The sequence below is a fragment of the Molothrus aeneus genome, chromosome 2 (genome assembly GCF_037042795.1).
Source record: "Molothrus aeneus isolate 106 chromosome 2, BPBGC_Maene_1.0, whole genome shotgun sequence".
Classification (NCBI taxonomy): Eukaryota; Metazoa; Chordata; class Aves; order Passeriformes; family Icteridae; genus Molothrus; species Molothrus aeneus.
In genome coordinates, this window is record NC_089647.1 from 56,184,143 (window position 1) to 56,427,935 (window position 243,793).

At 38.3% G+C, this 243,793-nt stretch overlaps 2 protein-coding genes across 3 annotated transcripts; both read right to left on the reverse strand.

Annotated features, from left to right (window-relative positions):
* Positions 1-18,753: 18,753 nt before the first annotated feature.
* On the reverse strand, positions 18,754-62,482 carry AKAP11 (A-kinase anchoring protein 11). Its single transcript, XM_066545029.1, has 12 exons — positions 62,391-62,482; positions 54,048-54,155; positions 48,517-48,633; positions 45,001-45,048; positions 43,439-43,573; positions 42,328-42,592; positions 37,226-41,882; positions 34,912-35,067; positions 31,010-31,123; positions 30,257-30,303; positions 27,675-27,835; positions 18,754-23,140 (listed from the first exon to the last, which is right to left on the reverse strand). Exons 2-12 carry the CDS (start codon positions 54,105-54,107, stop codon positions 22,994-22,996), a joined length of 5,907 nt encoding a protein of 1,968 aa, XP_066401126.1. The 5' UTR covers positions 54,108-54,155; positions 62,391-62,482; the 3' UTR covers positions 18,754-22,993.
* A 26,042-nt stretch (positions 62,483-88,524) lies between these two features.
* On the reverse strand, positions 88,525-237,452 carry DGKH (diacylglycerol kinase eta). Of its 2 annotated transcripts, XM_066571432.1 has the most exons (31): positions 237,396-237,452; positions 230,913-231,098; positions 156,761-156,871; positions 154,484-154,564; positions 138,692-138,796; positions 138,252-138,384; positions 131,406-131,512; positions 130,185-130,310; positions 128,942-129,044; positions 127,081-127,243; positions 124,562-124,670; positions 124,118-124,257; positions 122,485-122,569; positions 120,024-120,109; positions 118,515-118,614; positions 117,006-117,279; positions 116,313-116,441; positions 112,808-112,942; positions 110,893-111,010; positions 110,349-110,459; positions 110,103-110,199; positions 107,511-107,618; positions 104,499-104,612; positions 104,076-104,210; positions 102,825-102,991; positions 101,598-101,703; positions 100,681-100,773; positions 96,397-96,516; positions 95,886-95,994; positions 94,369-94,499; positions 88,525-88,614 (listed from the first exon to the last, which is right to left on the reverse strand). In XM_066571432.1, exons 1-31 carry the CDS (start codon positions 237,450-237,452, stop codon positions 88,525-88,527), a joined length of 3,729 nt encoding a protein of 1,242 aa, XP_066427529.1. The 2 variants fall into 2 exon arrangements, with proteins under 2 accessions (XP_066427529.1, XP_066427532.1); XM_066571435.1 differs by lacking the exons at positions 94,369-94,499; positions 237,396-237,452 and having other exon boundaries at positions 88,562-88,614; positions 230,913-231,086.
* Between the last annotated feature and the right edge of the window lie 6,341 nt (positions 237,453-243,793).

The following is a 243,793-nucleotide window of genomic DNA, read 5'->3' on the forward strand; positions in this document are numbered from 1 at the left end:
TTTTGAGTAAGGTTCCTATGACTATCATCCATCTTCTTCTTCTGACCTATTTTTAACTGTCATGGAGTTTAATATCTCCATAGAAGTAGTTCTTCATTGAGCAGTCGGGGTGATGAAGATGACTGAGATCGGCTAACACAAAATCTACACAAAGAGATGAAAGTCTCTGTTCAAAAGTGCAATGGCATCAATTCTTGGTTATCCATCTTGAGGATGGTGGAATCAGAGAAAGTTCAGGTATGCCTAACCCCAGACTTTCCTAATGGCTTTTCATGGCAGCTTCTGAGGAGACATTTGGACAGTGTTCTTTCCCAGAGGGCTTCAACATCACTTTCTGACAACTTGGAAATGAAAACCCAAACTCCTAAATTACTCTTGAAGTGTTGCCAGTATTTGTGGTTTAATGGTTGGGACTGAGCATGCTTGTTTGTTTTCTTAACGCCCTAGACCCTAGAATCAGGTTATTTATTACCTGAGAATTCCACCTCCTTTCATCTGAAAGCCCTTTAATCACAGGGACATCACAGGAGAAAAGCCACAAGGGAACAGAGGGGAAATGATGTGAGTATAAAGGAAAAAAATAAGTAGTTCAGTAGTAATGATACTGGGGGCCTGATGATTCTTAAGCAAGTGTCTTGATTTGCTGGAGTCTGACCCAGGTTTTGAGCAAATTGGGCTATTGCTTGTCACTATTAATTTGACTGGTTCTTCAAGTCCTGAGGACTTTTGTAATCTTCAGCCTTCAATCAGGCTTCAGATGATGAAGGTGTGCACCTAAGAAACATGTTCTTCCATATTAGCCAACTTTTCTTTAAAATTTATCTCCACAGATAGTCTAAATGATTCATTTCATTGAGACCCGTTTGGAAGATGTTTAACAAAAATGATTCTTGTGCTGACCCATCATCTCTTCTTGCATGTCAATGTGTATCGCTACAAGCAAACTTCGTGCTGTCAAGGAGCTGGCATATCAAGGACAGAAAGTTTCCAGGTTTCCTGCCATGAGGGATCACACATCACTATTGCCTTGGGGTGGTGGGCATATGCCATTTTTGGAATATACACACCCCCCACTGCTTGCTTTCAATCTCAGTAAATCTGACTCATACTGTGACGAGGCTGGTTTCAAGAGAAGGCAGAATGCGATGGGGTGGGCAGATAGGGTAGGAATTAAGATAGCTAGAAACTGAGCATGAGATGGTTGGTGTTTGTTCTTATCAAAAAAAAAATCTTGTCCATCCCAGCTTCCAGATACAGCATCTTGATCCCCTGAACTGCTAGAGCCTGGCTACAGCTGTTTTGGCACCAAAATATCCTGGCACTGTCAGGACGTGTCATAAGAAGAGTGTGTCTTCCATCCATCTGGTTTACTGGTAGCTGCCTCCAAAGTGCTTTGAAAAGTGCCAACTGAAGATACAGAACAATAAATCCCCAGCTTGCCATTCAAAGCCTCAAGAAAAATAATAACCTTGAACCCTGTCCTGAAATTTTATCACTTCATGCTCCAAAAGGACCTCAGTGTCTCAAATGGGCTATCCATCTTGAGAGCCATGTTTTATTGGCAGCTCACTGTGTTACAAAAGGGCTAAGAGTGCATGCCTGGCCTTAAAAACACCCACTTGAAAGTTTTCTGAAAAAAAGCTTTAAAGTCTGCCTGGCTGGTGGCTTGCTTTCTTGCTGCACTACCAGTAACTTTGCATTTGCTGTGTCACTCAACAAATTGATGGGCCAAAAAGTTTCTCTTTGGAAACTTTATTTCCTCCCCAGCAACTAGCCTTCCACCCCCCTGGTAGCACACCCCTAGCCAGCTCTGTGAGGGCACCAGGCCAGCATGAAAGAGTGCTCTGCAACAGCAAATTGGGTTCTTTCAAACTATGTTTGCTGAATTCATTTCCAAGCAGTGGAAGGGAGCAGCCACAGGGCAGCAAGACCCAATGCCACCCAGACAGCTGTCATGCCAGCATGACAGAGGGTGCAGAGAGGCCAAGGTGGGCCTGGCAGGGGGGCAGTGGTGGGCCAGGAGCAAACACTGGCATGGAACCCCAACTTTACGTCTTCCCTGGTCCAGCCAGCACATCCCACCTGAATGCACCCACTGTGCAAGCCCTTGAAGGCACTCAGTCATCGCTTCTCATGCACGCTATCACAGCCAACATTACTGCTGGCTTTGCCAAGGCTTGTGAACTTATTTTCTACTTACAGAAGACCAACACAGGACAAAACAAAGGCCTCCTCATCCTTTCTTTTTTCCTCTCAGGGTTCCTATACCTCATTGCAATCCCTTCTAGTGTCCTCACAGCTTTCTGTGCATGAGGTTCTGAGCAACTATCTCATTGTCCTACCTCTGAGGCATACAACTAGCTTTGCTTCTGCATTTGTTGCATTTGATATCAGCTGCCCCCATAGCCACACACCAACAATCATTTTTGGAGTTGAGAACATCTTTCTCTATTTTTCTCTCTCCTCTGCTACAGCCAGTTTTTCACTCCAGTTTCCACCTGAGAACTGCTCTCAAGTGCTCTCAACTGCTCTCAGCCCTCTCTGCCTATTGTACTTCTTGTCCTGGCAGCTCAGCCTTGTTCAGTGAGCCACATCTCTTTAGTTCAGCCATCACGCCATGCCCAGTGAGCTGATGATGTCTATAGGTAAGTAAATGGCCTTTTCTCCATCTCATCCAAGTGCTTTTTAATTCTCTTCTGTGGCACTAAACTCTGTGAAAGACTGCAGTTTAAAAAAACAATCATTCGTGTGCATGATTCATTTCGCTCGTGTCGAGAGTTTACTTCTTTCATCTTTGCAGATTAATAAATGTGCTTTCTTTTAAATCTGGCACTTTAGGCTCATCTTTTGTCACAATATTTATCAGCAAGCAAATGGGATGGCTGCCCACTACTGGGAGCCAGCAATGCTAGTGGCAGGGAAGAGTATAAGGGTTTTCAAGGATGAACCAAGTTAACTGTTGTTACTGAAACACAGTGATAAGAGCAAGGCATACAAGTATGTAATTCCCACAAAAGCACTTAGACAATCTGCAGGTCAGAACTGTGTCACTTCTCCTCTAAACACCATCCTTAGAATAGGCTGTCTAAAACATTCCTGAATATGTTCTTTTTTTCTTACAGGCAAGAGTACTTCCAGCATACCATCTGATTGGAGAAGTCTCTAAAATGTTCTGATGAAGGTAAAGGTGAAAGGCAAAATCTGAATGATGTGTAAGGGCTGTAATAGGAAACATTTGTTGCACAGGATACTAAATATTTCTCTAAATTACTGTATGCCCAGGTACATTTCTACTAGTTCTGTCAGACTGAAGACAGGAAGCACAGCACAGTTAATCTCTGCACATGTGAATTCTTCCATCCCACAGTGGCAATGCTTCTTCAATATCCTCCATTTGGGAGGGTCCCTTGGCCACACCACCCTCCAGTGCCTGCACAGTACGTGCTGATTACTGGTACCAGTGTTGCTAGTTGGTAGAGCCCAGGCGGCATTTTTTAACCTTTCTCTCTTGATTTCTAAATTGCCAAGAACTAGTGATGAAAACAAGGCTCAACAAGGCTCAACAGAGTTCCATCCAAAAGAAATGCATCTTTCCCTATGGGTTTAACTCAAGTAACTAACTGCATGTGGGAATCACGGGCAATATACTATGTGATACCACTACTCTTCTATTCAGTAAAGGTATGAGACTCAAAGACAAAATCCAAACAGGCACTGAGAAAGGAGAGAAAATGCATCGAGGCTCAGCTAAGTGCACAAACTCAGCCACAGGCTGTGAAATCAAAGCTTGAGGCAGAAGCAAGGTCTTCCATTTCTGTTGAGGGAACCAGGTGCCCAGCTTTTATGATAACATAAAGTGTGCTCAGCTGCATAAAGGTTCCAGCTATTCATGCCAGGTCAATAAGAGATGACACAGGGCAAGACATCTGCTCACAGGAGGGAAGGTTTGGGACTCAAATGCTAGGGATCAGACAGTGAGCCTGTCATCATCACAATTTAGTGATGCAACACACATTTGCAAATTTTGTCTTGGATTCCCTGAGTGAAAAATCCCACATTTATGAATCTTCCCTTGGATTGTCTGAGTGAAAAAAAAGTATATAAAGGCTTTATTCTGATTTTCAGCTGCTGCTGTATGTGCCATATGCACATGCCAGAGTGAGGCCCAAAGCTGAATGGCAGATCCTAGTCAGAGCATTGGTGTTTGGCTACTGTAATTATTTGCAGCATTTAAAGTCTATGGAGTAGTTTGTGGACCCCCATGATACACTGAGTTACTTGCTATAAAATGAATCTCAAAAGAAGCTGACTATCATTAAAAGCTAGGAAATTAATAGAAAAGCTTTTGTTTTAATTTGTCTTACCAAACTAAGGTCGTTGTATCCATCTCTTCCTGTACATACAAAGTCTAAAATGCCTCCTACCAATGGAAGATGGAAGTATGGGAATGCATATGCACCAAGTCTTCCATAGCCAGCATCTTCCACCCAAGAAGCTGAGAAACCTCTTCATTATCTCCTTGTTTAGAAAGTTTAAAAATCATGCTTCATTTAGCCCTGGAATTAACAGGTGCCTGCTTGAATCGGAGGTTAAATTTGTCGGAGTCAAAATACACTAATAAGTAACAGTCATTCCTCATACCTCAAGGTAACAGGGTTTGCTCTTGTTTACAGAGCCCCCTTATAGCTGAAGCAGCTTGCCAGAGCAGAGAGGAGATGACCTGCTGGCGACTGCCTGTCCCCCTGACAGAGAGCCAAGAGGGACTGTGCAGCGCAGGGCGGGAAGCGCAGCAGGAGACACGGGGAGGATGTCCTGCACCGCAGACAGGGCACAGGGCTCTTAGTGGTTAAGATGACAACAAATGTGCACCTCTGTCACCAATCCCTAGTAGCAAGCCATATCCATGGAGAAACTTAGACAAACCAAAAAGGTCCTCAAAAACAAGTGAGGTTTTGTTTTTTGAATAATGATAATGTACTGAGGAAAGCCATTATCCTATTTATGGTTTGTTGTTCAGACTCCCAGCCAACAGCACACCATACTCCGTGAATATATACATTCTAATGATATGATGGGGCAAGACACAGATGTTATGGGTTTGTCACACAGTCCTGCCTGGTTTGGCTTAACCAGCATGAAATTGCCAAGCATAAAAAGCACTTGCAATTGATAATAACTGCCAGGCCAGTGTATTCTAATTGCTATACCATGATTGCACATGAAAACAAGAAAGAAGGGGGAATAAGAAGGAAGTGATAAACGCAAAGATTCAGGGGACTAGTCCAAAGAACAACAAATTCAAAACAATTCAAGTTGAAACTATGTAGCAATTTTGTTATGTTGAAGCAGAACTGTGACTAATTTAATTGACTCAAGAATAAGAGTCTGGTCTCAAATACTGTCAAAGACCACTTGCTGCTCTTCTCTAGGGATGGCCAGGCAATAGAAAATCTAGCAGATTAGGATTATGTATCACTTTGCCTCTTCCCAATGGAACCACTAAGGTGGAAACGTGTTTCTGGATCATCATTCTCATCCTTCTTTGCTTTTGTGCTTTTGTAGCCAAAGTCTTACAAGATTTTTAAAATCTGAGCATTTTTAATACACATGCCTTCCCCCTCAGGCTCATCTAACATGCTACTTCCCAAGCAAAGTTTTAAAGGTAAGAAATATTTGCAATTCCCCTTGACTTTGATTACAGATCCCTTTAAATTCTTGGTCTCTAGTCAATCGTCTAAATAGCTGAGGCACTGAAAATGAGAGGCCATTGTTGTCAGATGAGTTTTTCATGAATAATCTATCCATCATGACAAATTTGACAAATGTGCAGAAAAATTTGATAAGAAGAAAAGTGAATTGTTGATACAACACAAATAGGGGTTTACTTGTATGTGGGGCTGGATTTTCAAAGAGCACTGATTTTTGCAATAGTTCTGTGTTAGATTTTTACCTCTTCTGCACAATTTGGTGTTTTAAGAGATAAATGAAAGAAGGTGAACACCTGAATTGGGATCCAGATGGGCCTTTTTCCTCACTGCACAAATCTAACCCCTCTTTATAGAAGGCTTACCCTGGAGACAACCTCTGGGGGAATTCTGAAACCATGATGGAGAGCAAACCAGCTCTTCAGCACTGTGGATAACTGGGGCTCACCTCCCAGCCCTTTATTTGTCAATGTAGACATACCCTTAGAATCCTTCCACTCTCTCTGCAACTGGACAAGTACATCCAGAAGCCAATTCAAAGTTTGGGAGAGCTGCCTTATCTTCTTTTGGATATGCCTCTATCACTCCATTGCATATAGTGAGAGCCAAGGCAATTCGGCAACTAAATCTTCTTGTAAATCTTGCCACTTAAAAAAGAAAGAAACAAACCGAGGTTCTTGTGGGACTTCAATATTTTTCTTTCCAAAATATTTGAAGATTGAAGCACATCAAAGCTATGGTGTAAAAACCCAGGATTTCTTTTGTTCAGGATCCCTCCTTGAAGGCAGCAGCTCGAGTTATTGCTGCATCATGATAAAATTTTTTAAAGGAACCAGAGGATTGAGACTCTGCTGTGGGAAACTTGAGGTCAAAAAGGTGAGGAAACCTGGTCTGACTGTGGAGTGGGTGTGGAGCCAAGGGGGACACATCAGTCACTGCAACCACCCTATTTTGTACAACAAAACTTCATTATGAAGAGGCAGAATGAACCTTTTCTCAACAATCTATATGCATAAGTGCTTTTTGGAAACAGATTCAATAATACCTATGAACACAGCTAATGAAAAAAAAGAATTGGTCTCTAATGAGAAATGGATTAGATACAAATCTCATCACACTTCCTAATACAGGAAGTGTGAATTCTGTATTTTAGGGAAGTTATAGCTCAGGCAGCTATCCAGGCTACCAGGTCAGACCATACCTGCATGCTGTATGACAGCCACAGATATCTGTGATGCATCTCAGAGAAAAGATGCATGTCAAAAGCCTGGAATTGCAACTGGAGAGCTCTATTCTTTGAAAAAAAATAAGGCTCTAGAACTAAAGAATCCTTTAGAACTTCAGAGGATATGGGTTAATATTAATACTAAATTGATCTCTTTTTTTTCATTGGGATTCTGTCAAGCGACTCACCAAGCACCCTGGATCCTCCCAACCTGAGGCAACTAATGTTACATGTTGATGGAAACATGTCAGAAAAAAAAAAACTAAACCATTTTCCTGTGGTAAATTTTGATTTTTATGAGAACCACATTTTCCATTTTTAAGATACAATTTCCAAGCAACTCTTAAGTATGGCTAAAAAACATATCCACAACTGTCAGGAATCATTGGTTAGCAAATGGAAAGAAAGCTCAGGTTCAAAACAAACAATGTGTGTTTGCAACCTTTTGAGGTTTCACTGTAGGTATCACGATAACCAGCCCTTTTACCCCTAACACCCAACAGCAAGAATTTGTTCACTGTCTCAAATCTCACAAAGAAAACAAGAATGTGAGCCCTGAATGCTCAACCACCAGCAAGAAAATAAAAACAACACAGAACACATTCTTTGCACATCTCTCAGTTTTGACTGTTGGGGTCCTGACTCATGAGTGTTGAAAGTTTGGGGTTGCCGAAACTGCTTTTGTTTGTCACTAATAATCACTCATCCCAGGGAACATGTGGTTTACTGTCTCATGCCAGGCCTCCAATGCTAGGGGCTGAGGTTCCTTGGTGAGACAGCCTCTCCCAGCTCCAAGACATGTTCTTCCGCATTATCAGAATATTTTATTTTTTTAAGCATCAACTGTAAAACAAATGGGTCTTTCCCTTGATAGACATTTTGATTTTTATTTTTTTTTAAGATTAACTTTGTTAGCCACAGAACTTTTGCAATGTTTCAAGACCACTGATAACTGACCAGGATGGAAAAGAACACAAGTACATGCAGCTTGCTGTTTGTTTGGTTTTAATTACTTTCTCTGCCATGGCTAGAGACTTCTGGAATTATCCTCTTTGTGGAAATAAAGTTAGGCAGTTGGGCTTTTCTATCAAAATACTTAGCTGAGTCATAAGGCTTGGGGAAAAAGTAACACAGGGTGAGTTTAGAGTTGTATTGAGTTGTCTGGTAAGCAAAGGAACGTTCTTCAGAAGTACCCAGGTAAATTGCATTTTCTAATGTGTTTTCATTCTCTACGCTGATAGAACAATCTCAGGATTAGTCATTTGGTTTTCTATATTGCCTCTTACAGGCAGATTCAGGCAGTCCACAAATACCACCTGCCCCAGAGAAGGCAATGCAGAGTTCTTTTATAGCAGCCTTTCTAAGAAGAAACTCCCATAAGAAAATATTCCAGTCCATTTTCTGCCTGGCAGTACCTCTGCACAAACAAGCAATTCCACTTCAAGCACTGACTACAGCTGACGTCCATTCCCTGCTCCCAGTTTCTTCCAGGAATATGGTAATCTCATAACTACCCCAAAAAAAGTCCTTCAAGCGCATCATTTAGACAGAAATTTAATGCAAATATCTTATGGGACTGAGCACTTAATCCAAAGGGTCAGATGCCCAGAGTGGGACTGGGCTCGACTAACATCAAACTACTACTATATAATCATCCCAGTACAAGAAAGAAAAATTTTACAGTGAGTGTCATCATTCATTGGAACAACCTGAACAGGGGCATTCAGTGATGGTGTTCCCATCACTGGAGGCTTTCCAGTTATGACCAGACAGGGTCATAACTAGATAACTTCATTTAGGCTCCCTTTCCCCCAGCATATTGGACTAGATGATCTTTTGAGTTCCCTTTCAACCGGGACTATTCCATGATTCTGTGATACATATCAACACATTAACTACTAATCCAGACTCTATGGTTTTAAGCTGGTGTAAGGCGTGAAAAACAAGTTTTATGGGGAGTGACTGAGGGAGTTGGGGTTGTTTAACTTGGAGAAGAGGAGGCTCAAGGATGACCTTATCACTCTCTAAAACCACCTTAAAGGAGGCTGTATGAAGGTGGAAGTCGGTCTCTTCTCCCAGGTAACAAGTGACAGGACAAGAATAAATGGCCTGAGGTTGTGCCTGGAAAGGTTTAGATTGGATAATTCTCTTTACTGGAAGGATGATCAAGCATTGGAAGAGGCCGCCCAGGGAAGTAGTGGAATCTCCATCGTTGGAAGCATTCAAAAATATGTGGATCTGGCACTTACGGACATGATTTAGTGCTGGACTTGACAGTACTGGATTAATGTTTGGACTCTGTGATGTTAGAGGTCTTTTTCAATCTTAACAATTCTATGATTCTCTGTTTCTGTGTTTGTTAAAAGAAATAAGGACATTTACTCTGTTTTCATATGACTCCAAGAAATGAGAGAAATCATGCTCAAGAAGGAGGTTTGGTTTCCCCTGAGTCCTACAGGGAACGCTTCTTGGTAGGAACATTGCTCCCAGAAAGAATGCACTTTATTCTATGCCTGTCTCTTCTAAGAGGGGTTTAAACCACCAAGGCACTTGCACTGCCACAGCAAAATTTGACTTTACAGTTCTAACCAAGCCTTGCTGCAAAATACCCTGTGAATGTCAGAGTGAGCAGCAGAAATAAGAGGTGTGTTCTGACTGTAGCACTATAAATTGGCTTCTTCCCTGAAGGCAGAGAATGTCTTGGCCTCCCTTCTAGGCCTGCTTATGTATTTCACACGTCTCATTAGAGCTGCTTTGGAGAAAATGCATAAACAGTTGTGTTAGAGCTGCCAAAAGGGGGTCCCAGGCCCATTCCTGAAATGAAGCATTAAATGCTTTGGAAAATGTCTTTTCAGGACCACCTTAGCATATAGATCTTGGCCTGACTATTCTTTGGCTGGAGCTTTCTATGCTGTCAGCCATGCTGAAAGGAATGGAGGGGAGATGTTATTAGCAAATAAAGATATCCAGCAGCATAGGTATTCATCCTCTCAGCCATTCAGAAGGTTTGCACACAACGGGACTCATGGCAGGTCCTCAGCCTGTCTATTAGCGGTCTCAAACTGCCTGCATACCTGAGGACAGGCAAACCAAGAGAGGTAGAGGGCAGTGGGCTTTGGGCTGAGAGATGTCTGCATTCCTCTAACGGGCTGATAGAACCATTTTCTGCATGAAGCAGTACATGCTACTATATTGTCAAATACTGGTTTTTATACACAGGCCAAGGACATTGTCCTGCATGTTTCTGTGAAGTTAAAGTTAAGTGCTGTAAAATTAGACCCTAATAGAAGAAATAGATTTTGTCTACACAAACACACTGATTTTAAATTCTGGTAGTAATTTTTTGGTCTCATAATAAACACACCACTGTGTGTTTATTTCTGATTCTGAAACCTAAAAGTAGCCAATAACCCAGTAAGGAGTCCTAGCTATTTATTTTCCTCTTGATTCATACCCATTAGTGTATGAAAGTGGCAATTTTCCAAACAGGCACTCATTTTGACAAATGCATTTTACTGACCCCTTTTACAGAGGGCAGACCTTGGAGGATATGTAGAAGTTTCTGTAGAAAATGACCTCACTGTTAAGTAGTAAGGCTGCCAGATATCTCCATCTCAGCCATCCATAAGTCATCTTGATTTGTCAGATGCATTGGCTTTTAAAAAGCTCAAGGTAAGAACATCCATGGGAATAACAAGCCTTGTCAGCTTCATTTTATGTTTCTAGCAGCAGTCAATAGCAAAGGTGTCATCCTCCCACATGATTCTTCCAGAAATTTTCCTGTATTTACATAATGCCATCAGTCTTAAAAGGCTTTCCAATAACTATAAATTCCACTTTTAAGTAATTGCCCAATTGGAAATTAGGACCAGGATTTTCATCATTAAAATCCTTAGACTGCAGCCATCTCTGATGCCTACACACATGCATCTCTCCAAAAGCTTTGTGAAACTGCAAACTTGAGAACAATGTTTATCTCTCCACCTAAAACATCCTGACAAAAGCTGGGATTGGTGACACTGCACACATCCTCTAAAGAGCTAAAAACTGTGGACTGACAAGCTTCCAGTGGCAGAGTTCATAATCTAGAGCTAGATATGCAGAACTCTGTTTTACCATGTACCCATCTTCAGCTGGGCTTAAACCTGTCTGTTCACACATTCATGGCAGTTCAGGTGTTCAGCTAAATGTGAGCTTATGCTTATAGACAGTTTGAGGAGCAAGCAGACAGGCACAAAGTAGACAATGCCAAATTTGATTACATAAGTAGTAAGCACACCCATCTTTGAAAATCTGTTACTGATATTGGGCTTCACCAGGCCTGTAGTTTTACCTCTATCTGGACTTTTATTTCTAGTTCTGCAAAGTGTGAGGTTTTCTTCTTTGGTTGCACACTGGCTGGAGGTCCATGTGCACAAGCTAAGAGATCCATGCCTTTCTCCAAATATTTGTTATTGAGCACTCACAGCTCAAAGTTGTCTGGTTTCATTTTTTGCATTAAAACTCTGACATGTTATGTTGCCTATTTTTGCTGCTTCTTAGAATTCCCCAGCTCCAACACCTCTTTGTTTTTCCAGTAATCTCTTCCTCTTCACTGACCCATATACCCACAGTTCAGCAACTGAGCCATACTGGGTGCACCACTGGTCCCTGTGGGTAACCTCATTCACCTCTTGGCCTATGGCTCTTCTCACTCTCTTGAAACACTTATCAAATGGGAAAATCCCCTTTGCAGAAACCCACCTCTGTCATCTTCACAGCTGGGTAAATCTGCATTTTCTTTAATTCTAGCATTGAAATCACAAAAAAATTCCTACAGTGTGGAAATTGCCACTCCTACAGTGGTGAAGAGAAAGGTGACAGGGTTTTAAAGCAAAGCAAAGATTTTTCAAAGTAAATTCAGTTATGAGCCAGGTTTTACTGCAATTTCCAGAGCAAAGTTATTAAAAGAAGAGGCAGAAAAATGTAAAGAACTAAAAATGGGGCAATATCTTCTAAAGGGTCCCAGGGCATTACTTATGGGATATTGCAGATGCTGAGTCTCTCTGACAGTGTTTTTGGTCAAGTGAGGGTGGGAGGCAGGAAAATGTGGAAGATCACTTAAGGCTGCTGAAAATAAACATCTATCTCATAGATACAGTTCACAATAAGGACCTGAAAGGAAATATTTACTTCAGAAAATGTCAAAACCCACAATTTTACTTTCTGCATCCAGAGTTCTATGTTCATCCTTAATGTAAAAGACATGAATAATTAAAACTTCTTACCTACTAGGAGAATACATCTCCAAAGAAAAAAAATAGATCTGAGTATAGACAATTTTCTTAGCATTTACAGGCCTTATTTTTGTGTCGTTCTTTTCCTTAAAAGGCTGTTGAGGTACAGAAAAAGGGAGTAAAATAAAACAGCAATAAAAACAGGACCGGATGTACTCACTCATCACTAGACATGTTACATGATTAATCACTTGTCCTCATTGTAACAACGAAGACAGGAAATCCACAAAACCTCAGCATGTATGTAATAGTGCATTTCTAGCTAACAAATTACAGCTATCAAGCTACAGAGAGAAGCATGCACTACATTTAGTATAACTTAACATACTGTCCTTGCCTGAAAACCTGGCAAAGTCTGCTACCATGCAAGCCTATAGCATCAAAGCTCTGTATTTCTATGAGGGTGAAAATTCAAGTATTTAGCATTTACATGAGATTCAGCCAGCAGGACGATGACCGGGGCAACTTGCGCAAAGTAGTTCATCGTGAAGGTGCTTGTGATGCTCCAGTCCAGCCAAAACATCCATCACTGACCATAAACACAGCAAACATTCTAAACAGGTTGTGGTGGCGTTACCTGGAGCCAAAGCACAAGCCTGGTTGCATTTTATGTCAAACCACTGACCAGCCTTGCTGCTGCTTGGAAAGTATGGCCAACATCCGATTGTGGGCCGCCCTGTGAGGTTCACCAAACCACCAGCAGGAGAGTGGTTATGCTGCTTTCTTCAAAACATTTTTGTGGCTTTCTTGAGAGCACGGTATTTGTCAGGTGAGTAGTGCAGTCAGGATGGTTTTATCTCCTTGTTGCCATTATATGTGCTCCAGTACCATCCCAGAGGCCTCTCCTCTGCTCAGCTGTAAATAGAGTGCACGAAGAACCATTCTCTGGAGGGGCTGCAGGCAGCAGAACACATTTTAAGGCTAACAAGGAGAATCTTCAGTCTGAACTCCCATATGCCAAGAGGAAATACCCAGTTATTTATGTAACTCTACCTAAAGTATTTTTTATATCTTTCAAACATAACACAAAGAACATTTTTACCTTTTATGCTGCAATTTTCAATCATGTCAACCCCTGACCGATACATTCTTAATGGGAGAGGACTGCAATTCTGAAATGGTTATTTCAGGTCTTCTCAAGGGGTGGTTAATTAGCTGTTAAATTATCTCTCTGCACCTAAATTAACACATGACCACCTAACATGCCTGTTAACATCCATCTGCCACACACCATCCTTTGCCAATGACCTCTTTCCCTGGAGCCTCATCAATCAAATTCAGCTTGGCAGGAGACTTCTTGTTCGCGTAGAGGAAAGAAGGAGATAATTCCCACCACCTCCCTGAGCAAAGGGCAGGAGGCATCAGTCAGCTTCACAAAATGAGAAACAAAGAAAAGTAAGACCTACCCAAAAGATCTTCCAGAAGCCCCGTGTCAGAGCTGAGCAGAGAATTCCCTTATTCCAGGCAATTACAGCGTTATGAACATCATACATCTTAATGCAGTCTTTGTGCAGACTGTTGTGATTTTTATTAAAAAGTCATGCCCTTGGGAAAACAAAACCAAGAGAGATAATATCATGTGAAATGTTAGATTCTTTTATTTCTAGTGTTATCTTTGGGAATTCCTAGACTTTCATGTAGGTATGGGTTTGCTACTGCCTTGAAGGTGAGTCATCATTTAGAACAGGGTGAGAATTTTCATCCTTTTGACTCCCCACAGAAAGGTAAAAAAACCCAGTCGGGTACTTAGGATAGGATGGTTTGGGTCAGAAGGGACCTTTAAATTCATCCAGTTTTGACCCCTCTGCTGCGGATAGGAACACCTTCCACTATACCAGGTTGCTCAACCCAGTCTTGAACAATTCCAGGGATAGGACATCCACAAATTCTCTGGGCAAGCTCGTCCAGCACCTCGCCACCCTCAGAGTGAAAAATTTCTTCCAGATATCTGATTAAATCTCTCTTAGTTTAAAGCCATTCTCTTTTTCCTATTACTACATGACCTTGTAAAAAGCCCCCCTCCCAGCTCTCTTGCAGAGCCCGTTAAGTACTGGAAGATGCTGTAAAGGCCTCCCCAGAGCCTTCTCTTCTCTAGGCTGAACAGCCACAGGTCCCTGTCTTCACAGGAGAGGTGCTCCAGCCATCTGATCATGTTAGTAGCCTCTTCTGCACCTACTCCAGCAGGTCCATGTCGTTATGCTGGGGGGCCCAGAGCAGAACTTATAAAGTTATTACCTTCCAAATGATGAGGATTTTTCTACATGCAACCAGTTTGGGACAGTCCCTGAGTGATTTTCAGATTTGCCTGAAAAGGCCCACAGTTTGCAAGTGTTATTACAGAAAAGTATGTGAAATTGTAAAATATTAGTTTGATCATATTTGGGAGAGCAATAAAAATGCTAACTATTGTGGGATTTGGTAAATACAAGAAGTCATTGTGAATGTCCAAAACTCTTCAGAAGAGCCCAGGATCATTGTTCCATTTTACAGACTGACTCCTTCCAACATATTTCACCTTCTTTGAGGGTATCAAACCTTCTTCAGGGTCAATGAAGTGTCTGCAGCATAGGACCTGAGATTGGGAGACCTTTTAGGAACAGAGAGCAGTATAAAAATCAAGTCAGGGAAGCAAAATGCATGGAAATTACATGGAATAGGTGCCAAGGAAGCCATGTGGGGTCAATGCAATCCATAACCCCTGCTGAAAGGTACTAGTTAGACTGAGAAGGTGGAGTAGTTAAAAAGCCCCACCCAGCAAGGACACTATAACCAAACAGAAAGAAAACCTTTGCAGCCTTTACTCTTCTCAACAACCCAAGACTGTAGAAAGTGCACATTTAAAAACAGATATGAAATATAGGACACAACTGCATTTGAACTTTTGACTTGCAAACAAACTTGCAAACTGTCTTTTGACAGTTGATAGGAAATGAATTTAAGTTCAAATTAAGTGAGGTCCAGGGTCAAGACTGTGTTGTGACCACAGTTCATTCTCTTTCATTTTCTCCTTGTTAATTAGAGACGATTTCATGAGCTTTAGCTTTACTGCACTTCCAATCTAATTACTGGAAAATCTCTACATTTTAGGAAAGAAAATTGAAAATGAACGATGGAAAAAACTAACCTTCTCATTGCTGCCATGTATTCAGATTAATGGTTATTTCCCAAATTAATCTAAATCATTCATCCAGTGCAATTTGGATGGCAGCAGGAAGGATGACTTTTTGTGTACCTAAATTTTTTCTTAACAGTTGTGGTAAGCTAATACATGGAGAAAAATAAATTAAGTCATATTTTTAAGACACAGACACAAGATGGGCATATACCATAAGCAATGCCATTCCAACACTTGCAGAAGACAAAAAAAATCTCACAAGATAATTTTAAACAAAAATTATCAAATTCTCTAAAACCATGTCTCTAGCAGCCTCTCACAAGCACTTTGATCATACTGATGAGGACTCCTTGGGGAATTTCCAGCACCCACCTCTTTATTTTCTCAGGCAGGCACAAGAAAAGAGGTTTTGTTGAAGATGCCAGCATGTACTAAGCTTGTCAGGATGTTTCAGGCTTAACCCTTTGAAGACTCTGATTGCCCTGAAGATAAAATATTCACATAGTGGTTTACAGCAATAAATTAGGACACAAGCAAAGTTCTGAACCTCCTAAGCTAAAAGAATGAAAAATGTGTATGATCTGTTGCCACAGAAATATTAATTAAGCATCTCAGAGTCCTGTAACAGTTAGCTTGGATGGTCTCCTCTTCCCAGTGCCTTTTAACTCCAATGGATTTAGCTGTGAACTCCAACCCTCTCATACATACTGCACAACATGATGTGAAGAGTTCAACAGGACACCCGAGTATTGCCATTTCTCTTGACATAATTTCTCTGCTTTTACAACTTGGTTTCCACCGAGCCATTTTATAATTTCCCACAGAAACATCATGCGTCTCCTCTGAACTACAACTTCCAGCAGAAGGTTCTTTGTTATATTTCTGTCCATATTGATAGCATTTTCACAGCATTGTGTCTGATTTTGTGTGCTTATCAATCCAGTTGCAGCATCTGTTCACAGCACAATACTATGGGGCAATAATCTGAAAATACGACCTTCTAAGGTCTTGACTACTTGCTATTAAAGGTTACTGTTTATCCAAATTGAGACCTGATGCAGCTGGGTGAGACAACTGGGATTTTGCCAGCTTTCCAAAGGACTGAGTTCTGCCCTGTGTCTGGAAGCCAACCAGCAGCACACTGCACAGACAGCAGCACGAATTATGGAGTATGTTTGAGTTACATTATACTTCAGTATCAACTTAAAAGTTGCTTTTAGATCAGCATAAAATCCAAGGGTTTTGCAAGCAGTAAATTGGGTTCCAAACCAAAGCAACCACAGATTACTTTCCTACAGGAGTTAAAAACTCAGCCAAAAGCAAGTTTAGCTCTTCTTCACTGCTTGATGATTTCTGGTAGGCAAGCCTTGTTCCATAGCCTCACAGCTAAGACTCCCCTTGCTGGTTTTTAACCACTTCCACCAGACAAGAATAAGAAGGCCAGAAGTCACATCAGGACAACAGAGAAGGGTCAAAAGAGAAGCTGAAGATGACAGCTGCACTACAAGACTTGACAAGGGACAGGAAAAAGGTAGAAACCAGCAATAGCCACAAGGAAAGTGTAGGAAGAGCCTCTGATTTAACTTAGAAGTTAAATGAGGTGGAGGCTGTACAAAATAAGAGATTGGAATTGAGTGGGCTACAGGAACAAATAGCAGAAAGAAGTACCACATTATCACACACTTTCTTTTCTCAATATTCATCTGATTTCTGCTTGAAGCACCGGAATTCCAAAAACCTAAGTCAAATGAGTTGCACAAGTGTTCTCTTTTGCCCTTTCTTAATTAAAAACAAACAAACCAACCCAAGTAAATGCACACAAAGCTCCCTCACGGTCCTAGAAGCAGCAGCAATTTTCAGAGGGACAAAGACAATGCAGACTATATGTTCTGACTACATAAAGGTCCTAATTTCAGTTTTTGCCATTTCTTTGGAAAGGTGCTGTGTGGTCACGGACTAGATAGCCAGTACCCTGACCACAGACACGGCCTCATGCTTGTCACTGTTGGTTCCCTTGCCCCTAGCAGTCACACGTTTCTTCATGGTTTGCCTCAACAGCAGGGGAAAGAGACAGGGTTTGATTAATATGGTGCTCAATAACCAGTAAGGTCAGTGATCTGGGTACATTTCTGCAGCCTTGGCATGACTCACTTTCCGTAGCCACCTTCCAGTCTGAGGCTCAGAGCAATCGCCAGCATGGAATTCAGTCACACCAGAAGCTCAGGCTAGGGACTGAGAGGAAGGTCTGACCAACAGCAGCAAGAGATGGAGTAGCACACATGTTGGGCGAAGACTACGGACTAGCTGGAGACTTAACTCTCAATTTCATACACCAAGGTTAAACAAAGTGCATGGATACTGTTCTGTGGTTGAATGAAGCCAGCCAGAACCAGACTGCTGAATGAAAGAAAAATAAAGTCCGGGGCAGGAAGAAAAAAGCTTAGATTTATCTTCCACATGAATATCTTCTTTCCCTTTATGAAAATCTTTTCCTCGTTTCCAACTCACTACTTGCCTTTTTTTGAACATACAGTATTTGAAGAGTAAGTTATTTATTCACTTTAGTTAACATTTATTTTCCATGTGATTGACCATGAGGCATTACCCAAACAAAAAATCTTTGAAACAGATATGGTAATGAAACACAAGAATGCTCCTTTTGGAAGCAATCTCAAAATACTAAAGAAACCTCCTTTAAACAACCATTGCAAAAATAATCAAGGAGAGTTACTCACGCTTACTGGTTTTAATGTAACTTCAGCAAAAAATTCCTAATTCTTGAAATGAAACCCAGCTGAGAATAGCAGACTCACAACTTATACATCAAAAGACAGCTACCTGCAACAGCAGTACTTCCAAATCTTAGAAAGGGTCCTGTGCACATCACCTCTGCTCAGCATTACTATTTTAGGGTACTTGTCAATATGCTGTTTGGGGGATTTCACAAGATTCCAAAACACTTCAGGAGAGTGAAGAAACCTGCGAAATGTCCTGCTTCATACATTTTCACTAGCAGAGTATTCTTGGATTTGTCCAGAAGACTAAAGCTGAGTTCTAAGCTAGTTTCCCAAATACTGGACAAAGCAACCTCAGTCCACACAGAAATACCAAGGCAACCTTACTAACCCAGCTTCCAGGCAAGATGGAGCTGACTGGTTCTTACATGCCCCTTGTGTTGTGAGTAGAGTCCATGTGACACTTTACTGCATGTCAGTGGAACTGTGGGCTCACCTTTCAACCCAAAGACAGTAAAGCAGGGTCCTCACCCCTAGCAGGACTCCAATTTAACTCTGTAAGAAGTATGCCATCTACTGATGCACTGCTTACTACACCCTTCCTCACACAGCCACCGACCAAGACCACTCTTAGCTGTGTTTGCTGAAAAGAAAAATAATATTCTATGAATTTACAAGAAATGACAGCACTCTCGAAGCCAGTGAAATGTGTTTTATTTTAAGCCACTGCTAAAACAAGGACAAATTTAGTGCAACCTGGAGTTCATAATCTGAAAACTGAATATAGTTAAGTTACTAAAATGGTAAAACTTGTCACCATTATACAGTACAAGACCTTCATATTCATTGAGTACAGTTACATAAACATTTAGTTATTCAAACTGCTTTTGGTATACAATTGCATCACTAACTGGGCTGTGAATTACTGTAACACTGCACAAATAAGCAGCAGTTCCAGCAAATTATAATAAATTTTATTATTAAATACTGTTCAGACATTAGAACAAAGGCCCTCTAAAACTACAACACCAGCTATACAACAGGAATGTACAAAGATGATACAAAATAAAGTGACAACAGTGGCTGGGCTCTGTACCTGCCTCTTCAGACTCAAGTACAGTAAATGCTTGACAGCAGTGGCTCTTGCTGAAAAGCCAAATTTCTTACAATAAAAATCATTCCTGAATCTTGTACTTTTTTTTGCAAATTAACTGTCTAGAACTACAGGGGTTTGCGCTGGTGTTTACTACTCACTGTGTTCCCATCTCCAACAATTTGTCTCTCTTCATAGAAAAGGTCCCAGACAAAGTTACATTAGAAAATGTAACACTTAAAATCTGATACCATTTTTGAGAGACCTAATTAGTCTCGGAATGTGGGTTTCTGGGTTTTGGTTGGCTTTTTTCTAAAAAGCTTACACAATCTTCTAAAACTCAAGAACAAAGATACTACAGAAATTGCATTCACATACATTATCTGAGCTGCCTTTTCACATCCTTGTTTTGAGACAGCAAATCCTCTTTAATTTTCGAGTATTGAGTTTTGTTTGAGTTTTGTTCAGTTTTTATTTTAAGGCTTTATGCATTCTTTGTATTATTTATGCACCCTGTTCTGAATGCTTAAACTAGTTTTAAATATGGCCACTGCTAACTTGCTTTACAGAGGGACTGTTTCTCAAAGTGCTTTTTCTACAGAATCTTACAAAACACCAAAACACTTCCATTTTTTAGAATACCAAATGTATTTATGAAGTATCTGGGTGATTTCTGAAACAATAACATCAGAGGATATATTTTCCTCAAAATAAAAATTAAATTACCAGGGTTCCCATACAGAAAAAATGCAAGATGAATCAAACTCTACCTTATTATGTTTGTTTATAAAGCAGAGTTGTATGTTTTAAAGGGACCAGAATGTGGCCCTTCATGTTTTTAGAGTTTTCACTTACATTTCTGTATTTGTGGTCAGGAGTTTTAAACAAACTCAGTAAAAGTGTAATTTAAGACTTGCATTAGCAAGGAACAGCTTTCTCACTAATATGGCAGAGAGCACCAGTTAGATACAGTCACAGTATGGTTTTCAAGGATTATTAAAATTATTCAATTGTAATAATTTTGCCAGGCTAGAGTAAAGCTTTTTAACTTTTTACAGAAGGAGGAAAGTCAAGTCATTCTGAAGAAATTTAAAACAATTTGTGTAGCAAACTGGTTTGGTTTTTTTTGGCTTGTTTTCAGTAAAAATGAAGTATTTTATACCATTTTTCCCATGAAAATTTGGAAACTATGCTACTTTCCTCAGAGGATAATAAAACCATTTCTTCCTTAATGTAATACCAATCAACAGTTACACAACACATTTGATCCAGTCGGAAAACAGGATTCCATTTAAAAAAATATTTTTCAGTGCAACTGTTATCCACTTAACTTTGTGAATAGTTGTAAGCTTTGTGAATGGCACGATCTTCTGCCTTTCTACAAGAAAGTAAATGAAATGAAAAAGCACTTCACTAAGTTTACAAAATCCATCATTTTGAATAAATTAGTTAAAAAATGGCTGTTCCTGCAGTGTTTTTTGTTGGTTGTGTTTTGTGTTGGTTGTTTTGTGTTGTAGGTTTTTTAAATGTATGGTTTTGTATATTTGGAATACCTTCAATATCTTCCTCACTGTACAGAAACACTTTACTATACTCTACTGTATCCTCATGTCCTGAAATTCCACTTGGTGAGAAAAATTTAGTCATGAGGCACTGCTTTTAACATTTTATTTCCTTGACATTTCAATTTTATAGGTAAATTTGTACAAGTATATTATTGCTGAGTTAAGGGGAAGGTGTTATAGCCAAGGAATTATTTCAAATTTTTGTCTAAAACAATATTGAAAATCAAACTGAAAAAGAAAAAAAAGGGAGGAAAAAGGAATACAGGGGGTTTGGGAGAGGAAGAAAAAATCCAGACAACCTTTGTACAATTCTTAAAAAATATTTGCTACCAGAACTATCTTCCAAACATAGGAATTAAATAACTTCCTCTGCCATGCTTTGGGCTCCAGAGAAAAAGAATTCCTGATGTCTGGATTGTATTACCTATAACAATACAAAAGACCTTGAAGTGGCTTTTGGTCTTTTTGCCACATACATTGACTTTGCAATCAGTGAAATGATATATGAAGTGAGGAAATAAACTGAGCATAACAGAATTTGAATTTAGTGGTAGAAGTTTGCACCGGGAGTTCACAGCGGTGAGATCTCATACACACACGTATAAACAAACCTGTGTGCATTCACATGAGTGAACACATGTATGTGCACATACAAAAAACACGAAAAATCTTTGGCTCTGTGAGAAAGGTGAACTTCTGAGATCCAAGGCAGAAATCCAGATGACAAAAGAGGACTAAAACCAACCATGCCTCTGCAAAGAGGCCAGTGGAATGCTTTCCTGAAACACAACGACACTGCAAGAACAGTGCTCTTGAATTTACCATGTGACACTTTGTAGCAACTCATGGGGTAGGGGTAATCAGAATTGAACGTATGCCACTAAAAATCTGGAATAGATTTGGAGACCATAGCTCTCCTTGTTTGGGATCACAAAACTGTGCACTATAACAACAGTATATTTTTCTGTGAAAAAGCTATTAAGATTTTTTTGTTCATCCTAAATCAGTAATGTTCTATGATTATTTACCAAGTTTAAGGTGGCAACCTGGTAATCACCAGCACGTGCCTTTTTCTCTCAAAGGATATATAAAAAAACAAATCCCAAAAAACATTTTCAAACCACAGGATAAGTGAAGGTTCAGATTTCCCTTCAGACAGAAAGGCAGATCAGCAGCATTGGTGAGAAACCTGACAAGACTGCTAAAAATATTCAATTAAAAGTGCCTTTAAAAAAATTCAGTGAAGGTAGTTAACAAAAATGAAAAATCAATTTGCAAGAAATTTCCCCTTTACATTTTTATTAGCTTTCTTTGCTAAACACTTCCATGCTCACTGAGTAACAACATTGTCTTTATTCATAAAAAGAACATTCATATGTAGCTCTTGGAAAGGAATTAAAACTATTCAAAAAGATGGCCAAAATCCTCAGAAATTTCTATCTTCTACTTTTAAACATCTGTGTGAGAGACTAATGTACAAAGTCTTTGACACAGAACTAGTGTCACAGAAGTATCTGCATACAAAAAGCCTCAGTAAAAAATTTAGCAATTTAAATCTGACTGGCAAGCTTCAGGAAACCTTGTTAAAGAATTACATACGAAATTATGCTCAACTTCTCACTCTGCCCTTCTACCAGAAGTTACCAGCTCTGCAGGAGTCAACAAATTCATGCATTTGCACCTCTGCAATTTCAGAGCAGACTATCCCATCTTCACATAAATTTAAAACTGATAAAGGTGGCTATGAAGCCAGACTATATTAAGGGGCTGCTTGGGCAGGTCACAATTTTCTTCCTGGCAATGCTCTTGGGCATGTAACACCTGGCCAAAATGAGTATTTCTTCCACTGTCTGCAGCAAGGTATTCCAGAGCAGATTGTTGCTGAAATCAGTGCTCCTAGTTCTGCTGTGAATATAGCACACAAAGGAGTGGGAGAAAGAGCTGTCCTGGCACAAGGGAATCCTGAATATCATGTCTGAGACTGTCTCCTGTGGACTATGATCATAGACAAGGGTTGTTCATAAATATCTCAGTGGTATGAACACAGCAGTAAATACAATTTATGCGTGGGTGGACAACACCGATTATGGACTGAATAAACATACCATGTGCACAGTATCACAAAGCACAGCACAGCTATTTTGACTTTCACCTCAAAGTCTTTTAACGCCGACTATAACTTAAACATTCACTAGCTGAATTTTACTTTACACATCTGTGTTCCTTCTATCTCCTTTCAGAAGAGGAATGAAGTGAAGAGTGTAGCATCTTTGGATTTTTCAGACATTTTCCAGAAGCCAACTGACCAGAGATTTACTCGGAGCTTGCTCTCCATCAGATGCTGTCTCTATCATTTCACAATATTTCAGCACTGCTTGCAAGAGATCTCCAACTTTCCAATCTCTTTCTCTCAGTCTTCTAGAAAGCTAAAGGGAAAACAGGGGAACACAAAATATTTTGACTAGGACATCCTGATTAAGTTACAGAAGTTATTCTTGAAACATTAGGTCATAAGAGATCAGTTGTAATGAGTTAATCATTATTCCCACATCTAAAAAAACAAAAACTTCCGCAAGAATTGAGCACTTTTTTTTAGGGCAGTCTTCACAAAACTTTCTTCTGGAGGGAGGACCATTTTCAAATTATGTGGTGCCACAGGTATGAGTACTGTGGTTCATCAAGACTGCAGAAAACAGGAAATTCTGAACACAAGATTAAGACATTTGCCACCCCTCCCATGCCAATAATGCATGTATAAAAAGACAAAACTCTGTCTTAATAAAAGGATGTGGATTTTCCTTTCACAACATATAGTGTGGTTGGGGTGGCACAGACACTACCCTCAATGAAAACAGTTTCTTCAGTATTGGGAAATTATAACATCTTGGGGAGAAGGAAAAGGTGATGATTAAGTTAAACTACCACTCAGGAGCAGAGATCAGTGTAGTTGAAAACATTTCTTTTCCCCCGGGATCAAAAGGAAAAAATCTTCCATTGCTGATGTGTCAAGCTCAGCTATATGTGTAAGAAAGCCTACCCTAAGGAAAGAATGAATTTGACAGCTTGCCCAGGAGTAAAAACCTAACAATTTTTAGTTTAAATAAATAAACAAATACCCACACAAACAAAGTATTCTCTGTAGCTTTCTGGACACCTGTCAATGCTGAATTTTGTAAACACAGTTTAGACACCCTACTTATTCTTTGGAGCTGTAAATTTTTAACCCCTTTTATAGTCCCTACCAAGTGATTCCATATATTAAGTTTAAAAAATGTGTTCAGGGAAATATTTTTCACAGCTACAAAATTAAAAATTCATAGAGTTTCTACTGGGAACCTGTCAGATTGCAATATAAAGTTCTAAAAAAAATAAAAAGGAAGACAATCTTTCCCCCCTTCTTTACCTAGCCGATGTTCCAACTGCAACAAGGCAGGTGATAGGACTGACAAAGAACGTGGTTATAAAAACATGTATCAAAAAGTTAACTTCTTGAGAAAAACATTAACTTGAACAAGCAAAAAATTCTCTCTAATCCTGAACATAATTTATTCTGAACACTGGCAACTTTTCTCAGTAGAAATTAAGGACATCTTTTCTATGTAAGAAGAGACTGAAATCTGTAGTTATTTCTGTGAATTTTAAAGCAGAGCACAGGAAGTAGGAGTTTTACAGTCTACAACATGCAATTTTGTAAATGATGTTTGTTGGTTTATAAAAGAATGGTCATTTTTCTTTCCTCTGCCAGAGGAAAGTGTGGCTAATGTCCAAATACCTACTTCAGCAAATAAAATATAAAACTTCGGTCCAAATAAGTTTTCCACTACAGTAAAACTACAGAACTGGCACCTAAATTTTAATTTTATGTTTAATCTCACTATTTCTTTAGATGACCAATCTGTTTCTTCCTGCCAGACAAGTGAAATATTAGTGTTTACTCAAAATAAGACTCTTAAACAGGTAGGTAAGGTCTCATTAAAAATGGAATACATATGATTTTTTAATCCAGGCACTTGCATATCCACATTGTCAGGCATCTCACAGAAGTCAAGACCTATTCTAATTTGCTGATTTCTTGTTATCCTCCTAACAAATGTATTTTGTTACATACATAGGTATTTAACGTCTTTTTGCCTTGCTGAGCATAACAAGCACCCTTAAGTAAGAGTTCATACCCAGCTGCTGCAAGTAACAAATACCCTGCCTGATACACGCTAGGAGCCCGTCTGCCTTTTCTGCAGCCACACCACATCGGCGGCTCATCACCCTGCTGCGATCAGCTATAACGCAAGCCTTTGCTCCCTTCCAGGACTCACCCACTGCTTATAGAGCAAATGGCTGTTTCCGACGAGCTCTAAGGCCCGGCGGGTTGCCCGGAAGCCGGGCTGGGTGACTCCCGAGGGTCCCCGGGAGATGCCGCAGCCCCGCGGCTGCCGTGGGACCAGCAGCGCGGCCACGGCGTCCTCTGGGCTGCAGCGCCCTCTGCAGGGCCGCGCTCGGCTCTGCAACAGCCGGGAATGACAGCTTCCAATCTCACTCCGTCGGGAACGGAGAACATTCCCATCGGGAAGTGGGATGGAAAAAAAACAGGTAATCATTCTCTGCCTCCGGGGAGGGAAACAAAATTTCAATTTATTTTAACATAACTGCATCTGGACAACTAAAAATAATCTATAAAACTAATTGAAACAATTAACTACTGTAGCATTTTCAGGACTGCATGACTACTGCCTGCCAGAAGGTCTTACCTTCAGGTGCCAACTCAGTATCAATTTATAACTGAAGTGTCAAGTAGAAAAATATCATATTTTTTAAGAGGGCACACATAACAGGCACTGCTATTTTCCAGAGTGCTCTTCTCTTATTAATGTCGTCTTATTAAGGCAGCTGGAGTCGTCATCAGATACACAGCCAGCTAACAGCATCTTTCCTGTGTGTCCTGGAGCATTGGCTCAAATCTCAGCACCACAGCTCTGCAGTCTCTTTACTCAGAGCTGGCTAAAGAACAAGGGACTCATGGAAAAATTTTAAAAAGAGGCGCCTGCCATCTCTTTTGTGTCTTATTGCTAGATACACGTGTCTCGTGTACACAGAAAATAAATTATTATTAACACTTGTGGGTCCTACCACTATTCTACCTGAGTATTTGCAGCAAGCTTGAAACAGATGAACAGATCTTCAAGAGAAGGCAGAAGATTTAATGAGGTCAGAATGACTGTTATCCCTAACCCAAACTCATTGAAAAAACCTTCAAAAACCTCCAGAAAATGCTCAGCCAAGCATGTGAGAACAGAAAAAGTGATGTATTTTCTTCTTTGTGTTAAGGCACTTATAAACGGTAACAAAGAAGAAACATATTAATATAAAGACTAAACCAAATAATTTCAAATAGCACAGAAATGGAGAAAAGTATTCTCAAACTGCCTTCCAGTTTACTGAAGCACAAAGTCCACCCTGTCAGAACTAATGTACAGCCAAATATATTCTTGAAATAATTCTAAAGCAAACATACCAAGCTACAGAAAAGGAACATAGGGCATATATTTCTATAAGCCAAAACAACATTTCCAAACTTTCTGAGTTATTTAAAATAAGAATGCAAAACTTCCTATTCTCAAAATCCAATATACACATTCCATACAGTTACATAGGCAGAAAAACACTCCAAAATTATCATTCTCTTTGTGTGTGAGGAAGGCAGGAGCCTCTCTGTTAGGAGAATGCAGACCAGGTACAATCTGGACTGGCCTCTAGGCACCTTTCACAAGTCTCCAGTAACTAAGCACCATCAGTGCACACATCCATCCAGCTCTGGGAGTCTGCTTTGTCATACTGACCTTTACCTCCCACTAACTCCACTTTTCTCCTGACATGATGATGTAAGCTTTGGAAAGCCCTGAGCTGAAGAGTCAATATTAAATTTCAGAACTGAGAGCAAGCTTTTTAATATACGGGTAAGTACAGTAAGTCATTTTTGCCAAGATCTTAATTGTTAAAATGCTATTAATGGCATCAGGCTAGCATTTTTTCACATTATCGGGTCATAGACTACAAATATTTTATAATTATTATTCCTATGAACCTCATCATTAGAGAAAATGCCTGTATTTGTATTAAGTTAGCCTTTCCATAACAAGGTAATGTTAAAGTAATTTCTCAGTTGATTAAAAAATATAAGTTTAATGTAAGAAAATCCAGATTAACATGTGTAGTTTGGTGTGCGGCCATGAAAGAATAGGTTTTATGATTTTATTGGAATAGTAAGTTTCTCTCATGTGTTTCTGATGGAAATACTCAGGACAGCATGCTTACCAAAATACTGAGCCTTTCCAAAGATACACAAATTGCTAATGCCCAGTTCTTTGAAAGTTTGATTAATAAAATGAAAGCAAAGGCACCTAAGAATAAAACAATCTTATTGAGAGTTCTTTTTAGTAGTTTTGGTTTTAGTAGCTTACAGAATAAAGACATAACATTTACTTCAAAACTAAACTTCTTTCTCACAAGAAAATGCATCTTTGCTATGAAAAACACCCAACAAAACATAAACAAAAAGACCCCACAAACCAAAACAAAACAACCCTAAGCAGAACACATTAAGTTAGGAAAAAATTTGCATGACCAAGTTCTTGTAAAGATTCAATTTATAAACAATTAAATACTAAGTAAAAAATGCTTGAAGAAATCTAATTTTCACCAAACAGAAATTATGTAATTGCATCCTTTTTGGAGTAAAACACTTTTAAGTGGAGAAGTGAAAAAATCAGCTTTGATGCATACTGATTTATGTATGGTATATACAGAGGCGAAACATGCTGTTCCACTTTGACCTCTCAGGATTTAAATAATGATTTTCCTCAGCAGTGAACAGCAAATGAAGTAATAGCAGCTGGTAAATCACAGCAAATGGAAGCCAAGGGAATCCTTCCCCTTTCCCACCACCCATCAGGCCCGAGTACTTACAAAGACGAATTCCCTTGCAGCGGTGTCGCGGAAGTGAAGCTCAGACACCTCTGTTTCAGAAGCTGCCAGCCACTGGAGGGCTGCTCTGAGCTGTGGGTCCACTAGATTTGGTTCCAGATCAATATTCATTATTGATAAAGTCTTTCGCACTTGCTCCAAACCTAACATTAAACATAAAATAAGCAAATCTATAGCTTCAAATTTTCAAAAAAATCTCTGTAGTTCACTCTTTATAGACTGTATTATCTTAAAAAACCCTCAATTTAGTGTACACAGATAACATGAAAGGAAAAAAATAGATTGGTCTCAAGTGTTTCAGAACTTTTCCATTAGGAAGTACTGTTTATCCCATTTACAACTGTGTGCAAACATAGCTACATATTAAAAGATACATAAACTATAATGTATATTCCAAATGACAAGAAATTTAGCATGGACTTTCATTGCTGTTCATTGAACAGCAATGGCTCTCACATGGTCCATCAGCTCCTTCCATTTCAAGCTGCTAATTTTACTATGCTTTCATCTAACTCATTTTAAGAAGTATGTATTTCTGAATTCTTTCCTGCACTGATCAGATGGCCTCTTGAACTTTTCCAAAATACACCGCTGGTTTACTGAGGCATATCCAGTTTTTCAACATTTCTTTTACAGCATAAGCTCCAAAAATTTGTACAGCATTGGAAGAGTAGTTGTGTTAATAACACTTAGGAACTAGAGTATTGTCAACTTCTGTTCCCAAGCTGAGTTTCTGTATCCAGCTACCACAGAGATCCTTTATCACAATCCCAGAAACAACTAGGCACGTATGTAGTGCTCTCCAAGCTGGAGTCACTGCTTCCAGACTACTGAACTTGACTCTAGAAACATGGAATATATCAACAACAAAAACATTTATTCACATTGAGTTTAGCTCAATCTCAATACTCTTCCGACTACTCTTCCAACTAAGGTTATGAAAATTGAGGTACATAAGGTATTCATTCCCAAGCGGCAAAGTCAAGCAAGTTGAAACAGATTCCCCCAGAAGTAAAAGCAAGAGAAAATTAACTAGCAAAACTGTCAAACAGTCCTTTCAGTGGATAACAGATTATTTGTCGAGGAGCCCCAAAATTTAACTTCTTTATAAGAGAAAGAAGAATTTTTTAAAAGATTATGACAGTGGGTGGAAAGCATTGTGGTAACATTGCTGGGAAATGTTGGTACATTTTTCAGTATTATAAAATAGATGTACCTTTGATAATAAGGCTTTGATTCAAATTCTTTGGTGATCAAGGCACAGTCAGCTTAGAAAAATGTCAGACATTTCCAGGTATGACATGAACAGAACTTCCAAATGTACAACACCAGGTACAAAGTGTTCTACCTAGGACACTGTTTAAAGAGTCCTACAATTACACAACAGAAAGAGCCTTTTCAAAACAATAGTGAGAAGGTGAGGAACTTACACTGGAAAAATTTCACTAGAAAATCCTTAATACAGTATAAAGCAGGCTGTTGCACTACAGACAGTAGGTGACACCTAAACCATGTAAAGAAAAAATCCCATCACTATCCTAATTGAGAAATTTGAATATTTGAGATGCCAGAACTTTTAAAGTTGAGACCAAAAGAAAGCAAATTAAAACCTACCGAGTAGAAAATATTTTAATAACAATTATTCTAAGGAAAAAATACTCATTAATATAGCTTATATAGCTTTATTTTCTTACATCCTTAGAGTCACATCTCATTTAATACAATTAAGAGATGTTGGTTACTTAGATACATTTTCCAGGAGCTTAAAAGGAGAGAAAAAAACTCCAACCAATACATCTTTCTGCTTACACTAAGACTACTTGAAGATGTGCAACAAGGCAGAATATCCTCTGTAAGGAAGTAGCAGAGGTTCCTGGAAACATTTATTTTATCTTCAGAACACACCCAACACAAAGAAGACCTCTGTTACAACATCAGCTCATCTTAAAACCATCTTCACACACTGTGTATTGGCTGTTCTCATTTCAGTTAACAAACTCTGGTGCATCAATCACACTGGAACCAGACCACAGAGATCTTCTAACAAACCACAAAGTTGTTAGATTCTGGATAGATCTTATGTTATACTTCACTAAGAAGAAAGGGAAAGTAGCAAATGCATCAAATCCAAGATTTTTATTATTTTCTTATGACTCTCTTCCAAGATTAAAGCGCCCAGTTTGAGTAACTTCTTCAGCATTTTGAAGGCAGCCATGCAGATGCATTACCATGGCTCCTTAACAAATATTTTTCTTAAAAGTTAAGCTCTGCATATAAATTCACACTTTCAACAAGCTGATCAAAGTTCCCTACCTTATGTTATTAAATTTATGTAAGCATCAGTAAGTAACTAGCACTTCCCAAAGGCTGCAAATTTCAGTGTACTAAGAGGATTATGTATGGCATTAATTGAAAATTCTGACGCTTGACTGTCATTGATTATGATGAATAGAGATAATAGAGTTGTCACCTTATTTTGCAGACTACAAAGGCAAAGAATTAACAAAAAATTAATGTATAGTGCACAGGACAAGAACACCAGCATATGCAGGAACTGACGTTACCTTCTACAGCATCCTTAGAATCTTCATCTTTATCTTCTGTTCCATCACTGTATTTTAATTAAGAAAACAAAAATATGAATACAATCCAATAAATGCAGTAAATGTAGTAAATTCTAAGACTGTATTGAAGGTTAAATAACAACAAAATCATAAAAGAATTAAGGAGTGATCATGAAAAGCAGCTTTGCTTCTCACACCATTTCATGTTGTAAACAGACTTATCATCAACCTCACAAGATTTTCTCTTAGGAAAAGAAGAGAGAAATGAGAAAGGTGTTAAAGGTGCTACTTATTGATTTTAATAGTTTTGCTTCATATGTGAAAAGGTTCAGCCACCTTATGTCACAGATATGAATAGCTATAGGTAAGCCTAAGTGGTCTATAAAAACCAATTACTATGCAATTCTGAAAGTTTACACAAGCTAAAGGGAAAAAAACCCCAGAAATCCTGTAGGAAGCAAGCTCTAGTCTGCATGAAAAAAAAAGTAAATCTAAAGACTTATAAAACTGCAGGCAAGAACATGCAAAAAAGGGACCCTTTTGCAAGCAAAATACATTAATCAGTTTTAGCACAGAAAAATTTAATCATTCAGGGTGGATTAATTAATGAAAAAATCATACTGTGATTAAGTGAGAAGAGTGTGAATAATGTATCAGCATAAAAAATGTACTGTATTTTTATTTTCAAAAATGATGATTTCATGCATAAATTATGAGGAATCCATCTGGTTTATATTTCTCAACTCAACCAACCTGTCTGATGTTGGAAAGGATAAATTCTCCTCATACATATCCCCTTCTAAACCAAGACTGCTCCAGCTACTGCTGTTACCATTACTGCCAGGAGAAGAAGAGAAGACAGCTGAACTAGAAAAGAACAATAGCTCAAACTAGAACCTTCATTTTCCTTACAACTCTTTTGTCAAGACATTTAACGCAAGAGCACTGAAACTTTCTAGGTTTACTGCAACAAACATGACTCTCAGTGCCATCCAGAGCAGCAATGTGCACAATAATGCAAAACTAGCAGGTTTCAGTACACTGGTGAAAGTATTAATTTGTACTCATTAATTTTTCATATCAGTGCTAGCAGCAATTCTGTCCTCAGGTCTAAGCACATCACTTGTTATTTCTAAAAGCTAACAATTTCAAAAGGATTACTCAGAAGAAAATAGATTACATCTGTATTATTTGCTTAAGGAGCAGCTAACAGTTAATAAAATTATGCATTGTGAAGACAACTTCACATATAAAATCCTTCCATCTCACTCCAAAAACCCAGTAACCATCTCCATCAACTTGATGAGAAGGAATTCCTAGAGTAAAGCATTGTTTTTTTTCATTTTTAATATTGTTCTGTAAGTTGATCTTTTTAAAAAAGTAGGTTTTTAAATCTATGAAAACAATACTGAAGAGATTACTTCACTTACAGTTCACAAAAATTCTGCACTTATTCTATGACTACATTCAACCCACTGCAAGGAACTGAAAAAACTGAGCATGTTCTTACACTCGTTAATTTCAGTCATTATAAATAGCACAGTTTGTTAAGCCTGTCAATATGTACAACACTGAGCAACTCATATGATTAAATCTCATTCCCCCACTTCATACCACCCCCAGAGGATGTCTGGAAGCCTTCCAAGAACAGGACTTCCAAATATCCAGCATTCCTCAAGAAAGCAGACTGCCTACTAGAGATGGCATGAGAAGCTGTGGAGTAACTGCAGAGAAGAACTGCTGCAGGAGGATGCTTTCTCCACCTAAGTTTTATGTGACTGTTGAAGGTCATTTCCACTCATGGCAAACAGCAGAATCGGAGAAGAAAACATTTCAAGAGACAGACATTGATCTCTTTCAAGGGTTTGCCAGTAACATTATCACCTATCAGTGTCTCTTGCTCTCCAGCATGCCTACTTGGATCCCATTTTCCAAACAATGAACAGCAGGTTAGCAAGTCTACAAAATAAACACACTCAAATAACATGAAAAAAGTTTAAGAAGTTGCAAGTGCCTTATTCAGTACATTATTGTTTATTTAGACTACATGTCCAAAGAAAATTCAAAGAGTTCTCTTGTTATGCTAACAAGAAAAAAGAAACTTAAAGAGCAGAAGCTTCTGAAGAAACCAATTTGCAGAGAATGCAAACCTGGTCTAAAAAACATTTCTCGAGCTACTGCGTGAAACTATCACACTTAATATGAAATATTAAATTTGGCTTTAAATCATTAAATTACAGGTATAAAAAAAGTTAATATAGCCTATTGGTATCAATACTTTACACTCACAGTGTCTCCTTCACTGGAAGTTACAAAAGCAAAACAAAAATAGAAGTAAAAGCTCTGCTGGTCGGCAGACTAAAGGATAAAGAATTTGTCATCTAAGAGAGTAACCTCTGCACACTACTGTTCTGCTTAGGTAAGAGACAATGCACTTTAAAGAAGTCAATCCTGGGCTGAAATAATCATATATATTGAACTATACGATTGCAGTGAGGTATGAGAAAGAGATGAGACCTTTTCCTAATTAACAGCCAAATTAGCAGTCTATTAAATAAACTCCTGTAACCACAAAACAAGCAATAAACAGACAAAGGCATTGTAATGCCTCTGTAATTGTTCATGCAGCTCTTCAACAAGAGCCAGCAGAAGAATAACAAAACAAGCAAGAGGCTTCTGCTCTGAGTTATAACCCAACCTGGATGCTGGATGGAAAGCCTATGTCTATGCCTGTGCTTATACCTACAAATCAACTAGAGAGAAAGCTTAAGAACTTTTTAATTCTAAATTTAAGTCACCAGATTTAGGCATGAAAAGCTGAAGACACAAGCACTTCCCTGCATAACTAACTAGCAAGTTCCCTAAATACTTTTCATCTTAATGGAGCTGCCCACAGGATGCAGTGAATTAATTTCTTGTGTTGCTCTGCTTGTGCTTGGCTTTTGCTTTACCTGTTAAACTGTCTTAATCTTAACCCATGAGTGTTCTCACCTACACTCTTCCAATTCTCACCCCCATCCCACCTCGGCAGGAGTGACTGACTGCTGGGTGGGGCTTAGTTGTCAGCTGGGATTAAACCACAACAGGGTATTATTACTGAATCTGTGCTTGTTACAGGTCTCCCCCTGGCTATCTTTTTTTACAAAAGGCAACAACCCCAGATTCTTGCTTCCACCTGATAAAGCTCAGCAACACAGACAAACACACGTGCTGTTACCCAGCCACAATTAGTTCTGTAAGACCAGCTGATCAATTTGCACATGCCTGTTTCCTCCATCAACACTTTACTACCCAAATTATGCCTACCCTTCTATAACTAACATGTTAACTTCTATAACTAACATGTTAATGAGCCACAGATTTTCTTTCAAATTATAAAAATTACCTTCTTTTCATTTACATCTGTTTTGGGAATGATAAATCACAAATACAACAAAGGCACTACTGGTCCAGAATTTTTTTATACTTTTTCACTTTATCAACTTATCTATATTTTATTGTGTAACTGCCAACATAGTGAATATTCTCCCTTATACTCAGATTTTCATCATCATTTTCACTTGCACCATCATTTTCATAAGAGATGATGTTTTACTAAAATAACTCTGAGTTGATGCATTCTTTTACAAAATTATTAAGGTGCATGAGTGATAAATTGTAGTAGTGGTTTGATTAAATTATTTAGTTAAGCAAAACATGAAAAATACTGCAAACATTTAACTGAGTAGTTTCACATTGGTACCAAATAACCTAGTTGGATATTACATAAGTAAGCATGTGTCACATACTTTCTTTAATCGCAGCAATGATGGAAGTACTAACTAAAGAAAAAAATCTCTCTCCCATTTCTGCTATTCTTCAACAGAAATGCTGAACTTTTTCATATCAATCACAAAAAACTAAGTTTATTCATTCCTCATACATTCCTTCCATAGAAGCTGGGGCCACAACTCTCAGTATAATTCTCCCTGGAAAGAGGCAGAGACATTGCAAATTTTAGAACTGCCATTCTAATCTTTGTTAGCTATCAATCAGCCAGGAACAGTACAGTGAGAAGCTCTGTAGGAAACGTTACTAACTTGAACAGGTAAGTTCCAGTATTACACACCTGCAATTCTATGGTTGGCAGTATATAAATACTCCACCAATGTCAGTTAGAGCAGCTTATAAATTCCAGGTCCAAAAAAGACAAAAATAGCTGTAAAAGCTCAGCATGCAAATTAAGCTATTACTTTTTTTCAAAAATAAATGAATTTATAGAAAACATTTTCTCAAGGATTAGGTTTTAATATTTTAGAGCACAACTTATAAACTGTATTCTCAAGCTTTATTTTACACAACGTAGTTGTTTTTAAAATGCTTCCATCTTTTGCTAATACTTAAATTTTATATGTACAGTTTTACTTGATGTGATTCCCTGGCATCAATGACAATGCACTCTCCATATATTTTACAGAGTATGAACATTCATGGCCAACAACATTTTGTAGGAAAACAAAATCATGATATTAGAGCCATTTTTAATAAAAAAAGTCATTGTGTGTTGAAAACAAAAATAATCTCTTCTCCCCCAAACCCCAGGAGAAATATCACTTGATGACAAGTTATTTGATGTCAAGGAAACTGTTTAACTATACTAACATCTTTATAATTACCTGTCACTTAGGTGAAGAAAACTGCTGCTCTCATCAGGATGTTCATCTTCAAAACTTAGATTGGACCAACTCCCAGTGCTATCATCACCAATACTAAGACTCATCTGCTGGCTAACAACAGATTCAACAGAGTGAAATCCTTCTCTTCCAACAGAGCTAAACAAAAATTTAAGACAAAAACATCACTGCATTTCATGCTGATCTGTGTTTAGTTCATTCACAGCAATTTAACCCCATTCCAAAGACATTAAATTCCATTGGAAAAGAAAAGGTGGGAAATCCCTTAATTTGTGCCCTATTCTGAACACAAGAAACAGTGCAACCAAATTAATCTGAAACATCAACAGGCTTACATCAGGGATTGCTATGTGGAATTCTTTCATTAGAAATCAAAGAGAGTGGTACAAAGAATTCTCTCATTTGGAATATTATTTGCTATGAAGCACAGAAGGCACTGTAGCCTTGCAGCCTGTGTATCGAGGTACACCTGTCAAGCAGAAGACTTACCATTTCTAAACTTGTTCACCCTAGAACAGTTTGGCTATTTTCCCTGGCCTGCCTTCAGTACTAGCACTCAAGTAGTCTGCTACTGAGGGCAAAGTGCATAAGTATAAACTGGTGACTAAAATATTAGGATTCTATTTTTTAGAAAGTTTTCTGCAAAAAAATATTTGTTTTTCTCCTTCAAGAAAGTGTAGCAATGCATGACTTGTACAGAATTTTTCCCCTCAGGAAGTAAGTTTAATTTTTTTATCCAAAAACCAATCAAGCAACCATAACCCATAGAAGTTAATCTTTAGAAGACACTTTAAAAAATTCATTTAAAGAAGTCTGAATTCCTTATTTAAAAAAACAACCAAACAAAAAAACCGTACAAAATGAGAACATGCAGTTATGAACTAACTTTCATGTGCACACTGTGATTATCTATATATATGTATATATGAAGCAGTAGGAAGTTGAAGAAAAATGATCAGCCTACTCCCACATAGCAAGCAGCCACAGTAACATTCACTATTTAAAAAGGCAACCTTAACCACATCATTCCTAACACTTTGCTCCAGTGAGCACGAATTTGCACAAATATGTTCTTGAACTGGAACCCATCAGGGTAATAAAAAAGGTCATTTTTCTCATTTTTATTTACAGTTATACCAGCACCAGTTGTCTACATCACACCAGGCAGCTTCTCAAGGATCATATGCATTACATACCGCACACTAGATGACAATAGAAGAAACATTTATAAGTTCTGTCACAGAAAAAATTCTAATAACGCTTCCTTGCCCCAAATTTAATAATAAACAGTATCTCTTTGAACCCTGCATTTTGTTGTTGGCATATTCTAATTAGAATTTTTAAATAAAAGTGTCATCTTTGATACCATAGGTACAGAAAAACATCACCACATGACTTTTCTTTAGTCACACATCAAGTAAAGACTCAACCCTGTTGTGTAAAGACCAACAATATACTCAAGAGCACTTTTATCCTCTTAGTATTTATGTGTTTCATATCAAACCTTGAAAAATTTAGTTCGGTCCCACTGTAAATATTACTTCAAAATGAAAAAAAAGGGTACGGATTCCTCTTGAACCTGAAAAGATTTCACTATGATCACAGCACAATCAGTTTGAGGAAACAGTTGTTTGCAACAGATTTACTGTGGAAAATATTTCCTATTTATAAGCCTAATAAAGGAAACAGTATGTTACTCTTTGCTAAATACACAAGAATTTCAAAGTCAATTCCTTTGTTATTGTATTACTATTTTATAAGCTAAAGTGTAGTTTAGTAAGTTTCTTTTTCTTAAAGTAACAGGTTATTTTTCTTTTGCTTTTTTTCCTAGTAGTAAAGACACTATCCCAACATAGCCATAATAAAAAATGAAGTCTTCATACTGCAAAGCAATGGCTCATTTGACCAGCATCAGATGTTGAAGAGGAAGTATGAACGGGAAACGAACTTGGATTCTGTCATGGCTCATAGATAACAAAACCTGTAAGGATTAGTATGTACAACTATAGGTACTATTTTGAAGTTGAAACAAAAAGTTCCACTTATTAGTAACCTACTAGAACATATGTGCTGACATACATAGTATCCTTGGTTTCAAGCTCACACAGATGGAAAAAAGCATTTTTTCCCTAGTTCTGAGTAATTTAAATATAACCAGAAGAACAAAAAGAAAGCATTCAGAACATAAAGTGTATCTTTCTAAGAAAATATATCTAACATTCCTTCTGAGCACATATTTGTATTAACAATCCTTTTTCTGGTAAAAAATGCAACAATAAGAGAAAATTAATATTACCTTATGGTAACTGCCTGACCAATATTAGTCATAGCAGATGTCATTATTTCAGTAGTAAGGCTTTCAGCAAAACTGACTCCATCTTGTCCAATACCACTGTCAGCTGTCAGACTTGTGTAACTCAGCTCTCTTTCTGCTTTCTCTACGGCTGCAGTAGCCCCCTTGTCAGAAAACACTGTCCTCTGCTCTACATCAACGTGAATTTTGGGAATATCGAGCTGAAACACTCTTGAATTTTGACAGGCACCACCCAATCCAGAATGAAGAAAATGTCTCACTGGAATGCAGGATCCTTGTGCAGGTAGATGATGGGACATACTTTCTGTACAGTACCGATGTTCCTTCATACTGCAGCATCTACAGACAGTTCCAGGAAAAGGAGACAGTTTCTCAGTGTGCGAGAGCTTATCCCCATTTTTTCTGCTTTCAGCCACATGGAGAACAGCTGACTCTAAACTCATTTCTAGAGTATCATCTGCTACTTTCCTAGCATATTGTTCTATAGCTTGAATTATACCTTCACTGTAGCCATTTTCATTTATATTACCTGTACTATGATAGAGTTTATGATCTGGGGAGAAAGGAAGAAAAGTTCTAGAAAACCTTGTTTTAATGAGATCCCCTGTGACTTCATCAAATTCAGTCTTTTTATACAGACAGGAATCTGTGAGAGACTTCGGCAAACATGTTCCCGACATTTTCAGTTTCTTCCTGACATCACAAGTGATACTGTGAGCAAGGGATTCAGAAAAATGTAACAACTCTGTACATTCCGTTCTCTGTGTGCAGACACTCCTCTCAAACATTTGACCTTCACAGCGATGAATGCTGCTTTTCACTTGCTGTACTGCATCTTTATTCCCTGCTTTGGCCAGCTCCAGCTTACCATTTACCTGTGCATTTTGCCCAGGAAATGTCTTTCTGCTGTATCTGAGTTTGGTTTTTCTAGCAGCTTGCTGCAAGCCCGATTTGATAGACCTGTAAGCAAGTCTGCTGGCGTACTGATCCACCAGCAGCTCGGTGTTGCCTCCTTCTCTTTTCAGAATGCGGATAACATGATCTGCGTACTCGTCAGTCACACTTTCACAGCTTGGGTACTTGGAAGTCAAACCTGTCGTGCCTGAACCCTGTGGTAAAGGAAGCCCACATGAATCTCTCTCCCCCAGCCACTGGTCCTGTACTGGGCCACACCATTCTTTTGAATTACCATCTTTATCGCCTTTACTCACATAAAAGCAATCCACCTGGCAGTTAACCCGCTTCAACCTCAACAGCTTGCAATGCCTTGATTTCACTACTTTCTTGGCCTCATTGATGACTTTTCCTGCCATATCACCTGCATAATTCCACAAGGAATTACATGTCTCTTCTGGGATACTTACAAATGCAGTATATCTACATCTTTTCTTTTGCATCCCTAACTGAGCCTGCCTGCCAGCTTCTCTTTCATTAGTTTTACCACCTAAATGGGAAGCAGCCATTTCAGTCGCTACTGAAATTATGTGGCTAGCTAGGCTATCTGCATACTGAATTGTTTTGGCTGAATGCTCCCCTTTCTCAACAGGCACTTCAGAATGATCTTCATCTTCACTACTTTCCACTTCTTCAGAAAGCGACCACATGAGTTTCAGCATAAATTCCTCATTTTCCAAAGAGTCATGTTCAGTTTCAGATGAATCAGCAGTAGATGGATTGTAGGGTGTAGAAGGTGGTGTTGCAGGTGCAAATTCCTTTGCTAATTCTCCCTTGAGTTTCTTGGACAGTTTTCTTAGATTCCTTTCAGAACTACCTTGGCATGGTACTAGAGGAGTTGGTGGGGGTGTTTCGGGCATTAAACAGGTATTCCCATGTTTCAGGCTTGATTTTTCTTCCATCTGCAAAGCACTTTCACTGCCAAACATCTCTGAAGGCAAGCTATTTGCATGCAGAAAACAATCAGTCTGCCTGTAATTCAAAGCTCCTGCTGATAGTTTCTGGGTATCACTTTTTTTGGAAGGCTTGTTTAAGCATGTTATTGAACAGCTTCCTGTGTCAGTACAGTCCTCTAGAACATGCCTAGCAAAAGTCACAGTGGAACAAGGCGGTGGTGATTTTGAAGAAAAATTGTTTCCTTTTTGTTCTTGCCAACAATCTTTAGATTCTAAAATACACTGAACAGAATGAGTTGGAGTAAGAAATTTACATGGATTATTCAAAGGCAACTGTTGTTGTTCCACAATTATAGAAACATTACTTTGTTTCTCAGCCTCTTGCTTCTTTATCACACATTGCTCTTTTCGATTGGTATCTCTGTAAGCCTGTGAGCTCACATTACATGTTAAATTCTCACTGGTGTTGCATAACACAGTTTTACTTTCTTCCACAGATTGTTTTATGACATATTTGGCCAAATGATCTGCAAACATGCTCTTGGGAGTGTCTTCATCAGTACCTTGCACATTAGGTTTTTTATCTATTACTCTTCTTGTTAAAAAATCTGAATACTCTTCTACTGCTTTTGTTACCCTAGATGAGGTTATGGTTTCATAAGCTTCATTTACTATCATATCTACCATAGTTCCAGAGAAAGTATTAATGCCTTTTGACCCACTTGTTAATTCTGAATTATTGTTCATTCCAGATCTGTTGTTAGTTAGTTTGGTATCGTTCTGGTTACAGAAGAGGGATGGAGTACTTTCCATACTTTGACCGTGATCCGAAGTTAGATAAATATTTCTGAAAGAAGCAACTTCCTCCTCTCTCGTTCTGCTTGAGAAAAATGGATGAGTGGAGTCTTTGAATATTTTTGTACTGTCCTCAGCATTTGGAACAGTGGATACTTTCACTTTGTAAGCATCAGAGGAAACCTGCTGCTGACAAAGGGCTCTTCCAGCTAAGGGCACAGGTATTGAACTCACAACACCAGAGGTACAAAATAGAGCCTGCTGTACTGTATATTCCTTCTTGGAGTCTTGGATTGGCTTTTGTGCTACCCTATCATTAAAATTAGGAGAAACTGTGGAAGTCTGTGTTGACTCTAACATACTTTCTGCACTTACATATTTGATATTGTCCATGGAAACACTAATGGCTGCTTGTGTTGTGAAGGTCACATCAACCTGAGATAGTTCAATAAATGCCTCCTGAATGACAGATTCAGACAAATCTCGGGCATAGGATCTTACCACTTTGTTTTCATAATCAAATGATGAGGACTGTGCAGTAGGTGTTGATGGATATGAAAACTGGCATACTTCCATGATTCCTTCAAACACAAGTTCTTCAGCGAGATCTGCTGCAAACCGTGCAACAGTGTTGTTAAATATTTGTTTCTTTACCTGACGCAATTCTTTCAAAGCACTGGTTATAGCTTCGCTCACCAAAAAGTTTGCTATGCCATTAATGGCACGCTCCTTCAGTGAGATTGCTCTACGTCTTCCAATCTCATAAAAAGCCATTTGAAAGACTGAAGAAGTCAACCTAGCAGCCAAATGGCAAAGTGCATTTGTGCATGAAGAAACACCTTTTTGGAGGTCCTTAAATGCACTGCCAAAACTTTTTTCAACCAATTCAGTTGCAAACTTTTGAATGCTGTCTCTTATCATTAGTGACTTATGTTTAGATTTTGTTTGCTTCTCTGGTTCCTTACTAGTTTTCATTTTGAGATCTGTAGCTTGCCGCCTCTTCTCTTTTAAAGTCACCCTTTTGTGTTTTGAATCATTCTCTGCACACATTTGTTCTGACGAGGACTCAGAAAAAAGAACAGAACCCAGTATTTCACATGAAACACTGTCAGCATATGCTGAGTAGCTGTTATAGGCTGCACCACGGTGACTTTGACCTGTCCCCTCTCTGCCAAAATTAATTCGACACAGGCATTCAGAGGAACCGCAGCTCCCCAGGGGGCTGAAGGCTGATGTTCTAATGGGGCTGAAGAAGCCTCCATTCTCCTCCCCTGATGTTCTAACGGGGCGAGGGGAATCCGGGACCTCGAAGATGCTGCTGTACGGTGACTCCGGCTTACGAGGAGTTGGCTTCTTTACATTGGCTGGCAGAGTGGGACGATCAAACTTGAATTTCTGAGGGTTCATTGCAATGCTTGTAGAAGACAATTTTTCATGTGCAGTCTTCCTTTTCTGGGCAGGATTCCCTAGGATGGGATCCCTAATAATTTTACAGGAGTTTTCCATGGTTTGTTCCAGCTCATCAAACCGATCAAAACTATCAAAAAATTCACTCACTTCTGAGTCTGAATCCTCTATACCATCTTTTACTACTGGAATTTTTGGCAGCTGAAGTTTTGCCTTCAAGCTTTTTTGATACCCTTCTTCATCTAAGAAGATGATGGGGCTTGGGCTGGAGCAATCTGATTCAGACGATTCAGCTGGAGAGGACGAAAACAATGTTTTACGTAAAAAATTAACTCCTTGTTCAGAAGGATTATATGGCTTATAGAAACTCCTTTGTATCCAGGGATCAGAAATTGAGGTTGTAACTGAATTCTTTACTGAGGACCGCTCCTTAAGTCCCAAAATATCTATCAAAGTAGAACATCTGGCAGATGATTTTTGACGTGCAGAACCCACAACAATCTTTGAGTCAATAGCTTCTAAACATTGAGCAGGGACAGTCTGTGAAGCAGCATCTCGATGGTTTTGAGAAGAAAAGCTGCATGTACCTGAACAAAAAATAAAAAAGGTAAAAAGAGATTGCTTCAAAACCAAGAATTTCCACAGAACTACAGCAAACTGAGCAGATTATTTAATGGCAACTTCTGGGTTTACTATTGTTGCAAAATGCTAGCTCATCTTTCATGATTAAAGCAATCTTTCATTTTCTTTAAATCCTATTATACAAATCTAATCACTGACAAATTAATGTATCTTTTAGCACATAAAGTAGAACAAGATTTTATTTGATATCCATCTGACACTGAGCTTTTGTCCATGAGTTGGAAAACTGCTGCGAAAAGAGCAAAAAAATAATTTTTCAATTGCATAATATCCCTTTACAAAGCATGATTAATGTAAAAATAAATTACAATTTACTTACATTTACTTTTTTATTAAATCCTAACAGCCTAAATTTCAAATACCAACTTCTACAAGTGTGCAAGGACTTACCAGCACTTGGTATCTTTGAAGGTTCGTCTTCCTCTAAGTGTTCAAAAGCAGTGACAAAATCATCCTCAATTGAAGAAACTGACTGATTGGTGTCATCATCTTCTCCATGGGTGGTCTCTGTTTGATGTTTTTGTGAAGAGTTGATTTCCACTGCATACCTTATGCCTGCAGTATACTTGCTTAGCAAGGTGAATATATAATCAGCTTTGATCCTTGGGAATGAAGGAGACAGTCTCATCACACAAAACACTTCAGGAAGCTGATTCTAGAAAAAGAGAGCAACAAGAAAACAAACACTGCAATCTTCAAGGGATTCATTCAATCCATTTTTATGAAGAGCAAATAATTTTAAAATATTTTAAATACAAGGAAATGAATTCAACAGTTTGTGTAGAGTGACAGCTAGAATGACCTTTTCATTTTTGTAAGGTCTGCATTCTGAATAAATCACTGCAATAATGTTACACAACCATGATTACATGTACCCAAGAAGCTATTAAAGAATTCATGATAAAAATTTGTGGAGGAACACAGTATTTCAGAGCATGTTTATGCCATATAATATTTCAGTTTACAGGATATCTGTTTCTTCGAGGTACCTTTAATCTTATATGCTATGCTTGTAATTGGAAAGAATTTAATTAGCATGGTAGTAATAGGAACAATATAGAAATAAAAATAATAGAAATTTTGTCATTAACAGCATTTATAATTTTTTTTAAGAAAAGCGATCACTGAGTTTTATGAACACTAGACATTCTCTTAATTTTGGGCACCTCTGTTTCAACAAAAAAGTCTGCTGAAGATGAAAGCTATCTGAGCAGAGCAGAGATAGGTAAGTTGACGAATTTCATATTCTTTCCAAATTGCCAGTGAAAGGGACTATAGCCTACCAGAAGCACAGGTTCAGCACCATAATTAAATATTTGTTAAGTATTTTCTGTAAACAACACAATACAGTTAATTTTCATGAAACAACAGAAATATAATATTAATACTACTGTGTTTAAGATGGCCCAAAACCAAAACCAAGACAGGGTGCAATAAGGCTAAACTCTTCAGAAAGCAAAATGTAATGCTTCTGACATGCAAGAAGACACAAAAATTTTACCTGATGTTTCACGACATAAGGTTTTGCCAAGCTTTTCTTTATGTCTTTTAGAAACACAGCCTCATTTTCTTTTAGTTTGCGCAACTGGAGAGATTTCAGAACATCTGGAAGCTCTACAGAAACTGTTGATATCTCCTGAATTTAAATAAAAAACATTGAGAATACAAAATCAAAAAAAGAGCAGGCAAATGACAATGGGGTTGATTTCATACCTCCCCTAAATCCTAACAGCGGCTAATTCTGGTAAAGTTTTTCTTTTCTTCCCTATTTCTTACTCTGTCCCTCACTTACTCTCTCAAACTGTGATGTAAAGCTTGTGTGAACAAGATTTAACTCAGTTCATACTTGGAGGATGCTTAAAAGTCATGAAGCAGAATCTTGAAAGTGCTGAAAAGCAGCTGCACATCCTACAAAATACCCAACTACACTGACCTCAGCTAATGATGGTTCTCAATGGATCTCTCCCTACATGATCTTTGTGTGCTTCATTGGAACAGTATTCCAGTTCCCTATCACAAAAACATGAGCAAGGCACTTCTTTAAAATGACTTTGGACAACCTGTAGATTTATCTAATACTGAAGAGGCCTAAGAAAGAGTTCCAATTTTTTTTCCAACAGTCCAAACACTACTGATCCCTATGGTTCAAAGCAAATCTCCATAAACCTGTTCTGTTCAACTTCCCCTACATTCCATCTAACTCTAAATGATCAAACAGTTCTTACCCATACTTGAAATAATGTCTAGTATTGTAATTTGAAGAATTAGCAACATTGATCTAATATGGAACACAAATGGATTTAAAGTTTCTGTTTTACATTTTAAAACATCAGGAAACTATTACAAGCAATGTCTACTAAGATCTAGAAGAGTAGAAACATGGAATTTTACTGTGAACATGTATGTTATGAATTATACTGATATGTAAATTGCACAGGAAGGCTAAATCTGTAATTTATGAAAATTGCACATCATAACTCTCTTAGTTTGCTACACTCCACCTTTTAAAATAATATTTCCTTTATATATATATCTATATATCTAAATCTCCAGAATTACATCTTAAGGCATAACCACAATACTGACTTCTAAACCCCCATCAGCAATTCACAGCTAGAAGTCAGATCAGTAAAGTTCAGTTTAGTTTCACACATGCAACTTCACCATATCAATAAGCACAACTCAACTAAGGATAAGATAACAAACCAAAATACTGATACACACAATTTTTAACACCAACAACAAAACCCAAACCAAAAAAAAGCACCCACAAAAACCACAAGCAACTGAGGCCCTTCCCACCCAAACATCCCCCTGCACTGTATTTAAGTTGTTCTAGAGCATCCTAATACAAAGACTGCCCAGGTAACATTGTAAATATATATAAAACACTGATTATCATATTAAAATAATTATTTTCAACCTTTCAATGACATTTGAAACTTAGGCTTCTAAATACTTATGATACATCTATTCAATTTATTAAACACCAAATTTCCTCCATCTAAAAATCTAGGTGCTACTGAGAAGAAATTTTCCAATATAGATAGATAGATACCGTACCTGCAAGTGAGCAGTTCCCATCCCTTCTGCAAAACCTATAAATGTAATCTGTAAAATAAATACAAGAGTACAGTGAAGTACAGTACTTTTTTTTGTTTCCTGCAGATATTTAAGAGTTTAAAATTCAGCAGACTTTAAGTTAAAGCTTCATTCTACCGCCACAAAACCAATACCTTAGGGCAGCACACTTACTCAAAGAGCAGCACACAGTCATACATAAAGAATGGTAATGCTATCCTATTTGACTGAGAAAGGTCAGATCAGACTGAAGAGCATACACAAAATTTCAAACTCACTACACAGGAATTATTCTAGTGGCTGGTATATACAGAGCAGCACATACATGCCTCATTACATCTGTTAAAATAAAGATGATTTTGCAGAGATCAGTGCTCATCCGTCCTTGCTTCAGGCTGGGCACGTATAAAACAGTTTCAGTCTGAAATCTGTCCATGCTGATAAACTGTTATACATTTGGATATACTGAATAAAGCATAATGCCATTATGCAATTTACCATGTAAATTGATGAGCCTGAGGCCAAAACACAACAGATTACTTAAGCCACATGTTTGCATGCCATTGCCAAGCAAACAAACCCTAAGATAAAAGAATTAAAATATTCAACCTATCTTGTCAGGCTCAGGAACCTAAAGTATGCCAGAAATAACAGTTTTACCTCATTTTTTTGTGCTTGTGGACAAGTGAGATATTTTACCACATCTTGTCCCTCTTTTCTGTCTACAGGTGTTTTGTACCATTCAAAACAAACAGACTGAAGAGAGTCAGTCATTGCTCAAACTCTGCTTCATACATCAGATTTCCTTAGTTCTCAGTTATTATTTCCCTAACAACAAATCCAGAGGACATCTGCACACTCAAAAAAAAAAAAAACCAAGACATTTATTTTCAAAACAAGGCTGTCAGAAAATAAGCTTTGCTTCCATTTTGTAGATACAGAATAAAGCACAAAGACTAAATACTTCTTCCACTGATGTTTGAAATTTAGTTTTATATGCTTTCCATTTTTTTCAGAGCACTATGCAATAGACTGATTTTTAAACCATAACTCAGAAATTTGCAGCAGCTACTCCAGTTACTCCAAAGAACATCACTATACTTATATTGATGTATTATTACTGGTTCAGCTACCTGCTTGTACATACACAGAAATTCTGTAAGTGAGGAAAAAGAGCTCTGTAAAAGCTACAAAAAAGAAATGGCCAGAGTTCTATTTTGAACTATTTTTGTGCTTTGAATTTGTCCTTTCAAAGTCTGAGTAAAAAAAGAAACCCCAAATTTTATTTTCAACTGAAATCATACTATGAAAAATTCTGTCTTATTTATTTCATAGGGTTTCATGCTGGAAAAAAGATCTTATTCTTCCAGTTAATATCTTCCTGCTTAAATCCACTTATCCTTATGTCAGGTATGACAAGATCATAAAGAAAATAATGCTTCACCACAGCATTCCAAATAGCTCCATACAAATTACACATCTGCAGCACTGAATTCACTGTGTTAATTGTGAAACAATCCTGTTTGAGCAACGTTACTCTTCAACTCCTACACCTTCTCTTCAACTCCTACACAATTCATCTGCACAACATCTGCAAGACATTCTTCAACTTCTACATTTTTTATCTGTACAGTATGAACTTTTATCAGCACAATATGAACTGAATTACTCCACAGAAGGGGCAAAATATCAAACAATTTAAGCTACCTGGGAAAAAAAACTAATTCTCTGAAGAACATTTTGAGAAGCTCTAGAGTTTGTTGCTGTTTGGGATATTTTGGCAGTTTTGCTTTGTTTTCTTTAACGGGTGTTTGTTTTTTGTCTTCTTACATGCCCCTTCCTCTTCCTCAAGATAATGATTCCAACCCTTATCTTCTCCCATGGGATAACTCATTGTGAGAGACAGGGCAGTGAGCAGGAGTCATAGCTTCACACAAATGAAGGGCAACATTACACTGTGAAATGAGCAGACAGCTGTCAAAGAGACCACTACTGAATCTGTCTATTTTTGTCTTGATGACAAGGCTAATCTGGATCTCTTTATTGTGGTCAAACAACAGCTTTCAAAGAAAAAAAAATATCACCTTTTAATACCTTGAACATGTCAGAATATATCAGTTCAAAAGTTGTTTGAGTAGGCCAAGGAAACAAAAAGGTCATCAGTAACACAAGTCCTGTCTTTAAGCTAAAAACAAGTGTATGAGACACTGTATTCGAAGGCTATCTTAAGCCATGGCTACAAAGGAAATGGTACAGGAAAACCTAAATTCTGGTTTTCTCAAGTCTGAGTTCTTCTAACATCATCTTCCATATAAGTATCTTTTTCCTGTATTTTCATAAGAAAAAAAATACCTGTTCTGTGACAGGATATTGACCCTCTTCCATTTCAACCAGAGGACTCCTAATTGCTTGATCGCAAAAGGTAACTACATATAGTCAACTATCTTTCTCCACAGGGACCATCACTGCAGGCATATAAAACATGTTCCCAGCTATTTGTCGGGTATTTTCTACAAGACACAAAAACCTTCATCGATTGTAAAGCATGGTCTGCTTGATCAGATAAAGACAAGGTTTTGCTCACACCTCCACTGCATAGCTCTTCCGCCTTACCTTAATCTGTCACAGCTTTCATCCTTCACAAATTCAGTTTCTTGCCTGCTTCCCAAATGTCTAAACCCCTGACTGTATCCATTCAGTTACACAACCTCTGGTGTTATCCAAGCAACCCTAACTCATCAATCTGCCTCTTGCTACTGCTTATGCAATTACCAGTCTCCCCTAAACACTTCCTCAGTTGTCTTTGCTTCAGCTCTCCCTATCTGAGCTTCTCTGCATGGCCTGTTCAGGTCAGCCTCTCCTTCTCTAAGCTCCTTGTCAGATCTGTCCACTACTAATTAGAAGTCTTGTAAAACCCATAACACAAGATACATGGTATACATTACTTTTACTTTTTTCTTTTCCCTTTGGGGAAGTAGCTGTTAGCCTCGTAACTCAAATAGTTCTAGAAATTCCTCTTACAGCTTCAGATTTACCTAGATAGTCCCACATTCTCTCAGGTCTACTTCATCCAGACCTTGTCCAGCTTTCAGACCATTCATAATCACATAAAATAAGTCTAGACCTGCAATTCTAAGGCTTCAGCTTTAATCTTCAGACCTCAATCAAAGTGTTCTGCTACTTTGTTAGGATATCATCTACACAACCTTAATCACAGCAGTGCTCACAAATGCAGTACACCCAAATCATCCATTTACAAACCCTGGTTTTTCTAGTTTCACAAATCCTCCGAAGCAGAGAAATGTCACCTTGAAATGTTACAGCCTTTTTAAGACTTCAGTGACTAAATTCAAGAATGACAATAGGAGAATAGATTTTAAGGCAGTAACTTGCAGCATTGTTCCTATTTATTGTCCTGCAGCTTTCCATACTGCTTCAAGAGACATTGCTTTCTACCACAGCCACAAAATATATATAAGTGGGAATATTATGGCAAACCTCAATAAAATGATCTTGCTCTTCCTGATTTAAGCATTCCTCTGCCGATACATTGCATAATTCTTTCCTGCTGTGTAGCAGTGACTTCATAGATTGCAGGATACTTTCACCAAAACTCTGAAAAAAAAGAAAAAAAATTTAAGAAAAAATACATGTTCAGTTTCAGGTAAGTGGTCCATCCATCTGTTCTCTGCTCCCCACAAGTTTTGCTATTCTGATTACTATTTCAAATTATTTTGTACATAAATCACCAGGTTTGAAGTTTGAATTTACTTCAGGACATGAAGCTGAAGCAGGTACATTTTCTTCAAGCAATACTTTTATTCCAAAAGAGTTTGACATTCTGTATTTTAAAAAAAAGGAAAGATGCGAACACACGGAAAAAAAGAACAGATGAATCTAAGAAGAAATTCAAATCCCATCTATTCCTTGCATTGTAGCCTCTATATGGAACTTTTCCATCATCTTTTCCGCAAATAGGATGAAAAGCAATTTTAGCCAGGAGAAGTAGTGGAGTGGCTTCAGAAGTCAGAGGAGAAGAAAACAAACAAACTAACTAAACTCCCAAGAAAATCCACATACACTCTTTCCCATTCCATGAAGAATATAAAACAACTGTAACTTAATCCCATGTAAAAACTTCTTGTAACATTTCTTGTAATTACGCTTATGGTGACATGCAAGCACCCAGGGATGGCTAAAAAAGGCTGAAGAATCCAAGACTTTATTCCAGTGTAACAAAGCATAGCAGAACAAAAGAACCAACACTAGGAAGGCAAATAAGACTATGTAACAACTAAAACTAGTTCGCTCAGCTTGTAAAAAAGAAAGTATCATCTGAATTGTTTTTAGGAAGTTTTTAGGAAGCAATCTCTTATTTTAATTTAAAATTTTTATCTTCTCTACCAAATTGGAAGGCTAAGAAGACAAATAAGAACATCAGATGGTTAAAAATTATTAACCCTATAATTATTCTCTATAAGACTGCCCTGTTAAAAAATGACAAGAGAAATCAGCATGTGCAACTTACGACAAAGTATTTCAAATTCGCCTAGCTTCTCAAACAACAGCAGAAGTGCTAGATAGCCAAATGTAGACAGAGAATTTCGCATTTCTGGTACTTCCACAACAAAAACAATCCCTTTATAGTAAAAAGTGATTTTGCATATTACGGGTAAACCTCAATAAAGATTTTAATTTTTCTCTGTATAAAAAGCAGCATCAACTGCTACTGTGTCGAAAGCCAAATGCTACTATATCAAAAGCCAAATTCAGGGGGCCAGTGTCATCGTGGTTATGCTCATGGCAACACAAAATTAGGAAAGCACTTCTAGAATGAACAGACAAAAGCAAAACAGAACTTCAGGATCTTTGAAACTGCCAAAATACCTTTCAGAATACTAGCCAACAAGGCTCAGACTGCCACACTGACAGCCAAGGTCAAGTGACACCAAAGAAGTCAAAACAGTAACTTTTATAGAAAAGTAACAGCTGAACTATTTCATAAAGTATTTTAGGCAGTTATTGGGTCATTTGAAATAAATTAATGAAGTGCTCACCTAATTTCCACTTTTATCTATTCCCTTGCCCCTACATGTTTAGCTACAATTTGCTCCTACTTTGTACTTTCCTAAGAATGCTGTGAGTGCCTTTCTCTGATTCTCTGGATCTTCCAAATTTACAGGAGGCTGCAATACCAATTGTTGCTCAAGACTGTTCCCTGGTAATTCCTTCATTCATCTTGTACAAAAGTAATTTTTGAAGCCAAACAAGCATGTTGAAATGTCTCATTTTCAGCTTTTATAATAATTTAATCAGTCACAACATTCAAAATAGTAATTAGGGAAAAAAGAAATTCATATGACATGACTTGCTAATTTTCTGCAAGCCAACAGTGCTCCAGTTTGAGCACTGAAGGGATCATTGTTATTCTCTAGTTGGCTTTTCTAAAGCTGCAAACTATTACACACACCTCATTTATATACAAGTACCTTTCCCTAGTTCAACATCTGAAAGGCAGAATGGGTAACTAAGAACCAGAGCATGGTATGAGGAACTACTGAGGTAAAGGACAATTCAACATTTTGGAGAATATAAAGTTGAAGTGGGAGAAGAAAGATGAAACAACTGGAAAAATCTCCCTAAGGTCTGGAAGGACCAGCATTCAAGACTATATGCAGTTCTGGTAGCCCATAGTGGAACTATACAACTGAGGAGATAAAATATCCATAGCTAAAATGAGGAGGAGTGAAGTGACATGTTTTTCAGATCATATTAATGAATATAAAAAAACCTCAGAATGTGAAAATAATAACCATATGGAAATTAACAGCACACTACATACACAGAAGAAAAAATCCCATCTATCTCAACTTCTGTAGATCACCTAAATATACGAAGCATTAACAAAACCAGACAAAGACAGAATTACCTAAAAGAGTTGGTTTTGGAAATGAAGACTTTGCCTGGATGGAGATAATAAAAGGAGGGTTTTGAGAAGAGTTGATATAGGTCAGTAAGCAACTTCTTCAAAATTCACAAGCTGGGAAATAAAATACCTTAATTGATTTCCTGATCATGGCATAGCAATGAATGAATGGTCTATATGATACTGCACTGAAAATAGCAAACATGCAACCTTTAGTGAAAGAACTGACATCAGAGTCACTGAGAAGGACATCCTGTGTAATTGCACATACAGTATTATCCACATGTAAAAAGAAGATTAACTCATAACAAGCAGAGAAACTAGGACTATGGAGGATAATCACTGGAATGCAGAGGCTTTCATACAGAAGCAGACTAAAACCTTAGTTTACACAGTTTCCAAAAACCAAGGCTAAAAGATCACCAATTGTAAAAAAATAAGAAAGGTGAACATCAGCATAAGAATAGAAATTATTCAAGCAGAAAAATAAGGATATCCATAAGCAAACAGATAAAAATTTGCTGTGAGTAGCTTCAGCCTGAAATTTTAAAGTCTTAGTTATTACTGCAGTGTGGTTCAAAAAGACAAAAGCAGCAGGTTTGGGGGAAGGTGTTTTAAAGCCCTCATTAACTGAGAGGCTATATTTAGTAAGCTTTTGATATTCTTATCATTATCAAAATTGTGCTTGTGACAGCAGAGGACTGGACCCTGAATTTCAGAGAAATCCTTCTATCCAACAGATAGTGATGCAAGTTCTCTCACAATCCCGAACTAGAAGACACAACCTCATTAAAAACTGAAAACTAGCAAGCTCTCAAGACTATCAGCTCAGTTTAGGTAAGGACAAGAGGTCATCTTCAATGCAATAATTTTTTTTGTAAATACTACACTTCCAGTGTACATCAAAATATGGGCAAAGAACACCCAAGCAATCTGTAAAGCCCTACTTGGTAGGCCTCTAGGACTTAGTATTCTTTCCTCACATAAATTCTTGCCAGAAATCCTATTTTATTCACAAGCACAGATTTCAAATTCACTAAGTTTTGCCAGGGGAAAGCCAAAAATACTGTCAAGGTGTTCAGACATGAACAGTGGAAATTCTTGTCACACCTCAAGCTCAGCTAATCAATTCAAAGATTTGCATTATTCCAGCAAATAGAGAAATCATTATCAACAAATCCATCACAGTACACTGGAGAAGATATTTGGTCTCATGAAATGTTTCATAAAGCAACTGCTTTCTAATATTTCAAACAACCTTTACGATGCCACAATCTCCAGAGAAATGAAGTGCAGTGCTGGACAGCCACACTTCCTCTGCTCTTAAATAACAAAGCAGCTCTTCCTGATTTCATCTGCTCTAAGATTTAAAGGGACTGAATATTCTGAGGTAATTTTGTAAAAATAGAAACTAAGGCTTTAAATATGCACACCATAACTGTGCATTGACTTTTAAGAGCTACTACTGCAACAATTCCTGTTAGCTGTGACAAAGCATTACGAAGAGGACAGGAATCAGAGTGCAGTCTTCTGTAAATCAACAGAAGGTGAAATACAGTGCAGTTCTGACCACCCTACTGACTGGCTCTAAGAGAATGAAAGTTCCACACCATAATCTAAATAGACACCTCACAGGTAAACATCAAGAGGAGGCAGCCAGAGATCAAAGCAATGGAGTCTGGCTGCAGGAAGATGCAGAATTCTGCAGGAAGGGTTGAATTAATATTTCTAGAACCACACAGTCCGGAATGCTTAATAGCAATTGATGAAGCACTTCACAGCAGTAATATTTTAAGCAACTACTGGAATCAGTGAGGAATCACTGGTCACTGTCATTATTAGAGAGATGCTTCTGTAACACACAGGTCTAAGAACCTGGTGGGGCAGGGAGGGTGGTATTTGTTTTGTTTAGTAAATTGAAACAGAAAAACAAATAAAGGGCAGACTTTAAAAGTCTTTTAAAAGTAAGTTTATGTTAAGGTTAACGATGCAAAATTACTTCACTGTAGTTGAAGATCTCTATTTGAGCTAGAGAGTCCTCAAAAACCATTAAAATTCAAGGTTTTATACCACATGTCCTAAAGCGAAAGATTATCACCCATAATTAGAAACTGCTTAATAGATGGCAGTTAACATTCCATGTCAGGACCTGGAACAACTGACTACCAGCCTCGCTGTCTCACAGCACCTTCCCTCTGCCATCACAAACAGGACATATACCACAGACATTGTTTCTTTAAAACAACAAAATCTGCTCCTGAAATAAAATAATGTAATTTTCATGCGATAGGATGCTTCTTTGCTCAATTTCTCCTCTTACTGTTGCAGCAACTTGCAAATAAGGAAGTTATTAATAGCCAAAGAAGACCTAGAAAATTACTCATCTGTGTTCAACTACCTGGAGAAATACGATTAGATAAATAAATGTCTTCCTTCAGGATAAACTGCAACTTTCACTTTATTAAGTGCTTATAGAGGTTGCAAAAAATTTTTAGGAACAGTATTTATGTTCTCCAAGTTGAAGTGACAAAATTTAAAACAATAAATAAACTTAATTCAATATTAGAAATCCCCCCTAATATTCTTTGTAAGTGCTAGATATATTTTCTTTTTCACCAAGGCATTTCCTAAATGTTCATGCAAAAACAAGGAGAAACCAGACAGGAACCAAGATCTAAGGATATTACAAGTAAGCCCTAAAACAGGCTTCATAGAATTCAATAAGACTATGCAGTCGTATTTTAAATTATTACATATAAACTCAAAAAATCTGCTCTAAAATAAAAGCTATATTCTAAGAAACAAGGTGAATTCTAGGAAATTAATACATCAAAATTTTATCACATCATCTTGAAAGACAAAAGCATTTCCTTAAATGATGCTATCTCTCAGTTCAATTACACTAAATCCACCAGAATGCAGAGCAAAAGCAATTTCTTGAAACATCAAACAACCAAAATTGTCTCCTTGAAACATCAAACAACCAAAATTAAAACATATTAAAAAAAAACACCGAAAAAAACCCAAATAAACCAGTTCACTTGCTTCATTATTACATGGAAAAGCTCAGAAATACTTTTTTCATTTAAATACAGATAATTACCTTTTCAACAGATATTCTTGATTTCATGTGATTGCCCTGAGCCCTGGCGTACGTGTCCATGTTCTTACCAATCTTGGTATTCAATGACAGACGTCAGCTCAAAAAACGCTGCAAAAAACATTTATATTTGATTACTTTATATATACGCTAATATTTATACTAAATATTAATATTTATACTAAATTTATACTTGATATATATACTAATGGATAAATATATCCATTTAGCTCACATCCACTCTAAAAATGCAAGTAGACAAAACAAGACCAAATAAAAACAATTTAAAAGCATTTGAAGATTAAACAGCACACCATCCATACTGACAGCTGCCTTTAAAAAAGTACTGCCTTAATGACCTTCAAAATCAGGCATGAAATGCAGAATGCAGACACTTAGCAGTAAGGTTCACTGTTTTCCTTTAACTGGAATTTCAAGGCTGCACTGGGGGTGGGGAGGAACACTACATTAAATTTTGATTCACTGTCGCTCATGTGCTGGAAGGTTTTTCAGTGGGTTCCTGTACAATACAACGCACTGCAACCACCCTTTAACAGTCTCGGGAGGCAAATGCACAACTCACCCACTGTGGCAGCCAACGGGCCCAGCCATGTCTGTCACCCTGGGCTACTACAGGCTAACATGGATCATCACTCTCCTTCCCTGGTTCTGCTCTGGGCAGCCCAGGCTCTGATGGCAAAACACAGCAGACTACATGCATTTACCAGCACTCTCAACTGACTAGGTCACAGGAGTTTCTGCTCTAATCGGCTGCCCTTATTTATCCTAAGTCTAATTCTAACAAGAAGAAAATAAAAAAACAGCTATGAAGGTATTTTTTCAAGTTTCCCTCTTTAACCAGCAGCAATGGATCCAGTTTGTTTCATTCATCTTTGCATCCACCAAAATAGGCAATAAATATAGAGCGTTAAGGACAGAAAGCATGTGGTGAGCTTTTAAGTTCTATGGAAGTTTTAATACTTCATCTTTTCCCATGGTCACACATTTCAAACAGGAAAAAGAACTCCTACACTGTATAAAATAAATGAGGCAAGGAGCAAGTGCATGTAAAAATTACTGCAAAGATAAAGAAAGTAAACACCACGACATCAGAGTATGGGTCTTCACACAACTGACCAGACCGGTTTTGTCAATCTCATCTCAAGCACGTATTTAACCTTTATATGGGAAATAAAATAGCAAGAGATTATTATTAGGTACATCTGTAGCTACGAGATTATTATTAGGTACAATGTGAATACATTTCACTTTGATTTCTGCTTTCCTTTATAAAGATGAACTTGCTAGAATCTTAGAAAAGAAGTTACACTTAGGCAAATAAACTGAAACATTTTCATCTCTAAACACAGCTTCTCTCCACTGGATATTTAAAGTTTGGAAAATTCAGACAATTACATGAAGCAGTCAGCTGCATGATCCACAGATTACAGATATAATATGTAAGCATAATAAATACAAATAAAAATTAATTTCACAGTAAACTATGGATAGAAGACTAAACACAACAATGATTCTGCTAAAACTCACGTGTCTAAAATAAAAAAATCCACACAACAGTATCGGGCAATAAAAAGATATCCACTTCACCTGTCCCAATTGCTCTATCTTAAGTGGCTAGTCCAGTAAAAATCCAAAGCATATTGGGGAAATACTCTTAGACACTCCTTTATCTAAGAAAAAGCCATCTACAGAAAAAGATGGGTTTTCACACAGATACTTCAGCTCGACATTTTTGGATGGATCCCTCCTTGCAGCAATTTTAACAAAGCCCAACATAGCAAGCCATGGAGATGACCTTTTAACCTTGCTGGGTGCTGCAGTGTTCACTCAGGTACGGCAGTTCACAGTTACACTGTAAACTGCCTTCAGGTTAAGTATTTTCCTGTGTCATCTGCTACTAAGCTCTGGAGAACTGAACATCAACCTGTAGGGTCCCCTACCTATGAAATGAACAGACTTGTAAATCACAGTATGAAGACTGAAAAATCCTGGGCAGAAAACATAAAGGTTTATCACCATAACACCACAATGTTTTATCTTCTCTGCAACCTTACCTTCAGTACTTGAATAATACAGGTCCTAATATATACACCTATATTATACCACCTACAGCATTTCTGCTCTCTGTCATGCACTTCAGAGAAATCTGAAGAGTCCCACTTGTCCAACAATGCAGCAAAACCATATTCTTTTTAATATGTAAAATCATTATCCATTTTCAATACAACAATGGTTCAATCATGTGAGAAGTACACAAACATTAGCACTAACTGAAAAGGAAGTGAAAGCACTGACAATAAAGCAGCCTGGAAGTAGCTCATTTGTATAAATAAAACCTACTGTTTAAAATTGCTTTTACTTCTGGATATTGAATTTGACTATTAAATTTAACTTCCGCCTATTGTTTACTCAAAAAAGGGGAATCAATGGCAAAAGCATCAGATACAAGAGGAACAGGACTTTCCTGTTACTGAGTAACTATTGTCAGACACCAAAAAAAAGGGAAAAATTGATCACACAACTAATTACTGAACACCCACACCATCTTTCAGTTTTTAGCAAGTTGCATCACCTTAAATGCACACAGCATGGGCAATACACAAGAGGAGCTGGAAGCCTTCAACCACCCTAAATTCTACTGAAAAAGTAGCACAGAAAGCTATTTTAGGAGGAGACTCCTGGAATGCATGGAGGATAGCTTCTTAAGACACATGATAAGACAATCTTGACCAGAAGGGATGCAACACTGGACCTGTTAGTCACTAACCTAAGTGATCTAATCCGTGGCAACCAGATTGGTGAAAGCCTGGGCCACAGGAGTCACACATTGGTGGTGTTTGCAGCTCTGAGGGACATGGAACAGGCAAAGAGTCCGTTCAGGATCCTAAATTTTGGAACAGCACACTTCTGGCTGCTCAAGGAGCTAAATCCATAGGCTTCCCAGGAAACTGTCCTCAGGGATGTGAGAGAAGGACAGAGCTGGCAGGTCTTTAAGAACACTTTCCATAAAGCTGAAGAGATACCAATCCCTGGGTGTAAGAAATCAGGAAAGGAAGGCATGGGACTGGCACTGCTGAGTTGAGACCAAACTAAGAGCAGCAGAGCTCAAACTAAAGGGCAAGAAGGAGATGAACAGGCAGCGGAAGCAGGGACAGGTATTCTGGGAAGAGTACAAGGACACTGCCTAGTTTTGCAGGGATGAGGTTAGAAGGCCAAGGTGAGGCTGAGGCTGAACTTGGCAAGGGATGCAAAGAATAAGAAGGGCTTCTACAGGTATGTCAGAGAGAAATGGAAGGTCAAAGAAAATGCACTCCCACCAATGAACACAACTGGCAAACTAGTAACAACAGATGAGATGACTGAGGTGCTCTGCAACTTTTTTGCCTCAGTCTTCACTGGCAACCTTTCTTCCCACACCTCTCCAGAGGATGGACTGGAGGAGCAAAGAGAAGATCGGGTTTGCAACCCCCTGAGGAACCTGAACATACATAAGTCTATATGACCTGTGGAGACACATCCTAGGGTTCTAAGAGAATTGGCTGATCTAGTTACCAAGTCACTCCATTGTATCTGAAAAGTCATGGCTGGAAAATGGGAAACATTGTATCCACCTTAACAAAGGGTAGAAAGGCAGATCCTGGGAACTACTGACCTGTTGGTGTCACCTCAGATCTTCTCTGTGCCTGAGAAGATCATGGAACGGATGCTCCTAGAAGCTGTGCTAAGACACGTGGAGACAGGGAGGTGATTCAGGACAGCCAGCACAGTGTCACCAAGGGCAAGTCCTGCCTGACCAGCCTGGCGGCCTTTTATGATGGGGTGATTGCATCAGGGGACAAGGAACGAGCTGCAGATGTCCTCTATCTGGACATCCATAAGGCTTTTGACACAATCCTCCATCCTTCTCTCCAAATAGGAGAGATATGGATTTGACGGGTGGAATGTTCAGTGGATAAGAAGCTGGTTGGATGGACCCATCCAGAAAAGAGTAGTCAACAATTCAGTGTCCAGATGGACACTGGTGCCAAGTGGTGTCCTGCAGCAGGTCACAGCAGGACCAGTGTTATTTAGTATCTTCATTAATGACACAGACCAAGTGAACGGAGGGCACCCTCAGCAAACTTGCAGATGACACCAAGCTGAGTGGTGTAGTTGACGTGCCTGGGGGATGGGATATTATCCAGAAGGACGTGGATAAGCTCAAGCAGTGGATCTCTATGAAATTCATCAAGTTCAATAAGACAACACTCAAGGTCCTGTACCTGGGCTAGGAAAATTTCCAGTGTCAATACAAGCTGTAGAATGAACTGATTAAGAACAGCCCTGAGAAGAATGACTTGGGGGTGGTGGTGGACAAGAAGATGGACATGACCCAGCAACATGCGAGTGCAACCCAAAAAGCCAGCCGCATCCTGGGCTGCAGGAGGAGCCAGCAGGGTGATGCTCTGCTCTGGTGAAACCCCACCTGCAGTGCTGCATCCAGCTCTGGGGTCCTCAGCACAGGAAACACATGGACCTGCTGGAGCAGGTCCAAAGCAGGGTCACAAAAACGATCAGAGGGATGGAGCACCTCTGCTATGAAGACAGGATGGAAGAGTGGGAGTAGTTCAGCCAAGAGAAAGCTCTGGGAAGACCTTACAGAAGCCTTTCAATGTTTAACTGGGGCTTATAAGAATGACAGGGATGAACTTTTTAGCAACACCTGTTGTAATAGAACAAGGAGGAATAGCTTTAAATTAGAAGAGGGTAGATTTAGATTAGATACAAGAAATCTTCTGCAATGAAGGTGGTGAGCCACTGACTGTCGGTGCCCCATCCCTGGAAACATTCAAGGTCAGGCTGGGCAGAGCTCTGAGCAACCTGATCTAGCTGTAGATGTCCCTGCTCTCTGCAGGGTATTTGGACAAGATGGGCTTTAAAGGCCCCTTCTAGCCCAAAGAACTCTATAAATGTATAAACCCAGTTTTCCAGAGATGTGCTGAAGAACACTCTTCTCATCAGAGCATGTAATAAGCATTTAGCTAGCTTTTCCATGTGCATGTATCCTTGTTTGAATATATGTAAGAAGCAAAATTAAATAATCAGCTTAAGAGAATCCAACAGGAAATTTGCCATGGATTTAATCTCTTTGTGTAAGTCTATCCCATGCCTAAATTTACTTTAAGTCAATGTGTATTGACAAACCTTAGCTGGCAGAAAAAAAAAACGTTATCTTTTTTCTGTAAATATGCTGAGTAAATCTCTTAAATTGCTACAGAGGCATATGTGGACGTGCACACCTATGTTAAACACATATAGGTTATGACAAACTTGAATAAACTTAAAATATATGTAATATGGCATTATTAAAATTAAATTTCAAATAAAAGGTTCTAGCCAATGACAATAGTAAATCTATATTATGTTTTTAAAATGAGGGGTTTTTAGTAGTACTAGAGCAAAAATAGACATCTTTCTTTTAAAGAAAAAGTACTATTTTTTTTTGTCTTCAGCACACAGACCTGAGTCAGCCTAGAGAACTCTGATGATGATTTGCAAAAGCCAGGCTTAGTGAAACACTGAGCTTTGAATGATTCATTCAAAATATGAAATTTAAAAATCCTTAAGAAAACACTCTTTTAGAATCACAAAATCATCAAGGTTGGAAGAGGCCTGCATGATTATCTAGTCCAACCACCCATTCCCTCCGGTCCTCTCACTGCAGGCATGGCAGAAGAGTCTGGCCCCCACCTCTCTACACCCTTGTTTCAGGTGGTTACAGAGAGTGATGAGATTTCCCCCATGCCTCCTCTAATCCAGGCTAAGCACCCTGAGACACTCCTCATAAGATGTGTTCTACACCTTTTACAAGCCTTGTTGCCCTTCTCTAGATGTGCTCCAGTGTCTCAATGTCCTTTTGGAACTGAGGGGCCCAAAGCCAAACACAGGATGCAAAATGTGGCTGCACCAGTGCTGAGTACAGGGGCACAATCCCTCCCCTGCTCCTTTTGGCCACACTATTGCTGATACAGGCCAGAATGCCACTGGTCTTCTTGGGCCCCTGGGCACACCCTGGCTCATGTTCAGCTGCTGTCAACCAGAACTCAAGCCCCTTTCTACCAAACAGCTTTACAGCCACTCTTTCCCCAGCCTGCAGCATGGAGTGGGGTTGCTGTGACCCAAGTGCAAACCCAGCACTCAGCCTTGCTGAACCTCATACATTGACCTCAGCCCACTGATCCAGCCTGTCCAGGTCTCGGTGTAGAGCCCTCCTACTCTCAATCAGATCAACACTCCCATCCAACTTGGTGCTGTCACCAAATTTACTGAGGGTGCACCCAATCCCCACGTCCAGATCATCAGTAAAGATGTTAAACAGGACTTGTCCCAGAACAGACCCCTGGGGACACCACTAGTGACTGGCCTCCAGCAGGGTTTAGCTCCATTCACCACCACTCCCTGGGCCCAGACATCCAGCCAGTTTTTTTATCCACAGAAGAGTGGATAAACTTTTTATCCAAGCCATGAGCAGCCAGGTTTCCTACCAGGATGCTGTGGGAGATGGTGTCAAACTGTTTACTGAAGACAGACACCATCCACAGCCTTTCCCTCATCTAAGTGGGTTACTTTGTCATAGAAGATCACACTGGTCAAGCAGAACCTTCCTTTTTAAAATCCATATTGGTTCGGCCTAATTCCCTGGTTTTCCTGCATGTGTATTTATAACCGTGCAAAACAATTGCTACTAAAAATCAAATTAAGCAAGACTACACTGACAACACAGGCAGAATAGTCTAATGGATCCTCCTCCATTTCTCATTTCTAATGATTTATCAGTTTCACTGATCAGGTCAGCAGTCTTGAAAAAGTCCAGGAATGAAACACAAGTTGTCTTAACCACAGCCACCCACAGGAGCACAACACATCAAAAGCAAAATACATCATTTATGGTAAACAATAATGACAGGCTGGGTCCTCTTTTTCTTGCTTAGTTTTAATTCTCTTTCATTGTATCTCTGTCATACAGAAGCAGCAATTTCAAAAGACTCAATCATTTTCTTCTCCTAGATCACTACTAGCTAGTCATCACCCAGAGCTTCCCCCCAGTCCCGGGTCTCGACTCTCAAACACTTCCTGGGAAAAAAATGTTACTTGATGTATTAGACATATCCACTGGTCTGGATTCTGTGGCTTATGAAATCAACTTTAAGTTTCTCTACTTCAGTCTGTTGTGTATTTTGTACATAACAGAATCACACCAAGAGGGGCTGTTATTTTCTAAGCTACAGCACTTTCTCAAGAAAACTTATTCCCATCTAGAGAAAATTTCACCAGAGAATACCTTGTTTAGTTCTCAAGGATTAATTAAATATAGGTGGTATCTACCACTAAAGTCTAACTGTACGATTCTGAAATAATCTCACAAACATGAAGCCATGTAAGACTCTTCCAAATGTAACCTGGATAAATTTCGAGCATTGTTACCATTTATTTCAGTATCACTGATCTTTTCCAGATACAACGTAAGTGGGATTTTTTACCTCCCCATCTCACTCTGGCAATACATCAGAGAGGAGAAGGCTGTATCTTTAAATACAGTTCGGATCTACAGTTCATCCATTTTTTTCCCTTTTGCATATTGGATTTCTTTTGGAAACCAGAGAAAAGTACTTCGGTTGTAATAAGAGAGCCAAAGATAGCCCCTCAAAAGAGCCAAGAAAGCAAAGGAGGAACGCTCCTTGTTCCTCCTCCCTTGAGGGAGAAGAGGAACTGGGAGGAGGACATGCGGCGGGAGGGCGGGAGGGAGGGAGGGCGAGGAGACACTTCTACAGCGAAATGTCCAGAACAGGCTGAACTTACTTAACCCGTGCGCACCGACCACAACCCCAACAACGCAGGAGGGAACGCAAACTCACGGAGCCTCCGTGCCCCCCTACGGCTGCACCCGCACGAGTCAGTCAGTCCCCACCGGAGATGCGGACGGACAGACCCGGCCCAGGGGGACACCGAGGGCCGTGCGATCGCGAACCCCGCGCTCTCGCTCCTGGAGCCGAAGCGCTGCGTTGCCCCCTGCGCCCCTCGTGTCACCCCGCGCTGCCGTCCAGGGGGCCCCGGCCTCGCCCCGGGTGACCGGCGGGGCCCGCGGGAGCTGCGCTGCCCCAGGGGATCCTTCCCCGGGAAGGGCGGCGCAGGATGCGCTTCCCCGGGAGCCCCCGGGCGACGAGTGGCAGCGAGCCCCGAGTGACAGGCCGCCGGCGGCGCCCCGCCCTGCGCCCGCGCTCCCCAGCAGGGCGGCCCGCGGGCGAGCGGCTGCAGGGGGTGGGAAGAAGAGCGGGCGCTCCGTACCTGTGGCTGTGGCTGTGGCTGTGACCGCCGCCGCCTCCTCAGCGCCCGCCACCCGCGGCCATGGCCCCGCAGCGCAGCGGCCCCGGAGCGCCCGACCGGAGCCACCGCCACCGCCCCCGCCCCAGCCCCAGCCCCAGCCGCCGCGGGCCCCGCCCCCTCCGGCCCCGCCCCGCTCCGCCCCGCCCCCGCTCTCGCGACGCTTCCCGCCCAGCCCCGCCCCCGCAGCCGCCGCCGCCGCCGCCGCGCGCTCCCATTGGCGGGAAAGCGGCGGCCCCGCCCCGGAAACAGCCGAGGCGGCGGCGGAGAGTGCGCTGGGCCCGTGCCGGTCACGTCCCCAGAGGGGTCCTGCGATCCCTCTCCGTGTCCGTGTTCCTGTCCCGGCTCCTGCCCTATCCCAGCCCCTCCACGCGGGAGTGCCCAGGCGCGGGCACGGCCCTTGCAAAGCCCCCGGGAGCCGTGTGCCTGCCAGGGGCCGGGCTGTTCCTGCCTGCTCCGTCGGGGCCGTCTCTCATGGTCCGCCGGCGGCCTCAGCGCGGGGCCGGGCTGGAGGCGGCAGCCTGGGTTTAATCGGACGAGGCGCAGACAAAACTCTGAGACCCTGTTTGAAAATCCTGTGCCCTCCTTCCTTTCACACTGCCTTCCTAAATTCAGTGCTGCCGGATTCCGCAGGGCAGGTGTGCATTTAGCCAGCAGATAGGCAATTGATTTTCACCTCCTCATGAGTTGTTCTGCTGTGTGTGTAGGTGTAGGCCTACACACACAGCAGGGATTTCCTTTCATTTGGATGGAAGCGGTAATCTGGTGTAGCTTCCCCAGCATAAAACAGTAGCAGCAGCAGCAGCTCGTCCAGGCACCGGCCTGGCAGCAGGGACACAGCGAGGAGGTGTTGGGCAGTGCACAGCAGTGTGGGCTGACAGCTCTGTCCCCCCACGAAGGAGAGACTCCGGCAATCGGGCCAGGCCTTCCTGAGACCCGGCATGTGAGGGGGAAGCTCGGCGGAGGAACCACAGAAGGGGAGTTCGGCAGGTGGAGACGGGCCGGCGCCTGCCTGCAGCAGCTTCTGCAAAGCGGGAAAAAAAGAGTCGCCAAAGCCACGTTCAGACACAAAAAAACCCCAACAAAACACCAAAAAAACAAACCCACCCAAACTTCGTATACTAGGGCAGGGGTTAGGGAAGAAAAAAAACCAAAGAATGCTAGCCTTGTGGCTTTTTCTGTGCTGGATGGTTTCAAGCTCTAACCTGCCCCATTTTACAGAGACAAAGACAGAGAGAGACTACCCTAGCCCCCTCATAAATTGCACTTTTCTTCCACCACTAAGACCTATTAAAAATATATGAGAATTTTTTTGCTACTGGCTTTCCCTTACTCTTCAAGATAATTCCTGCTTCTGCCTACCTGCTGTTTTTGCTAAAGCTGTGGCTTTTATTTCTCTTTTGTCTTTCCTGAAGGGCTGTTTGAATTCTACAATCATTTTAGACACCTCAAAAGTCAGGGGGTCCATATTCACTTTTGCCAACAGGTAGCTAAACTACGTTTTCATTTACCCTAAAATCTACTAAGCTGTGGAACAAAGCCATGCAAAAACTACACAGATATAAGAAACAAAAGATTTGTTCTAGACTGTCTCACTTTGCCACAAGTGGGTTATAATGTTCCTCGTACTCCCAGGGCCTGCAGGTCCCTATGGGTTGGAAAAAAGTAAATGAATAATAGCCTCAAATTTAACTCAAGATAGTCGTCATTTCAGTGCCCATTGAGACCAGCCTGATTTGGAAATACACAGTGTTTTGAATAAAGACATTTTAACAGTTTGTTCATCTTCAGCTTAACAACAAAATATCTCCTTTTGACCAACTCCATCATTAAATACATGTCTTAGTTTTTAAGAAAGATAAAAATTCTGTAAGAAGGATTTGTTTTTAATATATCATTGTTTTTTTATGTATCAACATTAAGTAAAAAATTACAAAACAAAATAGCTATGGAAGCAATGTAAACATGAAAAAGCATGCTTTAAAAATAAATTCAGGCCTTTTATTCCCTTTGTTTTGGAATTCCCCTTAGACTGTTCAGAATAATGAGTTCCTATGGCTCCCTGCCAAAACCTTGAGAAAAATCAAAGTTTACCCTCATCAGGAAACCATGAAACATAACCCATGGCATGCCATTGTTGGTTACAAAAATAAAAATGTTCATTTTTTATACAATAATAAAAATGGGGATAGCTTTGAAAAAATGATTTTTTAAACTATTTTTTTTACAATTGATTTAAATACTGCCTATGGTAAAGCACAGGAAACTTGTCTGGTCAGCCAACACTTCTTAAAATTTATATTAATTATGAAGAAATACAATGTTGGTTTCTGGGCTCTGGTATTTTGTATCCTGTGAATTTTGTATTTTTCAAGGAAGGGTCTGACCAGTCAGAGCCCATCCCACTGAGCCCAGCCTGGGAGGAGGGCAAGTTCAGGACAGCCCCAGCCCTGGGGCATCAGACACCTGTGGGGACAGGGATGGGTCTAGTCCAGGCTGGAACACCAGTCCACATGTGGGGGTCAGGATCAGACCCCATGATGGGAATCAGCATCTCAGATGTTTTCTGCCTGCTCATTTGGTATGAGAAATTGGCATCTTTAGAATATTTTTGTCAAAACTACTGTCACGTCCCTGGTGCTATCCTGACTCACTGGCTGCACCTGTCTATTACGTTTGGTATTTCAGAATCACTGGCTTGGAACAACTTATTCAGAGGCTGTCTCAGAGTGAGTTATATATCATGTCTCTCAGGTATTGAATGCCAGTTCTATAAAATGTGTTGAAGATCTATGGAAGATGTTGAAGAAATAGTCTGTTGCTTTGTTTGACTTTTTTTTGTCCATTTTTTTACTAGTCACTTTCTTATATTTTCCCCCTCAGTACACGAAAACTACACAGCTGTATGATTGTGTCAGTGTTGTTTTGTTGGGGTTTTTTGATGATACTACCTCTGGAAAATGTTCCTCTATAACTAAAGCTTTATTAAGTTCAGGCCAGACCTGAAATTATATCCTTAAAGCTACACTTATTATAATAAGGATTGCCTTCACAAAGGCAGATGAGTAATTTATAGTATTGTTCCTGCCTTTAACATATTCTTCCAGTCTTAAAACCTGTGTAAGCCTTTTCCCTTGATGCCCTTGCAGCAAGCTGGGAAGGATCTGCCCTGCTTGAAAATATTCCACCCTCCTTCTTTCCTCCCCACCACCTCAAAATAAAAATCTAAAACTCACAGCTCACAATGTAATAATTTCATGAATGACTTCTAGAGGCTTATCTGTTTGTAACATACCCTTCAGCTCTGCAGCCCAGCTCCCTGCTCCTGTGTCTGCTCTGCTTCTGGCCTGTGCCAGCGTGAGCATTTGTGAAATCAAGCGATAAATGAGATTTGAACTGAGAGGACCAGAGAACAACCTGCTTTCCTTCCGTTTTGCTGATCCAGTTCACCAACATAATAAATGTGTCAGCATGGCACTGAGGACAGCACAGACACAGCTGAGAGCAGACACAGCTTAAATGGTCTTGTTCTGCTGCAAGTGCACACCCAGGCATTGACTTGCTTTGCCATTTAGTGCCTGTTCAGTGTCTCCTTGAAAACACTCCTGACACCCCTGACACCTCCAAAACTGGAACTCTGCATCTCAGTGGGTAATTCTATGAGTCATCTTGTCATAAACCTGGGCTGGCCATGATGTTTGTCTCCAGAAAGGGTTGGATTTATGGCATTATGGTATAATGTAACAGCATATTTTGGTTTCTCTTTACCAAATCCTTCTCAAATCCATTGTTTCCAGTAACATGTTTGAGGAGTCATTTTTATTTGCATGTTTGTGGGTATTTTAACTCATTATTTTTTCAACAGTGAAAACCCAATAAACTTAATATATGTAACTATGTTGCAGTTATTAGTGGTTCCTCTTTCCCTGGAGTTTGATCTGTAATGTATGTAAGTTTCCAAAACAATATGCATAAAGGATGTCATCCACAGTTCCATACTGAACTGGCCAGTCATGTCCTGCTGACAGACAAGTTCTGAGAGCCAGCTTAGGAGGCCTTTCATTGCAGAATGGAAAGCATCACACACTAACCTTATCAAAAGATGCATTGTATACTCCATAGAGATGCTTGCAGATGCTATGAGATTATTATCCAGAGCTTTGGAAAGCTCCCTGAATTCACATCCTTTCTGTGCATTGTGTTTATTAGAGGATGTGATAAACGCCATCACTGTGTTACACAAGACCATACAATAATAATTGGAGCTGGCTGGGAAGTGAAATTTTCATTCTACAGGAAATTCCAGCTTGTCAATATTTTGTTTTGTTGAGTGCTGGAACAAAACATGTTGGCTCTGCAGCCTTTCTGGCAAAAATGGAACAATCTATTTCTTTGCCAGCTGACAAGCCTGGGAAGCCAAGAAACCAACTGAGCAGTCGGCCTGATGCCAGGGAGCTGTATAGCCAGTCAGCTGAACTATGGTAAGGAGCCAGCCTGGCCAGCAGCCACAGCCAGACCATGGCTGCAGCTTCTGTAGAAAGTTTTGATGGAACCAGGGCAATCCAGAATTTCCAGTGCCAATCTGTTCAATTAGAAGATGGCCAAACACCCTCTCAATAATTGACTCCTGTCAGGAGAGGATGTAGCTCTACTCTAGTTTTTGTTGCTTGTGTGTTTCTTTCTTCAGCTTTTGCCTTGTGACTTAGGCATATATCTATTTCATGTATGAGCAGATTAATCCAATAATTTTCCTTAAGGATTAATGATGATACCCAAGTCCATGAGGGGGTTTTCAGAGTGTCCTTCATTGCTAGTTTTATGACTGTCATTCAAATAACCTTGCGTGCCAGCAATATCTCATGGCATCTGCCTGTGTATGCCCTGCTAACAAGAGTTATACAGTTACTGCAGGCAGTGCAGTGTGAGATTGGAATAAACACTTGTCTGCTATCAAATAACAAACTGTCTCCTTGTCTTCAGCCCATATTTGCAAAGTTTTAAGGTAAACTTGCCAAAATGCAATAATGAGGCAAAAACATCTTCTGAACTAGGGAAGTGATACTGATCTTTATTGGGAAGTTGATGATGTGGAGGTCAACACCGATATGGAGAGCACCCTTCTCTGTCAGAACTAGCTGTGCTCAGGTACTGAGCTGTTTGTAACCCTAAACCTAAACATTATTGCTGGATTCTTGTAATGGTCCAGTTATTTTTCCCTTTTGATGTATTTCTGGAAAGGTATCAGATCAGTTTGTAAAAAAAAACCTACATCTTTGCCCTCCTGTAGTTCACGATTATGACATCATCATAAAAGTTTTTTTTCAAATGCTTTTTTCAAATGTTGAGATAATTTCTATTATAAGATAAATGTTATAATTCCTTAGATCTGCAGACATTGTACACACTATACGCATCCTTGTTTGTTTATAGTTGCTGCCTATACTTCCTCTTTAAAGCCCAGAGATGTCATATACCATCCTTAGCACAACTGTGGTAACTCCAGGGAACAATGAATTTCCTTGTAAATGTTCAGTGGTAATTAAATTTTCTGCAACTTCATCTATGTAAGTAGTCTCTAATATTCCTGCTGTGAAATTAGAGGAAAACCAGATGCTGTACTGAGACACATTTCAAATCTTGTGCCTTCCCCATATAAACAAATGTGACTCATTTTCTCTCTCGAATTCAACTACTGTGGAGATGCTACAGCATCTGGATTCCAAATTAATTCAATGTCAGTTTTCAGTGAGCTTTATATTTTCTAAGCATGGCCCGTTTATTACTGGTTTTACAGAGTTTATTCTTGAACTAGAAATCATTTTCATAGTGAAATTTTCCCACAATGAAAATAGTTCAGTGTCATGTTTATGATGTACTTTCTCCTTCATTTCTGCTGGAGTTCTTACACAGTTTGCTGTGTGCTGCTGCAATATATCCTGAAATGTGCTCTTCATCTCAGATGAAATAACTTGAGCATGTGTTTAAGGTTTAAGTCAGTCTCAATATGACCATTTGGCTTGTCTTGTTTATATTCCACACATGAATAACTACTGCTGTGTGCCATTTAAGTCCTTCTGATTCTCAGTTTCCTCAGTGTTGCCACATACTCAGAGATTATTTCATTTCCCTTCTGATTCCGTCTATAATAGAAATGCTCTTTAAACATGAGCACACTTTAATTATAGTGTTATTGTCTTTTTCCATCAAAATATTGACTGGAAACTCCCAAGTCCTTACATGTCTTGGATGGACCTTTCAGCAAAATAGGAGTGGAAAGGAAGGAAAGGAAACCATGACCCCATCACCTAAAACAAACTAGAAGTGCCTCACTCCTCCATCCACATGGTTGTATAAAATATTGCTGTAATACAAAGTATCCTGAAAACCTCATATCAGAGAGAGGGAATTTTTATCATGTAAGGGTTGCCATTATGAAAAAGTCACTGTACAATCCTTTCCAAGGAGTTCTTTGTAAATTACTGTTTGAAGACACAAAATCTTGGCCAAAATGAAACACAGAACAGAAATACCTGAAAGAGATGCTGTGAGGTCTTCCCTACCACTTTAAGATGTCTGAGTTTCTGTTTCTGAGCTATCTTCACTGAAGGCAATTTCATTTTCCCAATTAAATTTTTCTAGGTACATTTCTCAGCTCAGAAATGTTACATTTACATGGCCTACTGAGAACCAGATAAATTTAATTTTTAAACTGCTTTTAAATTGAAGCTCACTTGATTGTGACAGTAAATTGAGTTTTCCAAGAATCAAAGTGTAGCTTAAAATTATACATCCTGGTAACATTGTATTTTACTGGGTATTTTGGACCTACTACCGTTGAACCACAGTCCATGGTCCAACCTTTTGGGCCATGTACCATTGAAGTATTAGTTATTCTTCTAATTAAGGAAGTTAATTTTTAACTTTTTTGAAAAGAAAGTATCTTCTTTGCGGTCATTTATGCTTTAAAGCTGTGGATGTATATGTATAAAAAACATAAGTATCTATTTTAGTTTATAAAGTCAAAATCTTGTTCATCAGTCAAAAGGGGACTAATCCATTGCCTCTGCTCAGTTGCAAGAAACTGCATTAGGAATATTTGAAAACATAATAAAAGAGTTTTAAAATCAAATTGTTTGAACTTCAACAATGTGTCATCATTTACAGCTGATAAGACATTGTTCTGCCTCTAAATTAATGGAAAGCAAGAATTAATATTTGCTTTCAGACAACTGCCTGGGTCATGCATTACATAATAAAACAGATGTACTATAGATAAATCAGAATTTGATCCTGAAAGCTGGGTTGTAAAAGTATTAGTTTTTTTTTTCCTTGTCTGCCAAAAGTTTCCAGAATTACCAGTAGCTTTAAATTTCATCAGCTTTGAATACATGAAAGTGTTGAGGCTTGTCCTGCAAGTTGGTTATCTTGACATATTGCAGTCAAATGGTTTATTGAAAAATTTTCCTGCAACTAAAAGTTACATAAAGACTGATCAACTGTGATTTTCAGTTCCCCAGGGGCAATGAGGAAGGGATACAGAAAAGAAATTAGTGGGTGAAGCATTGATAATATTTATATCTCTTTACCTTATGCTAAAAGGTCTGTGATAGTCATAAATGTTGAACCACCCAATTCTGTATGAGTATAATAAAGTCACTGAAGGGTAAGTTACAATAACATCAATAACATATTGATGATGGATTCTTTAGTAATATACCCTTTAAAACACATTATACCAAAGGAGAAAAGTGGAAATGGATTTCCCTTCCCCTACGAGCCCACCTTTGCTATTTTTGTACCAGAAAATGAAGTTACATTGATCTGATTTGCTTATTCATTGGCAAAATGTGTTCATTTTTCAGGCCAATGAAAGGAGTTTTTTGTGGTTGGGAGCTGATAGATATGAAGGATCTGTGTGGGGAAGAACTCCAGGGTTTCAGAAGAATCATGGAGGACTTTGCATGTGGCTCCTGCTAGGAAACAATCCAATGTTTTGTTTTCCCATCTTGGTTCCCTCAGGCTCTGGCAAGACAGGTTTGCTCCAAGGCACCCTTTCTCCTCCTGTCTCCTTCATTATCCAGGGAGGAGGAGCCTTTTGCAGCTTTGCAGCTTTAGGGCTCCTTTTTCCCTATCACAAAAATAGAAGTTTGGGGGTTTTTATGAGGGACAGTTTTAGAACACACAAGGCCACTCCTGATAGCTGGTATGTGAAATGAGAAATGTGCCAGGATCCAGAGTACAAATTATAGCTTCCTGCCTTTTGGCTTGTTTTTAATTCAAGGCTGGTGTTTTTGGTCCCCTTCTGTCTCAGGTGTGCCAGGGGAGGATAATTTTTTTAAATGTAAATTCATTTGGTGAGATTTCAGAAACCTGATAGATATTGATGATTGATTACGAGGCTGGATTTCCAAGTAAACTTAATTACAGCTTTATAGGTGATGAGTTTTAAGATATTTGAAAATTTGAAATGAATATTTATAATTAATATGAATAATAAATTGCAACAGCATAGCTATATGGTGTATTTGAGTTTTTTATATGAAAAATACACATGGTGATAGAGAAAATACATTATATTCATTAAAATAAAATGTTCTGCGGAGGCTTTTTAGTGTGGGTGTTCTCCAGTTCTTTTCAGGAAAGATAATGATGCACACTGCAGGTGAAGAAGACTTGTCAGGATGATACAGAGCTAATGTGAAATGATCCTAAGTCAAAAGTAAAGTTCTGCCAACAAGACAAAGCACTGAGAAGCAAGATTGCAGCTTTTTTTTTGTTTTGAAAGAAGTTTGTTTAGAACTCTTCTTCTATTAAATTTCCTACCACTATAGAATGTCAGGATTTCCGTCCCAGATCCAACAGTCCAGCCTGTATTCTTGGCTGTAGTCAACAAAACATGTATGAAGGTGCCCACTATCCAATGCAGACCAAATATAGAAAACATTTATTTATAACTTCTGTCATTTAATAATTTTCTCAAGCTTTACAGTCTAAGACATAGCTTTTCCAGAAATGTTCTTGTCAGTGATAAAGATTGATCCTCCAGCTAGTGTTACATTTCCTTTTTTCTTCATTTTTAATAAAAATAAGAGTTCTACACGTCTTTAAAAACAGATTAGAATGAAAAATTACTGATTTTTCATTCTAATTAAAAGGCTAAACACCTACAATAAAAGGAGAATATTGCCAAATATATTGGCAGCCATGCAGGACTGAATTTAGCTGTACTATACAATATCCAGGGTGGCATAGCTCAGTATTTACACTTCTTACACGTGCACAAAACACCCCAAACTCACCTATCACAGAGAGATTTATCCAATTTTTCCAAAGCAAAATTCAGACAGGATTTACCTTCACCAGAATTTAGACATTCTATAAGAAGTGCCACAGGACCATTAATAACAGCAGGTGTCTGGGTCTTCTCCTTGTCTCACTGGGAGGAGGAAAGGAAGCTCCAGCAAAATGCTGGGATAAAGTATCTTCCTGGGACACTGGTTACATGTCTAGGTCATACAGCTACAGAATTAGTAACACCATTCCAGGCTGTGCCTTCCTGCTTTTTTGGAGATGTCACATTCCAGTATGGCTACTACTGGCTCATCATTTTTAATAGTCCATATAAAGGACTGGGGCACGTTTTTTTCCTCTTACAGTGCCCTGGTGTCACTCTGGAGGATGAGAAGCTGTCAGTGTTTCTACCTTAATTCTCTTCTTCTCTGGTCAGCCTGAGGATGCAGTTTCTGCCAGCTTGCTGGTGGTGGTGGAAGGGGAATATTGTTCTCTCTTTCTCTTTTGTCTTTCCTCTGTTCTCCCAGTTCTGCCTCCTCACTGGGCCACTCCTGGTGCTAGATCCTTCTACCCTTGGCTTCGTTCATTAATCCAGCTGATCCCAACCACATTGTCACGTTCCTCAATGCTTCTTGGCCATATTAGGGCATTAGTGCTGGTTGGCAGAGGGGTCTGACAAAACCCAGTGCTGGAGCAAAGCAAGCAGCAGAGAGCCAGACAGAAAACAGGCCTGTGAAATCAAGAGCCTAAAGTTTCTGTTATTTTAAGTTGCATGGTGGCACAGTGTGTTTTGAAAAGTAGGTGAGCAGCTCCATAGTTTGAAGGGAGTGCAAATGAGGGAGGGAGCAAAGCAACGTGCTGGCAGTGGGCTTCTCTCTGTGCTGAACCTCTGCAAGCACTAGGTGGCCTGCTTTTAAAGGAAATGGGCAATCCCATCCGTTTCTGTGTGAAAGAGAGGATGAAAAGTACAATTTGCACAAGTTGTGCATCTATTTTATACATCGTGCTAGTCATGCTAAAACTTCATCACCTCTGTAAAACACTAATCCTGTGTTGGAAGGAACAGACACCATCAGTGCTGGTGTTGGGTACCCTCAAGGACACCGAGGCCAGAGGAGAATGGAAGGTAAGATATGCATCTGACCTGCAAAGTGTGGGATTCAGACATAGAAACTACATTTTGGCTGTGGTATTTAATGTCTTCTGGGAAAGTCCTTCTAACAGTTGTAATTTGTGTATCTCTCAAAGAATGACTTCAATTCTGGGCCAGTAAAAAGAGTCAGTGCAAAAGGAAAACTTTGCTTTACCACAGGCCTTGAACCGCTAAATAAACAAAAAGAAAAAAATCAGTTAATATTGAAAGCAAACAAAGCTTTGGTGAAATAGTAAGTGAATTAACAAATTTCAACAGCATTGTTACACGTATCATATGCTCACTGATACCTTACACATCAGAGTCACTCAGTGCCAAAAACTAAGATGCAATAGAATTTTAACATGGGATGCACCCTAAAAGCCTCATTTTTCTCTGTTTAATTTGGGAGGTGGGAAACTGATGGCAGCAACAAGTGAGCCTGGAAGCTAGAATGGGAACATTAATGGATGGATAAAATGTCATGTAACATCTTTTCAGCACTGTGATTCCTCCAGGCAAACCCCCTCTACCAACCCAAAGGCAACCTGATGGTCAGATTCCCACAAATAACAAAGCAAGTAGGTCTACAGAGGATAGTAGTCCTCTCTAAGAAAAAGTATTATTTCTTTTCACTCCCCCAGGGATTAGCCTGGATATCAGAAGCATTTAAACTGGGTATTAGCTAAACAGATGTAAAAGAACCACAAGGGTTTATGATTCAAGTTTTTCTCCATTTAATCCAGCAAGGGAAAAAGTCTTTAATAAAAGCCCAGATTGCCCAGCCAGCTAAGAAAACCAAGGATATTGAATCTTATTTTCAAAATATATATGTTTTGAGAGGTGATTTATATTGAAAAAATAAGCCATTATATATTTTTGATCCTGCTAGTAAATGATACAATAATTTAATTTCAGTTTAAAAACTAGTGCTTCCATCAAACCTTAATTGAGCTTAATCAGCTATTAACAGTAGTTTTTATTGACTGAGAAATAAATGGTGATTGATTGGCCTGACATAATTAATTGTTATTCTAGTTTTCAACAATTTAAGCTCATTTGCCCAGGCTACCCTTTCCACAATGTTTGAAAGATTTAATTAATACTGCTGTCAATAATTTAAATAGGCTTAAGATTCTGGGAATTACAGAGTAATCATTTTTATGGCCAAGTGGTCACAGAGAGATATATTGAAGTTTTAATTCAGAGAACATTTGATTTGAAAAGCAGTATATACCTTCCTAAGACAACTCTGTGAAGGTTTTACACTACAACTGTCAAATTTATGTTGTTCATTATGTTTCAATGGAGCAGAGCAGGCACAGGTATTGTCCCCTCCATCTCTCCCTGTGTAGCTGCCCAGTTCCTTTATAAATTCTTTAAGGAACATATTTGATTTTTATTCATATATAAATTCATTCAATTATTTTCTTTTGATGAGGTAAGATAATAAATGAAAGATGTGAATTCAACTGGCATCTGGAAAAATATTTTACAAGGCAGTCAATGCTGTTTGATGCTCTCCCTCCTCTTGATCCAGAGCATCACCCCCGTCCCTACATTTCCTCGGGTTTACGGTCTGTGGAGTACAGAAGGTGCTCAAAACACAATGGTGTGGAAGGTGAAGGCCCAAAAGAGAGGAAGTGAGAGATGGAATGCCAGAGCAGAATTATGAGAGGCTCATCTTCGTAGAAAGTCAATGCTTGAAAAAGAAAACTCACTTTATAACTTCCTGTTCTATTCAAGTGCGTGGGTTTTAATTTCAGGAAGGGGGTGCCCATACACTCCAGGTAAGGCACTCTCCTCTAAACTGTTACTCTGCCTTGGATGAGGAGTTGGCCCCACCTGCTCCTCTCACAGTTTACAGAAGCTGGGGAAGGAGAAAGAATATGAAAACCTTACTATCAAACTTTTAGTGCAGGTACTCTGAAGTGACCCCTGAACCTATCTTAAAAAAGCAGCTTCCCCTCACTCCAAAAAAAACCATGTTTTGGGAACAGCTCCATGGCATCTTCAACTTCTTGAAATTTTATCCTTTTTATTCCCCTAAGCCCCCTAAGATTTCTGATTGACTGTATTAATGCTTTGAAGCGGGTTAGTTGGAAAACAAGTCATCAGGCATAAATCAGAAGAACAAACTCTTATACCACTTGCAGGCTCCTGTGTGATTTGACCTTCAGAGTACTGATGGGCTTCAACAATGGGTTGGAAACACTGTGCCCAGGAAGTCTGAGCAAAGCTGTGCTCCCTCAGACGGAGGGAAAACACACCAGGTTGAATTGTGACACCATTAGCAGATGATGATTATTATTATTGTTACAAGGGCCATGTGTTAGGGATTCAGGGGTATTACATGTCTGATTCTAATTAATGAACTGCTCTACTCAGAGGATAGCCTGACTGCCAGGAGAACATGTATCTGCTGTTACATTAATGTCACTAGGCAGCAGATGGATGATTTTTTTTTTTTTTTTTGTAATGAAATTGAAGAAAGGAAATTGAACTTGGCAAAGTGTAATTGGGAAATGACGGTAGGCACCTGAGAAGGGCTGAAGCCTTTGAGCCATGGGAGATGCAAATAGCAGCAAAAGGGCAGAGGGGAGGAATGAGTTCAGAGTGGCAAGTGCAGGCACAGCTGTGCACTGCTGTCAGGGAAAGGAAATGGAAACTAAAGCTGGAGAATAAATCCTGCTGCCTCAGTGAGGCATCTGCCACATCCCAGGATGTCCCATTTCATCCCCATGACATCTCTCATCTCTCCCTCTATAAAAAGAAAGATGCACTTCCGTGTAGATCCCCTCAGTTCTCATCTGAAGGAGGAGGGCATGGGCCAGATGCTGCTTTCACTCATCTGCAAGCATTTGGCCAGGACAGAAGCTATTGCACCTGCCTTGTGTTTTGTCGTGCTTTCGAGACAGATTCAATCCATGACATCTTACTATTGGATGGCTGGGGATGATTGACATTGTGACTCCATTGACATATTTCATTTTGAAAAAGTGTAATTATAAATATGATCGAAATGGCATTTCTGTAATTAGGAAAAAGTCTGCAATAACTCCAAAGGAAATGGGGCAAACAACTAGTTAAATACAGGGCCAATTCAGGCTAATGCCATACTCCTCTATCTACCTCCAGAATGGGCAGATTTTAATTTAAACACAAACTTTTAGTGGCCTGAATGGCATAATTAAAAAAAAATATTTCTCACTTTTTACCATGCTCATTGTTCCAATATTTTAATATTAACATGAAATGTTAATACTGCACCAGTTTCATTTTTGCCCTTGTAGTTTATCATGCCATCCCCACTAAACCTCTTTAAATAATTTGCTACTATATTTTGTTTTCGACAAGACATCCATGCAGCCCTTTTTGATAAAATAACTCTGGGCAGTAACTCTATTAGATTTGCTTCAGCACTTCCAATTTCACTGCTGACCTGTCTACAAGCTTCTTTTTTTCAGATTTTCATTAATTTAGTGATAGGAATCAAAAGTTAACACAGTTTCAGAGTTCATCATCAGCTATTTGGTGCCACTGAGATGAACGGATTGATTATATGCCACAAGTATTAACTTGTGGTATGAGCAGTTCATTCATTTACCAAACTTTTCTCAAAATTATTTAAAACTTCCCTCGGTGCATCTTCTAGGTTAAGGCTTATAATCCAACTACTTCTTTCACATTTTTTTACTTCTTATTCACAGAAAACTGATTTATGGTCAAGATGAACTGTGGGAAGCCTACCTTACTGTGCAGTCTAACTTCTAGAAGAAATTCTGGAGAGTTCCCAATGTCCAAATACCATCACACCCCATCTCTTCATGTACTGCAGAGTGCCATCCCTAGTGGTGCCACCTACTTTACCCCATGAGTTATTTCTCCTACTACAGTCTCTCATTTATACCACAGCTTTGATTATTGAAACCAGCCTTTTCAGTTTGGTTAAAAAATTGAATTCTCCCAAAACACAACTAAAATTAAAGTACAGCTTCAATCCTAAGAGAAATGTAAGGACCTGGAATTCATGGTGCATTGAACCCCCCAGCACTGACCTGTAAGCCTTCTGGGTTATCCACAAAATTGCCTCTCCAATGTATGATCATTCAGGACAGTGGGATCCCAACCACAAGACAACTTCATAGATCACAAGATTACAGCCTTCATGAACTGACTTAGCTTCCTACACACTATAATTTTCCTTCTGTCTATGCCACTGACTGTAGTTACTTTCACATCACGTTGTGTGCTAGGTACCAGCCTAGCAGCCCACTGACCTGCAACACGGCAGCTGATGCTGGCCTGCAGAATGGCCCTCTGGAGTCACCCCCGTGAGTGTTTGTCAGGGCTGGTGCCAGCAGAGCACAGCCCTTACTGCTGAGGAAAACGTGTTTGCTTCACTGCCACTTACCCTGAAAAAACGTGTGCTACTGAATGCTCTGTTTTAATGACTGTTGTTACCATGGATACAAGTGCAAATCTGTTTTTCCACTTAATACGCTGTGTGGCAGCAAGATCCAGCGGAAGATCCCTGCAAATGTAAACACCTACATGCACAGTGACCTACTTATGTCTGGGTTTGCACGTAGCTGTGTAGAGCATGGATAAAAGCTGTATTCAAAGCCCTTAATTTAAAACAATTTTCAGGCAGTCCCAGGCAGACTGAGTAGAAGTGATGCTTGGTATTCATTCATCCCAATTTTATGTAGTTTTGAGTTTTTAAGTTCCCATTTAAGTTCCCAAGTCTTAGATTGTGCCAAGGAGTTGCCATTGCATTGATTTCAACAGGGAATGCTGGTTTAGATTTGAGGACATTGGTAGCAGCCCACATTTTGAGTGGATAACATCTAAAATTCAGTGCTATGATGTTCAAACATTTCCAGTGATTTCTAGACACAAAATAAATTCAAGGACTTATATACATTGAATGCATTCTGTTTATTTGAGAAGGAAGATCTCATACGAGTGCCTGCTATGGAAGGCATCTCTTATCATGTACAATAAAATCAACCATTGCTTCCAGCAGAATACAAAAATACACATCTCAGTGACTTCCATACAATAATAAATATGTAATCATGCATCCAACAATAAAAAGGCACAGAAAACTGGTCACTTAGTAGTCATAAAAATTACTAACTATATTAACAAAGCCACCCAAATTATCTGTACAAGGAAATGTAACAATATATTCCAAAGGTGAAAACACATAAAACATCTTTAAAATAGTATATGCAATAAATACCTCAATTGTTTTTATATATTAAAAATAAAACTGTGCCATTGTAAACAGTATGTAAACAAACAAAATTCACTGTTCCTTACCATTATTACAAGTAAATAAAGCCAAAAGTTACACCCCTGCTCTGTTAGATATACTTCATTGGCAAGTTTTGTCAGGCAGTTTAAAGTTTTACTCTTTTCTGCAGCAAACAGAGCCTGCTATGTGTGTAATTCTAAGTATTAGAGCAATTGCTAAGCTTTAAAACTGACTGCCCAGGACATGGTAGGTCATCAAAGAGAACTGGAACTAGGAAAAGCAATTCTTGCAGTGTTATGGACAGAAGTAATTTATTTTTACTACATGTAATAGTGTGGGTAAAAGTCAGCAGTTTACATAACACTGCTCTCCTACAGGACTCGAGGGGGCTGTACAGAGGTGGTGAGCATCCCTATTCCCTTGGGTGGAGAAAGTGAGGCACTCAAAGGTTAACTACACTGCCCCCAGTCTTACACCAGCTCCACTGGCAGGAAACCAAAGGCAGAATCCAGACTTTCAGCCACTTCCTCCTCATTTCCTAAGCTGTCACATTGCCTTGCAGACAAACAAAGGTGTGTCCTGAACTCCAGCCCTGATTAGAATTGCAGAAAGCCAACCAACACGCAAAAGGAAAGGTGTCTGCTCACTTGGGCGCCCCTCTGCCCCCACTGACAACCATGGAGCCTTGTCACCAAGTGAAGCAGGAACACCACAGGAGCTTTTCCCCCACTAATTTGTGATCAGAACCACATTAGCAGACTAACTAACAAGCCCAGACAGAGCCTTGTGTATCCTTCACAAGGCTACTGATTGCCTCAAATGTCTATTCTTTTGAGGTCCATTTCTACAGCCAACAAACTCCTAGAAAGTTCAACCAAGGTGCAAACTTCCTGCCTTATTAGCAAGGGGAAGGATAGAAATCTGAATATGATCCTTTCTTAAACGAAATTATAGGAAAAGACTCCTGGAAGTGGTGGGCATTTGCACAGATGTTTTCAGAAAGAGCCCTGTGAAGGAAGGTGTCTGCTATGTTATTTCCTCAGCTTTTGATAACCTTGACATAATTACCTCATTTTACAAGTCCGACTATCCCTGGGATGACTATCTATGATAAATATAAACTTACCTGTTCCCAACATATGTATTTCAAAGTGCATGACAGCTCTTATTTGAAAATGGTATTTTAGCCTTAGATGAAGAAATTAGGATGCATCTACTTAGCTGTTTCACAGCCATATGGTTTTTTTTACAGGAAGAATACACTTTGAGCATATGTAATTAAAAGATACCCTGGAAAGGGATTTAGGAAGCGCTGCATTATGGTACATTTCCTCCTTGTGCTATTAAAGAACTGTTCCTTCTGCCTCTAGACAAGTGATTTCTCTAATGTCAACCAGTTGTCTGACTTGCCTTACCACTTAACATTTTCATAATTTTAATTGATCCATGGAATATACAAAGTCATTCAACACACTGGCTCTGAAGATACTTCCAAGTCTCGATGAGAAGCTTAAAGCCAAATACTTACTATGTAACATTTTTTTTTCCCCAATAAGGTACTTTTGGATAAGGTACTTCAAGTGTCTCATACCAGATCTGCAGAGACAGGTGAGCTGCATGAGATCAGTAGGTACAGAAAACAGACAGGACTACTTTTTATTTATCAATGAATACTTCTTCACATTCACCTGCCACATTGCATTCCCTCTTTGTGAGAGAGGCATGAAAGGTGATCTCTTTTTAGATGATTCTGTATTAAATCTTACAAAAGTTATTTTAGAAGGTATTTTCTTAGACATATTCAAGGACCAGATCAATGAAAAATTCTGTACAGTGTCTGAGGCATATACTCCCACCTGTGTTGTAGTTTGCAGGTTCCGTAGAAAAATCCAAATAGAAACTGCAGATTTCACATTGGGAAAAAAATAAATACATTTCACTCATTAAAAAAACTATCACAGTAGGAAAATAGACAGTAAACAATAGATTCAGAGGGGTTTAATCTTGGCCCCAGTGAGATCAATGGGAGTTTTGCCAAGGATTTCAAAAAAGCCAAAATTTCACCCAGAATCATGTACAATTCTTTAGCTGACAACAATCATAAAGATCCTGCCACCCCATTGTATAAGTTAAATATTAATAAGCATCTGTAAACATCCTGCAATTTATCTGATATAAAAAATACTATAATAAAAACAATGCAGCATCTCAAGCACTGTATAGTTTTAAGTTTTTTGGCTCTACACACAAGTTGGCATTGTTATATTGGGCAAAACCAGGGTATGTATATACATCTCTATGTACAGGTGTGCTCTCACATAAACACTATGAACTAGGTACTACATATCTACACACATCCACACAAATACTGGCAAGAGAATGACATTCATAGGCATGGCATACAAAAGCCTACCCATGATCAATTTGAGGATCGCTTTTATGTGAGGACCATTTTCTCTCCAAGAAAATCATCTGAAGGCTTACATGTAAATGCTGTAAGTGAAATACAAGAATAATCTCCAAGGGGCCTGAAGTACGGTTTAAAGCACAGCATATGCCTAAGTCCCAAAAGATTTATATGACTGCAAAGATGATGGACTTTCTTGTGGAATGAACAGGAAGAAGGGGAAACAAAGGGCAGAAACTACTGAGTACACATCAGATTTTACCTAAACCCTTGCAAACCATTTTAGATGTTTTCATTTTCAACTGAATATAGGTTTGGATTGAGTGGAAATCACGTGTTTCAGCTCTTTGCTGCAAACTGCCATTTAGACACAAATATCTGAGTTATGCAGGGAACAAGACAGTGTCCCATCACTGCAATGCTTCCATGTGTAGTTCATGCATCCACTCATGCATGTATGTGGATGTTACTACAGAATTAATGAACAGATGTACTTGACTGGAATACTAGTGTAAGTCACAAGTCTGGCTAATGACAGAAACCACACATGCTGGGCTGGGATCCTCTCAGAACCTTTGAAATACCGTTAGATGAAATTTACCTTTCTTAAATCCCAGAATATACCTTAAAAATACAATAATGCAATTCCATAGTGCTCAATATTTGAAGATACCTGCTCTAGACAGACAGATGTGACAGTGAGAAGTTTTGTTAGTCGTGACTGATAGGTTTGCTATCACCATGAATTAAGACAAGAAGCTGCTAATATTATATGACTGTGTGTGATGACAGCAACAAAGAAGAGCCAGAGGGAAAGTGCAGAGATCAGGCCCCTTTCACCTTCCAGGAGCATCTCAACAGCTTGTACTCCTTATGTACAAATCCCATCTATTCCATGTCTCATCTGCCACTGTGAATATCACCTTGCCCTTTGATGATCCCATCGACACACAAGCATATTAAATTCCTAAGGTAACTGGCAGCTCTAGGGAGGTGCCTAAAAGAGTTTCAGCTCTTTTAGGATTCAAAGGATGTGATGTAAAAAGGTGGCTAATGAAACTTATTCTTTCAGGACAGGTTCACAAGCTGTGCTCCTTGAGTGGGAAAAATGGTAATTTTTGTTGAATATGGTCAACCATATTTTTCAAGGTACCTGATTTAAGGAGAGATAAAACCAAGACAGAAAGTACAAGTGACAGATGCCTGTAAAAAATCCTCTGGAATGTGGCTAGGCACACAGTCCAAATGCCTGTTTCAATGTGTAGACATGGCATCTTGTGAGAGGACAGTGCTACTAGGAACCTTCACAGTGAGAATCTGTATGCCTGTGTGCTCCTTGTAAACCTTCCTAAACTATTCAACTAGAAAATCTTGTATCCTTGAAATTCTCATTAAAAGCCTCCAGGCCCTACTGTTCAGCACACGTGCTCTCCCCCCATCCCTGAAAAGCAAGACCAAGCAGCTTTGAATGGCTTTCCTCAGTCTCCCCATTCACAAAATAATTGACCATGACTGCAAAGAGAATTAGTCCCAAACAGAGCTTCAACTAACACCAGAAGAAAAACAGTGGTGTCTCTAACTCTTTCCCTCTTAGTGACACTGTCAGGTTATTAATTAAGTTGGTTTTTATCCAATTAATGCTTTAGTTTAAAAAATGCTTAAAATGCTATTCCCTTTAAAAAGTCATAGAAGGGATTTGGGGCACTCTGGAGATTTTTTTTTTGGCTTTACACACAGTTTCCATAATGAAAACAAACCATCCAATTTTACTTTTAGTTCATTTCTTCCTGTTCCCACTTCCAGTTCACACGCTCTTGTCTACCTGGATCAAACACAGCTCCCTAAAATAGTTGCTTCCAATGAATTTGGAAAAAGATCGTTGCAAATGACTTAAAATTTTATACCACACTGCATTTATATTCAGTAGCTTCTTCCTAATACTAGTCTTTGAATAATACTACAAACTATATTTTCCCAAAGTATTTGTTCCACAGAATAAATATTCACTGGCCATTTGGATATTGTCCTACTAATAGCTACCATAATGTTCAGTATCTTCAATGTCTTACACAGCTGGTAGAGTTAGCCAAAACACTTCTCTTTCCAAGGGCACTCTAGTAGGTCGTGCTAATTGTTAGATAGAGCTTCCAGCAGGGACTGTAAAAACACAGCTTAAAAGATTTTAGTCCACCATGGCTATGCTAGGCTTTGGAGACTGAAGCCTTGGTGTATCTTTCTCTCCTCAAGCACCCTATAACTTTTTCCTGGCCTGCCTGTCCAGCTCTTCTGAACAGAAACCATGGAGAGACATGCAAGGGTCTCATCTTGCCAGAAGCTGGGAGCTCATCCAGACACAGGAGCTGGGAAGCAACATAGAAAAATTAATAAAGGTATGACTGGTGTTAAACATAAATGAGGCACCAACTTCTTCTGCCTCACTAATACAAGCAATAGGTTATAGGAACTCAAAATCCCATCAGAGCGCTCATCAAGTTTTGTCAACTGGGAAACAAGTCTTTAATTATTTAAAACAGATGTTTGTAATTCTATCATGTGCACATATGAATTTTCTGTTGAGTGCTCTGAAGGTGATAAGTCTTTAACCACTACAGCTAAATTGATTAAAATTTGTCCAGGAATACTCTTGAGTATGTATTCATCAGCATTTTACTTCTTTGCAAAAGTGTTAACAACGCTAATATTTTTTAATTTACATATAACAAGGGGATGATGTTTTAAGATTAATTCTATGCACTGAAAAAAACCACAAACCTTTCAAAAATTTTTTTTTCAGGTAAAGTATTGAGGGTGATCACTATTAAGCCTAAAGAAGTTGCTATGAATTTTGGTATTAGCTCCAAATGGCTACAGAAATAGTCCTCTCAAGGTCTCCAGATGGCTTCCAAATGGATTATCATTTCTGAGAAACACACTGGTCTTCTGTATGGCAGAAACAAACATTTCAAGTACGTAAGCTAACACTTAACAGAGCTATAAAATGCAAATTCTACTAATGCAACAGTAGTAGAAAACAACTAGAAAATTTTTTTTTGTTTTTGTAAAAAAGATCAATTCCACATTATACTCTAGATATAAATACAGAAATTTATACAACCAGTAAAGAATTTATATTGATAATTACCAAATGATGCTTTATCAATCCTGCTGATGCTACTATTCATCTCTGAAGAGAAAGTAGAGATATTTTAAGTCCTGTCCAAAGCTTAAATCCTGTCCAAACTCCTCAGCTTCCTCAAGTCATCAAAAACCTGTTCCTTAAGACAGCAATACAGTCATGTACAGTTCTTGCAAACATTAAATCCTCGCAGTTAGAATAAGCAGCATCAAACCTAGATGATATGAAAATCATACCACAAAACATACAATCCATGAAAACAGAATAAAAAATACAGGACAGCCTGTGTTATAAATGTATACAGGATGCTGCAGTTGAGAGGTACTTAAGTTATTGGGGTGAAAAAATAAATTTAAAATTACTTCTTTAATTTTATTTTCTGTGGCTCTCACTTCCTCATACAAGTGACAAGATGATTTTCTGGTTGTAAGCTAAACAAATTGCTCCAGCTCCGTTATCCTCAATGAGATACATTCCTTGTGACTTTACCTTTCACAAGGCCTTTTTGCACTGCTAATTATTAATTACCAGAACTGTTGAACTCATAGCCAAGAACTTAATATTTAGGGGCACACAGAGAGCACTGCAGAAATAGCTGTAAACACTACTAATGCAATCATTAGCAGGAAGCATCAAGCAAAATGGAATCACCATAGGGGGTTTTGTCTTGCAAGTACATTATTACAACTGTTTTTAAAGTAGGACTATGGAACATCCTCTCATATTTGCTTTATATATTATTTTTCCATTACATGTGGAAAAGGTCTCCTGCCAGTGTTCCTGAAATGAAACCACATGCATTGAAAAACACTGATAATTTTACCCTTGAAGTAATGTTCATTATGAAGGCTTCATGAAATTTGAATTAATAGCATGAGCAAGTTCAATTAAAAAGTAAAATTGGCAGGTTATCTATTTCTCTACAAAAAGCATAGGAAAATATAAAATGAACATTTATGAAAAAAAAATCAACACCTCTCCTTTGAATTACAGCGATGCAGGATTGCAGTATTAATTATTTTCGCCAGGGATAGAGAGATAAAGATGATTTCTATTTATTATTTACAGGACCAAGCATGTTAATTCCAGTCCCAAAACAAGAAACACTGGAATGAAATAGTCTGGGAGGGTTTTTGATCATATGCTTTACACTTTACTGTTCTTCCAAGTTCAAAGCATTTTTCTTTGATTGAAAGAAACACTCAGGAGAAAAGAATAGTGTTTAAGGGGAGAGACATAAAAATGTATCAAAGAAAATTTTCCCTTGCCATCTTATAAAAAATATTGATTTTTGAGTCTTCTTTTCTTTGAATTATTGCAAAACATCCCCAACACCTAAAACTATGAGTTGGCTTGATTTCATTCAGTTTCTAAAAAGAAGTCATGAGGCTTTATAAAGGCAAAACTTGCATGATCTAAATCAGAGGTTGCTACAGCAATCAAATACAGTGCACTTTGAAAATCCTACTTGAAAATGACAAAACAGCAACTTATATTTAGCAACCTGCTGCAATTTCAAAACATGCAGCTCTTGTGTTCCTCTCTCTGAGGTGTAGAGCTTTTCAACTATACAAATACCAGCCACTACAAGAAAAATGCAGATTACTCTGTTCTCCCTTCAGGCTTTAATGTATACTGACCACAAAAATCGCATGTATTTGACTGGGGAGGAAAATTTTAATCCACTAAACTTTGTATAGGGATTGTCTTGATAAATCTAGCATGTTGAATCAGGCTCCACAGGATCTTGTTTTCTAAAAAGCTAACTGCTTTTAGGGATGTGTTTACCTTGGTTTTGTTGAGATATTGGGATGTGTGCTTTGAAGCACTTTTTACAGCAGGATTAAATTAGGGAGAATACAGTACATTTAAAAAATGTATTTAGTTCTAGGAGCTGGGACTTTTACAGCAGTAAGGAAAAAGCCCCAATATTTAGAATAACCATGAGAGAGTAACACTGTTCAGGTCTTCAAAAAAGCCACATCACTTAAACACAGCTACAACCCACAACCTCCAGAGAGACCCCCTGTAAAAATATTTTGAGCCTCCTTGTCAGATGCATTTGCACTTCATAGCCAACACTAGTCTAAGGCATAGAGTTGCATAAAATTTGCTCTCCTGGGCATCTAATAAATACAGCATTAATGATACATACAGTTTTGTTTTTTCTTATTCACGTGTTTAAAAAAACTGCTTAGGACAATCAAAGTTAAATTCTTTGGTGGTCATTTAGAAAAATGAACATTGATCAGTTGTACTATACTGAGGTAATTTGAGGAGTGCCATAAGAAAGCTGTTACAAACAAAATTTTCCCATTTTCCCTGCCCAAAAGCAGCTCCCATTTTTTAATATACTCAGCATAGACCTCTACAGTGACTTGAAGAGATCTGGATCCATAGCCCATCTTAATGCATTACATACAGCAAGGCTGAGAGTTGTAAAGAGATTGTATCTCACAATCAGGAAAGCAAAGAAAGTTCTGCTATGTATTATGTCCTTGAACAGATCAGAAGATTACCTATGTTGTCTAGTATAATGTCAATATGCTAAAATGCTGCCACATGTTAAAATACAGTGTAGCTCATGGAGAACCAAAGGGAAAAGGAAATAAAGCTTACAAAGACTTTGCAGATGTCCCCTGAATGTCATGAAAGGGGTGAATGTCAAGTACATTAAAATAAAACCAGAACCAACAAACTTTCCATTGTTTGCCTAACTTTTCATTTTTTTCATATGCTTTTCATACAACAGCAGAAAGTGATATCATTTGGCAAATGCATTTTGGTTTATTTTGTATGCAAAACCTAATAGAAAATAGCCTTTTACTTTTGTTTGCTTACCAGAATAATCATTATGTCCACAGAACTCCCAGAGTGGTGCCTGTTGAACTTACAGCAGCAAGAAGACAAAGAACTACAATAAGATAAAAACTAAGCCTGTTTGATTATTTTGATTTTTTTTTCTCTAATAAAACAACGAGTATAATAGATTTTACTTTCCAAGGGATGAGTCCCATCTACTTGCCATGGAACAACTCTGGTCATATGCATGAGAAATGGAGGGCAAAACTAGGATGCAGTACTTGACATTGGCCCCTCTATCCAAGAAAATAAGTTTTGGTAAAAACCAAATGAAACCTTACTCTGCTGCCCATGAGGAAAACATACATAGATATTAAGATACTCTAATGTTTAGGAAACATCAAAGCTACTTGATTAATGAAAGTCAAGTGTTCCTTGAGCTGCAATGACACATTGCTAGAAACAGCAAGGAGAGAGCAATTCTGTGCAAGTTTTCTGGCAGGTGGTGCAAAGTCATCTCATCTCAAACATTTAGGTAGGATTTTTTTGTAGGTATCTAAAATTTATTTTCTGTCTAGATTAATTCTTTTGTGAAAAGTTTACCAGGAAATTAAATAATGAACCTGTTTCATTTAAGTAAAGTGTAAATAACCTTACAAACTCTGGTCTAGAGCAATATCTAAACAAAGATGGTTTTAATTTTTTTAACCTGTTTACACTCATGGATTACTGTCTTGCATGTGATTCATCTTAGCATGCATAGCCTAAAACCTTATAGTCTGCGTTTTTTCATTTTTATGGTCTACTGATGGTGGAGTGCTGTCAAGAAACAAATGGATACCTTTGTAAAGAAATGCATACAGATGCATTTTTAAATTAATAGTTAATTAGCAACAAGTAAAAGTTTACCCCACAAAAATCAAACCAGCTGCTACATTTTAAATATCTTCTTATGTATGATAAATAAAATTAAATTTTTCTTTAAGAAAATTTCATTAATATTTAAACCTGCTTTTGAACAATAGAATAAATAAAACCATTAGTGCCTACAAGTTCAAATATGCTACAGCTGTTTAAGATAACTGAATAACTACATTAAAATGCACCATTGAGAAGATTCTTTATCATTTTCCATGCAGGAAGCCAATTGATGTTTTTGTGAGGTACCGGTCTTTCAAAAATTCTCATAAGTTAGTTACCTGATAAACCTTCTGTACATGATATATTTAAAAATCTAACTGTACAGTGTTTCAATCATATATAATCTGCTGAATATGGCACAAATGCTAAGTTTCCACACCCACACACCCTTTGCCATAGAACACATTTTAGGCATAACACAACACTGAAGAATAGAAAAGTGCCTGAAACTGGAGGAAAAAAAAAAAGACACTCAAGTAGCAATAAATTAAATCTCATTCAAACCGATAAAAAAGTTGTTCAAGTGTTTAAAGTATCAGATGTGTCATGCAACAGAACAACAGACAATTCAGGCAGGCACACCATGCATTATAGTTTGCATTCATGGTATCATGAGGTATCTCTCCCCTCTTCTGCATGGCCAGCGAGTGCTGGATACCTGCGGCACTGCCAGGCTCACGTGTTGAACCTTCCAGATTTCCTGGTCTCCTGCACATGAGGTTTTACAGAGCTGCGCCTCGGAAGGAAAACCAGATGACCTCATGCTGTACAGTGGCATCTTGCTGCAGCATAAAGAGAGGCATACTGAGCTGCATGTAAGCAAAGCAATCATTCCTTGATTATATTTTCCAGTCACTGCAGTTCACCATCAACCGACCGATTTACCAAAGTGGGCTTATCCAAACTGGCCAATTTGCACACCAAGAAAACATCTTCACAGAACATATCACCTTTTCCTTTTTGTTTTGGCACAAATCCTTTTGTACTCTTGCTGCAAGTTCTCCACCACACAAGAATTCAGAGATGCTAGCCTGTACAAACACCAGTGCTTATTCTTCCATAAACTACAAGGACAGCCAAGTGCCTGCAACAGCTTTGCTTCTCCAGCAACTTTCTCTTCTCTCTTTAAGAAAAGCACCAGCATAATTACACTTCAGACAAAGGGGTGTTCTTGCTGAGCTCTTTAATTCCCTGGAGAATTCGCTTCATATGACCCACTTTCGTTATCCCCAGGTCCTACAGAAAATTTAAAAATAGAAAAAGAAAAAAAAGAGAAGAAAAAAAAGAAGGAAGTTTACTTTAAAAATGGGAAAAAGAAACCCCATTGATTATGACCTATCCATGCAACAGATGTCTAGAAATGTGCTCATTGCAATCAACAGTAACCAGGAAGTGTTAGCAAGAGTTGCTTTACAAAAAGACTCCTAAGAGCATACAATAAATCCCTCTCTGTCTGGCAGACAAAACATTACTTACCTGCAACAGCAACAACCCAGGGCACTTCAATATACATCAAAACCATCTTTGGCTTGACTTATAAATACAAACACCTTTCACAATTTCTGGCAAAATAAGAGAACAATCTCCCCCTCCTCTCTAACACAGCAACAAAATGCTTGGTAGAATGTGATGGATTGAAACTTCTGTCCAGCAATGTTACTTGATCTGAGGCCCTATGATGTCTGCTTTAATCAGCAAACACACATATCCCCAGTTTCTCAAGGGAAAGTGGGTGTAATGGCTACAGGCATGTAGGACAACTTCCCTTTAGAGAGCAATAGAAAGAGTAAGCCTTTGTTTTTCATTCCAAAAAGGTTACATCTCCTAGCATAGATGCTCCTGATTAGAGAGCTGGAAGAAAAATTCTCAGAAACATGATAGTCATATCCCAAAGGAAATGTAAAAAGCACAAATCTCCTTGTAGCCACTAAATCATTCACATCAGCTGAAATGTTTCTATTATTGGTTTCCAGACCGGTCTCTGCACACAACAACAGACAAGAATTTTTTGTAGCAAACTTCTTCCAGTATTAGTAATAGCTTTAGCAGCATCCTTTTTCAATTTTGGCTGGTCCAATGATCAGAGAAACAGAATGGGATGCCCAGCTGTGCTAATGATCTCCCACCACTCTAATGAATTTTCAGCTCAGTCTGGTGGAAATCTGCTTCCCTTATCTGTAAAACTCAGCTATGAAAAAGCCTTCAAAAACCACGTTTTAGGGGTGTTGAGCAATCAGGAGAGTCAAACACTAGTTATTAGTAGAATAAACCTTACATAAATACATTATGGTTAAATAACTAAAAAAAAATTAGAAAAGTTTCACAATTTTTCTGAAAGAGAAATAATTTCATTTAAAAAGAAAGATTTTTCTTTTAAAAAATAATATAGAGACATTAAAAAGAAGGGACTGTAATTAGGCAGCTTGAAAAAATTTTTCTCATAAAGAGTGGAAAATGAAAGCATATATATTATTCCATATGTACTCTACACAAAGACTGTATCTACATTTCTACAGCCACAGAGACCTCAGAAAAATCTGTATTCTATATTACTTTAAAATGTTAGCATGCATTTAATTTTGGAAGAAAGGGGTGGTAAAATGGGCATGAATTAATTATTTTATTATAAAGGTAGCACAGCCAAGATTAAAAAGATGGTTTAATTTTCAGAGAGTCAAGACTGAATTCTGGTTATGTTAGAGAGAAAAAATACTTGGCTGTTTTTTCAGTTGAAAACTATCAGCACTATAAATAGATAGTCATCCTTTACAGGACTTTGGCACAAAGGTGTCAGCATTAAGGAGCTCAGTTTATTCATAAAAGTTCCCAAAGCAAGTGCTGTTCACAAACTACCTGGAAAAAACCTTATGATTTTCCACATCACATAAATTTATTTTATTTTCACTAATAGTCATCTCACTTATAAACAAATGTAGTACTCATTTTTAATTTAAGAATAGTTAATGTAGGTAGTAGTCAAATTCATCCTAAAATGACAGTAATATTTATAATTTTACATTTCTGTAATATTGTCCTTTTTATGTTAAACTTAATTCTCAAGTGAATCAAAAAAAGCTGCACATGACTACTGAAACTAATGAAATAGCCTAGTTGCTATGTGGAAGAAACTCTACATAAGGGAAAACCCATAAGGATACTTTCCAAACCACAACAAACCACACAATTTAAAGGTTAAGAACTTAGAAATTCTTCAGAACAAATATATTTTCATGAGTAGAACTTCTGTTGGATAAGCAATACAGTGAGGTGCTGCCAGAGTTCAAAATCAGAAGAAAGAAACATATTATGAAATTCCAAAAAAACTCAGCCACTCTTCCCACCAGCCTTTGTAAAGCATTTCACAACACCTTTGATTCAGAAGCAAGAGATTTTGGGTTTATTTCTTTTCCAGCTGAAGTTGCTGTAATGCTTATCACAACAGCAAGTCTCAAGTGCCTCATCAAAAATTTTGGGGACCCCTTTCTGCCACACTTCCAAGGCAAAAAAACCCCAACAAAAACCCTCATTTTTTATGCTTTTATAATAGTTTTCAGTTTGGTGGAAACTAGAATTTATACAGTCATGACACCAGATGCTATTTGGTATTCTCAGTTTACTGCTTATGCAGAAAAGTTTGCTGAAATTTCCTCATCTCGGACTAAAAGGATCTGCTACAGCAGCACATCATGCATCATTCAAAGAACAAGAGCCTCAAATATCTCTGGAATTGGTGCATGAGACAAAATCTGTTCATATCTAATTGATACCTAGTTAACAAAAATTCAATTTGACTAAACTACAGTTTTGAAGAAGAAACTGTATACAGAATCTGAAGAAAAAAAATAGACTTTCTTTTTTCCCAGATATGGCCTTAGAACTACAGTATCACCTCTCCTCTTGCTCTCCCTAACCACTGTGCCATTTCTTGGACAGTTTTTGGCCAAATGTACCACCACTAACAATTTATGTAAGAAATCCTTAATAATAACATCTTCTAAATGTGAAATCTACCCTACTTGTATCCCCAGTGTTAAAAGCATGTCTGAAATCTAACAAATCTTACAAAACTTTTTCCATAAAAAAAATTTTCAAAACATGCTACTGCAAAAGACAGGGATGAAGTGTCACAGTCCTTGTCACAGATTTTAGTTTGACTGGCACTGCTTATCAAGGTGATCTGTGGCATGGAAAGCCTTTCTCCAAGGAAACCAACATTGCTTTGGAACTTTAAAGAGACATCATCCCCTCGTCCTACTAAATGTGTTGCAGTTCTGATTATGACTAAGCTGCCTGAATAGGAACATGGTTAAAAAAATAAATAAGGTTTAAAAAAGGTTAAAATAAAGGTTAAATAAGGTTAAAAAAAAAAGTCACAACTACACCTTCTTTCTACAGTTTTTGCAGAATAACACACAATTTACTGCCCAGCTATTCATCAAGCAAAAGAAAATCATATGAGTGTAAATTTCTAAGATCCCCCTAAATGAAATCAGGCATAAGAGGCTGAAGAAAGATCATTACTGCAAGGACTGGGTAGAAAGAGATAGCCTGGTTTTTCATTTGCCAGTTGCCACACAGAGCTCCCTGAGAATGGGATCCACAAACTATGCAGAAATACAATTAGAGGTGCCCAATCCTTCTGTCAGCATATCAATCTGTTCCAGTGATGCATGCAAAGGAAGAGTGTTTCATCAAATCCTTCTCCATACCGCTTTTTATCTCTACTTTTGACCACAAAAAGAAAGGTGGGCTCAGAGGATTAAATTAAAACAGGCAGCATTTTTTCCTGCTGCAGACATGAAAGGTAATAGAGGTAAATGTATTGCACATGAGTTAAGAACTCATGAATCAACGGTGATCTTGTTTAGCTTGTCAGGAAGAACAGGCCTTGCAGTGGAGGAGAGGCTGCAGACAGATTATTGCTTGCAAGAGCACTGAAGGCTCATTGCACACCTCGATAGCCAAAGGGAGGAAATATTCACAGGGCAGCTTGTGACGTGTTCCTCATTTCCCAAGTAGCACATTACACATCTTGACACCAATTCAGGTCACTGGAGAAAACTGCAGGCTGCCTGAGACATCCTTAATTGGCTCCCTGCAGAGACCCTGCCCTGTAATCAGCAGGATGAGCACTAAACTCTGCTATTTAAGTTCAGTGCTGTTAGAGTGCAAGCCATGCCCAGCCAAAAACCTGGCCTAGCTTATGAAGGGCACTGATTTGGAAGCTCTCGGCATCTGCTAATGAGCACATGGGGCGATTCTGGAGGGAGGTTTTGGTTGGCTCAGGGCATGCCTTTGGCAACTTGTGTAGACCAGCTCCTCATCCCACATGTCTCCAGGCAGCACTGCATAGAGGAGTTGGCTCTCTGCAGGCCCTCTAAGACAAGCCTTTAGATTTTTTATGGCACAGACATTTGTGATGGGCTTTTATATACACCAAAGCAACATGAGCCTTAGCAACAGGGATACGGGTTGGTAGTTATCCTGCTGCAGACATTTACTTGGTTTGAGTGCCAGTCCACTGGGCACGCAGTCAAATTGGTACTCATGAGAAATAAGGCATGGCCAGAAGCCATGTCCAGGTTAACACTGATCTTACCCACCATAATTTATTCCAACTTTAAATTTTCTTAACATTTCAACAAACCTATGCATTGTGTGATGCTGAGTTTCTCAGCGGAATTTTAAGTTTGTTCAGCACTCATTCAGAACAGGGAGTTGCAACATCCATCACTGGAACACTGTGGTGGATTGCTTGGACAGTCTTCTATTTCTAAAGTTTTGCAGGGAGGGACTGTCCTAAAACTGTCCCTTTCTGTCAGAAAGTGTCCTGAAAGAAAGGCATTTAACTTCCATGGAAAGAAGCTTAGGCAATTTAATACCAAAGAGTAAAATGATACACAACAGCCAAACAGATTATCTGAAACACAGCTATTTTCAGCAGCTGCTTTCTATTGCAACAGTCACACAATGCAAGCACTACCCTTATAAGATCAGGATTGCACATGACATAAAAAACTTTACATAAAATAACACACTTGTATGAAAATATTGTCTCTACCTGGAGACTATTGCACTGTGGCTAGAACAATGACTTGCACTCTAAATGTAAATATTTGCAATTTATACAATATCCTATTTCCTCTCTTATGTGCTAAAAGCAGTTGCAAAACCCATTACCAAGAACTCATTACTACCAAGTTCCTGGAAAAAGTCATTTAATGAATCCCCAAAGATATAACCACTATTATTACATATAATGGATGCACTTAAGTCATTCCTGAAAAAGACCAGCAAGCTCTTATAACAGCCTCAAACTGCTGGATAACATTTCTCCCTGCAAAATTTATCTATCTGACCTCAGAGGAAAAAGGTTTTACAATTTTGAAATAAAATACTCTTTTTAAAAAATCTATACAGCCAAAATCAGAGGTCTGTCACCGATGGGAAAACCTATTTTGACACACAAACACCAACACCATGTAAGCCAAATACTGCAATTTATTAAGCTGCTTATCTCTCTCACACCCACTATGTCCAATATATACACAATAAATCATGTGGAGTGGATCAGCCCCTGCAGGAGATAGATTCAAAATAATTATAACCACCATCAACTGATCTGTACTGATCATGTTTAATGGAAACAGTGAACTCTTGAAGAAAACATTATATTACACAGATGCTAGTAAGATATCAAATGTGCTTCTCCTATGCCTTCTGACATAAACTGCATCTACTGCATTGTATCATTCTGCATAAAGTGGGGGAAAAAAAAAGAAATTTTGGATAAAACAGATATTTTTAGTTGTGAGTTCAAGTCAGTACTTCAGAAAGTCAGGCCCAAGGACAGCACATATTAGTTTATTGCATATTTGCACAGTGTAAGCCAAGCTACAAGCAATGACAAGTGCAGGGAAAGAAGAAAAGTTGGTTGTTGTTTTGTCAAAGAAAATGGTCAATAGCAGAAAAGTAGCACAAAGGAAATACCTTAAGGTCTCGCCTTTCCAGATGTAAAAGCTCAGAGCCTCGGATGTCATGGCTGATGAAGATTTCTTTGTACTCTCCCAAACTGAGCAGATCCAGCCAAGCAGCAACTTCATCTGTGCCCCATTTTTGAACTACCAAAGTTAAGAGCAAAACCCCCTTAATTTCTACATGCTCAAATGCATCACAAGCAAAGGTTAGGCCAAAGAGAGTGGAAAACAGAGTAGAATTGCCGTGCTAGCAAAGGGAAAGGTTAGAGGTGTCTTTTCCACAAAAACTGACAATTTCCTTTTTACATGCAGGTTACAGGTTAGCAGTTAACACAAGAAAGTATCTAAACAAAGTTGGGGTTCTTTGCTTTGCAGCCATGCTTTCAGCTTTACTCCAGTTTCTTCAGTAAAGCCTTTAAAACCTCATGTCCCAACAAATTCACATTAAACCAGCTAAGGATCCGTGATGCAAAGTCTAATGTTGTTCTACTGCATGTCATTAATTTATTAGTAGTCATCCAGGGAGAGGAGAAGCCTTCAAAAACTAATTAACATGTAAAATTAAAATAGCAACCGTACCTCAAATATAGCAATGGCAGCAAGCAAGTCCAGTTTTAATTAACAGATTCTAGTATTCTTAATTCTTAAGACAAAAGGTACTCTTTAAGCTACTGTGTTACACAGGCCATTAAGCAGCTCTCTGTAAAACATTGTTCTCTAAGGTTAGTTGCCCACATTAGTCCCATTAAGACCACATATATTAAAAAAATAGTTATGCTACTTATTGCTATAATTTTGCAACTTCATTCAGTGCTGATTGCTTTACTTTATAATGAAGAGAAATCTGATATCTAATCTGAAACTTAGATCTGATCAAAAACCGCAAGATTTTGTAGATTGTGTTCATTGAAAGAATAAAGACATAGAAACAGTTTTAGGACCATCTAATCACTGATTACGTCCTGGACATAATCTTAAGGAAGTGAGCTCACGAATAAAAATGGGAAGAGAGGAGGGTGGAGTTTGTTCAACTTCTAATTAAAAAATCAGTATTGCCTATCATGATTTTTTGTTTGAGCTGTCTCACTTACTGAACCTATAACCCACCCAAAAATTAAGAATAACTGGTTAATTAAACCAGTGTGATAAAAGTTATGTCACACCTAAAACTAAACTGAAAAACCTGAATTGGAGTATCACAGGGAAACAATGTGTTTACCCATGGCTTGTATGGCTATGAGTAAACCAAATGTAACCACCAGCAAAGACACAGATCCTGTTGCATGATAAAACTTTCAAAGTATTTTCACAGAAGTTCTTTGGTTCACTTGGTAGTACTGGGGGTCCTACTGAATGTTTTCCAAATGCACTGAAAGAAATATTTATCCTAATGAAGATGCCAGTTAGCTCAGGTGCTTTCCAGTTTGACTTTAGTCTTAGGTAAGTCTTGTCACCTCTTACCAAAAAAATCCCATAAAATCACATTTCCTGAAAATGCTACTACTCTTCTTGCAATTTCAAAACACATACCAGGCTGAGGGCTGGTCTTATGCTTCTGAATTTTTTCTTTTTTAAACTTTGGCACTATACGAAACACTGTACTTCTATTGTTTCTTTTAGCATAATCCAGAGGGGGATCCTGCATGAGAAAAGAGGCATAGTTACCTTTAATTAAGAGAAAACAACTGTTAAATTAGATGCTTGTGATGGTAATTTATAGCTAATCTCAAAAAGTAAGACCCAAATTTACTTCTGTAAAGAATAATGTTAGGATTTAATTCTATACATATTTGTATTAATAAATATAAATTAAAAATATATGTTTCATGTATTTATTTATCAATCAAAACCTTTACATTCACAGATGGGAATAAAACACCAAAAAAAGGCACCAAGCTTAGAAGGTTGTTCACAGCAGACAGAAATGATCCAGCAACACTATTGAAAGTTCCTCAAGAGATCATGAAAAATTGTAATTTACTTTTCCCTATCAAAAGAAAATTAAGTTCAGTTAAAATCAGAATGTGTTACTCAAACTCACCTCATCATCATTTGGTTGAAAAACATAATAAAGCCAAGGAATCTCAGCAAGTTTTCTCAACTCTGTTTCCACACTGTGCAAAGCATCAGACAACAGTTCTTCATGGGGAGCTTCTAACTGCTGTTTATAAACAGGCCAGAAAAATAGGACTTTCAGTTTCATGAGGTTTAACATCTAAGTCTAGATACCATCTTGTTACCACACACAGACAGATGACTACTTCATGGTGAGTGTCAACAAATGGTGAAGACAAATAATATTCCAAAGTTAGACTTTCCTCAAGAGATGTGTGAGACCACCCTCATACTACATTTAGTACAGTCCCATCAATCACAATCACAAAGGCATGACTGAGACAGCTGAGACTTTTGGTGCAGAGCAGTTGGGTATAGTTGTCAATCCTTGTCATCCTTCACTGCACTCCTGAGTCTTTACACAGAGCAAGAGTTATCTGGTAATACCACTGCAAGGACACACTAGCAATGGACACTACCAACTGAAGGAAGAGAAAATCTGATGAGAAAAATAAGCAGCTGAAAAATCTTTGTATGAAACGTGGTGTACAAAAATTGAGTAGATGGTAATAAGCCTCTGTTATTTTTTGCAAATGTGTTCAGATGGTTGATCACTATCTCATGTTCAAGTATGAAGAAATGGATCATGCTGAAGATTTCCATTCCCAAAGGCCTTCCAGTGGTGATATGATACCTGCACTACCCATTCTAAATAGAGACAGGGAGCAATAGGCACTGCTTCTGGCTAAGGGTGGAAAGTACTCCTTGGCAGAAGGCAAATAGACAAAAACATCAGTAAAGGCCAAAGGGAAAAAGAAAGTAGTGGCTGTGTAAAAACATTGGGACTTGATGATGCATGTGAATTTGGCTCTCTTCAGATTTTGAGGACCCCACAGAGATGCCTGTTTCCTTTAAAACTCCAGTCTGAAAAGTGTTCTGAAGCTGTTGTGTGAGTAAACACATGTGGAAGAGGTAAGGAAGGCAGCTGATCCCTTGAAAAGCTGTTTTGAGCTCATCTGGGATTGCTGAAACACCATTTTGAGGTAAAGAGTTGAATCCTAGACCAAGTTGCTTGGAATCATTAATAAAGCAATCTGAACATCTATTTCTCTCTTTCAAGTAAAAGTAGTCTAAAAGCAGTGCAGAATATCCTTCTGAAAAGATCTAATTCAGTTACATCCTAGTGAATGCATTTTTTAAATGGAATTATAAGAAAATCTTGGATCTCCAGTGCTGGAAAAATATTTTGATATTGTTGGAGTTTAGTGATAAATTACAAACCCCATTAATTTATCCTGCCTAACAAAAATGTCTTTCCTTTGCTTCAGTAGCCTGCCTATGTTCCCATCTTTCAAAGGAAAGACCATCGATAGTAAGATCTTACTGTCTAATATAGTGATACTGGAAATATAAGGTCCCTTTGTTATTCTGTTATTTTCTCTGTGTGTCCATAAGCAGATTTTGATCTTTACTTTGACCTTTTTTTTTTTTTTTTACCTTCGATTTGAACAGCTCAGTTAATTTGGAGCATGGGGAAAAAGCCACTTGTCTTTGAAGAAGTTACAACTTTTCTTGTGTTTTCATTTCTGAGAAATTACTCAAGTCATCTCTTTTCTATAAAAGAATGAAGCAAGGAATTCTGTCTTTCTCAACAAGTACTGATCTAATTGCTTGATTCTCAGAGGAAAACATTTTGCCTGGGGACAAAAAAATGCTCATCTGATGGGGCTCTTGAAATAAATCCAAAATAATAATTCTGGTATAGAAAGAATCAGCAATTCAGGGCAAATTCTCCTCCTACAACATCTTGGAATATCTTATTTCCAAGATAAAAATTCACACTATGAATGAAGAAATAAAAATAAAGGATATTTTATTTCCTTCTCTATTTAAATTTTTGATATCAAAATATTTTATTTCAGTGATTTTAGACAATTTTATTCTGTTGCAACAAAAAGTCTGTCATACTTTTTCCTTAATGCATTTGAAAACTGGGCTTGGTTCCAGACTGGAAATGCCTTTTAAAATTAAAAATTGGATACAGGGCCATATAGACAAAATATAGTATTTGTAATTTTTTCCAAACTGTATTCCAGCCATAAGCATCTGAGAGATTCCACAATCAGCTTCATTGTCCCATCTTGAGCAGCCTGGTCTCATAAAAGGTGTCCCTGCTCATGGAAGGGAAGTTGGAACTGGAAAATCTTTAGTCACATCCACCTCAAAACATTCTGTGATCCTATGTTATTATCATCTCACTAAAGATTGCATTTTACCATTTGTTGTGATTTAATGTTCCTACTGTTGTATGAATTTGTTAATCATAGTTCTTGCAGGAGGTGGAAGGAACCACAGACTTGTTTTACATTATTGTACAGGTTTTTTTTTCTCTTTCTCAGTTGCTGTAAGAGCAAAACTCAATAGCTAGTAAATGGCAACCAAAGAAGCAGCTTACCAAGCATCCTAGTTTAGTTGCTGGCTGGGGTTAAACCAAATAGTATAAGCACCAAAGATATGAGTTTACTGCTCTCAAGAGCTTTGGCCACAGGAAAGAGGGATGTGGGAGAAGTGAAGACGCCAAAAATTTAGAGGAAGATATGAAAGAAAGAATGTCTGTTGTTATCAGAGAAGAAAGATCCTTACAACAGTTTATGATGGGAGTGCTGATGCATCAAGCAACATCTTACACTTCATCTCTCTCTCTCTCTTAATAGAATGAGGGACCAACACAGAGGCAACTGCAGCATTTATAAAATACATGGCAATAAGGTTAACCAGAGTGCCTTGTTACTGTGACTGTGAAATACTCGTCTAAATGAGCACAATGTCAAATGAGCATAATGGACACCTCTGGAATATTGTCTTGGTACCTTCCAAACAGCCTTTTTACTAAAAAAAGGGCCTGATGTAGCCTCATGAAGACATTTGCACAACCTTAATGAGAAGCAGAAGTACAACATGTAAAAATTCAGAAGCAGAAAAATGAATCAAAGCTTTGGAGCCTGAAGGGCCCAGTCCAACAACACAATGAGATCACAATCTGCTGCAGAAAAGGTAATGTTTCAATGGGAAGGTTTCCATAATAACATTATTTCCAAACTGTCTTGATAAATTTCACCAGTCCTAGTATGGTATCACCAACTTAAATGTTTTCTTCTAATTACTTTTGTAAAAATATTTAATTTTTTTAAATTGCTATTTTAATTCCCAGCTAAATCTAAAATATATGGGATTAGCAATAGCAATTTGAAAAAAAAATCAGCAGGTGTTTTTTCCCTTTTCTTGGACAAAAACATCTAATGAAATAACTTTCCTTTCAAAAACACTGTAAAATAAAACATGTGAACCTAATCTTTGACTATTTCTATAACTTAAACAATTATTAGCCTTTAGACTAAGTTTACTTTTGGTTACTCTAAAACAGATTTATCACTTGTTTGTATGGTATGCGAACCTGCAGTAAGTATTACATCCTAACTCAGCTAAATGAAAATATTCCTATTAATACCCATTTTAATTACAACACATATAAAAGAGCTAGTAATGAATTCTTTTGAATCTAAAGAAAATGTAATTTGAGTATCTTCTTAATGTAAAACTGGACCAGTATACAAAACCTGACATCTTTTCTCTCCCCACAATGTCAGTAGAGAAATTTTCTAATTATACACCCAGATACAATTGTTGAGAAATTCTTATCATTTTAGACACAAACACTTGCCAAAGAAGATGCCAAGTACCATTAGGAGTTTACTGAATACTTACCAGTTAAAGATTATAAAATAACTCCTGACAGGTATTAGAACAGGAGTGATATTTCCTTGCCCAGATTAGAAGTTGACTATATAAGCCTAAACATCTCTCACCCCAGGCTCCCCTTAAACTCTGAAGATGGTCACATAATAGTTCTCCAGAGGTTCTCTTAAATGCTATGTCTCCAGAAGATAAATAATCTTTTTCTAACATAGGCCTCCAAGACAGCTGAGTGTGAATCAGCCTCCCAAGGATACCTATTTCTCACCTCTGACTTTTAACAAGAGTCCAAGCAATGACTCAGCTATCTCAAGTGAGGTAAGATGGATGCCAGCCTAAGAGAAGATTTCAAAACTCATTCTGATCCAACCACAAATGCAGTGTAATCTTCTCCTATTGACCTTGCAGAACTTCTTGCAATGTGTCCTCACTTTGGCACCAATTTACCAAAAATCAGCAAAGAACAAATCACAGATGACCTGAATGAAGAATAAAATCATGTGCTTTGCGACCTTACCAAAGGAACTCTTCCTACTAGCAGAGATTCTGTTTCATTGTGTAGGGCCTTCACATTGACAGCTATTTCCATGGCAGTGTTTCTGGTAAGGCTCTGGGGAATAAGAAGCATAAACATTCTTTGAAGTGATGCAAGTCAGACTGAGAATAAGTACTTTCACCTTACAGCACAGATATTAAGTACCTTCTCCTGGAGAAATACATCAGTTTAGTTCTCACGGACAACCTGTCCAGCACTGAGAATAGAAACCAAAAATGTAGTATCTATTTGCTGTCTTTTCCTCAACTTCATTTAGTGTGGCATTAATACAATCCTGAAGATCATCAGGTGATCAGCTACCACACCATATCAATCCACACATGACAAAGACCAGTAGAAAAGTGGTGAATTTCATTTAACAATGACTATTGACTCCAATTTTTCACCTTATCCTCAGCAGAAGCAAGATACTAACCACACTTCAAGAAGCAAGGTCAACTAACATATTTACCCTGTGTCCATTTAGGTTAGATATGGACAGCCTCTACCTAATGAATCAGTCCTGGGTCCAATCCCAGAAAACACCCAGATTATCTAGTGTGAAGAGAGAAACCAGGAAACTCATTTCACATCAGCCCCTTTGCCTTCTCTGTATAGCACTCGGATAGCAATTAAGCATGAACATTTCTGTGAAAGCATCCACAGAAAATGACCTTTATGTAGTAACAGATCTGGTTCAGCCTCTGTCATGCCTCCACCCTCTCTGAGGATATGCCTGCACAGTACCAGCTGGGGAGGACAGTGGGGAATGCAGAAACTGCATCTTCTGCCTTCTCATCCAACTTGTTTTCAAATGGGGACCGGGGACAGTCCCCATGCCACAAGTTTGTGCACCCAGATGTTATAGCTTATTTATATAAATCTCAGTTCTTCTTTACCTCAGGAAACCTTGGGTTGGCTTTATTTAATGCATGTGAACATGCATTAACAGCATGAGCAAGCTCCTGCTCCAAGAGGCCATGTACTTTTGCTGCTTCACAGATCCTAAAAAAAACATTTAAAAAGGAGAATAATGTTTCTTAATTGCTTTAAAGAATAATTCTTGAGTACACAACTTCATCAGACGAGAAAATGCACAAGAACATGTTTCAAAAAACACTCATAAAATTATAGTCCTTTATAACAAAAGTTGAAAGGCAAGTATTTCTTCAAGCAATATAGCACCTCACAGAAATTATATCCATCACACAGATTATTTATGATGCTACAAAATACTGAGATGAATTTATTTGTCTTAGAACACTAATGCTATACAAAAAATGGAACAAAAAATGTTGGTCCTATTAATTCAAGTAAACTACAGAAGAAGACTCTAGCACATTGCAATAACTTACTTGAAATTATCTTAAAAACCCTTACACCTATTTCACAAGGCATATCCTTCAGATGTGACGTGAAAATTGGCTGCAGTCATTTAAGATTATGGGAGGTCCAACTGTAACTACAACCTCCAGACCATCTCTAGAATGGTGAAGTTTTTAAGATGTCTTGGCTAAACTTCACTTTGGGTAATTGATAAACTAAATTATTTGTCTATGACTGCAGTGTAAAGAGAGTATGTAGCCCTTCCTTTCTTATATTACTGGTGATTTTGATGCTAAAGATAATTAGTTGCTATGATAAAATGAATAGCAGCTTTATAAAATGTTCTGATTTAAAAAAAAAAGTTTTTATTTATCTCAGCCTATATGAATGGCTGAAGTTTCCATCCTGCTGACTTCTAGAGTTGACTTCTAAAGGGTTTTTCCAATAATTCCCAATTATATTTTTGCTTTGTCATAAAAAGAGAAGCTTCAATTTTTGCAAAGAAGCTTTACAGTTTTCCATTTCAGTTGCTACTTCAGAAAGTTGGTTTTTACAAGGAAAAGAAACCAACACAAAAACAAATAAATAAAATTTTTAAAAATACATAGGAAAAGGACACAAAAAGAAGTTGAGCCTCAAAAATAAAATAACATTTTTAAATTAGAAAAAAACAACTGATATAGTGGCAACAAAACTTTAAACCAGGGAAAATGTACATGTCTAAGTCTCTGGATGAATTTGCATTAATAATTCAGTCTTGATGTCTAGGTTGTCAATCCAACTTATTAATTTTACTTTACCTGGTAATAAGTTCTTCTGCAGCTTGTGAGCACAACTGGATCTGTGCAACTTCTTCTTCTGTAGCCAACTCAACAGCTTGCTGAGGGTACAAGGGAGATCGAATGACAGGCTTGCAGGAATCATACTTCTGTTTGTCCTCCCAAGACTTCAGGGTGTTTTCAAAGGCCTAATCAAAATGAATTATACATTCAATTGACAGCACTTGGGAGTATTCTTTCTCATTAAAAAACTTAATTTTACATTTTACATAATTTAAATTATATATTATTTAAAATTAACAAATAAACAGGTGCTTGATTTAATTTTATATAAAAAATACTACCCAATTAAATAATAATTTTACACCTAAAGTTTTTAAAACTTAGTATAGTGAGTAAGCCACTTCTGAAAGCTTGCTCTCTGTCTCTTCCCCATAGTCTTCAAACTATGTCTTCCAAACCAATAAGAACACAAAGACAGTAATAATGGTTGGACTCAATGATCTCAGAGGTATTTTTCAACCTAAATAATTTTACAATTCTGTGATTCTCTAACGCAAGCACATTTTGTGTGGATATCAAGATAGAAATTCAAATATTATTCTGATACAGAATTCAAATATTAAAAATGGTGGAGAAAAAAACCAAATTTACTAAAATAGAGTTCAAATTCCACCTGAACTCCACCCCAAATTCAGGATCCAGCTAGTGGATGGAGAACTGAGGGGCACTTGTACCTTTCACACAATAATCCTAAACAAGCATCAGCTCTCCAGTGGCTTTGTGACTAGGTTGTACTTGTGTCTCTTCTGTCTGAGACTGGCTCATGGGGGAGAGGGAGGATTGTAGGACACAGAGAGAAATCTGCAGAAAGCTATTCTGGAAAATGGACAGTATAGAGCTCTGCTATTTATGCAAGTGTGCTAAAATTTCCAGTTTGTGACTGGTATAACACACCTAGAGAAAAAGAAAGAAGCAGTAAAAGGGGAGGGAGGGAGGAATAGATAAAATGTTGACCATTCTTACTATATATTAATAAGAATATAGGATTAGCACTAATGAAACAAACAAAAGTTAACAAAATTTTGCCACTTATACAAAATAACAGTTCTCTATCTGGCTCATTATAGAAATTATATCACTGTAAGTAAGTCTATGAATTATATAAATAGTTATAAAACATTTTTGTAAGTACTGTTTTGTTCACGTTATAACTGAAACAAATTATTACAGAAACCAATGTTAGCAATGGTAGCTCTTTCTGCAACATACTCTGTCTCGTGTTAGCATCTGAGCTCTGTTTTTATGTATGATCTTAATAACTCCCGGGGGCTGGATCCATGCCTCTCCATCGACTTGCACTGGAACCCCTTCATCACCAAGTATGGTGATCTTTACTGACCGACACTGGAAAAGAACAAACACATTATTTTACAGGGCAATAAACACTGCTGAGACTGACAGGCCACCTGTAATCTGTTGATTACGAGGAGCTGTGGCTTCTCTCCAGAACTGTCTCAGGAATTAAGCTCTCCTATACATCATTCATCATTGAAGACAATTTGTTACCCGCTAAAAGCAAAACAATGTCAGTGCTTTATTAATGTATAGGGTGGTGGTCATTGAGAGTCCTGCTATTGCCAGAATCCCAAACTGCTGCCAACCATCTTGCATGCTTGCAAGTAAGCAACAAACCTGAGCTATCCTGTGGTGCTGCAGTTTGATGACTCTGGACACTGCCATCTGCATGCTGCCAAATACAGCAACAACTTCTAAGATTTTATCATCAAATGATGGAGCTCCAAATATCTGTGAGGAAAAGAAAGTATTCCATTTTTGATTGCAAATCCAGTGCTTAGATTACTATGAAACACAGATTCATTTACAGATTTGTTTTCAACATTTAAATGCTCTAAATTCTTTACTGTAGAATAACTACGCTGTTTCTCCAAAGTCATAGGAGTAAGATACCACAGACAACAGGCAAATATCGTTTAAAAAAGCAATGCTGATACCATTTGAAATATCTGGATGACAAGGCATATCCTTATATAGAAAAGATGGCATGCTTCAGAATGCAGATTAAAATTGTTTTTCAAGGCAAGATGAAAGGCCAATTAAAATCTCTGCTTGGGTAATGTACTTAATATCTAAGAGGTTCTTGAAGGTAGGAGAAGGTAAGAGAAATAAATGCTTTCCTTTTCTTCTCAGAAGTGCTTATCTGTTTATATTCTGAATTCTCTGGAAACCAACATCCGAGTCCATGCTCTGCTTGGCTTAACAGGGCTTTGATACTGAAGACAATCTTGTTTGTGCTGTCTATAATTATCCACTGTAAACAAGAAAACCACTTCTGTATGGAACAGATGTCCTTCTGTGCAGCCAAGGTGCAGAATTTCCTCAGGCTCACACAAAGCACGGGAACTCTGGCCACCTGGTGTGCTGCTGGGGAATTCAGCCTCAGGGCAGATCTCAGGCTGCACTTCAGCTGGGTCTGGTGGGTGATACCATGCTAAGGTCACTTGAAGCTTGGCTATTTCATCTTGATATGCAATAAGGAGCAATGAGGGAGAAAAATCAGCAGGAGACATCACTTCAGTAAGAGTTTAGTGGGTAGGGAGATCACCTCTCTGAGCAGTACTTGGACTCCCTTAGTTGGCAACTTAGGGAGAGTAAGCTGCATCAGTACCACCTGAGACCAGACTGAAGAAAAACAGTTCTCTGTTTTTCAGATTTCTCTGAAATCCCTCTGATTTCTTTTTTCCAGTTTCCATGGATTTTTTCTATTTTTCACAGGAATGTATTAACATCTTGAAAAGAACCAAGATCATGATTCTGCAGTTCTATAAGAAAAAGTGTGGAGAGTTCTTGATCCAGTAACTGATGTTTACAGGGCTAGCTCTGACACGTGTTAAGAAAAAACAGCTGTAAAATTTCATTTATTTTGTGTTGCCATTTCAGCAAAAGGACAGGAAACACTCAACTAAGTCTTCTGCTGTGTCTCTCCACCAGTAATATCTGTACTGAAAACCAATCTCTTTTTTCTCCTTTTTTTCCTTTTAAAGGCAAACCAATCTCTGTGGATCAACATTCAAATTGACTCCTTTCCTGTTGCAGGTCAAGTTTCCAGCCTGTCTTCTGGACACCAAAATTACATGCCGTGCTCAGGCCAGTCAGGGTGCAGATGCCCTGCTTTGCTCACTGTTAATGTTTCAGCAATCATCAGAGCTGTCAAGGTAACATCTTTCATTTGTCCAGACAAGCAGAACCAGCAGCACTTCAGATCACCATTACCTCTTGATGTAGAGTCATTCAAGACTGCACTAAAGCAGTGAATTATGCTCCTAACTTTGGCCAGAACAAACATGTCACTCTGCTGGCACATCTGCTCACTAGAAGACTAATAATATCAGTAAAACTGCTCCAGGACACACACATTTGCTGTATACCAGTATGAAAGCTGAGGCAAATCTTCTCTCTCACTGAAGCAGTCCAGGGAGAAAAAAACCCTCCTGAACAGGGGCTGAGCAGATGTTAGAGCAGCTTTCAAGTTCTGACTATGAACATGGACTATATATAAAAGCTTTAGATATCCATTGCCAAATATAAATAGAATTTACATCCTCTCGCATATACCAAAAATAAGAAAAGGAACTAAAACCTGTCTAAATTTCTTTTTTCACTTTTACATATGTGTATATTTATACACATATATAAAACATATATATTCATATGCAATTCTATATGTATTATATAATATAAACATGCAATTACATACAATAGATATGATATTCAATTACATGTTATATGTAGATATGTTTTTATGTATGCATTAAAAAATGAAAGGATAAAAACTCACAAGAAACATAAAATGTTTTGGCCAAAGAGTCCTGGATTGTCTACATCAAAATCACAAGCCAGCTTGCAACTACAATTTTAGGTGATTCAGACATCACACATTAAATCAGGACATGCAGATTAGGATAATCTGCTAGTAATTACAGTTGGTGAGCTGTGAGTGAAGTGGGTAGGGGCAGTAACACTGTTCCAGGTTGTAAGGCATGTAGGGATCCATGTGATGAAATGTTTCTTAGGAGTTGAAAGAAAGAGGGGAAAAAGGTACCTTAAACTATTTTAAAGGTTCATTTAAAATAATTTTCAAAAACCAGTTTACAACCCTGACTAAATTATCGGACACTAAATGCATCAGTCTTCATTTTCTGAATCACCATCCCTCACAGCAAAGCTGTTTGAAGAACAGGAGGAAAATTAAGGTATAAACTTTGACTGATTATCCTGTCTACCTTGCTTGTTGTTAGACTATATCAAACAGAAGAATCTATGCTTTGAGAAACCTTATTTACAGGCATCTGTAAAACAATATAGAGAAAAATTACTTGTCCCTCTGTTTATAAAATTAATTTCTAAAAATACTCATAGAGCCATTTAAAAAACAAAATTATTATGCTTTATTATGAATATTTTGCTGGAATGGACATGACAGAAGAAAATGGACAGTAAAAAATCATGGAACATATTTTCAGTTTAAAAAACCAGCAAGACAATACAAGAACTGAAACATCCTCCTGAAATAAGAGTTGTTATCCAAACTACATGCTACTACTTTTAAAATCAAGTGAGAAGAGCAGTTCATTATATTTATTGCTGGTTTTGCCCAGAAGGTTAAGTCTCTTTAATGCTACTTACATCATCTTCTTTGGTTCCACCCCAGAAATTAGTCCCACCAGCATAGCTGGGAATGTTTAGCACAGCTATGCCCTGCAGGCTTGGAAGGGGGATGTACTGTCCATCACACTGTAAGGGATAAATGCTCCTTCAGTACATAAATAATATGATAAAAGAAATCAGTAAAGAGTAAGTTTTAGCACATGAAGTTTCAACACAGCTGGCAGGGGACAACAGAGTCTTTAAGAGGTCTGGTACAAGACTAGTCCCTCCATGCAATGCAGCACCTCTAAAACAAACCTCTTCTTTCCAATCTTAGCAGAGGTGAAAAATATGTAGATCTACATGCTGTAGTATCTACAGCAGTGGTGCTCCATGAATCTTGAAAGAAACATTTTCACATCCCTTGTTATGAAATTTCTCATGCACTTTGACCATGGTCTGTCCATCAAGGATTAAAAATCTTTTGCAGTAAGAAAATCAATCTCCCTGAGTGCGCACAGTAAGATTGCCAAGGACATTACAAAAAGATTCATTTATACATTTAGGAACTAGTCTTCCATCCTATACCAGCATTCCCAAAATTGCAATTGCAACTTGTTATTTAGTCAAATCCATTTAAACCAGGGGCTGGAGGGTGGGTGTCAAGAATATCCAATAATATTTCTGGCCTAACCACAAACATGTGGTTAGCTGTCAGTGTTTACATGTATTGTTGACTTCCTGCAAAAATAACTTCACTCTCCTCCCAGAAATGCAAAGATAAATCTAGGACTGACCCCACAGGTGTCACACTGGCTGTAGATGGGAGTTGTTGATTTTGCAGGTAAGAGGTCGCCCTTATTTCCAACCATCTAGTCCTTCCTTCTTACTGCTTTATCCCCCAAAACACAAAAGCAACTCCATGTCCTGCTCAACACGATCATGGGAGGGCATCAATCTCACTTTGGGCCAAGAGTAAGTTTACAGGCACCAGTGAAACCACTGTTGACTTACAGCAGTACAACTGCCTGCAGGGGGAAGCCCAATGATCTCAAACCATTCCACTGGGAGTCAAAAGTGCAGTCCTGCAGCAGTGCCACAGGCATGGAACTGAAGCAAGTTATACACAGGTGTCACTTTATGGATCATGAAGTTGCCAGTCAAGCTGCCTTTAATGAAGATTGCTAGATGACTGCATGTTACCAGTCCTCAGAAGGATCTTAAAATTATACAAATGAAAAAAAAATCTAAAGAAATAAGGACAAAATCTGTAGCATCTTTATCAGGAGGAGAAAGAGATGCAAATTATTTCCAGAATGTGCTTAGTGCTCTCTTTTTGTGATTTAATCTTAGCAGCAAGACAGAATGTAACATTTTAATCAAAATGTGTCAGTATCCAAAATATGGTGTGATATTAATAGATGCTGCACAGCCATTTGTATTACAGTAGAAGTCTGCTTCTAGTGCCTGAATATGCAGGCATAATATATCCAATAATATGCAAGACAACAGTAAATGTGCAATTTTTACTTGCTGACTTACTTACAGGAATATTAGGAAAAAATATGGAAAGGTCAACAGTATTATTGAATCTTATTTGAATCCAATTCAAAAGATCTTTAAATTAGACTTCTATCTCCAGTATACATAACGTTCTCTCCTGGCATTATTTTTGCTAACTACTGCATAATTCCTTGATAATTACTCAATCCTTAGCTAACAGCAATCTGCTGCTACCAGACAAAATCCTCCTAAATCTCAGAGTGAGAAAGAGCTCCAGTAACCTAAAATTATTCTTTCAACTTAAAAAGTTAACCTCATATAAATATCATAAACTTCCATATGAAATAGTTAGTATGAAATACAAAGAGAAATTATATATGTTATATATAATTTTGTCAAAGTCCATCGTAGATATTCTTTGGGTGAAAAGAACAATAACCATCCTATACTCTTTTTCTGCATTTGGGAATCATTTATATCTCCTTTAAGTTCCCAGTACCATGTGGAAGACTTAGATTTTATGTTAGAACTTAAAAGCCAAATGAGAACTATGTTTAGACATGGAATTTGTTGTTGCTTTGATAATATCTTGCTTTTTCATGTGAATATTAGAGAAAGTCTCTACTGCTATAGCTGGGCTTCTTGCAATGCATATTCAGAATCTCCTCCCTTTTGTCAGGAATGTTCTACTATTTACATGCTCTTCCTATATGTGTAGCTTTCATATACTTTCAATTGAACCTGAAGGATTAAGACTACTTATCTCTTTTCTTCTCTTAATTTTATGGTCATTTCTGTGGTTGCCATTAAAACCTGGTCTGTCTTTTTATACAGTGAACATTAAGAAATATATCCTACCTACACAATTTATTCTCTTTTTTCAACCCAGTAATTACAACAAACTGAGTAGTTTTTGATCTTAAATAATACTGGGCATTTTTTGATCTTAAAAAACTGACATTTTACTCAAAAACATGACTTGGAGGACCAACTTTTACATAGCACATCTTTACACAGGGCCTTTGAGGTCAGCTTGGGTTGATGTAAGTACAATAACAGGTTTCAAAAATAAGCACTAATTCTTCACTACACATTGTGCCAGCAACTTTCTCCATAAATAAAATTTACCTCAAGTTGAACTTTTTGTTCTAAGTTCTTGTAAGTTCTCTGCAATAGCTCTTTTGTGCCAAGAACTCCATACCACATCATGTTTTTCGTCCGACTTCTGAAAGCAGGCAAAACAAGATTCACATATTGACATACACACATTATTGTGTCTTGCATTTGTAAAATTAAGAAATTCATATAAAGAGATAAGGAAAAGAAAAGAATGGAAACATCTTGGCTCAGTTACTGGCAGAGTAATTATATTACCTGCATTTTTCAGGGTGCTCTTCTCGCTTGTTATTAAATTCTAGGGAAATTTTTGCATCTAACCCAATTCCAAAGTAGTTGTTCATGACACATTTTTCTGAATATCCCTCCCTGTTAGAGGAAAAGAGAAAATCGGGTTTACATTAGTACAGAACCTGGACACGCAAACATCTTTGACCAAAACTGTGATTGGTCACAGAACAGAATATGAACTAAGATACTTCAAGAGATCTTTCCTCTGAATCTTCCTAAGTAAACTGGTTTGGGCTGAAAAACCCAGCTCTGAAAGATTACTGTCCTCCTCCTCCACCTGAGCAAGGTATAAGTAAGCAAATGTCTCCCCTTATTTTCAGCTGCTGCAAAAGAATTTGCAATGCTCATAACTAACCCAGTACAATCCAGCTTGTTTTCAGACATTGAAGTCTACTGCCAAATGATGGCAAACAAGAACTTCATAATGCAAAAAATAAGAGACTACAAAAATGTGAGAAGGATGCCCTTAGGGAAAACAAAATAGTACATTTAGAAAAAAAATATTTCTTACAAGGAATCTGGATCCGGGTCAATAAACGGCGTAGCACCAAATGGGTCGATGTTTGCTAGCAACATTTTGCTAATAATTGAACTTCCTGCAATGGAAGCAGCTAGACCAGCCCTTAAACCTGATTAAAAAAGAAAAAAATAAAAAAACAACAGAACAAAACAGAAAGAAAATAATAAAAAAAAAATTGTATTTGATAAATAGACAAACATATAATATAAGCCACATACTGAGAAACAAAATTCATTAAATCTGTACAGGGAAAGGTTGTGATTCTATCTCAATTTTTACTGGTTATCTTTTCAGGTCTCTGGCTCTCTTAAGCAGAAAGGCAGCTATGCTGCATTGGGGTGGCTCTCACAGGTAACACCATGGAGAAAGAAAAAAACAAAGAAAATTTAGGGTTTCAGGCCCACACTCACTGCCTGGTATACCAACCAGATGGGTGACCTAACATCCAAAAAGACTGCTAGAGCTTTTCATTCAGTTTTCTCTTCATCTCCTAAATGTCCATGATTTTTCTTTTGTCCTATCCTTGGGAAGCATACATAAGGAATATTCTCACCATTTTTACAACTGGCAGAGCCATCATTTAACGTAATTTGTGAAAGCTCATGGGTTCAACATGCCTGCTTCGACTAATATCAACTTCATTCCACAAAATACTCAGTAATGCATGTAAACAAAGCAAAATACTAACAGCTTTCACTTAAATTTGCCTAAAGAAAAAAACATAAGCTTGGTTCCACTGTGTTTTAGCTATACTATTAATTAAGTTAATTAAAACAGAGTTTTACTAGTGCTCTCTAGGATTAATTCCATTTGGAGCAGAACAGATAGTTTTTCATTTATCAATTGATTTTAGGTAAGAACAGAATTTTTTTTCCAACTATTTTACAGAGCAGCTTTGTGTGGTTTCAGTTATCCACTTCCAGAGAGATATCCACAGACAGTTCTTACTCAGAGGGTTGAACTTTACATAGCTTTGTCCCTCAGCCTCTTCATCCTAATCCATTGATTAGGACAAATGATAGAAGGATTTGGGGGTACCTGTGGATGAAAAATTGGATGTGACCTGGCAATGTGAGCTTGTGGCCCAGGAAACCAAACATGTCCTGGGCTGCATCCAAGCAGTATGGACAGCAGGGTGAGGGAGGGGATTCTGCCCCTCTGCTCTGCTCTGCTCTGGTGAGACCCCACCTGCAGTGCTGCATCCAGTTCTGGGGTCCCCAATATAAGAAGGACATGGACCTGCTGGAACAAGTCCACAGAGGGCCCTAAAGATGATGAAAGGGCTGGAGCACCTCTCCTGTGAAGACAGGCTGAGAAAGGTAGGGTTATTCAGCCTGGAGAGGAGAAGGCTCCAGGGAGAATTTATTGTGCCCTTTCAAAATACAGAGCAGATTTATAAGAATGATTGAGAGACTTTTCACCAGGGCTTGAAGTGACAGGAGAAAGGGCAGTGGTTTTAAATTCAAATAGGGTAGGTTTAGATGGGACAAAAGGAGAAAAATGTTTGGGATGAGGGTAGTGAGACATGGGAAGAGGTTGCCCTGTAAAGAGAAGCTGTACAAGCCCCACCACTGAAGTGACCAAGGTCAGGCTGGATGATTTTCTGAGAAACCTGATCTAGTGAAAGATGTCAATGCCCAGGACAGAGGGCTGTACTAGAGCATCTTTAGAGGTGTCTTCCAACCCAAACCACTTGGCATTTCTATGATCCTGAATTTTACTTTTCATCCTCCAGGATCAAATAAGGCACTTCTGCTACTTCTGGTGTTGTGCCAAAGGATCAGAAATATGCTACATTATTATGCATTTTCTCCTATACAGTACCACACAATGTATGGTGTATGTGTATGTCAGATCAAACGAATTCATGCATAAAGTAAAAGTCATTATTTGACAGCAAGCTTACCTGGACAGATAATCCTCGTGTTAAGTACTGGGAGGTTTTCCTTGCTTGCTGCCAAAGCTGGAGCAGAGAAAGAACCTGTCTGAGAATGGATACCTCGGCTTGTACGTCTATCAGGAGATCTTGGTGCAGTTTTAGCTGTGCAGAAAAAACAGAAGTAAGAACACTAATTAGACCTATTATGACATTATCAATACATAATTTTTACAGCCCTGAAAATATATCAGAAGCATTAATTTATTCTGTTACCACTCCATGACAAAAGTCCTTCCCCCTCACACCACAGTTTTTCTTCTAAATACAGTAAGAAAACTCAGAAATATATCAAGGGAGAAACACAAATTAGAATGAGCAAGTGTGCATGGCACTCCACATGACAAATTCCCAGCTTATACTTCAAGCTACCAGCAAAAGTATTATATATATTAAATGGAAATATGTTCATAAAAGGTATTATATTCACCTTAAAATGCAACAGTATTTAACACTGCAGTAAGCTTCTGATAAACATACTACTGAAATAATTAAATTTAAACTTAAATTTCATCTATGTTTATTTATAAATATACACATATCATACAATATATTGTCATTTATAACAATTTTAATATAGGTAGTTCCATGTCCTGTAGGTTAGAATATCTGTCTTATCAACACCTACAAGATTTTCTTCAAGCAGCTAAAATGGGCCCATGCCTGCATCAGATGCTGAAAAAATCAGAGAAAACATCTTTATTTACAGCCAAACTGAAAACTGCAAGGGAAGGGAAAAAGCCATGTCCATCTTTGCCTTCTGCATTTAGAGAGATTGTGGGAGGCATCAGTTTTCCATCATCTTTTTCCACAGAAAAACTCAGAAAACAAACAAACCAGCAATTTCCCAAATAATAAACTTATTTATTAAATTTCTTCACAAGTTGGATCAGTGAAACCTTGACAGATATCAATGTTTAGTAGCTGTTATTGACAAAGGCTCAGGAAAAGGAAAGGGAAGAAAATCAAGGGGAAAGAGAAGATATTCACAAAGCGTAACTGGAAGCTCCGTGAGGCCAGTTATCCTCTGGCTGCCTCTGGAGGCAATGAAGAAGGATTGGCTTTGCAGAGGGCTGACCTTGGGTGCTGTAATTTACTTTCCTGGCAGGACTGGTTTCATGCAGCCTCAGAGAATATGCCAGTGCCTGCTTCAGCCTGGGAAAGTCAATCTTTGTGCAATTCAGCCCAGTGCCCCAAGGAAAAAAGTTTGGGTATTACCAAATGCTTTGTTATAGCATTTCCATGTGCATGTAGAAAACTCTCGCACAACAGATGGTCACAGACAGACACTTCTTGGCTATCTCTGCTCCAAATTATCTCACATGTTAAAACTTCAGCTTAGGGCAACACCAAACTTTACCATCTGAAGAAGCTCAGAACAAAAAAATGAAATCATTTCAAGATAATGTGATTTTTCCTCTCAAAAGATGAAAACTAATCTGTCAAAAATAGAATTAGTAGGACTAGCACCAAGACAACAGCAGGGAAACAGCACCAGGAATGTGGTGGGAAGCATACAATGCATCCTTTTCAATGGCAGGAGTGAGACAAATCAGGTCATGTCAATCATAACTTAGCCTGAGAGTAATGGGTGTACTGTATGAAGACACTTATGGAAAGAAAATGTTGAGTGGGAAAATCTAAAGACAAAAGGATTAACTAGAACAAGGGTTTAGACATTGTGTTCACATCACTTCAGGTCAGGCTTTGCCCATTCATGGGGATTTTTTAAAGTGATAATAATCTACATAGAACTGTAAGTGGAATGGCAAACTCTTCACTTTCTTGTATCCATGAGTAAGATGACACACCTTTCTGAATGACTTGCTGAAGTCAAACAGAAATTATTATACACAGGACAAGGAAAAGTGGGTAAATTTTTCTGGATTGTTTTATATGAAAGGACTGACCAAGTGGACTAAAAGTCATCACCTTCTGACTTTAACACCTGCATAACAGCCATAGCAGTTATCACAATATGCTACAACAGTGCATGGTAGCAATACAACATATTGATTTGTATTGATGCATGACAAAACACTGGAATAATGTCAAAAAATAAAAAGAAATAAAAATGGCAAGTAATAGCTAGCAAAAGTCATTAAATATTTAGATGAAGTTATTAACACACGGAAAAACATCATCAAATGACCAGGAAGATCCTTGGAGGGTAAAATATAATACTCAGAACAAATTAGCATTCATTTTTCATAATACTACTGAAAAATTCACAACACTGTTCACACAGTCTGTTCTCTCTGCACTTGCAAACAAGGCAGTTGTATTAAATAGGAAAATCAGCAGAGCAGCTGCTCTTTATTTGACAGATGAGACTCATGGGAATAACTGCAATAAAGATAAACTTTTTCTGTGAATGCTCTGATAAAAACAACAGAGCCCTAATGAGTAAAACTGATGTTTCAGTGCAGATAACTGAATTCATGTTCCATGCTTTGTCCCTAAACATCTATCGTCCAGTGACAGCATTAATATGCACTCTATTCCACACACAGAAGAATAATACAACTCCCCATTAGATGCAGAAATTATACCGTCAAGAAACAAGGAATTCAGTAAATTTCTAGACCTGAATATCTTTATTATACAGTTATGGCAGTAGGACTGGGTCAACTGTAGGGCCAGCATCCTCTCTCAGCTACTATTGAAAAGGGGCAACCATCAGGTATTGATTCCCATAACCAAGAGAAAATGAAGAGACCAGTGAAGAGACAATCACTGGAGAAAGCCTGACATGTTTCTGGAGAAAACATGAGATCCTGGATCAAGAGAAGCCCCAACAGCCCAGTGTCTCATTTCCAAAGTAGAAGCTACAGACACAGGCACCAGCTTCAGAGCAGAGCCTTGTGAGGACAACTTTTGAGGATTTTAGTGTGGGTTAGGGTGAAAAAAGGAGATGCAAATCACAAAATACTTTTCTCATTTTGCCCCAAAAAGTTTCTCACCAAGTATCTAGAGGATGGGCTTTGATGCCACCAGCTACCACTGTTTCTCTATGACTCACAGATCATTTTGTGGCCTCACCAGCAGGACATCACTATCCATTTTGATAACATGGAAAAGACTGAAATTTCCACTGCTAAGACGCAGCTTTCCTAAAATTTCTATGTAGCTTGAGAATCTCAGTCTACAACTGAGACATGCTATTGCCACCATCACCTAGGCTCTAGGCTTTGCTCAGGTTCATGTAGAAAGATAAGTGTAAACACTGATTAAACAGGGATTAAATTCAGGCACTCCTCTCCCCAACAAGTGCCTCCTCAGCTTTGTAAATACATTCCAAAAGACTGTTCATCTATTATTTCCCACACTTTTCACTTACCTTCTATTTATTCAAATCTATTGGAATTTGTGAGTAGCTTCCAGTTAAACAGTATTTTTAATTATGGAACCAATCATGCTCCAAATACAACTATAAGGAGATGGAATATTTCTATTTTATTCCTAATTTACTCACTGGATGGAGACTCAAGTTCCTTTGTATCTTCCTCTTTTTCCTCTTCTTTGGATTCATCCAATTCTTTGCTGTATTCCACTGGAGACTGGTTCACTTGTTCTTCACTATGAGCATTCTGCTCATCCACAACTGTTATTAAGAGAAAAGACAAAGTCTCAAGGATTCTAAAGAAAAACTGCATATATTGAAATAAGCACTTTCTTTGGTAGCTTTTAGCTTTAAAATATCAACAAAAGAGTTCCATCATCAATTCAGTGAAAGAGTCAGTCAATTGTTTACCAGCTGATAAAGATTTGCTGTCAAAAATTTTCATTTAGTGGAGGCTAATAGTTAAAAGAAATGCACTTTTATATGTGCACACATGTATGTACATAAGTAGTTTCACCTGCAGAGTCATCAACATTCAAACAAGCTGCATTTCTTTTCCTTGCAGCTTACACAGATAAAATTGTGCATCACATAAGTTTATCTGTGTAAGAATATAGAAATCAAATTTTATAATGAAAACTTATTCCAGTTAGACAAACAAACAAGCAAACATACCAATATTGCTGGGAGCATGGGAGGGGAAGGGAGAGGTTATTGGCACACCTGGGGAAAGGACCAGGATATTGAGACAGGCTATTACATCACCCCGCAACAATTATCCTATCCTATTCTACCAGTCTGGATCAAAATATTGCTGATGTGCACCTTTTTCTGCTTGTTCAATGATCTGCCTCACAGCCTTCTTCAAGCTGTTTGCTCGGAGCATTAACTGTTGCCTTGGTTTGAAGAGCTTCTGGGAAGACTTTGAGACACACTCTGCTAACTGCTCTTTACTTTCAGACAAGGATTCTTCACTTGAGAACTCCTCTGGTTCTTCTTCCACGATGGGGGGAGCAATGCCTGGGAGAATGGGAGCAGCCTGGGCTTCTGTGTGAAGAGCCTGGAGCAATAGGTCCAGCTTTTCATTTAACTCTGAGCACTAAGACAAAGTGGAAAAGACACACACATGTTAAAAAAAATTCAACAGTGAACATGTGAATATTTTCAGGAAATATGGTACCAGATTATATATGAAACTGCAGGTGTCTTTAGTGTCTATGTAATTTCTTAGGTGAAATCCAAAAAGAGGTTCAGTGTTTCAGAATATCAGATTATGAGTAGGCCTGCAAGGGCTTTTTGCAGACTCTGTGACAGTAAACCAGATTAGATCAATTATAATGCAAAACCTCTACACTTAGATTCAAATAATACTCCATGATAAACTCAGCCTGCCCCATAATTGTATGGATTGCATCCTACCCCCTCCCAATGACTTGCAGCACAGAAAACCACCAGAAGTTTGCCCATACATGGTTTTTCAGTACCTCAGTTTTGAGAGGTATCTATCAGCTGTTAGACTGAGACGCATGGGGGTTTTTCTGCAATACAGTTGTATATTTAAGCAAGTGAGTTGTCACAGAGCAAGTGGCTCAAGCCAGATCAGACACTGTGAAATGCCAGAATCAGACACTGTCAAATGCCTCTCCCCAACACTAAGTAATTGCTGTCTCTAGGTACACAGGAAAAGAAAGGATTTTCTGCACCTAAGAGAAAGAAAACACTCTCTGGCCTTGGAACAGTTAAAAAGAAAAACTAATTTTCTAAAACGTGCACCGGATGGAAACGTGAACCACAAATTGCCACTTAGCAAGTACATTTTCTGACTCTGGGATTGCCAAAGATTTTGTTTTCTTCTTTTCTTTTCAGCTCATGTAAATTTTGTGTCTCGTACCAAATCCTTCTGTTGTTTTCTTTCCCAATGTTTTTGCAACATGATCTCTGTATTTTGCAGCTTACACTACTATTTTTAACATTGTGGTCTGTCTCCCCTTCATTCTCGCAGCATACTCTTCATTACCCCATTGTTTTCCTGTAGCTAACTTAATCCCTAGAAGTATAACTAATGCAAAAAGAAATCCTTTTATCTCTATGTATGCTACCATGAACTTTATCCTTTATGAAGAAAGAAAGTGTAAACAGTTTAACGAGATCTCAGACTTTAAAGACAGTTTGGAAATAATTAACTCTATGCAATAGGAAGAGAAGAATTTTGAACTCACTGGTTGAAATGAAAGCCAAGCTGGGCATTCTAGAGCAATGTGAAAATTAAACATCCATGAGCTATAAACTTTAAGAACCCAACGACTTTAAACCTGAACGTAGTCATAATCTTACTTTAATGGCCATGGCATCCGCTTCCTCTGCATTTTCCATTGGTTTTTCGTAAGTCTTCCCTATTTTGGCAACAAAGTCCTTTACAGTTTCACATAATATTCTTCAGGTAAAAAAAGGAGAGGGAAGAAATCAAATGAAATTAAATAGATATGTTTTGAATATTAAATTCTTATGGCAATTTATTTTTATGTACACTGCTATGAATCATTCTTATTGGAAACTGAACTCCATGCTCATACTTGCAAACCAGATGACACTCTTTTCCATAGCTTCCAAAACTGAACTGATAAGTTTTAAAATAAAAACTCTTTCATTTAAGCCTTGGCATACTTTGTATCTCAGATTCTTACATGAAATAAACATGACGATTTTATCCACTCCCTTGCTTGTACACCTTCCTTAGGAGAGGACTTTGCAAACTTGCATTCCCTTTAGTAACTTCAAACACAGTCATGCAAATTCACATGCAAAGTTGGAGCTTAAAAACCATGGAGAAAATGTACTGACTTTAAGGAAGCACTTCTTAGATGAAAGCATATGGCCACACACATCCCATTGCACAGCTCGTGCTTTTGAAGCATATCTGTGCAAACTACAGTGGCTGCAATGAATTTTCAGTGTGTAAATCAGAAAATTACTTGGTTCCTGCACTGCAGAGAGACAGCAAACTTACTAATGAAGTGGGGATAATTGCTTAGTACTGTTCATTTGGTTGACATTTTTCTGACAAATTAAACAAATTTAAGAAGGTACAGAACCAATTTAGAATCTGGAGTTAATAATATCCTGCAGTTTAATCTTCTATGTGTGCTATGTATAGTTTAAAAATGAAATTTTGTTAACTTGCTTTTACGAGGTAAAAAAAGATGTGATGATATTCAGATGCATTTTAAAAAAAATTCTATGACTGGTCTTTTGCATATTGCAAAACATAAGATTTTTTTCATAGAGAAGGTATATACAGAACAGCTCTGATTTCAGATATGTCCATGATTTGCCAAATTTCTCTCATTTCAAAATGTTTCAGTTTGGGGAAAAAAATCCCATTAATGTCCTAGATCAGTATTGATTGAACTGATATAGACAGGGCTACAACAAAGCTACCTAAGCTAAAGTTCTGCTTCACGCTGGTGAAACTGTTTCTCCTCTAAACATGCACATTACAAAAAATAGCCAGAAGAAATGCAGTGTGAAAGAGACCACATCTATGCATTAGTAACAGTAAGTTTTGTATTTAAGCCATGCACTGATTTGGAATGATTTAACATGATTTTATATAGATAATGTGTGATTATTTTTTAAATTTAGTATTAAGCCATCCATTACAACTGTACCATCTAAAAATTTCACAGAAAAGAACATCCACTCTAAAATATATAAATCAAGATATATTAAGCCAAGCCAGTTGGCCATCCATAAGAAAATCAGGCTTAGACAGAATGCTATTATGGTGATGATGTTACACAAGAAATTTATCCCCCACATTGTACATAAAACTGATTGACTCACTTGGCAGATGATATGACAACTGAATGCTGATCAGAATTGAGAATTTTTGCAAGATGAGCAGCAACTGAATCCTCATAAGCAGATATCTGAAAATAGAGAGTAAAGAGACTTCAATTTCCACACATTCCAGCAGTTTAACACCATGTACCGAATTTAAACACCACAAAATAGCAGGATTTCCATTTCAGATCTAATACAAGGCCAAGTGTCTGGTAATGAAGATTCTACATGCATACTGTATTTTATGTATCAGATGTTTAATATGCAAAGTTAAACTGCATCTGGGAACTTGATCCACAGTTCTTTTCCTCTTGTAGAGAAAACAGTAAGTTATTTCTAGGCTAAAATCAGTCTGTGAGGCAGAAAAGAATCTACCTTCTCAGATTTATAAAAACCTACATTATTATGATCCAATATCTTTTAATTCTAAAATAAACAATGCCTTCCTCAAACAAATTTCTCAATAAGGACAAGTCTAAGGTTTGCAGCTGTTATCTGGAATTTTCACTTTACTGTCAGGTGGGTTCTCACTTCCCAAGAGCCACAACTGACAAAGACTGCCAAAATGGTAGAATGTTATCAAAACCAATCTTCAAGGAGCAAACTATTCAGGGCTTAGTCTTTACAAGAACATTAAAAATCACAAATTACAAAATACTCAGGAAAATATTTGGACAGGATCAAAAATATATCCTCACACACTGTATCCTATCTCAAAATGGCTCTGGATCCAGACTTCAATTTTAAAAGAAAATTTTAACAAAATTCCAAATCCAAAGCTAAAACTAAATACAGTTCTGACAGCTCCATTTAAGAATCTCTTGAAATCCCTCAGCATGCTTTTGTCTTTGATTTTGAGCAGGCAGATATACCACTTCAGTTTTTTCTCCTAAAACCCACCCTTCATCATAGGACTCCTCTGACATTGAATCAGTTTTCATTTCAAAGGAGAAAACAAAACATAAACATCTAATCTGTAAGAATGAACTACTGCTTTTCAAACATCAGTACAAGATTTCTTGAAACCAAGTGGAATTAGTCTCCTGAAACTGCAGGAAGAATGAAAGGGAAAAAGAAAATAATCAAATATGTACTTCCATTTGCTTTTCAAACAGTGTCATAATTCAACACCCTACTGTAAGGGTAATTATTATTTTTTATGAAATAGCCTAACTCAGTAAGCAATGTAAAAAATCCCATTAAAATAGAGATTGAACGGGGTACTCAAAAGCAAACGGTTTTGTCCAAGTCAAGTAATGACAGGTAATATAGCCTACAGAATACATTTGCTAAAAAAGAAGTTTTATATGAGCAAGCAGTTCCTTCCATTTTCAGAAGGGGCTAAAAAAAAAGTTTCAAAGCCAGAAATAACTAGAACAAAATTATGATGAAGACACACTTGAAAATTTTAACTCTCTTGAAAAATTAGAGGCGATAAAGCCTTGATCTGCATTGCTGACACCAAAAACAGAACTGTGTGCAAAGCAACCCCCTTGAAATCCCAGCCTTTTTGCATCTCTATATCCAGCAATCCATCAAAGGTTATAACCTCCTTGCCAATTAAAAGAGCCTGAATTATTAAATTGTTCAAGAGACTGCTGATTAATTATGGCTTCTCAAGTACTTTTGAGCTACAGTTGATATGCATTAACTTTCTTGGGAATATATTATTTTCTCATTTTCAGCCAGACTTTTCATGCCAATTAATTTGATTAAAGCATCTCCCTCTCTCAAAATTGAAACCTCATCAGCTAGTACAAGCACAAATCTAGTCTGGAAGACAGGCTGAGTTTTTCTTTGATGATACTTAGGATTTTGAGCTCTCCCAATGAACAAAGAGAAAGTTGTGATATCACCTGATCAAACTCAAGCTGCAAAACACTTCCGTCTCTCTTTAGAAATACAACTCTTGCCTCCAAAATGCTGGGGGCTTTTTCTCAATGCTTAATCCAAACTCACAGACATTTGCTTTTATATATTAAAAAAATGTATTTTAAATATTTGTGTATATTATCATAGTATATAGAATGTTATACCATAACATAGCACTAAATTATGCTACTATATACAAAATTATATAAAAACTATAGTCATTTATAAGAGTTATGTAAAATACATAGTTATATTATGTTACATAATAATATTACACTAGATTACATTCTTGTTTAACATGCTATATAAATACATTTTCTAATACATATTAAAATATACATATATATTCAGGAAGAAATTTTTCAGACAGCTTTGCTGGAAACTCCTTACTTTCATTCTTTCTAGGTAAATAATATAGAACTGGAAACCTTACTTACTTGAGATACACAGCAAGGAAAAGCCTTAATTCAGTTCAGTTAGCAGATCATAAAACATCAATTTTTCACACAAATGCTTCAATTATGGCTATTGTCACCCCAGAAGCTCCAAGTTAAGTACAAGAAACAACAAAACAAAAGTTAAAGTGCACCTGGCACTCCTCTGACTCTTCTGCAGTCACAGGAAGAATAGAAGGCTTTGCTGGTAATTTCAGTTCATATGACATTATACTCCACCTGAAAGAAACATAAGTTTCCAGACTGTTAGTTTTACACTCTCTCCACTATATTAACAAAAAGAAAGTTCACTGTCACACCACAGAATATCTATGTATAAAAAAGCAGCTTAATTTGTAGCTGTAAACTATATGGGTAAAATAATTAGAGAGATTAAAGGTAATAATTTGTTTTATTATTCAGATTATTTTGTAGTGATTTGATTATCAGTCTCATCTGTGAAAAACTCATGGGACATTCAATATAGGGCATAAAGATTTTCTGGAAGAAAACATTCAGATTATAAAAGAATTTGTGCAAACATACTGCAGAAGTCAAAGGAAACTAAACATCTTCCTAAAGAAAAATCTTTAAGTTGACATTAGCTTTCCATCCCAACTAGAGGAGGCAGGCATGACAACAAAGCAAAGGATGAAGTGTCTTCCTTGATGTATATATATTTTTATGTTTGGAGCAGGACAGCACTTGACAGCACAGATAGTATGAAAGCACTGATAGCAACAACATCCTTCAAAGCCTGCTGAAAAGAGCAAGTAATCACTGCAGATGGGTCTTGGGAGCAAGTCTACTGAAATTAGACCAAAAAATGAAACAGAGTATGTTTTCACAACAGAAAAGGGGAAATATGATTTAATCTACAAGTTTTTCAGAATCTGAGGATCAGTAACAAGCATTTCTCTACATATTTTGCTCTAAAGCAATCAAGTAGTCTGCAGAAAAGCTTAAAATAAAAAAGGCTTTTTTCTCTATTTCATAAAAATAACTTATAGTAAAGTCCCTTATGATGACATTCAAGTGTTTGTAACACGAACAAGAAAAGAAACACTCATGAGAGATGGGAATAACATAAGAAATACTCCTCTCAAAAGCAGTGCTAGACTTCCATTGGAACAACATGATCACCATCATCTCTGATTTTTTTTGTTTTAAAGGGGTTGCTGCCTTCCTTTATGGATGAAAACTACATGAAACAAGGAGTGGGAAGAGCTCATTTTTTTTACTAAGAAACTGCCTCGAACTGAAATATTAGTCATGGATCCAATTAGCCCAGCATCTTGCCAACAGCTGATGCCTCAGGAAAGGGTGAAAGCACACAAGGTGAGTTTTCCCCGCATCCAAGGACAGAGAGCTCAGGTGTTTTCTAAATAAAGAAGCTACAATTAATGGTGTTTAATGAGCATGTATGGAGTCCATAAAATTGCTCAAATCAGTTTTCAATCTATACAATTTCTTAATGCTCACAACTTCTTGTAACAGGCAGTTATGCAGGTCCTTCAGCCAGGCAAGAAGCTGTCAACTTTTGAACATGTTTGGACAGCACACTTCCCAGTTCCATCAACCACTCATCCCTCTGACTCTTTAGTTTAAAAAGCAGGCCAAAGAGCTGTCCCCATCACAACTGCAGCTTCCTTCATGATTAAGGCCTGCACTCAAAAAACAAATCCATTGAACACCAAGTCTCTAAGATGGATTTTAGGCCATCAGAAACCCCAAAAAAATACAATTTAAATCTCACAGTAAGTGATGCATATGCACATTTAGGTTTACCTGTCTAACATTTTCGTGCTGGCTCGTTCTAGTTTTTCCAAAATCTGAGGAAGTTGCGTATCATCATCACAGGATCCTCCCCAGCCAAGGACACGAGCAAGGTCATTTCCAGTACCAAGGGGTAACACTCCTAACTGACACTGAAACACAATACAGGAACAAATCTACTATTGAAAACTAGAAAGAAAATATAAGTGGTTACAAATGCATGTTATCTCAATGAACAAATGTTAATTTCATAGCTGATGTCTAAAGCCTGTAAGTCAAGTTGTACTACTCTGCTACAACTCATCCTGTTTATAACAGTGAAAACTTTCATTAAACAGTAATTATTGAGTTTGCACCATACATAGAAATACAGCAAAGAACCAAGTCAAGGAAAAGGTAAGCACACAAAATTAAGCCTAGTCAGTCTAGGCAAGGAAAGTAAATATGCACACTTGCCTGCTTGTGCAAGCTGAGCTTATCAATTTCTGACAAGACCCAACCCACGCTTCCATCGCCACCACACACAAGAATCCTGAAGTTGTCAAACTTCTGAAATAACCGCAAACTGTAGAGAAAATGCAGAGCTAGTTACATCCATTAGCAAGACAGCAGTGACATTCATTAGCAATTGTTACAAGAAAATATTGTGCACAGCATCTTTATATTCCTTTTATTGTTGTGGGCATGGGGATACAACCATCTATTTAATTAACCTATCTGCAGCCCATCTGTCGCTGTATATTCCCCTTATACTGACATTTCTGATAAATAACATGCCAAGTTATTCTTTGAAAAAATCCCTTGATATTGTTTTCAGGATTTTATAAGTCTGATTTTATTGATTTTATTAATATTTTTAAAAAACAAATTTAAGTGATAAAATCGCAATTGCTCCATGCTTCTCACTTCAGCCAGAAGCATAATGCACCACTGGGGATTTTTCACAAGAAGAGGGTAAGACACAATGACAGGATGTGCTCCACAATATGAGTGGGCTTTTGTGGGCACAGGGCTAACTAAATGTAAGGAACATTTAAGCAATTCTTAAACAGAAGGTAATCACAACAATATAAGACAAATAATACAAGTATTTAATATTATATCCTTAAAGCCATATACTGCTTTCACTTCCTATTGCTCTTCCTCCTGTTTTCTGACTTTTAACACCTACATAATACAACACTCGGACAGTATAGAAAAGGAGGACAAGAGAGACAGAAAATGCAGAAAGGTAAAACAGAGGAAAAGGGAATGAGATGTGAAGAAGCAGGCAAAAGGTAAAAAATAACAGGGACTTAAACTGAAAAAAAAAAAAGAGAAAAAAATTGGAAAGTATAAACTCTTAAAATACTAACAACAAAGATATTTGTTTTTAATGCATGTTATTTTCCAGAATATGTATAATTTCTGAACCATTTTTAAAAAGTAACATATCAAGATCACAAATTTTTGAAGCATTTATATTTTTTCTAGAGAAAATAATGTCACTTGAATACCATGGGCACACACCTAGTCAGAACAAAAGAAGCAGATATTTAAGAGGGAAAAATATTGATGCCAGAGCAATTTATCCTATCCTGAGAAAAAGGAGAAAACCCCTAGCAATACACTGTCTCATAGCATGCACCTCTGCTTTTTAGATCAACTAGAAAAAAGAAGACATCAGTGCAACCTGATGGAATACCTGCTAAGGATCTCTCCTTGGAAACTGTTTAGGAGAAGTACTTAAAAGCACCTGACATGAACTGCAGTTTCTGTGCAAAATCAAAGTGAGCCACCTCAGCCATGGCAGAACTATATGAAGGAAGAGAACTTGCAAACATATTTTTCATACTGCCTCCTTTCAAACACTGTGTAATCAATTAAGACCAATGTCATATGTCATTATAATTACATGTACAAAATTCTAGCTAAAAGTGACTTGGATTCAGCTCAGATTATCAGGGTTATAATGAAAAGAATATTACAACTCAGAGTTATTATGATGTGTCCATAACACAGTACTAATTATTATAATCCACAGATGTAATCAATTGTATTATTTACACACTGCTTGAACTGAATTTTTGTGGATTTGCTCCATCTACCTTTTATCATTAAGTATAGTTGTGCACATTTAAGATATTTAAGATACAAAAATTAGTGCTTCTAGTTGCTATAACTGATAGCATTAGGCCATTTAACCATATCACTACATCTGAGTGGAATTGAGTTAGGCAACAGAAATATGGGCATGAATTTAATCTTCATTAATGTGCAAAGATGATTGTGTTGTGGTCACCACTATGCAAATTTCGTCACTATCTCTCCAACAATCAACCCTTAGATTCTGGGGAGAAATGCCTGGTGGTTTTAATTGTGTTCTTGCTCCAAATTCTTTGGGATGGTCATTTTCGTGACTATTTCCATATGTTGCATAAACCATATTTTGGACATACTTCTCAGGTGAAAAATTTTTCACGTACTTGGCCATTAACCATTAACCGCAGACCCCCCCGCTGACATTTGTGTTCAGAATTTTAAAAGGTACAGAGCACATTTAGATGATAGTCTTATTCCATAGCTACACACAAAAAGGTCAGAGGAATATCAGAATTATGCATGTGAAATGGAAGATAAGCACCAGGGCAACTGTGCATAAAGGCAAAATCAAAGTTCCTGTGATACAGGAAAACATCCGCACATTTATATCAGTTTTGAGCCTTACCAGTTAACAGAAGCCAAAGCTAGCCAAGAGCTTTTGGTTTTGAATTTTCAAGCTTTTCTAGAAAGAAAATTTTATCCTATAAACACAATGGAATTTATCTTGAAATTCTGTTGCCTCTTAGATTTTAATTAGGAAGTCAGAGTAGATATTGGTGATGGAATTACAGCAACAAGGGGATATAACACTATAAAGCAAGGGGAACACAACGCCATACTTTGCACCTAATTCCCTTGTGGAAAGGCTTGCTCAAGGTTTCCAAGGTCATTACCCTAAGTGAGGTCCTCCATTCATTAAATCGAAGACCTGAGCTGGATTTAACGACTGTTTGAATCGACGAAGAAACTTTACTCCCTGATTGTCTCCACTCTTTGAGTTAACAAAAACTAAAAGAGGACTGGCACAGGATGGCGGGCATGTGGCTTTCCAGAAACCTGTAAACATAGTTAGAAAGAATGAAATAAGTAAGGTTTCCTAATATGAACAACACAAAAACAAATCACGGGAAAGAGGAAGATAAGGATGAAGGACAAAAGGAGTACATTTTTTCATGCATAATGTAAATGCTAAACTGAGTATTAGTCCTGCAAGGAAAACATAATTACACGAGATTTACCAGTTCTTTTTCTGTTTATTTGTTTCTGGTATTTTCAGTGCCTAGATTTAGTAAAATCCTGAAGACAATAGCTTTACTGTTTTTCAACTGCCATTAACCTTTTAGAATACTTCTTAAGTCTCATCTTCACAGATTATTATCACATAATTGAATATATGTTTCAGTTACAAGTGTTTGGTTTTCAATCTTATTTTGCTTTAGCTTTGCTGGGTTGAATAGGATCATTCATGTCTGTATGAGCTTTTTAAGAGTACTCACAGATTTTTAAAAGTTACTTGTACTCAGTTCCTCCCAGGTGAGACTTCACCTAAGAGCCTTTTTTTCAGACTGAGGTTATACTATTCAGTATAACAGAATCACTGAACAACAGAAGACCTTCAGCTGTGATACAAAGCTTATTAAAGCCAGTGTATCTTAACTAATTACAGCAGACTCTCTACAAGGCCCTTAGTCAGTCAGAAGGACTAATGGACACTGTTGTCACTAACATGACCAGTCCATGGAGGTAATGGTTTCCCAGCAACACTCCAAAATCAGACATCACATGTATAGGTTTTGACATTTGTCTCCAGCATTATTAAAATGATTATGTTGTTTGAATTACTAAAAAAATACTAAAGCTACAAATTAAAAAATTTCATTAAGGGATGGTAATTTAATTCCACATTATTATAATGTCTAATTTCAAATAAGGTTTGATTAATTAATTTAAATGCCAAGAAAATTAATTTCACATATTGAACGATCTTCCTAGCATGAGCAATAAATGACAGCATGATGTCTAAGACACCACAAAGCAAATAAATAGAGTGAATATATGCAGCATATACAATCACTTTTACTAACTTCATGTAGCAAAATTCATTTAATTGCATTCAGGGGGTTGGTCTACTTTACCATTGACACAAACTATAAAATTAAAGTATTTAAGATTTTGTGACACTTTTTTTAAAAATCCACTCTCTGCCTTGAAGTGCAGTCTCCCACTGTTGATGTGTCTGTATCCTGGACCACCAAAAAGCAGCTCTGAGTTTTGAGCATTTGCTAGGTTTTATCTGTGTGTTGCAGGATTTTTGCACTGCTTATCTTTAAAAAAAATTGAAAATCAGAGAAGCTATGGAAGCAATTCCTCTCTGAAGCCTGGTAAAGTAGTTGTTGAGCTGTTCAGCTAACTTATCTCTGCATAATGCAAAATTATCCAAAATTTGAGAACTCACAGAAGGAGTGGTGTATGCTAGGCTGGCACCAGCCCACTTCATCTGAGGATTCTGATCATTCACTTGAAATGTCTCTAAGGGTCGTAAATAAAATGGAAGAAAATTTCTGCTGGGGCAGCTTTAAAAACATGCCAGTTTAATAACTCTCTAAAACCTACACAGAAAATTATACTTCTCTCTAAATTTGCAGACTGCATTCACCTGCTCAGCAGAAGGATTTTAGCCTTGAATATTTGCATGGATCTCAACAGGCACTGGAATTCCAGAGGTACCACTGAACACACCACAGTAGTACGTACCATCAGAGTCTATACTGTTTAGTGCTGTTGGAGGGATGATCGATACCTTACATTGGCCAAGTGGACATTTACGAGGGTACAGATCTTTACAGGCCGTGTGAACCTACAGAAGAAACAAAAAATTATTTTCCTGCAGTGTAATTTTGATACTAACTGCTACTATGTTATCTATGTAACAAAAATGGACTCATATTTAACATTTAGGTGTAGAGGGAAAAGGAGTGAGACTAGGAAAAAAATCCCAATGTTCAACCACAGAGCCTTGTTACTAATTCAACAAAACATTATTTTGGAGAATTTCATCTTCAGCTACCCCTATAGGAGATAAGAATCATCCTTTCTAAGGAATCATTTGCCCCCATCCACAAGGAAGGAAGAAGCAAGCTCCCAGCATCTGTGCTGATGGCTGCAGGCTAAACAATAGCTCTGAACCTGCCTGTTCCATTGGGGCCGTTCTGGAAGACATATCTGCATTAAAGCTAGCACACCTACCAAGCCACACCCATCTCCCAAAGCTGGGTTGCATAAACTCCATATTGCAAAGGTCTTTTCCACAGATACTGGAAAGAGAGGCACATGCAGAGGCGGCTGCATTTCACCTAAATATCAAGTCGCCTCTGGAGATGCCAATCATTTTCTATGGCTCATTCACAGAGCCTTGGATAACTATATGCCAGAAGCCTCATCAATAAATAAACTGCTAACTTGCATAAGAAACCCATCATTTTAGACAAGTTGATACAATTAAGAGAAAACTATATATATTAGGGAAACAGCAGTAGTGAGTTAGAGAATTTCAATCAGCAACCTACAGATTGCCCTAAAGAAGAGAAAATCAAGATTTTGCACTAATAAATACGTTACTACATTAATAAATATTAATATAACATATTATTAAAATACAAATAGATCAATATCTACAATAAAAAATACAAGGAAGTAACATATAATATTAGCCATAAGGAACAGGCACCTGAATATTCAGTTAGCAGCTAGAAGAAAGCAAACACATTGGAGATGACAACACCTATTAAAGAAAAGATGCATCTGTGGGTGTATTTAAAATTGATTGTGCAAGTAGGACAGTCATCAGAAATTCTGAATGCTACAGAGATCTGAATTTGCAGAAGCTTCCTGCTACTACTTAATCCAAAAGCAGGTTGTGGAATGACAGAACAAAAATAATGGCAAGCAGTAAAGCTGTCGAACGGTGAGGTGCTTGGATGTGGCTCAGCACACCTACCATAGCTTTACACCAAAGGCACTTCCAATCCTGCAGGCGTAGAACACTGCCACAAGTCTTGTCACAGACGGCGCATTTGGCACTGACGGGCAGGTTTCCTTCTAACCACTGGTGAGGCATTGCTATCTGTGGAGAAGGAGGCATTAGAGTTAAGGACCCAGAAAGAGAAATTAAAGGCTTTTGTCTCTCAAATACAGGTGGATTTAAACTACTTCTCAAAGCTGTATCCTTTCATCAAAGAAGCAGGTATGCTGGTCAGCCAGGATAAGGGACACTGATGTTCAGAAGGCAACTGCAATGAACGGACCACTCTGGTGTTCCACATGCTAGGCAGAAAACATGACACCTGAAGAAGGGAGACCTGTCTCACTCATGGTAGCAATAAACCATAACACAATGAGGCAGTTAAGTCCAGAGACCCTGTCATACAAACAAGTTCCCACTCGGTTATGTTGACTACATGACACAAACCAATTAAAAGTACCTAAAATTCATAAAAATAGGCAGGACAGCAGAACTCTTCTGTCGCTTCACTTACCCACTCACCATGGCTGGTAAGTCACGGCTCTCTAAAGCAGTCCCAAATGCAGTGCAAAGCTTTACTCAGTGCACTCTTTGTCCCATTAATACCATGGGTAACTCAGGACACTCAGGTGTTCAACTTAGTATCAGCCTTCTAAGAAGAAGCTTCACACCAGTGGTCCATACACAGCTGTGTTTGTAAAAATAGTCCATTTATCACAATCAACCTCTTAAAGGCTTTTGTTGTTTCTCCTGCTAATTTCAAAATTCCTGCTTTCATCACCAAAATCCCCTCCCAATTCAGTGAATTCCAAATGGGTCTCCTGGGGAACTGCTCCAGGGAAAGAGGACAAAAAAATACATTGCCAAAACAGCATGGTAACAGTGCAAAATACCACCTTTTGCTTAAGAGCAGTAGGAACTTCTGGGAGCAATTCTCCAGCTGCAGAGTTTCTCCACATGTGGCCTTTAAAACCTTGTAATACATCTGCAATCTAGTGCCCACAGTTGCTAGACTTGTCTTGTGAGATAGGAATGCAACTTTTGCTCCAAATTAATCTTTGAACAGTGTTCAGGAAAATAGCCACCTACCCTTTACTTAAATGGGTCACATGGGAGTATTTCTGTGGTTGGGCTTTTTTTGTTTTTCCTAAAGAAGAAACAGCTTTGGAAAATACTATAAATATGAATAGTACTTACACCATCTTCATCTTCAATGATGTCTTTTCCAATTGAGGCTAATGTAGTCCATTTGCAGTTATTTGTTGCTCGGACAGCACATCTTTTATGTGCTTTAAACTTACACACTGCAAGACACAGATAAACATATATATCCTGTGTTATTTGCTGTATTTCAGTGATACACACCTTTTAAAAAATTAAACATGGATATCTGATAAAATAGCGAAGTACGTATCACTTAGCATTGCACACATGACACAAAACAACTCAAAGAAAATTCAGTTCATAATCACTCCAGCTTTAACTCTCTAAACCGGGCTTAACTGCTTAGCTGTAGCCCATGCTAAATGTGCCCTGAAGCCCACATTGGTCCCCATCTTTTCAGGTACAAGGTACAATATATCTTTAACGATGGGTTTGCCTTTTTCATTTCTCCAGCAACATGACTCAGATATCTGACTTAAATTTGCAGGAAGTCATGGGAGACTGTTTTACAAAAGTATTTTGAATCAGGAGCTCTGTTTCTTTGCTCAAAAGATGCATTTGGGGCACCATGCTGGGCCTATTTTTCTCAGAACATGAGAAAATGAAGGGTTTATGTGGTGATATTTTTATTCAGGATACTGGGGATTACAAAATTTTCCAAGAGCTTGTATCACATCAGGAAGAACCTTACTTTTTACTACATTCTTTATTAAAAGTCTGCTAATTGGAATATCCAGCACAAGTGTGTAGTTAGGCAGACATTCTGACACCCTAACAACTATTTGAATTTTGTTCAACTCAATTAATATGCCTAGCTAATGACACCATATTAGACCAAACAGACTGACGCACCCAAACCATTGGTATTTCTTCTACTGGAAGTGCATGATGTAATTCTATTTAGAGTGCATTATATAAATTATTTTGGCAAAGACCATTAAAGGTTTATGAGAACTAGCCAGTAGATCAGAAGTAGTAGTCTCTTTTCAAACAAATATTTGACAGGAAATTATCAAGGCTTTGGCCCATCGCTTATCTACCATTAAAAAACATTAAGCCATGTTACAAAATGTCTTGTGAATAATAAATTTTCCATTTTAATTCCACTGATCCATTGCCAGATCAATTTAAAAAGTGAATTGAGACTATGTAAGCAACATCTGAGTATGACAGCAATCCTCACTGTTCTGGGAGATGTGTGAAAGTAAGTGCTCAGCTCTCACTTTCTTACTTTCTAGAAAGAAAGAGAAGGAAAGAAAACAAAGAAGTTTCATTGCTTGTATAGTAACTCTCCCAGTCATTTCAAAAAGCAGCATTCATATAGTCATAGAAATATTTGGGTTGAAAGAGACATTTAAAGATCAGTTAGTTCCTGCTGTAGACTGTGACATCTTTTACTAGACCAGGTTGCTCAGAGCTCCATCCAGCCTGGTCTTGAACATTTCCAGGGATAGAGTGCTCATGACTTCTCTGGACAATCAGTGTCTCACCATCATCACAGTAAAGAATTTTTCCTACTATCTAATCTCAACCTACTCTCAGTTTGAAGCCATTTCCCCTTGTCCTGTCCCTACATGTCATTGTAGAAAGTCTCTCTCCATCTTTCTTGCAGGCTCCCTCCAGGTACTGGAAGGCTGCAATTACATCACTCTAAAGCCTTCTTTTTTCCAGGCTGAACAATCCCAACTCTCTCAGCCTTTCCTCACTAGAGAGGTACTCCAGCCCTCTGATCATCTCCATGGTACTCCTATGTACTCACTCAAATAGTTCAATGGTCCCCAACCTAAGAAAGGTATGGATTTGTTGGAGCAAGACCAACACAGACTCAAAGCATGCAAGTACCCCATAACTGTTAACTAACAGGGTTGACTCACTTTTTCTAAACAGCTCAGCATCACATTGTGTGTTTGCCAACCTGAGCTGGTTCCAAACATCTAATTAAGCCAGCTCCCACAGAAGCACAGAAATAAAGGCTGTATTTTGAAGTGATGGACCATGAGCAGTTTTCACCATTTGCATGTTTCAGAGAAGGTATGCCACTGAATTCAGCTCCCTACTCATAAATGATAAGCACTTGCTGTGTCACACAGATCAAAATATAACAAATCAGGGATGAGGGGGAATAGAAAATTACAAATTACAAAGTAATAGAATGTTCAAACCCTACTGAGCTATGATTGAACTTGATCATAGGAATTCAGCTTCTTTCTCAACAAGGCAAGGCCAAAATCAATCCCAGGCTCTGAAGAGCTGCAGCAAGCCACCCTATACATGGCAAGTGACAGGTTATGCTTGCTTTGTAAGTACTACAAATAACCTACCAACCAAATTTCAGATCAGACTCTTTAGGTCACACCCCCTGCAACCTCAGTATCATGAAAAACAATTTATGTTAGTCTAAACATTAAATATTACCAACAACAATAAACTTAAGACACAGATGCAACTTGCAAGCAAAGAAAGGAAAACTTTGAATCCAACCTCAATATTAGTTACCGCTATGACCTAACTTCTTTTGTCTCAGATTACACTGAATCCCATTCATGAATCAGTCTGATACCTGAAATCTTTTGGAAAATATGCAGACATATGGCTAGACATCAACTACCAATATTTTGCCAATGAAAGCTAAAATACAAGAAAAGTTAAGTTACTCAGGAAGCTTAGCATTGCAATATAGTTTCTGAATGCAGGTATGCAGTTGTTGGTTGTATGACCACACACTTTTAGAGAACAGGACCTTCAGTCACTGCATGCAATGGGTGGTTCTCAATAGGTATAGAGTTGTGCCATACTCTGCTTCATAATTTTCAACAGGTACTTGCCTTACTGACCGAAAGCTAATGTAATACTGCTTTTCAGCCATCAATATTAATTTCTTCCTGGCCTTTAAAAAAAATTAAAAAAAAATATAGTAATAATAATAATAATAAAAAAGAAGAAGAAGAAGAAGAAGCAGAAGAAGCAGAAGCAGAAGAAGCAGCAGAAGAAGCAGCAGCAGAAGAAGAAGCAGAAGAAGAAGCAGAGGAAGAAGCAGAAGAAGCAGAAGAAGAAGAAGAAGAAGAAGAAGAAGAAGAAGAAGAAGTTGGTGTTGTTGTTGTTGTTGTTGTGGTTGATGCTGCTGTTGTTGTGCCCAGTACTACTACTACTACAGTTAACACCTTTTTTCAACATTGTATATCTTCAAAGCATCAGGGACTTCAGAACAGCTTCAACTGATTTTTGCAGCGATAGAAAACAGCACTTCCCTGATACAGGTTGCTGGTTATAAAGAATGCACAACTACTGATTTGATCAAAAATCTTATTTAAATGTTTTCTCTGGCATCACAGATCACATATATACATGTGATATAAAGTCACAGAACTGTTTTCTACTACTCCTTCATTCTTTAACAACAAAAATCCCTTCCCTTTCTTGCCACTTCATTCACTATTCACTCTCCAGACTGTGCAGAAAATACAGTAAAAGTATCAGAGGCAATGACTGTGCAAGTAGTGCCCAAACAATTCCCTGGGCAATGGGTAAGAACAACAGGGTTTTGTGGGTAAAACCCCACAATCATAATGGAAAGAGACAAAGTGCACAAAGTGCATTTGCAGAGGTAATTTAATCCCAGTATTTTCTTACTGATTGACTTCATCATCCTAAAGTGTTCTTACAACATTTTGCGATTCATCACAGAAGAATGCAGTTTAAGAGAGAGGTTTCTCCCACTTATTAGCTATACTTGATATTCAACAATCAAGATCCTGTCATGATAAACAAAATGCTACATGAAAAAATAAATTTCTGAGAACAATCATAAATGCAGTATTCCACTGGCAATGACTTAGATAGAAATGCAGTACTGATGCAGAGTAACTGAGGTTACAGAGCTCTGGAAGAGTTTCTGTAGATAATGATATATCATCCTTTAAGCTTCTTTGCCTAAACATTCCATATTGCAGCTAAACTCTGAGGAGTATAAAAACCAAAACCCTTTCTTGATTCAGCTGATTTGGAATAATTCCTAACGCAAGGCATAGAGACTGTAATTACTGTGTCCTAGTAAAGACTGGATGAACATTGCAGAGATCAGTCCTTTAGCCAGAGCACAGAGACAACACAGAGACAACATTGGAAAAGTAGATTATCTTTCGAGAAGACAAAAGAAAGAACCTGTTGGAAGAACAGCATTGCATCTCAAAGGAGAGTCTAATTAATTTTTTTAGAAGTCAATTGCTTGTTGAGCAGTAGCAAGAATGAAGCCTGGTTTGTTATAACTGACATCTTCAGATTGATATACATATCCGTTCTTTGACTTCTAAAAAGGTGCAAATTCACACTAGTCTTTTACCTAGCAAAGGTATTAACCTACCATCTTTTTCTACACTGGTTTCCACAAGTCTTAGAGCGTTTTTGGGGTGGCCTGCAACTAATTTGGCCAACCTTTGCTGCTGGGATGGAAAGTGAGCTGGAAGAAAAAGTCACCCATCACCTCCAAAAGAAATGCAGCTTGATTTGTGGTCAGACTTTAAAAAAAGCAGTTGTGCAGGAAAACAGCAATTTTAAGAGAATAAAATATTACAGGACAAATAAACTATCAAAAGCTGCAAGATATCACCAATGGGGTTTATTTTTACCTATAGTTAAGAATCAGACCCGAAAGACTCTAAGCTACTTTCAAGACAACTTGGTGTGCCAGTAACCCAACCCACTAACAGGAGGAAGAGCTCAATTATCTCTTGAAAGGCCTCTCATGCTTTTCAATACAAGGCATAATAGAGTAGCCTGGGATCAATGACCACACAAATAATTGAATTTTGTACAGATATAAATGGATTCCCAGTATAAAGCAGTGCTGAAGGTTTGAAAAGCAGGGCATGAATATTTAAACAGGTTTTTTTAAATTATGTAATGGGGAAAAGCAGCACAGAACAAGTCTGGGGAATGTTAAGACTCCAAACTTTCCAGATTGTCCTCTCAAACTATAGACTGCTAATACAGGTAAGATACAGAAAAAAGTAGATGATTAAATGCATTAGAAGTGCACACAGCAGAAGCAAGTATCAAACAAAAATACATTTTCAGATGAAGAAATTAAGGATGATGGGTTTTAACATGTATATATAATTGCAGAGAAAGTATAAAGTATTGCAGTAAAAGACTCAAACGTCAAATGATTTAGATTAGATATATAACTAAAGATCTTATTTTATGTAAAAAAGAAGAAAATAGATATAAAATAGAAGCTAAGAAGTTAGAGGAGGTAAACTTATTAATAGACAAAAGAATATCACAGTATCTACATATAACACATTCCAGATCATACTTGATTATGAAACTGTGGAACAGTGAAAGGAAATCCAAGTCACTTTCACAAGCTACTTTTAAAAACTGGCATCATAAATGTGGATAAATGTAGCATTAGTTTGTCATTAGTTATACAGAAAGGTGGCAAGCTCCAAATCTGGAAATTATGGGAACTTCCCTAATGTAAAGTTAATGCCAACACCCTGTATATTAAAAACATATTTAGATGCAAAATTAGACACTGAAAAAACATAAAATGGTGAACTACATACATTAACATTGACAATTTTCAATAAATTACCCTTTTAAAGTACCTATAATATTAACTTAGGAATGGATAAATTCTTTATGAAAGTCATTCCTTTCCTTTGCCTGAGCAAACATAACTGCATTTCTACACAGAGGCAATACAACTGCATTTTAGTTAAGCACATGATACTTCCATCTGTCAATATCAGACATTGAGAATACCATAATTGCCTTTAAACTGTCCAAAGGACTTATTCACAGTGGAAAACATACACCAGAGAGGCTGGAAGTAACCATGATACTTCTAATTTCTACAAAACACGTTTGTCCTGTTCCTTGGCAACTGCACCATTAGTTACATTAAAAGCATGGACAATTTAGGACAATGGGTTAATGTTTCCTTTGTAAGGTTTCCTTAATACATATTATTATCCTCAAGTATTATAACAGCATCAATAACAGAAATGCACTTGCTGTTGGGTTACATACATCCAAAGAAATCAAATTATGAATGGTGTAACTATAACTCTTTTCTGGGTAGTCAGCTATTTTAGTAATTAAATATCTCTACATCTCATATATCTCATAGGGTCACACAGATGCTTTATTTTCTCCTGTCTCCTACACAAGCAGACTTGTTACACTTTTCCACAGAACATGCACGAATTAAAAAATAAGCTGTTTCAGGCATATTGTAATCATTTGTTAATTAAATATAATTTCTAGGTAAATGCTGAAGTTTTAGCCACACTTCCTTTTTCTTTGTGCTGGATTTCCCCTGTTGAACCATCAAATGCAGTCATCTACATCTCTACCCCCTCACAGCATGAGAGAATTTTTAAAGCAGTAAATCAGTGTGTACTGCAGGATCAGGCAGCAGCAACAGAGAAAACAAGAACTGGAGGGCAAAGGGTCATAACACTTCGTTCAGTGTTAAGAATGCTTTTAGACTTGGGGCAGAAAATACCATCACAATTTTTTTTTTCCCAGAGAAATGCTGATTCTGCAAACCAGTAAGAGTATTTGGCTCCACATTTTTGATGTGCAAATCAAATAAATCCTATCTTTTCTTGTGAATCCTCCACCCTGTACACTCCAGTTGCTGCAACAGAGAGAAGTGTTCTATTCTGAACACTGAAAAAGGCACCTGGAGCAACAGGAAGGTGAGGCAGATCATTAGCAGTCCCTCTACCTAGAAGAGGGTCACTCTCATGTAGAGTTTTCTCCCTTCAGGCTCTTTTGTTACTCATTTTCAGGATCATTACTCATGCTGAACTTGCAGCCATCTGTCTACACACATAGCATAATAACCAAGGGAAGCAATCATTATTTTACCTTCACAAGACAGGCCGTGAGAAGTGACTCCAGAGAGGCTCTCTCTGCACACGTTACAGAAGGTGGGTCGGGCGTGGGAGCAGGCGTACCAGTTATGCATCCCTGAGAAATGTTCCACATTAAACTGTGCGGTCTAGTAAAGGAGAAGTTAAGACAAATTTGCAAGTACAGAACACAGCTACGGTGACTGACATTACGCACGGTTCCACATTATAGGGGATGACAGCAAAATGCTCCCCAAAAGGATTTTCCAAAGGGTATTTAGCCTGCTCTCCCTCCAAAATTCTAAATCCAAGTGTGATAATAAGCTCTCATTTTGTGAAGTTCTTAAGGTGAAGCTTCACTCTGACATTAGACACGCTTTTCACACTACTCCAGTTCTGTATCCTGCTTGATCTGTTGAGCCAGAACAGGTTGCACCAAGAGGGATGTCAGCTTACCTCATAGTGTTCTCTGGACTGAACGGACTTCAGAGAGCTTATCCAGTCCTCCATTTCTTTTCTGTTCTCAGCACACAATATTAGCCTCCTAAATGGAGTGATTATCTGCAAAAGATAACACATCCTGATTAATCCAGGTAGTAAATATCATGACAGGCTATGATATCTAAAGTACTCTTCCCCGTGAGATGATGCAAAAGGATGACACGCCCTACAAGGCAAGATCCTAAACACTTAAAAATATTTTCTTTAATGCACTACCAGCAACAAAAGAGTTTGCTTTTCCTTGTACAGTTCCCAAGTTTCAAATCGGGCTTTGGTACAGGTCTCTGTAATCTACATTGATCATTACCCATTCTCAGCTCTTTGTCTATGCACTGAGTTTCAAATGCCCAAATGGCAGGCGCTGAAATGCTAAAACAGCCATTCTGTAAATTACCATTTGACTAAGACTGCAATCCTATTTCATAACTGCATCATAGCAACTGCAAGGTCCATTCCAATTGCTAGAGACAAAAACATATCAAAATCAAATGCCTGGAAGTCTTAAACAACCACAAAAGCTGTCATCATATTTCACTATCTTGTATATTGACAATATATTTACACAAATTTATACATACAAAAATTTAAAACAGCACTTTTTATATCCAACTATATCAACTCAGTATAAGAACACATACAAATCTTTATAAAAAGGCACAAAGAACAAAAGCAAACAGTTGAAATCATATCCTACTAGGACAATTGAATGAATTCCTGGAACAAGTTGATGCTGGGAATTTTTCAGAGTTGGATTCTGGAAATCTGAAAATACTGTACCAAGGAGGTTCAGAGTACAAGCTGCTCTCCCCTCTCCCTAAACAGTAGAAAAAGTAATCAAAATAATAGGAAGGCAGCAGAAACTATCAGCTAACTCCCACTGAAATTATTTTGAGCACTGCATTAAAATAGACAAAGCAGTTACTTACATGGCAAAGAATTTAAAACAAGTACAAGAAAATAAGGAAAGTTATTTGTTTTGTTGTAGAAAGTCTGAAAAATAAAATTAAATTCTTTATCAGTATTATGCATTAATCTATTTCATAGTATGTACCACCAACACTTGCAAATTAAATAAAACAGAGAAGGAAACACAAAAAATGGGAATTCTGAGTATTCTTTTAAATGCTATAAACTAGACATGACAACATTTGCACAATATCAGTAAGCATTAATCTGCAGCTGCAGTTACTTACCCAGTCCCTGCCGTAAATTGTCTCTAGCCTTGATTTGTCCTATCCACTCCTTCATTAAACTGAGCTGCACTTTAACATCTCTCAGAGGCGACGTAACTGAAGTGCAGCAGGCTGCAAGTCACATGGAGGGGAGGCAAAACCACTTTGGGCTTGCCTTTTTTTTTTTTTTTTTAATGTACTCACTTCACATGGAATGGAATAGTTTCTTTGTTTTCTGTTTCCTTCAATCTTGCTTAAGCTATTTAATAAGGTTTATTAGTAGGTCTCCATGGCTTTTCCTAAAGAACAGTTTATGCAAAGAGCAATGCTTCTCTCATTAGTTTGGAGCCAAACAGACGCTTTATTGCTTCAAAATGTTTTTCTAGGCCAGGTCATCCAATGAAGCCAAGAAAAGTCATTAAATCATAATATAACCCTGGCTCCAACAACAATCAGCATTCTGCTGAAATTTCCAGGTTTCAGTGGACACAGAAATCTTATTTGGGCAAATACAAGCCACAGATTATTTCCTATTATATGGCATGAGATTATAACACAGATTAAATAATGATAAATCCACCCAAGACTCAGCACATTATGTCCACCCTGCTGCCACAGTTATTACTGATTCTAGCCGGTAACCAGACGTGAAATGCCATCAAGCAACAACAGCTGCATTTATTGCTGAAAACCCCTGACTAATCTTGGTCTTTTCAAATAATACTTAGATATATATCACTCCTATCTTCAATAGTACTGGTCACAATCCACTGTGCATCCCTCCACCCTTCCCCCACTCTGAAATTAAGGCCCTGGTTCAGTTGTTCACACCTAATTACCCAGTGCCAATGAAGACACCCTTTGGTACCAAAGGCTTTGGCAGGGGAGGGGTAAGTATGATAGAGGACCAGAACAGTAGCTATAAATCACCGAGGTGGGACACCAAACTTCCTCTCAAAATGCCCTGCACAGCCATTTATTGGCAATCAAACCACATCACCAAACACTGCTAACCAATGCATGTAAACACATCAGAAATTCATATATTCCAGCTTCTTACTAAAATCAGAGTAGAAAAAACTTAATGAAGTTCACAGCATTTCAGCAGTCTAACAGCTCAATAGGATACTGTCAATAGCATGAATATAGCATCAATTATTATTGCTACAAAAATGAAGTGGGAAGTTTACATATTTGTGGGAAGATGTACATATTTTTAAATACAATAAACTACATATTCTCTTTGATTTACATATCAAACAACAAACTCTAAGAAGGTAGATAGTAACATGAAAAAAGACAAAATGCACTATATGCAAGAAGTAACAACAGTGCTTGAAATTTTTCAAATAAAATAAAACAAAATAAAATAAAACAAAATAAAATAGGAACTAAGAAGCCCGCTTAGCTTCTCATCTATTTCAGTCTACAAAATCATGGAGAAAATGTACTCTCATTATTTTTTAGATATTTCATGTAACATAGGAACTCAGGGAGTCAAGGAAACTGTTAGCAAGCAACAAGTGTTCTTCCCTAAATGCAAAGCATTCTTTAGACTTGAAAAGTATTTCTAAAGGATGCTGAGGAGACAAAAAGTAAAAATGCCCAAAAAGGCATTTGAAAAATTCATCACAAATAAACGCATCATATACTATAAAGGATAATATCTGAAATCTTCAACTTATCAGGTCTTCAAAAGTCCAGCCATGAGTCAATGTTGGGAAGTGACTCAAGGGTAAGAATCACTGTATGTGCTCTGCTGTTTCTACTTCATTCTTTAGTATCTGCTACTATTATTATTATACTTTAATTCCACTTCGTTTTATGAACTTTACACTAACTCAGTATAGCTTTTCTTGTTTATCCTAAATTGAGATTGATTTCCTAAACCTTCTTATTTGCATTTATACAGATGGCATGCTTTCTTCTGAATGCTTACACAATGCAATGATTAACTAAGTGGGATGTTTGAAGTTCATTCACTAAAAACAACTGAACCTGTATAAAGACATAATCAAAATTAAATGGACGTAACTGAGCTCAAAACAATTTTCCTGCTTTGTATATTTGAATTTAACTAGTAATTTTATCTCATTGCCTGTATTCATATTCAGTCCTGTATATTCTCTTCTACTGACCTAAGTCAGCACCTTTTCTTCAATTACATATTATCTTTTTGATCTTCACTGCTCCAAATATTACTATTTGTATATAGCTCTGAAAGAAAGAAAGAAAGAAAGAAAGAAAGAAAGAAAGAAAGAAAGAAAGAAAGAAAGAAAGAAAGAAAGAAAGAAAGAAAGAAAGAAAGAAAGAAAAAGAAAGAAAGAAAGAAAGAAAGAAAGAAAGAAAGAAAGAAAGAAAGAAAGAAAGAAAGAGCTCTATAACACAATGCAAAGGAAGTGTTACAGGAACCACCGGGAGACCACTGAGGTAACATAAGAATAAGGTGCCAACAGTTCACCTGCTGACAAAGCAGGAGACAAATCACAAAAGATGAAGACAGTCAAAAGGTCTTAAAAAATAAAAAAGATTACCTTCCTTTGAAACTTTTCACCATTGTCAAGTAGCCAAGAAGTCACTGCTGATTTTGGAAAAGACAATTACCAAGAGCAGATACTGCAGTATATTGGCAAGTAATAAAATAGAGGTAGTTGGAATAAAAAACACTTTTAATGCAGTAGGCATTGAGAAGAGTGAGCATATACAGTCTTAAAAGTTGAAGACAATCAACACAAACCCTAAAAAATCCCAGGAAATAAACAATGTCTGAATGGGAAGTAAAACTACCCATTACTGCAATAATGTTCTTGTTCTGTTCAGAAAAGTAGGGGGATTTTTTTGAATGGGAAATGAGGGAGAGAAAAAGAGATCACTGTTCACTCTGCTGCTGCAGAAGTCTTGCCTTAAGTTGGGATTTTCACACAAACACTACCATAATTTGGCTTCTAAAAATATACACATACTCATATATATGTACATACACATCTTGAAATTACTTGGATGACATTTCTACAGTCAGGTTTGGGACCACTCCTACAACTTTTCTTTCAGACAACACTTATTAGCAACAAGTTTAACATCTTGAAAGGAAATAAAATTGTCATCAAATTCAGAGCAAATTTGAAAGTCCTTTCTTCTTTCAGTAGGCATAACCTAACCAGTAACATTGTACAGGCCTTCAGCCCAGTGGGTTTAGACTTACAATCTATAAAATAAAATCACAGAGAGTTTAATTAAAGCCTATTGCCTAATTTTTATTCTATATTTTTTTACTATCAGCAATATATAAGAAAATAGAGTTCCCAAAGCTTGTTGGCTCCAGTTCTGGCTTCTTTTACTAATTCAAAATGAAGACACAGTGTTTGCTAATCAAGAGAACAGTGCTCTATACCTAAGTAGCTACAAAGCAGCTCCTGTAAAGCATTCTGCTTCCTGCAACATGATATTTGCATTAAGGCACCTTCTGCCACTCTGAACTATTATCAGACATTACACTAATAGCACTTTGTATGGCTGATCTTGAATTAAATTACTAATGTAGAAATGTCACATCGAATCTGAAAGGGGTGGGGAAATGGTTTTCCTGTTCTCTGGACAGATACTTTTAAAATCTCTTTTGGAAATAATGAAGAGAGGATGATACAGAGAAAGCACTCCAACTCTCTTCTTAGGGTCTATATTCAATGCCTGGGGCAGGAGTGTAACATTAAACGCTTCCTAACTTCTCTGTGCTTACAGATGTTGGCGAGTCAGTACAGGCAAATACTAGGGCAACATGCTCTGCCTCTCTTGCTTTTCCATTCCCCTGTTCTTGTGCAGGTGGGTCTGTATGAGTGTGGCAGGTGAAGGCACTTCTACCAATGGCAGAAGTTGACTGCTGGGGTCATTGATGCTCCCACAACTTCCAGAACTTGTCTGCAAAAATCACAGTGATAACAGTTGGACATCTTTCTAGAGTACTCATAATTTCTTGGTTTCTGGATACTAAATAAATTATAACAGTACTGTCACTGTCAAAGGTGTAGTTAGTTGGTGCTTTATGGTGAATTGTCACTGTTATTTTTCAGGATGAGTCAAGCCAGGCAAAAGTATAAATTACAAAGACAGGGGAGGAGTTAAAAGCAAGGTGGGTAATAAATGGTTATTACATTTGCCTGACTACAATACAGAATTTATAATCAGAACAATTATCTCAGTCTTCTCCACTAAAATGTTGCTTCCCTCTTTTTCCTGGCCTTCTCCTATTTCACTGTTCCCAAGCTCACAAATATTGATGTAATGTATGGTTTTGGCTCCCACAGTAAAAAGTCTTAGGAGTAAAAAGAAAAGGCTTAGTCCCACACAGCATGTCTTACACCAACACAACACCAGAACAAGCAAGCTTAGTTAAAAGACAGGACAAAAATGGTTACATCATTGAAAAAAGTAAAGGGACTTCATTCTGCAATAGAATCCAGCCTGGGTAACATAGGTGGCTTATCTTAGATGACACTGAGCAAAAATGAAGGAGCATCACCCAGAATACAATCAGGCACATGGACAAGAAAGCAGTTGGGAATAGTCAGCATGGATTCATTCACCAAGGGGAAGTCATGTTTTTGTAACCTGTGATGAAACAACTGGCCTGGTAGATAAGGAGACAAAGGTGGATATTGTTCACCTTGCCTTCAGTAAAGCTTTCAGCACTATCCCCTAAGACCCTCCTAGAGAAGCTGATGAAGGATAGGCTGGATGAGCAGACTGAGGTGTGTTGAAAACTGGCTGCATGGCCAGGCCCAAAGGGTGGGGATCAGCAGCACAGAGTATGGCTGGAGGGAGGCCAATAATTAGCAGTGTACCTCATGGGACAATACTGGGTCCAGGCCTGTTTAACATCTTCATTAACGATCTGGATGATGTGGTAGACTGTATCCTCTGCAGGTTTACTGATGACAGAAAACTGGGAAGGAGTAGCTGATACACCCAAGGGTCACACTGCCATCCAGAGGGACTTCAACAGGCTAGAGAAATGAGCTGGCAGTAACTCATTAGGTTCAATGAGATGTCCCAAGTCCTGCACCTGGGAAGGAACAACCCCAGGCATCAATGTACCCTGGGGGCCGCCCAGCTGGAAAGCAACTTGGCAGAAAAGGATCTAGAGTACTCTTGCACAACAAATGGAGCATAAAGCAGTTACATGCCCTTGCTGCAAAATAGGCCAGGGGTATGCTAAGTTGCTGGTCCAGGGAGTGAACCTGCCCCTCTCCTCAGCCCTGGTGAGGCCTCACCTGGAGCACTGGAGTGTCCAGTTCTGGGCTGCTCAGTACAAGAGAGACATGGACATACTGCAGACATTCCAGTGAAGGGGCTGGAGCATGGGATATGTGAGGAGAGCCTGGGGGACCTACAACTGTTCAGCCTGGAGAAGGTTCAGAGGCATCTTACATATGTAAATCCCTGAAAGGAAGATGCAAAGAGGACAGAGCTAGGCTCTTTCCAGTGGTGCCCAGTGAAAAGATAGGGGTTATAGGCACAAACTGAGACATGAGAGGCTCTCTGTGAATATCAGGAAACAATGTTTTACAGTGAGGGTGACTGAGCACTGGCACTGGTTGCTCAAGGTAGTTGTGAAGTCTCGACCCTTGGAGATACTAAAAAGCCACCTAGACACAGCCCGGACTAGGTAGCCCTGCTTCAGCAAAGGGGGTGGACCAGATGGCCTTCAGAGGCCACTTCCAACCCACAAGTCACTCCATGATTCTGTGAAAACAGAATCCAGGTAAATCAAGTCATCCAGTTATGTGTCCAGCCATGAACTGCAAAAGTATCCAGCAAAGATCACTTTGTCAGAAATCCAGATCCCCAAATCAACCTCATGTATTCAACTTCAACCAACTGCTAACAGAAGAACCTTTTCCGGCAGAAGTATAACTTTATAAAGAGAAAGTTACAAGAAGCAGAGTAGGAAAGTTCCATGGATTTGGAATTAGAAATTTATTTTAAATCAGCATTTAAATACAGCAAAACCAATAAACCATTCTTGTAAATGTAAACTGGAAACTTCTATATATAGTTAGTTCAAGGCCTGCATGTTTCTTTAAAGTCCTTACATAAAGTTTTATTCAGCAGATTAGTTGCACACTACTGTGCCCTCAGCTTTGGTTTCACCAGCTCACTACACATCTATGAGATGGGATGGCTTCTCAGCTTTAGGGAAAACATGTAGTTATATATTTAATGGCACTAGGTGCAAATTTATATAAAATAAACCAGCAAAGGACTATTTTTTTCCTGGCTGTAATAACAGATTCCTGTTTAAACATCGTTCAGCTGCCTAAAGCCAGGGATCCTTGTTCACAAGAAACAGGACATTTTTTCAAAGTTTACACCAGTGACTTAATTTATAAAATTATCTGGTAAACAGGAACTGCAGTGAGGGATACTTTCTGAGGTTTATCCAGGTATTTTAACCACTTTTAAAGCATGAATAGAAAGAAACATCAGAGAATGGGTTATGTGTAAAAGTGCAGGAAGAATGAAATCTGGCTTAATTCTTCACACATCCCAAATGCTTCACCAGTAAAAAAGGGAAATAGGGAAATTTTCTGCAAGCTATTTTTGAAAAATTTCTGTCAAGCATGAAATGTTTGGAAAACAGGCTCCAGGCAAATGCAACTTAAATCAAAATGTACAATACAGACCAGAATGGTCACATTTTTAAGTATCTCCTTTTTTCCCTCTGAAAAGTGTTCAGCTTCCTTGTAACAGATCAGTCTCAAGCAACTCATCTATGGACTTTTAGCACCACAGCTGAAATGCTTTATTGCTTTTTCATAATGAAACTTAAAGCTTCAACATCTCCAGACACTCTAGGGAAAAGGACAGTGCATCAAGTCGGAGATAAGGAGCTTAGAACTTGAAAGAGCTCTCAGCTTCATTACATTTTTTTGTCACTGTCAGAGGATGGGAGGGGAGGGGGAGGGGAAATGAGCAAGTGCTAAATGGAAGAAAAAACCCTAAATGCATCACAAGTGCACACTAATGGCTTTTGTCTAATTTTTCTTTTCCTAAGCATATTAATTTGCTATTTCAGTTTTTGTCTTACTTCTAAACTGCCTGAATATAGAAAAGAAAAATCCCAACCCTGAGTAGAAAATGGAACAAAATGGAATCCAAAGCACTTCCCCTCTCTTTCTGTGGTTTGGGTGTTGCTCAGGCTGGGAACATCAAAAAGCCTTCATCACTTAGAAGATAATCACCATCTGTATGAAACAGCAGATAGTTCACAACCAGGGAAAAGCTAAATCCATTCCAAGAGTCAGCTACTGGCACAAAGCTGAGTCATGCTGGTGAAGCCAGCAGAGGAACTTGAGCCTTTTCCAGCCATGTTCCACCTCCTGGAGACAAGAAGAGGCCCCAGCACCTTTGCAGATGTCACTGCAGGACCTGTCGGCCCTGCTCTACACTACAAACAGGGCATGGGGAACATCTGGATATGCCATTACCCCCTCTACACACAGCGCCATGCACTTACCCCTCTGATAATCCCAGGGGCAAAATTTAAAATACAGTGCCTCTGAGACTAGGATTCAGCTCACCAGAGGACAGTACTTAAAGCAGAGTTCTGCAAATGGGTTTGAACTCCCAGCATTATCAGTATACACTGCTAACATCAACACACAACTGGAATGCACAGGAAATTTCAAAACATTCCCAAATCCAGGAGATTATTGCTGATCTAAAGGATAAAAACCAGAAACATGTTTCCAAACACAAATCCATTCCTTGCACGTCCCTGTGGTTTATTAAAGGGAGAAGTCAAGCAAGAGCGTCTCCCTTCAAGGGAACATCAACACAGACTATATATAGACATTTACTCAAAATAGATTTTTACAAAGAAAAAAAGAATATGGACAGCTGTGCTTCAGCATATTCTTACAGAGCATTCTTACAGAGCAAACCAGAAAGATTAATCAATCCAGGATACAAACAAGGTAATGTTTGCTTAGCAATAGCTGAAATCAAGGGAGTCCACATCACGTTTGGAACTTCAAGGATAGTTGCTGACCTCAGGATCTTAGGAGCCTGCCAACACAGGAGTAGCAAGATGATTTCACCAAATTAAAGAAGTAAGAAAGACAGTGAAAGAAAAGCAGCAGAAAGGCCAGAGAAGAGAAAGACCTGTGTAACCTTCAGGTGAGCAGCCCTTTGAAAAAAAACAAACTACACTGAGATAGAAGAGCATCTGAAATAGGCTTGAGGCTATCAGTAAAGAAATCATCTCCTGATGTTACTGAGATACAGCTGCAGTAAACTGGATTTTGTAAACAGGCAGAACAGCGGCAGAGGAATACCTCCACTAGAATCCATAAGCTTTCTGCACTTAAATAAAGCTTAAGAGCCTGAACTCTGGGCAAATCAAGAGTCAGTATAAAACTGAACTGATGTCAGCTTATTTAAATTTAAAAAAAAGAAAAAAAAAGTTTTAGGATAATTTTTCCCAACTTTAGGAATATCTCTGTTTGTCTCTTAATATTTGAAAAGGCAGAAGGAGTGCCCAAACCCATAGATGAAAAGTTTTAAACTTCTTGAGAAAAGGCTTGTCTTATTTCTTTCTGATGTGGTTGGGGGAGGTTAAGCAATTCTCACATTTCCTGAAGTTTTTGTAGTCCCTGAAGAAAAATCTCAACAACAACTCTGAAAAGATCTCAGTGGCAAGAAAGAAGCAAAATATGTCCAAGTCCAGAGAAATTAACACTATCTCTGAAACATGCTGCAAAACTCTGGCAACACGTTCTGCCTCCCAAGCCCAGAGTGAATATTACAAGCTACTTCTCTAAAATCAATTAGAAGTAGCTAATCTCCATGATGCAAACAGAGCTGACTGATGTCAGAAGCAACAGGATATAAATAAATAAAGTGCTAAAAGCAATCTGCCTTTCGGGACTAGTTGCAATATTCAACTTGAAATCATGACAAATCCCAAGAATTGAGATCCCAGTACAACTGGGTCACCTCCCATTGAAAACAGCAACTGCACAAAGATTAAAAGAATTACTTTATCCTTTAAGCTGGTTCCACATAAGTCATATGCCAATAAACTTTACATCCCCAACCAAGACGGAGGATATGCTACATTCAGAAATATAGATAAGACATAAGGTAATCAGAGGTCTGTAAGAAAACAATAGAAACTAGAAGAAGACAATATAAATTTTAACCACACTTGAAGTGCAGTTGCTCCAATAGAATATTTGGTTTCACTAACTTACAGAAAAACCCTAATCTTATAAAAATAATATATCCAAGGATAATCAGCATATATAAATATTTAGATTTTTCAAAATCTATCCAAATTTACAGAATACCAAGAAAACCATAGACGGCTGCAAAAAGATTTTTTGTTGTTGTTTAAAACATATTAAGCTGCATTCCCTACTTTTCAGTCCAAGTGAACTCATATGTCTGACCAAAAAAAGTGGAAATCAGAGAAAAAAAATAAATTTTTGTAACAAAGTTACATTCAGGGACTAAGTTTAATGAAATGCCATTCATGTTTTGTTTGGGTCTTTTTAAATATAATAAGAAAAAATACATTTAAAAAATTAACCCATAAAGGAATTAATTAATTAAAGCAATTAAATTGAAAAACATTAAGTACTGTTCAGAAAAGTTAAATCAGGCTGATCTATAATCATGTTTAATCAATCATTGAACTGAAAAGGCCAATTATAAAACTAAAAAGACCATCATGCAATGAGATGAAAAGCTAGGGGATAAAAAAAAGTAAGAAGGAATAAAAAGAATTTTTAATAAGAAAAAAGATTAATAGATAATAAGCAGCTTGTTATTCTCCAACAAAATTTTGTGGCATGATTCTTAAACTGGAAGAGAAGTGTAAAGTAGCAATACAGGAATATTTGCAGACAGCACAAAATTTTGATTACTAAGTTCACCCTCTTGATCTCCAAGGCACTTCAAAGTGAGCCAAGCAATGTATTAAGTAGAGAGTACAGTGACTTGAAAAATTTCAGCGTTAGTAAAAACAAAGAAATACACACCACAGAAGCACAGATTAAATATTTATGAGTTACAGCTCCAAATTAACAGAGGAAGGATGTTAGTACCAAAATAGGGGACACAAAAATTCACACTATGCCACTGCAGAAAACAGACAAAACTTGGAATCCATAAGGAATGTAAATTAATTTATAAAATAATCCCAGATGTCTGTGACTTGGGCTTCCTTGAGTGTCAAGCATGTAACATCACTTACAAGATAATGCTGCAGAGTAACAATCAGGAGAACAGCAAGAATAAGTAAGAGTATAGAAGAATGTTGACAAATATTATTTATCTTGGAAAATAGTTAAATCAAATGGAGGTAATATAAAAATTTAAAATATAAAACTGAAATAGTTTATAAGTTTCTACTGCCTTTGCATCATAACACCAGGTGAGAAAACTTATTAAAGCCCAGCACTTTAGAAGTTCTCCAAAGAAGAATTTTTTTCATAGAATAAGTAATCAGGACTCTATGGTCTATATGGTCTAAAGCATTGCTAAAACCAATACATCAGCAAAAATATACTATTCTAGACATTTCTGCAAGCATATCCAGAATCCTAGTAATCAGCATTATTAGCTGGAACATATAGTCTCCTTTCCAGCCAGTCTCTAATTACTAAAAATCACAGTAGGCTTTCCAGGATAGCAGATCTGCCTACTGCAGCTTCCTCCTGCTGAAGATGACAACTTTCAGAAGATGCATATTCAACAAAAAGCACTTGATTCAGCACCTGATTCAGAAAGCTGAAAGCAAGCGCCTACATTTTAGGTGCCCTGGATGACAAAGCTGCTATTGTAGCTAAGGGAGAGTCAGGTAATAAATCATTGGAGTCTAAACTGAACTGAGCAATTACAGAAATTGCTTTAAAGACCTATTAATTTTATTTTAGATACCTAAATTTAGGGGCCTATAAACCCATCATCAAGTCCCACCCAGAAGTTAGGACAAGCTGAATCCCCATCCTGAGTATCACATTGTTTGTTAACTCTCATATTCCTGGAGACAACTTTCCAGAATGACAGTGAAATTATTTCCTCTGTCACTCTTAGATGCAATTAGATTGAGCCAGCTATACAAAGTAGTGCCTCAAAACCAGTATTTTTCCATATTATTATTTTCCATCACATTTGTCATCAAAAAACCCATAACTGATTTAAGAGTTTCAAATAAAAGTTTGGATGGATTAAAATACAGATGCTGCCACATGAAGCCTGTGCATTTAATATGAGACTCTAACACAGATTTAGAGTACCCAGAGTATTTTATACAACCATGTGGCTCAACTACTGAGGGGCAGCATGCATAACATCTACAGATTTTTTTCCTCAGCAATGTGCATCAGTTCTTCAGCATCAAAAGCAAGGCAGAGGTAGAAACGTAAGCCCAAATTTCAGCTAAGATAATTTCCTTTTAAATCACAATCCATAGTCACCTTTGTTGCCTTGAGGAACTTCATTGTCTGAATATGCTTGTTCAAGAATCCTTTTAGCATTTTAAAATCCCATCCCTTATACCTGTTAGAACAAAAGCACGCCACCATTGCTCTACAAGCCCACACTTACACACCAGAGAACACTCTTCAGCCCCATTTGGTCTCGAATCTCATATTGAGAACAATACAGAGGGTTTTTCTAAATGCACTCAAGGTACCAACAAGCCAAACTCCATCCCTGCAAACCAAAATGCAGAAGGAATTTCAGCTCTCAGCAGAATTGCTCACTCCCCCATCTGCTTCTGTGCAATAAGGTTGGGAGACTGATTCATCCCAGGAGCCTCCCCAGAGGAGTAACATGCTGAGCAACTACACTCCTCTGGCTGTGCTGAGACAACACAAACCACTCCCCGAGGCAGAAGCAGAGTTCTGGATCAAAACATGTTCTGCAGAGTGCTCAATATCACTATGAGGACTCAGCACGCCACTGAACTGGCCATGGGCTGAGCAAAATCCCCCCTGGGTTCCTGATGAGGCTGACGGAGAGGGTGATCCAAATTTCTCACTGGATGCTGGAACCTCTTCACCCTCTTCCCATAGACCTGGGACACTGGTACCTAACAAAGCCATAAGAAGAATCCAGCCTTGAGTGTCTTATGTAAAGGTTCTGAAGTCAAGGGACACCCTTCCTTCTAGGTTACCTATTAACCTCTAGGTAAGGATGTTTAGAACTACAAAGCACTTATAAACTCTTAAAAAGCAAGGTTGTACACTAGAAACTTACTGCTAGAAGTGAGTTGATCATTCACTGAAAGGTAATATCATCAGCAGTAAGGAAAATAATGAAACAAATGAGCTGATTAAACTTTATCAGCCCTGTATTTTAATTAGCAGATATTATATACCTCAAATTTCCCTTTAAGCTCAACTTGTTTGCAGAGAGATAGCAAAAGTAATTCCGGTGAACAAACACTGGTATTTAGTTACATAAAATATTCTGCAAGCTTGTGCATTACAAATAAACTCAACCTTAAATCTGTGTGTTATGACTAATTTTAGGACTTGAGTTTTATCCAAAATAAGAGCATGGAAAAACTTGACACACACCTCTGCCTTCAAACAGACAAACTAGACAAGGGAAAAGAAGGCAAAACAGTAATTTCTACAAGCTGGGGGTGGGAAATTGAGGGGAGAGGGGGGAATGTAAGTGAAAGGACAAAATGTTTTTTAAACAAAAAATTAAAATCTTTTTTTTAATATAAATTTGTAGAGGTGTGTTTTCCTGGAAAATCTGTCCCTTGGTGTATATTCCATCTACATCAGTTTGTGTTAAAAATATTATCTATTGGGACAAAGAAACAAGAGTGCATTAACTGGAGAATGCTAATGTTAATGATTTAATTTTTGGCGTTTTTTTAACAAATAGAATGCTAACAGATCCCTTAGAACATAAATAAAAAGACCCATAATTTTAAGAAAGACAGAATTACCTTTTTAAGATGGAAGAAAATAAAAAGGCAAAAAAGAAAAGTTTCTTTTTATTTATAAGGAGTATTGCTGGATAGCTAACCACCCACTCCACCCCTAGCCCCTGAGTCCAGCCCAGTGCAGGCGAGGTCAGAGATGTCTCACTCACGGAGCTGTGTTGCTGGGAGACTGGGTTAGGCAAACACAAAGAAAGAAGCCAAAAGATTAAGCAAGATGACGACTATTACCATATTTCACAGTCAAATCAGACAATTCTTCAATCCAGGAGAGCTTTACATCCAGATAATTTTTCAAAATTAATTTGAGGACTGTTTGCCCTAAAGTACCCAGGACATGAAAATAAACAGTGTCTCTGAAGCTGTTAAAGCTGTAGCCAGAGATTTCTTTTTTCACTACTGCCTTCCCCAAAAGTCATGATACTAGAAGGAAAACATGCTTTTGGTGAAGAATGAGATGCTGAATGGGCCTAAAAGATTACAAAGGATGCCAAAACACCAAGTAAAAAGCCCAAGCATCCCACTTTTCTGAAGAAGTAGAACTTTCAGGCAACAGAAAGAACCTTTCCAAAAGACAGGCTAGTACCTTACACAGGCACCACCTCACCTGAGACCTTCTGTCAAAGTAGTCTTTTTAATTGCATTCCTAGTCAGTAAAGCTTAGATTGACACAACACACTGGGCTGTCAAGGCCAACACGAGCATGTGTTTGACGTGCTCTGACTGCTTCAGCAGCTGCCTGGGAGATCCCACAGCAAGAAGAAACTATGAACCTCTCATGAGGCTTGCATTTGACTGCTTTCGAGAAGAAAAACCAAGACTGGTAATATGAACGAATATGGGTCACCTGGGGAATTAAAAATGTCAGGAAAATTAAAAATTAACCTTTTAATAGAGACATGTAGTTAAGGAAAATGAAGCCATTACAGTCAGTGGGACATCTCAAAATGTCCTTCAAAAGGACAACTTCACCAATGGTATTCCTCATAAGTAGCTCATGTTCAAAATCTTTTTCTCCAGAGGTTAAGAATCAGCAGAGGAATTGTGTCAGACATTAGCACTTAGTTCTAACAGACAGTTGAACAATAAATGACAAATCATTTGTGTAAATAACACCTGTGAACTTACAGAAATAGGGATTTATCTATACTATATGTTCTTACAGCAGTATCAGAATCAAGGTGAGACTGTAGGGACAGCTTTTCCATGTGACAGAACATATACGGCTATGATTGGCAGTGAAAAAAATAAAATACATTTCAATATAGGAAAAAAACAAAAATGTTAAGAAAATTAAAGCAAAAACACAATTACATTTGATTTAATTCAGCATGTCACCTCTAAGAGAAATTATAGCACAAACCCATAATAAGCACTAAGTACTGAATCTTGTATTTTTAAGGCCTTCTATCATCATCTTTTCTCACATTTCTGCTCACTGAAATAAAATGCCCTGTAGCTGACGTGATATTGTTCTCATACATTAAACCATTTCCAAAAAAAGAAATTTTATTTCCAAACAGAGGAAAATGAGCAATTGAGAGGATCCTCAATTTTCTTAGTAACAGTCTATCCACAGCTTTCAAAAACAGTGTTAAAATTGTTCCATACCGTGAAGCTGTTGTTGACATTTTTTGTGCTTGATTCAGCTACACTGGCATCTGACAGGTCAACTTCATCAAATATTAGAGACTGTGAAGGGAAAAGAACATAGAAGCATTAAATTAAGTCTGAGTCCACTTTCAACTATGCTTACAAAATGTGTTTTCATTTTATTGCGTCTATTCAAATTAGAAAATAAAAATGGAAAATAAAAGTAGTGAAAAAAATAAACACACTGATGATTTGACAAAATTTCATAACTGGCCCTAAACACAGTCCTACTTGCTATTCTGAATGGTACATGAGAGCATAAAAAAAGGGCTCAATAATTATATTGCTTTAAAATCTCTTTTAAAAGAAGGGGGGTTTCTTACACGGATGAAGCTTTAGAGTGTCTACTGTGCAGCATAAATGTGGTGTCAGAGGCAAGAGATTCCCACACAGTAAAATGTATTTCGTTTTAGGATGGAACTCTAAAGTCATGTAGGAAGCTATGATATAGTATCCATATGAAAAGATGCATCTCAAAGTGCTGAACTGATCCCCTCCACTCCTTTGTCTGTTCAAACAAGAGAAATTTATGTCTACTCTAAACACTCCAGCCTCTGGCAAAGGATCAATTAGGTTCTGTTATGCTCATGATGGGTTTTGTAGCACAGAAGAGCAGACCAACAAAAATGCCTATTTTTTTAGCCCTAGCATGTTTTTCCTCTTACATGCCACAGGGAAGAGAATCAATATTGGGAGAATTTCAGCATGTCTGGATTCAGCATGCCTTTGAGTAATGGCACAGCTGCCTACTCGTAAGACCTTCTTTTCTCATCTTTATCACGGAATGGTTTTAGTTGGAAGGGACCTTAAAGATCAAACCCCCTGCCATGGTCCAGGTTGCTCAAAGCCCCATTCAGCCTGGCCTTGAACACTTCCAGGGACGGGGCATCCACAGCTGTTCTGAGCAGCCTGTCTCACCACCCCCACAGTAAAAAGCATCTTCCTACCCAATATCCACATATGGATATTATGGATCCCCTTTCAGTTTAAAGTCATTCCCCCTTGTCCTATGACCACATGTCCTTGTAAAAAGCTCCTCTCCAGCTCCCTTGTACCCCTCCTAGGTACTAGAAGGCTGCTACAAGGTCCCAGATCTGACAGCCTGTCTTCATAAGGGAGGTGCTCCAGCCCTCTGCTCATCTTTGGATCTCTTCTCTGGACACACTACAACAGTTCCATGGCTCCCAAGAGAGCAAGGGCACAGACCTCCTGGAGTGAGACCAACAGAGACCCAAAATATTCCATATTCCTCAGCTAACATGGCAGGCTCACATTTTCAAAATATCTCAGCATTATGCTGTGATTTGAGGTTGCCCATCTCAGAGCTCTTATCTGCCATGCTTATGTTTTATATAAACTGCTCATGGTCTCACCAATTGCTGAGAGGTTTGACAACAGAGGTCCTGCAGTGCTGGGCTCCCTGAAGCAATGGTGCTTTCTTTGATTCATTATAGCCACACAACAGTGCACCATCCAGCTGCAGTCCTACAGTCCCACAAGGAGAAATCTCTGTGCCTTTACTAAGAGTTTTGTGGAGAAAACAAGGCTATAGAAGATGATGGAGACCTGAGGAACCTCACCTACAGATCCCATGAGATGCTGCAACCCCACAGGGTAAAGGAGAGTAACACCCACAGCTATAAAACAGCACAATCTGAGTCAGCCAAAATGCTCTTGGCCCCAGCCTTGGGAGGGAGGAAGGAAATGCCTTTCAAAGAGAAGATAAGTATTCCCCTCTGCCCACCCCCAATTCTCCCACCAAAAAAATTCAATAGATGGGAAACAGCTTTTTCCCTTATATATCAGTTTTGGCAGAAAATCAGCCTATCTTGATTTCACATAACTATTTCTATGGGCATCAGAGCAGAAGAGTTTTAATCGAATGCAGCCTTAGTGATAACTTTTAAGCATTATCCATTTATTACTTTTTTTGACTGTCTGAGAGCCACAAAAAAACCCACAACCCCTTAAAATGACTTTATTATTTGTCTGAATAGACAAAAAGGTTCAAATAACTGTGATAACTCCATATGTAAAAAATCAAGACAAATTACCAATCTTTCTTGAAGCTAATCTAACCCATTACATCCTATATACAGCAGTTTTTACATAATACAACTGTGAACAAATCATTAAATTATTATTATTAAACTTATTAAGTGTATTAAACTTATAAAACTAAACAAAACTGAAGTCACAAGTAAAAGGCATTAGACACTAATAGCACAGAATTACCTTTGAATCCTTAGCATAGTAAAGGGTACGACCTCGAAGTTTGAAATAACGCTTTTTCCACCTCTGAAAAGAGCTGGTTTGCTTCAGTAGTAATCCTTCTTTTATGCTTGTCTGAAAAATATTAAAATATAGAAACATGTAGAAACAGCTGCACATATCGATTAAAGTTACACTTTTTAAAATTTATGTTACACCTCAATATAACTGTAAATTGAAACTTTATTTATTCACATTAAATAGAGACTAATTATTTGGACTACCAGATTTTGCATTGCTACTTTTTAAAGAATGACAATGTTGCAAAATGCTAATTTTACATTTAAACTGCAAATAATTCAATTGTCTGGATAGCTGCAAAGCCACAAATATTAAACTGAATAACAACTGATGGTGGCACAACATGGGAAAAAAATACTAAAACCATCAACAGAAGATAATTTCCAGTTCCAAAACTGATTATGTTGAGAAGAAAAACAATTTCCACACAGATACTAATTCAACAGGGTACTTAAATGTATCTGATTCAAGCACAAGAATTACTTTAAAATAGAGGGAATAATCTAGTTTGATGCAAGTCATGCAAGACTTTGAGTGTGTTGCTGAACTGAAGCCTTCAGCATGAAATCAGCTAACCATTAGAGATAATTATTATCTGGAAAGTGTGAGAACAGTAAAAGATAGGGATATTTTTACCATGCAAATATTTTTAGGCAAAATCTGACTCACTGATCCAAACCTTTCCACTGCATACTGAATCCTGTCTATATAAATACCATTTTTTGAAATGACTAAGAGGCAAACTAGTATATTTTAAAGGTGTATGCCGTTTGCACCAGTGTGTATGGGATTCATTCAATTAGAGAAATTCTCCACTTAATCAGACAAAACGACATGAACACCGAATAATAATTGCACGAATCTCATATTTTCTTCAGTGGTGAAGCACACAAGAGGTAGGAGAAAAAGGGAGTATGTCTGGATATTATATTGCAAAATTACTATTTCTAAATTATTTCCCATTTGTAACATAATAATGTGATAAGAATCTTATAATACAATTTCTAGATAATGTGGGACAAACATCATTCGAAGTTATTCTAGAGCTTCTGGAAAATTAACCAAGACCTGACCTAAAGTTTATAAACATCTTCTATTATCAGATGTGAAATTCTCTTGAACTTTAATGCAAGTAATAAAAACACAGAAAAAGCAGAAAGCACTTTACTGTTCCTACCATTTCCTCGAAATGAGAATCATTGCTGCTATGTACAGAGATCCCACCCTTCATTTAGATAGTCCTAATGTCACAAACCAAAAATGCAGTCCAATGATCACAAAGCAATTGAATTAATGTCCTCAGAAAAGCAACCTTCTCCAATCAAACATTGTAGCTGAAAGTCTAGATTTGTCACAGTTTGCTTCACATGCCAACAGCCTGGACGAGTGGATTCAGTCTCAGCCCTCCAGTTCTAGCAAAGTGATAGCAATTCCCAGTGGAAAGGGTCTGCTCACCACACACTATTTTAAAACACTTTGCAATTTTCTGATCAGACCCCAAGATAAGCTAGCTTTCCATTATATAAATAGATTTAATCAGTTAGCAAATACAAGCATTTCTTCAAAGCTGTCTGTTGTAGCCATGCAGCACCTGTGCTTCATATCACACTCTGAGATTTTGGAAGCTCATCACAAGGATGGGAGCAGATGACTTGTGTGTTTCTCAAAGGTCAGAGGATGTTAAGATTAGAGAGGTTCCAAGGTACTCCACATTAATGACAGACACTGACTTACTGGGAAAATTTCCAAAATGGAAGGAAATCCACACTTCCTAAAGTGCACTAGTTTTACTAGGAGACACAGAACATACATTATGCTTAATACTTTTGGGACTTTTAAACTGTGTTAAAAAAAACCCCATAAAATTCCTTAAACCTTGATGTATTACTCACTAAAAAATTAGTTAACTCTATCTTGTCATTTTTATCCCTACTAAACCATTGTCTCCTATTTCTACTTACTCCTTAAACACCAGTATCCCTAATAACAAACCTTCAAAATTAAATTTATTTTGCAAGTCAGCCATTTGAATAGCTTCCTAAAGCTGGCAGTAAATAACCTTGCAAGGTCTACATAATTTATTTTTGCATAAATTTTTTAAAAAATCTGGTAAACATTTACCCAAGAAGTAGAAGTACTTAATGAAGTACACACATGAAATTTATATTTTACCACAAATAACTATTTGAGCTGAGGTCTGACCATCTTAAATAGAAAAATTCATGGCTGCAGGCATCAAAACTGAGCACAAAGCTTTAGCCCAATACCCTTAATTAACTTTATTTAGACTCTAAAATGTTTAAAATTCCATCTGCCAATGAGTCATTAAGTAATCCGCTAATAATGCTTTCCTGAGTCTATACCAAGTAAGAGCATTTCCAGTAATTTCAGATTGGAAGGGACCTCCCAGGTTGTTGAATTTGGGTCCTCATTATTTCCTATGCACAGGTCATGTTAAGTTTTTCAAAAGCAATGATCAGGCTATAACTACACCTTAAGAAAGTAATTCTTTTTCTTCTCCCCATGGCAATTAAGACAGTGCTCCAAGATCTCACTGTTCTGAGAAGCCTTTTTATAATTAATCCCAGCTGGACATTAAATCTGAAGCATAAGCAACAATCACTCCAATTACATTAACTTCTTTCCTACTGTAATTTAGGAGAAACAAGAAGTACAGGTCCCACAATCCCACACTACTTCTCCCTTTTACAGAACTAGATCTCATCAGCTTGCCAAAACCTCTGAACATGCCAAAACCTCCCCATCCTGTATCTTGTGTCATCTAGTAATACAATGTCCCTCCAGAAGAATAGGACTATAATTAGAACAGAATAGAATAGAATACCTAACAATCTTTACTATTTTAGCCATTAGTAAAGAAAATTATTGAAAATATTACAATTACAACATCACAGTGTTCCACTGTGGTATATCTTCCAGAAGAAATCTAATTATAAAAATCACAGCCGTATTTCATAAAATTAAGGAATACATATGTCCAATTATCCAAGAATGTCATATGCAACTCTGCATCTCCAAAATCTCCAAAAAAATGACAAAAACCAAACTGTATTTGTGGGTATTCGGGTCACTAAAAATGAGAAACATCCTGTTTTGTATCAGCAGATTTTTAAATGTCCAGTATATAACACCTGAAAAGTCAAGCCAACAGTTTTTATTTAAAAGAATAGAAAAAGAATTCTTTTTAGAATAGAAAAAATATTCTTTTATTTAAAAGAATAGAAAACCAACCACATTGCCTTACTCCTCATTCACTCATGTTTGTAAAGCCCCACATTTCTGCAAAGGTAAATTTTTTACTTCCACTGCTGCCAGAAAGACAGAAAGAAAGGAGAAAATATTCTGAATTTAGAAAATAATAAACTAATTGTGAACCCATTATTGGCAACTACAAACTAAACCACTAAATGATTAAAGTCTACCCTCTACTTCTTTTCAGGTAAATAAGTGGACATGCTGCTCAAAATGTGTCAGGAGAGTGAATAAGAGAACATGAGGAAATTTCTGAAAGTGAGGAGGATGAAAATGAGAACATGAAAGGCCATGGAACAGGGAAGTCAGATGCAAATAGGAAATTAGGAGTGTGAAGAAGAATTTTAAGATAACCTTGCAACAGATGCTCATGCTGAGACTAAAATGTTCATAAAACTTTGAAAGATGAAACACACCTAGCAGGTTGGCAGGATCATTTTCCAACAGAAGTGTGAAAAGGATACCCAAGGATAAGAAGGCCACAAGAAAGAAGCTCACCAAATCCTCAGCATCTGTCTTTACCAATGAAGATGATGAGGTGGTATCTCACACACCATGTTCTTCAAATATTAGAACAGCTGCATCGACGTGGAGGGCATGTAGGGAAGTACAAGACCAGAAAAATCACTAAGTCATGTGGGCCAGGTGGCATTGACCTGGGAGCCTCGAAGGTCCCAAAAGGGCCACTGATACTAACATTCACTCCTGGTAGGACAGTAGAGTCCATACAAAAGAATATTGCTGAGCCCATACTTATCCAATTGGAAAGAGTCAACAGAGGTTTTGTGAAGGAAAATACTGCCCTGCTACCTACCATGTGTTTAGGAGGTGTAGAGGAAAGCAAGCAGATAAATGTAGACCTGGATTTTTAGAAAGCCTTTGACAAGGCTTCCCACCAAAGAATATGGAAGAAATGTGATTAGAGCTAAATTAGGAAAAGGGGCAGGATGTGAACTGAAAGCTGTTTCAAGGAAAAAGCTAAACCTCATTAACATTCTCACATAAAAGTAAAGAAGAGATCTGTGAGTCACAGTTCACAGTTCTCTAAGCTAAACCACAGCCAGAAATGCCATGCAATTTTGCCTATCACTAAGAAAAGCAACAAACCCAAGACAGAATATAATTTTGCTGCTCTATAACACTGTTGTGTCAGACAGTTCTGCTCTCTCTAACTCATGAAATGGGGTTAAGAGAAGGTACAGAGAAGGACAACACAAAAGATTCACAGAACAGTAGCTGCCTCACAACAACAGATTGAAGAGCAGAAGACCAAGGGGGTGATACGAAGAATGTTTAAAAAAGCATTAAGGAAAAGTAAGGTGACTGCAGAACTATAGCTCACCAAAGCCCACAACATTATAACAAGGAGGAATGTGACAAAACTACATTGAGATCAGCTTAGCAAAGATAAAAAGTAGCACATCTCTACATAGCAGGTAGTGATTTTATGAAGCTTGCTGTCACAAGAGATTGTACAGGCAGACAGCATCAGAAGCACAAAAAAGAAGAGAATAGACAAATTCTAGGACAGTGTATCTGTAAGTAGTCCCTTTAATTTGCCATGAGGAAGTACCATGGGAATGCACAGCCACCAGACTCACATGCTGCTCCTGAAGAGTCTTTTCTATTCCACTGCTGAAAGTGGATCATTGTGCAACCAAGCAAAAAATGTCACAGGTTGAGTTTCTACTGCTATGTAGACAGCATCTCTTTTGCTTTCAAGTCTGATGTTTGTATTTGCAACTGGGCCTAGGCCTTCATTTACTATAACAATGAATATTTGGATTCTTGACAGACAGGCAATTAAAGGAAAAAAAAAAGAGGAAGAGATAATATGATGATACTCTTTGATATTAACTCTCTCCTGTAATACTTCCTGTGATTTTTCCAAGTTGAGTACCAGGATAAAACCAACCCCCTTCTTTTCAGTATTGGAACATTTTTACCATCTGCATAGATAAGGCTTTAGGCAGACAGTGCCTTCATTACTTTACAAGGTAAAATCTCACAGCTCATAGTAACTCAGAGCCCCTTAAAATATTCCATGTGTTCATTGGATTGAAAATTATTTTTATTATTAAAAATGTGACAATCAAACACTTGATTTATATTAAAATTATGACTCGGGAACTCCAAGCCTGTGATTTTCTTGACAATCTCTTTATAGCAGCTTCCATTACTATCACTTAGGCTGACAGGTTTTTCATTAGTTATGTCAAAATAAAAATAGATTTTATCTACCAAGAATAAAAACTTCAGCAGCAGCTTACTGCAAGGTTACATTTTTATTGAAGATTCCTGTTCACAGTGAAAGGAGCCTAACATTCGAATATTAAAACCAAACAATGAATCTATGAATTTATACAGCTAAAAAGCATCAAAATAAATTTGAAAATCAGTATGTTTATGAACTAACATTGTTTTAATATCAAGAAAATCTTAATAAAACAAGTACCACCAAGAACTGGTAGCTCAGTGGAGCAAATGGAGCTGTATCATGGGGTGCCTAAAGCACAACATCTGCCTCAACTGAGATGCCCCAGGCTGTTGCTACTAACACATCCTCCAGGTTACATCAGTGGCAGAAATCACAAATTGCAGCAAGTTGCACGTGCTCGGTCTGTCACTGTTGATGACAGTTATCCCTGTCCTATAAAGGAGAAAACCAGACCAGCTAGCTGTGAGAAAACAGCTTTCCAAAATCTCAGAATGAAAGCCAGCCACACACCCCACCAAAAACACTAACTTGTCATTAAGCACCACCATTTCTGTATAACAATAAACACTGTTTCTTCAAAGTTATTCTTATACTCCATATTTTGGGGTCATTTATGTGGATGGACTCTAGCCTAAGTAAAACTCTAATACAAATAAATACCATTATACAGCTGTGCAGTGTCCTTCTTCCTCAACCTTCTTTTTCCTTCATGATCCCTTCCAGTCTATGCTAAGGAAATAGATTTTTGCACTACTATTGTTAAAATAAATAATAATTTTAAATACCTTTCAACTTCCTCTAATTGGAACACATGGTAATGCAGTAAGACATGAATTAAATATGAAATTACAGAGAAATTGCCATAATAAAAATATCTTAGTAGCAATGTGAAATGCAATTAGCAGACTGATTTAAAAATAGAGGTTGTAGCACGTAACAAATATGAGTAAGATATTGCCATATTAGGATAAAACGTTACACTTGGAATTTAAAAAAAATAGAAAAGAAATGAATACCCTATTTTAGATATAAAGTTGATACTAGATTGAGAATGGAGAAGAAACTTTATCTGCAGCTCAAGTATTTAAACTCCTAATTTCAACTCACGTACAGCATGTTGCTCTCACTCTCTGTTCTCATTAATCAGGGCATGAAACAGCTGCAATTCACTGAAAAAGGATAAAACACTTCATAGGACAGCAACTTGGTGCCAAAGATTTAAGAGTTTTGGTGGTGGAACACAACTCAGTTAACTTTGAGCAGTATTTCACAGCTACCATTTGGAGTATATGTAGTTGTTCCTTTTAAATTGCACATGCTCTGAGCAGAGAGATTTAAACCAACTAAGTCTAACTGGTTTTGAGACAGAAGAATTTAGATGGTACATATTTCACGAATAAAAAATATAAAACATAAAACTCAAAGAATCAAAGCATTCAGCTGAAGATATTTTCTTCCTTTACAGAATAATCTAGACTCTCAACTGCAGAGGTGGCATTTCATTTTAATCAAAAAGCTTCATAAATGGCTTTTTTGAAGATTGGGACTTCAGAAGTAATAAAAGCGAAACTATAAAGTCATTAACAATTTCTATTCTTACAGATGAGAATTATAGGAAAGAATGTTGAAAAACACAGACTTGTAAACAAAGCTGCAGGACAAAAACCTGCATTTTTGAGACATGACGTAGCACAGAACTTTCTAATTACTTGTTCTCTAACTAATTCTGGTACTTAGGTTCAGGTTCAATATATTTACAATTAAGGAGCATGGCTGTTGCAGAATCACAGAACAGTTGAGGTTGGAGAGGATCTTTGGAGCTCTATATAGTCCAGCCCACGTCACAAAGCAGTCACTTGGAGCAGTTCACCCAAGGATATCTATGTATCTCCATACACATATCTGAGTCTCTGCAAGGACAGAGATTCCACAACTTTCCCAGGCAAATGTTTAACCTGTCTTAGTGTTCAATCTGTGCCCAATGCCTCTTGTCCTGCCACTGGGTACCACTGAGCCTGACTGTTTTCCTTACACTCCTCAGATATTTGTATTTATTCATATGATCCCTTTCAGCCTTCTCTTCTTCAAGATAAACAGTCACAGATCTCTTGTCATATCAAAGATGCTCCAGCCTCTTAACCATTGTTGTGGCCTGCCACTGGACTCTCTCCAGCATGGCCATGTCTGACTTGCACTGAGCAGCCCAGAACTGGGCACAGCACTCTGGATGTGTTCTCACCAGGGACAAGTACAAGATCATCTTCCTTGACCTGCTGGCAATTCTCCCAAGCACAGCCCAGCATCCTGCTGGGTCTTCATTGTCCCATGACCCTCCTCTGCCACTCTGCTTTCCAATCAGTCAGGCCTTAGCCTGTCCACTGCTACAGTGGGATACGATTCATCCTCCTCAAATGTAAGACATTGCCTCTGTTGAACTTCATGGGGTTTCTTTTGGCCCATTCCTGCCGTCTGTCCCTCTCTGAATGGGAGCACATCTGGCACATCAGACATTTCTCCTCATTTTGTATTGTCCATACACTCTGCAGATACACCCTGCATTATCATCCAGGCCTTAATGGAGATGCTGCACAGCACTGACCCCAGTAACAGCCCAAGGGGTAAACCAGTAGTGACTGATCTCTAAATGGACTTTGTGTCACTAATCACCACACATTGGCTCCATCACCTTCCAAGGAATAGAGATGGGGCAGCTGGTTTGTACTTCCCCAGATCCTCCTTCTTCCTTTTCTTGAATATGAGTGACATTTGCTTTTTTCCAGTGCTCAGGAACTTCCCTTAGTGGCTACAACCTTGGAAAGGTAATGGAGAATGGCCTTGCAATGTCATCAAGCAGCTCCCTCAGCACTGAGATGTGTATCCCAGAAGGACCACTGGACTTGTGTTCATGAAGTTTAAGTGTTCCCAAACTTAATGTTCCTTCCCCTTCCACCACTTTCCAACTGGTCACGGGCACCTGGGATTTCAGAGGGCTACTGTGAACAAGGTAAAGTAGGCATTGAGTAACTTTGCTTCTTTCATGTCTTTGTTACCTGGTCCCATGCCTCATTTAGCAGCAGCCATGAGTTTGCCCCACTCTTCCTACTTCTACCAATGTACCTGTAGAAGACCTGCTTGTTGGCCTTCACATCCCTTGCTAGACTCTAGTGCAGATGGGCTTTGGCATTCCTAATCCCACCCACGCATGACTGCTTCTCTAAATTCCTTCTGGATCACTTGTCATTGCTTCCAGTTTTTGTACGCTTCCTTTTAATGTAAGTTTTTTCATAAGTGCCCTGTTCACCCATGCAGTACGCGGCTCTTAAGACTGGGACAATGACAAACTCATTCTCTCTGTCTTTAATTTCTGTCAGTTCTAAATGTGAAAGCCCTTGGAGCAAAACTGCACTTTTTTTCAAAGATTTCTTTTCCTAGAATTCCTTACACATATTACTGAGGAACCTACACCTTGCACAATTTTTTCCCAATGCAGATTTTCTTCTATGAAAATCTACAAGTTCTAGACAATGTCTGGAGGCCAAATTGGCACCAGAAATTCCAGTCCCAGTTGCTGTATTTTAATTATTTCAGAGTTATTAAATTTAGTAGGTGAGTATTTTATAGCTTGGTATATTCTGGAGAAAATTAAAGTTCGTGATGTAGTACTGAGTAAGTGCCAAACAGATCTGAAGTTTACTTCCAGGCCACTAACAGCCTTCTGTAATCAGAGACATCATGCTGGTACATTCACTTGTTTATGCAGCTACATATAAATATTACACGTGTACTTACTGAACCATTATAAATTTAGGAAACAACTTATTACCTGTGCTGATGAGTTTCAGTCATTAAAGAAAGCTTATGAAAGAGGGATCTTTCACAAGGGCATGTAGTGTCAGGACACGGCAGACAAGGGGGAATGAAACTGAAACAGGGTAGATTTAGATTAGATAGAAGGAAGAAATTCTTTACTGTGAGGGTCCTGAGACACTGGAACAGGTTGCCCAAAGAAGTTGTAGATTCCAAATCCTGGCAGTGTTGAAGGCCAGGTTGGATGGGGCTTTGAGCAACCTGGTCTAGTGAAAGGTGTCCCTGCCCATGGCATGGGGGTTGGAACCAGAAGATCTTTAAGGTCCCTTAGAACACACCCCACCATTTCATGCAACAGGAATTAGAGAGCACAGAAGTGACACAGCTGGACACAGCATCTCATAAGCCTGCATTCACTGCATTCACTTTCTGCATTCACTGTGAAAGATAATCTTCACATGTTCAGTCTCCAATCATAGAATCCTTAGACAGAATAATGGGGGTTTTAAAATCTGAGTTTTCACATGATCTGTCATTACAAAAACACACCACCCTTCTTTTCTTTCTATTTGAATGAAGTCTTCATCTGTCTTTGTCATCCATCCTTGAACTATTCCCAGAAGACCTTTTCCTAAGATGATAACAAAGCTTTCAGTTACAGCAATTCTTTACCACTAAAACTGATTCCCTTGTGTAAACTTTTCTTGTTGCCCTTTAAACTCATAAAGTGCTTCGGTAGGACAATGATGCAGATGTAAAACATCACCAAATTAACTCAAAGGTTGTTACTAACTCACAGTACTTTTTAATGACAAAGCACTCGATGGGACACCGGTTACGGTTCTTTACTTGGTACACTCCAACTTTCTTTTCTTTTGTTAAATCACACTAACTTTTCAGCAGGAGAAAATAATACGAATACACAGCTTTTAAATGAGTAATAAGGTTATTACTTTTTGACCAAAGTAATTCACAATCAACCCGTCAATGCCCAAACCAAATTTACATCTACAAGTATTTTTAAACAGAACAAAGATGGAAAATTGTTTTCCACAGTGGATATATGTTATGGAAGTCTTCTATCCTGTTATGTACTAAGATTAAGCTGAATATACAGCTCTAGAGGTAAACATGATTATGCTCTGAAATTTCTCAATGAAGTTTCTCACACCATCTTTAACAGCATTTATGAGTGAGAAGCTCTACTCTCTTCTGGAACGCAGATCAAGTGTCCTATTTATTACAAATGTGAAAAGCATGGAAAATATTTTTTTTTAAATATATATGGTTAATCAGATTTCCTCTAAGAATTTCTGATCATGTTTCTTTGGTATCTACTCTATTCTGCTTAAAATACTTTCATCCTCGTAATTGCTTACTTGTGTTTAATACAGGTACAAAAAAGTTCTGATTCATCCCATTTCTAAGCATTAAGTACTTAAGGGACATCTGGGATTGTTATCATTTCCCTTCAACAAGAGCTGAAGGGCTTTGCAAGATACACCCTAGAAAAATTTGCTTTCTCCTATGCTGTTACAGTCATGGAAGGGAGGGTGCAGCCACTGTGAAGTGTTTCAGGTCAAGCAGCCAATAGTTAAGTCTGAGCTGTGACAATACCCTTAGATGCTGCAATGACTGATGCACAGCATGCATGCCTTGGGACCAGTAATTTGGAGCAGAAAGGCAGGCCAGGTCTGAGCACTAAACCCACTAAAACTTCTGAGCCAGAGCATCCCATTATCTTTGCACTGGAGGCTGAGATTCATTAGAACTTTCTCCACATGCAGAGAAAGCCACAGAAAACCAGCTAAAAAAATAATCAAAAATATATTAATCAGATCAAAGCTGTATGACAAAAATTTTAAAACTGCAGGATGATCCTCACTCTCCTGTAAATTAGACAGGTTCCAAAGACGAGGCTAGCTAATTGTGGTCTTATACTATCTTAATTGCAAGAAAAGTAATTCAAGCTACTTTTTATAGCACTTTTCTTGTTAGAAAACCCCTTGAAGTGGAATATTTTAAGAAAAAAAGACTAGTTGAAAATGCCCTTTGACAGAGGTACTGTGAGTTTATTAATTGGTTTCAGACAGTAGACAGAGGTGCTGATCACAGAGACCTGGACGAAAGAGACGTGACAACAAAGTCAAAGCACCCGTATCAAGAATCAATTTCTGAGTCATCTGAGTAATCACCTGAACTTATTACTCAATTCTTCCAACCAGATTTCTGATATGATCTTATACCAGCAAGAAGTCTGGGAATAAATGTGATTAATACTACTTTTTTTTTTTCCTTTCCCCCTTTTTTTATTCATCTCACCAGAGATGCTTCTCAAACAATTAAGCCATCTGTACACTTTGTAACTTTCTAGTTAGGCTGGTTATTGTTGTAATTTTTACAGTTCCAATATAGATAATTTTTTAAATAGTTATTACTTATAATCCTCTATTAAAGACTCAATTTTAACAGGTTAATGAAAAACATAACTAAAACTTAATATTCTGATGCATAAAGCATAGTGACTGAAGGCAGGGAACTGTTTTCTTTGCATGTTAGTAGGTTTTTTAAAAGAACATAGTAGTTTTACTTTCTGCTGCCTTAAACACCAAAGATGAAGGCAAGATGCTCCTGCTGTGACTTGGAGCATCCTTTTGATGACATTTATATTTAGCCCAAAAATGGGCTGACTCTGGTCCAGGGCACGAAACAAGGAATTACCATCCCCCCAAAGAGCAGCTTTAAATAATCCAGATATGAAAAAGATTTAGTAAAACACCCTGAGGAAGGAATTTGTCAGTTTTAACCTAGGGCCCAAAGAAAGTTATATTACCATCTGTAGGCCAAAAGTAGACATAGACAGTTAAGAGGAGACAGAAAGGTGGTGTGATATGTGTGAAATGAGAAAGAGGATTGTTGAGGCAGAACTGGCACAAAAGAAGGGCAAGGAATAAAAAGATTATTTAGTTGAACATCATTGATAATGATGGGAAAAGTCACACACAGATCAACAAGGGTCTCTTGCAGTGTGAGACTACATCCTCCAATTTACAGCAGCCATTCAGATATGCTATGAACAATCAACAGCTATTCATGTGAACAACAGTGTTCATTATGAATAATCAATCATTGAGAAAAACTATACTTTGGAGTCTCTGCATGAATTTATTATTGGACACATGGTGTCCCTGATACCATACAATCCGGTTGAGCTGTTTAACTCACCCACCTAGAAACATTTTCAATAAGCAAACAGGACCAATATTGAACCACAGAGAGAATGTGCACTATCAAGAGTAGGGACATCTTTCTGGATAGGCAAACCTCACCATTATTAAACAAGAGACTGCTTACCAGTAATGAGGAGATACAATTTATACCAAAGTAGAACATTCCAGTTCTAAGGATAGCTGGAAGCTGGTTGTAAGCAGTTGTCTGAAGAAGTTCCACAAAGAAGTAAAAATACAACCAATTTTAAAATTCCACTAACATTCCTCTAGTATGAAAAATAAGAATGTGAGAACTGAGACCAATTAGAGTATAAATAGGATACATGAACAGTAAAACCTGGGGGCAAAAATGAAAAAGTAAAATGCAGTGTTTCTTTCAGAACAATTGTTGGATAATATTAGTACAGATTTTTTTTTCATACTTCTTACGAATGATTCATGCATTCTTATCTAAAAATCACGATTTAAATAAGAAATTATGACCACTAACCATCTTTTTGTATTTAATGAAGATTGAGACAGGATTTTGAAACTGACAGAAGAAAAAATCCCTCTCCACAAACTGCCCTGGCATAGTACACAATGCTAATTTCTACATGAAAAATGCATCAGGTTCAGTCCAGGTCTCAATGGTTGTCAAATACTATAATTAATCCTAGAAAGTACCTTCTATTATCGCACTAAGAAATTACTAAGAAACAATTAACATTTTTGAAGTTTCTTTTTTGAGTACTCTTGTTTTTTACTCCACTCTCTTACATAGCAAAATGTCATGGACATTTCCAATGCATATACTGTTTCTGCACATAAAAACTACTTTGAGAATAAATATTGTGCCTAGTATTATAGGAATAGTATAATACAGAATGGCTGATACCAATGAAAATCTCATGTATATGTTATTTGAATACATTCTGGTTTATATTTTACAACTTATTAAAATTGCTTTAGAATCTATGCCAGAAATTTCTAGGTGTTGTTTCTCTAATGAAGCCATAAAACCTGTTGTAAAAGGCAGTTCTTCCAGCAACTTCCTAAGCAATATTTTGTCACACTATTATGTGACAAGGAGAACACATGCTGAGTTTTGCAGTTTCCCAACACTCTCCATCTAATGTCTTAAACAAATATTAAGATAAAACACAAACGTAGTGTTCCTCTAAAAATTAGCCCCACCTTTTAAGTTAAAGTAATTGACAAGAACTTTCATTTTTCATAAAAATTGTTCTATAGCAAATGACCACGTGGGGGTAGTAGTGTGATGCAATGCTCAAATGCAGCTCAGCAGCACACAGCAGTGCAAGCACTCAGGCTGTGAGAAGTAAGTGCATTTCTGCAGTAGGTTTATGAGTCTTTATAGCATAAATACTTTAACTATAGAACATACATACACGTGGACAACTGCAGTATCAAAATCTGACATTTTTGAGACTCAAGGAAGTGATAAGTTATCCTTTCATTCTACACAGATTTTGTTATAGAAAATCAGAATAGCCTCAAATTAATGTTTAGTGAGAACATACATAGAAGAGCTTTGGCAGTCATTTACTGAAAGTTGACATTTTCAATTGCTAAATTACAGAAGTGTAAAGATTTTTGCTCAGGCAAATTGCTAAGTTATATATGATTAATAGCTTCTGCTCGTACATACATTTTTGAATTTTCTCTACGTGAAAGAGGATGCTCAGGCTTTACTGTTATTAAAGTGAGTAAGATAATTCCTTTTTTTTTAGTGCAAATTATGGTCAATCTTTTTTTCCCTTAGTTACATCAGCCAGTATCATAACTCAAAAAAGTTGGTCTTATGAAAGTCACTTGCCTTTTTTAGGATAAGTACATAAATATTTATTAGATTTGTACTGTACACAACATAACAGAGGAGAAAAAAAGGTGAAAGTAGTTCCTTGCTGTATAAATAGCTCTAAGTACATAGAAGATACAGCTCAGCTAAGCATTATAACAAACTGATTGTGCCATATCTTTTGTTGTTATTCAGCTACATTGATTCACAGACTTTCTATTGTTATACTCTGATATATTCTATTTTTGATATATAATAGAATACATTGCAAATATGAATTATTTTTACACATATAGTGATCCCAAAGGTATTTGATAGCACTGTTATGCAGTCAGAGCTTGCCAAGAGAATACAGCCAGGAAAAGAAAGGAGTCTTGAAGTTGCCAAGCCAAGCTGAACTCTAACCCACTGACTTGTTCCTCTCCAACCCTTTTTCCCCTCAGTGCTTTCGCAAGTAATACGTTACCAAGTCAAACTCCTGCCTTCCTACAATCTGGGAACAGTACTAAAACCAAAAGAAGTATTGTTAAGGGCTTGCCCAGGCTTGAAAGTTGGTGCACATGATGGGAGTGTTTGACACAAAAGCATAACAGCCGAGCAGTAACCCAATGTGCAGTCACTCTTACCCTCAAGCGAAAGCATCACCTTCCTGTTTGCCTTAATCCCCAGCTAAAAAACTTTTTTGCTGTCAGGATGACTCATTAAATCAACATTGGAAGAAATAAAAAAGCTCAGAATGAGGCAAGGTATCTCATGACAAAAAATGATGGAGCAGACAAGTGAGGGTAGCAGCAGTTACCAACAAAATTCAACAGCACAAAACTTTTTTGCCACATTAACCTCTCTGAAAAAGGAGAGATTTTTAATCAAGAATTTCAACTGCCTGGTTAATCAATACAATGTTATCTCACTTTATCTGAATGACTTTACTTGTTTTAATAATAAAATATTAATTAATATTAAATAATATCATATTATCACTTAGGAGCTAATTTGTTGTTAATAACCTCCCTTTAAGCCAGTTGAGGCTGAGCAGTTTGTTCTGGCACAAATAACATAGTAACTAAAATGCCACTGTTAAACATTATTAAAGGGGATTAGAAAAGCTATTAATGTTTTTAGTTTGTGTGTTTGCTAATTATTTTACAAAACAGTTGCTTTAATTGCAAAATAAGGCAAAGAGACAATTCCTTCCCTTAGAAAACTCTCCACAGTGCAGCACAGAAAGATATTGCAAAACAGTAATAAAATAGGAAAATGCAGCTTAGAGAAACTAGAGAATGTTTTAAGAACAAGATTCTAAAATGTCTTATAATTTTAGGTACTTCTGCCCTTTTATTTGCAACGGTGAAAGCCTGCAGGCAAAGGTGAGAGGAATAGCATATTTTTAGGCTGAGTTGCTGATATGTAGAAAACTTCACCGACTTGCGTAAGGTTACAGTGAGTCAGCACCAACAGAACAGTCGATCAAAATCCAAATCCCATTCTCAAACTACTCAATTGACTCACTTCCCACAACCAGTTACTCTGCTGGTATTTTATGCAATAATCCACTCAAATCACGAAGCTGCTTTTGTAAGTGGAATTTTTCATGTTACAGCCCACTTGTGTAAATCAACCAAGGAGATATTTCATTACTTTTTAATGAACTTCTGTGATCTCACTTCCCATGTCATATTGGATATCCTTGCTTAATGCTAGATAAATGAGTCAGGTTGGGCATTCCTGATGACTGATATGAAATCGTTTTAATGCATCTTCTTTGGAATCTATTTCTACAGAAAAGACCCAGATCACAAAATACATAAGCTAAAACAGAGGTACCATTACATCTGTAAATCAATACACGATATTGTTCAGGTATCATCTGTTCTGGCTCAGGGAAAAACAATAAGGTATCTTGTTTTCTTCATGCAAAATGATCATTTCAAATCCCAAAATATCCCAATAAATCATGCCACAGATCCTGTTCATTCTCCCAACTTCATGAGAGGTCTCTTGCAAAAAAAACCAAAAACAAACACTTAAGAAGTTTGGAACAAATAACTATCCTAGCCTGAATCTGATCACTGGAAGTTCCAGTGTTATCTGCTGAAAGTAGGATAGTGTCATACTCTGCCTCCAACTGTTATAGACAACTCAGATCAAGAGATTACATAAATGCCAAGGGCTCCCCTTCTACGCTATCTCTAAATCTGTCAATCTTCACTCTTCAAACCTCACTGAGAGTGGCAAGAGTTGCTTCCCTGCATAAATGCAGCAAAGCCATCCCTGCGCAGCAGAAGCCACTAGGCTGGGAGAAGGCAATTCTGTTTGGTTGGTAAATAACCAAGGACATGCCCAGCCAGATCAAGAAAGAACTCAATTTGACTCTTAAGGGCACTAGGGAATCACAACCTTTTCTGGCATTGCCTTAAATGCAGGTGTTTACCAGCCTTGCTCCAATTACCAAATTCTCTTCCATTGGTTCATTCACAAATGAACCAAATGGAAAGGACAACATACTCCCTTGTTAAAATTTTAACTGCTGCATGTGGGGAACAGTTGAATTTCTTATCTTTCTGTTGCAATTTCCTCGTACCTCCAAGGCTACAGCAGCATAGACTATCAGCCACATTATGAGAAGTAGGAAAGAAGTGAAATTCTGCTGAACATAGTCATCACACAAAGGCTTCTTAAGCTGTATGTTACATTGCTAGAGCAAAAATCAGAAGCAGGATACAACTGGTTGTGCTAAGCACTCTGGAGACTATTAAATGGTTACTGTACTGTTCAAACAACATCCTCATGAATTTGAAGCCCTCTTAAAGTACCTGAAAGACTATAATGAAATAATTAATAGATATATTTACATATTTTAAAATATTTTTTAAAAACCTAGTGTGTGAGGAAATAAATATTTATAAAACCAAGGAAAGATAAAGATAACAAAATTCAGAACAGTAGAGAACAGGCAGTGGTTATGGGGCCACATCACCTCTTCACTCTTCTAAAGATACCGGTCTGAAACTTTGTGTTACCAATTGCTCAAGAGCTGAAAATTAGCTGCCAGTTGGGAGCATATGAGGGCTGTGAACTGGTAGGTGCTACAGCAGGAAACGTTCAAAACCCAGAAGAAAGAAAAGAGACAGAAGAAAAATCTACTGACAGCTTCCCCCAAAGTTTTTTAAATAGCACTTTCAAAACCACTCAACTTTAGTTGCACTGGAAAGAGGTAGAGCTGTAATGACATGTGTCTGTATGACAACAGACTTTCACAGATGCTGTGAAATTCACACATATACTAGCAAACTGAATTTTTGCCAGTGTAAGCTACATCAGTTGTCTGAAGAATTATAAACCGTACTAGGAAATAATTTTAACAAACTGTACTAGAAAGCTTTTGGTGATAGTTGATAGTTTGTTTAGGTTCCTGATGAAAATATTAATCACACTCTGACTCCTTCCTCACAAACAAGAAGTTTCTCATGGGTTTCACGGACCCCAAACATCTATGCAGATGTACAGACACTAGCTGAAGATTTCCCTAAGAGCACTTGTCTAATTCTAATCTTTCCCTTGAAGGAATCAAGTCCAAAATGGCTTTTTGAACAGTCAAATTTGACAAATTAAAGTCAAATCAATGGCAAAGAATTATGAGACTGTATACTCCATGCACTTGATAATTATAAATGGTTTCAGTTATAAATAGCCTGAAATGGTTTCAATTAGTTTGAGCCAGTATCCAATTTAAAGACCTTCATGTTCCATTTCCGGGAGAAAAACTCCAATATCAACTGTCCACGAATCTTTAAGAAATGCAATGCATTGAATGTGAGAACACTGAAATAAGCCCCATAAAATGCTAGTGCTGACTGAACTCTTCCACTAAATATATTTCTGAATTAAAGACTACATTATTAAATACAGCAGTAAAAGCAATCCTTTTGCTCAGAAATAATATACCTGTTTTAAAAAATAAACTGACTCAGAGCACAGAGTACCCTAGACCAGCAAATTGAGCACTGATGGATAACCTAGGAATATATTCCTTCAGCTGTGAAAGGTAGATCTGTCTCTCTTGTGGATCAAACAGAAATGGAGGATGTGATTTAGCAAAGCAGCTATCAAACCTCTAATTTTACTGTGTAGATAGAAATGCAAATTTCTAATGGCAGTAAATAGAATATACTGGCTTTTTTATTTCACACTTAGACATATGACGCATCAGTGGAAAAAAACCCTGTTCTCTACATGTTTGATACTATTCACTGCTTGGGCAGTCGTGATTTTGAAACAAGTCTAAAAAACTTAGGCATTTGCAATCATGTATCTCAGTGTACAGAAATGTTGGGGATTTTCTTTAGAAAACAGCTACTGGGATCAACTTTTCAAAATCAAAAATCCTCCCAACAGATTCATTTAGTAATTCTGGAATGTTTTTAACATCTTCCAGCACCCGTTTCCCATGACTTGTATTGTAGACGTTGAGGAGAAGACAATGCCTCCACCATCAGAGAAGGCAAGGAAGTCATTATTTAGCCTTTGTACACAGCCTTTGATCTCCTTGTGCTTTACAGTGTGCCAGGTTATTTTCAATGCATCCTGTAATGGATATAAACCAAATTATCATAACTCATAGAGAAAGCACTACTTTTTGCTTATTAGAAGACACAGCTTCATAGTCATGATTTCCAGCAGATGTATTATTCTTACCCCTCTGTGTTTTTTTAACACAGAACACTACCATGTATTTAAAAAGGAAAGTTTAAAGACCCACAGTTTACCAAAATAAATTATTTTTCATTGCTGGTTCAAAATATTTTATGATCAATTGTTCTAAAAAAGGGACTATTCATATCACAAGACAATCGTGTTTGACAAACTAAATGGAAGATAAATTTTGTTATCAAAAAATATCTGAAAACATGAGAAGTGTGTGAGGTTTGTAACAGAAACATCATAATTTCAAAAGGAAGTAGAGGTGTGATAAAGCCATCAATGTGTAATTTCAGTTCTTGTTTGTGCATAGTTTCCATATTCTGGGGCATCTAACGAAACAGGGGTTTGTGCAATTTTTCTGCTTCTTTTTTCTTAGTTACCCCAATAACATAGACTCCTGCAGTAGTTAATAAAAGCCTTCAAACATGTAGAGAACAGGGGTTTTTTTCCACTGATCTGTCATGTGCCTAAGTGTGGAATAAAAAAATCAGTATATTCTATTTATTGTCATCAGAAATTTGCATCTCTATCTACACAGTAAAACTAGGGGTTTGATAGGTGCTTTGCTAAATCACTTCCTCCATTTCTGTTTGATCCACAAGAGAGCTAGATCCACCTTTCAGAGCTGAAAGAATATATAAGTTATCCATCTTCCCACTCTTCAAAAGGAATGCTGATTCCAGGGGAAAGGCAGAAGACAACTCCAAGTACATCCCCTCTTGCAGAGGACTTGCATGAAGTTTGCTGAAAGTATTACAGCAAAGACAAGAATAGGATTTAACTACATTTGAAGAATTATCACTTCCTCAAATTGCTATGTTACTTATAACAAAATATGTGGAACAGCAGGTACCTAAAACTGCTTCTGCAAATTTCATAAAACTCTGTGCCTATGGGACTACAGGAACCTAAAGACTGATATAACAGGTCCCTATACATGAAAGTCATATTGCAATGCAAAAGGCACTAAATAACCTGATTCACTCAGCCTTCTCTCATTGCCTTAGAAAACAGAAATATAGATGCAAGTAGTTCCTCTCCTCATGCAAAAACTAACACAGAACCACTCCCTGCTTTACAAACATTTTTTTTCTGATTAGTTCAGCCAGAGCACACCCAAACTGCAGCCACGCTCTCCCCAGCAGCATGACCTCTTACAACCTTCCTGGTAGGCTTATGCAACCAGGAAACCAATAGCAATTCTGTGTAACTTGGCTAATTTCAGCCCATCAGGCCATTTTAAATTAAAAACAAATAACCAACCCCTAATTTAGAATCAGCAAGAAAAAGTTATTTAGAAAATGAGTACAAAACACACTGAAAATTCTGAAGGGTCTCACACTTCTTCCTGTTTTTCATTCAAATACACAAAAGTGTTTCAATTCAGTTAATTGCTACTTTCCAATTGTGAATTAGAGCATATTAGAACCTTTGCTTTGGATTAGAGCACATTATAACCTTTTAAAAAATGGAAAAGTTTGGATGCAATGTGTGCATTTCTGTCACAATTTCAAATTAAACTTTCACCTCATGCTTGCAGTAATCGGATGCTTTATGACAGATTATTACTTCAATAGATCTTCAGAAATTGTATTTAATTATTTTTACTTCAACTCAACTATATCCTTCATCAGAAGACCATTTAAAAATTCATGTAATAATAGCTTCCTAAGGAAATAGAGACTTTTCGAACATTTACATCCAGACTTAAAGTAAAATTCATATATGGTAAACATGGCAAGTCATTTACAATGTTGCTGAACTATGGAAAAAGAAGTTTTCATATGGACACGTGAGTGTGAGCTGGTGATCACAGGTAATAATGTTTAATTCTTACAAAAATCCTCTATGCTGCAAGTGTGTATCTGCACACAGCAAAACCACATCTTGTCTGTAAGTGACACTGGGAGATAAGACAGGGTTTTTTTCCAACAACAAAGGGATATCTTCCCCTTGTGGCACCTGTCTTCATCTGGAATCAGTAGGTTCAAACCACTCAACAAAAAATCCTACGTCGCAACTGGGACAAAAATCACCACCTGTAGACAACTTCAAGGGAAGCTTGAGGAACCTCCCAGAAATTTGAAAAGTCATGGACAATTTCATGGCAAGGTTAAGGAACTGCACACCACATACATCCTACTGCTGTAAAAAGCAAGGAAACTCTGGTTTTGGGAGGGGATGAGAGGAAAAATCAGAGCAAGAACATTCCTCATTATATATTATACATATTGATCTCTCTTCAAAATAGGCAGATGAACAGGAGAGGACAGGGAATTTTCTGCACAGCATAAGACAGGGAACATAAAAAGAAAAAGAAAGGACATCATCTCATTGATTTCACCTAAGTGATCTTGCACAGGAAGAGATAGGATCTCTGGCAAACAGCTAAATTTTACTACATTTTGCTAAAAATAGCAGCTGATCTGAAGCACTGAACAACTGAAAATGAAAATATACTGTTCTTTTAAGTGGAGGTGACTGCAGTCTGGTTTACTTTCTGTCTCCATCTGCTGGTAAGTCATGCTGCCAAGTAACACAATTCAGTATTTTAAAACACTGATAAAACGTCTTTAGAATATAAAAAGGTGGTATAACTTACATTAAAATCAGCAGATTACAGCTGAAAGTTTAGGGGGGGAAAAGCCCATTAGAAGTTTTGTGCCTTCAACTTCATCCAACATTGCTTCAAATAGAACAGTAATTGGTGGATGCCTGGAGCTGAAAAAAATACACAGTCTCCAAATGGCTCATTTTTATCACATTCAAGTAATGATTTACTTTAGGAAGCGTAATTAACATTATTTTTTTGACCTTAAGAAAAGCTTTCACTTTTTCCATCATTTTTGGTCTGCTCTTATTTTCTCATATAGCTAAAAATGATTCAGAGAAAATCCTCAAGTTTATACACTGAATTATCAAATAATAACAAAACTGAAACTTCTATACACACATACAAAATAACTGTTTGAAGAATGACTATAAAGCACCATTGCTCACCGCTTTACTGTTACTTTAGTACTCAAGAGACAAATAGAAATCCCTGGCTGGTCCTCAAATTGCTCTTTACTCCCACTCAAGCTTTCTAAGATAAAACCTCTGTCATAAACCTGTTCATAAGCAAGCTCCTGATAATGTCAAACTGACCTTAGATTCATTGCATCTGAATTTATCAAGCACCTATTTTTATCATGACTACATTTATAATAAGCATAGCAGGTTATGGGAGGATAATACAGGAGGGGAAAAAGGAAAAATAAATCAATACACTAAACAGATAGACATTAATATAGGTAGCCACTGGCAGAGAGGCCAGCCTGCTCAGAGCTTTCAGTTGAAGCTGCAACTTCAAAGTTACTAAAAATAATATTTTCCTTTGGAAAAATTGATTTTCATTTACAAGCCAGTCATTGAGCTTTGCATCAATCCAATTATTTCTCTTCAAAATACTGAAAAACAATAATTATTTGGAAATAGATAGGAAGCTAGGCAATTTTTGTCTAATATAGTAAAATAATTGCAAATAAAAAAAAGTAATTTATCAAAATTTACATGATCTATATTCAGCTTCTTGTCAGGTTGTAAGGTGTGGTTCAAGCAAAAAAAAATTTCCAAGTAATTTCCAAAGATTCGCACAAGTTTACCCTGGCAAATAAAGCCTTCCTCAGGACTATGCACATTGACCTAGCAAAATTAATTACTTTCCTTTTTAACCCATTAATCATCTGGTTTTCATTCTGGAGAAAGCCCAGAGTTTCATCTTCCTTTGTAGTGCAACATTAAACCAAGAAAATTGCCAGTGGCAAAATAAACATCATAATGCTTCATGTAAGGTTTCCAAGATTCTGGTGGGAGCTCTGTACAGAAGTATTTCTGTACTCCGGGTTACGACATTCTGTTATTTAAATATTAATAAAACAGTGATGCAAACCACATTAGAAAAGAAAACAAATCTTTTCAATTAAGTTTATTTTTAGAACGAGTCCTAGGATTCCGAATACAGCAGCATTTTCTGAACACAGTGTTTTTCCCTTAAGATTTCCCGCTGGCAAGATTCCATAACCTACTCGGTTCGGTGGTGGGAGGTGAGCATTTGTAGAGAGAACAGGCACCTCAGAACACTTCTAATTGGCCAGCCAACACATTCAATAGCTGCTATAAATGTTGAACACAATTAAAATTGCAATCAAAAGTAAAATCCCAATTTCTTTCACGGCATAAAACGCCAAGTTAGAAGGAGTACTTTCAGGAGTGTTTAGTAAGTGAACCTCTGACATATACAACAAAAAAGTATTAGCTCACAGTATAAGAAAAATGGGGCTAAGCAGTGCTATACCAGACCTAATTTATTCAGGCAACACGCAATCTAGCCTCAACCAGATTGTATTATCACATCTCTGCATGGAAAAAAAAATGAAAATATCAAAAGCTGTTATTTTTAGGGGAAAGAATATTTCTTTAAGGTTTCTGGATAATAGCCAGCAGCACAGGGCTATGTCAAGATGATGGAATAACTCAACCTTACATCTCTAAGCATCATGGTCACAGGAAACAGAGGCCAAGGCTAAAATGTGACCCGTTGTGGGAGGATTTAGTTAAGCTCTGAGTTTAAGTGGAGCAATTTCTTTCTCCAAAAAACCCCAAAACAAAACAAAACACCAGTAGTGAAGTGCACAGGTCATACGACATTTGTTTAGTATCCATAAAATAGCCACTCCTAATCTCTGTCACATTTCCACAAGGGGGACAATGTGCATGTCTCATGCATATATTCCCTCAAGTGATCAGTCGGAAGTGAGACAAAGCCTTAAACTCCATTACTCAAGAGGAGCAAACATCACCAAAAAACACAGTCGAATTGTAAAGACTCTACTGTACATCTCTTAGAAGAAGGATTTTTTCATTCCCATGAAAACACCCACTGCTGATGGACAGCTAGCATTTTAACAGCTGCATTAGTAATGCTTAAAGCTTAATAGCAAGCTTTTCAATAGAGGACCCGGAAGTGTTGTTTGCTTATACGCATTTACAAATTCAATTAACACAGGATACAGAGAGTAAGAACCCCCGTGCACAGGTAGGAGAAAGAGCAGAGTTCATGCCTAGCGTAGAGTTAAAGATGAAGGCTGACAGGCAAGAACCAAGGCAGCTGCCAAAACCTCCACTTCTCCACTTTACAAAAACCATTCCCTCTCTGCAGCTGTGCCACTCCCACCTCCCTGTTAACCGAAGGTGCACGGGCGGGTAAGCACGAACAGAACGCGGCTCTGTAAAGTGAATCATAAATACTGTGCTCCCAAAGAATGCACAGCATGTGTAAATACTCCAAAACAAAACCTGTCACTAGTGTTATAGAGAGGTTTCCTAGTGGGCAAAATTCTGACACTGCTAAGAGTCAAACGGGCAAAATGCCAAAGGTAAAGCGAAAAAAGGCAAAATTTTAAAAAAATGGATCTCCCTCTCAAATGCCTAAGCACATCTCAAGTCTATTTAATGCTCATGATTCACATAGTCACGTTTCTGATTACACTGATGTGCTAAGGATTCCATTCTCAAGTGATAACCTAGAGAAGTTATTGGTCCCTCTTACGCTGTCCTGGAAAATCCAAGCATGAAAAAAGGTACAACAGGATCTATTGCAAAAAATTCAGTGTTTAATATGGACTTTTTATTTTTCAATAAAAATGAAAGCAGCAAAAAAGGAGTTGAATTTTTTACACAAATTTCTTCAATAAAAACATATACATATAAAAGTCATATTTAAAAACAGAGCTTAACAATCAAGCACATCACTGAGGACACTTCTTCCAGACATTCTAGTTGTCCCATACAGAAATATCTGGAAATATTAATGCAGTGAACAGCCACAGCATTTTGCAAGAAGCACAATCCCATTCAGCAAAGTTCGAAGATGGGGATAAATGTCAAAAATAATCATAAGAAAAGCTAGCTTTTGTTCATTAGAAACTACATATTAGCAGCAGTATTCAGGTTACATACCTTACATGCATAAATCTCTCTAAGGGGGAGGAAAATAGCAACAGGCATGATAGTGGATTTCATCATAGGTCTGGAAGGTAAGTGAACAACTAAAAAACATGGGGACATAGAGAAAGAAGGAAAATTAATAAACTCTCCAAAAAAGGCCCTAAAGCAATGTTCATACAATAACACTACTGACAGTCCAAGGCTAGAACACACAGTAAGACAAACCTCATGTACATATGCTTCCTAAATATGAAACATTTGAGTAAAACTGCTGACTTTCAGCCATGAACATAACTTTGAGACATCCTTGTAATAATTTTCTATGTAGTAAAACCACAGAAAATATAAGCAAGAGAAGCTGAATTTTATACAAGATTTCACCCTACACAGCCTCAAATATGTTATCAAAATTAAAATAAATAATACAGAAGGATGCAAATGTTTGCACTGCCACCCATCCAAATGATTTCTGATTGTTCATCACAGCACAACAGCAATTAATGGGGACAAGTGAAATTAAGGGCTACCTAACAAATCAGGGAATCACAGTGGAGGCTATGTTCCAAAGTTATTTGTTTATTGTGCTTTTCTACAATGCTTTATGCTTCTACAGAAGCAAAAGAGGTAAAAAGAATAGACTTCTACAGTAATTGAAAGTATACCTGCTACTTTAAAATATCTCTAAGTACCACAATTGATGCAGGTACTGGTTTTGCACTTTTGAAAGTACAACCACACCAATCAGCACTGAAGATAAACAAGGAGCACACCCTTATAGCTTTCAAATCTTCTTATCCTGTGTACCAAACACTTCTAAAATCTATGTTCATGAAAACACATTGTCCAACACAAGTTTTAAGAAGTTTAAGAGTCTGCTCTCCTCATGTCCACCAAGCATGAAGGGGGACATAGAGAAACAAACTTTCTTACATATACTGTGCCTTTGGGTGAAAAAGTACTCAAAAAGTGAAAGATTTTCTCTCAAGGAAACCAAAACCAAACAAGAGCATGATCCTGATAGCTGACAAATATCCTCCATAGACATTTCACCTAGTGGAATAAAAAGACAATTTTTCTGGCTTGGGACAAAATAAGTTCTATTTAAGGTCCCAAAACATGACTGAATAAAACCCCTCACCACCTGGTTCTTCAGACTACTCAGCTTCCAAATAGTAAAGTACTGTATAGGAGGCTAAAGCTCTGATTCTACAAGTGCCCACACTGGGCCACATCTGCCTGGTCCAGATACACACATAAAAACAGGCTTGGGATTCCCAAAATATCCCAGAAGTGTCGGATCTGGCAGGTGTTGTCAGCATGAACATGCACAAAACCTACAACCATACCCCCAGGAAAGCACAGAAGAGCCATCACAATCACTTACATTGAGGGACATATAGAAGCACTGATGGTCTAATAGGTCACAGTTTAATGTGTCCCATGATGCAAGAAACCCGTGATTGCACTCCATCCTTCAGCTGCATGTCCCTTTTGAAGGGAGGAACTTCACTAGAAACTGTTTAGTCATGAAGCAGCTGCCTACAGCAAAGCTGAAGGTGCACCACTTAGCATAAAATACTTAGCAATGTCCAAAGGGCTTGTGAAAAATCAGCATGACTCCATGAATCAACACTTTCCCAGAAAGGAATCTATCAAAAAAAAAAACCCCAAACCCCACAGTTTTACTTCCAGAATTAAATAAAAAATATAGCTTTATAGATGTATTGAAACCATAAAACCTTGTGAATTACCATACCAGCTTTACATCTGTACATTTTGAGTTTCCTGTCGCTATTGTTCTTACACTGTCAACATGCCACTTACCTTAAAATAACCACCAGTACCCAAAAATAACTTAGTTTTGAATGTGTAATGCTATATTTGACACTCATTCGTCAATTAATAATCTGGTTTTAGCACATGAGTTTATGACTCCTCAAGTCTCTTTTAATCTCTACTTTGGGTGCTGAAATCTTTCTTTATTTAAAATGAACTATGGCAAAAAAACTCCGTAACCCCCTTTTACCAGTTTAACACTCCAATGTCTAGGCTGCAGACAATCCCAAATAGATGCTGCCCCGAGTAACTGAGCTATTTAATGCCAATGAGAGGATTACATCTGCTTAAGGCACAACAAAAGCACATGACACCCTGTGTTATGCATCCGGATACTACTGTCATGAACAGGGAAGCAATTCTAAGTATAGCTGCCAAACTCCTCTTTTTTCCAGCAGGAACTCCTAACTGGAAACACAACTTCTTCCTTTTCTGCATTGACACAGCACTCCCAAAGGCAGACAGAGCAATCTGTTATGCCCAGATTTTATTCAAGGTCCTCTCCAAGTTAACAGCAAAAATTCCTTTGTTTTTAATGGGAGGAGAAAGGCTGGGTTCCCAAAGAATTCACAGTTCAGCTTCCCTTTTAAGTACCTTTTTATCCCAGGACATACATAGCTATTCACAACATCCTATTTCATCTTCCCACATTCCTATTCTGAGCTCAAGTGTATGAACAGAAAAATCTCCATTTCTGCATTACCCACTTAGATGCAAATCTGGGAGCACTCCAGAACCTCATGTTAACTCAGACACACATGAAGAATTAACCATCTGTGTTACTCCATCTGTTGCAGACTGTACTTTAGACTAGTCCAGAACAGCTTATCACATCTCACTTTCTTGTGACCTAAACTCAAAATGTTGGGGTTTTTGCTTACAAAAAACAATGCAACAGACTAAAATCATATGGTTTTCTGTGTTAGGAACAGCTGTTTCAGACAATGCTGCAAACAGATTTTCTTTGGCAAGTTACTGGTTGGCAAATAGTGTTTGTTAAATTGTTTGTAGTCTGAAAGAATCAAATAAAAAGGAAGTTTTACACACTAGACAAATAAATAAACATAAAAGTAATTGTATTTCAAAAAATCCCTTCTTTTATAATTCTTTCTTTAATTAGAGATGGAGACAATAGACCTAGTACACTGCATATTTAATAGCAGCTTACATGTATAAACTCTTAAAATAATATCTATCTTCTTAAATATGTTTTTCAAACTTTCTTCCAAATGACAAGCAATCAAGGACAAAATGTCAATGATAAATAATTAGGAAACAAAATTACTGTTATATTTTTATTTCATTAACATTTCTGTCAGTGATACCATTTAGGACTGTGACATCTTGGCTTTCACTTGTGTTGTAGATAATAAAATGCTCATATATTTATTAAAAGTTATTCTCAGTAGAATCAGGTCTGATCCAAGAACATAATGTCAAAAGTTGTTATTCTGTGGCATTTGGTCTTAAGGAAAAAAAATTTCAAAAAGAGACTGCAAATAATGCCTTTATTCTGCACCTGTTTTTCTTAGCTTGCCTTTGTCACAATATTTCTAAAAATAACACCTCGCATTTCTTTCGAATGCTCACATGTACAACTGTGTTTGAGTCAATTTAGAGGCTTCACTGGCTCTTTGATAATGTCACCTCACAAACGAGGAACCTGAAACAAAGAGTGGATGGAAACCATTTATACACTGCCCAATTTTATGTCAAAACTGAAAGTAAATTAGTGACTACAGCCTTCTTATGGAGTATAAATAGTACTGGAAAATTAAGAATTTTACAAAACTGTGTAAGGAGCCTGGAAAAACCAGGGTGGCAAAGGCATGACTTGTGATTCAGGAACAGGAACTCAGGTCCCATCTGCAATAGGCTTCTTGATGATTGCCTTAAGTAACTTCTCACTTCTCTTTTATACCTTCAATTCAGAGTTAAAAATAACAAAAATACTTTTTTATTCATAGAACACGGAAAAGATAAATTTAGTTATTTTGATGATTCATTCAGATACAGTAGCCATGAGAAACATTCTGATATCCAGAATTTAAGACAGGCAGCTGTTATTGGCAGAAGCTTCAAATAATTTTTATGCATTACAAATATATACTGCAGTCTATTGCACATTTAGAAGGGAACCATCTATTTTTTTTAAGAGCATTCACACCAGATGAGAAGTGAAAAGACTGCATAGCATGATGAATTTAACACAGCGTTAAATAGTATCTTGTCCTATTAAATGTTTTTAATATATCTTCCTAAATCATTTAAGAAGGTTGTTTTATACTTCTGTGTTCTGGAAATCAGTTCAGCCTGCACATATGACAACAGCTTCTTAATTTACTACATAGCCTACCCATGTGGGAGCATTGCTTTGCTTCACACAAGGGAGAAAGTATAACTGTAAAGAGAGACTTTCAAGAGTACAATACACAGTTTCTTTCTAAATACAGAACCTTTCTGTTTGTGTTTAAAAAATTTTACACAAAGCAGACAATTTTCACCTGAACTGTTTAGATGAAGAGCACAATTTTAGCTGCAGGACCCCCAGAAAGAATGTTTTAAGACTGTTTAGATTAATACCTGCAAAGTTGTTCAAATCTAAATAGAAATTAAAAATTATAAAAAGGATAGACAATCTAACATAGGTAACATATGGAACAAAGCTCAGATACACAGAATCTCAGAGTTTTAATCCAAAGCAAAGCATCAAATCCAGCACCTGATTTAGAGATGTTCCCAGTAGTACCTACATCTTAAATTAAAGGGCTGCCTACACTTCAAAAGTGCAATCACTCAAGTTAACTTACAATGCATTCATCTGAATTTACAGGGGTTTTACTATTAAATACTTGTATTTTTACATGTTATTATAATGATTTTGAGAGTGTATTTTTGCACAGAAGCACCTTCACCAACAACTTCAGTAAAGCAAGTATTTACGTCTACCTGTCCTCAAGAAATGATTGGTTATTTGTCAAGTCCTCCAACTATTAGGTTTGATGTTTTTCTCACTAGCTGGACAGCCCAGCTTTTTACCTGAATATGAGTATTATAAAAGCTAGAGAGTTTATGCACTGTATTAGGTCACCATGAACCCAACATCAGCTAGAATTCTCCAGAAGAGAGGACTGAGAATGTGGGGGAAACAGCCCTGCAAACACACCCCGCTCAGTGAAGAAGCAGAAGGAGGAGGTGCCCCAGGCACCAGAGCAGAGATTCCCCTGAGCCCCTGGTGCAGCCCATGGTGAGGCAGCGGTGCCCCTGCAGCAATGGGGGTCCCAGGGGGAGCACAGATCCACCTGCAGCCCGCAGAGGACCCCACACCAGAGCAGGGGGATGCCCTGTGATTCAGTGAGAAACCCACACTGGTGCAGGCTCCAGGCAGGACCTGTGGCCTCATGGAGAGAGGAGCCTATGGTGGAGCAGGTTTCCTGGCAACACTTGTGACCCCATGGAAGACCTATGCTGGAGCACTCTCTTCCTAATGTCTCCTGTGCAAGCCACCCAAGCTGGAGAAGTTCTGAGGAACTCTGTAAATTCATATCAAGCTTTCTAGCATTGCACAATGCACACACCAGTGTAGGCAGTGTTGCCATAAGGCTTCACACACAAGCAAAGCAAGATATTTCCTGGCAAAGGATCCTAAGAAAGAGTCCCTTTCACTCTCAAAATGTTCATTAAACAGCTTATTATGCCACCCATCTTTCAGCCTTGGATTCCTTGCTCTCAGAAAAATCTTAACAAAAAGAACAAAAGAAAAAACAAAAAACAGAATGCATACAGGGAAAGGCAGATTAGGGTGTGGCCATCAAATAACCCTAATTCACTTTTCAGTTTTGCAGATGCACATTCCTATTCCTCAACAAAGCTGCAGCACCTTTCTCTCACCCATGTGTCCTCACCAAAAGGCTACAGAAGTACAGTTTTGTCATTTCAAAGGAAATACAAACCATTCAAAAATTTCACCATGAGATTCCTTCCCAGGAAGACATGCTGATGGTGCCAACAGAATTGGAAAGCTCAGCTTTAATATCCTAACAGTTAAACTTTCCATGTGGTACTCCAGCTTGTGACCAGAAAAGAAAAGTATCCTGTGATAACAATGCAGACTTCCTCAATACAGTAGCTCTGAATTTCCACCTATCAACATTAGGTGGAAATTCAGGTCAGCTATTCATCAGAAGCACACGGAAAGTAAATTAGACATGTCAAGGTGAAAAGTTTCATGCTCCTTGTGCCTCAAAGCACTAATGGGTAGCCTGTTCCTGTATTTCTAAGGACGATCAGGTTTCTGGGAAAGTGTTTCTTGTATCTGAGAAAGTCATCTCACATTTTCAGGACTACCTACTCACTAAGAGTAGAACTCCAAAGCAGCATCCACTGATGAACTGCAAATTTTCTGCCAGTCCCCTGCTGCTCTGGTTCTGACTGCACAAATCTCACAGCAGCCCAGTTAAAATCAGGACTGAGGAGACTTCTGGCAACTTTTCAGCCCTGATGGCTTTTTACCCACTCTAGGGTCTTCCTCTACCAGCCAACCTTTGATGTCTTGAGCATAGATTGAAATTTTTAAATGGTGAAGTCTCATTTAAAGTGCAAAGTAAACCCTAATCTGGATCTTGCCAAGGATGCGTGCTAGTTTCAAATGCAGATATTCTGTTCAGACCAGTATTTTTACTAAGATAAAATATACTGAAATTAACCAAATTTAAACTTAATTTAACACAGGATTACTCAAGTTCAACTATACTGTTTTGAAATGCTGCTTTGTATTAATCTGTACAAGTTGTCTACAAGTCCAGACATTGGGACTTTGTGATTTCTTTTATTTTTATTTTTTTTTAATGTGAGCCCAAAAGCTAAAAAAAAATGGGGATCAGATTTAGCTTCACTGAAGCTATATGGAAAAAATTATGAGTCATGGGATAATGATTTTAAATTACAAAAGGATAGATTTAGATTAGACATAAAGAAGGTATTTTTTACAATGAGGGCAATGAGACACTGCCACAGGTTTCCCAGAGGAGCTGTGGATGCCCCATCCCTGTAAGCACTTGAGGTCAGGTTGGATGGGACTTTGAGCAACCTGCTCTAGTGAGAGGTGTCCCTGCTTTTTGCAAGGGGGTTGGAACTAGGTGATCTTTAGAAGGTCCCTTCCAATTCAAACCAAACTCTGTGGCTATACAATTCTCCTAAAACTGGTTCAAGACCTAACTAACTTGACACATACAATGGAAGGTACAGACTACATAGAGAGAGATGAAGACATCAATCAGAGTGAGAAAGAAGAGGTAAAATGATTGCATTTGAAAATCCATTCCAAAGGTCCCCAAAAATTTTTTTGTAAAATGTTTCTGCATTCACTGGTTGCTTCAAAGACTGAGGAAAAGAGGAATAAGTCAAAAATTTATGTTTTCCTCTTAAAAGCATTGACAAATTTCTTCAAGTAGAAAGTTGAGCTACTTTTCAACAAAATAAATGGATTCCATAGAATAAAACATCAATGCAAACAACATAAGAATATTTACCATTAGCTGACCAATCTGTAAAATATCATATAAAAAAATCTATCAACTCAAGGAGTGACAAAACTTCTTTCCATACTACATTTTAATCAAAACACAAAGCTTATTTGCATTTGGAACATGGAGTATGGACTGGACATCACCACATTTCTTACATACTACAGACTGTCACATGAAATGTTTCAAGCATTGTACAACCACCACATTAATGCTGAATACAAAATAGGATGTGGCTATGTGGTGAAGCTTTCATGTTGTAGACCAGGCATAGTCATCCCAGGTCTACGAAAAAGGCATAACAACCTTCCAGAAGAATTCACATAGCACCCAGATCAATTCTGTGTTGTGAGCCATTGCTGGTCACCACTCTTAATATGGGAAGGGCTTTTACAGTCTTTCAGCGGTTCTTTCCCATTGCACAAGTTTTGATACAAAGACACTAGTACAAGATGGTCACAAAACCATCACAGATTCTGGATGCCCAAAGAGAACCATCACAGAGACTGATGTCTCAAAAGAAATCAAGCTCCTATGAAGTGCAGCAAGTTGAGTACTGACCCACAAAAGGGAAAAACAAAGAAGAAATTGGCATTACTAGTTAAACATAAAATCTAGTCCAGAATAATATAAGAAATTAACTGGGGCCCCTTTCGTATGTGATTTGTCAAAACTTTAAAATCTCAAAACTTTGTTAGAATCCACCAGCATCCCTGATATAACAAACCTTCATTCCCAAACCTGCACTTCGTAAGGCAGCTATGACAAAGTGAGGCCTAAACTTTACTACTAACAGCTCCACCTTGCCATGCAAGAGTAGACAACTGAAAAGGCCTACTGAGAGTCCACACACTGATGCAATCAAGAAAATCATGTTGAACTGTGATAATTTCTGTGGTCAGCACTATCAAGGTGAAATTAAGACCATATATATATATATATATATATATATATACACACACTATGAGCTTTAAGTCCTTTGTTTCAAACTCAATTAAGCTACCAGTATCTCCCTTTTCAAATATTTGTCTGACATTGCCCTTTATTCATATTATTCTGAGGAAAAATCTCTTATAGTTAATATTTATCCTGGCTAAAAATAAATGAGCACTTAATTCTCAGCTGTTTCAAGCTCTAATTAAAACCAGTTCCACAGCCAGACACAGGCACTATTCTGAGAAGAAACAGCCTCAAGTAACACAATGTTCATTGTTAAAGAAAGTGGTTCATAAGCAATTATATCTTGTCAGCTCTAACAGTTAATCTAACCTCTTCAATGACACCCAGTTATTTTCACACTCAACATCCTGCCACGAACCAGTAATTACGGCCTGTACTTGCTGTCTCTGCTGACACTGACTTGCAGACTACAGAGACATAGGCAAATGAGCTTATAACCTTAACATAACCAAAGGACACCAAAGAGGTTATTTTTTGCAGCATGACATTTATTCCTGAAATTGTTTGGCCATTAAACAACAATCATTTCATCATTTAATCTAATTCTAACCAAGACTCTGCTTCAAATGGAAAGCTTTTCCACTGGATTTTTTTTCCCTATTTGCAGCAAGTCATTAAAACAAAATTAATACATGGTAAAAAAACTGCAGTGAAGGAAAAAAAAAGCCCCAACCCGGTAGAACTTATTTTGCTTCAGGGAGATAAAGATTTCCCATGCTAGAAAAGGGAGAGAAGGGAAAATTAAAGCTGCCAAGCAGTGGCTGCGGAAGACTCCAAACCACTTCACTCACCTTCCCAAAAGTAAGTGGCTAAAGACATCAGTTCTTCATGTTTGCTTGCAATATGACACAATTCATGACAGAACATCAGCAATAACCTTGAAAAGTCAGGGAAACGCTTCTCAGGGAGACCAAGGAGAAAAACATCATCCTCGTTGTTAAAAAGAGGGGTAAAGAAAGAGCCAAAGAATAATAGTCAAATTATTTTTCTTACTAAAATACAGAAAAATATAATACCCATGAGTACAGAAAAGCAACATGTTCTAAAACATTTTGACAATCTCTCATGACATGCTCATCACAAGACAAGAAGTTTGTCTTACATGGTTGTAAAAGTGTTTGGGAAACTTTGCTTGGGAAAAATATAAATGGAAACGTGACTTTTAAAAAAGCAATATGGGCTACTTACAGATTCTAAGAATTTGAAGGTCATAACTGAAAAATGGGCTCTCACAATAGCCAGTATCAGCAGGTATCTGAACAGATATTTCAATTAAATTTTGAAATGTCAGCAGCACATATAAGCAAAATGCACTATAGGGTGTTTGCCTAAGAACACAAGGTATAAGCTGTGCCTGCAGAGACTGCAAAAAATTTTAAGGATTTTAAGCACTAAAAGAAGGAACTGAAGAGCTGGCATGATCCTCTTTACCTCCTATGTACAACTGATTGTTAAGAGCCAGAAACTTATTGCATTACATCAGCAAAATTTGGTATCTCACCTGTGATCTAAATGATTTTCCTTGGAGTCCTCTCCTATTGGCAGATAACAAGCAAAGCCACAATGCAGCAAGATTTTAAAATGAATTATAGTTCGAGTAGTTACTCAAGTCAGAAATAGAAGTAGTGCCACTTTGCATTTAGTGCCTGGTCCTACAATTTTGCCAGAGTAGGGTACATCTTTGGAAAGTTGTGCTTCAGTTTATTGACAAAGTTTCACGTATGTATGTCATGTATAACCAATTTAACACACGTGAATGAGATCTAAAGAAGTCTAAAGCCTGTACCCTAGATCACATTAAGTACCAAAAGAATCTTCTGTTCTCATGAAGCAGATCTTCCTGACCTCTTAGGTCAGAAAACCAAATAATTTTCTTCTAAAAGACCTGAGAAATTAGAATAAAGTCTACCCAATAGATTACAGTACTTAAATTTTGCTGATTAAGACATCTGCACAAGGGGGTCAAGTGTTTAAGGAAAGGAAGAAAATGTACAATATTGCTAAACAAAATTAGGCTTTAAGATATCATCCTAATCACAAACATGTATCGTTAGTACACTTTTAGGTTTTTTTCTGTGGCTCAGTGATTCTATCAAAGGTTTCATTCCAAAGGGCTATTTCCCTTGGTTACCAAACAACAAAATTAAAACTTTTCTATCCCATCTTTCATTTTCCTTTCCCATATCCACACTCTGTAGTTTGTCAACTACCCTACTACCCTTCAGTGCCCAAATTTCTACTGAAAGAAAGTTCTAACTCAGCCAAAAACTGAAAGAATTTGAATGCCTCAGAGGTCATTATATGACAACCATTAAAGGGAGAGACATCAATTGCTCTTTCACTTCCTTTTATAATGAACATGTCTTCTAATGTTCAGTTGGGGTGCCACAGACAAGGACATATCTAAAGAATCAAATTCTGTTTTAATTCAGATTAAAGTTTATTTACCCTTTCCAAAAAAAAAGAAAAAGAAAAAGAAAAAAAGAAAAAGAAAAAGAAAAAGAAAAAGAAAAAGAAAAAGAAAAAGAAAAAGAAAAAGAAAAAGAAAAAGAAAAAGAAAAAGAAAAAGAAAAAGAAAAAGAAAAAGAAAAAGAAAAAGAAAATTCACCAAGGAAATAAAGAGACATGAAGTTAATGTTCTCCCCCCTCTGCATCTCTAGGCATAGGGTAATTCTCATTATACAGTAAGTAACCAAATTCCAAGAGGTTTATAAACAAATTTAGTCTAGTCAAACAATAAATGGTGGTTCAGCAACTGAACAGGTTTGGATATCCATGTGCAGCTTGGAGAACTGCCTCACAAAACAATTCTTCAGAGTGCATTGTCCCAAGCACAGACATTTCACTGGGAGACCAGAAAGTGATTGAATCAAATAATTTATTATCTTCTCTCTTCCACAGAAATTTTCTTTCGCTAAGCAAAAGACTTCTTTTCTAAGAGTTAACTAAATACAGAGAAGAGGAGGATCAATTCTACAATACAGTGTACACTCTGGAAAATCCTGATTACCAGCCTCATTCTCCATGAAACAGAGTGAGGTCATGAGTTTATAACAAGAAGCTGCTTATCCCTATTAGGAGAAGACTGCCTAAAAACAGGTAATGCGCTCTTTGCAGAATAAGCAGAAGATAAAAAGTCTGTTTGAGGAAGACTTTGGTAGATGTACTTTCCCTTCATTCCTAGAGCTCTCTAGGAACTTAACAACAACAACAACAACAAAAAAAAAAAAAAAAAAACCAAAATATGTGAGTGGAGAGACTTGATCTATAAATAGAATTTTTTCCTACTAAAATCATTACTAGAATTTCTTGGTAAAGAGCTTTAGCTGAAAGAATCCTGAGAGAAATTTTGATACAATCCCCTTGCAGCCTGCAAAATATCTACTTCTATCCACAACACCAAAAACAAATAGAGAAGCTATCTCCTGAAGTAAGACAGGCCAGCAGAGACATTTAATTATACTCTGTAGCACTTTACTATTTACACAAAACAATTTTAAAAAAATCCACTCCCACTTTTCTTACAGGAAATTAAAAGCCCCGATTATACAATCAGCAGTAGCAACACAAATGTTACTATTTGGACCATGAGAAGCATTTTGCAATTATAAGGGAAAGAGAAGCAAAGAAACAAGTACCTATACTGGCTCTATCTTTATTTCAAAAGTATTATCACATTACATTCACTGAACAATTTTTTAAGTGACAAAGTCAAGCACTAAGAAATTAACTAAACCAGAAGAGTTTTTCTGAGCAGTTGTTACTTAGCTCTGTAAATGCCAAAAGTATTTTTACAGATCTGCAATTACAAAATGATACACTATTTCTTTCCACTGAAGCCTCAGGTCCTGGCAGGTGAGACAGCGAGAAGAATATAAGTTGCTCAAAGAGCAAGAAAATTATTATTTATTTTTATCCTGATCATTTGGGGATGCTACACTACCCAGTCTTCCTATTGGCTTCAGAACTGTTAATTTCCTTTTAAGAAGACAGTTTTCATCATCACATCATTCAAGCATCAGTGCATATTATCTTCTTATCTGCCCTGTGGAATAAGAACATAATTTCCCCCTCATATAAGTAAGGGCAGTGAATCACTGATAAAGCTGGGGACAGAACTTCAAAACTTGTCTCCAGTCACAATTTTACAGACTACTCATTCCTGTAGTTCACAGATGGACTTATCATGTAAAGTTCCCATGTACCTCAGGAGAAATGGTGAGAGTCCAATTTTGCCATAAATAACATAAATAAAATGCAGACAACTTGCAATTTTAGTGGCCATCCATGCTGAAGCTGTTTAAATTAATCCTCTAAAGAGGAAGCGAGGCTCATCACAGCTTCCTTTGTATATCACTCATCTCATTCACAAGATCAGCTTTCCTATCCTTGTAATCTCTGGCTTCCCTACACACATGGTGAGACATGGCATTTTCAGACTACAGCCCCAGCACCTTGCTTTCACTCTTACCAAACCTTTGGAGTCCTGTCTATCTGTTAACCATGTATTGTAAAATAAAATAAATAAAAAGCCCTGCCCTTCTCGAAGAAGCGATACAACTTTCTTTTTCCAAGTGATACCATTTCCTCCCTCCTTCCCAGGGAAGCACCGTACACTGCTGACAGAAGGTGTGGGACCAGATTTTGATAAGAATATTTGTGCTCAAGCAGTGTTTTGACAAGCTGCCAAAATTCTGCAGACAACAAAAGCAACAAGAGAAAAAGAGTATCCGTTTTCAATCTTTTGTAACTTACCTTAAAAAACACTCTAGGATTTCAAGCAACAAAGAAAAAGCACTTTTTTGGCTTTGCAATTATCTCTGCTGATTTCCAAAGGCTTGCAGTAAATAATAGACTTAATAGCGGTACAAAAATCTTCTTTAATGAAAAGTGTTAGACAACCTACACAAGAATAAAAGGACATGAACTGCAGACTTTTGATGCCCTTAAAAATAATTAAAAGTGTAGTTCATCAGACAGCAGCAGTCTGAATTCAAGCAGTAGCTGTGGGCCAGATAATGTACAAATCCCAAATTCACCTCAGTGAAATGATACTTCCACACCTGAGCGATGTTGACCTCATTTCTTCCTTTCCCATCTCATACTGTTCCTGGTCTATCAAGCACATGCAATTAAAATAAAGTTGTCTGAGGCTGTATAATTTCTTGTACATGGTTGATTTTTCCTGTGTGCCCAAAGATACGGCAGGGAAAGCAGAGGGAGTCAGCTACAAGAGAGAGACAATCTCGGCACTGGTAGCGGAAAGTGCACACACTGCCACCAAGAATCAGCAAAATGTTGATCCCAAGTGTTGAACTGCAAAGAAAACTGCACAAAGACATCTCCATGGAGGCTTCTATGGAAAATATTCTACAATGCAGCTTCAAACAGCTTGGCAGGGGGAGCGGAGGGAGGGAGAGGAGGAAGGCAGGGAGGTGTCACACAGTCAAAGACTCCAAACTTTATGTAACATGTGACACTGAAATCTTCTTGTTCTTGTGCCCAAAATATTAAACACAGTGAGAAAGCAGCACCCTTTCTTCACCAGAAAATGTGGACTATAGAAGATGATGATTAATTGTTTCAAAAATGCATATGACTGACTTTTCAGCAATCCTATCAAATCATCCTCTTAACATTACAAAACATCCACACAGAGCCATCTTTCTTCAAAACTTTCATTATTTAAATGTTTTCAACAGGTTTGATTTGGCTCTGAATCGTAGGGAATTCATGACTCTGAAATGTCAATATACCATTAGACTGTCCTAAGAGACAGCACTGTTGCTGATAACTCAAGAGGGATTTGTGTTCCTCTGCACATCTAGTCATATCATGGGGCAGGGACAAAATGCACATCTTTAGCCTAGAAACTACTCTTGAAATTCAAGCACTTTCCCCCCAATGTCAGATCAGCTACTAGAATTAAACTTATTTTGCTAAGCATAGACAGAAAGCAGTCTCTGATATAGCCATGATTTGGTCTATTAAAGTCTTTGAGAACTACAATCCAAGGTCTCAGCTGTCCCTAAAATTAAGTTTGGGATGTTGACTATCCAATTGAATAGGACAAGGGAGAATGGCTTTAAAAAGGAAGAGAATAGGTTGAGATTAGATATGAGGAAGATATTCTTTACTGGGATGGTGGTGAGCACTGGAACAGGTTGCTCAGAGAAGCTGCTGATATCCCATTCCTGGAAGTTGGATGGGGCCTTAGACAACCTGGTCTAGTGAAAGAGGTCCCTGCCCATAGCAGGAGGGTTGGAATCAGATGATCTCTAATGTCCCTTTGAACACACACCATTCTATGATTCCATGCAACAGGAATTGGAGAGCACAGAAGTGACACAGCTGGACACAGACACAATGTGGATATGGAGAAATGCTACATAGCTGTTCCCCCTGTGGCAATCAGTGGCCCACATGTAATGACAGGGACAATAAAAGGGGACTAGTATGTCCATTATCTCTCTCATAAATATTCTCCAGCAGTGGTATGGCAAAGAAAATCTATCAAACACTATGCAAGAGGAAATCACCTCTCATTTTTCACACCAAGCACAGAAATATTTTAGTCAATATAATATTCAGTCACAAAAGACACGGTCTCTTTCTCTAGACTAATACACCCAAGAAAAAAAAGTAGCTGATATTTAACTGTGCTTTCAACATATACTGAAGAGTACAGCTGAATCCTCTTTTGGAAGGATGGGATGAACTCTACTAGCACAACAAAGATGGAAAATGTTATTTCACCCACTGTCATCACTTCATTAGATTTCTCCCTATTGTTGAAAGATATAAAACTTTTTCCTCTAATGAGTTTTATTTTGTGAGTCATTAGGCTGCTTCCTTTGCAACTCAGAATCCTACCTACAGTTGTACCACAGGCCTGACTTGAAGGAATATGATAAAGATCATAGACTGGAGTGGGTTAGAGGGGACTTGAAAGACCATTTAAAGTTATAATCCCACTGCTATGGGCAGGAACACCTTCCACTAGATCAGGTTGTTCCAAGTCCCATCCTATCTGGCCTTGAATCTTACAGTGATGGAGCATCCACAATGAGTGAATCTTACATCACTTACAGTGATGGAGCATCCACAATTTTTCTAGACAACCTGCACCAGTGCTTCACCACCCACTTTTCTTTCTAACATCTAATCCAAACCTGCCCTCCTACCATTTAAAACCATTGCATCTTGTCCTGTCACTCTCTGCCTCTATAAAAAGTCCCTCTCTCTCCATTTTATAAGCCCCCTTAAGATACTGTAAAGCTGCAATAAAGTCTCCCTGGCGTCTTCTCCAGGCTGAACAACCTCAGCTCTCACAGCCTGCTCTGTTGTAAGGAAGGTTTTCCATCTTCATGGCCCTCTTCTGGACCCACTCTACAAGGTGCACAACTTTGTGCTGAGGACCCCAGAGGTGGATGCAGCTTTCCAGGTACGGTCTCATAAGGGCAGAGGAGGAGAAGCACCTCTCTCGAACTGCTGGCCACACTGCTTTTGATGCTGGCCAGGATGTGGTTGGCCTTCTGGGCTGCAAGTGCACACTGTTAGCTCATGTCCAGCATCTCATGTCCAGCTTTTCACCCACAGGAATCTCCAAGTCCTTCTCTGCAGGGCCCCTCCCAGTGGCTTCTTCTCCCAGTCTTCACTAGTATCGGGGGTTGCCCCAGCACAGGTGCAGGACCTTGCACTTGGACTGGGTGGACAAAGCACCTTTCTTCATACCCTTTTGTTCTCCCTGCAAAAGCTGATGCAGGTAGGAGGCAGCACCATTGGATCTGTCCCAACCACTCCCCCTAGCCTGCCTCAGCAGACAGTGGAGAAAAGGCTAGAAAACTCTTTTTTTTTTTTATATGTTTATATATCTCACATATATACATAAAATATATCTACTCTTTGATATATTTATATCATAGAAATACTTGATGTGCTTTATCCTGAAGTGCCTAAACCAGACCAGACATCACCCTAATGATGCCCATTTCTCTCTGCTGATTATAAAGTGGAAGTGACTGGCTCAATATTAGGAAAGATGAATATTAGCTGTGACTGTTATTTTTGCTGGTCTAGACTCATTTCTGCTTTGCCTTTTTTATTGTTTGCTTTACTTTGCCAATTCTCTCTCTGAGTTACAAACTCCAATATCTGATATTCGTGCTTAAATGTTAGTGGGATTCTCTACATGAAAAATACCATATCTTAGTTAAATTAAATAAAACAAGCAAACAATAAACAACCAAACACAAGCCACCCTCATCACCACCTCCAAACCAACTCACAAAGCTAATTATAAATGTAACATTTAGATCAAGAGGTTAGGTTACAGTAAACTTCAAGATTTATTTTGATCAAGGCAAGTGAAAGTCAGTCCTGACAGTGAAAATCCAAGCAGATCACTTGTTTTTGCAGAATTCTGTCTGCATACAAATTGCCACAAAGATTGATGATGCACCCAGTGCAGGGATTAGAGTCACTGCACAACAGTGATAAATAAAAATATCTAGGCTTTATTTATTACTCCCACTGTAGGTATTCATCATTACATTTCCAACTCCTGGGATTTTTGCATATACATTTTACGTGTTCATTTCTGCTTTTCTCCTACATTGCCTGGCTACTTCCTCCCTTTGAAGATGAATAAGGGAAATGGCCCATAGGAAATATCAGACTCAAACCACTTATTTCTTACATTCTTCCTCTTCAATAAAGTATATTAAGACTGGGATTGAAGCAGCTGAAAATAGCATTTGTAGGTATCTTAGTGGTCATGCCTCAGCAGATTGCTAACAACCACTGTAAGTTGTTTTTATCTGAGGTCTCTACACTTTCAGAAGGGAGTGACTTTACCAATTCCCACATTTGATGGTTAAAGTGAAAACAGGAAGGGGAGAATATAATGGTCATCCACAAAAATACATACACAGAATTAACAGAACTACATTAGACCTCCCTGAAGAAAAAATTACTTTATGGTGTTTTATATATGCTTCAGTGATTAAATGCTTCAATGATTAAATCAAATGTCTTGGTTTGAAAGACAGGTGTCTGCTAAGGAAGGCAGGAGCCTCCCTTGGAATGGAATATATAAACCCCTTCCCTTTGAGTTATCATAATTTTGAAATTAAGGGGCTCTCAGGCAAAGATATAAGAATAGGAATAATAGTTCTTTACAAATATGTTAAAAAAAAAGACAACCCCTAAAACCCCAACACAAATAGATCTGAATTTTTCAGGTTTTTTAGATTTTTATTTTTCATAAAATAAAAAAATTATTTTTATTAATTTTATTATATAAATTATATAAAAACATATAAAATTTATATATAAATATATATATAATTTATATAAATTATATAAATTATATAAAACTTTATTTTATTAATTTTTTTTCTGAAAAATTTTTATTTTTCAGGAAAAAAAAAATACCTGCTCTAAGAATCTCAATAACAATAATTCTGAAGAGCTGGAAATCTAAGATTAACTTGGCTGAAAATAAATTCCCTGATTTTTTGCACTCTCTCATCATTAGAAAGATTACCTGGGCCAAGCAAATGCACTGATGGATTGACTATTTAAATCTATGTGATTTTAAACTCTTTTCAAAACATACAGTCATATGTCTAATAAAGCCAAGAATGTCAAGTACTCCTTCTGCTGGGGACAGCCAACCTTTAATCTCATGCTCCAGATCACTTCAGGCAAGCTTAAGAAATCTGTCAGCCTTCACACAGCCTCACAGGCTGGAAATACAGTTGTATGCCCAAAAGGGAAGGTATGAGGACATCCAGCATGAGAGCAATGAAGAGACACATGTAAAAAAAATCCCAGTTGCATCTAGCAGGATGTTTAAAAATGAACTGTTTGTTCCTTAGAGTAAACCACTGGAACATTAAAGCAGAGTTTTAAAAATAGCTTTTGCTAACATTCAAGAATTTACATTTTTATGTCATTCTGTATTTACATTCAGCTTTTCTACCAAAACATCAATTTGACATTAAAAAAACATTCAGATCAAAGGAATGATGTACAGAATGATCACTGGGCAGCAGTGAGCAGAAATCAATTTTAAAAATAAGTCTGTTTGAATATTCTAGCTATTTAAACAGGTATTTTTTCTTAGAAAAAAAAAAGAAACATTAATATTACACAGATGACTCCTCCAGATGCTACCAGTTGTTAGGTGAAAGTGTCTGCTGCTGTATACATACAAATGTAACACGGAAGACAAAATTAATAAAGCAGGTTACAGAGAAACAGATCGCTTATGAAACTTGTGTTTGATATCTCTGACCAATGCTTGAAGTGTACATACTGCCTTACAGTTCTTAACTCAGCAAACTAAAACAGGCAAAGATAAAATCAAGTTTTTAAAGGTTTGGGGTTTTTCCCCTATAATAGTTACCAAAGTAGATTAGGAGCAAAATAAAGAAGCAAAGTCAAAGTAGAATATGAATAGTATCATTCAGTAGACTATGAGCAAAATAAAATGGAGATGATCAACAATATGCAAAACCAATTAACTTCTCACACCACCCAGAATATACTGCACAATGAATTTAAGATTAAATCTGAACCAGAGATCCGACCATGGTTTATATATCTTTTAATTCAGCATACAACTGGCTTTGAAAAGGATTGTGGGCTGGATGGAGGTAAAGGTGTTTTAGATGGAAAGCAGGCATAATGCTGAACTACGAAGATTAGTATGGACTAATCTTGGACTGTGAGGAGCATTGCACTAATGACCTCATAAAAATACTCCAGTAAAGATTTGTCTCTAAAACATATGTCTTAAAATTATTTGAGCTAACCAATCAAGTTGATACATGAAAAGGAAATTTCCATTTATCAGTCTGATTATCCTACTTAGCTGACTCCATCACTGGATCTCATATCAGTATTCATCAGCAGTTTGTTTAAGAAAATGCATTTGCCCTCAGACCCACTTTAATAGTTTTAATATTTTCTTACAATGAACTGACAGGATCACAGTTAATGCAGTAAGATCACTTAAAGCCATGACTCTGTTTACTCTCTCCCTTCCAGACTCAAAGGAAAAGTTAGCCTCAGTTCTCATGTCTAACTAGCTATTCAGCCTCCAACACAGATGGAAAATTGTTTATTACTGAATAGTAGCTAAGCAGATTCAAGCAGATTCTTATATATATAGACACACACACACACACAAACATCTACAAGGAAAATTCAGTAACTAAGGGGACAGTTATACCTCTAATAACTCAGTCTTAAACACACATGCACATACCAAAAAAAAAAAAAAAAGGCTAATGAAATTAAAGGCAAGACACTGGAAATGGATAATTAGAAAACAACCATGATCCAGAAGATGCTGTCAACTTTCATCTGTAGTGACTCACAGAATACTGACAGAAAGCAGTCAACCCCATCTACCAATTACACATCTGTTTAAAAGCTGTAATGAAGACATGGCCTTTCTAACCAACAATCATGTCCAAACAATCTTCTCCTATTTGAGATAAAGCAGGGATGCCACTACATGTTGATTCATCTCAATGACTTTTTTTGGGGTGAAAACAAAGAACAAAAAAATCCTCACATGCTCCTCTCCTGGCAAAATATGTCAAAAACCCCTAACACACCTAAATTCCCTAAAAATTTCCATGCATGTCTAATGTACACATTTAGCATGCACAGATATATTTACACACAGACACATGTATGTATGTTGGTATACAGTCTATATGGGTATAGAAGGCTCCATGTACACATATAATACCAAAAAAAATCACAAAATATAATATCTATAAAAACTAATGTGCTGGTTTGGGCTGAGATAAAGTTTATGTTCTTCACAGTAGCTAGGAAGGTGCTAAGCCTTAGTTTTTTGCTGAAAAGAGTATTACCACAGGTATGTTTTTGTTACAGTTGAGCAGTGCTGACACGGCGTAAAGGCCTTTTCTGCTGCTCATGCCACCCCAAGAATGAGTGAGCTGAGGGCACACGAGGAGCTGGGAGGGGACACAGCCTGGACAGCTGAGCCGTGCCAGCCAAAGGAATATCCCATAACACGTAACAAAATCACAGAAATATGCTGAGCTGGAAGAGACCCTCAAGAATCATCAAGTCCAACTCCCAGCCCTGCACAGGACCATCTCCAAGAATCACACCATGTGCCTGAGAGCAGTGTCCAAACACTTCCTGAGCTCTGTCAATCTTGGGGCTATGACCACTTCCCTGGGGAGGCTGTTCCAGTGCCTGCCCCTCCCGAGGAAGTTGTAACTGCAATGAGGTCTCCCCTCAGTCTCCTCTTCTCCAGGCTGAACAGATGAAGTGACCTGAGCCACTCCTCAAGGCCCTCCACCATCTTTGTTGCCATCCTTTGGATGCTCTCTACAGTGTCACCCTCTGCACAGAAACCTGGGGAAGAAGGAGGAAGGGGCAAAAATTCAGAATGATGGTGTTAAGTGACCATTACATGTCATGGAACACCACTTTCCTGGAGATGGCTGAAAATCTGCCTGCCCATGGGAAGTGGTGAATGAATTCCTTGTTCTGTTTTGTTTGTGTGTGCCTTTTGCTTTACCTATTAAACTGGTTTTGTCTCAACCCATGGGTTTTCTCACAGAATCACTAGGTTGGAAGAGACCTTCAAGATCAGAGTCCAACCCATGCCCTAACACCTCAACTAGACCACGGCACCGAGTGCCACATCCAGTTTTTTTAAACATTGAAGAGGAGTGAGCTGGTGGCTGCATGGTGCTCAGTTGTTGGCTGGGGGTAAACCATGACAGTCACTGCAAAAAGCAGCTCCTAAGGAGCACTAGACTCTCAACAGGCCAGCAAACCCCATAGCAAACATAGAAACCAATTAATAGCTCAACAGCAATAACAGCTATAAATTCAATGTAGCACTCTCCTATCAAATCTGTTGTCATCTCCAACCCTTCAAGCTCCACACAGCACCAAAAAACACTCTATCCCAACCAAAAGCAGCACAGCTATGCTTGTTTGGTATATACTTCTGTACATGTGAATATGCATATAAATGCATTTACATACACGCACACACAGACAAAATCTCAGTTACATCTCTTTCTCAAAATTTGCATCCCAAGAATAAGGCAAATTTTGGATGAACAGAACCAGATAAATAAATAAATAAATACAAACATACATAGATAAACAAAATGTGATTAATTTAATTTGGACTGTGGCCTGCTTCCACAGCAGAGCACATTAACCACTCTTCTTTCTAGTCCTCTTTTTCACACTGCTGTTCAATACTGACAAGCATGGAAATTAGGAGAGCTACTACGCTGTATTCCTGTCTCCAAAGTCCCCAAAAGCACTAATTAATTCATAGGCCATAGCTTAGAAATTTATGAAAGTGAATATCTGAAAGTCAATTGAAGCAAAGAAAAAACTCTACCCTTTTTTACTTACAGGGATTACTCACTGGCCTCTTTACATCTCTAACTCAACTGCTTTATTATTTGATTCAATGCTTAAATTTTTTAAAGCTATCAAAACATATAAGAAAAATGTCAAAAATGAAAGTGCTTTCAAAATAAGGAACATCAGTTTTAACTGTTACTTACACCTCAAATAATTAAGCTCTCATAATCTACCCTTACATGTCACTCCTCACCCCATATTTCTAAATTTCCTTTTCCTTGACAACACAGGCTTTTTACTCCATATGTCAGGTGCTGACCCCCTACTTTTCATCATCCACTACTGACAGTAGGTGAAGCAGATGAGTCAAAGAACAGTATAAATAAACAATTTTTAAAAATTGAAACTAAGCAGTAGATTTGGGAGCAGTATCAATTTATCTCCAATTCACTGGACCATCCTATCTAATGTACTTGAGCTGTGCTCCTATTCTGTGGGGACCTGGAAGGGTTAACACCACCATTTCACTGATGCAGAGTTTCATTCAGCTGTGTAACACACAAAGGGAGGTTGAGCAGAGTCTGGGGGCTTCATTTGACTCTTACACCAGGGTTTCCACTAACTGTACTGGGACTTTATTTACTGAAGTTGAACTAAAAATTCACAACAGAACTGGCAAAACACGACAATGGATTTGTTCTCATCAGCTTAACACCTGTTTTCTGAATTAACATGAGTTATAACTATTAAACCAGAGTATTCACAACAAATAGCAAGAGCTGCCTGTCTCCAGAGTGATCGACTCTATTTCCTACAAGTTAATGCTTTTTGCTTGCATTCATCACTTTCTTTTCTACAAATTGTAAACACTCAATTATTTCTCAAGCAATTCATGTTTCATCTTTTTATTGATCAGCACAGTCAACTGGCTCAGCTCTGCACATCAGAATATCATACACCATAAAATGTCTCAGTGCAATATGAAGGTACTGTTACTTTATATATAGTCCCATGCATGCAGTTGTTCTCCTTTGGATGAATAAGGAAACATTGCTTGGTAATCTGGTTAGGACAGGCTTTAAATTAAAAAAAAAAATCTCATAGGAAATAAAACATCCCAGTCCCCAAACATCATCTACTCAATGCGTAACAGTCATCTAATCTGCCATTTTTTTCTCAGTTGGAGAATTTATTTTCTGTTTTATGTTCCATACAAGCTAAAATTGTTCCCTTGAATATCCTATAAAAATGTATAAATGAAAGATTCTTCAAAAGTAGTTTTCTGGAAAAAAAATTCTTCCCTTTGTTCATACTGCATCCAGCTCTGGGCTCCCCAATACAGGACACACATCAACCTGCTGGCCGTCCTCTGGACTCATACCTCTGCCCAGAGCAGCTGTGGATGCCCCATCCCTGGAAGTGCCAAGGCGAAGCTGGATGGAGCTCTGGCCAACCTGGTCTATTGAATCCAGTGGGGGGTTGGGACTGTATGATCTTTAATGTGCCTTTGATTCAAACCATTCTGTGCTTCTTGTATCGCAGAAAGTGTTCATATTCCTAAAAGCAGAACTGACCCTAGTGATGGAGACACATTACACTACCAAGAGGCCCAAAATAAGGAGGTATGCTTTAAACTGTGATTTAAATTAACAACACAATCCAAAAGAATGGAACCTACCTATTGCCAAAATACTACCTTATTTTGATGGATATTTTAACCTCATCCTTATTCTAGTGATAGACCAAAATGGCAGTGTAACTAGGCCTTTGTACCAATTTCAGCACTTGGGTTAAATGAAGCAGAAAGATTGGACTTTATTCTCCTTCCCACATAATTCATGCTCTACAAATAATTGGTCTTCACTTCCTGGTACACTGCAAGTCTGTTCCAACTTGCTCGGTTATAGCAACCAACACTGGTAGCACAGATCATGCCTTTCTCTCTTACTCATTCCTTCTAATCTTCCGCCTTTTCAACAAAACGTATTTACTTTTTTTGCTAATATCTTTTTTTCCCGTCTCATTTCAAAACAGATTGTTTCTTCTTTATCTGACCTTTTTAATTAGACTTAATAATCCAATAAAATACTTAACACCAGTGAGCAGAAAATGCTCTACCTAAATGAAAACATTTGCTTTGACAGGGAAAAAAAAAGGATTAAAAAAAATATAAAAATCAGAAATAAAGTATTTGTTCTGATAGTGCAGTTGAAGGCATCATGAAATCTCTAATTTATTTCCTAAATTCCAATCACTCAACTGGAGATTCTCTAAGTTCACCACTGGACTGATATGACATGAAAACAACAGATATACAGACACACCCTAAGAGAACATCCCAGCTTTCCTCCCACTTGGTTCTGCTTCCCAATTTTTTTCCCCAATTATTTATGAGCCAGACCAAGTTCACCACACAGGCTGCATAAACCTCTCTCTTCCTTTCCCCATTTCCTTGCTAGTTTTAAACTAATAGACCGGCATAGCTCCCCTCCTCTGTTAAAAGGCTTTGTTTATCCCCAGTTTAACATTTTTTTTTTTTGGTAAAATTAATCTCCAGCATGCTCAACGGAAGTTTTCCACATGTTCTATTTGGATGAGTGTGTATTAGTTAGTGGGTCCTATTTTTAGCTGTTTTGCCTTACTTTACAGTGTATCTCCTTAAATAGCAATCTGGATATCAACATAGAGCACAGATGAAAAATAAAGCATATTCCCTGTTTCACATATATTTAGGGACAGGCAGTTTTATGTTTATAAATAGGAATATCTGAATATAAGGAGTGAAATTTAGCATCATAACGTTAAAATAAAAATTTTTTTAACTTGGAAATTTAAATAGATTTTTTTCATGGGAAATAAATCCACTTAATTTTAGACATTTTTAATGATAGAGCTGCAGCAGCTGGTATGGAATTTATTTGTAATCCTAATTATACTATAAGCTTTACTCTGAATCCCCTTTAAACTTGAGGCACTTCAGCTGAGGTGGACAGGATCTCCCTCTGGAGGCCTTCAGAGGCATCTCCCTCTCTCTCTTGACAAGGTAGGGAACTTGGTTGCACAACAGGTGGGCTTCTGCATGCAAACTCATCAGCCTAAAGATGTTCACCCTCTCCTTCCTATTTTCCATCACCCATACACTGACCTGTATTTCCACCCCTCTGTCAGCTATGATGATTCAGCCTGGATCAATGAAATAACTGAGTTTAAAAAAAAATAATAAATTTTAAGTTATTTTCATCCCAGATCATATCAAAGATCTCATTTACAGAGAAGAGCATAAAACTGCACCAGCATAATTAAGAGAAGCAAATGGCAACACCAAAATAAAACAGAATTTAAAGAAAACAAACCAAAAAACCTCAAAGCAAAGCACCATGGGAGGCATTAATTTGTAAGTCCCTTCCCACTCAGAATATTGTATGATTCTATGATTCATCTCTGAATGCAGATACCAATAATTAATAGAATCAGTATGGTTTCACCACCCCAGTAATTTGAGTGAAAAACATTGCAATGAAGGAATTGAAAGAAAAGAAAAGAAAAAGAACTTGCAAAACCTCTCTTGAAATCAGAGGAAAGTGCAATTCCTAATGGCTTTGCAAAACTCTGCCCAAACCATGGAAAAATGGTAAGCTGTCTGATAAAATATGTTCTTCAGTGAAGCTGAGATGAGGAAAAAACAGATGGAATTTTCAAACATATTAGCAAGTCATGCAACCTCATTAGTTAAGTAGACTGGAGTAACTTCTTCAGCAAGGCAGACATATCAAACACAGGACCAGGAAAAGCTCCATTGTATAATGGACTTATTAGTCTTCGTGGCTTTGATACAAGTTTGAACTAACCAAAATCTCCTGCAAACAATGCAATGCATTTACTTGTGCACTTTTTTGATGGATTTATTTCAGGTTTTCCCTTTGTTTCCTTATCCAGCATTTTCACTCTACATCCTAGCAAGCGGATCTTCCATAGCCACATAAGCATCACAGAGACAACCCATGTGCTTAATCTGCCTTAATCTTTGGGAAGTCTGTCTCTTCATCTATATGATAGTACATAAGCTATGATAATATAAACCTTCCCCTCCTCCTGTGGGGATACTTCATTGATTCCAAATGGATTTCCCATTTTTACAGTATTTCTTGTAGTACTCATATGGGAAACTTAGTCAAGACTGAGATGGGAATTTTTTTCTTTGATTTAATTTTATGTTTAGTATTTTACAGTTTTTTTTTACTAGAAATCTTTAATGAAATTAACAATTTAAAGAAGATGTTTTTGATGATGATGATGATGATATTGAGAGGACATGCCTGCTTCATAGCAATGCAAACAGAATCTGCATAATAATAGACATCAATAAACCAAACCTATTTAATTGTTTAATACTATATAATACTAAGAGTTGACATTTAATAGTCACATTTAAGAGTAACGAAGGTAAAAGAAGAATGCAGCTGTGTGTTCAACAGGCAACTTATCTTGCTTCTTCGTGCTTTGAAAATAAAGTATTTTAAACTACCAATTTATCTACTAGCACACATCAGTAAGTATTCAGCAACATAGTATAATACTCTCCTTGACAGGTTCTAAATATCTGTTCCAACAACGTCAATAGTTATTTCAGTAACATAAGATTTAAAGTATCTGACTTTTGTGCAAAAAGATTCAAGAGAAAGCTGATGATCTAGCTGTTGCCAAAACGTATTTTTTAATTGACATAATAATTAAGAAAATTAGTATGAAGGCAGCCACAAACCATGGAGCATTTCTCTTGTAATAACTCATTATGCAATGTTTTACACTAAACATTCATCACTAATCATTTTCATCGTCATAAAAATTGGGATCAAAATAAAACTAGGATAATATTTTTGTACCTCCAGCAGCAACACAAAGATGTAAGTTTGATTCCTGCACAGCAATATTCTGGATCTTTGCTATTATTGGTGAGTATGAAAATTTTGAGAAGAAAACAGTATGAGCAAGAGATTAAAATAGTTTCAGGTAAGTGACATTTATATACCTCCAATTAAAGAAAATATAAGAAGACAGATGCTACACAAATAACAAAATATCCACTTCATATTACTAAGGTAAATAAGGTACAGATAATGGCATACATTACACAGAGAAAGACAGACAGCTGTAGATTAATACAAAAATATAATAAAAATGACAATGAAACAAAACATAAAGCATTAATAGACATAAAACCAGAAGAGCTGAGAAATACTGAAACCAGTGTGATTTCTTCCAACATATAAAACACATCTGATTATAAACCACATCTGTTTTAAAATAAATTATGCTCACTGCACAAGTTTACTGAATTTATTTTACTGCTCATATTAGCTCAGTTAAAATCCATCATTCTATGACACATTTGCCTTTATAGAAAAGTCTGATTTTACAGATACACACCTAAGAGTTAACAAGCTAAATATTCTTACGATACTTACTGCTTCCCCGATTCTCTAGAGCTATGTCTTCGACAAAACCAAAAGTCTAGTCTAACTCTTATTTCCCAGGAGTTTTCCCACAAATCTGCAAAATAGAAGATTTCAAGTATGTACTGTGGCTATTCTGCCTCTCAAGGTTTTTATATGCCACTGCCCTCAGTCAGCTCTATTACTCGCCACATAATCTAATATAGAAAGAATTCACCCGATTGGTTAAACTGCAGAGCAAAATGCTGCTATATAAAGCAATATTTTGAGCTTCCAGTTTGGGATGTTCCATGAGCACAACACTTTGAAGGAAAAGAGAATTTCCATCTACAAGTAAATAAAAAGCTACACTCCAAATATTTTCAGCTATTTGAGATATTTTAAAACATCTGCATTTCTTATCAGCATTGGCATGGCTCAGACTGGAGGGAAACATGAGATAGAGCCATCCAGGAGTTTGAAGGAGGGAGCAGCCACTCCTGCTCATCCTCACTGCCTGCCCAGGGGGTCAGGTTAAGAGATTAGGGGGGTCATGAAGAAAATAAATGAAACACAGAAAATAAAGCATTTCTGCTCATCTCCCAGCAGCTTTCATGTTCCCACAAAAGCCTCCTTGCAATGACCTCTATCCCATGGGTAATTTAAGGACTGAAATATGACTGAAAGTGACACAGGTAGGAATCCAAAATATAGAAAAGGGAGGATAATGACACACAGGAAGAAAAAAGGAGGGTGGATGCAATGACACAAGTGACTGAAGTCCAAATGCACTGGCGTGAAGGATGGGTATGAAGAAGCATAGAAGCAATATGAAGAAGTGAAAATACTGTAATATTTACTGAACAAAAGCCCTCTGCCTTCCCAGGTCACCTCAACCACTTGACACAACACCTCAACTTGTCTACACATCCTAAAAGCTTCTGTTAACATCTTTAACTAGTGCCTGTATTAAGAAAAAAAATATCTTTTCTCGTCTAAACCAGGAGTTGATTAAAGCAACCTTCTAATAAAGAAAAAACAATTATTTATATTCCAGCACCAAGTAATGGCACTTGCCTTTGTTCTCATTAAATGTGCCTCTTCTACACATATTACCTATTTACTTATACATAAGGAAAGTAAAATTCCTCAGGTGTTCCTTACAAGATATATTTTCCCTGTTTTGCAAATAACAATTTTAAAGCCTAATATACAGTGCTTGCCTCTGCAGAAGTCCTCTGAGCTCCGAAGTCTTGTGTAAATTCAATTAATTGATATACTTAGTAAATGAAAATGCAATTGCCTTTCCCATGTTATTTTGATTCATACCTTCCATGAAGATATTAACAAAATAAATCACAAAACACTTGACACTGTACTTCTACACATCAGTCTTAAACTGGTAGAACTACCCAACTAGAAGTCATTTTCATGTAGTGGGAAAGGGCACGAAAAAGATTAGATCTGTGAGATTTGCCTTGAACAGGGAGTGAAAACCTGACTGTGGGCATTCAGAAAGTTATTTGTGATTGAATTGCTCTTGCTATCCAAATACACAACTACCTTGTGTAGGTTCTTATTTAACCAGCTCTTCTAAGGTAATTAATACAGCATTTTAGGAGGTGACCTAAATGCTAGGTAGGATTTGGTAACTCCCTTCCTACTGAGCACCAAACCTGTCACCTTTTTGAAGTGGAATAGATATCTCCAACTACTTGGAGCAGATATGTACATTACAGCAGAAGAGAATGAATGGCTGTTACACACCCAAACTAAGTTACTATGAAGAGGGATGAGGGAAGGAGATATATCCTACAGAAATCCCCGACATCCATCAGGCTCCATGTTATCAAGACCCATTGCTGACTAAAAAAAGTAAAATCTGGCCAGGTAATAGGAAGTGATGAAAAATAAAAGGGAAGCCCAAAATATGGGGGCTGCAAATGAGAGTAATTGCTTTGGAGAAGCACCTTTTTTTTTCCACTAGCTACAGAGGGAATGTGGGTAACAAGGTAGAAGACTAACCTGGTATCAGTGAAATGAAGAGACATGAATCCCATCTTAACTACTCTTCCTAGAGATCAAAGAAGAGATAATCCCATTCGCAACACAAAAGCTGCATTTTTTACTGTATTACTTTATGTTAGCTGTATGTATTGCACAACTTTTACATAAAACTATTTGGTTTAGCAAAATAGCTTTTTAATTAATCTTTCATATAGCTTTTCTGACAATCTATTTTCACCTCAAAAAGCACTATGGTTTTATATTCAGACAGATGGTTAAAAGCATTTCAGGTGACAGATATTATCTATATTTATTTGCATCATAAAGCAATTTCTTGAAGGCAAAGCATTATAAAAGATAATGAAAAATGTATTAATATTTGCATTTATGAAGCAATTATTCAAAAAAACCTTCTTAATAAATGTTTCATGGACATGATATGTGTACAATGTGAACCTAAGTGGCAGAAGGTTTAGCTGGAAAATTATATATATCAAAAAATAGACTCCTTTGTCTCAAAGAAAACCCCCTAAAAAACCCCATAATTTAGACTTTTTTCCACTGTTACACTGTTTGCTATCTGTAACAAAACAGATGACGATCTGTTTTGTTTATTATCACCATTATTACCAGACACCTTTCCAGATACATCTGCTGTACCTCAACTCTGAAGGTTATTAGTTCATTACTTTATTAGAGAAGCCTAGGAGTAACCAGGTAAAGAGAATGCAGTTCATTAGCAGCTCTGAACAGAATATATACTAATTCAGTGTTACAACATGTAAAGTGAATGGAATTAAGGAAAGCAATTTTAGATAATGAAATTTTAAATACTTTATATTCTATTAAGTTGCTTCCAGACTCCATTGTACAAAAGACAGACAGACAGAACCAGCTATAGAGTTAATTATCCCTCTTTCAGATCTTTCTAGTGAAATAGCCTGTTCTCTTGATAAATTGATTCAATGAAGTAATATTAAGGTTTGAAACTAAGGAGTCCATTGAACTGCTGAATTATGGCTCCATACAGCTTTTTCTCAGAAAACTTATGTTTCTGGCTTTGATAAACTTGTTGGACAAAAAGCTACAAAGTGAAAAAAAAAATCCCAACCAAGTGGAGCGATTATTAAAAATACACCTATTTCAAGGTCATCCGTGAGTTTTTACTGCCATCCAGTCCCTGAAGCCATTGACATGTTCACTGGGAAAAAATGCTGGGTGCTGCCAAGGTATATTGTTTATTGGCACAGAGACCAAGAACTCAAATGAGTAGTTCCATCAGGTATGCATTCAGCATAAACCAAACATCATTCGCAATGAAATGATGTAACAAATGTAGAAGCTAAAAGAAAACCAAGCTGTGGAACAGAAGCAAGCACAGCGCTCCCAATAACAGGGATGGGAGGAGATTCCTAGGGCACTAACTCAGGACACAGCAGTAAAATACCGAGTGCCGAGTGCGCCACTGTTCTTGAATCATTACTTCCTTTGACACTGTCAAAGGTTGGCTGGCACCCGCTCCTGACAGGTGCAGGAATGCCACAGCCAATGCCAGTCCAGCCCTGCTGACTCACTGTGACAGGTGCTGCCCATCAGTTCCCCCAGAAAAGGGAAGCTGACCTCTCCAACCATGCCACTCATAGCTGAGAAACAGAGAGGAACCTTAAATGCCTGGCAGATGCCCAGCCAACGTGCTGCATCCAAAGGTCATTCTCTGGAGTCATCTTATTGAAAACTCATGGACACTTACTGTACATACATTTCTTCTGGTTAAACAATTCCAATAGAAGGTGGTTGCGGACACAAAACCAGGACTAAGGACATTTCACAAGTCCCTCAAGAAACTGAGATTTCAAAAAGGGCAGCCAGTGCTTACCCTGCCACTTTTGTTTGCAAAATCAAAATCAAAGTTTTCTTAAAGGCAACTATGCTCATGCAACCGAACTGATCTCTTTTTAATTGCTTTTCCAATTAATTGGTTTTCTTCATTTCCTGCAAGGATAAGAGGGTCATACTCTCTATCATACCCATGAATTTGCCAAGATTAAGAACTTCCATTTACTTCATTCACTAAAATTCACAAGAAGCTGTTCACAAGGAAAGATTAAAGGTTTGGGGTCTGAATCACTGGGACAGATCTACAGCGGTCTTTTGCTGGTAGTCTGGGAGCTCAAAACAAAACAGACATCATCCCAACATCCTTTCCAGCAAGAAGTCTTTTGATCTTCCTGTCATGGAACAGTTCAGAAGCTTCATAATGATGTAGAAAAGACCTCTCTTTATTCCACTCCAAAACCTATATAAATCTGGCTCTCTCTCCCCTTCCCAAGGGCTTCTATCTTGCCTCCAACTTCTCTCACAAATCATCAGATAAGCCAGGGTTGTGTATGCCCTGGTGGGTAAACAGAGAGATTTTCCATGTGATGACTTTGTAACAGACTCTCCAGACATGCTGTTCTCTCTTTTGGGGAATGATTTCTCTCAAGAGGAGGATCCAGGTTGTCCTTTGGGATTCCTAAGTTTGTCATAGCTGCCTCTCCTCCTTCTTGCCTGGGAACGGAAAAGCTTTTGATCTTAGCCTAAACAGTCACAAACTGATGTTTGGTAGCATAACAGAACCATTAGCCAGCCAGCCTCCACCTCCTTTTCCTCCAGGTGAGCATAGCAAAAGGCAAAAAACAACTCTGAACCCTGGAAATAATACTTCACTATAATGTATAAAAAAACTTTAAATAGTGAAAATTCAGAACTACCAAGTAAAACATTTAAAATGCAAACCTCTCCCTAGCCACCTAAAAAGAGGTAAGGGTAAATCTCTTTGTAGTTTGGCAATGCTTAGGGCCTCTACTGAACATGTTCTTCAGAAGCCCTTCTATCTCCTTCCATCACTTCTGCGGCCTCCCTGTTCTCCTGCAATATAACAAAAACTAAAGGTACCAATTGCCCTTCTCCTCCCCACTCCTCACCAGGAAGCAAGACACAGAAAATGGTAAGCAAACTGTCTCCTCTCCTGTTTCCTACATTCTCATTCATCTGAGGAAAAAATAGGCAGTATTTGTACAGGTAACTATGAATAAATCAATTTAAATACTTCTACCATCTGTCATAGTGTTTCTTGTTTCCTAAAGCAATAAGTAATCTGAAAATCTAATGTAAGTTGGCTCTTCTTGGAGGTCCAGAAACTACTTGCGAGAAGCCTACAAAGTATGCTGTTATTTGACACCATGAAGAGGTGTCAAAATGGATGTTAAGTCTCCCAAAGCAATAAGTCTCATACCTTCATTTTCATAGCAATCAAAAATCTCATCTCTGAAGAAATTACTGCTTTTTGGCAGCCCATAGATTAGCAGGATGTGAATATTAGCCTTGTCCTTGAACTCAAATTTCTGTTAAAGGCAAAATAAAGTTACTTGTTTTATTCTCCATCTTCTGCTCTGTTCATGATAACAAACTGCTTTAAACACTCAAATTTTCAAGAGCATTCAGCACAAACAAGTCCCATTAAGGCATGCAAATAAGTCACTTTGGATGTGCTGGATGCTGAGAGATCTTGAAGAGCTGACCCAACTACTGCTTCTGTACCACTTGACATACTGTTCACTGGATTTAAAGATTGTGCACAACTCGGAAGCAACTTTGATTGTTAGGTACACAGGGAGAGTGGTTCTGTTGTGGTACAAAAATGCCTTTTGAAATTATACACTCTTCTGCATATCTCTGATCATAAGTGTTACATACCTTGTGCAGACTTCCATACTGAAAATAAAATAAACTTCCTGAGTACCCTCATTTTTCAAATACTTCCACAATTCTTCCTTGGTTATAGCAGGTCATGAAACAGACACTTGTTCTTCTCTCTGTACTTTTGATACTAAAACACTTGGGAGTGGTCATTATTGAATGACTGAAGAGAATATGCTACAATTAAAATAGCACATCTTTTGCTTCTGGGCGTTTCATTAGGAAGGTAAGAATTCACTTTCTTCTGAAAACTAAAGGGGAGACATGGACCTTCCCAGTTGTTGTCATGGATACAGCTGCTGAGAAAAATGTCATTGTACCCCTGCAGATAAATGTATGTGACAACTGCTTGGAATATTTGGTGGTAAAGCATCAACGATGTTAAACATTCTCACATGGCCACCAGACTCCTCTTGAAATGTACACTGATTTTTTTTTTAAAAATTAAAGAAAAAAGGAAAAAAGTTTATTTTTAAACATGAAGGTTATAGCATGAAGGAAGAAAAGGCTAAGCAGTTAAAAAAAATGTTGGCACTTTCATAGTTCATGATGTCATGGAGGAAAAAATATTACGGAACAATAGTATGAGTAAAGGATCAAGTGTCAGCCCAATTTCGGGTTATCTGGATTTTGTCACTGTGTGTTATAACAGTGTTGTTAGTGACAATAACTGTATTTCTTAGGTCAAGGGACAATTAAAAACAAAACAAACAAATTAAAAAGGCAACAAACACACATTGGAAAATTCTGTATCAAGGAAGTTCTGATCCTGATTAGACCACCTCAAAGTGTCAGCATTTCTACTTGGACTAGGGCACTTTGAATCTACTTCTGCTTGAGCTTTACACTAAATCATTATGGGGACATAGGTTACAAAAACATGAAGAGGTTGAAAACAGGAGTTCTTCATTGAATTGTAGAGTCCTAGAACAGCTTGGGTTGGAAGAGACCTTACGGATTATCTAGGTCCAACCCCCCTGCCATTTTCCACTTCCAGTGATCTCAGATCCTGAATGAAGTAAGGTGCTTCTGGAGTGTTGCTGCACAATGCTTATTGGTATTTCATTGTACCATGCAGGCAGTAAAAGGCAAATACTGTTCCTAAACAGAATACATTAAGCTTTGGATTCTCCTCTCCTGGTAAAGTGGAGGTACACAAATCCCTCCTCATGTAATCTTTCAGTTAACACACTCCTAAATAAGTACAGAGAGAAGGGAAGGCAGGGTACTCTTCCAGCAATCATAACTTTGAGTGAGGGAGCAAAACACCAAGGGCTGGTTAGGATGAAGAAAGGTGAGTTTGGTTATGACACAAACAAAGACAAGCAAAAAAAAGAGGAGGAGTAGAAAACAGGCCTGCAAGCAGTATAGAAGTCCCCTCAAAATGAGGAGCTAATTCAGCACTGTGCAAAAGCCAAAGAAATAAGGAAGCAGAACTGACCACCCTGTTATAAATCTCTCCTATTAAGTATTTTGGGACTGGCCTAAACAATACAATGCTGTATTTTGAAGAGATATGTGAGCTATTGCTAAATGAAGCACGTTGGAACTGGAAGCAAGATAACTGCTTTAGCATGACGTAATACCCCAACTAATTACCTCTGTTAGGAACAGAGCCCAGGAGGGCTGCGCTGGATCCAGAAGGCAAGCGGTTCATTTAGGGCTACCAAGGGCACCTCACTGTGGCACTGCTCTCCTCCTCAGAGACACCTACTAGACATTATCAGCTGAAGTGGTAAAGCATGATGCAATAAAAATCATCATCATCATCATCCCCACCACCACACGCAGAGGCACAGTTTTACTGGAAAAGTAGTTGCGAAGTACATGCTGTAAAAAGAAAGGTGAGAGCATCCACTTACATCCCAAAAAGGCTGGTTGTTTCACCAAAGTTGGAGTGCCTCCTTTTGATGAGCAGGCAGAGCACAGATCCTGCCTGAGCACAGATTCCTACACTGCTCCTTTCACCAGAGATCATGACATTCATCCCAGCCAAGAAAGTAGCTGTTGATCAGTGTTCTGCCATATCTGAAAATCATCACTGTGGCCCAGCACCCTAACCTGGTGTTCATTGCAACACAGGCCCTTTGAAGCTATCCAGTTGTTTCAGAAAAGAAAAGCCACAAGAACAGAAAACAACTTCAAACAGCCCACTCATGGCAGGTCCCACAAGACTACTACACCTTCCCTGTTTGCATAGCAAATGATTAGGGTAATAAATGTTTTGAAATCAAAACATGTTCTTATCCTCAAAAACATATAAAGCTTAGGACATCATCATTTCACTCCTGAAAGATGGAAAGGGGTAGCTGGATTTTTAAGATAAGCAGTCATGTTTTTCTATTTGTCCTCCAACAGTAGTAATTAGAAATACACTAAATTAATGGAAGTGACCTACCTGAAGAAAACAAGGAAAACAAACAAGGAGTGTCTCAGAAGCTATAGATTGCAGAAAAAGAATGAAAAATTTCAGAGAACAAACACTGCCCTCAAGGCAATAATGTCCCTTTTAAGATCCACCCACAGAATAAAGCCTTTCCTGTAAACACCTCTCTTCCTGGAGAAAAGCTGTCACAAAGCCATTACAACAGGCAATACCTGATATGGAGCTGTACATGGAACTCCCACAGGTCATTTTCCTGAGCAAGCTGCCCCATGGTATTTCTGGGTACACATTGCAGTGGCCAGAAAAATCTACAGGCACGTAAATCCTGCTGCTTATTTGCTATAAAATTTCGCGAAATTTTTATAGCAAATAAAAAATTTGCAAATTTTTAATTTGCTATAAAATTTTGAGCGCAGGCTAGGTGCATACCAAGAACTCTGCACAAAGCACACTTCTCACCCCTTATTTCTACACCAGAGATACTTTTTATTTCTGTGTGTCTGGTTGTCTGCCTGAAGCAGGGGCTTACATATGAGTGATGCAAGTACTACATCCCTCCTTGCTGACGCACTGAACACCCTCTCTTTCACTAAGCCTACACTTAAGCTTCTGTTGGCTGTGATGACACATGAAGACACCCTTAGAAGCTGTAAGAGCAGTCCTGTTCATTGGCAACATTATGCCCATGTCAAGGCCCAAAAGACTTAGAGGTCACTGAGACAGACAGTTAAGTTGAGCATTCATTGGGATGTGTACTTCCAGGACTCCAAAACATTGCCCCAAAAAATGTGTTCTTAAATTACTTTCTTGTTTGCAAACAATCCTCTGCCTCTGCTTTGATCTACCTTCAAAATGAAGCTGTTCCACACATTAAATTCCATTTCACCTGCACTGATGAAATGTGCAGAGTGCCCCTCGCATCCTGCACTCTTTTACATTGAAGCTTTTAGGAACGTTAAGCAGATCTTTCCCCATTGTTCAAACCCAGGATGCTGACATTTCAAATCAAACTTTCCTCTATGCAACTTGTGAAAATAACAAAGATAACCTCCCACCAATGCTCAGGCAGCTGCTTGCCTATATGCAATGAACCCAGTACAGGTTGCCAAGAGACTGCAATGATGAGCAGTGTTTTTTCCTGAATACTCTCAAATAAACTTTCAGTATTTATCTCTGAGCAATAAAACATGCAAGACCACATTCTTGTTTCAGTTTAGAATTATTTTTATTGCCAATATATAAAAGGACAATTTTATTTTTATCAATTAGGAACATCATAGTATCTCTGTTAAAACTGAGAATAAGCAATTTTCAGATAGCATGTATAGAAATCCCCCCTGAAAGCTCTGTTCCCTAGAGTAAAAATTAAGCGCAGATTCAATGAAATTTAGGAGGCTCTAAAGAACAGAAAAACCAAGTCTATTATAAGATACTGCTAGTCATTGTCAACCTTTCCATCAAAGAATAGGGCAATTAGAAATTAAAACAAAAGCCACCATTAAACCTTAGGTGTCAGAACATTTTTCCTTATTTGCAACTATCAAGATGAATAATAATTTTATACACTGTGTACTACTTAAAGAACAAAAGCTCTTTTAGATGTGTTTCTAATACAACATTGCATAAATTCTTAGGCCCTAATCATTGATCAAATTTTTCAAGGAAAATTCAGTGCTACCAGCTACCTTTTTGTCCCTGTGGATACTGCATATTTTTGTCATATTACTATAAATTTATTTTTGTTTAAATTACACTACATATCTCTCCAATGAAAGAAAAACACTGAAGTGCTTTTCCATACATGACAAAATTCTGCACACACCAAGAATCAGAGGTTTAGTATTGCTTAACTCCTTGGGAAGAAGAGCTGAAATCACTATTTCTCCATCATCATATGCTGTGGTAAAACTGGTGAGTGGTGTTAGCAACAACCGACAAAGTTTATGCAGTGAAGGTCAAATAAAATGAAAGATGAAGCTTGCGGTCAAGCAAAAGACATAGTCTTTCAACTAAAACTGCACAGCTTGAAAAGCTTGATAACCATTTCCATGATAAAAAACTTACCAGAGGGAAAGCATTAAAGTGTAACCAGAACATGAATGACCAAGAAGTCTACATTTTATCAAGTCCTAGTGCCAAGCATTTTGTTGCTGCATTTATTTGGGTCTTTTTCTGTGCCATACTCGACTTCTGAGTCATTTGTCACCACCTCTAAGAGGTGAATATCAACCTCCATGGCCAGACACAGTGATGTTGGAAGAATGGTGAAAATTATGTAGGACTGTCCAGGCACCCCCAACTGTACCTTTGTCAAATGCTAGGTCATCAAATGTGATACAGAATTAAACCAGAAACAAACAAATAAAAAAATAAAAGGGGGCAATTCTTTAAATTCTTACGATTTCCTCTTACAGCACATCCCAGCTTTCCCAAGCCCTGAGTCCCTCTTCAAAATCTAGCTTTCAAATATTAACTAAATCAGCGTACAAACAGTCTCACAGCAAATAAATCACAGCCATAGTAGGGAGACATTTCAAAAAAAGCAATCAGGACTGGGAGGTTTAATTTAGAGAGAGGAGAAAGACTTTAGACCTCGATAAGGCATGACATAATTCCATGCCATTGATCTGCAATCATATAGCTGTATCTGTAATGCAAACAACAAGTAATTTAGAATGCTCTTAATTAGGTGTAATAAGTGTACACTGGCACATTACTGAATCTATAAATAGACAGCAGCCACATCATCTCACTCCTGCCACATGTTATGAGGTATAGGAGGGAAAAAGAAAGGTACTTTCCTTGTATAAGACCTTTCTTAAATTTGTTTTAGTGGTGGGGTTTTTTGGCGGGAGAGGGGTGTTTGTTGGGTTTTGGGGTTTTTTTTGCTCCTGAAGGTATTTAATCAGGCCTTCAAATACTGACAAATCTTCCCCAGCAGACACAGGTTATCCTCATCAATTGTGTAAAAGGAAGAGAGAATACCTAATTTGTAATAAATCAGGAACCACAGAATATTGATCTGTAAGACATTCAGAGAGACACAGCTCTGGGCAACCAAATGTTGCCTTGAACACCTCCCTGCTCTGAGCATGGGGGTGGGACAGATGACCTCTCAAAGTGTCCTCCAACCCAGATTACCTTTGTGATCCTGTAACATTCGTAAACTTTTTTCTATAAGAAGTCCCTCTCTATAACCTCTCACACTACACACAGTAATTTAAACTGTAGATCAGCTACAAATAACTTTGGGATATATTTCAAAGAAAAGGTATAATCCTTTTTAAGAAAATTCAGCAGAAGCTCATATGCCTCTTGCCCTGGCTATGATTTATGTTTATTTCTTTTTACTCAAATAGAAAAATACAAGATTGCCCTGTCATTTCCAACACCTCACTGTGAGACAACCTCTCAGGGACACAGATTTATCAAAATTTCAAAGGGTAATTTGAAATATGAGCCCTTTGTAAACCTGTTGGCAGCAGATCCCTGGTTGATGAAGGAGTAGAACCCATGATGTTAACTCTTTTTATCTCCTCCCCAGTGGTGCACACAGCAACCAAATATTTCAAATATGGAAAAAAAAATCTTTTTTTTACCCTAAACAGTGTAAGCAAACAAAAATATAAAGAATTGGTTTGCATGCACACATACACACAGTAACTACTGGGCTCTAAATACAGTTCTCTATGCAAGAAGTAAGATCATCTGAAGCACACACATGATCACAACTGTGGAAAAATGCAAAGCTTAGGAAGCTAGAATAAAAATTATGTTTTTTTTTTTTTTACAAAAAAGCTATTCACGGCAGTTGCATTTACCTGGCAACAGCAGGTAACATGAGATAATATACAAAAGCACTTTTAAAGACAGGTCTTTAAACATACAGCTTGACATTTCCAGCACATTTAATAGCTTGCTTTTGACAGGAGCTCGTCAGAAGTTCTGTACTTTAGTAGTATCTTCAGTTCCTTTCAAATGCTGAAGAAGAAGCAGAACAGAGTCTTGCAATGCAGCATGAGCAGCACAGATAGAAAGCTGACAACCCTCTGAAGCCTGAAGGATTTTTTTTAATGCCTTTTATAGAATTACCAAGCTGGGCAAGGGAAAAACTTGTCATCTAGTAGACAGGATACACACACAGACCCTAACTTGTGCAACCTGCTTTTAAATTTCTGAAAGATTATTTGCCAGTGGATCGGGGAGACGACCAGCCTAAGCAGCAAACCATCTCAGGTATAAATTTTATCTTACCTGCACATAGTTTTGAGGCACATTTTGGTCAATGTTCTCTCTACAAAATGTTAACCAGTGGACTCTGTACAGGTAAAAGTTCTTTCTTTGCTTCCAGAAGCACCACAGAATCATGTTTATTAGCCCAACATTGATTTATAACCAAATTTTAAAAAACAAACAAACAAACCTACAAAAAAATCCAGGAGTCCACTGAACCACACGAAGAGGTTTTCCTAAATTCTGGTTTCCCCCTATAAAACCCTCATAATGCAAACTTCTAGGTTATATGAAGGTTTGCTTGAACAACTTCACTCAGGGGAAAGAAAATCAAGTTTAATATCAGATAGATGGTTCTGAATGTTATTCCTGGTTTTGTCTGTAATGAGAAGCTGTGCAAATGGGGAAAATATTTTTTACTTCCTTGAAAGTTCAGATTTAATCAGAAACATTGGTTCTTCATCTCACACCCAAGTAAATCACACTAGCTCCCCATGACAGATCTATATCCTCTCTGCATTCATCCCAGGCAGAATCCACGTATTATAAATGCATCATTATATACAATAATAAAAAAAATACTGTTTACACCATGAACACCACTATATCCTTTCAGATTCTTGACTCACAAACCCCCTTTTACCCTTTGTGCTCTCTTTTATTCACTTTAATAGATCTCTGAGACTGAGGCCAATCAATGTTTGTCTAGAGAGTAACTCATGTGAAGCTCCCTGACGCTTCAGGCAAAAAATGACAATAGCTGAAAAATCAGCAAAAAGGGTGCATTAATTTTCAAGTCAATATCTCCACAGTGAACCATCTGCTCCCAGGATTGATCAGTGCCACTGAAGGAGGAGGCAGTGAAGGGTGAAACTATTAAAAGAAGCAAACTCATATATCTGCCTCTGCAAGACTCCACACCCAACAAACTTTATGGTCTTTGGCAGTTACTCCCCTTATGGGAACTACTGGGAGAAATCTTGCAGAGGCATAGACTAAAAGGAAAAGGGATGTCACTCCTTCTCTGTTCAAATTCCTGAAGAAACCATGACAGCAGCAGGCAAGAAAGGAGGGCGAGAACACAAAGCAAGATGTCTCTATGGGAGCGTTAAAACAAACACAGAAGTATGTGCCTGTCCTCATGGTCAACAGAGAGTATGCACAGGGAGGAAAGAAGTCTCTGCCTGATGGGCAGCTGGGATGGCTGGATAGCCATGCTGGTCCTCTCCAACATCCTTAGCTGAACCAGAGCAAGCCACCCTTCTTACAAGCAGAGACACCACTGACCTTCCTCTCACTCCAGAGGATCACAGCAACAGTAAGGACTACCAGCAGTCAAACTGAAGTCATTCAAGCTCAGTTACTAAATTTAAGCAACCACACAACAGGACATAACTGACCAGAGCAGCATGACAGTCCTTTAGAACCACTTAAATCTCTGCAGGCATGAAAAACCTCAGCAGATCTTCCCAGCATGGAACTATGCCAGAAGTGCAAAATGACACTGAGGGCACAGCCAGCTCTCCTCGGCGAGCACGTCTAGAAAGACCCTGGCAAGAGCAGGACACACATCCTCCTGCTGCCCACAGAGGGGCTCCTCTTCCTTGCCACCTGGGAAATATATAGGGAGACTTGCCACCCACAAGCTACTACTCACTTTTAAAACCCTATTCAGGTTGCTAAGTGACAATAAAATAGTGCAATCTCACACAATTTGCAAACCCCAAGCGCTTAAAGGCAAGGAAATGAATTGTCCAGATCATTATAAATCTCATGCTGCCCATCTAATAAACAAGTAAATTCTCATCAAATGTAAAAGCTTGCTGAATTCATTACAATAATGCTAACTCTCCCAAGAGTACAAACTCAGGTTTTGTTAATGTGCTTTCAGTATCTAAGTGGTGAAATATTCCTAAGCAGGGATACTATTCAAACAAAAAACTTAGCTAGAAAAATATTTTTTTTACTCTTTCTTCTTAATTGTGCAATATATCATGATAATTCCTACATGGTAAAAGTTTTTAAAGTCAACTGTGATCTGACTTTATATACAAAATTTTTATGACCCACATCTGACGAGCACTTAAGCACCAGATTAACTTTAAGAAGTAATTAGTCACATAGAATTGTACAGGGTGACTGAAGTGTTTCAGTATGTGCACAAATTCTGTACTAGAATAAATCTCTTAATTCATTTTAAATAGCATCTAATGTGGTTATCTTATTTTTAGCATATCAATGCAATATTTATTTTGGGTCACCATTAAGCTTGTTTGCAGTGATAAATGCAGTGTTTACATTAAGAAAGAAAGAAGCTTCTTTTCAGTATGATATAAAGAATATAATTCATGGATGTCCCCAAGCCAGACTTTTTTTTTCTTTTGTTTTTTTTTTTGTGCCATTGCTAGCAAATTGAGAATCATGTCTTGAATTTAGTATTATACAGCTATGGTCACTGCATGTATTTAGTACCCTGTTCTTAGGTTTTTAAAAGAAGATTTTGGAAAATGCAACTGATTTTTTCAAGGCCAGAGGGGAAAGGATAGAACAGCAATGTAAAAGGTAGCAAATGCAAAGGTGAAAGAAAGAGCTCTCTCTCTTAATAAAGGCAAAGTTCAGATACCAAAGTATCAGACCAAACAAAAACACCAAACAAAACTAGCCATGCTGTCAACAACTTCAAGCAATTGTTGACATCATTTCCCCCTACTTTACAAATAATAAAAAAATCTCAAAAATTTAATGGCCAACCAGAACAAAATACTGGCCTTGCGGTTCCCTTTCAAGTAAGCTACCAAAGTGCTCTCACAAGACATCAAACTATGTCTTAATTATCCCGTCAGAGGAAAACAGCCAAAACAGCATGACTACAGAGCATTCTTTTATACCCAAAACTCCATATTCTAAGCATCAATGAATCCACACATTACCTTATTGCTTTGCTAAGATTTTGAGGTCTACAAAATAGATGTATGTTCTTCTGTAGATCCCTTACCAGAAGCATGGCTGGTCAGTTCAAAGAAAATGAGAGGAACATTGTTTTAAAAGAAATATATATAGTCTTTTGGAGTGTTCCAGAGCAAGAACATTGGTCTAAGCTGCCTTTTATTGTCTTCAGCTAGTCAAGAGAATTTCAACAGTTCCCTCCAGAAAAAGGCTTTGTGATAGCCAAACAGACTTCTCTTTTAATCACTACTTCAAATACAAAACCACTGTAATTCTAGGTATTCTGCTTTAGATATCCAAAGTAATTTGGCTAGTCCAGCTAGTCATCCAGTAGTCATACAGCAGTCATACAACAGTGTTGCATCCTGCATTCTGACGTTGCTGTTGGAAACAATTCAAGATGTTTTCAAATGATCTATATAGCCTTACATGGATAAAGACCCAGCTATAGAATAGTCCTTTCTTGAGCTCTGGCATGGCTGCTCTGTGTCTCCAGGACTCTGCACATGAAGTCCACAAGATAAGGCATCTCTGAAAGGGATTGCCAGTTATCATTTATTCTTGAATAAGTCTCTTTTTTTTACTTCTTAAAAAACAGAAATTCTCCTTAAAGTACAAAATAAACTCAAAGTGTTTCACCCAATCTTTTTCACAGAAAAGCATTCTCCAGCTCCTTAGAACAAAGCAGAAAATAATCAAAATCTTGTATTAAAGATGAAAGTGTGATTATCTTTTTTCCACCTTCACAGCTCACCCAGCTGGCTGGGAGGAAAAAAAGGGTAATTCATGTTATCTCACAGTACAAAATAACATTAATACTTTAAAGATTCCAGAAAAAAAAAAAAAAAACACAAAACAAAACACACTACAGAAACAAACACCAAAAAAACCCACAAAAGCAACATTCTTTGAAGACCTGCTTGCAAATACCTACAGTAAAATGTTACAAGCTCCTCGTTTCTTGTACTTAGCTAGCAATTTAAGCTTTGCCAATGCATGCATCACTAAAATGCCTTAGCAGATTTCATTTCAGTTTTATACAAACATGTGTCAGAATTTGGAGTGGTAATGACCACTGTGCCCTAAATAGTGTAACTCTTTCCATTCTAACCCTGCTTACTTCTACATAGTGTGTTCAGTCATTTTTAACTTCCCCAAACTATCATGTCTTTGCCTGAAAATTTCCTTTAATGGACTCTATTTTGAAAGCTTATGTAGACACACAGCAATTATGAGAAGCAACAAATATTGCACACATTTAATGATAGAAACTGGTTTGCTTTGTCCAGGCATACTCTAAAACAGAATAATATATTTATATTGATATCCATATCAAAACTTAAATATATTGCCCTGTGCATGCATATGTGTGTTGCACATATCAGGAATATACATTAATGAATAGTTCACTTTAAAAATAGGTTTAAGTCCCCAGGATGTGGTGAGAGAAACAAATTTGCCAGATTTTACAACAGTTGCGGGAAAAAAAATTGCTGAGATATTTTACTAAAGATGGACATACAGTACATAAATTTAATTGCAGAATGAAAATAATGGAAAATACGAATACTGAAGACAGATATCCCGTAGCACCCTTCAGTCTGTTCTGTGAACACTACCAGGTGCCAAGAACTTGAGGACGATTGCTGTGCACTTCCTCGCTAGTGACACTATTCATATCACTGCAGTTGCAGAGTACATTACAAACTACAGCGCATTTTGAAGCTGTGCAGAGTCACACAATCCTAATGTATATAAAGGATCTCCACTGGGGTAAACTTTGCTACCATGGCATTTTCCTGAGAACTTCTGGTGCATTAAAAAAATCATGTTTCCTTAACCAGAAAGGAATGAACTACTACTTAGTTGAGTAAATTGGGAACCATTAAAACAAGGAAAAACAGATCACATTGCAAAGAATGATGCTCATGCATTTCAACACTGGTATCACTCACAGCACTTTACATTTAGGTGAATTAACAAGCTATGGCAAACTGAGAGAAATGTATACCAGAAACAAACAGGAAGTGACTGCTGGGACTTGGCACTGTCAAATGTCACCATATGGAAAAGGTTAGAAACTTTTTGAAGGCTCAGTTCCTAAATGGATGGTGTGAAGGCAAATAAAACCACATTGGAGAATTTAATTAATTTACTTTTATTACTCCATAATGATTTAAGATCTCAAAAAATATATGTTAATAACTCAGATAAGAAAATTCAAGTAATAACTCTTGCCATTTAACTAAACAACACTGTATTATCTCCACTAATTATAACGCAGTCTTGCTTCACAATATCTGCCATGTTAGAGCAATTTCATTACTAACAAAAACCACTGGGGGTGAAGGAGAGGAAGAAAGCTTTATCCCACATACCTTACAAGTGTATTTATCTTACTCAATACACCACATTTTCTTGCATTTCCTAAATTGTACTTTCTGCTCCAGAATGTCTGCTTCACACAAAAATAAACACAGGCCAGAAACTTAATGCAGATTTGAGAGCAAACCACATATCCAACAGAGGTTTTGCATTAACTGGATGTGGAGCCATTAAAATAGAAAGCTAGGTCAGTGATAAAAGTGCTACTCTTCATATGCAGTTTTTTATAGAGTACTCAAGACAAGAGTGGGAGCTGTAACTGTGCTCATCTAACAACTATACTTCCAAGTACCCAGGGATCGTTTCATTTATTAATCTTCTGCTGATCCTCAAGGTAAGGAGAATTCAAAGAGAAAAAGTGTGAGATCTAATTTGAACTTCCCCTTCTCAACACATTTCTGCTATAAAGAACAGAAGAAAGGCCATCTTTTTAAGGAATGTGCTTTGCACTACAGCAATTAACTTTAAAGCAACTAGAAGCCAGCTGATGACAGGCAGTTTTCAGGCTGTAGCCCCAAGAACTGAAGTCATCTGTTTAAGGAAGGCACTGACTCTGCCTGTCTTAACCAACATCTTAAAAATGAAGAAGCCAAATTTAACACACACATGGAGAACTTTCCATTACTTCAATCTCCAATGTAACCCTGCTTGTAACCCAGCATCATCATATATACTACTTCCAAACTGTCTGACTACAGTTTTCCAAAGTTACCAAAAATCCAAAATGTATATTCTTAAAATGTTTGTTGGTTTTGTTGTTTTGTTGTTTTTTTTACCAAGACATGTTTTATGAGCTAAATATTCAAGTCATTCAAAATGGGGGGGAGGGATAAGTAGACATTACAAAACCAAAACCTGTTTGCATTAGGGATTTTGGCTCAAAAGTGCTCAAACTTCACAACGTACCTGTCACTTATTATTAACTAGTGTTTCCTCCATGGAACACATACAAACTCCACAGATGCAAAAGGTTCCAGGATGACATTTAAAGATACTGGCTTTAATCTCACAGAAGTCCTAATCAGTTTTGGTCCTGATTTCCCTAAAGGTACCTACTGCTACAGTGTCACTCTACAGCCAAGTATGGGGCTTTAGCAAACAGGTCCTAGTGACAAACAACATGTTGGCCTAAAGAATAGTCCTTTAGTCCTTTACACCACTACTTGTTCCCTCCTCCTCAAGTTGGCAGACACAAACACATGTTGATCTTCAAGTTTTCTGTTTGGGGTAATTAATAATGGCCACATTTTGACACAGATATGCTTTAAAGTTTTGTAAAAATTTAAGAGATAGATATGCATAAACTAAAATTGCACCCATAGCAGAAGTTACAATGATGTCCAGCCGCATCACCAATCTGTTTTTCTTAGCAACTGACTGTAAAAGTAGTTCCACTGAAATCAAGCTAACAGCTTGCCAAGGAAGTTGCTCTCCAGTGCAGGTAAGCTATGGCAAAACTGGACAACAGTCTTCTAAATAGGACTGTGAACCAATCATTAGCGTATCACAACCAAGCAATAAACTTTGGTGTAATTACATCTGCCAATACAGTACTCCTGCTTTTCATCTTCTCATTCTCTTATTCACCCTCTGCCCTCAGTTAAATAATTAATTGGTTTTATTTAGGAAGAAAAGAGCAAAGAGTAAAAATTGTCTTTGAGAACTACAGATGTTAGAAGTTTTTAGGCTTCTGTTTGTGCTAGTGAAAGGGCTTTGTTCTTGTACGTATATTTCCTAAATCTTGTTATACACACATTAAAAAAAATCCACTCCTGAGTGATTCTGTCTGCAAAGTATCACCATATGGTAGCTTTCACAAATGATCAACTGTACCAAAACATCTAAAAATAACATCTTCCTTAAGTAAAACAAAAACAATTACCAGTGGAGACTTTTGGGTATAGTTCTGAGCTAAGGAATCGATACCACATCACTGAAATGCTTCAAGTAAGTAAATAAGCAACCTCTGGAGAAAAATAGCACAGTCCTAAATGGCCCACAAGCATCAATGATAAATGTAATATACATGCTTTGGGTTCTTTCAAAAGTCTATTCTTAGATGTAAGACAAACCCAATCCATTTAATTAAAACCTTAGCTTACAAACACATTCACCAAGTAAGTGAAGCTTAACAAATCTAATTTGAATGAAAGGGACTAGCTGGGTAAAAGAGCAGCTCCCTGATGTTCCTTGCTCTAGTGGTTTCATGTAACCACTGATCACCAACTACTACAACAGCAAACATACAACACCCTTAAACTAAATGGGAGTTGTCTGTCTAAATATAGCTACTTTTAAATAATGCATTGTGAGTTATAAAATAAAGTGCTACTGAATTATTTAACATGGGTCTCATCTTTAACAATGATATATCACTTTTAATTAAATTGAAAGGAAGATGTTTATATGTGGAGTTGCATATTATTGTAAATTGCAACCAGTAAAGCAACATTTTAACTCCAATTATGTCAGCAGTCAGTTTTTCCTATATATATCTGATTCACAGAAATAGAACTGGGACTCAAGCTAAGATAAGCAAAGGCAAGACTTGCAGAGCTGTCTTAGATCTTCAGACGATCTCAGCTCAGCATTCATTCACAACCTTCAGACACAGAATATCCCACCCATCTGTAACAGTTGGCAAGAATTGGCTGGGATCTCAATCTCACCAATCTGTGTTGACAACATTCATAATAGGCACGTTTTCCTTATGCAAGTATCAACCTCTTTGAGAGCAAACACTCAAATGCATTTAATACCACTACAGGTAATAAAGGCATCGTACTCTGTAACTTTTAAAATGTTCTGAAGACACAAAAGGGTGTTAAAGCTGAAAGTTTGTGTAGAACTACGTTTCCAACACAATGCAACAGTTGCATATTATTTACTATAGTAACCTTTCAGCCAGGCCTAACATCTGTAAATGCAAAATTAACATTTAGTAACAAAATGGAACGACACATCTTGTTTAGGAGGTTTCAGGAAAAAACTGCCTTCCACCTCACATAACAGAGCAACATTACTGTTTAACAATCACTGTTTAAAGGTGGCTGCCTTTTGCACATAGTGCATGGAGCAAAAGCCCAAGGGAAGAACAGCGCCAACCGGACCGGACTTCACTAACTACTAACTTTAATGGGTGCTCTGTAGAGGAAACAACACCACGTGACCTATTGTGTAGAAATCAAACCCTAAGTGTGATCAGTTCAGGCCTGCATGGAGTCACTTTGCCCCTCAAAACAGACACTTCCCAGAAAAGCCCTGATCTTCATGTTATTGCATCAATAAGCTCTCCCCAAGGTGGGTTTTGTGCAGATCCCATCACTGACTGTGGACCACGCTTTGTAGAAAGTCATGGGATCCTTCTACACAGCAAGTCTGTTTCATGATGTTTATGCTTTCAAATGCCTGCTTGTTGATTTTACAAGGGGGAAAAAACTAAATAAACACATCATCCATGAAAAAGTTAATTCCACTGGGACAACTTCGGCAGCCCGAGACAGCCAAAAAAACTGCATTAACCTAAAATTTTGACAGCCGCTATACGCATCCAGTGTCACGAGCGAGGATGTATAGAAGTTTACTTCTCTTTCCGCGAGGTGCCTTTCAAAGTGGAAGCCGCCTTTCCCTCCTTGGCGGCACTCCCGAAGAGGAGCCCGACGTGCCACCGCGGGCTCGGTGCCTGCCGCTCTGGCGGGGCGCACGGCAGCGGTCCCCGGGACCGGCGGTGAACTAAAAAGGGTGGGCGGCGGGTATGGAAAGTGGCGGGGAAGGGCTCGCTGAGCCAGCCCACCCGCGCCGCAGGGTGGCAGGGCGGGATCCCCGCGGCAGCGGTGCCCGCCGCCGAGGAAGAGGAGCCGGAGGGAAGGAGGGAGGGAGGGAAGGAGGGAGGCAGCCCGCCGCTTCCCCCACACCCAGGACGCCCGGCAGGGCAGGGCGGCTGCCGGGGCAGGCAGCTTCCCCTCCGGCCAAGCGGAGCGCCGCAGCCCCGGGGGGCTCTTCCTGCCAGCCGGGGACAGATGTGGACGCAACAGCTGGACGGGGAGGAGGGGAGAGGAAAGGAAGGAAGAGGCACGGTTGTCTCACAAACCTCCCCCCCCGCCAAGCCCCCGCCGCCGCTCCTGGGGATGCGGGCGGGATGCAGCGGCCGTCCCCAGCTCCGGGTTAGCCCCGCTTGGCGATAGGGATGGACGAACCGGCCGTGAAAGCGGCGGGGCTGGCCGGCTCCTGCCCCCCTTACCTTGCTGCGGATCTGGCCCGAGGTGGACACTTTCCGGATGAGTTTCTGGGGGCCCTCGTGCTCCCCTTCGCTGTCCGACGACTCGTCCGCCGGCCCCGCCGCCGCCGCCGGGGCTTGGGGCTGGGGCTGCAGCGGGATCCCGGCGCCGCTCATCCCCGACTCGGCCCCGGCCATCTTCCCGGACTCCTACCGAGAGAAAGCACACGAGCCCGGCTCAGCCAGGGCAGCCGCTGCCGCTCCCCTCCCCGGGGAGGAGGAGGAGGAGGAGGCGGTGCGGGAGGGTGGGGAAAGAGGCGGTGCGGGGGGGCGGGACGGGGGAGGTGGCGGCCGCAGCTCTGGCGGAGCGGAGCGGAGCGGGGCCGCCCGCCCGGCCGCCATCTTCCGCCGCCCCCTCCCACAGGCAGGGGCCGCGGGCCGCGCCGCCCGCCCCCTCCCGCTCCTAGCGACCGGGGCACGGCCACCCGCCGGCGGGCGGAGCTGGGAGGACGGGCCCGGCCCCCTGCGCCCCTGCCGACCGGGAGCGGCCCGGGGCGGCCGCCGGCTGCAGGGGGCGCCGGTGCCGGTGCCGGGCGGGCCGCTCCCGGCAGGACGGTGCCCGCCCGCAGGTGAGAGCCGGGGCCAATCCGGCCGGAGAAACAAGCGACGGAGAGCGGGAAGGGCGCCCGGCGCTCCCGCACCTGCCCGGGTTTCCTGGAGTGTCCCGGCTGGCCGGGAGGTGGGGCCGGCACCGGAGCGAGCACCGCCCGCCCCGCCGGGCACCCCCGTGCGCTCTGTGCCGCCCGGTGACACTCGGAGGGCGGCAGTGCCGAGTTCCGAGCGCAATGAGGGCGAAAGCGGGCGGGTGCCGTGCCAAGCCCTTGCCCCGTCCCGGCCGAAGGCTGTGCCGCTCTCCCTTGGGAGCGCAGGATGTCTCTTCGGGACTTGGACGGACGGCATCTGATGCGATGGGCTCCTTATCTGTATGCTATTTCTCCAGCCAGTCAACCCCGTGGTAACTATCCATCAGCGCCAAAGCCTTGGACAGTTTTAGTAAATGCATCTATGGCTTTCCAGTGATTTTCTCATAATAGCTTAATTTTCTTGTTATTCTGTTCATTTTTGTCTTTGTGAAAGAGCAGCCCTTACTTCTGGGGAAAGAAAGGGTCAGTTTTCCTTTTTCATTTCAGATCTGGCAGCTCGCACAATCTCGAAATGTCACCACATGTTCTGAATTGTGGGACTTTGAAATTATTGTGGCTTGTATGTAGTCAGTGTTCAAAATAAGTGTTTAAATCACAGCAATACTAAATAAAACACACAAATCCTAGCTGCATGGGCCGGATTAAGCATAAGAAAGCAATCAATGTTTGTGGTTTCTATATTCCCACAATTCTATTTATATTTCCAGAAAGGGAACTAACATCTCTTAACATGCTAATATAATGCCGCAGTACCTAAATACAAAGCATTTAATGAGGAAAAGTAAACAACTGTACAACCTATTCTACACTGCAGACACCTTGCCACAGTCTGAATTTCAAAGAGTCCAGAGTTTTTATAGTCCAGCCCATTTCTTTTATTGGGGTTTTTATTTCTAGTAGTGTAGGGGAAAGCAATATTTCCATGAAGCCTTGGAGTTCTTGTGGCTTAGTTCTGTGTTACTGGCAGCAGGTACTTCAAATGCAATTCTACTACCCACCTCCACATAGGACCAATTGTGGAGGTTATATTTTAAAAAATAACAAAAGTAACATTTAAAAATTCAAAATATCTATTTTAAGGATTCAGAAGTTCTATTTTAAAGGCATTTTGATCAATTTACCTACATGCCCTATCAAAGTATTAATAAGGCCTAAATCCTATCATTAATACCTCATCTCAATATGATTGTAAAAATAAGGATTAATTCTGTCTTATCTCACTCTTCACCTGAGAAGGAGTTCTCCATTCTTTCAAAACATGGGATCAAACTTGACCAGGTGCAAGTATGCATTGCTCTCAGTAGATAAGTTTAGGGCACAGCTAGGAAGAAAGATAGTAAAAGCAATGTTTATGGACACTGTGTCTTTCCACCGTCCTTTCTTCCTCTTCACCATCTGAATTTTGGGAATAGCAGATTATGCCAGAACATGTCTCACTGCAATTCCTTAATTCTTTTGAAGGTAAATGTCACTTGAATATTGCAAGGGGACAACAAGATATAGTTTCCTAACATATTGCACATAATAGTAACTGTGATTTGAGAAACATTTGGTGCTGACAGAATACAAGCAAGACTGGCTACATTTAATTCAACTGAATTAAATAGTGCTGGCTGAACAATAGTAGTTACTGTAAGAATAAATACATGTCTTCAACTTCTGTTCATTTTTAGAGCTTAACTATGAGCACTAGTAGCTGCACCATGCAGAGGGCACCATGCATCTTCACCTGGGCTACCTCAGTGTGCTCTTCCTCACTCCTGACTATCCAAACAGAGAAGTGTGGTTACCAGGAAAGAAAGCATTTAGCCTTTCACTTCCAAGCAAGTCTCTTTCATCATGTCTTGGTAAACTTCAGAGTGCTATGAAAGAAACAAAAAGTACTAGGAATGTTCTCTCAGGTTACTTAATGTGAACACTTTAGTAGCAATAACCTAAGTCTGCAAATGATAGGAAATGTCCCACGAGAACACTTCAACAAGAATATGAGAACATGGTTTCTGTGAAGCACATAGTGGATTCTGTGAAGTTACAGGCTCTAACGTCTCCAGTTGTTTAATGCGTACAGAGTTCTCCAAAATGAGAAACCAAGTGTTAAGCATTGTTGAAAATATAAAAGTTACTCACATTAGCATAGAGGTTTTTTTTTCTACAAATATACACGTTGCTGAGGCACAAAGACAGTTTTAAAGATATCACTATTTCTGCTTGTTCTTCTTTTCAAAGGTGTTAATAGATAATCAGGGTCCAGTTCCAGCCTTTATCCAGATAAAGCTGCCTAAGGTGGCAATGAAGTTCGCCTCAAAAAGGACTTGCAATTTGACTTCTTTTCCTTCATGTCACAGCTGGCTTTCTCCCAGGTGGTCCATGTCAGACTCAATATGTGAAATATTGGATAGCACCTTTCAGCCCCGTGACCACAACTACAAATACTCTGGCACAAATGGTACCACTGGACTTCTACAAGTTGGGCTCTTGAACAATGTGGGACTCTATGCAGCCATTAAAAACACATACAGTATTTGCACATGCTCTGTCTTTCACTTAACAGTTTCACACTTCTTAGCAATGACTTTAAATTTCCTAACTGAAGCAAGGGAGTAAAAAGCATAAAGGTTGGTGTTTAAAGGAAGATACTCAAACAACAAAAAATAGCTCTGCTGACATCATTTGTGCTACGGCAATTAATATCAGCTGATAAACTGCCCTTTATGTAATACATACATATTTACACTGTGATATTGTATACATTTAATATACATATATACACTGTGAGAACATTTTGACTCAACCACATTGAGTCCTAATAGGACGTGTGTCATAAAATGCATATGCAATATAGAAAAAATCTAAATACACATTGCATTCTAGCTGCACTGAAGATTATAGTTTATAATACAGATTACTGCACTATTTGATTTCAGCCCTAAACCCCCTTTGTAACAAGCATTTTCACATTCTTTTTTTCCAAGTCACTTTGGCATCTATAAACTAAAGGGTAATGCTTTTCTATTCTTCATCTCAGAAAGTTTTTCTGAGGGAATTTGAATCAATAGTGTGTCAGGTTAACAATTCATTATTCACCATGTTGAAAAGATTTTATTGAATCTTTCCTAATTTTGGTGGTTAGTGGTAGCCACGGTTTTTAACTGGGCTTCCCACTCTGAACAAGTTTATTTCAGACCTGCCTGTCTGAACTCCCTCTGCAGATCAAATTAGTGATACTATTCTTTCTTGACTTCCTTACTTAGAAAAGAGGAAGCCAAAATATAACAACATGTATCCATACCACTGTTAAAGAAAGTAACTGCATCACTTGTGGCTGGTTTGGGATTAGACAAGGGAATTCCGTAACCTGTAGGTTACAAAATTAAGGAAACTACTAAACTGTGTTGTATGCTTCAAAATAAAAAGGTCCAAACCAGGGCAGGTAATAAAAGTAAACAGATGCTTTTTGAATGTGTTAGGACTTATATATGCATTTCAAAAGTAAGGTAAAGCCAAGACTCAGGTCTCATATAACATATGAAAATTGTGTCCAGAGCTTTGTGAGTCATGTGTTACGCACATTTTAACTACAAAGCCACCAAACCTCCCTTGCAAGAATGCAGGGTGCGCCTTACATTTTAAGTCACGTCTGCTTAGCTCCATCATGGGGTCTTACAACTCTTACCGGATTCAGGAAGAGCTTTTCAATTAAAAAGTGTGGTGCGAGTTAAGAAAAGGTCTTTATAGAAATTTGAAGAAGTACACAGACAAGTCCAACCCTGGCTGGTAAAAGGACTTCTCGCTTCATTTAATGTCTATAACTTATTTCTCAGAATAGCTACAGGAAGAGCATTTCCCAATAATCAGAAATTTGCATAGGTTATTAACTTGCACAGGTCAAAACCTGCAAAAAATAGTTTTCCCTATCTTACTACTCTTTGTTTCATGTTTTAAGAGCAGGGGAGAGAGTATACTATGTTTTCCCTTTCATCATTCAGGTCTTCACCTGAATCTCCCTTTGCCCCCATTATCATAAAAAGCCTGCTTATGAGCAGATGGAAAGAACAATGTGGCTCTTGCCACAAAGACCATGTATTTTACCAGCAGGTTACCAGGTAAAGGATTGAGTGGATTAGCTGAAATTAGAGTCTTGTAAAGGAAATCAGTGCAGTGGTTAACCTTAAAACTGCATTTATGGATGTACTCTCTAACAAATGCAGCAATGAAAAGATAAACATGACCCAAATCCTGGCCCTTACTGGGGGAGGGGGAAATGGAGAAAAAAAAAGATGTGCTCCTTGTTTATCTAAGCCATGCGCACAGAAGGAAACGGACTTGGATGCTTCAGCCAGGACTCTGCATTTCCAAGCGGAGAGGGGCTGCAATCCATCTGCCTCCCGAGTTTCAGCTGAGTTTTGGATGACGGCAGCAATTTAAATGTCACTGTTTAATAGGATAACGCATTCGCAGGAATTGACTTCGCTGCCTTCCTCCCACGATGTCTTCATCTCTCCAGGCAAAAATCTCGGGTTTCCCTTGCCTGATCCTTTCAATGTCAGCCCCATGTTACCGGAACACACATACAGCTGTTTTCCCTATCACAGCTGCATCTCCGGCAACAGTTTCAGGGCTTGAGGACTGCAGAGGGCCGCAAAGGGGGATGTTCAACTTAATAACAAATACTAGGACAGTAAAAATATATTTGTAAGGGCTGCAAATCCTAACAAGGAAGGGAGTGAACTTAGTTCATTGTGGGTATCTCCAGGGCTCCGCTGCTGCTTTCCTGAGGGTGCACACACCAAGCCACGCAGAGAATGGGTCTCCCCCGTTTTCTCTTTAAAACTGGGTTTACGAGTAAAAACTGGACCAACAAAACGAGTTAGCAAAACATGGTACAGCCATCTAAAGGGGAGCTTGGCAGTGGCACAGGTCCATGCTTCATGTTGCCTCACCAAGTTCAGGGCCAGAGGCAGCCTAGCCTTGACCTCTTAGATAGCCTGAAATCTCCCAAGCAACTACCCAAAGCCTATTTTTGGCCCTCCCTGCCTGATGTGTGTGTGTGTTTGCACAATGGAGAAAAGCCCAGGAGCGGGACGAGACTGCCCTGAAAAGGGAAATCTGATTTTATCGCCTGCTGAGGATGCCGGTGACATGATTTCCTTTGGTTGGAAGGAGGGTCTTCCAGTTCCTTAAACAAACCGCAAAGGCACCTCACCGCAGCTTTCCTCCTGGCCAGTTTGAGCACTCCCCTGCCTTCCTAGCTGCCCAAAGGCACGCACTTTCCCCACACGGCGGGGTGACAGCAGGGTACCCCCAGCCCCGTCCCGCTTGCCGCTGCGATGGGAACAATTCCCAGCCTAGCTCCAGTAGAAGAAGGGGGGGAAAGTGTGCGTCTCTTTCTGAAAGCTGCCTCCCAACGCTGCTTTTGCTGTGCTAAGAGGAGTTTAACGGTGTCAACATCCAACCCACCCCCCCCCCCGGCAAAGTTGAAGGCAAGGCTCTCGGTGCTAATCCCAGGCTTTCCACCCGGGCAGTGAAACTCAGAAAGGGCAATGAACTCCCCGTCTCCCAGAGGGACGAGCTCGTCAGCAAATGGCCAGACACGGCGGGGGCGAAAGGCTCCCACCCCCCCGCTCCCCGCGGGGAGGGGACGAGCGCCGGCGGCAGGGCTCTGGCGTGGAGCGGGGTCGGAAGAAGGGAAGGGGGGGGCTGGAGGGCACAGATAAGGATGATAGCCCGACCCCCCGGCTGAACAATACAGGCAGGAAAAAGGGTAGGAAACGCCTGTGCAACGGCATGGCACGCATGTACCTACCAGCTCCTCCCAGGCGGGGCTGCGGGCGCTATAGGAAGGGTACTCATGCTCCTCCATCACCCCGCAGCAGGTCCCCAACCTCCGCGGGGAGAGCGCCGACGGGCAGCGGAGCTGGGTCCGCCGGGCTTCGCCTCCCTCACGCCGCTGCCGCTGCTCCGGCTGGCAGCGCTTCCCCGGCGCCGCTCGTCCTCCCCCCACCCCGGCCCCGCTCCTCCCTTTTCTCCCCCGGCTATGTCCAGGCCCCCTCCTCCCTCCCCGCCCGGCTCCTTTCCCTCCCACGGCCACCGGGCTCAGCCCCGGCTCCCGGGGGAGCCGGCCTGCAGCTGCCGCGCCGCTCACATCATCGCCGCCCCCCGCCCGCCCGCCGCGCTGTCCCAGCCGCCCGCACGCCCGGCCCCCTCCCGCCCGGGAAGCCCGGCGGATCACGGGCAAATCGCCTTGGGCGTAAGCCGGTTTAGGGCCGCTCCCGCTGCCGGCGTCGCGGCGGGGCCGGCGGGCGAGGCTGCGCCCCGCGGCGAGGGCAGAAAGCCCCTCGGTGCGCCGGGAGCCGCTCCTGCCCCGCGGGACACGCCGCCTCCCCGGCCCCCGGGCCGGCCCCGCTGGCCTCGGTGCGGGCCCGGGGCGCGGGGTCTGCGGCCCCGACGGGCCCGGCTGCGTGTTGGGGTGCGCCCCGGAGGGAGCATCGCTGTTCCCGCATCACCCTGCCCCGAGCCGAGACAGGAGGGGACCAGGGGCAAGGCCCGGGTGCTGGGACAGCCCTCTGGCCCCACTCCTCCGCAAAGGCTCCGAGAGCGCAGTACTGGGCTTTTGACACCCTTTGGATGTTAAATTGAGGGTGAAACGGCACCTCGTTCCTCCTCAGTGGCTGCGGGTGGTCCCACGGGCACGTTAAAACAAACTCCCAGGAGCTGGGACACGGCATAGCCACTGTGGAACAGACAGCACGGATGTGTAGGCCATGTCTGACACAGTGGGGTGCTTATTTCCAGGGCCACCGTGCCAACCTGATGGAGCAGAAGTATTTCTCTGCCCTCCATTACACCTTTTATTAATACACAGTGTGTTTACTTCAGCCTTCTTGGTTTACTAGATACCAGCATCCCCTTGAAAACCAGCCAAAGCATTACAGCCCTTCAAGTGGATGTTGTATCTCCTTTGAACTCAACACTTTCACTCTTTTGTTTTCCTCCCTGTTGTTGTGGAATAGTGGGATATGTGAAAAAGTAGAACTGGAGGAGAGAGAAAAAAAATTAAGCTTAATCACCATCCAAAATAATGGTGTTCTTCACTCTACTTTCAGCCTGCCCTTTTGAATTTGCAGCTATCATGTTTGATTACTTGATTACAACAAGTTATCTTCAGATCATCTACTTGGTAAGTGTAAACATGGACAAGAAATTGTATTTCACCAAAAAAAAAAAAAAGAAATTTGTATTTGTAATATTTTTTTTAATGTATTTACATTTTCTTTGTGTTTTAAAGCTTTTTCATACAAAGAAAAGCACACTGACATCTGAGCTTTAGCTTTTGCAAAATCCGTCAATTTACAAAGATGTAGGAGTACTATTGGTGCAAAAAGATGAATCTACTCATCTGCTTATCTACTCATTTAACTGAGGCTATAAAGTACTCCTATGAAGTTGAGATAGTGCCACTAAGCCGGGCCCAAAGAGTTGCCACAGCAGCTCACCTCATTTGAGGAACCAAAACTGCTGCACTTCTTCTAGATGCAGAAAAAGGAACTATTTTTGTTGATAATAAGTTTATCAGTAGTGAGTTGATGAACTGCCTTGATGGTAAGAGTGTAACCTCAAAAGGAAGAAAACAAGATGACTTAGAGTATTTTGGTTTTTGGAAGGCAGCTTTCTGTAGCTAATGGTGAACAACAGTTGCCCAAGGATATTTGTTCCCTGAGTGTGAGAGACTGCTGAGGAATGTCATGTTATAAAGGGCTTTACACTAAGAAGGAGTGTCAGAGTAAGATTAGTCAGCTCCCCTCCTTTCCTCATGATGCACCGGAGGATCTCACATGATGGTTTTTTATACCTCTACACATCTGGCCTCTTTAGCCTTGGTCATGCTGGAGCTTTGTGGCCAAAGTCACCTGCCATGAAATATATATCATATATAGTCTCTCACATTCCCTTGCTTACTGAACCACAAAAAAATTGAGTCTCTTAAAACTCTACGAGTCTTGAAGTTACTTCTTCAGTTCACATATTGTACATCCCCTTTTGCCCTGAAATTCAGATTCTCACTTTGCCTCCAGTCCCCTTTTCTGTTTCTTCTGCCCTGAATCTTATATCTGTGACTAGATATGCAATTGTGCTCACCTCATTTCATTCCCTGGAGTTCAAACCTTGGTTTCCATAAGTGGAAAGCTAGTATGGGCCCCAGAAGATTATAACAACCTACTTAGGTTGGGGGTGTATTTCAAGGTCTTGTTGAATACAGACAGGCATCAGTTGCTGCACAGATCCTGCTGGGTCTAAGAGCAACCTATGCGATGCAATTCAGCTCAGCCCTGCCCTTTTGGGCTCCTGAATGCCAAATCTGATTTTTCAGTTCTTTCTGTCAGGGTGACAGATTGCTGTCTTTGCTAAGGAGCCCTGCCCTGCGTGATTTCCCTTTGCTCACTGAGTCGAAGAGCACAGTTCCTGATGAGACCGAGGTCTCTCTGCTGCTTGACTGAACTGGTTGAAAATCACAGGCCAAGGATTTTGTTGGAAAATGTAATTCTGTCAAAGCTAGCAAAGAATTTAAAGACAGGTGTCAGAATCACAGGATTATTGGGGTGTTTTTGTTTGGGGGCACACTGCTGCATTTACAGAGGGCCAAGGGAACTGAAGTCGGGTCCAAGGCAAGGATGTGACAACTAATCCTTATGGGTAATAAAACACCTAAGATATGTTAGTGAGGGGTAGAGGAGCTGCCTGCTAGAACAAGGAGTGACCAACTATTTCCTTTCCTTCTCCTTGGACTGGGAGAAGAACCCATTGGAGGCAGTTGGAGCAGGAGCAATGGCTCTCCTATCAGGTCTACCAAACTGCATCAAAACATCTCCAACATAGCCTGAGGGTGAATTTCATTTCCTTCTGATGTTTTTATCTTGTTCCAAGTCATGTTGTTTATTTGGATTATTTTGGGGTTTTTTAAAAATCTTTTCCAATTTTTTCAACTCAGTCTAGACATTAGAGGTTTCTTGGTAATAGCCTACTCTATCTACCATGTTTGAAGTTGCCTCATCTCCCCCCCTGCCCTCAATGACTCAGTGAAAACTTGAACAACAAATCGAATGTTTCATTATTGACTTTTTTTTTACATTAAGTGAATTGAAAATAGCCTGCATTTTCTAAGCAAAATATTTTGGATATATTGGACACACCTTAATATAAGAACTTTGATTCCAGTGCTGTGGTTGGACATTCACAAGAAGGTCCCCACCACTTCAAGTATTTTCTTTCTTTGGGGGTGGAAAAAGGAGCTTTCAATTTTTTTTCCTAAGTTGAGGTAGAAAGACACTAAAAGAATGAGCTTTTTAATATTTTTCTGTATTTTTACAGCATTGCATTTAGCATATACAACATAACAAATATACACTAATTCTCATCAATTTATGCTAACATGAAACTTTCATCTTAACTTGGCATATAGTATCAAACCTAGTTTGAGTAAATTCTTCAAGGAAATGTTATTCTTCATTCTCTTCACTGTAAACATGCCAGTTGGCCTTTTTTAAAAATAAATTTGCGTAACATTTGAAGGTATGATTTCCTCAACATGGTAGTTGGGTAGTTCCTGCCAGCCAGACAGGTAGTAACAACCTGCACTGGGTCATTAAAATGAAAAATGTATTAAAAGCAGAGCAAAATGTACATACCTCTCTGGTAATCCTTCAGATAGAACTGAAGTTACAAAATGGGTCATTTAAAAAATAAAGGTACATTTTTTCAATAACATCCTGATAGTTGCCTTGAAATCCACTACTTTCTGTTTGTAAGAGCATCTAAACTATTGAACAAATTCTGCATTTCTCCCAGTTTACAGGGCCTACTGCCTGGAACTCACATTGGCACCTGAGAAATGTTTTCAGCCTACAGTTTTCTTTCAAGGACTTCCTACAATGTGTGCATTCTTCTTCATTATTATTAGTCCTCTCATTAATCTAACAACTGCTTCAGCACATAACTACCTGTAATCAACAGGATGGTTTTAAACAATTCCATCGATTTTTGGGTTTTACAAGTGGGAAATTATTTATGCAGCTGGAAGAATTACTTTCTAAATGAAGTGCTTTAGAAAGAAAGAAGTCACTGAGAAAAAAGCCTTGGGAAAAAGTGTTTTACTGGAGCAGCAGCAGAGCCATGGGAGGGCAATCCACTGTCCACTTCATTTTCCTCCCAGCATTTTTATTTCCCCTTCTAAGTTCCCCACCCCCCACCAGTGTCAGCACCTCCTGCTTGTTCTGCTGGCATGGAGAACCACCTCAACACCTCCTTCTGAGTGCCAACATCAGGGACTAACGTTGTGGAATGGTATTTTCCTTATGGACTTTATTCTGAGACATCTGGTGGACAGGGGGGAGGGCGTTTTTGTCACCCCACCCCTCTGACTGCTCTGACTTTCTGCTGAAGTCAACAGATACCCTGAAAGTCAGAAGGAAAATGACATGAAAGCACAGATGGCTGTAGGTAGTGCTTGCTCATACTGCTGCTAACCTTCACTAACCACCTCTGCCAGTGCTCCTGGCTGTGTCCATGTACTAACTCATTTATTTAAGGATACTAGTGAACCAATAGCTTCATTTCATAAAAACACCTTTGGAAAGAGTAATTCACTCCAATCTCTTAGACCCCTGATGACCAGGATTTTAGATCCTTCCTAGAGGATGTAGTTAGTAAATGACCTAAACCTGCTGCCTGCAAGGTTGTATCTCATTCCCCATAAACATGTGGAAACCATTCCATGGGTCTTCACTAATAACTTTTGGTGGGTTTAAAGGTAGTTTTCACACACTTCTACTCGCAACCAACCTAGTTTCATTCTCATCATTGACCTCTCAGCTCCCGCTTCAGAGATGTTGCTTGTGGCTTGCTTGAAATGTAGTGCCCATTGGACACCATGCTCCAGCTGAGGCCTCGCCTTAGATAACGTCAGTCTGGGTTTGCCCAGGTGTGATGGACATACTCCTTGATTTATCATCCTGACCATATATGAGGGTATTCAGACATCCTTCCTGTTTGGGTGTAAAGCAGGACTTCCTCCTGGTGGCATCCTTTTAGATCTGTGAGCACCAGGGAATATTTCAGGTGAAACAGCGTTTCCTAGGAAAATATCACATCAGTTTCAAAAGCTTCAATGAGTCTATCCCATTCACAGTCCTGATTTGTTTGACATTAGTTTTCCTTGAAAAGCCTGTATTAGTTACACCCCTCCCTGTTATCTTGTAATTAGAAACATTTTATTTTTATTTTGTGGAGAATATAAGTTTATGTGATGGATCAGTAATTCCCAAGTTTCTTCTTTTGATCCTTTTTTAAAGTTTCACTTCCTAATACAAGACCTGAAATGATTAAACACAGGATGTGTTCTAACCTTGTTTTTATATATGAGCCAAACCCCTCTGATGGAACTTTGCATTTGTGGTTGCCCACTTTGGGATGCCTGGCACAAACTTTTGTATCCGTTACTTTGAACTCATTCAGACCTTGCAGATACAACTTTTTGACAAACATTTATTCTAAAAGAGAAAAAGAAATGACTAGTAAGTCATGAAGGTTACTGATGTGATACTTTAAAATCACAGAAAAATTAATAAATATAGTACTTCTGAAATGCTCAGAACTAAAGTAGAGGTTTTAGTTAAACAATCTCTGAAAAACTAAAGAAAAGCAGGAATGGGAGAAAAGAGTTTGGCTCCTAACACTGAAAAATGAGAAAAGAGATGGCAAAATTATTTGTTTGGAAAAAGGAATGAATTTATCTCACCCAACGGGCTGGCACTTAGATAGAGCCATTTATTTTATTGTGTTCTTATAAGCACAGTATTGCTTTCCAATTACAGCAAATCAGTATGTAATATTCCTACTTTGGTAATTTTTCTTTTCTAAGTGTATCAAGGTATACAAATAAAAATTAAAACAGATCTTTTTTTTCTCCAACTCCTCTGCTTAATCAAGGAAAGAGACAGAATTTTCCCAAAGGAGTTTTATTGCTTGCACAAATGAAAGGAAGAGGCAACTAGATGTGTGAATGTGGTGGGTGAGTATGGATGAATTCATGTGGCCCATCTGAATAAGTAACATGATGGACTCACATCCATGGTCCTGGTCTTCTTTGGAAATGAGCTAGGGGATACTGAGACAAATATTGTTGTCCTAGCAGAAAAGAAAAAACCT

Coding starts and splice junctions, on each gene's coding strand:
- DGKH (XM_066571432.1), bottom strand. CDS start 237,452: ATGGAGGAGCATGAGTACCCTTCCTATAGCGCCCGCAGCCCCGCCTGG. Junction 156,872..230,912: donor CGGGCCAGATCCGCAGCAAG/GTAAGGGGGGCA, acceptor AATATTTTTCAG/ACAAGCATAAAAGAAGGATT. Junction 100,774..101,597: donor CCAACCCAAGGTTTCCTGAG/GTAAAGAAGAAC, acceptor CTTATTCCCCAG/AGCCTTACCAGAAACACTGC.
- AKAP11 (XM_066545029.1), bottom strand. CDS start 54,107: ATGGACACGTACGCCAGGGCTCAGGGCAATCACATGAAATCAAGAATA. Junction 45,049..48,516: donor AGCAAGATCATTTTATTGAG/GTTTGCCATAAT, acceptor TTTATTTTACAG/ATTACATTTATAGGTTTTGC. Junction 30,304..31,009: donor TCCTTTCCAACATCAGACAG/GTTGGTTGAGTT, acceptor ATTAAAATACAG/TGATGGAACAGAAGATAAAG.